General features: G+C 56.9%; 2 protein-coding genes and 1 long non-coding RNA gene across 8 annotated transcripts; 2 read left to right on the forward strand and 1 right to left on the reverse strand.

The window, feature by feature from the left end:
* The first annotated feature begins 80555 nt into the window (after nt 1-80555).
* On the forward strand, nt 80556-81514 carry LOC127484891 (uncharacterized). Its single transcript, XR_016212649.1, has 2 exons — nt 80556-80749; nt 81105-81514. It is a non-coding gene; the product is annotated as an uncharacterized LOC127484891 (long non-coding RNA).
* An 18478-nt stretch (nt 81515-99992) lies between these two features.
* On the forward strand, nt 99993-146441 carry SYT13 (synaptotagmin 13). The gene is made up of 6 exons (XM_051852614.3): nt 99993-100319; nt 130354-130579; nt 133151-133285; nt 134655-134956; nt 140124-140253; nt 142487-146441. The coding sequence occupies exons 1-6, from the start codon at nt 100137-100139 to the stop codon at nt 142789-142791; spliced, it is 1281 nt and encodes a 426-aa protein (XP_051708574.3). The 5' UTR covers nt 99993-100136; the 3' UTR covers nt 142792-146441.
* Nucleotides 146442-151424: 4983 nt separating this feature from the next.
* PRDM11 (PR/SET domain 11) lies at nt 151425-232786 on the reverse strand. 6 transcript variants are annotated; one of them, XM_070064444.2, is made up of 8 exons: nt 232198-232786; nt 199899-200023; nt 199435-199538; nt 198638-198900; nt 177685-177752; nt 165019-165206; nt 160644-161270; nt 151425-159568 (listed from the first exon to the last, which is right to left on the reverse strand). In XM_070064444.2, the coding sequence occupies exons 2-8, from the start codon at nt 200015-200017 to the stop codon at nt 157404-157406; spliced, it is 3534 nt and encodes a 1177-aa protein (XP_069920545.1). In that variant the 5' UTR covers nt 200018-200023; nt 232198-232786; the 3' UTR covers nt 151425-157403. The 6 variants fall into 6 exon arrangements, with proteins under 6 accessions (XP_069920545.1, XP_008268386.2, XP_051708565.1 ...); XM_008270164.5 differs by lacking the exon at nt 232198-232786 and adding an exon at nt 200564-201045; XM_051852605.3 differs by lacking the exons at nt 160644-161270; nt 232198-232786 and adding an exon at nt 200564-201045.
* Between the last annotated feature and the right edge of the window lie 48871 nt (nt 232787-281657).

Below are 281657 nucleotides of genomic sequence, written 5' to 3' on the forward strand. Positions count from 1 at the left end.
GCCCCTTCCAGGTCTCCCACACAGGTGCAGGGGCCCAAGGACTTGGGCCATCTTCCACTACTTTCCCAGACCATAGCAGAGAGCTGGATTGGAAGAGGAGCAGCCGGGACTAGAACCAGCGCCCATATGGGATGCCGATGCTGCAGGCCAGGGCATTAGCCCACTGCACCACAGTGTCAGCCCCGGGACTTCTTGAGGTACAATCATTCCTCCCACTCCCCTACCCGGCATCTGTGAGAGATGGCTCCAGGGTTGCCATGGATACCCATCCCTGTGAATGCCCAAGGCTCTCAGGTGCAGTGCTTGTATCTAACCTGTCCTCATCCTCCTGTGCGTCAGACCATCTCCAGATTACTGACATCTCATGCAAGGAAATGCTCTGTAAGTAGCTGTTATGTTATATTTTTAAGGAATAATGACAAGGGGGGGGACCCTTTGTACATGTTCCTTACAGATATAATTTTTGGGGGAAATATTTTCTATCTGCAACTGGTTGAATCCTTGAATGCAGAACCCACAGACACAGAGAGACAACTGTAATTAAAGAACACCTAGACACTTAGAGGGGCCGGCACTGTGACACAGCAGGTTAAAGCCGCTGCCTGCTGTTAACACCCGCATCTCATATGCGTGCCTGTTCCAGTCCTGGCTGCTCTGCTTCCTATCCAGCTCGCTGCTCATGTGCCTGGGAAGGCAGCAGAAGGTGGCCCAAGTCCTTGGGCCCCTGCACTCATGTGGGAGACCCAGACGGAGTTCCTGGCTCATGGCTTCAGCCTGGCCCAGCCCCAGCCAGTGTGACCATCTGGGAAGTAAAACAGTAGGCGCAAGATCTCTCTCTCTCTCTCTCTCTCTCTCTCTCTCTCTATATATATATATATATATCCCTCTCTTTCTCTCTCTCTGTAATTGTGCCTTTCAACTAAATAAAATAAATCTCTTAAAAAATAAAAAAAACAACAAATTGAAACTTTGATGTTCAAAGCATGTCACTGGATCTTCATACAGTCTCAATACAAGATAAGAAAATTATAGAACAATCTCATTTATGAACTGGAATGGGAGAATTCCAAATACAACATTAAGTAATGGAAGTCAGCGGCACATCCTTAAAATGCACACGCTCAAGCAGCGTCTAATCTAGGAATGCAGGGCTAGTTCAACGCCAGGAAAATTAGCATGTATGCAGCAAACCAACAAATACCGGAGAAAAATCCGAAGATCATCTCAGAGATGCCAAAACAGGCTTAATGAGATTCAACACGTATTCAGGATGGAAGCAAACAAAAACTCTATGCAAAGTAGCAAAATATGGGAATTTGGCTAATCTGATAAGCGCATATATCCAAGAAAGTGAGCAAACATTATGTTCCATGAAGAAGTTTCAAACACAATTCCACTGAAGTCAGGAAAGAGATAAAGGCGCCCTCTAGCACTGATTTGCCTCAGCACTGAACCGGAGATCTTAATCATTCTCATAAGGGGGTGAATAATAAGTAAATGCACAAGAATCGCAAAGAGAGAAATCTGTCTTCATTTGCATTTCTAGATAGAAAATCCCAAAGACTGTGCAGTCTCCTAAAATGAATAAGAGTTCACCGCAGTTGTCTGGGACAAGGTCAATATATAAACATCGATTGTGTTCCTAGCAACCAATTCAAAACTGTAATAAAAATAAATTTAGAAAAAAGAGAGACTCCTTTCAAAACAGCAAGACAACCTGAAAAGCACCCAGGCATAAACCCAGCCAAAGATGTGCCTGACTTTTATGGAGGAATTTATAAAGCCTTACAGAGGGGAATGAAGAGAAAAGCTTCAAAGACTGGAGAGAACCGAGGGAAATGGGAGTGGGTGAGAGACGGCAGCGGGCGGGAGGGCGCCCCATGCCCTCGCCGGGTGGGCTCTGCACGGGCTGAGCTCAAAGCCGCCGTGACAGGCAATGGAGGACTTGGTTTGTGGACTCTGGCTGCTTGAGTTGGCTTTTCTTTGTGGTAATGGGCTGTGCTTTCCTGCTTGAGTCCAACACACACGGCTAATGCACCTGCTGTGTCCTTGTCGGCTGTTTCCCCTCAGTCATACCGCACGGGTATTTTCATGTCATTAAGTGGTGTTTGACCAAAAAAAATCATAAAGAATGGTTCGCCAAGGCAAACAAGCTTGGCATTGCTCCTGTTGTAGAGATGGGGGGGGTGTCTTGTGTATTTACCACCCACCATCAAGTGCTCCCAGCTACCTGGGTGCCGAATTTGCCCCCCTCCAGCTTGCAATGGAGGCATAGCGAGTGCAGGCTCTGAGTCACCTCCCAGAGCTGAGGGTGGGAGCTTCCTTTGTCTCCCTCCAGGTCCCTGGCATGGGACTCAGTGGAAGGACATTCATTCAGTCACTCCACACCTGCCCGGCCTCGTGGGAGAACAAACGAACAAAACCAGGATCCCGCCTCAGCTCCCTAGGGATGATGCAACAAACCGTCACAAACTTGGCAGCCTTAGACAGCAGAGGCGCAGGTGGGCGTGGTGGTGCGATGGGTTCTGCCGATGCTGCCAATGCCCATAGCTCCCACTGGAGTGCTCGTTCAAGGCCGGGCACCTCTGCTTCTGATCCAGCTTCCTGTTAATGCGCCTGGCTCAAGTCTTTGGGTCCCTGCGACCCTGGTGGATGGAATTCTGGGCTCCTGTCTTTGGCCTGAGCCACCCATTGCTGTTGTGGCCATTTGGGAATGAAACAGTAGATGGAAGATCTCTCTGTCTCTCTCCCTCTCTTCCCCCCTCCCTTTCAAATAGATGAAAATAAATAGACACAGACACAAAACCCCACACATCAGAAGTGTGTTATCTTAGCGAGCTGGAGGTAGCAGTGGGGACTCCAGATGTCGGCGTGGACTCGCGCCCTGGGAGCCTCCTTCCTTAGCCCGTCCAGCCCCTGGCAGCTCCTGGAGCGCCCTGGCAGTGCAGTTCCAAACTTGGCTGCTTCACGTGGCCATCTTCTCTTCATCTCAAATACCCAGTCTTGGTGCAAGATGAGCTGCTCTTACCATTCTGATTCATTCGCAAGGATCCTGTCTCCAGATAAAGTCAAACTACAGGAACCGGAAGTCAGGATGGGGCCGGAATCTTTAGGGGACGGGGTTAAACCACTCCGTCGACTCACCTTCCTGTGGTAGGCTCGAGAGATGGCGATCAGTGCCACCATGCCAAAGGAGAAGGACGGCGGGAGGAAGCGGATGTGGGGGTGGGGGATGGGCATGGCCGTTGCAGTTCTATATGGTGAGCAAAGCCAGGCAGGTGTGACAGTTAAAGCCATGCGCGTGTGCAAGAGAAGGGTCCCAGGAGCAGAGGAGCAGGAATGGAAGGTCACGGCAGGGAGCGAGCCTGGGGAGACTGGAGCCAGGGCAGAGGAGGAGGGGGAGGTCCAAGCAGTGCAGGGGCCCACAGCAGAGGGCGCCCCGTGGCTCAGAGCCAGGAGGCAGCCACTGGACAACTGGAGAAGAGAGGTCCACCCTGGGGAGGTGACTTCAACAACCCACCCAGCAGACACGGGCTTGGGATGCATGGCAGTGGTGGAGGTGGGACCCGCTGGTGGGATTCTGGATATATTAAAAGAAAATTTTTTTAAATGTGTTGATTTGAGAGGCAGAGAAAGAAAGAAAAGTTCCCATCTGTTGTTCACTCTCCAAATGCCCATGACGGCCAGAGCGGAACTGAGGCCAAAGCTGGGAGCCAGGATCTGAGTCCAGGTCTACCATGGTGGTGGTGGTGGTGGGGGGGGACTGGCAGGAGCCTAATCAACCGGGACCATCACCGCTGTCTCCTGGGAAGCTGGAGGCTGGCCTTGAACCCGGGCGCCCTGACATGGGTGCCAAGCCACAGGCCTGCCCCAGGGAGGGGCTACGGGACTTCCTGCTGCATGTGGAATACAAGGACCAGAGAGGAGTCCCTGGGACCACCCAGGTGCTTTCATCCGAGCAAGGGCCAGGATGGAGCTTCCGGTAAGGAGCGGGAGGGGGACTTGCAGAGAGAGCTCAGGGACCAAGTTCTGAGCATCTCGAGCCATCCATTGAGAGGAGATGAGGTGCGGGGGGCCGGCTGAGTACGTCTGGTGCACGGAGCAAGATCTGAGCTGCAGGGATCCATCTGGGGCTCACTGGCACAGAGACCACATTTAAAACGTGGAGTGTGGGGAGGCCGGGGTTCGATCCCCGGTTCCAGCTCCTGGCTCTGGTCTCCTGCCTGTGCAGACCCTGGGGGGCAGCGGTGAGGGCTCAAGGGACTGGCCACCCACCTGGGGGACCTGGACGGAGCCCCCAGCTCCCAGCCTGGGGGGGGTGTCTGGGGAGTGAACCAATGAATGGGAGTTCTCTCTTCTCTCTCTCTCTCTCTCTCTCTCTCTCTGTGGCTGTCTCTGTCTCTCTGTCACCCAAATAAATACTAAAACACATGTGAGTGTGGATGAAGTCACAGGGGGAGTGAATGGCGACTGAGGCCCGATGATACCCCAACCTTAAAAGACAGAGGAGGGGACCCACTGGAGATGGAGAGGTGTGACCAGGGAGAGGGGAAGACACCAGAGGAGGGCGGAGAAGCGAGGTTTGGGGAGGAGTTAGTGCTCAGTGCTGCCGCTGCTGGGGGCAGTAAGACAACCCTGGCTAGGACAGAGGCAGGAGCTGTATCCATGGAGTGGTGCGGAGGAACGCTGGTGGGCGGGAGGAGAGAGGCTGGAGACACCCCTCGGGGCAGCTGCGTCCATCGGGTCTCGCTGCAGGCAGCGGAAGGAAACGGGGCAGCCTAGAGGAGAGGGCGGGGCCGAGAGATGCTTCCTGACTTTCTGGAAAGGGTGCAGCTGGGAAGAGCCCGGGAGAGAGGGCAAAGTGCGAGACGCCCGCAGACCCCGCCCCAGGGAGCTGGAGCTGATTGCCCCTGGGCGCAGCTGCTTTCTGCTCAGGGCCAGTCACTCTTGGTGTCGGGAGGGGAGGCAGAGGACGCGGGCGCGGTGCTGGGCACGGGGGGAGGCAGGAGCTTGTGGGATCCCTCTTCCAGTTGCTTCTGTTTTCTAAGGAAGCCACAGGCAAGCCTTCCTCTGAGGGCGGGGGTGGAGGAGGCAGAGCTGGTGCCAAGAGTACGTGGGGGCGGGTGTTCGGTGCAGTTGCTGAGACACGGCTCCTGACTCCAGCTTCCTGCCACTGTGCACCCTGGGAGACAGCTCAGTAACTGGGCTCCTGCCAGCTGCCTGGGAGACCCTGATGGAGGTCCCGGCTCCTGCCTTCCGACGGCTTGGGTACTGCGGGCATTTGGGGAGTGAATCAGCAACGGACAATCTCTCTCTCTCTCTCTCTCTCTCTCTCTCTCTCTCTCACCTCCCAGATAAGTAAGAATCTGAAAATGTTTTTAGAAAGAAAGACCAGGTGGGATTGGCCGAGTGATGCTTCAAGCTCCGTGAGCACAGGGCCCCTTGCTCCTGGCCCCCCAGGCTGTGTCTCCAGTCCCCAGGGCAGAGTTGGGGGCGTGGGGCGCGGGGGTGGGGGGGTGGCAGCGTTTAGTTCCTATCTGCTGGTGGCTGGGCACAGGGTCAGCAAAAGGGAGGGGCCGTGCGCCCTGAGCAGGGGCTTTGTCTTCTGGCCACCCTGGACGACTCTTCCTGTTGGGCGGAGAGTGAGGGTCCATGCAGGAGTGGGGAGGGGTCCCAGCCTCTGTCATTTACTGGTGGGGTAAGGGAGGTCCCAGCACCTGTCATTTACCAAGTTCCCCAGGAATTTTTAAAATCCAGCCATGGTGGAGATCCACTTCATGCTTCCTAGGACCACACTGACCAAAGCAGAGTCGCTAGGATTAACTGAGCTGTTACTATGTGCTCTGCACTTCCCCGGCCCTTCCCCCGCTGCCACAGTTCTGTGAGCTGGGTTTCTGAAGTCCCTTTTACAGATGTCACAGAGGGTGAGAGAGGCGGGTGACCTTGCTCTGGGGGTGCTGGCCGGCAAGTGAGCGTGGTGAGCGTTTCCTGAGCCCCTCCCCCCACCCGGGGCACCTTGACAGCTGAACCTGGCGCTGGTGGGGTTGCTTCCATAAGGAACGTGGATAACGGACAATCCCAGGCAGGAAGGGTGAAGCGGGCCACAGACATGACCAGGGAGAGGGGACCTGGCTGGTGCATCCATCGCACCCGGGACGGCTTAGCGAAGACAAAAGGGGGAATTTGAACCAGGAATTTCGGAGTCCCTGGAGGCCTCCAAGGAAGCAGTGATAGGGTAGAACAGGAGTGATCAGAGCCAGGAAGGGGAGATGGCCAGCAGGTGCAGAGTGCTGGCTGGGAGGAGGTGACAGGGAGGACAGCAGGTGCAGACAGATGGGTCCCCCACTCAGCCACCTCGGGGCCGCCGGCAGCACCCTGGGGCCGTCTCAGCTCATGGCGACGGCGACATTTCGTTGTGAGTGGAGTCCTTTTCGGGCTTCATCAGCAGCTATGAACATCTTGAAAGGGAGAAGCAGCTCCTTCCTCAGGTGAGGGGAACACACGCCAGAGCTTTCGCTTCTAATCTCAACCAGACAAGGAGACGCAGCCCGGCTTGGCAGGGCCCGCTGCCCGACGCTAATAGACTGGAGAGAAGAGGAATATAGAAAGAGACAGCTCCGGAGGGTTGGGGGTGGGGGGAGCCGGAGAAAGAGGCCCCAGGACGGGCTGCCCCAGCAGTGCAGTGCGAGCACACACAGCCTCCTGGGGCGGGAGGCCCTCAGCTCCTCCTCTGGCTGGGGGCTTCTCCGCCCCGGGGTCCCGAGAGAGAAGACCCCCTGCCCCCAGCATCCTTCCAGGGATCCCATTAACTGCGGGAGGCCCAGGGCCTGGAATGGAATCCCCAGCGTTTCCTGCGTGGGAGCTCTCAGTGGGGAGGTGGGGGGTAGACAGAAGCGACCTAGAAACCTTTAGCAAGGGGGGCAAAAGCCCCTCCCCCAGGCTCGACACCGCCCCCGAGGCGGGAAGGGGCAGGGGGGCTGCCCTGTGCGTGGGTGGGTCTTAACATATTCTCTCTATTCTCCTGGGCAGTTTCGATGCCCCTGGGGACTCCTGGCTGCTGAGCAGGAGTCTTGCTTTTTAAAAATCGCGTCGTTTGCCTTCTGCCTTTAATGAAAACCAGCGCTGGCTTCTGACTCATGGGCTCAGAACAGCCCCCGCTGGTTGCCGAGGCACTGGCACGGGCCGGAACGGTTCTCAAATAGGAAATCGAAGAGAGGGAGAGAGGAGGGGCGAGCGCGGGGGACGGGCAAGGCTGAGCCGGAGATAAATGCAGAGTTAAGGCTAAGCGGGGCTTCCTGGGCTGGCTCCCGTCACCACCGCCGCCACCACCCCGAGCCCCTGGAAGGCTGCTCAGGTCCGGGGGCGAGGAAGGCAGGGGCGCCGGCTCCCGCTGGCAGCCCATTTGTCTGCCCGTCAGTGGCCTCCTGCCTGCCATGCCGCTGCGTGCCTGGGCTTGAGAGCAGAGCCACCTCTGTCGGAGGCCCCTGCAGCTTAAGCAGATGCCCTGTCACGCTGAGCAGGAGGCTGTCACCTCCCCAGGGAGGGGTGATCATTCAGAGTTGATGCTGCGGTGGCTGCAGGGCTGCTGGCCTGCGGGGCAGGGTGGGGGTGGGGGGCGCTGGGCTGGAGGCGGAGTGAGGAAGGTGGCTTCCCAGAGAGGGTGCTCCCAGGTCCAAAGCATGCATCTCCCTCTCTCCCCACCCCGGCCCCCCGCTTTTCCTCCCTCTCTCTTGCTCTCTCACTTTATCTCATCATCTCTCTCTTGGCCTCCATCCCTCCTTCTCTTAAGAAAAATGGCCTGCCTTGTTAAGCCAGACATCAAACACCGCAACAGGCTGGACCTGAGCCTGCCAGAAAGGAACAGGGCTTTAAACACCTGGCGCTCCCTTCCTCTGCACCCAGTGGGTCCCCTGTGCGGAGACGGAGGTGCAGGACAGGGGCTGGGGGGAGCAGAGAATCCATGCAAACCGGGTCAGGCATTACCTGGGCCTGGGAAAGGAACTGGAGGGGTGAGGAGGAGGGAAAGCCCACAGGGGCTGAGGGGCATAGGCTGACCAGCACGGTGGGATGCGGCCTCCTGTGGGACTGTGCCGGGCCTGCTCGGAGGGGCGCTCTCCCCCACACCGCAGCCCCCCCTTATGGCTTGAGCAGCGAGCTCCGGCCCACGCAGCTGGGAAGGGCAGAGCCCAGTGCTCCATCTTCCCACGGCTCCAGGAGCTGTCCCCCATCTCCCTTTCTCTCCCTCTAGCTCACCTCCTGTGGAGCTGGGGACAGGGCGGCCAGGTGAGGGCACGCATCACCCGGTCCACTCAGCTCCAAGTCCGGCTCGCTGGGCAGTGCCACGGGCAGCGGAGGAGGCAGGTGTCACGGCTGGCTCATGTGGCTGCCCAGCCCGCCCCCTCCAGCTCCCCACACAGCCTGCAGCAGGGGCGTCTGTAATTCTAGGCCCTTTCTGCACCCACTGTCAGAGTGGGTGACCCCGGGGCCCTTCTGCGGGGACTGTGACTCGGACTGAGGGTGGCCGTGGCTAGCGAAGCCACGGATGGGAGAGTCTATGGGGGACAGGGACTCGGGATCCTGACCTCTGACCCCCCAGTGGGAGGGGCTCTTTCAAGTGTGGCAGGATATGCTTTGGGCCCCCAAACCCAGGGGCTGGAGGCAGGGTCACTCAGACAGGTCCTGAGACACGGGGGAGGTCCTCTGTGTGTGTGGCGGCAGGTGGGGGTAGGCAGACACCAGGGGGAAGGGCACGCCCTGCACAGCCGCAAGTGAACCCGGCGCCCATGCAGCTCTGCTAGGTACATGAAGCGCATGGTAGCACCGGCCATGCAGCTCTCCTATTGAGCTGCACAGGTAGAACCGGCAGGTGGGCCAGGGGCACTTCTAATGCCGCCACCATGTGAGCAACCCACGCCAGCTCTGATGGAGATCATCAGAACCAAACATCCACGCGGGCTCCCGACACTCAGCACTGTTGGTTTAACCCAGGACCATGAGGCCACGGTCCCCACGCCCCCACTCAACAGTGACAGAAGCCTCTGCCACAGCGAACCGGCTGCTGCCCTCCATCCCCGCACACCGCGGTCAGGGTCAGAGCCTGGAGTCGAGGCAGGGCGAGATGGTTCGGGGCACAGGTGCCAGGGAGCCGCGTTATGTGCGAGGTGTCTGGGCAGGAGCAGGGGTGCTCACAGGGCATGGCGGGAAGAGCAAGAAGGGGAGGGGTTGAGGAAGAAGACACAGCCTGGAGCAGTAGGAGGGGGCGAGAGGCAGAGGTGGGGAGAAGCCTTTGATGGCGTCTCCAAGAGGCAGCAGGGAGGGAGGTGGCCCCTACGTCCCATCCCAGCACTGTGGAGCGCTCCAGGGAGGAGGGTTTGTGAGAGACCTGCCTGTGAGACCCACGCACCCATCGTCGGAGTCTGGCCCAGTAAACCAGGAGCGCTCTCCGTGAGAGGCAACTCTGCCACCACAGCAGGGTGGCGGCCCTTTTCTCTCAAAGCATCACTCGCGGGCCACACCCCATGATCAGCCTAAAGGTCAGCCCGCTCCACAAGGACTGAGTTTCAAGTCCCGTCTGCAGTCGCCTTGGCAGCGGGCAGGACAGTCCCTGTCCCAAAGGAACAAGACACTCCTCCCAGACCGACTGCTCTATGTAAGTGCTTGTGTTAACAGAGAGGAAACACACAAACACACAATGTAAATATTTTTTTCTTGAATATAAATTATCTCTGGAAGAACACTGACACCATTGGTGGCCTCCAGGCAAGGACACAAGATCGGAGATATCTGGGGGCCAGTGCTGCGGCATAGCGGGTAAAACTGCCCTTTATGGCGCCAGCATCCCATATGGACGCTAGTTCGAGTCCCGGCTGCTTCACTTCCAATCCAGCTCTCTATTAATGGCCTGGGAAAGCAGGAGAAGATGGCCCAAGTGTTTGGGCCTCTGCACCCATGTGGGAGACCCCGAAGAAGCTCCTGGCTCCTGGTTTCAGATAGGCCCAGTTCCAAGGAGTGAACCAGTGGATGGAAGATTCTTTCTCCCCCCCCCCAACTCTGCCTTTCAAATAAAGTAAATAGATCCATAACCTTTCGTGCCTTTGGAGTGAGGGTATAGATGCTATTAAACAACAAATATTATCACAAAATACACACTTAAAATAATATCTTCCAGCCCAAAGATCAGCTGGCTGTACCATAACGTATGTAGATCTCAAGAATTCGTATGGGGGGCGGGGAGTTCTGCTCTGATGAGCTCCCCCCACCACGCCTCCCCTCCCCCACCAGCTGCTTCCCTCTCCCCTTCCCTACGCCCAACCCCAAGTCTTCAGCCCTGGTGCTGGGGACCCCTGGATCTCTGCTCTCCTGGCCCATAAACCCCAGTGCAGAGTAGGGCTATCCCACCAGTGGCAGGCTCCCACACTTTGGATTGCTGCTATTAAAATTGATTTTTTTTCTTGAAAAAAAAACCTAATATACAGAAGACACAAGGTCAGCTCCACAGCAGCGAGCAGCTGACATCAGCCCGCTCCAAGGTCAGTCGTTTCCACCAAAACCCAAGACCCTACCCCACTCTCCCCGCCCTGGGGAATCCAGTGAGGACCCAGGCTCCGCCATGGCGGGGAGGGGATAGGGAGGAGAGCGGGAGGAAGCCCCGCGCTCAGTCCCTCGGTGGCCTCTGCCGTGGGGCCCCTGTACCCAGCCCAGGTGAGGCAGGAGCAGGGAGAGAGGGGAGACTGTGTGTCCCTTGCACGGTAGGACCTGGTGCTGGGTGAAAAATGAGAGACCTTGGCGTGAAAAGCATTAAGGGGGCCGGCGCCGCGGCTCACTAGGCTAATCCTCCACCTTGCGGCGCCGGCACACGGGGTTCTAGTCCCGGTCAGGGCACTGGATTCTGTCCCGGGTGCCCCTCTTCCAAGCCAGCTCTCTGCTGTGGCCAGGGAGTGCAGTGGAGGATGGCCCAAGTGCTTGGGCCCTGCACCCCATGTGAGACCAGGATAAGTACCTGGCTCCTGCCTTTGGATCGGCGCCGTGCGCCGGCCGCAGAGCACCAGCTGTGGCGGCCATTGGAGGGTGAACCAACGGCAAAAGGAAGACCTTTCTCTCTGCTTCTCTCTCTCACTATCCACTCTGCCTGTCAAAAAAAAAAAAAAAAAAAAAGCATTAAGGTCAGGGTCAGCCTCTGAGGCCCCCAGGGAGGTGAAAGGGGACGCCTGAGGTCACTGGGCAGCTTCGTGGGGGATCCGGGATTTGACCTCTGCTGTATACTGTGACATGGAGCCCTCCCCCAACCCTGCCCTGTTTAATGCACTGGCTGCCTGCCGGGTCTATTATCATCAGGAGGCTAGCACAGAGAAGTTCAGCCACTTTCCCAAGGTCACACCACCAGGCCGTGGCAGAACCAGGGTTCAAGTGCAGGCAGTCTGACCTCCGAAGCTCCTGCCCCCACCACACGCTCGGAGCACAACGTTCATCCGGTAACAGGTGATTCGGGGGTCTGGCTGTGGGCGGACGGGAAGGGACAGGGAAGCGCTGTGTGTGGTCAGTTTCTAGATGTTTCCAGAGTGCTCTGGAAGGCCTGCATCACGGCTGCAGGTTGCACCAGGGATGCCCTCTCTGCGGGCTGTCATGCAGGTCCTACACATGCCACCCTTCACAGGAACCAGCCAACTCCATGTTTATGGGTGACCTCAGACTATGGGTCAGCAGCTCAAAATAGGAAGAGGGAAAAAAAATCATGGAAAATACGGAGAGCAGCTTAAACGTTCCCGCCTTGTCCTGCGTTTTCTCCTACGAGGGGTGACTCACCCCGGGGAGACACAGCGGCAGCCCAGGGCTCCCCAGGGAACGGACCCCAAGGCTGCCCAGCGCGGGGCGGGGAGGGAGGTGAGGAGGAGGGGCGGGCACTCTGCAGGTTGGGGCCGGAACCCCGCCTCTGTGCCTGTGGCTCAGTGGGAGGCTCAGGGGCCCCCAGAGGAGTGTGAATTAAGCTGCCAGTCCTGACTCCTTCTCCTCCCAGAAGCGCCTTGTTATTCTCGTCTGTGCCTGGAGAAGCTGACGCTCCAGAAACAGTGACTAACTTGTCCGAGAACGCCCAGGCGGCCAGGGACGTCAGTGGCATCCAAAGCCAGGCCTGTCTGGCTCCAGCGCCCGCCTGGGTCACCACCGAGGGTAGGCAGCCTAGGCCTGTTTCCAGTTCTGCCTCTGAAGACGCGAGAAGCAAGCTGCTGCTATACGGCATGGACTTGACATTGCCGCTAAAGTAGCACCTGCTCGGCCAGTTCCTAGCATGCAGCCGGTGCAGAGTAAGTGATTAAGAAAGGAGCCATGCTAGGGTGCCTGCCACATGCTGTGTGGTTTGATTTCATCCCTGACACCCGAGTGTGGACCTCCAAGAGTCAGCATACGGGGGCCGGTGTTGTGGCTTAACTGGTAAAGCCGCCGCCTACAACACCCGCATCCTGTATGCGTGCCGGTTCAAGTCCCGGCTGCTCCACTTCCAATCCAGCTCCCTGCTAATGTGCCTGGGAAAGCAGGGGAAGGGGGTCCACGCGGGAGACCTGGATGGAGTTCCAGGCTTCTGGCTTCAGCCTGGTCCAGCCCTGGCTGCTGCATCCATTGGGAAGAGAATCAGCCGATGGAAGATTGAGCTCTCCCTTGTCTCTGTCTGTACCTCTTCCAAATAAATAAAATAAATCCTTAAAAAATAGTGTCAACACATAAAGGGATGCAAATGAGATGCAAATCAAGCAGGCCCCAGAGAAACAAGAAACCATGCATCCCTGCTCTCTCTCTTGTGGGGCTGGGCTCTCCCTCAAGTCCACGCAAAGCTGGCACACGCCTGATGTATCGGTCACCACCACGTCCAGACAAATGACACTGCCTCTAAGCGCCCACCGCCATTGCAAGGGCCTGGCTCTGGAGCCTTCTGCCTTCCTTGACCTGCATCCGGGGCCAGGCCCCCACTGCCCCAGGCCTTGACCGAGAGACCAGAAGACAAGGGGAAATCACCTCCTCCCCAGCACTTGGGGACCGCGATTGGGTCTAAGAGGAGACCCCGCCAGGACTGCCGCCACAACCATGGAAATCGCGAGACCGGGATGGCATGACAGAATGAGAAAGGAGTCTTTGGCCCCTGACCCCAGCCCCCCGACACCCAGCTCCCAAGGCCCAGAGACCATCCTGGGGACCCCCTGGTGGCTTCAGCGTGGGGCCAGTTCCTAGAAAGACCAAGCCCTGATTAGGAGCCTGGAACTTTCAGCCCCGACTCCCCCATCCCCTGGAGACTGTGGGACCAAGCCTCCCTAAAGATCCTGGAAAGAAGAGTTGAACCCGTGGCAGGGCCCTCCTCCCACAGCTCCCACTGGGCATCTCTGACACTAGCTGCTCATCCTGTTCTTTTGCAATTTGCAAAAGTGATCCCAGGCATTCCCCGCGAGCCTTGTGAGTCATTTAGCACAGTAATCGACCCTGAGGAGGGGGACACAGGCTTCACAGACAGTGGCCAGAAGCGTGGGCCACAACCTGGGACCTGCTGCCAGCATTCAGCTGGGGTCAGAGGCCAAAGGCCCCTCTCTCACCTGGGGCTCCCATGCGGGCAGGGACACAAGCAGCCATCACCTGCTGCTTTTTCGGATGCACATTTGTAGGGAGCTGGATTGGAAGTGGAGCAGCTGGGATGCTAACCAGCTCCCATACGGGATGCCGGTGCCGCAGATGGGGACTTAGCCTGCTCCACCACAGCACTGGCCCCAGGACCCTTGCTTTTTAAACCTCAGAAAGATAATGACCTGCCTCAAGGAAGCTAAAGCTTGACTGTTGCAGCTCGTCTGATAGGACTGAAGATGCACGCAGCTGGTGAACCAACAACCCCCTCACGGTCATCCTCCCTAGAGGAACCTCTGCATGTGTGTGGCAGAATGTTCCAGAATGCTGTTCACAGAGGCAAAGCCTGCAAACAACCCAAATGTCTGGAAACCTATGAGCTGTGGTGGAGCCATGTAAGACGGGCTTAGAGGGCAGCCAGTCGCAGGTCATGCCAACGGAGGTGGATCCCGTGTAGGGCCACGTCCTGTTACTGTAATGAAATACCCGAGGCAGGCTACCTTATAAAGCAAAGAGGTTTATTTGGGCTTGGTTCCGGAGGTGCCAGGTCTGGGGCCTCGTCCGGGAGTGCCCTTCCTGCGGGCAGAGTCAGGGTGTCACAAGGTGAGACACGGGGGATATGCGTGTCTTGTGTATGTCTCCCTCCCTCTGCTTTGAAAACCATCAGCCATCAATCAGGAGAAGACCTTACCAACCCTAAAAGCCCCCCTGCCCAATACCATCCTTAGATAAAGTTTACACATATGAAGCGTTGGGAGCCACACAAATCATAGCTGATCTCAGAACCAGAGTAGAATGGCACTTCTATGTCCACAGTATAAATTCTGAGAGAGAGAGAGCGCTCCATCTGCTGATTCACTCAGCAAACCCCTGCAATAGCTCCGGGCCAGGCTGACACCTGGAGCCAGGAACCCACATGGGTAACAGAGACCCCCCCATGTTTGAGCCATCATCTGCTATTTTCCAGGGTCTGAGAGCAGGAAGCTCTCAGAAGCCAGAGCCCAGGCACTCTGGTACAGATACAGATGTCTCAACCAGCGCCTGAACCACAGAGCCCAATGCCCACTCTAAGAAAATTATGATTTTAACAGAAATCGGAAGAGTGAGCTATGCGGGAGCAGGAGGTACAAGCTGGGAGGGCCCCCGGGAGGCTGCAGAGAGATGGGCACAGGAAGCTGTTTGCAGTCTGCATGGCTGGCTCATAAGCATTTGCTTCCTTATTCTTTAGAGTAGGCACGCCCGCTTTATTTAGGCTACTCCATGTATATTTCATTTGGACGGTATAAAAATGTAACCTTCCTTCCTTTTCTTAACCATTAAAAAAATCTGACGGAACCTCCTTCCAGAACGATGAAAGCCATGCAAACGTGAACGCGGAGTGATCCTCCACAGGTCGCTGCCGTTCTCTGATGCACCCACAAACCCTGGAGGTGGGAGCCTGCACATCCTACCCCAGCAGGCACGTGGCCCCTGAAGCAACACGGAATAATGGGGTGCATGTTCTGCCGCTGTTAGCCCCACAGCAGCACTGGCACAAGCCCCACCCTCCACACCAGCCAGCCTCGGCACCCTTCCCAGAGCAGGTGCGGCTCCCAGGATCCCAGGAGGCCCCTCCGCCCCCTCCCTCCAGGGCTCCGGCTCGGGCTAGCACCTCTGACCGCTGTCCGCAGCCTAAGGAGGCAGGATCTTTGTGGGCAGAGCAGAGCAAGGAAACACCAGAAGGTGGCTAACTGCACGTGTTCCAGATAGTAACGTTGTCTCTTAAACCTTTCCAGGATAATGATCTGCTTCGGGTGTATTAAAGTTTAATTGTTCAAGTTGGGGGGGGGGTAAAAATGCACTTCAAAACAAGGGGAGCCTGGGAGCAGAAGCCGGGTCCTTGGGAAGCTGGGTGGTAAGGCGGAGGAGGAGGAAGCCACGCCACGTGGCTGCGGGAGCTGCCCCTTTCCTCCGTGACCCTGGCGTGGCCCATTATTCTGCAGGAGTGAGAACCCCCGGGGGATGTGGAAGGCTAAGCCTCTCTGCTCCCTGGGTCCCCCGAGAACCCCAACTTGACACCGCCGCCTGGGTGATGGCGTCTCCCGACACCTCAACAACTCGCTCTCCCTGGGGCCCAAGTCCAGGAGCCACGAGCGGCTGCTCCAAGGCATCAGGTGGGGGCCAGGGAGAGAGGCACTCAGAAGGGGAGGAGGAAGAGCCTCTCCTCCCACTTGGTCAGGGACTGGGAGGCTGGGGTCAAGGTCGCGACTCTCTGTCCCCTGGGCACAGACTGCTGAAGACCCAGGGAGCCCGGCTCAGAGCAGGTGCCAGGGCCTGGGGTAACTTGCACCAGCTCGGGCAATTCATTAGCCCCTGAAATTCCCTGCCGGGACTCACCTGAAACCAACACAAAGCTGTTTTATTCATTTTTCTCTTACTTATTTGAATGGCAGAAAGACACAGATGGAGAGAGAGATACAGACAGAGCTCCCATGTGCTGGTGCACTTCCCAAACGTCTGCAATGGCTAGGCCAAGGCTGGAAGCTGGAAACTCAATCCAAGTCTCCCAGGTGGCTAGCAAGGACCCAAGTACTCGAGCCACCACCTGCTGCCTCCCATGGTGTACATTAGCAGGAAGCCGGAATTGGCGGCAGATCGAGGATTCAAACCCAAGCACTGCCATGTGGAATGTGGGTGTCTCCACTGGTGTCTGAATGGCTCAGCCAAATGCCTGCTTATAGCATGTAGTGGTTTTTTGTTTTGTTTTGCTTTGCTTTGTTTTCTTGAGAGGCAGAGTTAGAGAAAGAGAGAGGGAGAGACAGAGAGAGAGGTCTTCCATCCGCTGGTTCACTCCCCAGATGGCCGCAATGGCCAGAGCTGGGCCAATCTGAAGCCAGGAGCCAGGAGCCAAGAGTTTCTTCCAGGTCTCCCATGTGGGTGCAGGGGCCCAGGATCTTGGGCCATCTTCTGCTGCTTTCCCAGGCCATAGCAGTGAGCTGGATCGGAAGTGGAGCAGCTGGGACTCGAACCGGTGCCCACATGGGATGCCGGTGCTGCAGGCGGAGTCGTAGCCTGCTACGCATGTAGCTTTTAATCCACACCCCATCCTACTTCCGGGTTCTCCCACTAACAGGTAAGGGAGCTGCAGCCCTAAAGCCCTGAGGCCGGAAGTCACTTGTCAGAGGTCCCGCAGCCAGTGATGGAAGAGCTAGGGCTCGAACCTGCATCTGCTGGGTCTGTGCCTTACTCGGGCTTCCACCCAGAGAGGCCAGGGGCATTCAGCGAAGGTGGGCCGGGCCAGAGGTCGGGGGGAGGGGTCCCCATTCCTCCAGATCCTCCCCAACTTGAACCCCAGAGGCAGGCGGGAAACTTCCTTCTTTATATCCATGTCCCCTAGTCCCTTCCTGCTGCTGGGATGTCTGTAGAGACCCTTGTCCCTGTCCCGTTTCCACAGCCAGTGCCTCGGGTGAGAGCCCTCCCCGTCTTGGGTTGGGAGCTAAGCCTCTTGCCACCATCCACCTCCCTGCAAGGGGCAGGATTTTTTAAGACGCCCACCTCCCTCTGCCGCTCTCTTTAATCTGTCTCCGCCTCCCCCAGCCCGGGGCACCAGGTCCCAGAAAGCTTTCTTGCCTGTATCCTGCACGCGTGGCCCCTGGGCTTTTGCACAGACTTTCTCCACCGCCTGCCCAGGCCTGGGCTCCCATAAACTCCCACTTGTGTTTCAAGATCAAGCTAAACTATGGTCTATCCCCTCCACCGATCGCCAGACCTGCCCACCAGGTGCACGAGACCATCCCCCCCCATACACAGTGGGCATGAGCACTTTGCATTTTGTGTTTATCCGGAGCCTGTTAAAAAGTTTCTGCTCTCTGGGTTTCCCTGGTTCCTTTTGTAGCTGGTTTCTTGGCACTCAGAGGTTGGATCACACAGAGGCGTCGCTGGTGGAGCCTGGCGGGGCGGGGGCGGGGGTGGGGGGAGGCTGGGCCTGCCCACCTGAGTTCTGTCGCCCATGAAGGAATCTGGCTCCTGAGCGTGGGGGAACTCACAGGCCAAGGACCCCACACCCTCCGGAAGCCCAGTGGGGAGTGGGGGAGAATGTGGGGCAGCACCCCACCTCCCCACAGACCCGGGTGCTCCCTCGTCTCCCACACACACTGCCCCTCCCCACGGCTCTGTGAAGAGGCTGGCAGGGGCACCGTGGGAAAACCTGGCCTCCTCATTCTCGCAAGCGTTCCCACATACAGCCCGCGACAGGGATCCCAGGAAGCAGGGAGCCAGGCGCTCACCATGACGCGACTTATGATTTATGGCCGGCATGGCGGGGGGGGGTGGGGGGGTGGGGGGGTCCTTTCTCCTCCTGCTTGCTTGCTTTTTTTTTTCCCCCAAACCATCCAATTTAACAGGGAAATGCTACCCAGAGGAGCCATGGGCCATAAAAATGCAAAGGCAGCCCCAGAGGCCCTCACAGCTAACAGGAAGTCCCCGCCTCCTGCACCTCCAGCCCCTACCACCTCCTCTGCCGATAGGGACTCCCAGCAGCCACCGCCAGAGCCTTCTGCGTTGCCTCTGGACCCCTGGGAGCAGCCCGGGGGACGACCTGTGCCTGCCTCCTGCGGGGCCATGGGGAGAAGCAGGCCTGGCCCCCGGCCCAGGCGCTGCTGCCCCCTGCTGAGCGGTTCCCAGCTGACGGCCTCAGACGCTGGGGGCGGGCTGCTCCCCGCCCACGGACCTGGATGGGCCTCTCTCAGCGCCGGCTGCCTTGGGAAGCAGAAAAGCAAACAGGCCATTTCCAAAACCCAAATATTTTGCCTTGGATGGGCTGAAGGTCAGGATGGATAAACAGACGAGAGAACTCCGGCCAAAGGAGCCGTGAGCCGAGGCGGGCTCTGGACTGGAAGTGAGCTCTCGCGCTCCCAGCCCACCTGAGGGGGGCTGCCGTGGCCGAGGGGCTCCAGCAGAGAGGAGAGGAGACCCTGCTGGTCCTCAGGCCCCTCCACCAGCCACAGCCGCCCTCACTGCTGCCCAGCCTTGCAGCTGGGGACAGAGGGGCTGAGGGCTCTCCCTGCGGTCCCCTGTGGGCTCCAGGCTGAGCCATCTTGGCCTCCTCCTACCCCCACCCCTGCCATTCCCTGCCCTGTGGATTCGGTCTCCTGGCGCGCTCAACCCATCCCCACCTCCACCATCTTTCTCCCGGGAACTTCCTGTCTGCCCCCCACCCCCCACCCCCGCCTGGGTCTCCTGCCTCCAGTCTGGCCCTCTCAGCCACGTGGGGCAGAGTGCAGAGCCTCCACGGAGCACCTGCTTTGAGGGGGGTGAGGCTGTGGGTGGGAGGAGGCTGGGCAGGTGGACCCAGAGCAGGGTAGGAGCCAGGAGGGTGGGCTCATTCTGCACAGCAGTGGAAGGACTGCCCTGGAGCCGGACAAATGGAACTTTAGCTCATGGGAGGGGCGGGCACCCAGCCCCTCCCCACCCCACACAGCCCCTTAAAAATCTACGCACCCTCTCCAAGTTGCTCCCCAAGGCCCGGAGCTGAGCTACCCTTCACCCAGAGCCAAACAAACGGCTCCTTCCCTGACACGCTTGCTCGCTGCGTGGGAAAGGATGAGTGGTCAGGATTGTGTGCGCAGTTGCTGGGGCCATGCCATGGGCACTGGGAGGCTCAGAGAGGCGCCCAAACTTGGGAGACGCAGGCTTCAGAGCCAAGTCTCTGGCTGTCATTCAGCTCCACCACCTGGGAAGTGGCTATTTGCCTCAGTTTCTTCCCATTCACACTTTGGGGCAATCATGATTCTTCCACCACTTCAAGGCAGCTCCAGGCAATTGCAAGAGTGGATGTGGAGCGAAGTCAAGGTCAAGAACACAAAAACGAGACAGCCGGAGTGACCCTTGCTGCAGTCCGTGGGTCTCCAGGGGCCTTCTCGGACACTGTGACTGGCCTCTCCATGCCAACACGTGCAGGAGAATGGGGGGGTCCCAGGAACTGGGAGTCCCGTGCCCAAGGCCATTGGGACCGGGCGAGTGGCAGCTGAGAAAGACAAGCAGAAAGTGGCCTGGATGCTAACGTTACGGTGAGTGGGGTGGAGCTGGGTCCCTGGGTTCGGCACGGAGCACACACACACACACACACATACAGTCATGCCCATGACACTCATGCCCTCCACGCCACAGGCTCAGGCCAGTGTGAGACAACCTGCCCCTTCTTCCTCCGTCCGCGAGGGGGCTGTAAGCGACACCGACACCGGAGGCCTGGGCGCCGGCTGCACTTTTTGCAAAACACGGGATGGGAAATCTGCTGTATCAGCAGGTGCGCGCCCTGAGCCGCCCTGGTCTCCGTAATCATCCCTTTGGTCCTGGAGGTCTGAATTCCTGCCAGTGTGCACACACACACACACTGTCATTTAACATGTTGTAGCAAGGAAAATGCTTACGGCCGGCCGGTGAGGGGACGGAGCCGACAGCCAGGCGGCCCATTCTGCCCCGCTGCACCCCTTGAAGCGCCTCCCCGCCTCTCTGCTGTCTGGGGCCGCTCTTCCCCACCATGGTCTTGCACTTTGCCGCTGCTCTGTGGTTTTGGGTTTTTGCTTTTAAGTTGTTCTCTGGACCCTCCTGAAAGTGGAACACCCAAAGCGGGGCGGGGGGGGGGTGGTGGTGGTGGGGAGCAAGGTTAGGTTTTAGCAGAGCAAGCCCTCCTCTGCCTCTGGATTGCAGCCCGCAAGCTGGGGGGTGGGAGTGAGGGGAGCTCTGAGGGAGAGGGTCAAGGGGAGGTGGGTCCCAGGGGTGACACAGCCTGAAGGGGGCCTGCCTGCTCACTTCTCAAACTCAGCAGGCTGGCTTTGCTGAACCCCTCCCACAATAGCCACCCTCCCCCCCGCCCCACCTATTCTAATGGCTTCTGGAGAGGAGAGGATGCCTCCCGCAGGGAATGAGACCGGATTCCCGCAGCATGGTGGTCAAGATTCTGGAAGAGCAGTGGGTGGTGCCTCGCTCGCTCGCTCCTTCCGGGGCTCTGCCAGCATTTCCCCCTGGCCCCGGGTGGGAAGCTGAGCAGCCTAGGGCAGGACGTGGTACTCTCTGTGGCCAGAGCACAAGCGGGCAGGCTCTCTGACCCTCAGTATTGCCCTCTGTGAGATGGGGCAGCCAGTCCCACCCCGCCCACTCCCCAGCACCCCAGCGAGGCCATCCGATGCAAGGGGGAATGTGAGAGAGCCTTGGGGGTGGCTCACCAGGGCACCCACAGGCAACTTGTCCCTGCGCCAAAGGAAGACCCTGCTTTCCAAAAAGGCACAGCATCTGTGAGCTCTGCACGGGTGGCAGGCACTCGGTTCCCAGCGCTGGCTTGTCTCCTTCCTCGGTGGTGGGGAAGGTGTCCTGGCCATGGCTGAGCAAGACAAACAGACATTGTGGGCGGGAAGATTTGGATGTCAGCACCAGAGAGCTACCAGAGAAAATGTGTGGCCACGTCTTCTGCACCATGCACCTGACACACGGCTGCATCTCCCACCGCGATATCCAGAAGTCACCGCCGCCCAGCAAGCCAAGCCCGGGCTCGGGGCGGCTATCACAGCTCCCAGTCCACAGGCTGGCTGGGCCGGTCCTCCACCCGCCACGGCCAGGTGCAGGCTCTCAACACAGCTCTGCTGGCCTTGGCTCCCCTCCATGGGTCTCTCAGATCCTCCCAGCAAACTCCTCTGGACATATTGTCACGGCACAGGCATGGGAGCAGAGGGACCTGGAAGTGTTCTGGTGCCTTTGAGAGCTCTACTTGGCATCCGGTTGGCCGCTGTGCCATTGGCACAAACAAGGGACAGGGCCAAGCCAGAGTCAGGGTGGCAGGGCACTGCCCGGGGGAGGGGTGACGAGCAGGCATCAGCACCATCACCTGCAGGCAGTCGTGGCCCCTTCCATTCACTCCACCTGGGAGATGAACAGAGCAGGCACAGGGGGACACTGAGGCACAGAAGGACCACACAGCGTCTACACTAAAATCTTGCGAAGCCCGCAGGGGCCCTTCCCAGAACACCAGCCTTCCAATGAACCTGATTCTACAGCCTCTACTCCCCAGGACTGCGTACCCTCCCCCGCAGCCCCCCACCCCGGCCTGCCCTGCCCCCATGCCTGTTCTCTCCACTCACCGCAGGCCTCTGCGCCCCTCGCTGCCCTTGCTTTCTGCTGGAGATGAGAGGCAGGCCATCGAAGGGTTAACACCGCCAGAGTCGCTCATCCATATTGCATGAAAAATATCTGTGGCGATAACCCCAGACCGCTCGTGTCCGCACCGCCGCACCTGCACATTTTAATTGGTCCGAGAGAGCTGGCCCCTAATGGGTGCCTGGAAACCAGCAGGGACCTGACTTGGTTGTAGAATGGAAGCCGGAGGCTCTCCAGAGAATTTGGCAGTGTCACTGTGGCGTGGCCGAGGGATTGGGGTGGTGTGGGTGAGGGTCAGACAGGGGGAGACGGGGAGGGGAGCCTGTCCCACCCCAACGCGCCCAGCCCCCAGAGGCCAGTGCACTCTTCTTCCTCTGCTTGGCCCCGGGAGGTGGCACGGTGGCCGCCAAAGGCCCAGCCCCGGGAGGCAGGGGAGTCCAGCGGGGAGAGAAAAGCACAAGCCGGGGAGCAGGCGTCTCCTCATTTTCTGGCCTTGACCTCCAGGATCGTTTGGTAGAGATTATGATTCAGAGTTTCTACATGCATAAAATAAAAAGGATTAGAAGACAACCGAAATGGCTTCTTCTCCAGCAAACGGTCCAGAGGCTCTGAAGTGGGAGACAGCCTTATGCGTGCCTTTGTATTAATGCGCTGAATTCCGGGAGCCAAGGTCAGGGCTGCTCACCACTGAGACGGCACAGTGGCGAAGACCGTGAACCACGGTGCAAGATCGCAGCAGCAACCAGGGCGAGGGCGGCGGTGGTGGGGGTGGGGGTGGGAGACGCCGACGCCGACGCCCCGTGACTTCCGCTGGCGCCAGAGCTGCAGGTGCTGCTGACGGAAGTGCTAAGTTGCACTTCGAGGTGAGCGAATGGAATGTTGGGGTTCTGCCTGCCCAAGCTCATGGATGCCCTTGACCGAGGGCCCTGGCCCCAGAGCCAGGCAGCTCTGATGTTCACTACCTGGGTGGCCTTGGCCTCCTCTGGCCTCGGTTTCTTTAACTACACAATGGGCTTTCTGGGCCTGTGAGCCTCTCTCTGGTGCTCGTGTTCGCCCTTGGAAGGCGGCCGGACCTCACCTAGCCTCAGATCGCCGGCTGCAGACAGAGCTCCCGACAGCCCCAGGGAGCTCGGATGAGACAGTGCAGACACAAGGCCCAGCGGTGCTCCGCAGGCGTCCGCCCGCCGCAGGCCCAGCCAGCAGCCCGGAACTGTGGTGTGCAGCCTGGCCGCCCAGCAGGGCAGGCAGGCCTGGAGCCTGTGCGACTTCCCCCCAGCGCCCCGACTGAGAAGGCCCAGGACTCTGCATTCCGGAACCTTTCACATCAGGGCCTGCAGGGCAGCTGCCATCCAGGGGCCAGGCCCAGGCCCTGCGCGGCCACTGGCCGGTCCCGGTCTCAAAAGTAGTGCTTTTAGGGCTGTACACAGGTGCCTGGCTAGCACGCAGGGTACACAAGGACACTGCCCCCCGACTTCCCTGCACCCCAACATCTGAGGGGCTCCCGGGCAGGCATCTAGCCACTGCTGGCTCCAGGGGGCCCCCATACCTCACCCCACTCTGCCGTGGGTGCAAGGAGAGGTCTGGACAGCCCCCCTTAGGGTGTAAGGCAGGGGCAGCAGCCGGCCACGGTCCCCAGGCCCTCCCCGAGCCTCAGCCACGTTGGGGACAGGGACCTCTCCTATTTCGGAGCATCAGGAAAGGTTGCCATGGCGACCTCCCTCCTCCGGTTCTCACCCGGGCCTGGCGCACCTGTCCTTGACTGGCGGCTTTGGGGCCCACCAGAGCGGGGCAGCAGCCCCTGCCCCACCCCCCTCTGCTTGTGGGAGTCCTCTCTGGAAGGCAGAAGCACCCCCACTCCGCGGGGAGCTGTTTCTCAGGCACCTGCCGTGGGCCCTGAGGGCTGGGTGCGGGGGGAACCATCTTCTCATTTCGGAGTCTTGTGGGGCCCATCAGAGCCCGAGGGAGTAGAGAGATGGTGGGCGCCTCTGGGGAGCCGAAGCCCTAGGAACGGAGCTGTGGGGGCTGGCATGGAGCAGGCTGGGGACATACCCTGCAGCCTCAGGCTGGGTAACGGGGTGGGTGGAGGGGACGCACGGCCCCCGGGACAGAAGCCAATGGCCCCTCACCCTGCCCCAGGCTTCTGGGCCCTGGTAGCATCCCTGGGGTGAGCACCTCTCAGCCTTCCAGAGCAGGGAGAGGAGAGTCAGGGCTCTCTGATGCCTACCGTGTGCAGCCACTGTGCCTTGTTCCACACACAGAACCTCACACAACACCACAGGGACTCTCCAGGCTGGGCTGGGGTGCTGATGGAGACCCACTGCAAAAGTGGGAAACTGAGGCCGGTCAGAGAAGTGACTTGATCTGCTTAAGATCACAGAGCCAGGGAGCAGCAGCGCACAGAGCTCAGACCAAGGCCTGCTGACCCCGAGGGCCCCGTGAACCCTGAATCCCAGCTCCACGTGTGGCCCTCAGAAGCCTGCCCACCGTCACCGGGCTGCGTATGGGTGCCAGGCTCTGTCCTGGGCCCCCAGGGCTGCCACCTCCTCCGAGCCCCAGGAGGACCTCCTTGGCAAGGCGCTGCCACAGGCCCAACATCATACAGCCTGGAGAGTGCGAACCGAACCTGGACCGGTCCAGCAGAACACCCACCCCACGCCCAGCCTTGATCTAGGGGCTGGGGCCCTAGCAGTGAGCAGAACCAAGACTCCAGCCTCAGAGCCCTGCCCTTCCCCGTGGGGGCCAGCAGGGAAGACAGCAGGCAAAAGGTAACACTCCTAGCCTGTCACAAGGTAGCAAATCGCAGGTGCACGTCTGTCCCCTGCAGTGGTTAACCCCCGTGTGGGACCCACAGCCCGTGTGGGAGGGCTTGGGTTCAATTTCTGCCCCTACCCCCACTTCCAGCTTCCTGCGACACACAGGCTGGGAGGCAGCAGTGATGGCACAAGTCCTTGGGTCCCTGCCAACCATGTGGGAGACCCGGAAGAAGCTCCTAGCTTCAAATTGGTTCAGCTCCAGCCATTGCAGCCATCTGGGGAGTGAAACAGCAGACGGAAGACCTCTCTCTCTCTCTCTCTCTCTCTCTCTGTAACTCTACCTTTCAAATAAATTAATTAATTTAAAAAAAAGAGTGAATCAGCTCCCTGCCTGCTCTGTGCTCTTCTCGAGGTGGGTGTGGACACGACGCCCAGCACTCGGTGGCCGCAGGGTGGGCGTGAAGATGAAGGGGGACTCGGGTGTGGATGTAGAGCCCAGCACAGCGCCTGGCACTTGATGCTGGCTCCTCCCTGCCGAGATGGCTAAACAGCCAATTCCTCGGCCAGGGAGAAAACTGCTGACCACAGAGATGGGTGCCAGGCAGCCCAGACAGTCTGGGGGATTGTGGCTTTGTGGGTGGGAGCTAATCCCCAAGGGGCTGGGCTCTGGCTCTAAGATGAAGACTGGCGAGAGCCAGGCTCCTCTGTAGCCGGCTCGGGTCATCCCGGCACTGCCGAGAGACCAGCGGGAGGGTGGCTTGGAGGTCAGTGCCCAGCAAGGTTTGGCGGGGTGGGGTTGGGGGGTGAATCGGAGCATTATCTGGCCCCAGGAAGCCCTGACAGTGCTGCAGAAATAAACTGTGCTTGCCTATAATTAGATACATATTTATTTTAAAAGGTTATAATTTCCTGTGGGTTTGCTGCTTGATACATACAGAGTTTATTATTACTTTTTTTTTTCTAAACTGCAGCTCAAGGAAAACAAGTCCAGGTTTGGACATGAATAGGGATTCATGCCGATGTGAGTCCCGCCCCATGCAGGATGGGGGCAGGGCGGGAGGGCGTGGCAGAGAGTGGGCCTGGGCCGGAACTGGCTCCCAGGCAGGTGCAGGTGGCGGATGAGAAGCGAAGGCTCTTTCTGAGTCCTGGTTAGAACTGCATTGCCCTCTAATTCCTTCCCCTCCCCCTGCCCCGGCTTGTCCTCACACCACTCCCTCTGCCGGGGGAGGGGGGCCCTTCTTTCCCCAGAGCTGCGTCTAAATCCCATCTACCCAAAAGGCCACTGCTTCCAGGAAGCCACCGTGGAATGCCCTGCTTGCAAAGGGCTCTATTCTGAATTCCCACAGCCCCTCCTCTCTCCTCTGAGGGAGCTGCCGCAATGCACCGTGGTTACCTGGTGTTGGACGTTGAACTGTGTCTCCTCCCTGATACGAGGAAGCCCTACTGCTCCAGGGCCTGTGAGCGTGACCTTATTTGCAAATCGGGTGAGGTCACACTCAGGTACAGTGGGCTCGCATTCCCTGCACCTGGCCTCAGTGCGGCCCTGCTAATACCTTGGTTTCAACTGTGCAAGACAGAACACCTGGAGACGGGGACCCCACCCACGTCTGGCTGATTTCTGCATCTCTGGGTTGCCTCTTGGGGACCGAGGCACTGTCCTAGCTCATGGCCCTGTGGCTCCCCCCATCCGACCCTCAGCTGGTCTCCTGGCCCCCACTCTTGTTTCCCTGCCCCCTCCTCAATCGGTGCTGAACTCCTAGGTCCCCGCAAGCCAGCTGGGAATTTCCGGTCCTCGGGGCCCGCGCTGCCCCTTCTCCTGCCTTGTCCACCTGCAGACCCCACCCTCTCCTTCAAGCTGAACTCCTATGTTGGCTTCTCGCCAGCTTCACTGAGCTGCCCCCACCCAGTGTGCCAGCGGCATAGCCTGTGCCCTGTGGGTCCTTCCTGTGGGGCCTGCCACCAGCACAGCCCCCGGCACCCCAGATCCCAGGCACTGGTGCTCACTTGTCTGTCTGCACTGCTGGCTGTTAGGAGGAGGGGCCTCTAGGGGTCTGGGAATGAGTGAGTGGGCTGGGTGGGGAGGAGGAGTGCTGGTTTCCTGTCTCCCAGCTCCTTTCCTGGGCCCCTAATGAGGAGGAGGAGGTGCATGCGTGTTGGGGGGGGGTCTTAAAAGAGACTTCCTGGGGGCTGGCGCTGTGGCACAGTAGGTTAATCCTCTACCCCTGGTGCCAGCATCCCATATGGTTGCCGGTTCGAGTTCCAGCTGCTCCACTTCCCATCCCGCTCCCTGCTATGGCCTGGGAAAGCAGCAGAAGACAGCCCAAGGGCTTGGGCCCCTGCACCTGCGTGGGAGACCCGGAAGCTGGCTCCTAGTTTCAGATTGGCCCAGCTCTGGCCACTATGGCCATTTGGGGAGTGAACCAGTGGATGGAAGACCTCTCTCTGTCTCTCCCCTTCACGGCCTGTAACTCCACCTCTCAAATAAATACATAAAATCTTAAACAACAACAAAAACCGAAAGAGCCTTCCTGGTGCACCCCTTTCAGGCCAGACACGAGGGGCCCAAGATCAGAGGGCGGAAGAGGTTTTTCCCAGATTGCACGCTCTGCCCTAAAGTCCCAAGATCTGACAGGCGCCTCGGGTCTGTTTATTAAACACGGCTCTTCAACCTTCGGGTGAGACTTGGGATTTGCTGGGGAAGCAGGAGGGGGAAAAGATCTAAGGGTCTCAGCAGGAGGCGGGCTCTCAAACGTCGGGCGCAGTGCGCCATGCTGGCCCTGGGCGGCCGGCCTTACCGGGCGGTCTCAGCACAGCCCGAGAAGGCAGTGCCATGGGCAAAGGAAGAAGCAGAGGCCCGGTTGCCCCAAGTCCCGCAGGTGGAGCTGGGGTTTGCACCCAAGCCTGCCTTGGCCAAGGCTCTGGGATTTCTTTTTTTTTTTTAATTTTTTTTTAAGATTTATTTTATTTATTTGAAAGGCAGAGTTACAGAGAGAGGCAGAGGGGAGGGGAGTCTTCCATCTGCTGGTTCACAGGGCTGATCTGAAGCCAGGAGCCAGGAGCTTCTTCCGGGCCTTCCATGTGGGAGCAGGGGCCCAAGCACTTGGGCCATCTTCCACTGCTTTCCCAGGTGCACCGGCAGGGAACAAGATCGGAAAGTGAGGCAGCCGGGACTCGAACCCGTGTCCATATGGGATGCTGGTGCTACAGGCCAGGGCTTTGGTCCCAGTCTGTGGGATTTCTATGTCCTATGGTGGCTCCTCCCCAGCGTCTCAGTTAGGTCTTGGCCTCACAGGGGCCAACCCACAGGGGTAGGAAACCCTGCGCTCTCCCAGGGGCCTCCAGAGCAGCCTGGAGCTCAATGTTTTTATTTCTTTTTCTCTTGTTTCTTTCTTTGAAAGGAAGAGTGACAGAAAGAGGGCAGGCAGGTAGGAGGGAAGAAGGGAGAGAGAGAGAGAGGGAGAGAGGGAGAGAGGGAGAGAGACATGTGCTACCCACTGGTTCTCTCTTGAAATACCTACAGTAGCTGGGGCTGGGCCAGGCCAAAGCCAGGAGCCTAGAACTCAATCCTGGTCTCCCCCACCCTGGAGGACTTGAGCCACGATCCGGTGCTCCCAGTGCCTGGTGTTGGGAGAGAGGCTGGACTGGCGTGGAGGCGGGACCGCACCCTGACCTGGGAAGCAGGCGTCCCAGCTGCTGCTCACCTGTTGCCTTGCAACAGCCACCCCAAGCGTGTTGTCTTTATACAGTGAAGGCTGCAATCCCCTGCCTTCGAGAAGCCGTGGGCAGAGAGGGAGGAGGAGGGTCAGGACGCAGATGGGGGGCTCCCTCCCAGGGGGGTGGGGCTCATGCCAGCGGCAGGGCATCTGGGGAGGGGGCCTTTGGCTGCAGCAATGGGGGCAGCACGCCCGGGAAGAGGGGGATGATTATTCTGCCAGTCTTGCTCGCGGAGGCAAGGACCACTTGTCTGAGCGAGGTCCACGCCTGGGCTGCCAGACACCTTGGCCTCAGCCCTGAGAAGTCACAGCAGGAAATGCAAGCTGCCATCAGCACCTCAGGGCTCTCCAGTGGCTGAGCAATTAGACAGATTCCTTCTGCTTCCCAGAGCTGCTGCAGGGACCGGCAGCCAGAGGGAAGGGCCGGCAGGACAGGCCCCCGGCTCTCCGCCCCGCCGAGCGCACAGGGAGGGCGCGGGGGGCTGTGTGCAGGGAGGAGGCCCCCATCCCAGCACCCGCTCCAGGGGAGGTCGCCACGAAGGGGAGTCAGCAGGGATGGATGGGTCGGACCCCGTGTCTCACCTGAGAGGCAGAAGTGTCTGGCCCCAGGAGACTCTCATTCTGGGGTTTTCTGTGTGCAAAACGCTCCATTACTTGCCAAACACTTCTGATGCTCTCATCTCATAAACAGAAACTTCCCCCCGAGAGTGGGGTCTGGGGATCTGCGTGGTTCGGTGAATCTGATAGGCAGCAGGCGTGGGAACACCTGTCTGTGAGGTCATGGGGTTGGCCACGCCGCTCCACCTCCCCCCACTCCCTGTCACCCAGATGCTCAGCGCCACCCACGCAGCCCCAGTCCCTCAACCGCTCAGCCCCTCGTCCAAGCCTGCACCACCGCAGGCCAAGGCGCCCTGCCTGGCCGTGGCGGCAGGTGCATCAGGTGGCCGTCGGCTTCCACCAGGAGCTTCTCCAGAAAATGAGACCAGAATCTTGATATTGGCCAGCCTGGACTACAGGGAGCAGCATCCCTGGGGCCCCGGGATGGCTCTCTGGTCTGTATGCCAATCACAAGACAACAGGCAAGTTCAAGTGCCCATTAGCCTGGGCCGTGGTGCCCAGAGAAATGACCAAACCCTATGGGGAGACGACCTGGCATGGCTAACCCGCTGCACCACAGCACCGGCCCCTAAGGTCATCTTTTTAAAATTCAGATCCCATCAGCTTTCTTCTTCCCTAAAACCTGCCCATGGCGCCCCACTGCCCAGACTGCTGGCCAACGCTCACCAGGTCCTCTGTGAGGGGTCCTCCAGCCCCAGCCCCTGCGCTGGCCCAGAGCCCCCCCCCACCACAGCCTCTCAGCTTCCAGGGGCTCCCTCCCTGAGGACCCCTCTCCCACACTCCCCTTTGCACATGCTGTTCCCCCACCACAAACGGCTCCTGTCCTCGCACCCCCTTGCCCTTCTGTGAAACTCATCCTTGAAGACACAAGCTAGGCGTCATCACCTCCAGGAAGCCTTCCCTGATTTGCCCCCACCCCACCTGCGGGCAGGTGCCCCGGGGCCGGAAGCACATCCCTCCTTGGTGTGCTTTAACAGCCTGCTGACTTGCCCATCTCTGCAGGGCCGCAAGCTGTGGGCGCCCGGTCAGGAAGAAGAGGGGCTGTGTCTTTCTGGAGGCTAGCGAGCACATAATAAAAGCCAGATGAAAACTTCTGGAGAGAATGCAGCCTCAGAGAGGAGCAGGATGTTGGGCAGAAGTGACCAGAGACAAGGCTGTGATGAGAGGGAGAGGGGGAGGGGGTGAGAGGGAGGAAGAGGGGAGGGAGAGGGGGAGGAAGAGGGGAGGGAGGGGGGAGGGGAGGGAGAGGAGGGGGGAGGGAGAGGGGGAGGGGAGGGAGAGGGGAGGGAGAGCGGAGGGGGAGGGGAGGGAGAGCGGAGGGGGAGAGGAAGAGGAGAGGGGAGGGAGAACTCTGCCTTTCTGGAGGCGGTGGGCCAGGGAGGGCTTCTAAAGAACGGGCTGAGTGGCCCTGAGTGGGACAGGAGGGCAAGGGCTCTGCTCAGCATTTGCAGGAACGCACAGCAGACAGACGCCGGCATGGCAGCTGGGCACCAGGCCCGGGGCTCGGCCTAGGCACGCAGGCCAGTGGGGCCCCAACAGGAGGGGGCCCTGCCTCCCCTTAGGCTGGAAGAAGACATCAGTTTGGACCTAAGTCCCTGGACCGAGGCTGCTCCACTCACTGCCCTTGGGTCCGTCCACCCAGATAGGATCCCTTGGAGCCCAAGGCCTGCAGGTGACCAGAGCCCTGGGGGAGGGCGGGGCGTGGAAGGCCTTGCCTGCTGCTTCCTGACACCCTGTGGCCTTAGGGTTCTCCACAGGCTGGGGAGATCGGTTTCTGCACTAAGGGGAGCATTTGGGGGTGTTGACAAAATCTCTGTAGTAACAAAGAACTTGAACAAGTGTCGTCAGAAATCCCCAAACAAGAACATGTTTTTCTCCCAAACTGGCCAGTGGTATCCAGGAAGCCGGGCTGCAGGCTGCGGGTTCAGCCATGCGCAGGTGCACCTGGGGGACATGTGACCGTCACGAGCAGTCAGGGTCATCTTGCCTGGCTGGTGTCAGCAGTTTAGCTGAGTGCGGAGGCTCCCCTGGTGCCCTGGGGACTGCTGCCCCGTGAGCACTGGGCTAGGAGACTTGCCTTGGTAGGCCTTCAAGTCTTGCTTTTGATAAAGGAGCAAAAATAAAACTGGGGCCGGTGCTGTGGTGTAGCGGGTTAAGCCACTGCCTGCAGTGCTGGCATCCCATATGGGTGCTGGTTCCAGTCCTGGCTGCCCCACTTCCGATCCAGCTCTCTTCTGTGGCCTGGGAAAGCAGTAGAAGATGGCCCAAGTCCTTGGGCCCCTGCACCCATGAGGGAGACCTGGAAGAAGCTCCTGGCTCCTGGCTTCAGATTGCCACAGCTCTGGCCATTGAGGACAATGGGGGAGTGAACCATCGAATGGAAGACCTCTCTCTCTCTCTCTCTGCTTCTCCTTCTCTGTGCAACTCTGACTTTCATATAAATAATAAATCTTTAAAAAACATATAAATAAAACTGAAAACAGAGAAGAGAAAAATAACGTAAGGCAGGTGCACTTTTGGGCTTAAGAGACAACAGCTCCCTCACTGCTTCTGGAACCCACTGTGGGGGGTGGGGGCAAGACGGGGTGGGAAAGGAGGGAGGGTGGGAGGGAGGGAGGGATATTTCTGGAATACCCACGTGCTAAGAACTGAGGCTTGCCTAAACCGAGAGGCCACAGAGCACAGTGGTCAGGAGTGGATACCAGCACCAGTGTGCCTGGGGCTCCCACCTGCCCTCTTCAAGTTGGCATCCCTGGGTTCTGCCAGGCCATTCCAACTCTCCGTGTGCTCAGTAGTAAAGCGAGTGTTCCCGAAGAGGAAACGGGCAAACAAGCAAGGAGTTTAGAACTCAGCCTGGGACCTTGACGGCCGGGGCCCTTTTTTCTTCTGCCACCGGCCGTGTGGTTATTTATAACATCATTTGGGGGCCATGCATTAACCTGGTTTGGATTTCCTAAATTGGGAGGCCCGCCTATGGTAGACCAGATGATGCCACAGGCCTTCCGCTGCTCATTCTAGTGAAATGGTCGATAAGTGTGGACTCTTATTATTATTTGGACTAATTCGATCTTCACAATAACTTGTGAGGTGTGTCTCCTCAATATTCAGGAGAGACAGAGAGAGAGAAGGAGAGAGCGAGAGGGAGAGAGGGGGAGAGGGAACCCTGTGTCCAGGCCATGCAGCTGGTACAAGGTAAACATGAGACTCAGCTGTCAGCCTCACAGCCGTCCCCATACCCTGCCGCCTGCTGCAGAAGTGTGCCCAGGCTCTGCCATGGCGGTGCTGGCAGGATTGCTGCTGGCACCTAGGGTCCTGGTCCTGTAACGGGTGCCACCCCCAATACGTGGACTCCCCGTGGTGGGGCTCAAGGGGGCTTAGAGCCCCTCCCTCTATCCTCTTCATAGATGGAGGAGTCCTGGGCCACAGGAACCACGGCCTCCAGGGCTCCTCACCTGGATGACAGACGGAACGGTGGGCTGGAGTCGGCAGGAGCGGCTTCCGCCCCGGGCTCTGCTGCTGGCCCAGGAAGTAACCCTGCGCGAGTTACCAGCCCCATCTCAAGAGTGGAGGGGTCGGAGTCAAGCACCCCGAGCTATGGGTGACTCTGGACCAGTGTCAGATCTCACGCAGGAAGACAAACACGTGAGTGTCTGTTTTGGCCAGGTGGCTGCAAGGAGGAGTGGGAATCACCCCCAGGAGCCCCTGGCGAGTGCATATCAGGGGGAAGTTGGGGGGGTGCAGGTTGCAGCACTCTGGCGGGGACCCCGGGCCTGTCGCCACGCACGCGCCACGCAGGCACGCCTCAACCCTTCCAGCAGCCTGGTGGCCCAGGGCCGCCTGGGCTGCCATTTGCCAGCCGAGGCTACTGAGCTGCAGCTCTTATGAGCGATGACCTTCAGATCCAGGTAATGCTGACTCCAGATCTACGCTGATTATAAGACTGCAAGCAAATAGCCGGCTACAAGCAAACACAAACTAGCGATGTGCATTCCTTCCTTTCCCCCTTTTTGGGGTAGGCACTGCGGTGCAGGGAGCTAATCTGCCACTTGGGATTCCCACGTCCCACATCAGGGTTTGGTTCCGGTGCCACCTCTGCTTCCGATCCAGCTTCCTGCTAATGTGCACACGGGGAGGCAGCAGGCGACGGCCCCGGAACTTGAGTCCCTGCCAGCCACCTGGAGTTCCCGGCTCCTGGCTTCAGCCTGGCTGTTGCGGCGTTTTAGGAAGGAACCGGTGGAGGGAAGACCTCGCTAAGTCACTCTGCCTTGCAAATCAGTAAGAATCAATCAAGATTTAAAAGCATCCGTGCCCCAGGGGCGAAATGGGACCTGAAGTCTGATTCCTATTTTGGACAGCTCGGCCTGGATGGCTCGGCTGTCTGCCTCTCCAGCAGTGAGCGGCTGACCAGCTTCTCCCCAAGTCGTCAGCTTTCAGCCTGCTGGCGGGCTGACAGATCACTGCCTCCCTGGACAGCTCTCTCGTCCTCCCCGGGTTCCAAGGCCCCAAACAGGTGCCTGCGGATCTGGCCTTGTCCTGGGTACAGCCAGACGAGCTCAAACCACTTCCTTAAAAAATATTAATTAAAAATCTTTTCTAAAAAAAGGGGCGGGCACCTGTTCGAGTCCTGGCTGCTCCACTTCTGATCCAGCTCTCTGCTGTGGCCTGGGAAAGCAGTGGAAGATGGCCCAAGTGCGTGGGCCCCTGCACCCGCATGGGAGACCCGGAAGAAGCTCCTGGCTTCGGATTGGCATAGCTCCGGCCATTGCAGCCATCTGGGGAGTGAACCAGCAGATGGAAGATATCTCTTTCTCTCTTCCTCTGCTTCTCTGTAATTCTGCTTTTTGAATAAATAAATAAATCTAAAAAACAAACAACAACAACAAACCCTTATTGCCCTCCTGCAGGAAGCAGAGCAACCCTTGACTTCTTGGCGGGGGGGTGGGGGCAGACCCGTGGGTATGGGCACCAGCTGTGGTCTCGGCCTTCTCTGGACTTGATCTTGAAATCTGGAAATGGGGCGTACCATTTCCTCCAGGAGTCACCGATGGATTAAATGAGCACAGTCCTCCTATGATCCAGATTTCATGGAAGCCCCAAAAAGGCATCCTAAGTGTCCCACTCGACCAGAGCGGCATCTCTTGTGTCTGTCTTAGGTGGCCAGGGTCAGCCGGAGATTCTGGGTGCGGGAAAGGGCTATGTGGCATAAAGTGGGAACCCCTGCCGGGCACTTCCCTGCCTCCGACACCCCCCCCCACAGTCCTCTTTAGCTGGCTCAGCTGAAACCCACACCCTAGGGCCCTAGGAATGCAGGGGAGGCTGCAGGAAGCATGCTGGGTGTTTTCAAGGGATCAAGAGAGCCCTGATAGGTGTGGCATCCACAGTGGGGGGAGGGGCGCAAGGAAGCTGCATCGCAAATGCAACACGTGCCACACTTGGCTGGGCTCCACGCTGAGGGCCCCCGGGCCCCGCATTGCACGGCTGAAAATAAGGCCCCCAAGAAACAGGTTTAGGCTTAGCTCTACCAATGAGCCATTCACAGCTGTCCTACAGGCAAGGACCCAAGAGAGAACATGCATGGAGCGGCACAAGGGCTGGGGAGGCCCGGGGGGGGGGGGGCTGGCCTGGGCCCCAGGGAAGGAATAGAAGCCCCCTTCAACCCCTGCTGCTTTTCACAGGCGGCTGAAGACGGAGGCCGGCGCCAGAGAGCCCCTGGCCACTGGAGCCACAGCGCCACCTTCAGGCTCGCCTCTGCCTTGCCGTTTCTCTGCCGCAGGCCCCTTCTCCGCAGGGAATAATAGGCTGGGTGCGCCAGCTCCAGCAACCCCGCCAGATGTTGAGTCGCAGAACTGCTCAAATGAACGTGGGGTGGAGAGAAAGATCATTGCTAACGAGTGTGGCGCAGGCAGGAAACGGGCAGAGCTGACAGCCAACCTCCCATCGTAGAGATGGGGAAACCGAGGCTCAGAGACAGCTGAAGAGCCTTGGCCCTCAGGAGTGTCCCAAGGTTGAGGGCATCTTTAGAGGTTGCTGAGCACCTGGGGGTGGGACGGGGCTGCGGGTGGGTCTCTGTCCTCCTCCTGGTTGGGAAGGGGGTCAGGGCACCGCACTCCTCCTTGCTCACACCTCACACTCACGCTTTCCACCTGGAAAACTCCTACCAGCCCTTCACAGCCCACTCGCACACTGCTGTCTCGTGAGTGCTTCTCCGACTTTTCTCCCTGCCAATGTACCTTCTTGAGACACTGATCACTGGTGCATCTATTTGTCTAGATGGAGAGGTCTGGCCAGGAACCAGACCTGGTTCTTCCCTGTGTCTCCCAGAGACAGGCACAGAGCAGGTACAAGGCTCAGAAAAGGATGAATGAATGGATGGATAGATGGGTGGGTAGGTGGATGGATAGGTAGGTAGGTGGATGAATGGGGACAGATGGATGGATGACAGGGATGGGTAGATGGATGATGGGAGGATGGATGGATGGATGGATGTGGGATGGATGGGGACAGATGGATGGATGACAGGGATGGGTAGATGGATGATGGGAGGATGGATGGATGGATAGATAGGTGGATGGATAGGTAGGTAGGTGGATGGATGGATGGATGGATGGATAGATGGGTGGGTAGGTAGGTAGGTGGATGGATGGATGGATGGATGGATGGATGGATAGGTAGGTAAGTGGATGGATAGGTGGATGGATAGGTAGGTAGGTGGATGGATGGATGGGGGTGGATGGATAGGGGACAGATGGATGGATGACAGGGATGGGTGGATGGATGATGGGAGGATGGATAGATGGATGGGGGATGGATGGGGACAGATGGGAGGATGACAGGAATGGGTAGATGGATGGATGAGAGGATGGGTAGATGGATGGATGGGGGTGGATGGATGGATGGATAGATAGGTGGATGGATAGGTAGGTAGGTGGATGGATAGGTGGATGGATAGGTAGGTAGGTGGATGGATGGATGGATGGATAGGTGGATGGATAGATAGGAAGGTAGATGGATGGATGGATAGGTGGATGGATGGATGGGTGGGTGGATGGATGGATGGATAGGTGGATGGATAGGTAGGCAGGCAGATGGATGGATGGATAGGTGTATGGATAAGTAGGAAGGTAGATGGATGATGGATAGGTGGATGGATAGGTAGGTAGGTGGATAGATGGATGGGTGGATGGATGGATGGATGGATGGATAAATGGGTAGATGTGTGGATTGGTGGATGGGTAGGTGGTTGGGTGGATGGATGGATGGGTAGATAGATGGGTGGATGGTAGATGAATGATGGATGAGTGGCAAATGAAGTAGAGCCTAGAACAGGGATAGCAACTGTTTCTAAGGAGACACTTCTAAGAGCATCAGTTTCCAAGCCCAAGTCCAAAGATGCCACAGAGCATGTGCACATGAAGCTGAGTTGTGTTGGCCTCGCCCTCCTCCTGTCTGCCCCCACCCCTGGTTTTCCCGGAGCGCCCTGGAAATCAGTGGTTCTCACCATGTAGTTCCCTGAGGGCCTGCACGCTCCCGGGCCTCACCCTCGGAGAGGTTGATGCTGCCTGGGAATCTGAATTTGTAAGTCAGCACCACTCTGGTGGCTGTGATGGGAAAGTAAGTGTGACAACCATTTGCAGAGGAGAAACAGCACACAGGACGTGCTAGAGGTTGCCTTTGCTGCCCAGCCACCCAGAGACCCCAAGCAATTGACCCAGAGAGGCCGAGCAATTGACCCAGAGACCCAGGACATTCGGGGCACTGGGCGCTGCACAGCCCTCAGACAGGGAGGGCTTCTAACTCCCTCCACCACCCCCCCACCTCTCCAGCCCCAGGCTCCGGGGCCGCCTGCTCCCTGGCAAATGGCCTTCCTCTAGCCCACACACCCCCTCCCCAGTGAAGACCAGAGACGCAGGGCTCCCTCTCTCCCTGCAGCAGAGACAGGCGCCAGCAGCTGTGTGCGTTGCCTGTTTCTGCCTCAACAAGCCCGCGCTCCCAGCCAGCGGTGCCAGCCCTGGAACACGAGCCCCGCTGGCATCTGGGCTGGGAAAGGCTCAAAGATGACTGGTTCTGGCCCAGGGAGCAGCCAAAGAGCCTGGCACACACGGGTGGGCAAACGGCCCTCCCAGGCCAGCGGCTGAGCTCCTGCAAGGGGGAAAAGGGGGCCGCTGGAGGGCAAAGGCCGGCACACAGTGCCACCCAAATGCCGGCTTGCCCCAGGGGGTCGAGAACCCGACTCCTGCCACACTGGGTCTGCAGCTGAGCACCCACTATGTGCCAGGCTCTGCATTTGGCATCTGACAGCTTCCATCAATCCTCCAGGTGCCTGGTAAGTTTAATGCTCACAATACTCTCAAGGGACAGGTGATATCATTAATACCCATTTCGCAGATAAGAACACCATGGTTTGGAGAGGTAAGGGGACTTTTCCGACCCTTGAGCCGGTCAGATCAAGTGCAGGCTCTGAACTTGAGTTCAAACTTCTCTGCTTTGCCAGGCTCCCTTGCAGCCTGCACCATACTCCCCATGCACGGCCCAGACAATTCCGCAGCTCGGTCCACGTGCTCCCCCCCACCCCAGGAATGCCCATCCCTGGCTGCCACCAACGCAGGCCTCCTCCTCCAGACCCACGTCACAGGCCACTTCTTCCCAATGCCTCCTGGGATGCCCTCCCCTGCCGAGGGAGGAATGCAGGGCTGTGGGAGCAGGACGCAGACTGACGCTCGGCCCCATCTGCCGCTCACTCGCAATCTCCACCCCGCCCCCCGCACCCAGCACCTGCCTGTGGCACCCCGGCCCAGGGCCTACCCCACAGCCTTCCCTCAGGGGCCCCTTTGGCTAACTGCACAAGTCCAAGCTCACATGCAGACCGGGTCCTAATTAGACTGCCCCTCCCAGCCACTGCTGGTCAAGACGGAGCTCAAGGAATAACACTGGACTCTAAGTGTTGAGGATCGTTTCTGAAATTAAGTTGCCAGGAGGCCTTGGCCACGCCTCTGTGGGCCTCAGGTCCCACCTGTAGAATGGGAAGGTGGAACAGACCATCTCTCTGTCCTGAGGCTCCGTTAAGCACTTCCTGGGCCTTGGAAGGGGGCCTCCTGTGGAGGGCAGGGTGGCTGTGGTGCCAGCCCCTACGGAGCTAAGACAGACTTAGCAGGGACAGGGGATCTGATGTGAATAAGGACAGAGGGCTTTGGGCAGGTCAGAAGGGCCTTGGGAGCCAGCGAAGGAACAGGTGTGGTGGGGAGCCCTGTGGAAGGCAGGAAAACCGGGGTGGGGGCGGGGACGACTGTCACTGATGGGGGTGGGGTGGGGACCAGAGCCCACACCCCGCAGGCACCTGCCTGATGGAGGAGGCCTGGCTATCACAGACGAGGGTCTGGGGCACGAGCGGCCATGGGGCTGAAGATGGAGGTCTTCTGGAGACGTCAAGGCCAAGTGTCTGGGACTGGTGACGGGTGACGGGAGCGGGAGGGGGAGGGGCTCAGAGACAGATGGTTCAGCAGATTGACCCGGTGCGCTGGTGCGTTCCGATTGGGGACTCCCAGGACTCGCCCAAGGTGCTGGTGTTCATGACTGCACTTCCCCTTGGGCAGGCCAGGTGCCCTCGGGGCCTGTTTTGTCATCAGGAGGCGGGGAAAGCGAATCCAGCCCATCAGACAGGGATGCGGCAGGGCCGGAACCGGAAGCGCCTGCACACGGCGCCCCCACCGCACAGGCAGCGAGGATCACAGCGGCGGGGCGCTCCCCGCATCCTTGCAGCGCGCAGTGTCATAGCCCGGCTGCCGCGTGCTGCCCACCAGCCCTGTACCAGGCACTGCGATAAGGAATTCGCTCCTCCTGACCATCCCATGTCTTCCTCCCACGAATTCTGCAAAACCCCCTCGCATCTGTAGCACTGGAGACCAGAGAACCGAGTTGCTAACAAACCTTTAATTAGCACGTGCCAGGACCCGGACCCTGGCTGGAACTCAGCAGGGCGCAGATCCCGGCGCGGTCCCTCGCTACGGCTCCCGGTCAGCAGCGGGACACGTTCTGGAATTTGAGCCTTTGAGCCTCTGCTGTGCACGGTCCTAGAGAGGGAACGACTATCTCCCGGGGTTGGCTCTGAGCGCTGGGCCAGGCTGGATGTCAGGCCTGATGGCTGTTGCGGGGAGCCCCCGCCCCCGCCCCCGCCCGCCAGCCTGTTATCCAACTTGGCTGGGTGCTATTATTCAGTCCCCGGGAGCTGTAAAGCAGTTAATTACCGAAGTATAATCCCCTTCTGCACAGGAGCAGATCTTCTAGGGTTGCGAGCAGATAAGATTGATGCCGCTCTCAATTCCTTTATTCTCTCATCAACATAGATTCAAATTTCAGTTTCGCACATCGGAAACACAAAGGCAGCCCGCTCAGCCCACCGCTGCCTGGGAGAGATAAATTAGGGGACAACAAAGAGCCAGTCCCATAAACTCCATCTCTCGCCTTCCTCTCACGTTGGTGCTTATGAACGGAGTCAAGGGCAGCTGACACAGATCCCTGTGCCGCCTGCCTGCCTTGTCCTGCTCAGAGAGCCGCGAGGAAACACGGGGAGAGCAACGCGCACCGTGCCCGGGGACGCACTGCACCCCCCCACCAGATCAGATTGAACCGCCACTGTCTGAAGTCATTGCTCTGTCACAGAGCTGCTTCCAAAGGCCTCGCCGCGCCCTCACCTAGGCTGTCATTTTCTTCATGGCCGTGTGTGTGATGCTATTTGCTCAAGAGAAAACAGCCCCTGGACTTGGCAGGCTCTACACCACGGCCGAGCCAGGGTCGGTGGCCAGTTTCAGATGTGTGTGGACAGAGGTCGCCAGCAGATCAGCCCACAGAACCAGGCCAGCGGCTGCAGCCCAGCGGAGAGAGTGGTCCCCGGGTGGGGGTGGGGGAGATGACACTGGCAGAGGAACTGGTGTGGGGCAGGGGTGATGTGGGGCGGGGAGCTGATTGCCATTGTTCAGCGGCTTCACTTGTGTTTGGGGGGTTTCACTGCAGCTATCGACTGCAGAGAATTCGGTTGGCAAATGAGGAACACGGGGGCCACAGGAAGGAACCAATTTGCCCAAGGGAATGCAGCGAGCTGGTGGCCCAGCGGGGAATGAGCCAAGTCTCGATTCTCACGGTGTCTTGGCACTTGCTGAAAAGTGCTGGCCACTGCTCTCAGCATCATCTCACCTCACGTTGCTGACACTAGGAAGTAGAAGGGCTCACCAGTGCTTCCCACGCAGGGAAGGGAAGTGAGGCTTGCGGGTGGAGGGGGCGGTGTTGGCTGGAGGTCACACACCTTCCCCCTGCAACTCCTGCCTGGTATCCTAACTCTCCTTGGAGGCTTCTTCTCAATTTCTGACTTGGGTGGGGGCGGAAAATCTAATATCTGAAGAATGATGAGGGAGAGAGGAAGGGAAGAGAAGGAGCTCTATGCCAGAGGCCAGCCTGGTCCTGTGATGAACTGTCATCCCACAGGACGTGACCCTAGAGTCGCTAATGGACTCAGAGATTCAATTACCCCTTGATATCTGCAGCATACTCGCTGTTCGTCTAAATCATTCGCTTGCCGTAAACATACCCTAATTCGCAAATCGAATACAGAGCAAATCGTGTTTGAAAGTCCCGTCACTTCGGAACCATCCATTCTCAAAGATGTGTACTCAGGGTTGCCTCCCAGGGGAAGAAGGCTAATAACAGCCTGGGGCACCGTCTCCAGTTCACGTCTCAGAGATGGCCACAGGTGCACTGGGGCTGGGTCCATCTTGTCTATTCTGCGGTTCCCAGCCTCACCCCACCCAAGCCCTCAAAGGAAGGGAAGCATCCCCCCACCCCACCCCACCCCGGCCCCCGACTCTCTCTGGATCACTCCACAGTCCCCCTCTGAAGACTTTCCAAGTGGGAAATCTCGGGGGAGAGCCTACGCATCTGACTTTTCTGATGGCTGCCAGGGGTAAGGACCCACCCCACCCCCACCCTTCCAGGTGGCTGCTCCCTCCTACGGGGTTCCTCCCAGCTTTGTCACCCGGATGACCTACCCTCCTGCATGGGGCCCTGCTGTTACCAGCCCCAAACCGCAGTTCAGTTCTCTGTGGCAGTTTCAAAAAACTTCACTCCTTTCAGGAAGTTACAAAGAATAACACATGCTCTGTGATGTGCTACTCAATAGAGTTGTACAGGGACCGGCGCCGTGGCTCACTTGGCTGGTCCTCTGCCTGCGGCGCCGGCATCCCATATGGGCTCCTGGTTCTAGTCCCGGTTGCTCCTCTTCCAGTCCAGCTCTGCTGTGGCCCAGGAAGGCAGTGGAGGATGGCCCAAGTGCTTGGGCCCTGCACCCACATGGGAGACCAGGTGGAAGCACTGGCTTCTGGCTTCGGATCGGCGCAGTACCAGCTGTAGCGGCCATTTAGGGGGTGAACCAATGGAAAGAAGACCTTTCTCTCTCTCTCTCTCTCTCTCTCTCTGTCTAACTCTGCCTGTCAAAAAAAAAAATAGAGTTGTACAAAAGCAAAGTGTTCTCATTCTCCTCCATGTGCTGGGTGGACAGACCTGTGGCACCATCAGCCTGCTGCCTGTGCTCCAGTGGGCGCACTTCTTAGGGTTCACAGGGATACTGGCTGTTTCCCTTCCACACAATGCTTGCCTTTTTTTTTTTTTTTAACAAATGTGGGATCCAACCATACCTCTTTCCCTGCAACACGTTATTTGGAATTCACAAAATATCTGGGACATATTTTCAGCTCAAGTAGAGACATTGAACTCATTCTTTGCCGCAATGTTGGGTGCATGACATCATGCCATGTGCCTGTGACACAACGCTCTGAGCTGCTCTGTCCCCTGGGTCATGGCTGACCCCTCCAGTCCAGGAGTGTCACTTTCTCTCCATTAACAAGCTTGCCCTTTGCAAACCCTGCCTTGGGGAGGGGCCTCCAAGACCCCTCCCCCACACAATGTTCTCAAGAGCAGCTCCTGCTAAGGTGACCCTGACCTTTCACAGGTCCCAGACGAACGTCTAAAAGCAGGTTTCCCTGCTATGAAATCTGGCCTTCCTTGTGACAATGTAAATGAACACACAGTGCAGCCAAACCCTTAAGACATGGTCAGCAGGTGCATTTTATAAATGGGGGACTTCACGGACAGATTTATGAAAGGGGGCAGAAGTCGTCTCAGACGCCATAATTCTGGGCATCAGCCCAACGCCTGCCAGAAAGACCTAGGACAGCAGTCGGCGAGAACCCAGGAAGTGCTGACGACGGAGGAGCGGGCTTGAGCGGCCGTGGCTGCTCTTTTTTCAGAGAGAACATCCTGACAAGGAGATGGGCTGCACCTGTCTCTGTGCCCAGTCCAAGGCCAGAACACTCCAAGCTGAAACACTGCTGGACACAAAAACTTTCCCAGCTGCTCCGCTTCTGATCCAGCTTCCTGTTAAGACACCTGGGAAAGTAACAGAAGATAGGCCAGGTGCTTGGGCCCCTGCACCCATGTGGGAGACCTGGAGGAAGCTCCTGGCTCCTGGCTCCTGGTTGACCCAGCCCTGGCCATTGCAGCCATTTGGGGAGTGAACCAGCAGGTAGAAGATCTTGCCCTGACCTCTCTCTCTCCTTCTCTGTATCTCTGCCTTCCAAAAATTGGAAACAAGCCAAATGGTCTACAACAGGGAAGCGTAATAGCATACGCCACTATTAAAAAAGATATGCATAGTGTTGAATATCAAGATTAACTGTTTGCGTTAGTGTAATGTAAGGTGTTATATAAGGTTACACAGATGCACACATAGAACACACTAGAAAAACACAACAACGGGTTAACGGTGGTTTTCTCTGGGTGGCAGTGCCATGGATCACTTTTCTTCTTTTTCTCCTTTTGCTTTTCTGTAATTTAAACATTTTATTTTTTAAAAAATATGTATTTGATTTATTTATCTGAAAGGTTGAATGCTAGAGACAAAGGGAGAGATAGATAGAGGTATCTTCCGTACCAAATGGCTGCAACATCCAGGTCTGACAGGAGGAAGTCAAGATCCAGGAACTCCACTGGGGTCTCCCATGTGGGTGCAGGTGCCCAAGCACTTGGGCCATTGTCTGCTGCTTTCCCAGGTGCACTAGCAGGGAGCTGGATCAGAAGTGGAGCATCCAGGATTCGAACCAGCACCCATATGGGATGCCAGCACTGCAGGCCAGAGCTTTAACCTGCTGCGCCATGGCGTCGGCCCCTTAAAATTTTTTCTACAATGAACTTGCATTGCTCCTTAAATGGGTCAAATGAAATCACACACAAAAGATAGAACTGACTCTCCTGGCTTTTGAAGATCGTGGAATGGTGTTAAGAGGAGGGGTGGGCAGCATAAGGCTGAGGCCCCTTCAGGCTGGGGAGCAGTGATGGCAAAAACCTCCTCGTCCATGAGCATCCTTCAGGCTGTGGACCGTCTCAGCAACAGCTTCTGCAGGACCACGGATGCGCCAAGACAGTGAAACGGCACCAAGGTAGACTGCGCCGGCCATTCACTCGGTGCTGAGTGTGCACTCACTGTGAGCTGAGCCAGGCCCCAGGGAAATGACCAGCTCTGCAGTCCACCCAACAAAAACCAAATGACACTTCCCCCTCACCCTACACGATGTGCGGCACAGGGCTCCGCGCGTCTCCTTCCATTGTTCTCAGAAAGGCACACAAAAAGGAAAATGAATGAGTTGAGAAGTGCAATGGATGTTGAAAGTGGCCCCAGGACCTTGAACAGCTCAGCTAAGACTGCCTGTTCTCTAGCGCCAGCCCTGGGAGGAGAGGCAGAGAGGCAGTCATCAAACCAAGGTCTGAGATCTCTGCCGTGTGCCCTGGAAGTTCTGGACAGAGATGTGTTTCCAGCAGGCCCTGTCGGCAGTTGTCAACCCACTCACTCGCATACCTTCTGTGGGTCACGCTTCTCTAGGAGCCGGGACCAAGCAAAGTCCTGTGTTTCCGGTGCTTATGTTCTCTGGCAGGAGGGAGGCCACAATGAAATAAAAGTATAAACCAGTATCGCTTAGGCCATGATAATGCAGGCTGAGGGAGTGTTCAGAGTGCTCCAGTCTAGATGGGAGTATTAAGAATAGTCCTCCTGGGCTGGTGTTGCAGTGCATGGGCTATGCTTCCACCTGCATCTCACATTAGAGCGCTTACTCTTCCACGCCAGCTCCCTGCTGGTGCACCTGGGAAAGCAGCAGAAGACGGCCCAGGTGTTTGGGCCCCTGCCACCCACATGGGAGTCCCGGCTGGAGCTCCAGGCTCCTGGCTTTGGCTTGGGCCAGCTTCAGGTGTTGTGGCCACTTTGGGATGAGATACTGAGAACCTGGTAGTGGTTTGGATGAGATACTGAGAACCTGGTGGTGGTGTTTAATGCCATCAGGGAGGACAAGACATTTTGGTTTGTTTGAAGGGACAGAGTGAGTGCTGTTGGTCCCCAGCTGCCAGCCCTCAGGCCTCACGATGGCCCCAGTGCACACCGCTGATGGCCAATGGCCAATGGCCAACATCAGCACCTCCTGGCCTCAGAGCTTTCTCCCAAATTGCAGAAAACTACTTTGTGTGCCCAGCACGCCTCATGGGAGCGGCCGTCAATCACTGCCACTTGGGAGTTGGTGTATAAACACCCCAGCTCCCTTCACTGGGTGGAGTGGCGACACCAGAACACTCTGGAACGCGTGCCCTCTGCCACCACTTCCCAGGGCTCACCAGTGGGACCGCGTCCCAGTGCCACGAGGTAACCTGCTTGATAACACAGCCTTCGCTGGACTTTCTCCCTTTCCAGCTCATTCTCCCTGCTCCCTACCACTGCGCCCTTGCGTCTCCAAGATAAGTTACGTTCACTTGACTGCTTGCCTCTGGATGTGGTCTGGGGGGAGCCACCTGAGGTGGGGAAGTCAAGAAGAATCTCCAATTCCTTACACTCCCCTAGTGCATGCTTTACACCCACGGCTCATCCCAGCTTTTGGCCAGTCCGTCTCGCTGCCTCCATCCGAACGGCAATAGCAGGATAAGACAATCAGTGAACCTTGGTCATGCGTGGCAAGAACCAACGGAAACAAGCTTAAGAACTCAGGTGGCCGATGGAGCTCCCCACCCGGAAACCTGTACCTGCTGAGCATCAGTCTCCTGTTTTCTCTCGGCCACCCGGTGCACCTGCCCCAGCTTGCTCTTCACATTTTCCAAGCTAACAGAGAACAGACGGACCACAAAGTGGAGGGTATCTAACAGGCATCCAAATGGAAGAGGCAGGAGACGGAAGGACCCTTTCTTGTCCCCTCCCGCACTAGACAGTTCAGCAAATGCCTTGAGACAGGAGGGCCACACACTATTAGCAGCGGCATCAACTGCTATTTTCTAAGTATTGACTCTCCGAGGAACTCAACCCTCTCATCAAAAGCCAGGGGGCACAGCAACCTGACGGGCCAGATGCCACATCTCTTAGGGAAGCTTGCTTGTTTACACAGCAGCATTCTATATGTCACCGATGATTGCGAATCATCACTTTCCATTTCTTTCTGTTGACACAGGCTGTCTGGGAGGGAAGGGGATATACAAAAACAATAAAAGCCGCACAGAGAACCTTTGCTTTCAGCAAAAAAACATTTGGTTCAAATGAACTGCTGTCAACATCCACTGGGCACTTCGCAAATGCGCTCATGCTTTCTATAACAGAGTAGGTAACAGGTGCACAGCGCCATCGGTAGGGAGGATGCTGGGAGCTACAGCCCTGGCAAATCACAGCACTGCAGCCTGTGCGTAGCCTTTGGGATCAGTCAGATCCAGGGTCCAAGTCCCCGGTAGCCATCTACTTCCTGGTGACTTCTCATGAGAAGTCTGACACAAACCAGCTCAGGAATTCTTGAGGAATTGTCACTGCGAAGTAAGTGGGAACCTGCCCGTGTGCCTCTGGCAAAGGCCCCCTGTGCTGCGGCGTGGGAGCACCAGAAACATCTGCCTCATTCTTCTATGGCTTTAGCCCCGTGTGCAGAAGCTGGCTCGCAGCGGGAGAGCGAGCTCAGTGCCATACACACACTTTTGAGTAAGACGGGGCCCGTGTAAGTTCCCCAGCCCCTTGCCTTTCAGCCGCTCCCACCCCTGAGTCTCGGTACCTTTATCCATAAAATGGCTAACGACAGCTACTCTAGGGCGCCAAGAGTGCGAGCCGAGGGGCGAGAGGTGGGGCCTGGCGCAGCGCCTGGGAAAATGTTGCCTTTGGCGAATGAACTCGGGAATCCAGAGAGCTGCAGCTCCCCGTGCAATACGAGCATCACGCTTTCCTTGACGGGCATCGAGACGCGGCTGTTTTTGGTAGCGGCAAAGGTCTCTTCCAGGTCTGCAGTGGTGCACCTGACCCGTCCCCACCTCCAGCCCAACATACACACGTTAACAAAACTCTGCTTGCAGACGAAGGAAGTCCCATAGCATCTCCCCAAATACACACATGGGATTCCCCATCTGACCGTGGAAAACCAGCCAGACGCCGCCCCAAGTTAGCACCACACATCACAGACACTCACCCTTCTCAGTGCTGTCACATCCATGCTGTCTTTGCAGGAGCCTCCAACACCCAGTCTGGTCCCAAAAACACATCGGCCAAGCCCAGACTGGACGAGGGATGGCCTACAGGGTAACTGACCAGCACTCTTCCCAAGGTCCAAGGCCCCAAGGACCAATGAGAGAACAAGGAACCGTCCCAGACGGGAGGAAATGACCCCTGGATGGGGTCTGAGTAAAATTTTTAGTTCAGTTAAAAAAAAAAAAGTGCTGATGATTATCTCGGAAGGAGAGAGACGGACACAAGGTCTAAGCAAAGGCTGTGTGGAAGACGGGCAGCAGGTGCCAGGGGGTGAGTGATCTGTCAGGGGCGACACGGTCCCCGTGCGACTCCACCTTCCTCTTTCCCCGTTCTATAAGCCCTGAGCGCCCCTGGTATTTTCTCCCTCTCAGCCCCGGCCCCTCGCAGCCAACCTAGAGTGAGAGAGTAACTGAGCCGCTTTATCGTGGCTGCACGGTGGCCTGATTTGCTCCTGGCGCTCCCTTTAGTTATCAGTGTAAATATTAGATGGTTCGGGATGGATGGCTTTTTAGACAAAATACATGATTTAAGTGGAGCTGCCAAATTGAGATGTAGCCCTGTGTTCTGGCTTTTCTAAAAGAGCAGGGAGGAGGGGACCCCGCATGTTCCATTTCAGTTAAGCTTGCATTTTGAAGTTGCACAAAGACCAAGTAAACCTGCACTTGAAAAAATTTACTAGGCACAGTACTGTGATATAAGAGGTTAAGTCTCTGTGGTGTTGGTGTCCCATATGGGAGCCAGTTTGAGGCCTGACTGCTCCTCTTCTGATCCAGCTCTCTGTATGGCCTGGGAAAGCAGAGGGAAATGGCCCCAGTGCTTGGGCCCCTGTGCCCGCATGGGAGACCTGGAAGAGGCTCCTGGCTCCTGGCTTCAGATCAGCCCAGTTCTGGCCTTTGTGGCCATTTGGGGAGTGAACCAGCAGATGGAAGTCCTTTCTCTCTCTCTCTCCCTCTCTGTAACTCTGCCTCTCAAATAAATGAATAAATTTTAAAATATATTTATTTATTTGAAAGATGCACAGAAAAAGACAGATCGAGATCTTCCATCAGCTGCTTTACTCCCCCAAATACCCACAACAGCCAGGGCTGGGCCTGGCCAAAGCCAGGAGCCAGGGACTCCATGCAGGTCTCCCATGAGCTTGGCAGTGACCCAAGTACCTGGGCCGTCTTGTGCTGCCTTCTAGCCGCATTAGCAGGAAGCTGGATTGGAAGCATGGAGAACCCAGGACCCAAACCAAGCACCCTGAATCGGGCACTCTGATGTGGGGTGTGCGCGTCGCGAGTGGCATCTTCACCCCTAGGCGAAACACCCACTCCGCCTTCCACTTCACATCCAAGGAAATCTGCCAGCCAGGGAGGCAAAGGCGCTCAGGCTCACCCAACACAGTGGTTGACAGAGGCGCTGCATAAGGCCACCCTGCCTTCTCCCAGGTCCTAGCACCCACCGCAGCCTTCGTCCTGAGCAAGGAGACCCGTGGGTCCTACCTACACCTCTGTCTCAATCAGACTCTCCAACAGGACGCCTAGGGATCTCACCCAGGAAAAGCGTTCTGGAAGACTCGGGCTCCAAGCAAATGTTGAGAGACTACTCTTCAGGCTGGGGCGTGAGCAGGCGTGTGCAGGCACAGGCTTGCTCAAGGTGCAGATTTCTAGAAGCTACCTGTAGAGCTGCTCCGTATCATTCTACTTCCTTCAGCGGCTCCTGCTCTCCCTGACAAATGCTGCTGCGTGTCTCTGTCCACACCGCGTACCCCCGCATGCCACGTAGTGTTTGACCCACACCTCCTGTCTCGGGGTGCTGAGATGGGATGGTAAGAGCAGCTTCTGGGCCAACAGAACCTACGCACTCCCTCCCTCCCTCCCTCCCTCATTCATTCATTCATTCATGCCTGCACCCAAGCACTGGAGGCCACGAGGGGCCCTGGGGACACAGGACCACACCTGAGAGATGAGATCTTCCCTTGCACAAAGACAGCAGGAATGATGGGTCAGGATGCTGAACAGAAAATGACAAGAGGCTACTGTAGACCCGGCAGGGAAGGAGAGGCCCATCTGGAGAGGGAACATTTAAGGTCAGAACTGAAGGCCACAGGGCCAGCCCTGCAAAGGCCCAAGGGAGGGGCACTCTGGGCAAAGGGAAGTGCTCTAGTGAGTGCAAGAGCCCTGAGGCAGGCTGGAGGGGGAAGATGGGGGGCCTGGGTCAGGGAGGGGAGGGGAGAGGAGGAGGGGAGGGGAGAGGAGGAGGGAAGGGGACAGGAGGGAGGGGAAGGGAGAGGAAGGAGGGAAGGGGATGGGAGAGGAGGGAGGGGAGGGGACAGGAGGGAGGGGAAGGGAGAGGAAGGAGGGAAGGGGATGGGAGAGGAGGGAGGGAAGGGGAGAGGAGAGAGGGGAAAGGGGGAGGGGAGAGGAGGGAGGGGAGAGGAGGGAGGGGAGGGGAGAGGAGGGAGGGCAGGGGAAGGAGGGGAGGGGAGAGGGGGAAGGGAGGGGGGAGGGGAAAGGAAGGAGGGGAGAGGAGAGGGGGAGGGGGAGGGGAGGGAAGGGAAAGGAAGGAGGGGAGGGGATTGGGGGAGGGGAGAGGAGGGAGGGGAGGGGAGAGAGGGGAGGGGAGAGAGGGAGGGGGAGGGGAGGGAGGGGAAAGGAAGGAGGGGAGGGGAGAGGGGGAGGGGAGAGGAGGGAGGGGAGGGGAGAGAGGGGTGTGTTGGTGTTGAGTCCGGACCACGTAGGGCCTGGCAGGGCACTGTAACTAATTTGGGCACACAATGGGTGGCTTGAGATACAGGAGTGACAGATGCCAATTGATGTTTTAATTTTAACTTTTAATTTTGCTGGCTGCTGCTGTGCGGGGAATGCACTGGGTCTTGGAGACCGATCAGAAGCAGGGGAACCAAAGCAAGAGGGAGCAGCCATTAAGCAGGTAGTGGAGGGTGGTGCCTGATGCAGGGCAGGGTCGACTTGAGAACAGTGAAGAGATCCAGGCTCTCTTTGGGAAGACAAGCCAACAGAACGTGTTATTAGACAGAAGGGAAAGAGCGAATCCAGATTGCTCCCAGGCTTGCCTGGGGTGCTCCAGGCGCAGTGGGGCCTCAGGTGGAAATAAGGACCCCACCCCCCAGGCAAGGAGGGGTTTGCGGGCAGGAGATGAGAGGTTTTATTTGAAACATGTCAAGTTTGAGATATTTATTAATGAACCGATGGAAGTTCCCATCATATTTTATATGTGGGAACAGACGAAAGACCGTGAGAGCCCAGATGTTGCCTTCTTTTTCAATTACTTGTTAAGCAAGAATAAAGATGATAGAGTAAATTAGTCTGTCTTTCGTAAAACATCTTAAGGTTTGGGAGTACAGCCACATCTTCCCAGGCAGGCGCAAGTAGCCAATCAATCACCACGTCACAGCAAGCAGCCGTTCAGGGGGCAACCTAATTAAAAATTTAATCCTATGATTTTCATCTTAATCTCTTTTCCCCATTAGCTTTAATCAATGCCCACAAATACAATTTAGCATAACTTTTCATTTAGACAAATGGCTGAGTGGGGTACCTAATTAGCCTGCTATGAATTAATTGATAACTAAAAGTGGGATGGTAATTACAAAAAAAAAAAAAAAAACCACACGCTAATTTTGAAAGCATTTTATTAGCACAAAAGCGAGGTGGCTGTTATTAAATGAAATGCCCTTTCACATTACACTCCCCAGATGTTCAAAACTTTCTCTTGGTTTTTAGTAGTCAAGTGACAGTGCACTGCGTGGGTTACAGTACTGTGTGCAGGGAGATCACGGCACATCTGTAACCCGTGCTATAGCACAAGCACTAGCAGAGGCTGCACCAGGTAAGAGCCCATGAACTTCTTAGCTACCTGGAGCCTTCTGCTGTACCCTGCCAGAAAAAAAGGGAGAGAGGGAGAGGGGGAGGGGGAGAGGGAGAGAGAGGAGGGAGGGGAGGGGGAGAGGGAGAGGGGGAGGGGGAGGGGAGGAGAGAGAGGGAGAGGGGGAGGGGGAGAGGGAGGAGGGAGAGGGAAAGGGGGGGAGGAGAGAGAGGGAGAGGGGGAGGGGGAGAGGGAGGAGGGAGAGGGAAAGGGAGAGAGGGAGAGGGAGAGGGGGGAGAGGGGAGGGGGAGAGGGAGAGGGAGAGAGGGAGGAGAGAGGGAGGAGAGACAGGGAGAGGGAAAGGGAGAGAGGAAGAGGGAGAGGTGGGGGGAGGGGGAGAGGGAAAGGGAGAGAGGGAGAGGGGGAGAGGGAAAGGAAGAGAGGGAGAGGGAGGGGGAAGAGGGAGAGAGAGAGGGAGGAGAGAGAGAGAGGGAGGGAGGGAGGAGAGAGAGAGAGAGGGAGAGAGGGAGAGGGAGGGAGGGAGAGGGGGAGAGGGAGAGAGGGAGAGGGGGAGAGGGAGGAACAAAGAAACAGAGGGAAAAACTGGATCAGGCTAGAAACCATACACAACTAAGCAAAGCTGCAAGCGGGTGTTGGTCTGGGGAAGGGCAACCTTTGTGCCCTGGCAAAGCTCTCCATGGCGAGGGCGACCACGGCCCCACGCACTAGGTCTACAAGTCAGGAGCTGTGCATGTGGTGACTTATCTACCTGGTGATCTCTCCTACCGTCTACAGAAAAATGTCTGGGCTTTCAAGTTCCATGGCACCTACCAGCATACAAGTATCTCAACACTCTTTGCATCACATGAAGTTATCTATTAACTCCAGCTTCTTTCTGTTACTGTTGCTTCATCTTGTTTAATAGTTTTATTTATGTATTAATTTATTTTGGATAGGGAGAGCCCCTGAGGCAGATCTGCCATCCACTGGTTTTAACAGAGCATTTTATTATCACTAAATCTAGGTGGCTGTTATTAAAGGAAATGCCTTTTTTTCGTTACGCCCACCAATTCTTCAAAGCTGCTTCTCTTGACTTTTAGCGGTCAAGTAATATCCTGCTGTGTCAGTACAGTACAGTGTGTAAGGGCGGGGCCAGATGGAAGCCAGGAGCCAAGAACTCCATCCAGGTCTCCCATGTGGGCAGCAGGGGCCCAAGAAAGCACACTAGCCGGAAGCTGGACGGGAAGGCAAAGACAGGCACTCCAACAGGGATGCGGGCATCCCACGTGGCGGCTTAACCCTGCACTACAAATTCTATCTGCGCCAACTTTTCAAAGTATCCTTGTATTTGAATGCCAACATCCTTAAGTTCCTTCAAGAAAAAGAGATCTTCAATTAGAACCAGAAGTCACTGCCCCATTAACGGAGCTTCCTGGACTTGGGTTTTAGCCCATTCCAATAAGAGAACGAGAAGAGTGAAGACAGGTACCTGCCACCAGTGAAAACCTATCCTGCAATACAGACCCTGCACACGGCCTCAGAAGCTGGAGGCACGTTTCCCGGAGCGCGCAGGTGGCGGGGTCCGCGGGAACGGAAAACCCACAAGGGGAGACCGTGCCCCGCTGGCTGCGGGCTACGGCGCATCACCCTCTGCGCACACAGCGCACCTGCCACGTCCTCCTGCCCAATACGGATCCGAGTCTGGGTCCCGGGATCTTGCCGGCCCGGCTCCGGGCCGTCCCCCTCGACCCCGCCTCACGGGACGTGCCATCAGCTCACCGGCACCCGCTGGCGGCGGCAACTCTGCTAGCTGAGGCAAGTATAACGAAGACCAAGGCGGCGAGGGGCACAGAGACTCACTCAGCTTTCAAGAAGCGCCAGGGCACCCCGGAGGGGAAGTGACGTAAGGTACTCACCGGAAACGGAAGTCCGGCTGGGGTCCAGGTCGTCGCCATGTTGTGTGTGGCGGCTAGGGAATTTAGGTCTTAAGGCTCTGTCTGCGTCGTGGGTGACCTGCTGAGAGGTTTATCTGGGTCACCCACCTCCCACATCTCCTTCTTCCTTCCTACCCCCAGTCCGTTCACCAAACAAGTGTTTACTGGGATCGGTGCGCCCAAACCCAGTGAACAAGATCGACCTGCCTTATATTGCCTAGAAGTAGACCCTGAAAAATGCACCACGCAAGCGAGAGCTCCAGGCTTGAAGTCCAGGGGGCACAGAGCACGTGGGCCCGCTGGTCGGAGGCATCCGCGGAGGCTCGGCTGATTTTGATTACTTGGACTGGGACTGGGAGAACAGAAGGAGGTGGTGGTGGATTGTGTGTGGATTGTGCAGCGCTGGGGTGACTGCCAGGGCCCTGGGCTGGTGGCTTGGGGAATGTTGAGGTGCCACATACTGAAAGGGAACCCAGGAGAAGATTTGTGGGAGCTGGTTTGAGGCGTGTTAAGCCTGTGGGTGTTCCGCAGGCAACTGGATGCGCCTGTTGAGATCTCTCAGACCAGATGCCCCAGCTGGAAGCCTGCACGTGCCTGGGGATGGAGCAGGGCGTGGAGGAGACTGGTGGAGGGAATTCCGTTTGGGAAAGAGGCCCGGGACACAGTCATGAGCTTCTCTGCTTAAAGAAGAGGACAAAGAGCTGGCGGCTCTAGCCGAAGATCCAGGAGCTCCTACATTGCGATTGCAAGGGGCAAGGGAAGAATACTGCAAGAAGGGGTTGCCAGCTGGGTCTGTTTCTTTGCGTGATTAGTGGGATGAAGGTGAGCGATGTCGCATTTAGCAGGCAGTGCTGTTGACTGGAGCAGGCTTGTGCCAACGGTAAGGAGAAGGCAGCTTGGGGTGAGCTGAGGAACGAGAGAAGGTGATAAGTGAGAAAATGGAGACAAATTGGCGTAGACAAGCCTTCCAGGAAGTTGCCTACAAAGAAATGAAGGTGACACTGTGCAGGAAATACAGTTTTTCTTTAAAAATATTTTAAAATTGGAGAGACAAAGCTTGTTTAAATATTGAACTGACGGAGCTAAGAGTTGTTTATACAACTAGGCCTTTGCCAGATTGATCCATACCTAAGGGTAGGTAGTTTATGAGGATATTCTTTTTTTTTTTTTTTTTTGACAGGCAGAGTTAGTGAGAGAGAGAGAGAGATAGAGAGAAAGGTCTTCCTTCCATTGATTCACCCTCCAAATGGCCGCTACAGCCGGAGCTGCGCCATTCTGAAGCCAGGAACCAGGTGCTTCTTCCTGGTCTCCCATGCGGGTGCAGGGCCCAAGCACTTGGGCCATCCTCTACTGCCTTCCCAGGCCACAGCGGAGAGCTGGACTGGAAGAGGAGCAACCAGGACTAGAACCCAGGGTACCAGTGCCACAGGCGGAGGATTAGCCTACTGAGCCACGGCGCCGGTCGAGACTATTCTTAGGAAGGCAGAGTGGGTGAAGGAAGGGTGCTGTGCCCCGGGAAGGAGCTGACCTCAGGTAGTGACCCTGGGAAAGGAAGATTGGCTGTGGACAGGAACAATAGATTTGGAGTCCATACTGTTGAGCAGGTTGTGCATTTTACAAATCTAGGGGGCTGTGGGTGGAAGCTTGGTGCTGTAAGTGAAGGTACTTGCTGTCTTATGAAATGTAGTCTGAAAAGCAGAGCTCAATTCACTGAGGGAGGAGAGTGAGGTCTTTGAGAGTTTGAGGACAGCAGAGAAAGAGTGCACAGTTGTGATCAAAGGATCAGTCCACCAGCAAGGCCTAGCAGTGCTAAGTGTGTATGCACCAGAGTGGCAGAGCTGTGAGATGCTGGTGCAGTGAGTGGAGAAATAGGTCCACACCCTTCTCCCGACACCTGATTGGACGACCAGACATAATTACCAAGGGTACAGGAAAACTCAGTGACACCATCTAATGAGTATTCCTAGAGCGTTCCATGGTGCAGCAGGATGTGCATTCTTTTCCAGTGCTCATGGGACATATACAGAATTAGACCACGTCCTGGGCTGTGAAACAAACCTCAACAAATTTAAAAGAATTTAAATTATATAAAGTATGAAAGTATGTTCTCTGACCACAATGACTATTCCTCTAGTACAAAAACCAGACAAAAAAAATTAAAGAAAACTACAGATCAATCTTAGCAGATGGAAATCAGCTTTATATACATTATATATATGTATATATGAATTACATATCATGAGCAAACACAGTTTATTCCAGAGAGAGAGGCCTGGTTCAATATTACAGAATCATTATAATCCAACAGAATAGCAGACTAAATAAGAAAAAAAATCACATGATCATACCAATCTGTGAAGAAAAATATTTGACTAAATTCAACCTCCACTTATGACATTAAAAAATTAAATGGGTAACATAAGGCTTTTAAGAGAAAATCTTCAGGATGCAGAGCTATAGAGAAGAGTCCTTTGCCATGATGCCAGTCGTTAAATTGTACTTCACCAAGATCAGAAACTCTGGTTCTGCAAAAGACCATGAAAATACAAGATACTAATTGGGAGAAAACATTTGTTAACCACACAACCAATAAAAAACTTGGATTTGAGCTGTATAAAGAACACTCAAAACTAAGTAGTAAAAATAAAGCAGCAATCCAACTAGGAAATGGAGAAACTACATAAAGCGACATTTCATCACAGAGAATATGCAGACGACACATGAAAAACGCATTTCACATCATTAATTAACAGGGCAATGCAAATTAGGACCTTAATGAGCTAGTGCCAAGCATCTACCAGAATGGCTAAAATAAAAAAAAAATAGTGACCATACCAGAAGTTGGTAAGAATGTGGGGAAACTGGATCACGCAGTGCTGGTGGAAACGTCAAACAGTATGGCAGCTCTGGAACAGTTTGGCAGATTCATAAAAACCTAAACACGCAGCCAACACGCGACCCAGCACGCATGCTCTTGGGCGTATGCCCAGACCAAGGGAAATGCAGGGGACCCTAGAGCTGCGTGTGCGTGATTATGCTCACTCTATTTATGATGGTCCTCAGCAACCCCAGATAGCTTTCAGCTGGTGGATGGCTAACCCAACTGATAAACTCATACCATGGAATACTATTCCGTGTAAAAGGGACCAAACTCTTGATACCTATGACAACCGGGATGAATTCCAGAGAATTCTACTGAGTGTCAAACCAATCACGAAAGTTTGGTTAATGGGTTTAAAGTGATAAAAATGAGATTGTAGTGGGTGTAGTTATAAAAGGCCAACAGGAAGGATCCCTGTATTGACAGAAATGTTTTGTGTTTCCACTGTATTTGGGGCCGCATGGTGGTTGTGATATTGTCCTATAGTTTTGCTAGATGGCACCATTGGGAGAAATTGGGTACAAAGAAAAGGGTCTCTGTATTGTTTCTTAGAACTGCATGTGAATCCATAATGATCTCAATAGCAAAATAAAGAAATGCAAGTGAAAGTACAATATTACTTCATATATGACGTGGGCCAGCAGTGGTTGCGATCCACAATAGCTACAAAACAGAGGGTCAGCAGCCCAGTTCTGGCGTTGAAGGTCAGAGTGCAGACTCTTAAGTCAGGCTGCCTGGGTTAAAATCCTGGCTTTTGGGACTGGGCGCTGTGGCATAGCAGGTGAAGCCACCACGTGAGACTCTGGCATCCCATATGGGCACTGGTTTGAGTCCCAGACGCCACACTTCTGATCCAAGTCCTTCCTTGCTAATGCACCTGGGAAAGCAGCAGAAAATGGCTCACATGTTTGGGTCTCTGCCATCCGTGTGGCAGACATGGAGGGAGCTCTCAGCTCCTGGCTTTGGCCTGGCCCAGCCCCTGCCATTGCAGCCATGTGGGGAGTAAACCAGCAGATGGAAGGTTCTTGCGCGCACACACGCATGCTCTCTCTCTCTCTCTCTCTCTCGCTCTCTCTCTCTCTTTCTAACTCTGCCTTTCAAGAAAGTAAATAAATCCTTGTAAAAGTTCCTCACAGAGGCTGGTGCTGTGGCATAGTGGGTAAGGCCGCCGCCTGCAGTGCCGGCATCCCATATGGGTGCTGGTTCCAGTCCTGGCTGCTGCACTTCCAATCTAGCTCTCTGCTATGGGCTGGGAAAGCAGTAGAAGATGGCACAAATCCTTGGGCCCCTGCACCCACGTGGGAGATCCAGAAGAGGATCCTGGCTCCTGGCTTCAGATCAGCACAGCCTCGGCCATTGTGGCCAACTGGTGAGTGAACCAGCGGATGGAAGACCTTTCTCTCTCTCTCTCTCTCTCTCCTCCTTCTTTCTTTGTGTAACTCTTTCAAATAAATAAATCTTAAAAAAAAAAAAAGTTCCTCACCCCTGTGAGCTTTAGTTTTCTCAGTTCTAACTTGAGAATTTAAATAATTATTTTGATGTAGAGTGATTAGGAGAAATAAATTAGTTCATACATTTGAAGAATTTTTCAAAAGTGCCTGATCACAAATGCTAGCTATGTTATCATCTTGCCATTCATCTTTCAGGAAACTCAGACTGCGTGCAGATGCAGCAGCTCTCTGCTCCCAAAGGGTGAGAGCGCTCTCAGCCTTGTTGAGTGCGTCACAGGTGGCAATGGATAAGCTAGCACGGGCGTATCCATACAATGGAATGCTACTCACTCATATGCCTTCCGATGTGAAAGGGCCTCAAAAGCAGCTATGCTGAGTGAAAGCAATCAAACAAAAGGGAGAGTAAGTACTGCATGATTCCAGTTATAGCAAATTCTGAAACCTGCAAACTAATTCCTAGTGTCAGAAATCACATGCGTGATTGCCTGGGGTTGGGGAATGGGGAGAAGCAGGATGGAGTGATTGCCGAAGGGCAGGAGAGGGCTGGCGCTGTGGCATAGCAGGTAAGGCTGCCGCCTGCAGTGCTGGCAACCCAGATGGACACCGGTTCAAGACCCAGCTGCTCTACTTCTGATCCAGCTCTCTGCTATGGCCTGGGAAAGCTTTAGAAGATGGCCCAAGTCCTTGGGCCCCTGCACCCACGAGGGAGACCTGGAAGAAGCTCCTGGATCCTGGCTTCGGGTTGGCACAGCTCCAGCCATTACAGCCAGCTGTGGAGTGAACTAGTGAATGGAAGACTCTCTCTCTCTCTCTCTCTCTGCCTCTCCTTCTCTCTCTGTGTAACTCTGACTTTCAAATAAATAAATAAATCTTTTTTTAAAAAAAGGGCATGAGGATACTTTGGGGGAGGTGATGGTTCCATGGGCATAAGCACGTGTCAAAACTTTTCAAATTATACATTTTAAGTCCCTTTGATTACAGATCCCTTCAACAAAGCTTTCAAAAACCCACTGCTGGGCTTCCTTAAATCTTCCCCTTTCCTATGTGTAGTTGCTTCAGCTTCTCCACCCTCTGCCTGAACTCCTCCCATACCCATTGCTCTCCATTTCCTAGAAGTGAATGCTAGGATATTGAATTTTATCATTAGCATTGTCACATATGGCTGTCTATACTCCATAATTCTTTATAAGCATTATTTAACATGGTTTTGCACCATTTAATATTTTTATCAATGGAATATCTATCATTCTGTAATTTTCTTTCATTGTTCAATGTGATATCTATAAATAATTTCACAAATTTTGGAAGCAGGTGTTATTACCACTTTATAGATGGAGAACATGGAGGTTCACCTTGTCTACTTGAACCATCTCCTGCCCAAGATGAGTGATGAAGCCAGCATTGAAACAACTCTGCCTTCAGCCCATGCCAGAGCTTCAGGGCAGGGAGGTTCCCCTGTGGGGCTTCCTGGGTTGTGTTTCCTGAGACTTCCATGAGCAGCGCCCTGCTAGGCCGCTTGCTTTCGGGGGCCCCATGGCGTGTGGGCTGAGTGAGACCTATCTCTGTGACAGACACCACCTGCACTGGGATCCACCCCAGCACCTGGTCCTGCCTTGCGCCTTGCTTCTCCCACTCGCTCCTCCCTTCCCTATTCAAGTCCTTACCATTCTTGTCCAGGTGGGGGCTTTATAACTTCTTTCATGCCAGCGGCCCCTTCGGCAGGTTAGAGACGCCTAGAGGTGCCTCATGAAAACACTTCTAAATGCTGAGAATAAATCAGAGTACAACTATAGTAAAATGCTGTTACCAAAATATTTTTAACATTTGTATTTCTTTATTTTCATTTTATTTGAAAGGCAGAGATAGGGAGAAGAGAGACAGACAGAGAGAGATCCTCGCTCTGCTGGTTCACTCTCCAAATGCTGGCAGCAACCAGGACTGGGCCAGGCCAAAGCCGGGAGCTGGGAGCTCAATCCAGTTCTCCTACATGGGTGGCAGGGACCTAGCTGCTTACTGTCACCTGCTGCCTCCCAGGGTGTGCATTGACAGGATGCTGGGATTGCGAGCAGAGTGGCAACTCAAAACCCATCACTGCTCTGTGAGATTCAGGCGTCCCAAGCAGCAACTTAACACCTGCCCCTCCAAATATTTAGTTTAAATTGTGATAGAAGAGTGGGCGTTTAGCCTACCGAGTAAGCTGCCTGGGTTCTGCATCAGAGTGCCTGGGGTTGGTTTCCTGCCCTTATTCCTGACTCTGGCTTCCTGCAAATACAGACCCTGGGAGGCAGCCATGACAGCCGAGGCCGCTGGGCTCCTGCCACTCACAGGGGCAATCTGGATGGTGCTTCCAGCTCTCAGCTTTAGCCTGGCCCAGCCCCAGCCACTGCAGGCATTGGCGGAGTGAACAAGAGGATGAGATCTCTATCTTTCTGTCTCTCAAATATGTAAAAAATAGATCTCTAAAAAGGTGATAGAATAGTAAAGAGTAATAAACTCTTTGTTTATTAATGCCTTGCATTGCAACTTCTAGCTATGAGTCTAGTGGCCACTTTTAATGTGCAGATGGACATGAACTTGATGTCCACGTATCTGTGACAACTACAGTATGACATGAAAATACCTGTGATTTCTATGTAGCATGGTAAGGAGCCATACTACCACTATGGCTTGTTGTCCACTTTGCAAACTAAAGTGCTAAATTTTGGCTCGAAGTTAGTAGACATGAATATGTTTTTCCATATCTGAGTTCACAGATTCCTTCTATGAACAAATTAGGGGGTCTGTGGACCCCACAATTAAAAAAAAAAGCTTGCACTAGTGCCTTCCTGGGTATGAGAACCATGGGGGAAGGAGCTTGGGAGCAGCTGGTTTTGGAGACGCACAGAGAGCGGAGAGCTGGCCCCAGGGCTCCACGCTTGCTGGTAAGGGCACTCGTCTCCCCATTTTCTGGGCCAGGAGCCGCTGCAGAGCCTGGCGACCGCCACAGAGGAGCTTCCAAACCAGACCCCCGGCGAGAGCAGCTCTGAACTCCGAGGTTCAGGGCAGAGCGGGCCATCACAGGCCTGCGCAAAGCTTTGCAAATTTCCAATTTTCAGCGATCACAGTCTAATCCTGCGGGGCGTGTGTTAGAGACATTGCTCCTAGGAACTCTGTTCTGGGGCTCCCACCCCTGCCAGCAGACTTATCCCTTCCTTCCTGGCAGGTCCTCTCTCGCTCTCGTTCCCGGCCTCAAAGAGCAGCCCGCAGTTGGCAAGAAGCCCGCGGGTCTGCTTGACAAAGGTCAGGCACTGCTTTTTGTCATGTCTGAAGCTTGCCATGTCTACAGTCCTGCTCTGGGCCTCCCTGTGGCTCAATTAGCTTCCAGGCTGCTCGGCCTGGGGCTGCCTTCGGCTGCTTCATTATTTCACGTTGCAATGCTGGCCTTTTAAGTTAAACCCAAGTTTTACTGCTGCTTTGGATTCTTGGTAGAAAGAAAGAAAATCCTCCAACAGGGTGGTACCCAATCGATTCCCCACCCGCGTTCTGGGAAGGTTTCAGTTTCCCACGTCTTTGACGGGTTTGCGGTATTTTCCGTCAGTTTCATTCCGGCCATTATGTTTTTATTTGCATTTCACGTGTCTGTTGCCCATGGGGGCATCCTCTTTTCTCAGATGCCTGTTCAAATCTTTCACATGCTTTTCTAGTGAGTTCTGTTTCTTCTGATTGTTGATTTGCAGGCACTTGTTACTTATCCCGTGTACAAGTCCTTTGTTGGGTATGTAAAGTGCATACGTCTTTTCCAGATCTCTGATTTGCCTTTTTCCTCACTTAATAGCATCTCCCCCCCACACCCGCTCTTGATTTGAGAAGAAGACAGGCAGAGGGACTGGAAGGGTGGAAGAGAAAGACAAAGAGGAGACAGAGCACGGACTCACAGCCGGAACAGGGTCACTCAGAGACAAGCCTGAGGGGGCACTCTCCTGCCGAATGCGTGGCAGAGCCATGGGGGAACCACAGCAGGGAGCGTGTTCTCACAGGCCAGGGGCTTATGGGGCATAAGAGAGTTGGGAGGGCTAGCGATCTGGGCGGGGCTGAACCTGCGGAGGAGGAACGCAGGGAGCTGACACCTGCTCCCTGTCACGCAGCCCAGGGACCAACATAGATCTAAGGCTTTTGTCCTAGCCCCATCCGACAGAGAGAGAGAAAGAGAGAGAGAGAGAGAGAGAGAGTGCCCATTGGCTGGGTGGCTCCCCCAAAGTCTGCAACAGCCAGGACTGTGGCAGGCTGAAGCTGGGAGCGGGGAATTCAATCCAAGTCTCCTGTGTGGGTGACAGGAACCCAGCTACTTAAGCCCTCACTGCTGCCTCCCAGGGTCCAATTGAGCAAGAAGCTGGCGCCGGGACTCAGAGCCCAGAACTGAACCCGGCACTCCGCTGTGACACGTAGGTATCTTAACCATGGACTAAATGCCTGCCTCATTATTGGATGGAAGATCTGATTTTAATAGAGTCCAGTGTACATTTTTTTTCCCTTTGTAGTTGCTGGTGCTGTGAAGATTTTTCTAAAAGGATTTGAACTGCTTCCCTGAAATTCAGAGGCACGGATGCAGTTGTTTTTGTTTGTTTGTTTGTTTGTTTGTTCTTTTGTTTTTTTCCCCCCGCTTAGTCTGTCCTGTGCAGGGCTGACATCCACAGGCCAGGCCTGTATGCCCTGGGGAGGGACAGCATGTAAAGTAACACTGTCCAGAAAAAATACACTGCAAGCCACGGTGTAAGCTAAAATATTCCAGTAGCCGCAGTGCCACAGTTTTTTTTTTTTTTAAGTATAAAAAGCAACAGGTAAAATTATAATTAAAAACAATATTTCCACCAATACCAGAATTGATAAAAATTGTATTAGCCTTATATGAAATGTTTTTATATTTATTATATCTTATTTATTTGAAAGACAGAGAGAGAAAAATGAAAGCGATCTCCTATCTGCTGGTTTACTCCCCGAATGTCCACAACAGCTAGGACTAGGCTAGGCTGAAACTGGGGACCAACGACCCAAGTACTTGAGCCAACACCTGCTGCCTCCCGGGGCCTACATTAGGAGAAGGCTGGAATTGGGAGCAGAGCTGGGACTTGAACCCAGGCACTCTGATAAAGGATGTGGGTGTCCCAAGAAACGTCTTAACTGCTGGACCAAACATCCACCCCAGCCAACTTTCTTACCTTCAATGGAAGCAAATTCATCAATGCTTTATTGTTAAATACGAACGTGGGAGGCCATGGACTTGGGCTGTGCACCTGTAGCAGGTCTGGAATACCAAACCCATATAGACTTTCATCACAAAAGCCGGGTTTCAGTTGCAGGCCAAAATTAATTTGGATGATTATATTTTATTTAATCAAATATGTCTTACTGCTCAGGTCACTTCACTATTTTAAAAAAAAATCAATGGAGCTTTAGTGTTTTTTTTTTTTAAGATTGATTTTATTTATTTGAAAGAGTTACAGAGAGAGGTAGAGCCAGAGAGAGAGAGGTCTTCCATCCACTGGTTCACTCCCCAGATGGCTGCAATGGCCAGAGCTGAGCTGATCCAGAGCCAGGAGCTTCTTCCAGGTCTCCCAGATGGGCGCAGGGGCCCAAGCATCTGGGCCATCCTCCGCTGCTTTCCCAGGTGCATTAGCAAGGAGCTGGATAGGAAGTGGGACTCGAACCAGCACCCATATGGGATGCTGGCACTGCAGGCCAGAGCTTTAACCCAGCGTGCCACGGTGCCATGGTGCCAGTCCTGCTTTAGTTTTTTAATTCAAACTTCAGTCACACAAGTGCATGGCAGCCACATCTCTCCAGTGGCTCTCGCATTGGAGAGCACAGGTTTAGAGGTTGGCAATGAGTTCTGGGGACAGATGATCTAGATTCTAATGTGGCTTTGTCATTCGCCAGCAATAGCTAACACCTGTGGACAGCTCCCTCCTTCCCAGGCTCTATCCGTAGATGCTGAATACCTTAGGCAAACCGAGGGCTGCCCATGCCTGGTCCCACTGCCTCCTGCACCCATGCTGGCTGATCAAACACCTTGCTGGATGAGTGCCCAGTGTCATGGCCAAACATCAGGCAAGCTGTGGCTGTGAAGGTATGTTTATATTTCATTTATTTCTTCGAAAAATTATCGATTGATTTGAAAAGCAGAGCGACACAGTGAGAGCTTCTATCCCTTGGTTCACTCCCCCAAATGGCTGCAACAGCCAGGGCTGGGTCAGGCCAAAGCCAGGAGCTCCATCCAGGTCTCCCACATGGATGGCAGAGGCTCAAGGACTTGGATCATCTTCCTCTGCCTGGCCAGGCACACTAGCAGGGAGCTGGATTGGAAGCAGAACAGGCCGGACTCAAATCCGGCACTCGCATATGGGCTGCTGGCTTCTTCAGTGGCAGCTTAATCCATGGCACCAGGATGCCAGCTCCAGCTCTGTGTGCAGGTGTTTTTAAAGGCGTGATTGACACTGAAATGAGTGGACTTTGAGGAGCGAAGATTGCCCTTCGTACTGCGAGTGAGCCTCATCCTCTCAGCTGGAGGCCGTAAGAGAACAGGCAAGGACTTCTGCTCCAGTTGTTTGCTGAAATTTCCAGACTGCCCAGGGGCCCTGCAAAGTTTGCCTTTTCCAGCCCCCACAATTGCATGAGTCCATTCCTTAAAATAAAAGCCTCTCTCTCTCTCTCTCTCTCTCTCTCTCTCTCTCTCTCACACACACACACACACACACACACACACTCCGGAGAACCCTAACCCCACCAATCATCCTGATTTCCACGGGGAAACCGAGGCAGGCAGCCTTCAGAGCTCCTGTTCCAGCCATTCGGGAAACTGTTTAACTTCTCTAGGTCTCAATTTTGTCACCGGGAAACTAAGACGCATGATAGCAGCTCGCTGACAGCTGTCGTGAGGGCCGGTGGACATAACACAAAGCGTCTAGCACACCGTAAGTGCCCAATAAAAATTATTGATTGGCATCTTCCATCGGAAAGCTGTCCAAGCAGAACCCATCACTGGCGGCACCACAGACATCCAAGGCTTCAAGAAAAGGAAGAACAACGCTGAGAAAAGTATCGTGCATTGGTCTCACGGAGGATCCTTATTAAAGACACTTTGGAGATAGGTTTGGGCCGTGTCCCATGCCAATCAAAGAAAAACCACAGCTTTTGAGTGCCTCCCTGCCGTGCACATGAAATCCTCACCTTAATGCTACTGGGGAAGCGATCGCGGGGCTTCCCATTGTATAGACGAAAAACTAAGACTGAGCGAATTGGAAATTAACCCAGCTTCTGCGTGACAATTGTTTTATTGAATAATCCTTTGCCAAGCAGCTTGTCGGCGAATTAAAATCAACATCGGGTTCTTGTGGAGCAATTGACGGCTTAATCATTCATTCCCTTCTTCTCCCTCGTTTTTACCTGGTGCTGGGCGAGCACGTTTGTTCAGTCGGCTTTGAGACCCTCATATCATCTTATAATGCATTCTTCTTGGCCATTTCGCACAGGAAATCCAAAAGAGGATGTTTCGTATATTGCATGCAACTAAAATTGCATGCAGCTTGTAAAAGAAATGCATTGTTCATAAGCAACCAAGCCTTGCGCTTTTTGCAAATGTTTATCATTAAGTGAAAGGAGACTCTGGATGTCAATACGTTTCGTCTTGTTTGTTCCCTCTTTTCGTTCCTGTGCTCTGCCCCGACATTTCAAGTTTGCTGTAATCCACAGATTAATTTGAAGGTATTTCTTTGAGCGATGTCCAGGAATGTCAGGCTTTATAGGAAGATTATTTTTGCCTGTTTTAATACGTTTTTCTCCCTCACTCCCCTCTCTCTAACGTCAGGGTTGCATAAATCCAGTTTAATACGACTTTCATTTGGGAGACCTAACAAAGAACCCAGCGGGAGCTAAGCCAGACCTCCTTCTGTTTTTCATTGATTATCTTTTTCCGTCAAAATGAACCAAGCCCTCTAGCCTGAGGATTTGGGAGAAATAAGTCCAAAAACCAGTTGAAGGGAAAGCTTAAGGGTAAGCGCCGATTGTTCTCGGAGCGCCTGTGTCTTCACACCCACACGCCCATCGGGGGCTTTGTCTGAGCTGGCTGCATTTGACAGGGAGGTGAGAGTGTGCATTCCCAAGTGCTAACTCCATCATGTTTGTTGGGAGGTTGGATATTGTATGGTCTCTAACCTGTGGGCCTTGGTACTTCTATGTACGTGAGTTTGCCTGGCACAGTTCATAGTTTAAATAATTTCGACTCTAATCTATGCTGGAATAGAGACATTTCTCCCTGGACCATGAACACCCATATTTCAGTGGCAGTGCTATGGAAAGACCAACGGGATTATTAAATGGCACCCTCCCCCGGGAAAGCGTGCCTCCTCCTTTTCTCTATCTCTCACGTTCTCTTTATTTCTGTATGAGCAATTCTTTGCTGTCTCCTGGGGATCCAACAGCAGATAGGAGTGGAGCTATAGATAGTGTGCTTGGCAAAGTCTGGATATATTATGCTCAAATTATAATGTGTGCCTACAGGGTAAGCCCCTACCCCTGTGGTGTGCAAAGCTTTGCTACAGACCCTGTGTCTGCAGATCAGCACCATGGCCTTATTAAAGCCCCATCCCTGGGGTATAACTTACTATCCCAAGGTTAGGTAAGGAATGTGCATCCAAGCCTTAAAAATGCACCTCCCTTCTGAGCAGGTAATCTACAACCCAGGAGAGGAGGGGAGGATGTGAAATTCTTATGGAAAAGGGTGTTTAGCACAGTGGTCCAGAACACTGAAGCTTTCAAAACAGCCTAAATGTCTGCTATTAAGGTGTGTGAATGCCCATCTGTGGAACAGTCTATAGCCATTAAAAATGAAGTTGCAGATTATCGATATGAAACGATATTCGCGATACAATACCAGACAAGAAGGAAAGTCCCAGTGGAATGCTGTGGATGAGCCGATTTTTACAAACAAATCTATCAGTAGATTGCACTCCCAGGAAGGAGCTGGCCAGACACCAAGCAAGTTCAAGTATGGCGTGGTTATTGCTGGGCGGTTAGCTCCTAGGTGCATTTTTATGTCTTTTCTCTAATATTTTGCTTGTCTGCATTTCCTAATTTCTCTCTAGAGACTAGCTATTGGTTTTGAAATTAAAACATTTCATAAAAGTCATTTTTAATGAAAAGCAGAGTCTGTCTCTGGACCACTGCTGGCAGCAGGCTGTGCAGGCAGGTCCTGGCCCAGCGGCTCCAGCATTCCCAGAGCCACTCCAGATGCCCAACCTGTGCCCCACCGGGACCCCCAGCCTCCCTCATTCTGGCTCTTCCAGCCCTGGCCATGGCTTTAGATCCCTGCTTCAGAAAGCCACACCCACCCCTGCTCGGTGCCAATGACAGGACAGGCGGCCCAACATCAGCTCAGACACACTGGGGGTGGTACCTCCAAGGCCCCCAGCCTGGTGTCCAACTCCTGGAGCTGGTCTCGGGGCGGAGCTCCCGCTGGCCAGCATCCAAGATGGAAGGTGGCCCCATAACCCCGAAACGCAGAGCCCGTGAGGATGCGGACTGCAGCAACCAGTCCGGAAAGTGAGCTCACGGCTCTGTCGCCTCGGAGACAACTCCCCTCCCAGCCCCTGAACACGCACGTGCTATGGTCAGCGACACCCTGCGTGCATCGCCAATCCTGGTTCTGTAAGTCTTTCCGTGTGTCCGTCACACTGAGAGGCATTTTACATATCTTTTCTCGAGTACAGTTGCCCCACCCCCACCTCGTACCCGCAGGTTCTTGCATCCGGGGAGTCCAGCATTCGTGGATGGAAAATAGGCTCCAAAAGACCCCCAAACTGGGTCTGGACTCAACCTGCACAGATTTCCGTCTCCTGGCTCTTCCCTAAGCAAAAACAAAGATTTACCCAGCACCTGCGTCGCACCAGGTGTGATGAGTCGTCTAAAGACGATTTGGGTGGGTTCCATGCAGACACTGCACCATTTTACCAAACGGACTTGAACACCCACAGATCAGGGGACGATTCCAGGAACCTAACTGCGTGCGGATGGGACAACTGAGCTCCCCCCCACCCAAACTCCCCGAGGTTGCCTCCTTAGGATCCCATTGTCAGGTGTGGCACAGAAAGGTTCCATGCAGGAAGGGGCAGCCGGTGAACCCGGACCGCGAGGCTCCAAGGCCCCCACCCCTAACCACCAGGCTGTCCTGCCCCACCAGTGCCGGCCCTGCACGGCTGGGACAGGCTGGGGGGTTCTTGCCTCTTAACCTCTTCTGGCACTGCCTTTGCCCTCCCCAACCCCTGCAGAACATCTGCCTTCCTTTAAGACAGCTCCGCATCCAGCAGCCCCAGGAACTCCATCTCACCCCTTGCTGCTTCCGCTGCCCCCTGGCGGCCACTACTTTGTGTGTTTTCCAGACCAGCTCTGGGATATCTCCAGGACGTCTACTAACGTTTCTAGTCAGTTGGGAAAGGTTATCAAAAGTAACACAAGCCTATAATTTATCTATAACAGATAGAGGTGTGGAAACAAACCATCCCCTCTGTGGAAGGGCATGTACTAGAAGGTCCTCGTAGATTTCTGCTGGAAGACAGCCTTTGCAAATTCACTCCATCCTTTTAGGGAAAGCGATCAGTTCTTCTCCTTCCCTCCCAGGGAAAGGTGAGAGGTCGGATTTCTCCGGATGGGAAAAGGCAAGGGGAGGTGGAGGTGCCGAGTGTGGATCCGTCTTCCTCACTGCTCGGGCTGTGGGGTCTTGGCGTGGACCTCATGACTGGTTCCGTAATAGAATGCCATGTCCACCCCAGTCCATGGCCATCTGGGAGGCAGACTAAGTTCCCTGCCTTTTGGTTTTGCCACGCGACTTGGCTGTGGTTGAGGAACGTGACAGGACGCTGATCAGTGGCCGTGACAAGAAAAAGCATTTGAACCCTGCCTGTGCCTCAGAGTCCTCTTCTGCTCCGGCGACGGCCATGAGAAGAGACTCGTGAGGGACCCCAAGCAGCCACTGCTCCTTTCGCTGGGCACCAGTGAGACAAGAGAGACAGACCACCCACACCAACTAGCCACTGGCCCGAGGAAGACACAAGATGGATGGATGGAGCAGAGGTGGGCCCAGTCTGCAACCTGGAGCCGGAGCTCTGCCCCGCCCAGCCCAGCTGCAGCTGACCGTGAGGGGGCAAATACAGCCCTGCCTCACTGGACAGTGGGACGCATTTCAAGAGTGCACCGTTAGGTGACGTCATCACTGTGTGACCACTAAGCTGTGTATTTACAGCTGCCACGTACCTGGGCGGTCTGATCTCACGGGCACTGCCACATCGGGGCCTCTTGGCGGGGGCTCTGACCCTGCAGCGAACTTCCACCTGGGCCGCCAGGCTTTCCTTAAGCTCTCGGTGGGAGTCACCTGGACCTCGGAACGCTTGCTTTCTGCGCACCTGCAGATGGGCACCAAGGTATGCAGCGGGTGTGAGCTGCCCCGGGTCCTGCTTGAGCTGCAGCAGCTGTAGCCCCCGAGCACTAGGATTCAGAATCCTGCCTGGGGGGCTTCTGGGTGGTGAGCCTGAGAGAGCACCCTGGGGGTCCAGGAAGCAGCTCTCTGTGAGGGGGTCTCGGAGCTTGTGATGGAAGGAGATGACCTTGCAGATGTCTGAGATTCCCTTGGGACTTTCTCCCAACTGTCCTGATGCGAAGCCACTGGCTCCCTTTGGCCACCAATGATTGCTACAGCCAAGGGATTCTCACACGCTTCCTTTTCTCTCCTTCCCTGGCCAGGCTGTGACTTTTTCAAATCTTTCCACCCTGCTTCCTTTGGCTCCCCTGTCTCATCGTCAGTCTGACTAAAAGCAGCCAACAAAACCCGTATCTGGATCTGTGTCCTCTGTTGTTCAGAAATTTCTCCATCAGCCCACCATCCTCTTTCAGCCTCCTATAGAGCTCTAGGCGTGCACTCCATGCAGCCAAGTTCTTTGCCGTGGCGTAACAAGGGTGGCCTCTCCAGTTTCCAATAGACTGCTCGTTTGCATTCTGAGTCCACACCAGAAGTGCCTGTAATAGTCCACTTACCATACTCCAGGCTTTTGCTAGCCTGCTTCTCCAAATTCTTCAACCTCTGCCTGACACCCAGTCCCAAAGCTGCTGCCACGTTTGTTCATTATAAGAAACAACCCCACTTCTGGTACCAGGTTTTTGTGTTAGTCCATGTTGCTTTACTATAATGAAAACCAGAGGCAGGCTGCAATACAGAGAAGTTTATTTTGTCATGGTTGTGGAGGCCCGAGGTTCAGGGGGTGCGTCTGGCAGTGGCCTCCTTGCTGGCAAAGTCCCATAGTGGCTCGAGGCATCATGTGGGAAGACACAGGAGTGTGTATCTGTGTGCACCTGCTGATCCTGTATGTCTTCTTATAAAGACGCCAGTGTTCAATCGTGAACACTACCCCTGGAGATTGTATCTAACCCCCTCACCTCCCAAAGGGCCCACCTCTAAACACCATAGCTGAGTTAAGTTCCCACCCTCTTAACACCTCTTAGTGGGAATTAAGTTTCAATGCAGGACCCTTGGAATACTCTCAAACCATATCCAAACCAAAGCACTGTCCAGGAAATGCATAGGTCTACATTCAGCTGACACTCAGGGGATAGATCTTTGCCCATTACCTAGTTACAGATCCAGAGATGTTGCACAGAGAGGTGAAGGCAGCTGCTTCAGCCAGCAGGTAGCAGAGTTGAGTTTGAAACCCAGACAGCCCAACTCAGGGACCCTTGCTCATACCTGTGCATCTTGGGGGGAAGGGACTCCCAGCCTGTAGTGTGGCCATGTGACCGTGGAAAGTGTAACAGGCATGAAGTGGCCCATCAGAGAGCAGCCCGTCCTTGTGGCTGGTCTGTGGGGTTGGTCTCTCCAACCCCACCTGGCCCTTTTTGCTCCCAAGCTCTGAAGGGGGAGTTATTTTTAGCAAAGTGATTATGTAGGGTAGGGGCTGCTCAGATCCCTCCTGCAAGCCAAATCCACCCACCAGCTGTTCTTGGATGGGCCACAGCTATAAATGGTTTTCATATTTTTAAATGGCTGGAAAATAACCAGAGGAATATTTTTTGACATTTGAACATGACATGCAATTTAAATCTTTTTTAATTGACAGACATTTTTGAGCAATTCAAAGTTTACAGAAAAATTGAGTGGGAAGTACAGAGAATTCCTGTATATACCCTCACCACCACCACCTTCCCAGGTTCTCCTATTAAGATTGTCTTGCATTCAGGTGATGCATTGGTTACAACCAATGAACCAGCGCAGATTGGTATTAGGGACCAAAGTGCATGGTGTTGTACAGCCTGTGGGTTCTGACACACACGTAATGGCACGCATCCACCTCTGTGGTGTCACAGAGGAGAGACTACCGCCCTAAAGTCCCCGTGAGCCTTATTTGTCTCCTCTTCCCCAGAACCCCTGGGAACCACTGATCTTTCTCCAGGTTCTGCAGCTGCACCTTTTCCAGAGTGGCACACGGCTGCAGTGCACGGTGCACGGTGGCGTCTTCCACTCAGCGGTCCACATTGAAGCTTCCTCCACGTTTTCTCGTGGCCTCGTGGCTCCTCTGTGTGGAGGTGAGTTTTCAACTCCTTTGGGTAAATACCAAGGAGTGAGACTGCTTGCTGGTGTGGGGAGGGTGTGCTCAGTTTGGTAAGAAATCATTAAACTGGGGCTGGCATTGTGGCATAGTGAGTGAAACCTCCACCTGCAGTACCGCCATCCCATATGGGCGCCGGTTCGAGTCCCGGCTGCTCCTCTTCCAATCCAGCTCTCTGCTATGGCCTAGGAAAGTAGTAGAGGATGTCCCAAGTCCTTGGACCCCTGCACCCATGTAGGAGACCCGGAAGAAGCTCCTGGTTTCTGGCTTTGGATCGGCCATTGTGGCCATTTAGGGAGTGAACCAGCGGATGGGAGACCTTTCTCTCTGTCTTTCCCTCTCTCTGTCTATAACTCTACCTCTCAAATAATTAAAACAAAATAAAATAAATCTTACCAAAAAAAGAAAGAAACCACTAAATTGTCTTCCAAAGTGGCTGTCCCAGTTTGCAGTCCCCCCCACCTGCCAGGAATGGGAGCTCCCACTGCTTGGATCCTCACTGCACTGGCACTGTCTGTTGTCAATTTCACCCATTTCACTAGTGGCTCTCACTGCTGTTTTAACTTGCAATTAAGTTGCAATGACCTATGATGTGAGTCTTCTTTTCAAAGGCTTATCCGCCATCTGCCTATCTCCTTGGGTGAGACCAGACCTGCTGGCTAATGTTTAAATTGGGTTATCTGGGCTCTTACTGTTGAGTTTTAAGTCTTCTTGGTCCTTTGTGAGATGCGATTTGCAATGACTTTCTCCGGGGTCCGTGGCTTGGCTTTTCATGCTCCTAACGGATGCATTCAAATTTCATTGTCCATAAATAAACTTTCCTGGAACCCAGTCACGCTCATTCAATTACACGTCCTCTCTGGCTGCTGGCACGTCCTGTCAGCCCCAGCGCCCGCAAGCCGAAAACCTTTGCTCGCTGTCTCTTTTCACATGTTGCCCCGATTCGGGACGGCGTCTCCACTCGCTCCCCCAGGAGCCTGTCACTCCGGGAGAAGCCATTCTCGAGGGCCACGAGGATGAAAACCTCCCTTCTGGGTCCTGAGGTCCAGCGTGTCTGATTCTTTCCCAAATGGCTTTCTCTCTCCCTCCCTCTCTCTCTCTCTTTGCTTCCTTCCATTTTTCACAGTCACTCTTCCATGGCTTGGATTTGGCTCCAGCTGGCTTTGCTCAAGTCCCTGCGCTGGTGGGCGGAGCCGTCGGGTTTTGGGGTTTCCCCTCCCACCCTCCTCCCCTAATCCCAATCCTTCGCACTTTCCCACGCTTCGCCCTGCAGCCCCGTCTTCGCGCTGCAGGGAGTCGATCGCCCCCTGGAGGCGAGTCCGGGCCATTACACAGTCGCCACTGTGCAACCCTCCCAGCTTTTGGTGTTTGGACAGAACTTGCTCCCCCAAGTTTGCAGGATTCTACTTTTCCAATCGCTTCTGTCCCAGTTTCGCTTCCCCACAGCAGACATCGGCGGGTGTCACTGCGTTCTCAGCCTCCCCATAGCCCTCAGTGTGGGCCCCTTCCCCCATATTTCTCACTTTTTCATTTTTTTGAGTGTGTTTAACATTTGGTCTTATTTTTTTTCTCCCTTTCCAATAAGTGAAAAGAATGTGAATCTAGAAAAATGTGGGCAGACGCGTGCTCTTTTTCTTGCTAAGTGCTCACTCTGAGTGTGACAACACTCACTCTGCCTGCTTCTTCCTCTACTACTGGCAGATTCTGACATCTTCCCAGGGCAGGGGAGCCCAGCGGGGGCACAGCCTGCCTGCCTGGCTCCTGGGGTTTATTTAAACATTTATTTATTTATTTATTTGAGATGCAGAGAGACAGAGAGAACTCTCATTTGCTGGTTTGTGGCCAAAAGCTCTCCCAGTGGCCAGGGTTGGGCCGGGGCTGTAGCTGGGAGTGCACTCCCAGTCTCCCGCGTGGGTGTCAGGAACCCAGTCACCCGAGCCATCACCACTGCCTCCTCGGATTTCCATCAGCAGGAGGCTGAGTCAGGAGCCGGAGGTGGGGATTGAACCCAGGTGCTGTGACATGGGACATGGGTGTCTATTTATTTTAAGATTTTATTTGAGAAGTAGAGAGAGAGAGAGAGAGAGAGAGAGAGAGAGGTGTCTTCTATCTGCTGGTCACTCCCCAAATGGTCAAAATGGCCTGTCTAAAGCCAGGAACCAGGAGCTTCTTCCAGGTCTCCCACATGGGCACAGGGACCCAAGGACTTGGGCCACCCTCCACTGCTTTCCCAGGTACATGAACAGGGAGCGGGATCAGAAGTGGAGCAGTCAGGATTCGAACCTGTGCCCATAGAGGTTTCCGGTATTGCAGGCAGCGGCTTTACCTGCTATGCCACAGCGCCAGCACAAGGTCCCTGGGTTTTAATAAAAGTTATTTGTATTAGAATGTCTCAGCACTCACCGTGTGCTGGGTGCCTTCACACCTGGAGGTGCTGAGAGGGAGACGAGCGAGGGGCTCTGCCCACCCTGTGTTCTGTCACCGCCCCTGGGATAGGGGGTTGGGAAACCTGGACTCTGAAATCAGCCGACGGGAGTTCAAATCCTGGCTGTCCTGCCCACCAGCTGCGAGGCTCGGGCACCACGCCTTCCCTTCCTGAGCCCCGGTTCCCCCATCTGGATGGCGCAGGCTCACAGTGGCTCTCACCACCCAGGGAGCCCACCGGCCCTCCCTCTTATCCTGGACCTTGGCCACGCCCATCCCCACCCCAGAGCTTTCCCTTGGCCCCTCCTCCATGCAGAGGCCTGGACCTGACCTCTGACTTGCAGAGGATTCCCCAGGTGCCTGCAGGCCTTCGGAACCCCACTCTCGCCGTGCACCCCTGCGTGACAGCTCTCCGAGGACCAACCCCCGCCTCCCCACTTCCTCCCCTGGCCTTCTCTGGAGCAACTGGAGGCTGGGCCGGGGGCGCAGCAGCCTGAACTCAAGGGAGGCTTCTTGGAACAGCCTGGGCTCCGCCTCGCCCCCTCCTGGAAGCAGGCGGCCCTTGGAGCTTTGGCCAAGCGGTAGTGGGGCGCCCACGGACGAGCTGCCCCAAGCGTGGGGGAGCCGCTCGTCCTGAATCTGAAGCATCTGTGGTTCCTTCATCCCTACTGAGGTGAAATAAACTGCAGCACACGCATCCAGCTCGGAGCACTCGGGCCCGCCTGATGGCATAGCCAGGAAAGCCACCGCCTGCAGTGCCGGCATCCCACATGGGCACCAGCTCGAGTCCCGGCTGCTCCACTTCCCATCCAGCTCTCTGCTGTGGCCTGGGAGAGCAGTAGAGGACGGCCCAAATCCTTGGGCCCCTGCACCCACGTGGGAGACCTGGAAGAAGCTCCTGGCTTCGGATCGGCACAGCTCCAGCCGTTGCAGCCAGTTGAAGAGTCAACCAGCGTATGGAAGACCTCTCTCTCTCTGCCCTTCCTTCTCTCTCTGTGTAACTCTGACTTTCAAATAAATAAATAAATCTTAAAAAAAAAAAAAAAAAGCAAGAAAGAGCAGCCCAGGAAGCCGAGGCTGCCAGCGCCGTGCTCCTGCTTCACAAGGCCCCTTGCTGCTGTCCCGCCACTCTGTGTCCTCACTCCCTTTGGTGTCTGCAAAGCATCAGCACTCTTTTTTTTTTTTTAATTTGACAGGCAGAGTTAGACAGTGAGAGAGAGAGACAGAGAGAAAGGTCTTCCTTCCATTGTTTCTCCCCCCAAATGGCAGCTACAGCCAGACCCATGCCGATCCGAAGCCAGGAGCCAGGTGCTTCCTCCTGGTCTCCCATGCGGGTGCAGGGCCCAAGCACCTGGGCCATCCTCCACTGCACTCCCGGGCCACAGCAGAGAGCTGGACTGGAAGAGGAGCAGCCGGGACTAGAACCCGGCGCCCATACGGGATGCCAGCGCCGCAGGCGGAGGATTAACCAAGTGAGCCACAGCAGCCGCCCCCGGTGTCTGCAAAGCATCATCACTCTTGAAAGGAACCCACCACTGGCTGCCACCTGGGGGTATTGACTCCTCTCCTCCAGCTGGCAGGCAAGTGTCCATCTGTCCGTCCCTGCTGCTTTCCCACCCTGCAGAGTGTCTGTCCTAGCAGGTGTCCCACAGATAGCTGCTGGACACATTCTTCCACACATGTTGAGAACTCCAGGCCGGTCTGGGAGACTTGGAGCTTGGATTTTATTCTACACCATACAGGAGAAGAGAACATTCAAGGAACAATGTTTTTGTGCCCCAAGTTCACACTCAGGAGGTGAGCGGGTGGAAGAAGATTGGAGGAGGTGTGGCCGGAAGTCAGGTGCTAGGGCCCTGGGACAAGGCCTGGGGTCCGGGGAGGTTGGAGACCCCCAGAGGCCACGCCTCCTGTTCCAGGAAGAGCAGCGGTGGGCACAGAGCCAGAGCCCCATGGTGGAGCTGCCATGCAGGGGACCTGAGACCCACGCCACCCCAAACCGGATCTGAGAATTTTCTAGAACCCCACGTGGCAGCGAGAGCTGGCTGGAGAAGCTGGGGAGGGCACGCAGAGTGACAAGTGGGGACCAGGTGAGTGAGGGAGGACAGAGGCAGCCGCTGTGATGGCCGTGGGGGTAGAGGAATTAGAGCCACACAGCAGCCAGTCCCATCAGCCTTGGATGCCTGTGGGCGGAGCTGAGTGAGGAGAAGTGGGTGCCTGTGGGCGGAGCTGAGTGAGGAGAAGTGGGTGCTGCTCGCGGGAGGGCAGCTGGGGGGCCGGGGCTTGGGGAAGACGCCTTAATTCACTGAGTGTGAGGAAGCCTGATGGTAGCCTTGCCTCGCCTTGGCAAAATGAAGTTTTCTGCCCCCAGGACACGGGGGTTCGGAGGGTTCACTCCCAAGGGAGCGAAGTCGGGGCTCGCTAGAGCAGGGCCGAGGGCTCGCTCCCTCCGTGGAGTAGTCACATTCTCAGAACGACACCTAGCGCCCCGTGGGGACCCGCCAGGCACTTCCGTGTGGCTCGGGCCATCGGCCTTGGTTGCAGGCAGCAGAAGCCACTCCCGCAAGGGCATGCGGACACAGACCCATTCGTTCGGTTGTTAGACACCTGTCAGCTCTTCCAGGAGGACCAAGGACGGATGACTGGCCTGGACCACGGCCAGGACGGAGCCCTTCACATGCCCCACTCTCCTCCCTGGGAGCCCTCCGCGGCCGGCACCTGCCATCCCCGCCCGGGAGGCATGGGGCTCACTGTGGAAGACCCTTGCCAGTTTCTCAACACCTGTGCCTTCTGGAAGGCTCAGAATCTCGAGAGGGGTGGGGGTGGGGAGCCGCCTGCCTGCCCTGCTCACTTGTCATCCGAGTCCTGAGCAGGTGCAGCAGGCTGGCGGGAACCAGGCCCTGGCCTGCACCTGCTCCAGGGAACCCGCCAAACTTGAGTCAGCATTTTCATTTCCATAGGACAGGGAGGGAGGGGGCGGGGAGGGAGGGGGCGGCCGGAATTACGGGGGTGGGGGGGAGGGACTCGGGGCTCAGGACTGCCCGAGTGAAGCCCACCTCCTCTTGCTTGGGGGAACTTGGGTTCATTGCCCTGGGTCTCCTCTGCTCCCCTGTGCCCTTGGGGCTTGTGTGCGGAGACTTCCCTCCCCCAGGGGCTGCCTGAAACCAGACTTAGTACCAAGTCCATGCACTTACACCTGCAAAGCGAGCACTGAGCCTTCAATTTACGGCTCCGTCAGAGATCAAGAACTAAGGATGAAACAGAACCCTGAGAACAGTGCACCCTGATAAAAGTTATGTCAAGGCTGTCTCTCTTCAAAGAGCCAGGACAAATATCAATCAGACGGTGGTTGACCCGGATGAGGGCAGGCGGCTGGCAAAGACCCCAGGGGCAGAGTGTTCAGAAAGCACCGGCCGGGGGCCCCACCCAACAGCAGGGAGGCTTTGCTGGAAGGCCACGCCTCCTTCCCCGGGGCCACGCCTCCCTCTTGGGGCTGTGCCTCCCTCTCAGGGCCACACCTCCTTCTCAGGGCCACGCCTCCTTCTCGGGGCCACGCCTCCTTCTCAGGGCCACGCCTCCTTCTCGGGGCCATGCCTCCCTCTTGGGGCCCCACCTCCCTCTCGGGGCCACACCTCCTTTTCAGGGCCACGCCTCCCTCTCGGGGCCACGCCTCCCTCTTGGGGCCGCGCCTCCTTCTCGGGGCCACGCCTCCCTCTTGGGGCCGCGCCTCCTTCTCGGGGCCACGCCTCCCTCTCGGGGCCTCGCCAACCCCTCCCTTCGCTCTCTGCCTTACCCTCTGCTTGCTGTGGAGAGGCCAGATCAGCATTTTGCTCCTCTCCTTGGGCCTCAGACCCAGTATTTGTTGGCTGTGTGGGCTCTGCTGGCTGCCTGTCTGCTTCCGCGATGGGTGTGTGAGTGTGCGTGTGTGTGAGTGCATGTGTGTGCATGTGTGAGTGTGTGGGGGTGTGTGTGCATGACAGTGGATATGTAGTGTTGTGGGAGTGTGTGTGCATGTGTGAGTGTGTGTGACTGTGTGTGGGTGTGTGGGCATGAGAGTGGATATGTGAGTGTGTGTGTGCGTGTGTGTGAGAGTGTGTGAGTGTGCACTGCGTGTGTGTGAGTGTGTGTGTGTGCATGCACGTGTGTGCATGTGTGAGTGTGTGGGTGTGTGTGTGCATGACAGTGGATATGTAGTGTTGTGGGAGTGTGAGTGTGTGCATGTGTGTGTGAGAGAGTGTGTGAGTGTGCACTGCGTGTGTGTGTACGTGTGTGCGTCCGTGTGTGTAACAGCAGCTCCCTCCCTCTCTAACAACCAGGGGGCTCTGATTTCGGATCTGAGTCCCTGTGAAATTGCTTTTCAATTCGCCTACAAAACTTTCCACTTGGCACTCCGAGCCCCGCGCCCTCGGCCGGCTCCCGCTCGGCTCCGAGCTGCAGGGAACTGAGGAGCCACTCGGGGGCCTGGAAGAACCCAGCCTGACCATCCTGGGGCGGGGTGCTCTCAGCTGTGAGGAGGCTGGGGACCCTCGCCGGAGTCCTGCCTGCACCTCCCCTCCCCGTGCCCCGGGAACGGCAACGCCTGCAGCCAAGCAAAACTGGGAGAAGAGAGGGCAGAGCGGCAAAACCCTCCTGAGGACTTCACTCTGCAGCCCAGCGGGCGTGCAAGCCAACAAGACAGCGAAACAGCCCTGCAGTTCAAGTTCTCGGGATCAAGCGCCCGGGAGAGGAGGAGCCGCACCGACTCAGCTAACAGAACGCTGATCTTGTTTGTTTGAAATACCAAGGCCCTTTCATGTTAAATTATGTCTGTAATCAGAAAGGGCAGGTTCTGTGCAGCCCCTTTGGGATAAAGCAGTCAGAGTCACCCCCATCCCAGGGGTTGGCCCACGGTTCCTCATATGAGCTAGCTCCGGGCCAATGAGATTAGGGGAAGCCTCCCGCAGGGCTTCTGGGAAACATTTCCTCACTGGGGAGAAAAAACAAAGAAGTGATACAAAGAAGTTCTCTTCTTCCTGCTTGGTACTTCCTGGCCTGAGTGTCGATTGGACGTAAATGCAACGCCCGGAACTCAGGCTGCCACCTTGTGACAGGGAGAGAGGGCCGACGGAGCTGCCCTGGCGTTCTGCGAGATGCCAAAGTTTCTTCACTGGAAAAGGCAAAGCTCAGCCGGCATTCCTGGTAAAGAGCCAGAGAGCAAAACGCGTTTGAGTTTCCAAGCCCCGCGGTCTGAGCCGCCCCTCACTGGTCCCTGATCTTCCCCTCTGTGGCTCTTCCGTTCATGCCTGTGGCGGCCTCCTGTGCCTGCAGAGTGGACTGCCAGCCACAGGGCTCCGCTCCGCACCACCACTTGTACAATTATTAATTAATTAATCCTCCAGGTGGGAGGTGCTTAAAGGTTTCTGTTATCGTCACTTTATTTGGAAGGCAGAGAGACAGGGAGCCCAGCCGCTGCCTCTCTCTCACGTGCCCAGGCAGGAGCCTGGACCTCCATCCGGTCTCCCAAGCGCTGGCGCCCTCACCTGCTGCCTCCCCGAGGAGGCAGCCAGGACTCAGAGCAGGGCCTCCGCTCTGTAAGAGTCCCAAGCTGGTGGACAGTACCACGCCCGCTTCGCAGACGAGGCAGTGGAGTCTCCCAGGGGCCTGACCCATGCCAAGGACACCCGGGGAGTAGATGGCAGCCTCAGCCCCGAATGGACAAGACAGGGACCCTTCTCTGTGGCCACTGAATACTCTCCTTTCAGAAGTTTTAGTTTGCAGAGCCGGAAATGATGAAGTGCCATTCAACATCTTGTCCACCAGAGGGCAGCAAGAGCCCGCCCTTCTGAAGCCCCGGTCCCCATTCCTCCCGGTTTCCTGGATCCCACAGATTGATTTATGGGGAAGGACGGGCTTCCTTTGTCCCCGCAGCCTCGTCCTCAGGATGGGGGAAGTGGGCTCCCACAGCGGCCAGGCTCTTCCTCAGACACCGAGAACCCTAAGACAGCAAGCGCTGGCTGGCTGCTCCTTCAGGGAGCCCACGACCACTGCCGAAGCTGCGCGGGCCCGACAGCGGGCAGGGAGGCCGTGCCCTGGGCAGCCATCAACTGAGCCTCGCCGTCAGGCTGTGGGGGCAGGCCGCAGCGAAGGTCAAGGTCAGCGCTTGTGCAGAGGGCATCTCCAAGCGGCTTCCCAGAATTCCGGGAATAAGGAGCTGTCGGGGCTTGAGAGCTGGGCTTGTGCGGGACGCTGGGGAACCCGCGGGGCGACTGGGCGGGTCAGAAGGGCGGGGCCAGAGAAGGAGGGCGGGGTCAGAGGAGGGGAGGGGCCAGAGGAGGAGGGCAAGGTCAGAGGAGGAGGGTGGGGTCAGAGGAGGAGGGCAGGGTCGGAGGAGGAGGGTGGGGTCAGAGGAGGAGGGCGGGGGGCGGTGCTGGGACTGGAACCCCGAGCCCCAGTCTCCTGGTCTTTCAGGAGAGCGGTTCTCCTGGGCGGCTCCGGGGTCTGGGGCCAGGCCAGGGGCCAAAGCTAAACCACAAGGAAGAACAGCGTTTGCCAGGAGACACTTGCCAAAGCCAGCAAGAGGATTCCCGAAACTCCCACCAGCAAATGGCTCCTCGCAGAAACAGGTCTGGACCACAAAAGCCGACTGGTGAGAAGGGGAAGCGACCCCTCGCGGCCCCGAGCCGTGCCTGGGTGATGCCCCGAGGCTTAGGGGAGCCCCACGGCTGGCTTTGGGAACTGAGCCAGCATTGCGGGGGCTCCCGGCGCGGCCGGCCTGGAGCAGGTGCACCTTGCAGCGTCGTCTTATTCTTCTTCTGCGTGGGGTTTGAAAGGTTGATAGAGAGGGACCTTCCAGCCGCTGGCTCATTCTTCAACTGACAGCAAGAGCTGGGGCTGGGTCAGGCCAACGCCAGGCGTCCTGAGCTCCAACCAGGTGTCCCATGTGGGTGGCAGGGGCCCAAGGACTTGAGCTGTCACCCGCTGGAATAGGGAACGTGGCGGGGCCTGCTCTGGGATGCTGGCATCCCGTGCAGTGCCTTAACCGCTGTGCCGAGCCCCGCCCCATCTTCTGAGGCGTGAGGAGTGAAGGCTGTGGAGGTGCGGTCTGTCGTGGGCGGCCCAGGCCCGCGGTGCTGTCCCTTGGGGTGGGCAGCATGGAGGGCTTCCGGGGGAGGCAGGATGCAGAGAGAGAAGATCTGCCCCCCCACCTACAAAATGGGGCTGACAACAGGGCCCGTCTCCCCGGGTCGTGAAGGGGCCTCTGTTGGGGGCTGCCCCCAGCAGCTCTGGCGGCCAGACCTGAGTGGCGGAGGTGGCAGCAGGGCCCTGCTCCCGCTGCAGGCGCTGGGGGAGAAGCCGTCCTGGCCTCCTCCACTTCCGGTGGCCCCTGCACCACGCCAGTCTCTGACCCCGTCCCCGTGGGGCCACTTCCTCCGTGTGTGTCTCTGCTCCAGGCCTTTTTTCGTGTCCCAGCTGCCATGGGACGCTGGGCCCACCTGGACACACCAAGCTGCCCTTGGCTTACTGACACCCAAGGGCTCACTTCCATACAGTCACCTCCCCACGGGGATCAACTCCGGGAGCCCCCGCGGGCGCCCAGCCCTGTGGCTCAGCTTGCATAGACCACGCCCACCCCACCCCCCACCTTTATTTCCATCTGTTGGTTCACTCCCCCAATGCCTGCAAGAGCTGGGGCTGACCAGGCCAAAGCCAGGAGCCTGGAACTCCATCCCGGTCCCCCACGCGGATAGCAGGAGCCCAGTACTTCCTGGGTGCACCAGTGTGGGGCTGGATCTAGACCCGAGTAGCCGGGGCTCGAACCAGCCTCTGACATGGGATGTGGGTGTCCCAGGTGGCGGCTCAACCCCCTGTGCCACAACACTGGCCTCAAAGACACACCTTTTGGAGGTCAGCATCCGCTACAGAGGCAGATAACGCACCCAGGTCACGCGGCTGGGCCAGAGCTGGCCGCTAGGTTGCTGTGCATCCGGGGATCATGCTGAGGTTCAGCATGGAAGCAGGAAGTCCGACACTGGTGCAGAGGCCCGAGTGTGACGAGACCCCGCCCCCTCTCGCTGCAGCCCCCCCCCCCGGACTGCCTGCTGTGGGACCTACAACCGGCGTGGGTGGGACGTAAACGCGTGGGGCCACCAGGCAGAGCAGGGCGAGGCCCCTGAACAAGCCGAAATCGGGACGTGGAAGAGACAGCCCCACACTCCTGTGACCCTGCTCACCGTAGCTAAGACCTGACAGCAGCCTGGCTGTCCCCGGGGAGGTGAGTGGACAAGGAAATGCGGGTTACACACACAATGCGACCCTGTCATTGGTAGCAACATGGATGGAACTGGGAGACCCCGAGTCTCGTGAAATAAAACGGGCATAGAAAGACAAACATGGCGTGTCCTCACTTAGCTATGGGAGCTTTACAGAAAAAAAGGTGACCTCAGGGCAGAGAACGAATGGCGTTCCTGGAGACGGGGGCTGGGGGAGGGGCTGGGGGAGGGAGGGAGACAGAGAGGGCTGGTGGGTACAGGGGTCTGTTGGATGGGAGGGAACCTGCATTCGACAAAAATGACCTGGATATTTCAGCATAGCCAGCAGAGAGGACTTTGAATTTTCCTCCCACACAGGAACGATCCATGTCTGAGGCGGCAGGCAAGCCCATGGCCCTGGTCTGATCTTCACACGGGGAATGCACGAGTTAGAATGCAACACTGGGACTGGCGTCATGGCGTAGCAGCTGAAGCCGCCACCTGTGATGCCAGCATCCCATTTGGATGCTGGTTCAAGTCCCGGCTGCTCCACTTCCAATCCAGCTCCCTGCTAAGGCACCTGGGAAAGCAGTAGAAGATGGCCCAAGTCCTTGGACCCCTGCACCCACATGGGAGACCTGGAAGAAGCTCCTGGCTCCTGGCTTTGGCCTGGCCCAGCCCTGACTGTTGCAGACATTTGGGGAGTGAGCCAGTGGATGAAGGTTCCCTGTCTCTCCTCGCTCTTGTAACTCTGTCTTTCGAATAAATAAATAAGCCTCTAAAAAAAAGAGAGAGAGAGAAGCATTTGGAGGGTGTGCTTTAACTGTAGACTAAAACTAGCAACTAATAATAGAAAAGCAAGTAAAAGGCTACCAACTGCCTGAAAATTAATAAATAATGTTTAGTAGTAGGAAGTTTTCCAACTTGACCCATAGATGCACCATAAAAGGACAATAAGAAAGCTTAACTTGGGGCTGGCACTGTGGCGTAGGACGTTATCCCTCTGCCTGCAGCACTGCGGTCCGTATGGATGCCGGATAGAGTCCCAGCTGCTCCACTTCCATGGGCTGTGCCTCCTGGAGGAGGAGAGATGGACCTTCCTCTCGGGTTCGCAGGAATAAGCACACACTCCTGGTTGCCACAGAGGAAAACCACGGGTGCTGGGAGACAGCCTGCCGGTCTCCCAGACTGAGTGCAGGTGTTAGGAGAGTCAGCCGAGGGAGGAACATTCAGGCCCAAGTCTGAAGGTGGAGAAGCCAGCGTCTTTATCCACTTTCCGTTACTGTAACAAAATACCCAAGGCCAGGTAGCTTATAAGGCAAAGAGGTGTCTCAGCTCAAAGTGTTGACGCTGTAAGTATGAGAAAAGACCCCATCAGTGTGGCCTCTGGTACGGGCCCCGAGTGCAGACGGTGTCATGGTGACTGTGGGTGTTAACACAAGGGGTCAAAGCTGAGTCAGGGGCGGGTGCTGTGGCAGAGCCAGTAAAGCAGCCACCTGCTGTGCCAGCATCCCATATGGGCGCTGGTTCAAGTCCCGCCTGCTCCACTTCCAATCCAGCTCTCTGCTGTGGCCTGGGAAAGCAGTAGAAGATGGCCAAGTGCTAGGGCCCCTGCACCCACGTGGGAGACCCGGAAGAAGCTCCTGGCTCCTGGCTTCAGATCAGCACAGCTGCGGCCTTTGCAGCCATCTGGGGAGTGAACCAGCAGATGGAAGACCTCTCTCTCTGTCTCTACCTCTCTCTGTAACTCTGGCTCTCAAATAAATAAATACATACATAAATCTTAAAAGAAAGAAAGAGAGAGAGAGAGAGAGAAAGAAAGAAAGAAAGAAAGGAAGAAAGAGAGAGAGAGAGAGAGAGAGAAAGAAAGAAAGAAAGAAAGAAAGAAAGAAAGAAAGAAAGAAAGAAAGAAAGAAAGAAAGAAAAGAGAAACGGAGGAAGCCAGAGAGAGCCTGGTGTTCTGTGGAAACTATAGCAATCCCATTGAGGGTGACAGCCCCCAACAGCCCAACAACCTCCAGCTGGCTGGGCCCCACCTCTTAAAGGGCCCCCACGTGGTAACATCTCCACACTGGGAACGAAGCTTCAGAAACACGAACCTCTAGGAAACACACAAACCATTTACAACCATAACCAGTGGTGATCCAGCGCCAGTAGGGTAGGGGAACCCACGCAGAGGCCTCAGGTGGGAGAATGGGCCCTGGAGTGGCAAGGGGTGTGGCAGAGGGGCTGGGGCGCAGGCCACAGAGGGGCAGAGGTGAGCGAGCCCATCCAGGGTCTCCCAGGTCACACAGCCCTCTGCAGCCCGAGAGCCCTGGGGAGACGCTACTTTGTTCTGATTCGGTCTCGCCTGAGTCTTTCTGTTGACGACGCCAGGCGCTGGCCTGGACACAGAGCAGCTGCAACCCCGCTGCGCTGGCGATGGCAGTGCCCACGGCGCACACAGCCGCTCTGGGAGACAGCGTGGCAGTGTCTCGCACACACGGCCTTGCCTTGCAACCCAGGAGCCGTGGAAGGTCCTGTCCGCACAGTGTTGGGTTCATGGTCACTGAGACCCGGAAACAAGCCCGACGTTCTTCAACCTGCCGTGAATGAAGAGTCTGGTGCGTGCAGCCCCCAACAATCGGAGGAAAGGGACAAATGGCTGCCACGGGCGCCCTCACTGTTGTACAAACCCCAGCGCATCCTGCTGAGTGCTGGCAGCCAGAGGCGCAGGCCCCGTTCTGCTCCTGTGACAATCGCGGGAGAGGCAGAACTGCAGGAAGGAAGCAGACCAGAGGCTGCCAAGGCCTGGGTTGGGGGAAGGGGCTGGTTACAAAGGGGTATAGGGAACATTCTAGAAACTTTCGGTCTTGGCCATGGTAGCGACTACACAAGCATACACGTTTACCCAAATTTAGAGAACGGAATGCTGAAAGGGGCGAATTTTGCTGGTAAATTGCGCCTCAGTTATGGAGGGAAAGACGCAAATTAGAAATGAAATCGCCCTGGCAGCCCACGCTGACGAGAGAGGATCCCAGTCAACATGGCCGCCTGGATTCCCACTCGGAGCTCCTCATCCGCTCCAAACGCGCTGGATGAAGATGTCTTCCTTCTCATCTCCAGGGAGCACAGAGCTGCAGCCGACCGCGAGGACGGAAGGGTCGGGAAGTTAGCGGTAGCCGCTGCGGCGCTGGGTCTCCCTGCTGCCTCCTGGCTCTGGCGGAGCTTCTGGTTCAATGTGCGTCCACAGGAGAGACTGAGGTTTGGGGTCCCTTAGTACCACCCTGGGCTCTGCGTGTGTACAGCAAGTGTGCCTTAGTGACTTACTGTCTTTTTGGGACAATGCAATGTGGACTCTTTGATGAGATGTCATAAGATACAATCAAGGGGTCAGTACCATGGTGTAGTGGGCTAAGCGTCTACCTGCAGTGTCAGCATCCCATCTGGACACCGGTTCGAGCCCCAGCTATTCCACTTCTGATCCAGCTCTCTGCTGTGGCCTGGAAAAGCAGTAGAAGATGGCCCAAGTCCTTGGGCCCCTGTCACGCATATGGGAAACCTGGAAGAAGCTCCTGGCTCCTGGCTTCAGATTGGCCCAGCTCTGGCCATTGTGGCCATTTGGGGAGTGAACCAGTAGATGGAAGACCTCTCTCTCTTTCTCTCTTTTTCTCTGTCTCTAACTCAGCCTCAAATTAATTAATTAATCAATTTAAAAAATAGATACAATCCAAGTGCATCACACCCAGGTAGCAGCCTCGGCCACGGACTAAGGTGTAAGGTCCCCCAACACAGCTTCATCCGCGTGCCAGCACGGTGGTGGCAGGGCTCCGCAGGAAGAGGTGGGCTCATTGCCATTGCTGCTGCCGGCTTCGGAACACACGGGAGACGCCTTGAACAGGGCTGGGGCATGCAGCGGAGCAGACTCTGCCCTCCTCGCCCAGCTCCAGGGTTCCCTCCTCCTCCTCGGTGATCTGTGCCAGAGGCGGCAGGGGGCGGGGCTTGCTGCTGCACCTGCACTTCTGCAGAGAGCCGGCTCCTGTGCAATGGGCATACGACCCAGAGCCGGCACCAACAAGGCCCCGGCACTTCTCACACCTCACTGCTGGGAAAGCACCCCGAGTGGCCCCATCAGCATCGCGGCGATGACACAACCACACGTTCTCTGATATGCTATGAATTCTCCCATCCCAGTCTCCCAAAGTGCTGGCTTGAATCCCAGCTGCTCCGCTTCCAAGCCAACTCCCTGATAATGCATCTTGGAAAGCTGCAGAAGATGGCCCAAGTGCTTGGGTTCCTGAAATCCACATGGGAGGCCAGGACTGAGTTCCTGGCTCCTGGTTTAGGTCCGGCTTAGCCCTGGCCGTTGCAGCCATTTGTGGAGTGAACCAGTGGATGGAAGACCTCTTTTTCCTTACACCTGTCTCTCTCTCGGGCATTCTGTCTTTCAAATAAATAAATGTTAAAGAAACTCTTCTGAATTCCTCCTGCTCCTCCGGGAAGCCCACCCGGATTTGAAGGACGGGAAAGGTTATCATCCTCAGGCTGGTCCTTTGGTCCCTTCCCTCACCAGCCAAGAACTGAGCCCCGACAGGTCCAGGGAGAGAAGAGCCCCGAGGGAACTCTGGACGTGGCTTGGTGTCCCCATTGTCCATGAGAGTGTGGCTGCCGTTAGTGGATTCCGGGGCTCTACAGCTCCTTGGAGGTGCATGGTGGGTAAGGCTGGGGGAGGGGCTTGGCGAAGAAGGACCAATGCGTGATTCCATTCCTTACTCTCTTTCCACGAAAGCTGATGCTTTTTTTTTTTTTAAGATTTATTTTATTTATTTGAAAGACAGAATTACGGGGAGAGGTAGAGACAGAGAGAGAGGTCTTCCATCTGCTGGTTCACTCCCCAGATGGCTGCAATGGCCGGAGCTGTGCTAATCCAAAGCCAGGAGCCAGGAGCTGCTTCTGGGTCTCCCACGTGGGTGCAGGAACCCAAGGACTTGGGTCATCTTCTACTGCTTTTCCAGGCCACAGCAGAGAGCTGGATCAGAAGAGGAGGAGCCGGGACTAGAACCTGCGCCCATATGGGATGCCGGCGCTTCAAGCCAGGGCTCTAACCTGCTGTGCCACAGCGCCAGCCCCCAAGCTGATGCTTTTTGTTTCAAATTTCCATATACAACTGCGTGGGGGAGGGGGCGGGTAGATTCTCAAATATCAGCAATGGAAAGCATTTCCCCAGACCCCAAGAGCTGTAGTTGTCAGCCCTGGGATTTCAAAAGAACGGGGATAATCTCCCGTAGTCCGAGGCTAACCCGTGCCGGGCACTGGGCTGAGCATGTCACAGGCACCGTGTCCCTGCCTTCCCGCCATTTTACAGATGTCCAAACTGAGGCCGGCCGAGATAAAGAGCTCGTCTGAGGCCACCCGGCTGGTTCCCGCAGGGACCGGGAGTCACCCCGGTGTGGGCAAGCTGCTGGCTTGACCACCACGTGGCAGTACTTCCGGCTGGCCTGACCACCAGCCCAAACCAGAGTCCAGGGGCTCTGGCTGCGGCTCCTCCCTTGTCCGCCCTGGGTGGCAGAGCAGAGCCGGGGCTTTTGAACTCTCTTGAGTAGGAAGGAGGGTGGGAGCTGGGCCAAGCCTCGCGTCTCGGGTGGGGCCCACGTGGCGGCAGGGTTATGGGACCGGGATCCCGCTCCAGGGTGTCCCCTGGAGGTGGCTGTGCAGGGCGCCCTGTGAGACGCCGCTCCCGGCCTGGGGACGCACCCACCGCCTCTAGGTGGCAGCATCTTCCTACTCGTGGGGCAGTGCCGCGGGCTCCTCTTCCCAGCCCGGGCGGGGGAGTGGGGGGCAAAAATGCGCGGGAAACTGGGGGGAACCCAGAGACCACACAGGAAAAATTTCTGGGATGTGAGTATTGCCCCCTTTCTTGACCTGGACGCTGGGTAAACAGGGGTGTCCACTATGTGGGAATCCACGGAGCCCGAACTTTCCACCTGCTGGCCGCACTTCCGTACCAAGTTCAAGGGCTACTTGGAGCCAAGACGGCTGCGCAGCGCCCGCCTTCCGGAGAGACTCCGACGCGACCGGCTGAGGGCCCCTACAAGAGCTAGGGGAGCCAGGAGAGAGACCACGGCGCCTCTTCTGTTGATAATCCCATGAAATATCGCACTGAGGAAAGCGGGGAGGGAGGAGATGCCCGCCCCCTGCGCCAATGAGCGCAGCGTGGAGAGCCCCCTCTCCCTAGGCAGTGGGCGAGGGGACTGAATCCCACCACCAGGTGCACGCGCTGTAGAACATTCCGAGGGGCTGAGCCCTGCAGCCCCAGGTCCGTGCTTGTGGAGTGAATATTTGTGGCGCCCCTGATAGCTGGCTGCTCTCTGCCACCCCTTCCCCGACGGCTGGCAGGCAGGGAAACTCCACCAGCGTGGAGTAGCCAGGAGAGGGCGCTCCGAGGTGCCTACAGGGTGGTAAATGGCACGGGAAGAAGCCCGAGACCTCCAACCCCGCGCGGGGAGTGGGGGGCTCACTCACGGACTGAGTCTCCGGACTGTGCTGGCACCAGGCTGAGCCCTGTGCTCCCCCAGGGGTGGGGAGATGGGGAATGGGGGGGGGGTCTCTGCTGGCTTCTGGTGGCCTTGGTGGACACCCAGGGCCTTCGTAGAGACCTGTAACTGCAGGGGTGACCAGCCTGGGGCCAGTGTGGGTGACCAGAGGGTTGCCTTGGTCACCATCCTCCAACCTTGGGCAGACTGCAGGGGGTCAGGACTGCTCTCGGGGCTCAGTGCTGGGCTGGTAAAGCCGAATGCTGGGTGAACCCTAACGGTTACCATCCTGAGGCCAATGCCCACGGCGCCTCTGGACTTGGCCTGGTATCAGGCAGGCAGCCTGTGCCTGGTGAGACAGACTGCTGTACCTCACCACCAGTCTCTCGCGGGCCTGGTGTGCACCCCTGAGATTGCACTGGGCCTGGAGGCTGTGAGGTGCAGGTGTGGGTCAGCGAGGGTCTGCCTGAGTTCCCGAGACGCTGCCTCTGCCGCCCTCCTCCAACCTTGGGCAGAACAGCAAGGAGTCACAGGGCTGTTGGGGGGACTCAGTGCCAGGCTAGTGAGCAGATCCTAATGCTGCCTGTCCCCAGGCCAGCATCTGCAGACAGAGCCTCTGGGCCTGCTTCTGTGCCCAGAGGCGTTCCATGGTCCCAGCTGGGCAGCCAACATGGTCCTACCCCAGCCAGCACCACCATGGCCGCCAGGCACAGCAGTGCCCTCCAGCGTAGCGGGAGCTTCCGTCCCAGCCCCGGGCTGCACCGGTGTTGGTTGGGCGGAGGGCACTGGATGTGCTGTGTTAGGGAGACCGGTGCTGTCTTATCTGAGACGCCATCTTAAGCCCTGGGCACCATCTTAGGCTCTGTCCCCGTCACCATCTTGTACAACAAGCTTCCATCCTAAGCCCAGCCTGGCTTCCTGGAAGTCGGGTGACCAAATGGCCCAGCCGCAAGCATCAGCTCCACCCCACCCTAACGGGATTTGCTGCTCCTGCCTCCTCACCTCTGCAAAGCCACGGAAGACCTGCTCTCCCAGTACCGGCGCTGTTTCTCTTGTGCACAGGAAGGCAGTCTTGTTGGCTGATGGCAAACTCCCTTAACCGCAGGGTTTGGTGTGTTTTGTGCTGGCCTTTCCTTCCCTGTGAGTCTGGCAAAGGCCCAGGAGACGGCTTGTAGGAGCTAACAACCCCATGTTAGGCACTTCCCCAGTTCACACTGAACAGCATAGTGACTTCAGATTTGGGGCAAATTGGAGTGTTGTAAGACTATACCAGCACTGGTCCTGGAGCAAACCACAGCCTAGGGTCTGTCTAGTGCTGAAATGGCAGAAGTATCCACAGGCTCAGAGGAAATAGCGACTGCTTAGACCTGCCAGGAAGGCAGCCACATATGAAGTCAGGCTCTGTAACTAATCCTTGTGCGCATTGAGGACTTCCTGGGAATCGCGACCTTCCTGAAGGCGCCCCAAGCCAAGCATGTAGGGACTGAAATTTCCAGTGCCCACATGAAAATTTCAAAATTGCTGTTTTAAAGAAATGCACTGTAATTCAAGGGAATATGGAGAAATGATTCAATAGTCAAACAGATTTGATAAAGACATGAAAGTAATGTGAATCAAGTTGGAATCTTCACACTAAGTGAACTTTAAAACATGATAGAAGGCAGCAGTAGCAGAAGAGACCAAACAGGAGGGCTGGTGAGCTCCAGGACAGGCGAAGTGGAAACACAAAGAATGCAGAGGACTGAAGAGAGCTTGTGGGAAATGCGGGCTAGCACGACAGAGCAGATATCCGGGTTATTGGGAGTCAAAGGGGACTTGGGAATGCCAATGGAATGCAAAGCACAGTCAGAGATAAAGACAGAAAACACCCACACCTGGCAAAGTTCCAAGGCTCCAGGCACAAGAAGGTCAAGGCTATAAGTCAGATGCAGCGACCAGTGCACGACCTGTCATGATCAAGCTCTCCAAGGTTATCGATAACGGAGAGGATTCGCACAGCTGCGAGAGAAGCAGATACCACATCAGAGGGTCCCTGTTCTCCTGCCTGCAGACTTCTCTGGAGAAACCGGTGGGGCCAGGAGAGAGCAGGTGAGACTTCTACAGTGCTGAGGGAAAAAGTCCCCAGGCAAGAACTCGAGACTCCAGCAAAGCCGTCCTCAGTGATGGGAAGAGATACAGACATCCCCAGACAGACAAAAGCTGAGGGAGTTTATCCCCATCAGACCTGCATTACAAGAAATTCCAGCAGGAATTCCTCAAACTGAAAGAGATGTTAACAAGTAAGAAGAAAATATCGGAAGGCAGAGAATTCTCTGGTGAGGATAATGATAGAAAAAGATCAGAACGCTCTCCTACAGTAAATATAGCGTGCGAAACATTCATATCTGCTGTGAAGACTAAAAAATTATAACCATTGGAATTGTAAGACGCAGGCAATATTGAAAGAGGTCAAATATGACATCAAAAATTCAAAATGTGGGCAGGCATGGAGCAACAATGTAGGATTTCTTATCTCTTTGTTTTTTTATTTGCCTTTTCCCCATCTTTATAATCAATGTTACATTGTTGTCATTCCAAGAAAGCTTGTTATAGCCAAGGTTTTTATAAGCCTCATGGTAATGCCAAAGTAAACACCTGTAGGAGATTTATCAAAACTAATAGGCAAAGACTCAGAGCACGAGAGAAAATCACTTGATCACAAATGAAGATTGTAGGAGGGGGAGAAAGAAAGGAACTGTGATAAAAATACAAAACAAGTATCCAAAGGGCAGCAATAAACTTTGCCTTAAATGTCAACAGACTACATTCTCCAGCCAAGACGCAGAGAGGCTGAATGGATGAAAAGAACGGGACCTGATTATACGCTGCTTACGAGAAACCCGCTTCACCACTGAGGATAAACACATGGGCTGACAGGGAAAGGGTGGAACCAGGTGCTCGCTGTGTACGAATGGAAGCGAGAAGGAAGCAGGAGGAGCCCTTTGTCCATCAGGTCAAATGTATTTAAATGTATTTAAATGAATTTAAATATTAAAATGTATTTAAAATAAGAAGCAATAAAAAAAGAGACCAGGAAGGTCTGCACGCAATGATAAAGGGATCAAACCAGCAAGAGGAAATAGCGCTTTATATGTTATTTCACATACATAACACCCAACATCAGGGCACCCAAATATGTAAAGCAAATGTTAGTAGGTGTAAAGGGAGAGGTCGTCTCCAATAGACTGACAGTAGGGAATTTAACAGCCCGCTCTCAGAAATGGACAGGTCATCTAGACAGAAAATTAGCAATCATCAGAGCTGCCTTGCATCTTAGATTGGTTGGGCCTGACGGACATTTACAAAGCTTTTCATCCAGCATCCACAGCTTACGCGTTCTTCTCGATGCACGTGGAAAATTTTCCGGGTAAGATCATACGGTAGGTCAAAAAGCAAGTCTTAACAAACGTAACAAAATAGAAATCATATTGAGTAACTTCTCTGGCCACAATGCAATAAAGCTAGAAATCAGTAATAAGAGAAACTCTGGAAACTACACAAATACATGGAAATTAAACAACTTACTCCCGAACAATCAATGGATCAAGGAAGAAATCAAAGAGGAAGTTCAAAAGATTCAAAGTTTTTTGGGGGAGGGGGCTGGTGACTATGGCGCTGGCATCACATGTGGGCACTGATTCATGTCCCAGGTGCTGCTCTTCCGATCCAGCTCTCTGTTACTGGCCTGGGAAAGCAGTGGAAGATGGCCCAAGTGCATGGTCCCTGCACCCATGTGGGAGATGCGGACGATTTATTTATTTATTTGAAAGGCAGAGTTAGAGAGAGAGTGAGAGAGGTCTTCCATCTGCTGGTTCACTCCCCAGATGGCCGCAACAGCCGGAGCTGGGCCAATCAGGAGCCAGGAGCTCCTTCCAGGCCACCCAAGTGGCTGGCAGGGGCCCAAGCACTTGCATATCCCCTGCTGCATTCCCAGGCCATGAGCAGGGGAGCTGGATCGGAAATAGAGCAGCTGCGACTCGAGCAATTAGACAAGAAAAAGAAATAATGAAGGGCATGCACATTGGAAAGAAGAAATTCAAATTGCCTGCAGGTAACGTCATCTTAAACATGAAAGACTCAACCAAAAACCTGTTAGAACCAATGAACAAATTCAGCAAAGCTTCAGGATGCAAAGTCAATGAACAAAAGTCAGTAGAGTTGTTGTACAGAAACAGAAAATCAAGACAGCAAGCCCATCTCAAATGAATGAATAAATACCTGGGAATAAATGTAACCAAAGAGGAGACAGAGCCCTACAAAGAAAACTGTAAATCATTTAAAGAGAACACATGTAAATGGAAAGACAGCCCCTTGTGGATGGATTGAAACGATCAGCATCATTACAGTGTGTCTACTGCCCAAAGCCATTTACAGATTCAGTGCTATCCCTGTCAAACTCTCAGTGACATTTTTCACAGAACGAGGAAAAGCACTATGAAAATTTCTATGGATGCAGCGAAGACCTTGAATAGCCCAAGTGATCTTGAGCAAGAACAACAAAGCAAGAGGCATTATACTACCTGGCTTTAAAATATCTAACATGGCTACATTCATTAAAACAGCATGGTGGCACAGAGGGTTAACACCCTGGCCTGGCATCCCTTATGGGCACTGGTTCGAGACCTGGCTGCTCCACTTCTGATCCAGCTCTCTGCTATGGTCTGGGAAAGCAGTAGAAGATGGCGCAAGTGCGTGGGCCCCTGCTCCCATGTGGGAGACCTGGAAGAAGCTCCCGGCTCCTGGCTTCAGATCGGCGCAGCTCTGGCCATTGTGGCCAGTTGGGGAGTGAACCAGCAGATTGAAGACTTCTCTCTCTCTCTCTCTCTCTCTCTCTCTCTCTCTCTCTCTCTGCCTCTCCTCTCTCTGTGTAACTTTGACTTTCAAGTAAAATAAATAAATCTTATAAAAAAAAAAACCCCGCATGGTTTGGCATAAAAGCATCCACAGGGCAATGGAACAGAACTGACAGCCTGGAAGTAAACCCACACGTCTACAGCCAGCTGGTCTTTGGCAAAGGTGCTAGGTACATGCATTGGAAGAAGAGCAGTTTTGTATTTTTGTTTTTATTAATGAGTGGTGCTGGGGAAAATGGATGGTCAAATGCAGAAGAATGAAACTAGACCCCTGTCTCTCACCAGCACAAAAATCAACTCAAAACGGATTGAAGATCTAATGTGAAACCTGAAACGTTGAAACCATTAGAAGAAAACATAGTGAAAACACTTCAGGATGTTGGAATGTGCAAAGATCTTCTAGATCAGATACCAAAATAACAGGAAATAAAATCAGAGTAGACAAATGGCATTTCATTAAACCAGAGAGCTTTTGAACAGCAAAGGAAATAATCTAACAGGGTGAAAAGAAAAACCTACAGAATGGGAGAAAATATTTGTAAGCTATACATCTGACAAGGGGTTAACATCTAGAATATATAAGGAACTCAAACAACTCAATAGCAGAAACCCAAATAATCTGATTTAAAATTGGCCAGCACATCTCAGACCTTTCTCAAAGGAAGATGTACAAATGGTCAACAGGTACACGAGAAAAAAAAAAAAGTTCAGCAGCAGTAGTCATCCGGGAAACACAAATGAAAATTATGACGAGCTATGAGCTATCACCTCAAACTAGAAGAAGGGATTTTGAATGTTTTCACCACAAAGAAACGTTAGAGGAAATAAGAATGTTCACCCCAATTGCACCTTACACAGTGCGTACATGTATTGAAATATCACATGAGACCCACAAATATGTACAGCTTGTGTGTGTCTGTTAAAAATAAAAAAGGATTTAACAAATTAAACTGAGTCACTATTGCGCCCTTCACATCTGTTACTCATTTGCAGCATAGATTTTTGTATCGACTAGAAGATTAAACAGGCGCATATAAAGCGTGAAAATGGTTAAATCAGAACCAGGGTTCGTTCTCTGCTTTCAATTGAATGCCAATCCTTCCTTGCATAGTAATTTTGCTCTCATGGCTTTCCAATGCAGCAACTTGTTTTCTTAAGGATTTATTTATGTATTTGAAAGGCAGAGTGACGGGGGCAGGGACACTTCCATCCACAATTTTACTTCCCAAATGACCACAGCAGGTGTGGCAGGATCAGGCCAAAGCCAGGAGCCAGAACTCCATCCTGGTCTCCCATATGGGTGGCAAGGGCTCAGGTACTGAGGCCACCACCTGCTGCTTTCCCAAGCACCTGAGCAGGGAACTGAATTGGAAGTGGAGCAGCAGGCACTCAAACCAACAGTCCACTACACAATGCCAGTGATTCTGGCTGCGGCTTAACCCACTGTGCCACAGCACCAGCCCCAAGCATGGCAACCCTTGGAGATCCACGGAGGGTAAGTATTTTTAATTCCAGCTTCAAGGTAAGGAGATTGAAAATCTGCTTTCAATTTTAATATCAGAAACTATAAAAGCACAAATGACTATTAGAGATTAGCTGGCGAAATCCACTTAGGGATGAAGGAACCAGGGCTAAGAAAAGCTGACCGAATTTCCAAAGCTCTTAACAGACTCAGGCTGAAATGATGACATCTTAGCCGTGTTGGAACAGGAAGGTCTATGTCCCTGAACAAATCGGCTCACCATTAGTGGACAATGCCCTGTTATTATTTGTACTGCGCTGTGTTTGGGAAATGATGGTTCCCATTCTGCAGATTTTACAGGAAATGGGGGCTCCATGGAGCCCATGGCCCAGTGCATGGAGAGACAAAGGGCTCAAACCTATTTCTCTTGGTTTCAATTCTACCAGTCTTTTGGCCATGCCCAAGACTCCCAAAACGAAAAAAACAGACGCTCAAGCAGGTTAAGCTAACGTGTCCATCCAGAGCCTTCCGAATGTATGTCCAGAAGTCATCAGGTGGTCTCTGCATAGCTTAGGGCTGCCTACAAAACTTTAGATCAAGGCATTGTACTCAAGCAGTTTTCTGGGAAAATGGAAATGGATTTTACTAGATCCTCATGGGCTTCCATGATCCACATGAAGTGACGAATGACATTTCCGAAAAAGTCCTGACACACTCACACACACACACACACACCTCCAGGGCACCCAAGGCCTGCGGGCAGTGTGCGTAGTCTCTGAATGTTCCCGAACCAGAGAGAGAGAGAAAGGGAGCCTTTAGGTAGCCCTGGAGGAAGTGCAGTGCAGTCGGAGGCTGTGCCTCGGAGGCAGGGAATGTGCCACTTCATCCTGTGATCAGATGGGGCCAGGGTCTGGAAGGCAACGGGGTGGCTCCAAAGGCCCTGCTGGGGTGGCCGAGGACAAGCCATGGTTGATAAAATGACGCTGCTCTGTGCACCAACTCCAAGATACTTTTCTGCTATCAGCAGATTTTGGATTTCTGGATCAGGGGCTCCTGGACACCACCCCCTTTCTTCTTTCGACCTGAGGACATGGGCCCGGAATTGTCAGAACCAGCAACGGGAGTCCTGGAACGGAACTTCACTGCTTGGCTTGGGCAGAGCCAGGCTGATCACTCCCTGCTTTCGCTGCGGCCAGGGGTCAGCTCTCTTGGATTCTTCCAGGCCCTGCTGGGGGACCCAGAACCTCCACTCCTGAGCTCACGCAATGTCCTCCTGCACATCCCACCCTGGGCAGGGACCTGGGCTTGGGGAACTTCCGGTTGCCAGTGGTTCAGCTTAGAGACCCAGAGAGCCATCACACCACAGAGCTAACAGCACACAGCTGACACCCCCCGGGGAGGGGCGGGGGAGGCAGAGAGAAACAGGGGCCTGCTCGTGCTGTACCTGCCTGTTCCTGTGCCAGCAACAATTTCAGCCCAGCCGGGTCTGCACGTGTCTGGGGCGAAGCTTGGGAAACCTCCCCTGGACACCTGCTGCTGCCTTCTGCCTAGTCTACCGCATGGGTGGTACCCTTCCCAGTCTGTTCTCAATACATTGGCTCTCAGTACCCATGGGTTCCACAGCTGCAGGCTGAACCAAATTGGGATAGAGAAAATATTGTTTTTAATTGCACCTGCCCTGAGCACGTACATTCTCTTGTCATTATTCTCGAAACAATACGGTATCTCTACCAAGACAGCATTGACGCTGTAGTAGGCATTATGAGTAATCCAGGAAGGATGCGGGGCTGGGTGTTGTGCTTAGGCTCTGTGCAAACACAGTGCCATAGGACATAAGGAACTTGCACCAATCCCCTGCAGATACAGGGAGATGCCTGCAGTGCAGCCAGAGGGATCTTTCAAAACACAAGTCTGATCAGATGAAGCGGTCCTCCCCAAACTCACCCAATGGCTTCCCACTATGGCAGGCAAGGCCCTGCCTGCCTCTCCCCTAGGGCTTATTTCTTCCTTCCTCCCTCCCTCCCTCCCTCCCTTCCTTCCTTCCTAGATTTATTTATTTATTTGAAAGTCAGAGTTACACAGAGAGAGAAGGGGAGGCAGAGAGAGGGAGGTCTTCCATCTGCTGGTTCACTCCCCAGTTGGCCTCAATGGCCAGAGCTGTGCTGATCCAAACCCAGGAGCCAGGAGCCTCCTCCAGGTCCCCCATGTGGGTGCAGGGGCCTAAGGACTTGGGCCATCTTCTACTGCTTTCCCAGGCCATAGCAGAGAGCAGGATCAGAAGTGGAGCAGCAGGGACTCGAACCTGCGCCCATATGGGATGCTGGCATTGCAGGCGGCGGCTTTACCTGCTACGCCACAGCGCCAGCCCCAAGGGCTCATTTCACACCGAGCATCTCTCACTTGTGTGCAGGAGCTGGCTCCTACCTTCCCGCAGGAGCCAATTGATAAATCTCCAGGAATGTGTTGGTAACTAGAAATCCACCAGGTGGGAGTATTTTACAGCAGAGAAATCAACAAATGCTAAAAATCAGACTCTTGTTTTCCCAAGAGCCCACCAGCCCTGTGTCCGCCCATGCCAACTGTGGGCAGGATCCTTGCACACACCTGGAGCTCTGAATGGAACGTTTGTGGTGGGTGAGTCTTGTCCGTCTTCACCATGGGAATGGAGATCTTCCAGGCAACTGGCACCACGCCTGTCTGTTCACTATCTCTGCTCCGTCACTGGGCTCAGTGCCCGGCGGTAGAAACTCACATCGGGGAGACTGGAGGAGAGGACTACACACTGGCCTGCAGCCCTAAGCTCAGCTTCTGCCCGTGCCCCTGCTCGTTCTCCTCTGCACTTCCCAGCCTCCCTGGCTGCCTGCGGGTCCTGTACTAAATCCGAGCCCATGGAATGGGGCGCTCCATGTGAGACTCTCGTTCTAGCCATGACCTCTAAAGTGGTCTTCAGCGCACTTCCTCCCCTCCTCTGAAGGCTGGAAGCAGCAGGGAAAGCCCAGGTCCCCCCGGGGGGGGATCGGCTGGAGAAGATCTCTCCAGGGGAGTCAACAAGTCTCTTGGAGCTTAGTCGGAGGAAGAACCTGTACCCAACTGTGTCTTTAACTCTCACCCTCCAGGCAAACCACAGTCTCTTGGGTCCCAATTCCCTCCAGGGCCAATATGCTGTCACTGTACTTGCGTATTTTCCTTCCCCCTGCCGGGCACCATATGCTGGCGCCACAAATGTTGGCCACGTAAGAGAATCATCTACACAGTTACAGGCCACCTGACGGCTTCTCAACGGCATAGCACCTGTGCAGGGCTGAACAGTTCCTGCTGCCTGGCGACGCTGGGACCACTGTGGCCTCTTAGTGCCAGGTTACTCACCTGTTCATGCTGATGTCGGCTTAAACACACCTTCTGCTCTGCCAGTTGTTTGCAACTCTGGTGCTTAGCATTGTATACAGGTTACCGGCTTCTGTGTTTTTATTATTCTATATGTTTTACTGGGCTGTGTGTTTGACTGTGTTACTTTGGGTGGGAATTTTAAAATGTACCTCTTCGATCTGCATAAAAAGATCGACTGTCAAGACTGTCAAATAGGGTGTCAGGGTACAGCCGTGGCCATCTCCTGCATCCCTCAGTTATCTGGTCTCTTGACTGTCTGGAGAAAGGCCGCGTGGAGGCAGCCGCCTGTACCATGCAGCTGTGCATCTGTGTCCTCTGAGATGTTCACATGATGTTGAAGCTACCTCACGACGCACTTCTCAAACCACGTCCCCTCTAATAAAAGCATTTTTAATAGCTTAGCCATTCAGAGAGATTCCTTCGAATATTTAAACACTCAAAAGGTACAATGTCCATCCCAATAACAGTGGTGACATCTCATCAAGAGGCTGGGGAGCCCGTGGAAGTCTGCCTCCCACCTCCACCTTACAGACGCTCCCCTCCCCGCGTCTTGCCCCGTGTGCCCCGGGCTTCCCGACAGCCCCCCAACCTCCCCAATTAGTTCCAGGCTTCCGCCTCAGACTGTCTAGCTGTTCTACTTTTACTGACTCTGTCAATCACTTTTTCTCGAAACACACAGCCTTGTCTTCTCAAAGGAATCCAGCAGCGCCTTATCTTCGGCACTGCAGGTCGCACCTGCTTATCAGAAACCAGGAAGCAAATGTCGGATATTTGATGAGAACTTGGGTAGCAAAGGCAGCCCAGGGTCCTGATGCTTCAGCCGGCTCTCAGAGATCTCCTGGGTTGTCTTCCTGGCTCTGCCCCAGGAGCATTGTGTGCGAGAGAGAGGTCAAGGGCTGGGCTCTCTCTTCCTGCTGCTAATAGCCTCCTGGTAACCATGGTAACCAGGGACCACATGACAGGTGTCTGATTCCCATCAGGCATTTTCTGATATTCAGCATCCCTACCCTGGATTCTGCTCAGAGTGGTGGCATCAAGGGTCTCGGGGGAAGCAAGTCAGCCAGGGAGGATCTGGAGCGGCAGCATTAATTAAATCTCTGATTTCCCCCCAGAACATTCTGCATAGCCGGGCCCGAGAGCCAGGAAAATCTCCCAGGGAAGTTTTTATGAGAAAGCGCGCTACGTCTCACACCGGGAACTGAGGCACTCCTGCTCCACAGCTGGTGGCAAATGGGGCTCAGTAGGGAAATACGCCTGGCATACAGCAGGCACACAATTAATACTTGTAGAAGAGCTAGTTTAATAAAATGGCACTTACATGGAAAATGAGATTTCTCCCAAGCCAGAGGAATTCCTGCACGAGATGATCGTGTGGATCACTCAACAGTTACTGAGTGACAGCTGCATGCTCCCGCGAGAGATGCCACGGAGGCCCTGAGGGTGGGCGCTCGCCGAGGACCCCAGCTGTCTGGGAGTAGCTGCAGGGCAGGGCATGTTGGGCAGTGTGTAGCGAGGAGTGTGGCGGGACTCACGGGGACCACCTCCCAGAGGGCTTTGGAGCTGTTGTCTCTTGCACTTTTTCCTGGAGAACCCTTGAAGGTTGTCAGGCTTGGACAGGGTCCACTGTGCATTCCAGAAATCTCTCTTTGATGCCCACTAGGGAAAGAGCTAGAGACATGATGTCCTAGAACTCTGGGACCTAGGCCTTCAGAGAACCGGCAATGTTGCATCCTTCCTCTTGGACCCTGGTCACCGTGCAGAGGGATGCTCCAGCCACTGGGAGAGGTGATGTGCAGGAGGCCCAAAGAGCACCTGCTGATGGCCCAGTCATGTTCCCAGCGGCAGCCAGCACTGTACACTTGCCATGTGAGTATCCAGCCAGCCTGACCCCCACATGACTGCTGTCCCAGAATACGGCACGCTGAGCAGGAAAACCACCCAGCTGAGCCCAGTCAACTCACAGGATCACCATAGGTAATAAACAGAGCAGTCCAAAACTATCAGCTATGGGGGTGGGGGTGTGTAGGTGTAGACACCTGAACACTGGAGGGAGCGGGTACCAGGCAGTTTAGCAGAAGAGCGTCTGCTGGGAGATTTGGGACTCTGATCAGCTTCATGGGAAAGCGAAAGCCGACTGTGGATGAGATCTGCATATCCCTTCTCGCACACGCCCAGCTCACCTCGTGTCAGCTGACTGAGAGCAAACGTTTCCACATAATGAAAGCCCTCAGGGTGGAGGGCAGTCGCCGTTTTCTTGGTCTAAGACGGACTTCCTCACACCTGCGGTCCGGTTTCCCCTGACTCTAAGCACACCCGCTCTCTGAGTCAAGTGGGTACTCCCGGGTGGCGCGCTGCAGGGTGAAGTCCTTCTGTTGTACCCAGACCCGGAATCTGGGCTGCAAATTTGAGTTCTGGGTCAGGACGAGGCTTTTTCTGGCTACGCCCACATCCTCACTGAGCCTCAGCTTTCTCGCCTTTATCCAGGGCGGAGAACAAACTGCAGATGACACCAGGCACTGAACACGAGCCACCATCAGTGCCAAGCCGCTCAGCGGGCCTCAAATGTGCACAGAATCATCGTGGTCGTCTTCACGGGACAGGGGGACAGTCCAAACCCCGCGGCTGCAACCCTTGCCTCTACCTGTGCCCCACCCCCCCAGTCTCTCTCCTGCATTGGAAACACCTGCCATCGTCAAGAGGTGGGGGCTCGCGACCATCCTGTGACTGTTTGACAAGCTCCTGGAGGACCCAAGTTCACAGCCCCTGAGGGAGAGGCTGAGACAGGGTTAGCAGCCTGGTAGGGAGTCTCAGGCCTGAGTCCCAGCCCTGGTTTGCTGGCTCAGGGAGCGAGACCGCCGCCGGCCCCCACGGCCCCGTGTGTGCGCTAAGCAAGGAGAGCCGCCTGAGCCAGCCCTCAGGTCCCCTGCGCACGGGTGGGGACGCCGGCACGGTCACGTGTTGGCGGAGCGGGGGTTGCTGGCCAGCCTCCTCCTCTGACGTCCTCGCAGCCGTGCCCCCACCCTCGCTCCTTCCCCCGCCTCTCTGGCGGCGGGAGAGTCGCGCTCACTCGGATCCCGCAGCTGCCTGGCGGCGGGCGGCGGGCCCTGCCGGGGCAGGTGCGCGGCTGCAGGACCGAGCCCCGCGGGCAGCCGGCACCATGGTGCTTTCGGTGCCGGTGATTGCGCTGGGCGCCACGCTGGGCACCGCCACTAGCATCCTCGCGCTGTGCGGGGTCACCTGCCTGTGCAGGCACTTGCACCCCAAGAAGGGGCTGTTGTCGAGGGACCGGGACCCCGACCCCGAGAAGGCAAAGCCGGGAGTGCTCAGACCAGTCCAACAGGTGAGCTGGCGCGGCGCCCTCCCAGAGGGGGCGCAGCGGGGTCGCGGGGGGCTGCGGGGTCGTGGGAGGTGGCGCCGTCCTTCTTTGCGCCACAGAGCTTGACGGGGAGGGAGACCGCGCATGTGCTTCAGGGGTAGGGGAGGCAGGGAGGTGGGCGGGTGGGACTGCGGGGCCTAGGAGAGGAGTGGGGGCAACAGCAGGAGGGTTAAAGGGGAGGGTATGGGAAGGGGGATTTGGACCGGAATGGAGGCCGGGAGGGGAAGGGACACTCAGGAGCGTCCTGGAGGGGGCCCAGGAAGCTGGGGAGGGGTCACTGGAACAGGAATTGTGGAAAATGAGAAGCCTGTAGAATTAGGGGGCGAGAGGAGGGAGCCTGTGAGAGGGAGGCGGTAATTGTGGGGCTGGTGTAAAACACAGGGGAGAAGGGGGCACCTCCCCCACCCCGAGGGTAGGTGCCTTCTGTCCCCGTGGGTGCTGGGAGCCAGGGGGCGGTTGGACAGGGGCCACCTGGGGTCTGGAGAGGCAGCTGCATCCTGCCCCCTCCCTGCCCCCAGCAGCCCTCAGCTCCAGCCAGCCAGAGGGGTTGCTGTGGCCCCCCCTCTCAAATGTCTCTGAAGCTGGCCCAGGTCACAGGAGGGCTTTTCCCTGGGCAGGCATCTGCTGTCCCCAGAGGTCCCTGGGGAGGAAAGGGGGCAGCAGAAAGGGCTTGGGGCGGAGGTTTGGTAAGGTTTCTCCTGCGTGACCCCCTGAGGCACATTCCCAAAATGTGGGGGTGCAGAATGGGCTTGGGGTGACATGGGGAGCAGTGTCCGGCTGGAGTGACGTGAGGACCTGTGCAGACGCCTTGTGGACCCTGTAGTTCTGGGAGAGGCACCACAGCGCTCTGCTCCCCCTTCCTTCTCACGATCAATTATTCAAAAGCTCGCAGGACGCACTGGTGTGGGGCCTGTGACAGTCGCTGCACAGTGAGAGTGGCAAGGAAATGGCTGCTGTCTTTGGGCACTTAAAATCCAGAAAGAGCGACACTGACATTGGCCAACTGGGAGCCGGCTGGGCAGCAGGATGTGGGGCCTGGCACCATCTGGGAGGGGGAGTAGTGGGCTCTCAGCTGGGGGTGGGACGAGCCCTTCTCTGGAAGCTGGGCCAGCTGCCTCCTCCCCTGCTCAGTGCACCTGCAGACAGCTGTCTCACCTCCCACCGTGACCCTCTCACCTCCCACCGTGACCCTCCAGGCCCTGCCCCTCCCCCCCTCGAGAGAACAACTGGGCAGCACTGGGTGTCCACAACCTCTGGGCGCCCTCCCGGTTCTTGGTCTGATTGACAACCAGCAGCCCACACGATGGCTGGGAATCTGTTCAAGACAAACCAGACTGTGTCTCTCCCCTATCGGAATCTGCTACAATTTGCCATTGGAAGAAGTCACAGCAAACAGGGACATAGTGCACGATCCGTGCCAGACCTTGCATGCACTGCTGTGTGTACCCACCCTCGGAGGAGCCAGATGGTGACTGACTTTGCAGAGGAGGAGACCCAAGCTCAGACAAGGAGACTCGCCCCAGTCCACACAGCCCGAGGAGTCTGAGCCAGACCCTGGCTGAGCGGGGCTGGTTCTCAAGTCTCTGCTATTTTTTTTTAAGATTTATTCATTTATTTGAAGGGCAGAGTTACAGAGAGACAGACAGACACACACACATACACAGAGAGAGAGAGAGAAACAGAAAGACAGAGAGAGAGAAAGAGGTCTTCCATCTGCTGCTTCACTCCGCAATGGCCATAGCTGGGCAGATCCGCAGCCAGGGGCCAGGAGCTTCTTCTGGCTCTCCCATGTGGGTACAGGGGCCCAAGCACTTGGGCCATCTTCCACTGCTTTCCCAGGTGCATTAGCAGGGAGCTGGATCGGAAGTGGAGCAGCCGGGACTTGAACCGGCACCCGTAGGGGATGTCGGCGGCTTTACCTGCTACGCCACAGTGGCACTGACCCCCAAGTCTGAGCTGTTACTAAGCTGCTCCTCTCCACTCCCAGCCGCCTGGTGCAGCAGGTGTCTGCCTCTGTAGCCAAGCTCCTGCCTGTATTCCCTTCACCTACGGACTCCTCCCCAGATTTGTGGTGATTCTTAAAAGACACCAAGGTCTCTCTTGCCCCCACCCCTTGGGTTTTTCCCTGACTTTTCCTACATATGGCTCCTTCTTCCCCTCTAGGTCTTTCTGTTGAAATATCACCTTCCCAGGGAAGGAAATAAGCACCGAAATATATTTTTTTTAATTTATTTGACAGGTAGAGTTATAGACAGTGAGAGAGAGAGAGAGAGACAGAGAGAAAGGTCTTCCTTCTGTTGGTTCACTCTCTAAATGGCCGCCAATCCGAAGCCAGGAGCCAGGTGCTTCTTCCTGGTCTTCCATGCGAGTGCGGGGCCCAAGCACTTGGGCCATCCTCCACTGCCCTCCCGGGCCACAGCAGAGAGCTGGACTGGAAGAGAAGCAACCGGGACCAGAACCCGGCACCCATATGGGATGCCGGCGCCGCAGGCAGAGGATTAACCAGTGAGCCACGGCGCCAGCCCCGTCTTTCCAAAGTCTTGTACAGCCCTCATTACAAATAGATGTGATCCTGCACATTCACTCACCTGTGTTGATTTCCAGCCCCGACTCAGCGCACTGTCAGGCGCCAGGAGGAAACCCTTGACGGATAGGGCACCCAGCATCCAGCCTGTGGGCTGGGGTTGCTGCCTGAGATTTGCCTTCAGATGTGAGCGCGTGCCCTGTGTCTATGCAAGCCAGGGATAGCTCAGGAGACATGCAGATCTGTTTGTTTATACAGGACAGCTGCCCGGCCACAGGGGCGGGATCAGACGCATCCAGAGAAAGTAAACAGAGCGGGGGTGACAGGACTGACATTTCAGAGCGAGGAAAAAAGGTGGTGTTCGGGGTGGCAGGTGACAGCCGATGATGCACGGGGCACATGTTGACAAGGAGAGCAAGTGTCAGAGGGCTCGCTGAAGACAGCCGCAGAAGAGAGAGGGCACGGGGCTGCGGAACACGGGGTCTCCATTTCTGTAGCCCCCAAAGAGGTTTCTGAGGCTTGGGGCATCCCACTGAGAACTGGCGTGTGGGTCAGGTGGGAAATTTTCCTTGGATTCGTAGGCCATGCCCAGGAATCTGAATTCTGGCCCCGAGTGGCTGGATGAAGTTGGAGTTCCTGGTAAGCGAGTTGGAGAGCTTCATGGTCTTGGAAAACATCACAGCTTCATTTTAGCAACCTCTGCCTACAACTGAACATCTCCTGGAGCATGACCCCCGCCTGTGACCTTGTCCCCGGCACACAGCCGCTGCTGCAGACAGTCTACGATAGTATTCCCTCGTTTAAAGGATGAGATATTCATGATGTCTCCTGCTAGATCCCATTATTTACCAGATTAACAAAGACGCACACGTAGAGCTGTTGTTGCCGACTCGGTTTTTGTTAGCTATTCCTTTGTGGTTTCCTGTCTTGTAGTCCCCGCTGCTTCGCACGTTCAGGGGAAGTGACCCAGGCATCTTGGACAGCTAAGGGAGTCATGGAACAGAGAGGTCCAGGGTCCCCAGCACCTGTGCCGGGGTCCAGCCTCTCACTTACCTGTCCCCAGCCAGCTTCAACTCCCAGCTCTTGGTTTTTCTGGACTCCACACCCGGCCCCTTGCTCTCACCTTCCTTTGCCATTCCTCACCCTCTGGGGCTCGCAAGCCATGCAGTCTCCCGACCACTGACCACCGACCACTCCTGCTCTGCCAGGATGTCCTGGGACCTCCCCCTTGCCAGTCCAGCCCCAAGCTCAGCTATCATGCAGTGAGCTGGCAGGAGGAGCCAGGAGACAGGCCAGGGAGGCACCAGGAGGATGATTGCGTCCATCCACTGTTACTTCCCTGCTGTTCCTGCCCAGCAGCCAGATCCTGACCCCTGAATGTCCGCTCCACGCCTGTCCACACAGGGTGCCCCTCATCCCCTTCGTGGGCCCTTCCAAAGCAGTCCTCTTTTTTCCTAACCCAGAGGACGGCAGAGCCAGCAGGGACCCCGGGGGCTCAGTGCTGCCCGCACCCAGCGCTCAGACGGAGGGGGGTCCTGTTTGCAGAGAACTTTCCCCTGAGCAGGTTGCTGCCCTCCCCGCTCGGTTCACCCTTCTGCCCTTCGTGAATCTTCTCAAACGCTGAGAGAGCCCCCGCGGGACCCTGGTGCTGTGCCCTGGATCTAACGTGTGGTCGGAGGCTTCGGCAAGGCTCTGAGCAATGGTCCCCACGCCTCTTCTCTCCATGTCTCCCCCACCCCCTGCCTCCCGCCACACAGCCCTGCCAAGTTCCAAAATCCTATCCTCCCTCCAACAGAGCTGGGAACCGCGAAGCTGCTTCTGATGGAACCTGGTGGACTGAGCCCCAGCTCTTCTTGTGGAATAAACTACGTAAGCGCTGGCTTTGTAGCACAGGGCACCTTTCCTCCCCGAGACCAACAGCAGCGCCTTCACTGTCCCTGGACCCCCGACAATGTCAGCCGTGATGCCAGGCACCACGTGATACCCCTCCAGTGTTTATCTTGAGTTAGTCATCTTGTACCTAACGCAGAACCAGAGAGGGAGGGAAGCTGCGAATCCAGGCACAGGCACACAAAGACTTGAAGCCAAACCCAATTTATACATGCTGCTCCCCTCCCCCTCCCACCCCGGGGAGGGGGGACAGGGAAAGACGGGCAGGTGCAGGAGCCTCGGGCTTTTGTTCCTGCTCTGCCTCCCCATGTGGGTGCTGCGTGTGTGTGGGTGCTGCACGTGTGTGGGTGCTGCACGTGTGTGGGTGCACATGTGTGTGTGGGTGCGCATGTGTGTTCACTTTACGAAATTGCATTCAAGTCCACGTTTAGGATTCGTGTACTTTCCTCTATGTAGTTGCTCGTGAGTAAGGTTTTTATGAAAATGTGACAGATTGCGACGTGAGGTTTGGATACTTGAACTGAGTATCAGGCCCGTGTCTTTATGACCGGGAGGACTTGGGGACTACATTCGAGAGACGTGGCTGTGCTCTGCGTGGTCTCTGACGAGCCGCTTCCCTAACTCTGTCTGCCTCCTGCTGTCCGTCCTGTGGCTCTCTCCTTCCTTCCCGCTGGCTGGTGTTGGGCCTCCACACCACCGATGGTGCCCTATTAACCCTTCTCTGGGTTTTCCTCTTTCATAGACCTCCGGAGTCAAGCCCTGCGCCCTCTGCTGGCTTGGCTTGATTTGCACCTGCAAGTGTGAGGCTGGACCAGGGCGCAGGTGCTGCGCTTTATCAGTTAATTGGTTCATTCATTAAAGTTTAATGAGCACATGTTAGGCATCGGGATACAGCGATGGAAAAGGCAGCGTACGCTGTTCCTCATGAGGAGGGAGGCGATGAGAAGCAGCTGCCTTAAAGCTACTTCAGTGCTGCCTGAGAGGGACACTCCGGCAGAGGGGCGGGGGAGGGCACGGGGACCCTTGGGAGGGCATCCTCCCCCCTTAACCCCGAATGGTCCGTCCCCCAGTTCAAGTCGGCTGCTCCCCTCTGCCCTCCCCTGTACCCCAGGGATCATAGGAGGTCCTCGGAGTGGCTAACCTCACTCCTGGAACCGAGCGGCTAACCCCACCCCTGGAACCAAGTGGCTAACCCCACTCCTGGAACTGACTCGACCCGGGCTGCTGTGAGGTCCGAGCTCTGTGGATTCTCAGGCTTTCAGGGATTCATTTTTTCAGCTCCCTGTGAGCTGATGCCCTGGCTGATAACCTCCCCCCCCCCCCCGATCAGGTGAACCACAGCAACAAGAAACCCACTTCCACAGAGTGATACATGGTGGCGGGTGGAGAGCCAACATCCATCAGGTGCTCTCGGTTGCGTCAGTCATGTGCTAAGTCCTGCTGCCACATTAATTTTAATTCCCACAAGAACCCTTGTGCATAATTATTATTTCCATTCTACAGATCAGAACATTGACACACAGAGAGCTTCAGGAACTTATGCCTAATCAATTTTGGAAATCTGGCCAGAGATGGGCAGAAAGTACTGGTCAGAATTTTACTTGAGCCACTGTGTCTTCCCCAGATAAGAACTAAACCTGTTTACGAATGCACCTGCCTCTTTGCAGGTCAGGGAGAGGTCTCTTCCCCAAGGCTCTGGGTCGCTTCATCGTCTCCTACTTCCATCACACTGGAGCTTTGGGTGCAACCCAGGCTCTTTGGAGAGATTTTACACAGTAAACATGTTTGGGCTGGTTGCTTAGCAACCTGGAAGACAGTATGAATTTTTCATCAAGGAATTAGCATAGATTATTTCGGGGAGCTAAGCACCCACCCGCTGGAAACAGCCCTTAGAAGCACTCGTGACATAGACTTTAGCGTCTGTGTCCCTCTATCCCTCCCCAAGCGCGGGGGCTGACCTGCACTGCTCCCGCCCTTCCCCAGGGTCTCCTCGGGGGTACACACAGAGCTAATGCAGGCGCACGGCCCTGGTCTGCACAGAGTCGATGGTTCGCTAGCACCTGTGTCAGCACTAGCAGAAAATACTGCTTTTCAGATAGCGGCCAGGTTATGACCAATACCTGAGCTGCAGGGAGAGGCATAGAGAGGCCCGCAGACCCCGACAGAGGAACAAACCTGAAGGAGAAGTCAGGGCAGGAGAGACTTGGGCGAAGGCAGAGGAGGAGAAGAGGCTGGCGGGAGAGGGAGCGTCAGACCTGCAGGGCAGAGAGCAGGGCGCGGGTGCAGCTTTTGGCCCCGCGGTTAAGATGTCGGAGCTCCTGGGCTCGAGCTGCAGCTCAGGCTCCCAATTCCAACTTCCTGCTAATGCACGCCCCAGGAGGCAGCAGGTGACGGCTCCAATACTTGGGTCCCTCCCACCCAGGTGGGAGACCTGCACTGAGTTCTGGCCCCACCCAGCCCTGGCTGTTACAGGCATTTGGAGAATTAACCAGCAGGGGGACAGACCAACAGGAGAGGTGAGAAGATGTAGGGAACGAGCCCTTGGCTGTCCACGCTCAGGGGCAGCGCCCCTCCCGGCCCTAGTAAGCCAGTACTGGGCACTTCCAGACCTCGCTCTTGCTAACAAGCCCTGCTTTGCGGATGGAATGCTTCCATGGAGCCAAGTTGTAAGAACCGAGGGAAAGCCGGCGCCGTGGCTCAATAGGCTAATCCTCCACCTTGCGGCGCCGGCACACCGGGTTCTAGTCCCGGTTGGGGCGCCGGATTCTGTCCCGGTTGCCCCTCTTCCAGGCCAGCTCTCTGCTATGGCCAGGGATGGCCCAGGTGCTTGGGCCCTGCACCCCATGGGAGACCAGGAAAAGCACCTGGCTCCTGGCTCCTGCCAGGATCAGCGCGGTGCGCCGGCTGCAGCGGCGGCCATTGGAGGGTGAACCAGCGGCAAAAGGAAGACCTTTCTCTCTCTGTCTCTCTCTCTCACTGTCCACTCTGCCTGTCAAAAATAAAAAAAAAAAAAAAAAAGAACCGAGGGATTCTACACACACGTGTCAGAATTTGTGCCTGTGAAAGACCGCCTGTAACCATTTGATAATCAATCATGTATTCATAGAGCTCTCAAAGGAAAACAGATGAGAAGGGTGTGGTCCTCTCTCGCCCCTCCCTCTCTGCGTCCCTCTTTGGTGATGTGTGCTTAGTGCAAGGAGCCGGGGACCGTGTTGGGGGAGGGGATGCAGCAGGGGCTTCTCCTTCCTCGAGACCACAGCGCCCCTTCTCAGCCCTCATGCAATGCCTGGTCTCATGGGAGGAGACCTGAGTTCATGGAAGAGCACAAATCAATGAAAACATGCGATGGAAGCAAGTGACAAGGACCCGTAGGGTGCAGGATGGAGCTGGCCCAGCAGGAAGGTCAGGGAAGGTTTCCTGGAGCTGGAGTAGGAGGGAAAGTGAGCCAGGCTGATACGAGGGGTGTCAAGGGGCCCACACGGAGGAAGGGGCCGGTGCCAAGGCCTGTGCAGCAGGACAAAGCCCAGCACCCAGGCAGGCCTAGGCCAAAAAGCCGGTGGGCCTGGAGAGCAGAGAGCGAGGGGGAGCCCGGAGCACAGCGAGGCTTGGGAGGTGGGCGTGGATTTGCACCAATGGGGCTTTGCAGAGCAGACATCAATCACTGGTGCCCATGCAAGGGGCACCGCGCCGTGTCCTGACCATACAAAGCTCACAGTGGCTTTCGGAGCGTTTCCTATGGAGATGACAGTCACAGAAAATGAGCCGTTTGCGGACGGGTGAATCAGCACCGCTTAGTACATTCACAGCCGTGGCAGCCGCCACCTCCACCCCATTCTCAAGCATACAGCCCCGTATCCATGAAGCAGTCTCTCGCCATTTCGCCCTCCTTCCCCGGGGCCCTGGCAACCACCAGTCTGCTCTCTGTCTTTACGGGCTTGCTCATTCTAGAAAATCCCTCTAAATGAAACCACGTAATACATGGTCCTTGCCACGGGCTTCTTCCACAGAGCGTAATCCTCTGAAAGGTTGCCCGTGTGGGAGCAGGCGTGCTCGACTGTGATGGCTGTAGAATGTTCCAGGCTACGACATGCTTCATTCTGTTCGTCCACTCAGTGGTTGACGGACATTTCAGGGCTAACGCTATCTTTGGGCTATTGTGAATAGCACGGCTGTTTTCCTGCACTTGCATTTGTCTGGATACCCATGCTTAATTCTTTTTTAAAAAACTCATTCTAAAAGTTATTTGAAAAGCAGAGAGAGAGAGAGAGAGAGATCTTCCATCCCCTGGTTCACTCTCCAAATGCTTACAACAGCCAAGGCGGGGCCGGGCAGAAGCCAAGAGCCTAATCTGGGTTTCCTCCATGGGTGACAGGGATCCAAGGGCTTGAGCCGTCACCTGCTGCCTCCCAGGGTACACTCCCAGGAAGCAGAGTCGCCAGGATTCGAATCCAGGCACTCTACCAGGGGATGCGGGTATCCCAAATGGTAGCTTAACTCATGGCACCACAGCCCCTGCCCCTTCTATGTTTAATGCTTTCCCGAATTACCCAGGGCTAGAATTCCCGGCTCGTACCGTACTTCTGGGCTTACCTTCGTGAGGGGTCACCACACCACCATGCCCACCGGGCGGCAGCATTTCCCATCCCACCAGGGGTGTCCGAGGCTCCAGGGCAGCCCCTTCCCATTCTCTTCTCATGGCTATCTTTGTGGGGGCAAAGTAGCGCTTCACCATGGCATTTCTGAAGCTTTTAATATTAGAAAAAACCAAACCCTTCATCTTCACAATATCCACCCGGAACTGGTGAGCGCTGCGGAAACGTTTGCTGTGGGCGCCGAGTGCCCTCAGGGCCACATATGTTCGGCGGTGAAAATGGTCAGGCTCACAGCGCCTCACAGCCTGGCTCCTCGCTTCTCCCAGCAAGCTCACACTTGCTGCCCTGACCTTGAAATGCGCCCACGGCCCATTAGCACCGCCCTCTGCCCCATGGTTCTCCCCTAAGACTGGACCCCTCCCCAGAAGTCCCAATCCGCTTCACCAACACGCCCGGGGACCCTCGATCCTGTGCCCCACTGAGGCGTATCCAGCATCCTAGAGTGTCGGTTCCTGGTGCGGGGACACTGCTGGGTCAGTGGGGTGCCGGGGGCAGGGGGAGGCGAGCGCCGATCCCCCACGGTGGGGGTGTAGTGTACACACAGAAGCCTTCCTGCTCGGTGCAGAGTCACCAGGCTCACCTTCAGGGCGTTTTCATCAGTTTATAAGGCAGAAAAATCCTGGGAGAGTCTTACTCAGCGCTGAAGGGGCATCACAGTGACGGCTGGGGAAGCTGATTGACTCGGCTGGGGGACTCGGAGTTCCTTATCGTGTTTCCCATGAATGTATCAGAGTCCAGCCGCCTGCCTTCCACCATGCACTGGCCAGCACACTCCTGGCCCCAGACTAGAGTGAGGTAGAGGGGCAGTTGCATATGCAAACACAAGTGAGGAGGGATGGAGAGAAGAGGCTCGTGGGGATCCAGCGAGATTGAGGCTGAGTCCATCCAGCACGGACCAGGCCAGGGGCAGGGGACGGGCAGGGGTTTGACGCATTTCACTGCCTTCCTGCACCTCCAGGTCCATGCATGGGAGCTGAGGCAGATTCTGCCCTCTTAGCAAAGCGAGCAGGCTTAGCAGACGGCAAGGGGAAGTGAGGGGGAACGTGGGACCACCGCGTGTGAGTGGATGGGCAGGTGAGTGAGCAGGAGCAGATTCTCGGGGCGGCTTCCTCTGCTTGTGGCCAAGGTGAGAACCTCAAGGCCAGGGAAGCCGGGCGCCTTCAGGACAGGTAGAGGAGTTCCGACAAGAACGGAGTGTGGGGCGGGTTTAAGAACACGAATCCAGTATTTATCTGTCTGTGCATTTATTATCTACTTATCTGAAAGGGAGACAGAAACAGAGACCTACCATGCACTGGTTCGCTTCCCCAAGTGTACGCAGCAGCCAGGGCCAGCCAGGAGCCCAAGAGCCCAGACCTCAAGCTGGGCCTCCCATCGGAGCAGCAGGGACCCAGGAACTTGCGCCATCACCTGCCGCTCCACAGGTGCACTAGAGCGAGGAGCTGGGACTTGAACTCAGGCACTCCGATGTGGGAGGCGGGTGTCCCATGCATCAAGCTAACTGCTGCACCCAGTGCCCGCAGGTCTACCATTCACTTGGTTAACACTGGGCCGAGCTGTAAGACTCTCAGCTGTAGGGCAATGGGGCGGTACGCCTAGAGCCCAGGTTTTTGTAGGAAGCGCACTGTGACCCACATGGCTTTGACCTGGCTGCTCAGAGGACCCAGCTGGGAAGCGGGGGTAGGGGAGACTTGGCTCCTCAGGTGGCTGGGCTGTGGCGGTGAAGGGGAGACTGGGGAAGCCACCTGGTGAGGCAGCCAGAAACCCACGTGCAGAATGTCTCCCGGGGATCCTGAGCTTCTCGCCTGTTCCAGGTTCTCCTCCTTCCCTGGAGCGGGTCACCAGCTGGCTGACGCCACCACGCCACCCAGGGTTTCCAAGGCATGGAGGAAGGAGCGAGGTTGCCAGAGAGACAGGCGGGGAAGGCAGTGATGCTGTGAGAGGAAAGACGTGCATGGCACACTTCCCCCAAGTGCACCAGCTAATGAGCTCGTCTCTTACTGCCCGGTGGAACGGGTCCTCTAGGCAGCAGCATGACCGTCGCTCCGGGCACGGCAGCCACAATACCAAATATGTCAAGGCCGACAATGGAGAGACGAGAACGCAGGACCAGGGCTCCTTGCCTAATCCTGCCACACTCCGGCCTTGCCTTGGATGTGGGTTACTCGCTAGAATCATCTTTTGATAACAAGCCTGGAGCACACTCGGGAGGGAAATTGCATCTTGGAAAGAAAAATGTTCATCTGATGTGCAAGGTGCTGAGCTGGAATGGGAAGCAGATGAGACTTAGAAATCTGAACTTGAACTCAGACTCCGCCATTTTTTTAAATTAAAGGTTTATTTATTTATTTGAAAGTCAGAGTTACACACAGAGAGAAGGAGAGGCAGCAAGAGAGAGAGAGAGAGAGAGAGAGAGGAGAGAGAGAGAGGTCTTCCAACTACTGGTTCACTCCCCAGTTGGCTGCAATGGCCAGAGTGCACCGATCCAAAGCCAGGAGCCAGGAGCTTCTTCCAGGTCTCCCACGTGGGTGCAGAGGCCCAAGCACCTTGGCCATCTTCTACTGCTTTCCCAGGCCATAGCAGAGAGCTGGGTCAGAAGTGGAGCAGCCGGGACCTGAAACGGCGCCCACATGGGATGCTCACACTTCAGACGGTGGCTTAACCTGCTACGCCACAGCACTGGCCCCCAGACTGCGCCATGTTCAGGCTAAATGACCTTGCGCATTCTGGATTTGTGTTGGCCGTGTGTAACACCGAGACAGAATTCTGGCTCTCTAAGATGATGTCGGAGACGGAATAGCTCTATGAAAGCACCCCTCAGCCTCAGTGTTGGCCTTGACTCTCAGTATATTTTAAGTATCCCTGATTCATTTTCTCACAGATCCTTCAGCCAAGAAATGCTGTGTCTACGGTGGGTTCACCGGGCAGGAAAGTGAGCATCTGCTCAAAGTATTCTGAATGTGAATGGGAAAAATGCACCTGTTTGTTCGGGAAGGGTAGTGTGAACTCCCATTCTTGAACATCCGCTCTCTCACGAAGTCCAAGGTTTGCTTACCTGTGACGTGCAGGGCACTGGCGTAGCCCCGGGGACACCGTGGTGACGAGACAGACTCCATCCCTGAGCTGCACAGCTCACGTTTGGACAGAGTGGCTCTCTGGTCTTCTCTTAAGATTTATTTATTTCTTTGAAAGGCAGAGTAGGGGCAGGGGAGACTTAGAAAAAGAGAAAGTGTGAGCTCTTCTGTCTGCTGGCTCACGCCCCCGGGTGGCTGCAATGGCCAGGAGTAGGCGGCAGGGACCCCAGGACCTGGGCCAGCCTGCATCAGAAGCGGAGCAGCGGGGACTGAAGCCAGCGCTCCGACACGGGGCGCCGGCACTGCGGGCAGCAGCTTAGCTCCTTCTGCCGCAACAGTGGCTCCCGCAGGGCGAGTGATTTTCGTCACACAGTCATAGCCACTCAGGACGGTGGCAGGTGGGGCGGTTTAGTGCCCTCTAAGGAAGTGCTGACTAATGATTGCTCTGACCCTCCACGTGGGGTCCCCTTTCACTAAGAACACGTGGAGCCTACCTGCATCTCTGATACACGGACTTAGTTCTTCATAGAGCACACGTAGGCTCTGTATGACGCATGTGACTAAACAAATACATTGTACATGTAATACAGCATGCATAAAAATAGGCCTCTTGAAACAGTAAAGAGAAAAACAAATTATAAAGTGAAATTGTGTTATTTTCTTCCCTTTCCCTAAGTGGACTACATTGCCCACCTCTGTGGCATATGGTTTGTGTCATTTACACAGGGAGGAAGGTTTGAAATAGTGTAGGCACACAGCATGTGCAAAGGCCCTGTGGCTAGAAGGAATATCCCTGAGGAGGGGCCGGAAGGTCAAAGGGAATGCACAGGAGGGAGAGATGAGAGGCGAGGGGTGGGCCAGGGTTGGATTTGGGTCCTGGAATGCGCCTTCCAGCTGCTGTGGAACTGGGGAGACCAGCGGGGGTCCTGGGGGAGACGCGGTCCTGGCTCGGGCCAGGGAAGGCACTGTTTAGGAGAGAGCCTGGCCTGGCAGGCGTGGCTGTCAGGAAGAGAGGAGGTGGGGACGACAGCTGAGTTTCTCCCTTACCCCGCTGGATGGCGGAGGCACTTGGTGAAGCCGGACACTCGGGCAGACGAGGTCATGGGTCTGCTTGTGTGCTGGTGGCGGGTGAGGAAGGTTGGTGCTCTCTCCATGAGGATGGCGACGGGGCTCGTGGCTTCTGCACTCCCAGTCCGCGTCCAGGCCTGAGGGGAGGTTCCCGCAGGAGGCAGCAGTGGCCACTGGGAGCCTGGCTGAGCCGACTTAGGAAGAGGAGGGGGAGGGGCAGGGGCCTGGGAGCCAGTGCTGATGGCCAGTGAGTGTCTACAAGGGATGCCGGGAGGAGTGGGAAGAGAACTCAGGGCGTTCATCATCAAAAACACTCAAGGCCCCCACAGCCTTGGGGCCAGCATTGTGGCGCAGTGGGTTAAGCCATCCCGTGTGACACCGGCATCCCGTATGTGCGCCAGTTCAAGCCCCGGCTGCTCCACTTCCAATCCAGCTCCCTGCTACTGCGCCTGGGAAAGTAACAGAAGGTGGCTCAAGTGCCTGGGCCCCTGCACCCACGTGGGAATTGAGGGGCAGGAGGCTCCAGGTGACCTTGCAGACCCATCGTGACCTCCAGGGGCTGGTAGGACCTTTGGGGGATGGGCAGCAAGGGAGGATGTGGATGGGGGATGTTTGTCCCGATGGAGTGGCGAGCGGTGGCGGCCGTTGAGTGGGGGACGAGAAGTCACAAGAACTTCCAGAGTATTGAAAACCTGATCGGGAGGCGCCAGGGGACGGAGGAAGGTGGATTTCAGGAGGAGGGAGGAGCAGCGGGGGTGCAGCTGGTGCAAAGCCCCCGTGCACACAGGGGAAGGCTAGGGGCAAGGACCCTTCCTGGAGGGAGAGGTACAGGGCGGGGAGAAGAGTGCCCAGGCTCTGTGCCTGGCGCCAGGGAGCTGAGGGGCCTCCATTCTCTTGGCCAAGGAGAGGTGAGAAATCCAAAGGAGTGGACATGAGGAGATTAGGAGGTGGACTGCCGGGCGGGGGCAGAGAAGCCGGGCTCTGGCAACCGTGACTTTCCCAGGGAGCGCGTGCCCTGCGAAGCAGCCCTCCCCCCATGCAGGGGCCGTGGGATCATGGGCGGATCCCCGGCGTGGCTCTGCCCTGTGGCACCAGGGCAAGCACCAGGACACAGCAGGGTAGGCTGCTGGGGTGGAGGGCTCTTTAGATTCCAAACACGGGATCTGATGATGGACCAGGGGGTCCGATCTGGGAAGCTGGAAAGGAAAGAAAGGGAGCAGAGGGCTTCCTGGGCTCAGTGGAGGACATGAAGCTACAGGGGGCCAGGCCAGCGCTGCCCCGGGGTGGGGGTGGAGGGTGGGGGAAGGCTGCAGCCACGGGGCACCATGCTCCACGGGTGCCCTGAGAACAATACAGCCACCAGGGCCCAAGAGCCGGAGCCGCCCTTTAGTGCCCAGCAAGGCTGGTGGGGTCGGGCAGGGGGTGGGGCGGGTGGCAGTGTTGGAGTAAGTGGTGCACTTGAAGTTCTTACTGAGAAGGACCGGGCTGGCATCTGTCTGAGCAGTGAAGTCCCTGCCTGTGTCTCATACACGTGCACCTGGCTTCCAGTCTCAGCTCCACTTCTAATCCAGCTCCCTGCTAATGTGCAGTGGCTGATGGCTCATGGACTTGGGCCCCTGCCACCCACAGGGGAGACCTGAATGGAGTTCCTGGCTCCTGGCATTGGCCTGGCTCAGCCCCAGCTGTTGTGGGCATTTGGGGAGAGAACCAGTGGATGGAAGACCTCTCTCTCTCTCTCTCTCTCTCTCTCTCTAATAAATAAACACAACTTAAAAGAAGAACAGCAAGATCAGCAGGCAGGGGAGCAGCCGACGTGCCAGGAGTTGCTTCTGGAGCTGTTTCTGATTTTAGGAAGATAAAACTCCCTCGAGGGAGGAGTCCCTTGAACGTGCCGCCTCCACAGCTCGCAGGGGCCGGGGAGCCCGAGCCTGGTTCTGCTGCTAGCGCCAAGTCTGGGGAAGGAGCTGTGGCCACAGCCCTGGACCTAGGCAGTGTCTGCAATTCCTACATCATCCCTGGGGGAGGCGTACGGGGCCATGGCCTCCTCGGGAGCATGGGAGGGGTGGTTCTGGCGGCTACTGCTGTGGATCCTGGCTCCTGGCCCCCTCCAGGGTGCCTCTGGGGGCTGCACTATGGCAACAGTGAATGAAACCGTGATTGGGCTAATGAATCATATTAATACACTTGTCATTCAGCTGACTCCTGTGTGATTTGACTCTGTGCCTCAGACACGTGGTGGCTGGCAGGCCCTTGCTCCACCTGCGGCCACCAGCCAGGGACGCCACCTGTGCTGCCTCGGTGTGGCCGCTGTCATCTGTGTCCTCACCACTGAATAGTCGTGGGGATTAAATCGGCCTGAACACCAAGGACAGCGCCCACAGCACAGTGATGCTGCACTGGATGGCGTCCCTGGCTCCTCCAACGCCGCCCTCCTGTCCTCCTCACCCAACCCCAAAGCTCCCTACCCGGAGCCCAGCTGTATTTTCTGCCTTCCCCCTGCTCAGGCCCCAGGAGGCACCCTGCTATCAGCCAACCCAGTTGACCCCAGGGAGGTCCCAGAGGGAGAGTGGGGGAGGCATTCCCTCCCCCTGCTCCTCCCCACCAGGGTGCTGGGGGCTGCTGCGCCCCTCAGCCAAACGGCTCAGTCTGCGGGGAGGATTTCCCCACTCGGCACCCCACCCTCTCTGCCCCTGCTGTCCTTTGTCCCTTCTGGCTACAGCTGTCCCCAGCTCCCAGATCTTCCTGGCTGTGGTGTTTTCAGCTTTCCGTGTTGACCGCCATGGCCCCCCCAAACCTTTGTAAATCCCTGCTTTGGGCAGTGTCAGTTACCCGGTTTGCAGAATCTTTAGGGAAAAGATCCCCAACCAACGCTGGCTGGGCTCACGGGCCCTCACCCCTAACAACAAGGAGCGGAGGCTCCACGAGTCCCGGGGAGCATTTCAAAGTCCCTCCCACGTTCCGCGTTGGATCCAGCATGTTGCATGGCGCGTGCCTTTTGATAAGCACACACACCTGCAGCCAGCAAGGTCATGGCCGCTGTCTTCACTTCCAAGCACTTGAAACGAGCCGAGGAAGCCCATTCTGCATTTATAGTAACTCGAAGCCAAGTACTCTGGTGGTACTGAGCTGCCACGATCCAATCCTATTCCTGGGGGCTGCAGCTCTGTGCTCTGCTCCGCTGCTGGCTCGTGTGTCGCGGAAAGGGAGCCCAGTGGGTTTGCATCTTGTTTAAAAGAAGGAGCGGCCTCAGCTATGGGTGGTTACTGACCAGCGTTGTCCACCCCCAACCCTCCTCGCCAGCTGACTCCCTCGCCACAAGCATGGCCCCCTTTGGGCCCACTCTGCTCTCCTTCTCCCCATTAGAGAGGCCTCCATCTCTCCCACCGTTGGTCATCCTTGAGTGCTGGACTGAAGCTCCTCCTCCAGGAAGCCTCTCTGATCACATTGATGCCGAGGAGCCAAGAACACTGTGTCTGAGCTCAGCAGGAAAGAATGCATTGATCGATTTGCCATGCCTGCCAGGAGCGCAGGCAGGAGGGTTGTAGCACGGGTGCTTCATGTTTCCCATTTAGGGAACATCTTGTCCCCAGCATCGGATGGTCAATTGCCTGAGGACATACTCACTTGTCTTTGTGCTGTGTAGGGCAGGCGAATACATAGTCAGTGAGTGACAAACATGAGCTGCTTTCTGTTTGGATAGCAATCCAAGATGGCGGGTGTGAACAGGAGCTGGCCCAATTTGATGCGTACCCCACAACTCAGCAAACTGTTTGTCCCAAGTGTGTGCACATCAGTGGAGAGATGATAGCTGTGCTGAGTGGCTCTGTGACTGTTCCCACGGTGTCACCTTTGATGGGTGACACTCACCGGCGTGAAGGGTTCTGCCGACGTCATCTGCTTCCTGTCCTGTGGAGTAAAGCTTCCCAGGATGCAAACGTGTGAAAGAGGCTTTGCTAGGAAGATAACCTTGAATGCACTCTAACCAATTTGTTAAAGATTTTATTTATTTATTTGAGAGGCAGAGTTACAGACAGAGAGAGGGAGAGAAAGAGAGAGAGAGGTCTTCCATCCACTGGTTCACTCCCCAAATGGCCACAATGGCCAGATCTGGGCCAATCTGAAGCCAGGAGCCAGGAGCTTCTTCTGGGTTTTCCACGTGAGCGTAGGGGCTGAAGCACTTGGGCCATCTTTCACTGCTTTCCCAGGCCATTGCAGATAACTGGATCAGAAGTGGAGCAGCCGGGACTCGAACTGGCACCCATATGGGATGCTGGTGCTTCAGGTGGAGGCTTAGTCCACTACACCACAGCACCGAGCCCTACTGTAATCATTTTGAGATAGAAAAAAAAATAGCACATTCCAGGACATCCTCACTTTGACACAGCAGCTGGGCTGAAAACAGTTGCTTTCTCCAGTGATGTCTTCAAGTAACCGAGCACCGTGGGACCAGAAAGTCCTCACGCTGTTCTAGAAGAAGACCTGAAATGCAGTAGCAAGGACCTTGGCCTCTCAGCACACTCTTCAGCCTCTCATGCCCCTGGGATTTTCTTAGGAAAGCGCACATTAAGCACGTGGTCCCCACAAATAAGCTACTGGGGAGAAGAGCCCCCAGGACTGCAAGGAGCACCGTTGGTAAGACCGCAGAAGCCAACACCACACCTGTGCGCACCCGTCTTGTAGAAGCCATCTCTCTTGCACATCCAGGCTTGAGCTCACGAGGACTTGGAGTCCCAAGAACGTTGTGCCCTGGGACAGGAGCCTGCACGGAGATGCTGGATGGCAGAGGCTGGCTCTGAGATGACACACGTCACCAGCAGCCTTGCTGGTGTGCCTGAAGATGGGAGGGCAAGGACAGGGTGCATGGTGGGAACGCCGAGTCTGAAATGTCCCAGTTTAGGAACAGCGCTGATGTGGTGACAGAATAGGCTTGACGCTGTCTTCGCTGCGATCACAAGAGAAATACATCTCCGCTCCAAAGCTGTGCTTCCCAGATTCTGAACTGAGTGCAGCCACGAAGCTGCTGCCCCAGCATCTGGGGAGCCATTTTAAATTTATTTCAAATGCAGAATTATAGAGAGAGGATGGGGCACACACAGAAAGGGATAGGAAGGGAGAGAGAAAGAGAGAGAGAGAGATCTTCCATCACTGGCTCACTCCCCAGATGGCCGCAATGGCCAAGGCTGGGCCAGACTGAAGCCAGGAGCCTGGAACTCCATCAAGATCTCCAATATACCTGGCAAGGGCCCAGGCACTTGGGTCATCTCCTGCTGCTTTCTCAGGTGCATTAGCAGGGAGCTGGATCTGAAGGGGAGCAGCCGGGACTCAAATTGGCGCTGTGATACGGAATGCCGGCTGCAGTTACACCTGCTGCGCCATAACACCAGCCCCTAGGCAGTTCATGAAAGCAACCAGACAACTGGTGGAGGCGAGAGGAAGGGAAGGGGCTGGTGGCTTAATTTTGTGGCACTTGCTGGAAAACCAGAAGTGATGATCTGGGTGTTTCCATTTTCGCTTGCTGTGGTCCTACTGCGTGGTATAGTGTGGTGGCTCCCAGGGCCAGATTTGGGGACTGGGCTTGGGCTCAAAGCTCAGCCCTGTCGTATATTGGCTCTGTGACCCTGGACAAGCATTGATCTCTTTGAACTTCAATGACGACCTCTGTGGAAAAACATAATTAGATTCTTTTCACTTCTATTGATTAGTATCAGAAAATATAGGCACTTCCCTGGGGGGTTGTGTGACGATGAAATTCAATCGAGTTTGCATCACGCTTTGTGGAGTGTGTGGGACACAGGAAGTGTCACCTCCTTGGCGGCCATATTGGCCTCCAGGCATTGGGGTGCGATGGCAGGTACCAAGGCAGGGATCCTCTCTAAGAACTAAGTCCCTAGGGAGGCGCTTGCCATTTTGTGATTTCTGGATCCCTGCAGCCTTTTTTATTATTATTTGTTTGTTTATTTTTTCATTCTGTTTCCTCCAGAAATGTTGGCCAGCCCTCCTCGCGGGAGCGTCACTGTACCCGTGAGCTCATTGTCAGAACATACTTCAAACCACACCCCGGCCCAGAATGCCCTTCCCCACCTCTCCGCCGCTCAAACGGCCACCCGTGCTTTTTGCCCCCTGCAAAAGTCAGCACCTCCGTGGATCTTCCTCACACCCCTTTCTCCCCTATCCTGCCCTACCGCCGTCCCCAGGCAAAGCTTGGCTTACTCCTACGTGATCTCTCTGTGCACACACGCACACACACATTGCGTGTGAAGGAAGGAGCCAGAATCTGCCATTGGCTTCTGGCACAGAAAACATCCTCAGTATTGGGTGATGACTGATGGAATGAATGAGTGAGTGGTTGGGCTGGAGGTGAGAATGCTGCATCCTCCTGCCAGCCCCCCACTGGCTCCTCCTTGTGCCCACCCCAGGTCTTAGGAAGGTACCAGACCATTGCGTCTTTCATTCCTCGGCCTTGCCCAGGCAGAGAGAGGTCCACAACCAATGCTGTAAAGCCTGCAGGCCCCAGAACCTCAGCCGTGGGTTCAAATCCCTGCCCTGCATCTTTCTCACCGCACAGCACCAGACGTTACCACTCTGTGCCTCAGTTTCCCCCCGGGAAGTGAGGTTAACGGCAATGCCCTCTTCATGAAGTTTAAGGGAGGCCCTGCTGGCGACATGTGCGGGCCTGTGTCTGACACTCTTTTCAGCTCCTCACTCTGGAAGCCCTTCCTCACCCTCAAACTCCTGGTGAGCACAGCTTCCCCTCCCAGCCACGCCGCTCCTGTCTGGCCTGGTCGTCATAGCACTTACTGCCGTTGAGTGTCTCCTGCTCTCTAACTCACGGGAAATGCCATCTTTATCTGCAGCTTTAATGATTGCTGGACACATACGAGAATGAATGGGTTATCGCAGGGGAAGGGTTTGCCCTGGGACTGGCTGCTACTCCCAGCTGTGTCTCATTCTTGCTGGGTTGGAAGAGTTGCATATACTGGGCTGACAGCAAGGTTAAGCCCCCCACAACGCTCCCATTCTGTCGCCTTGGATCCCGGCTATGGGTTAGGGAGTGTACTGGGTCAACCACACTCTTTGTGGTTACATTTAAGATTTAAAAATAGCCACAGAGGGAAACAAAAGTAGGAAGAGGTGAGTCCCCAGAGAAGGGGATGTGAGAAAGATGGAGGACACCCACTTGGTATAAACAGAAGAGGCGGTGTTGGAAAGAATAACAAAAGATGAGGTGGAAGGGTTGCCATGGAAACGCTGTCCACCCAGGTGGTGCCTGGACCAGAAGATGAGCCCGCTGCTTCAAAGCCCAAGTTCAGCTTCCCAGCTTGGAATCCACCACCTGCCCAGGACCTGACCCCGCGGATGGGTCTCTGGGAGGTCAAGAAGTAGAGGATCCTGGTGCTGACAGCACCTTAGGAGCAGGTGAACCCCCAGATCGACGAACGTTTCTAGGGAGCTGAGCAGACTCAGTTGAGAGCGGTTGGGGGGAGGGAATGTGCATCCACAAAGGAGGATGTCCCCAGATCCACCCTACCTCCCCTGACCAAGGCGCCCCCCAGTGAGGGGTGGGTACCCTGGGGAGCTTCTCAGATGTGCAGATTCTCCAGGGGCCGCCCAAGCCCAGCCGAGCAAATGGTTGAGGGCCTGGGGATCTGCGTTCCCCAGGCGGCACGAATGCACACCAAAGCATGGAAGCCGCCCCTCAGACTGAAAGCTGTGCAGGGCGCCAGGGTGGGGGTGCGGGAGCCAGGCAGCCAAGACGGCATCCGGCAAGGGACCAAGGTCGCCGGGAATGCGTGGAGGTGGGTGATGGGCAGGAGGACAGCCCCTCAGAGTGGAGCAGTGCAGAACTCGGGGGTGAGCCGGCCTGGGTTTGAGTGGAGTCTCTGCTGCTCCCCGGCTGGCCACGACTTTGGACAAGATGCTTCACTCCTCTGCAGCCAGGGTCCTAGCTTGTAAAATGGGGTGCACCCTGTAAGAGGCTTCAGTGAGTTTGGCTGCGAACATTGCCCGACACAGGTGGGCAGGAGCCCCCAGATGGGAAAGACTGAGACCTGTGTTTGAAGAGGAGCTGGGGGGTCATTCCCAGACTTGTCATCCTCAGCACCTGAGGTTTGAGAGTCATTTGTTACGTGGCATTCAGCCTTCTCTGACAGATACAAGGCTGTGAACAAAGGGCTGCCAGCCACAGGGGAGCCACCAGCTGCGGGTATGTGCGAGGACAAACCAGCAAGGTTTCTTCTCCTCCAGAAGCAACGGGCACAGGACATCCAGGCTGTGGAGGGGTGAACAGCACCTGTGGCTGTGCCCCAAATTCTCTCCCAGATAAAGTTCCATTTGCTTGGAAGGAAAACTTGGATCCGCTTGCACGCTCTTCCTGGGATGGTGAGGGCCGTTCCACTCCCAGACTTCCAGCTTCAGCAAGTGGACTTCCTGCTTGTTGTTTGGACGTTAGGGAGACCAGAGCCCTGCTTTCTGATGAGAGAGAGAGAGAGAGAGAGCGCGAGAGAGAGCTGTAGCTGCCTGCTTCCTGGTCCCTGAAGTGCACCTGACCTTCCTCTGCTACCGGAGCTACTTTTGGAAAGAAAGTTTGCGAAACACTGGTCCAGACAGAGCTGGGTCTTAAATGCAGGTGCACAGACCGGTCTGTGTTGGTTATGTGCGGGAGTCTTGGGAAACGTGTGAGGGCCAGTATCATACCGGGCTGAGAATCACGGATGTAAATCGAATCATGCAGTATTCGCAAGGGGTCTCCAACACAGTCCTGGAAAACGCATGCTGTGATGAAACCGTGCACGGATATCAAAATGTTTTGCACCCAAACCAGCTCATCTTTTCACCCCATTTTCCCACGCACTGTTGGTGTGCCCGCACAGTCCCACGGATCTGCTGTCCTCTCCCCAGTACACTCCCATGACACTTCTCTAGCGTCACAGCGACTTGAAGTTGGTTCCATTTTGAGTGTGGAGAAATCCTCCCAGACAAGCACAGGCCACAGCGGCCTCCCCGTGGTCCTGTCGGTCGCCACCTGCACTGCTGCAGCAGAAGTCGCTACCAGGGGCCTCGTGGAAGTCTCTGTGGGGACTGGCACTTTCATATTCCCTGGGTCATACGGTAGCTGTACGGTCAGCTTTTAAGAAACTTCCGGTTTTCCAAAGTGGTTCTGCACCTTCCCTTCCACTGGCAAGGAGTGAACATTCCAGGTGTTTGACGCTTTTGCCGAAATAGATGTTGCCAGTCTTTCTCATTTTAGCCATTCTAGAGACACCTGCATTCGCTAGACCCCCTTGCGAAATTCTCACGAAGACCTGTATTAGTTGTCTCTCTCTGTATACTAAATCTCCCCCAAACTTGGCGGCTGCAAACCACAGCACTTCTTATGTCTGTAGGTCAGGACCCTGGTCCTGGCTCCACTGGGTCTTCAGACTCAGGGCCCCTCCCAGGCTGCAGGGAAGGGGCCATCCCGGGCTGTGGCCATCTCAGCGTTCCACGGGGACAGCTCTGCTCCCAAGCTCACTCCTGGGGTGGAGGACAGGATTCAGTGCCTCGCAGGCTGCCCTGGGCGGCTCTCAGCACTGCAGCCCGTGTTATGAGAGGGAGCCAGGGAGCCGGAGCAAGGAAGATGGAAGGTGCTCTCGGGAACCATCTCAGGAGTGACATCCCCTTAGATCCTCGTGTTCCGTTCATCCGAAGCAAGTCATCAGGTCCAGCCCCCACTCCAGGGGAGGGGCTGCCCCAGGATGCCGACGCCAAGGGACAGGACCCCTGTGAGAGCTTGTTGTAGATGCACCAACCACAGCAGCCCCTGCTTGAGAATGCTTAGTCGAGAGGCCGGCGCTATGGCGTAGAGGGTAAAGCCACAGCGTGCAGTGCCGGCATCCTATATGGGCACTAGTTCAAGTCCCGGCTGCTCCACTTCCGATCCAGCTTCCTGCTAATGTGCCTGGGAAAGCAGCGGAGGATGGCCCAAGTGCTTGGGCCCCTGCATCCACGTGGGAGATCGAGAAAAATCTCCTGGCTCCTAGTTTGGGATCAGCCTGGCTCCAGCTGTTGTGGCCATTTGGGGAGTGAACCAGCAGATGGAAGATCACTCTCTCTATAACTCTGCCTTTCAAATAAATAAAGAAATCTTAAAAGAAAAAAAGAATATCTGATCTAGACCAGAGCTTCTCGTGACATCTGTGGGAGAGGAACCCGTTTAGTTTAGTTTTGTTTAGTTTTAACACCTGTCCTCAATATCTATACTTATCTCATCACAAGTGAGTAATTTCAAAAGACCTCATCAACTTGTCCCAATGCACCAACTGGGCTTCATGCAGTATTGATCTAGGCTCTGGGATCAAACAAATGTGCCAAGGGTTTACTGTGCCAGCCCTGTGCCAAGAGCTCGCCATGGGTTATCTTACCTAATCCTCACTCCAAACCCTAGAGACAGGTGCAATGGTTAGCAATCCCATTTTACAGGTAAAGACAGAGCCCAGAAATGCTCATTCATCCAACCTAAGATTGCACAGCAAATCACTGGGCGTCCAGACTCCAGCCAAGCAGTCTTGTTGAGAGCCTGAGTGCCTGGTCAGTAGGCTCCATTTCACACTCGAACTCTTCTACCCACACCACGTGTTAGCTCCTGCGGTGACACAGTCAGGGCCAGTATGGTGGCGTGCTGGTGTAAGCCACTGCCTGCGACACTGTCGTTCCATACAGGAGCTGGTTTGAGTCCCAGCTGCTCCACTTCCAATCCCGCTCTCTGGGAAAGCAGAGGAAGATGGCCTGAGTGACTGGGCCCCTGGCACCTCTGTGGGAGACCTGTGTGGAGTTCTAGGCTCTTGGCTTAGGGCTGGTCCAGCCCTGGCTGTTGAGGCCATTGGGGGAGTAAACCAGTGGATGGAAGATCTCTCTCTCTCTTCCTCCCTACCTCCCTCCCTCTCTCGCCCTCTTTCTCTAACCAGAATGACCGAATGTTGTAGGCCCCTTTGCCCTGGTCTGGCTGCCCCTCTGAGGGGGCCGCAGCTGTCTCCAGACCCAGCAGCCACCTCGGCCCTGTGTGGTATCACCTGGGTATGCAATACCCAGCCCCGTCCTCTCTGCCCTTTTCCTTAAGTTCAAGTGCAAGGGCAAAGCCGGCTCCTTTGGCCACCAGGTCCGCTTCCCACACCGGTGACTTATGCACTGCAATGCCACTTTGGGGGGAAGTCCCAGCTTGACACCCCAAATTAATAAATGGCCTGTAGGTGACAAATTAGTCGTGTCACCCGGCTTCTCTAATAAGGCTACATGTGTGTTTACAGATCATTAACTACAGAATTCATTTCTGTTTTCCCAACATAAACTCCATGGGGGAAAGGACAGCATCTGTCTTGTTCACGCCTGCGTTTCTAACACACACGTGGGACAGGGCCTGAAGACAGACTCAATAAATATTTGTTTGTTAAATGAATGTCCAGCCTCCCCTCCCTCACCCATGGCATCTGTCTTAGCCTTAATCGGGCGAAGCAGAGTCCAAGGTTTCTGTGCCTTCTCAGGTGGAAGCAGGAGCCGGGGTGGGGGTGGGGCCGAGGCCAGGAGGAGGCGGGGCAAGCCCAGGGCGGGGTCCGGAGCCACCACGGAGCCACGGCTGTGCGTCCAGGATGACTTCCAAAAGAGAGCTGCAGACACAGTCAGCGAGAGTGATGAGGAGGAAGGAGAACACCTTTCTGGCTTCCTGCTCACAGGGTCAAGTGCTACCGATGGACATGCTGGTGGCTGGTACTCCCCCCCAATCATTTTTTTTTAAATTGTGGTAAATCCACAGAACACGACAGTCGCCATCTCAACCATTTTTAAGTGTTCGGTTCAGGGGTATTAAATGCACTCACAGTTGCCCAGCGCCCGTTTCCAGAACTCGCTTCCTCTTGCACAGCTGAAGCCCTGCACCCACGCGCGACTCCCCACGCTTCCTGAGCCTCTGGCGTCCTGCTGCCTGTCTCCAGGACTCCGACCCCTCAGAGGGGCTCCCGGAGGCTGGGTCTCACGGCGCTTGTCCTTCTGTGACCAGCTTACTGTGCTTAGCATCGTGTCCTCCAAGTTCACCCGTGTAGTAGCAGGTGTCACAACTTTACTCCTTAAGGCTGAAGACTATTCCGTCCCATCCCTACACCAGCTTGCTTACCCAGGCATCTGTGGGTGGACACTCGGGTTGCGTCCACCCTGTAGCTATTGTAAGTAATGCTGCTGGGAATGTGGGTGCACAAATACCCCCTCAAAGACCCTGCTTTCAGGAGCCAGTGCTGTGGCGTAGTGGGTAAAGGTGCCGCCTGCAGTGCTGGCATCCCATATGGGCCCCACTTCCGATCCAGTTCCCTGCTAATGACCAGGGAAAGCATTAGAGCTTGGCCCAAGTCCTTGGGCCCCTGCACCCATGTGGGAGACCTGGAAGAAGCTCCTGGCTCCAGCTTTCAGCCTGGCCCAGTCCCAGCTGCTGCAGCCATTTGGGGAGTGAACAAGAAGATGGAAGATCTCTCTCTCTCTCTCTCTCTCTCTCTGCCCTTCTCTGTAACTCTGACAGTGTCCCTGTGTCTCACATCGCAGCAACAGAGGAAAGCCCCAGGGCACAGCTCAAGGTCCCCTTGGGCTGTGCCTCCGTGAAGTGGTCCGTGCAGAGTTGCCCACACTGGACGGAGCAAGTGACCAAAAGTCCTGGAGATGGGGAGGCTGGGAGAGGCCAGGGAGGGACGGCAGGGTGTCAGGTCCGTGTCTGAGGGTGCATCCTCCTGTCCAGCTGGGTGACTTTGCTGAGCACAGGAAATCTTCCCCGACTCAGCCTGCATCCACGTCTCCCAGGCCCTCTCTCCTGACCGGCAGACAGGGAGTGCCGACAAGAGCTGTCGCTGCTGCAGCCACCGTGTGAGGCCTGGACGCAGGTCTTTCTCCAGGACCTGCTTCCCCGAGCACCTGCTTTCCACCAGGTGGTCTTTCCCCCCCAGCTACCTAAGCCTCTCCCTGGCTCCCTGCCTACACTCCCAAACCTCTTTTCTGCTTCCTGTTTCAGTTATTTAAGCGGAAACATAGATGCCTTTGAAAGATGTTGAAAGAAAGAAAGAAAGAAAGAAAGAAAGAAAGAAAGAAAGAAAGAAAGAAAGAAAGAAAGAAAGAAAGAAAGAAAGAAAGAAAGAAAGAAAGTTGCAGACCGGGCTTTTGAAATGCAATAAATAAGATTTTTACAGGAGGTCACAATGGGAAATCAGCGGATGCTTTTGCCTCTTGGAGAGACTCACGTAGCTGTCATCAGGCTCTGCTCTCTGCCTGGCCATGGGCTGTACATCATTTGCCACACAGACAAGGCAGCCCGAGGATGAACAGGGGCCGGGGATGCTTTTGGCTGAGTTCCTCTGCCCCTGGGTCACGGTCTCCAAGGACACGTGTTAGGGTGCAGAGCGCCCATGTGGAATGCTCTCGACTGCAGGGCACAAAGGCACCCAATTCAAGGCGGTGTCAACAATCAGCACAAAGACAGCTCGTGGGGCCTGACAGGCAGAGGCAGGGCAGCGTCCGGGGCTGGACCACTCACCACCTCCATGACATCACCAAGGGATGCAGGTGTTTGTGTCTCTCCACAAAGCTGTCCGTTTGCTCGGCTTTGTCTTCAGGCTGACTCACTCTGCAGTCACCAGACAGAGCCACGCACTTCCTGTCCAGGAGAGAGAGGACTTCTCCTGCCACCGTGGGACACTAGTCCTTCCACCCCATCCCCGTTGGCCTCCCCGTGACGGGGGCGGGGCAATCCCTGGGCCAGAAACAGTCACGGAGATAAAGCCTAAGACTAATAGGATCAGAGAAGACAGACAAAACTCCACACACACACACACACACACACACACACCACCTGTCCCAGGGAGCCAGGAGCAGGGTGGATCCTATCCAGCCCCGGTGATGAGTATGGATGGCAGAGGGAAGAAGGGGTGGGGACAACCTGAAAGAGCCGCGCCGTTACTGCAGGGGTGCGTTTCAAGGACCTGAGACAGCTCCCAAGTCCTCAGGGACGCACACACTGAGAGCCCTTGCGAGGGAGGAGTGCAGCGCCGGGGCTCCCTGATGATTTGAGGCCACGCAGGGCGAAGCTCACGCAGAACAGAGCCCAGAGATGCTTTCCCCATTGAACTGGCAACATCGGCCACGATGGATCACACTGGGAATCCACCTGTGCCAGCATCCTCTGAGAGATGAGCAGGAGGGAGCTGACCCTGGCGTGCGGTGACCGTCACTTAGAACCCAGTGTCTGAGACCAGCAGCAATGGAGCTGGTGTGGAGTTGAAGTCGAAGTAGCTGCAGGCTCCACTGTCCGTGCTGTGCACCAGTTGTGAGACCTTGGGCCCTGTGCCCCAGTTCCCACATTGTACAATAGAATAAAGAATGTTGCACTGACGTAGATGAGATACTGAGGGTGGACGTGACTTTTGGAGGACACTAGTTATTGCTCTGAGTGTCTCCTCCAGGGCCCTGACACATACCTTCTCCCTATCACCCCATTTGCCTTCCAAACCTCCTTTCCTCCAAGGCCCTGGCTCCTTCCTGAAGCCCCGGCTGGCCTCCCAGCCTCCTCTGGTTGCACGCTGAGTGTGTTTTGTCTGCTGTCCCCAGCAATCCTGAGCACTGACTGCTTGCCACCCACTGCACGGCCAGCCTGTGGCACTGCTCAGTAGGCAGCCAGTTGCTTCTATGGGTGATGGCCTTCCCAGCCCACCAGTGGCTGAACATACAGCGTGGGGTCTCCCCCTGCTTTGCAGCTTAGAACGCAGAGCGGGATAAGCCTGAGATGCACCTGTCGCTTGAAGGGATAGTCCAGAAAGACAGAAAGTCCACCCAAAGTCACCTAGCCCCAGAGGTAGGATCAGAACTGGAAACCAGGCCCCTTGATGCCCACTGACACGCTCCACGGGGGTGCAGGTGGGAGTCGGACCCTCATTTTACAAATCGTGCAACTCATTCCCAGGGTCTAACAAGGTAACGGCAAAAGTTGCTGGTGGGCAAGAGCTGGTGGGCTAATGTTGCTGCCCGGGCTAGGACTGCTGTGAGGGCCGCTTGCTCCAGCACACGCGGCAGTGACCAGGATGGGGGCAGGTCCTTGCTGGGCTTGGTTTGCCTTAGAGTCTGCTGGGTGGAGTTTCCAAGGGTATCGCCCCCTCGGAGCCTCAGGTTCTCCAGCTATACAAGAGGCTTGACCTGTACCGCTTGGGGCATCCTAAAGAATGCACACAGTAGCGGCACAGCAGGGGAAGCCACCACTTGTGATGCCGGCCGCCCACACTGGGGCACTGCTCAGGTCCCTGCTGCTCCACTTCTGCTCCTGTCCCTGCTGATGCACCTGCGAAGGCAGTGGGAGACGCCCAAGTACCACCCACTGCTAGCACCCACATAGGAGACCCAGGCTCTTGCCTTCCACCTGAACCAGTGCTGGCCTTTGTGGCCATTTGGGGAATGAACCAACAGATGGAGGACCTCTCCCTCTCTGTCTCTCTGCCTTTCAAATACATAAAATAAATCTTTAAAAAAAAGTACACGCGGCAGTAACTAGGTGGTGTCTGGCTGCAGGAGTGGGAGAGGCTGGTTCCTGCTTTTGTGTCCTGAGGTCCAGCTGTGCCTTCTTGTGCACACCCACACATTTGTCCAGTGCCTGGATGATAAAGGATTGGCCCTGCTACCAGGTCCAGCCTGTCTCGGCAACAGTCAGGAACCGCCAGGATCCATCCTGGTGCAGGTGCCAGGAGTGCAAGCTATGAAACAGGGTCAGCCCCACCCCCTCCGGACCATGCCCACCCCAGGCTGCCCGCCCCTGGGTCACACCTGCCACTGGACAGAGAGCCTTGACCCGTACCAGCCTCTTGGCTCCCGTCACAGAGAGGGGAGGGGCTGGAGGTTCAGTGAGACTCTCTGCGATCCTCTGTGTTTGCCCTGACCTGAGGGTCTTCTGGTGGCCACCCACCTGGGGAACCAAGATTCAAGTTCTAGACCCAGTCACCAATTCCCATCAATAATTCTCAGTTTCACAGGGCCTGGGACTGCTGCCTGTTAGTGTAACTTTGTGGGTTTTTGAAAAAATTTCTTGTATTTATCTATCTGGGCAAAGCGACAGAGAAGGGGAGAGAGAGAGAGAGAGAGAGAGAGAGAGATCTTTCATCTCTTGGTTCACTCCCCAGACATGGACAAGAACTGAAGCTGGCTGAAGCCAGGAGCCAGGAACTCCATCCGGGTCTCCCACATGAGTGGCAGGGCTGCAAGTACTTGAGCCACCTTCTGCTGCCTTCCCAGGTGCACCAGTAGGAACTAGATTGGAAGCAGAGCAGTGAGGACTTGAACCGGCGCTCCAGTATGCAATGCTGGTGTCGCAGGTGGCCACTCAACCTGCTGAGCCACAGTGCAGGCCCCTGTTATGTCGCTTTGAATCCTTCAAGTAGGCGGGGGCTCAGTGCCTGCTGGGGGCAAAGATGGCAGATGCCACCTCTCTTTCTTCTGCAGCTCTACTTCCTTATGGCTTGATAAGACATAAGGCGGGTGGGGAAGGGGAGGTAGAGCAAGGGAAGAATGAGAGGATGACGGTTCTGGGGCGCTGAGATTGGTAGAAAGAGGACCAATGCGATAGGCGTGGGCATAGCCGGGAGACAGGTGCACCCGTGGCTGGAGAAGCAGCGCACCCCCCGAGCCGTGGGTCCCCTGAAACTCCCCACGATGTGGGTTCTGCTGGTCCAGGCTTCTCCCTTCCTGTGAGTGGGCCCCAGGCAGGAGGTCCCTGGGCACCAATCAGAGGAAACTTGTCTTTGCAGTTCAACGTGAAAAAGTCCACGGAGCCTGTCCAGCCTCGAGCCCTCCTCAAGTTCCCAGACATCTATGGCCCCAGGCCAAATGTGACCGCTCCAGAGGTCATCAACTATGCTGACTACACGCTGAGGACCACGGAGGAGCCGGCTGCGCCTGCCAGCCCCCAGGCCCCGCACGACAGCCGTCTCAAGCGGCAGGTCACGGAGGAGCTGTTCATCCTTCCCCAGAATGGTAGGCGTCTCCTGCCGCGTGTTCTCCATGGGTAGCACACGAGGCTGGGGGTGGGGGCGGCACTGCCCCGGAGGATGCTGGGAGCTGTCCAGGAGCCCCTGGTGGTGGCCTTTGACCCTGGACAAGCAGGCGGTCCAGGGCCTTGGGGTTCCAGTCCCGTATTCCTGTCATGGGCTGCACGCTGCTCCTCCTTGATGCCCCTAGCTGCCCACAAGGGAACCAGGGAGTCCCTGTCATGTCCTGTGTGTGTCCTACAGTCACAGTGAACACACTGGGCTTCAGGGCTGTGGGTATAATTCTCGACTCTTATCCACCGGCTGAGTGGCGGAAGTCACATTGCTAACACCTCAGGGCCTTATTTTCCACATTTATAAAATGAGATCCGTCTACCACCTGCCCGACAGGGTTGCTGCAAAATACAAATAAAATAATGCACAGGAAATGCTTAACTCAGGGCCTGGTCCAGAGGGCAGAGCCAAAACCTATTCTTATTTCCATTCTCCTTCCGAGAGCTTCTATATCCTGAATGCGACCCTATTTTTCCACGTGTACACAGCTGGCACTGGGTCCTAGGGTAGGTATGAGAAGCAGAGACCCAGTCCCTCATGCAAAGGAATGGGTGAGCTTCCTAGGGAGTGAAGCATCAAGACAGGGAGATAGACTGTGGCATGGCTGGGGTTTGGTTCTGTGTGTTTGGTGAGGCAGGTGGTGGAATAAGAAACCCAATGGCTTTGACATTGACTATGGTCTTAGTCTTCCTGCCTGGGTTCACTGGAGGCACCCTGGCCAGGGAACAGATGTCCCCGGCCCGCCCCAGCCTGGAACCACACTGATTAACCTTCCTGTGAAGGACAGACGGTGTGAACCACTCCTGGCTGGGCATTAGCCCCAGGTCCACCCGCCCATCCGCATTTCAAACACATTGAAAACAGGCCCACTTAGCAGGCAGCCTGGCAGTGGAAGCACCGGTTCAGACCCTGGCTTTCGTGGTGGTGCGCCTGGGTTCAGTCTCTGCCTCGACTTCCAACTGCTGCTTCCTGCCCTTGCCGACCCTGCCAGTGCTGGCTCAAGGAGTCGGGTCCCTGCCACCCAGTGCAAGACCTGGATTGCAGCCCTGGCTCCTGGCTTTGGCCTGGCCCAGCCTCAGCTGTTGTGAGAATGTGGGGCGAGAACCAGTGGATGGGAGTGTTCTCTCTCTCTCTGTGTCTGTCTACCCCTCAAAAAATAGATAAAAATAAATTTTAGAAGGAGACCCGTTTAATACCTGAGAGCATAAGGTTGGGCGGGAATGATTGATATGAGGACCCTTGGGGGTGGCCATCACCATCATGATAGCAGGATTCCCCTTTCCAAGGAGCTTCAACGTCTCACAGCTTGCATGAAGGCAGGATCGGGAGCAGAACTGTTCCCCCGGAGTTACAACAGCCCGGGCTGGGCGAGACCAAAGCCAGGAGCCACCAGGAACGCAACCCAGGTCTCTCACGTGGATGGCAGGGACTCAACCACTTGAGACCACATTGGCTGTCCCCCAGGGTGCACATTGACAGGAACTGGAAAGGGGAACGGAGCCAGGACTCGAACCCAGCACCCCAGCCAACATGAGGCACGGGCGTCTTCGCTGCTGCACAGACGCCCTGCCGGGGCTTGGTCTGGATGCCGAGGGCCGAGGCTGTCTCAGAGCTGCCCACGCCGGCCCCGCCGGTGCCTGTGGGAGCCCCACGGGTCTTGCTTTATTACATCAGCCACATCCCAGAGATTCACGAGGGACATTTTGCACACTTGCGGAAACTTCAGAAGGAACCATTGCGAAGCTGAGCAGTCCTCCCGATTTCTACCCTCGCAATGAGCTCTGAGAATCAGACATTTGAATTCCAGTTTGCTAAAAGTGGCATCTGCCGCAGCTGCAGGATGTGTTCGGCGCTTAACACTGTCTCTGACTGATGAGCGTCTTTCAGATGGCGGGCTGCCGTCTGAGCCAGGGGCAGAGGGAGCGAGATCGCTTTTAGAGACGTCTGAGTTAAAGATAAACTCGTCAATGCTCTCAGCAGATATTCATTGCACACGCGCTCAGCTCAAAGTGCACTACCCCCGACCTGGTCCCAGCATCCTCTCCTGACTTGTTCTTCTACGATCCTCTCCACCTGCTGACCCCAGGAAGCAGGGACCATGTTCTCTGCGAGGGGTGGAGCTGGAGATGGGGCTGCGAAGGGTCTGTCTCCCTTAGGGAACGCCCACTTTGGCCGGGCCCTGGGCTGAGGACATTCTTGGCTTTGTTTCATAGCCTGCAGTGACCAGGAGAGAGACACTGTTGTCACGCCCATCATAAAGACAACCTGAGGTTCCAAGAAGTCAAGTAACTTGTCCGAGGTCGCCAGCTCCCATGTTGACAACAAAGCCGGCGTGTCCACTGCTGGGCCACGGTGACCCCTTGAAATGCAGTGCCCGTGCCCGCTGGTGTTACCCCCACGTGACCGTGGCCACCACGTGTGGGTAGTGGCCCAGGGTTGGGGTAGTGGTCCAGGTGGCAGAGACGGGAGGGGTGTGGCAGCCGTGACTCTGCCTCTGTTGCAGGCGTGGTGGAGGACGTGTGCGTCACGGAGACCTGGAACCCGGAGAAGGCGGCCAGCTGGAACCAAGCCCCCAAACTCCACTACTGCCTGGACTACGACCGGCAGAAGGCCGAGCTGTTCGTGACGCGCCTGGAAGGTACTGCTCTGTCTGAGCCCCCGGGGGTCGGCAGCTGTGCGGGCAGCTGTGCGGGCAGGCTGGACTAGCACCGGCCAAGCCGAGCCCCAAACACACCTGCTCAGCCTCCCCGCTCACAGGCCCAACCGAGCGCCCTGTTGGTAAACATCTTCCTCCACACGGCGAGCCAAGGCCCAGCCCCCTCCGCTCTGAGGCTCCATAGTCCCCCGTCTCCCTGTGGTCCCTCTCTAGCAGGTGGGAGGAGAATGAGAAGGAGAGGGCGTGGCCGTTCCTTTGTAGCCTGCACCTGGCCATGCCGGGCCTCGCTTCTGCTCACATCCTATTGGCTGCAACCCAGGCCCGTGGCCACACCTCCCTGCAAAGGAGCCTGGGAAGTGTGGCCCCGCCAGTTGCCCAGGACGAAGAGGTAATGCGTTCTTGGTGAACACTGGGCCATCTGTGCCCCAGGAGGCCCCGCCATGGGGCAGGGCGGGGCTCAGTGTCTGACGCTGAGAACATTGTGAACAGGGAGAGCGTTTCTGCCTTCCAAGACGGAGCCGGTTTCTCTGAGGGCGTCAGGGTACCCTCGGTCTCTCTACCGGGGCAGTTTGCTTTACCAAAAGCAAGACTTTGCAGAGTAACCAGGGCTGGCGACGAGGCCAGATCAGTCCTGAGGACCCGCTTTGCTTTTTTATTGTCTTGTAATACTTTTAAGCACTTTCACGTGCTTTATTATGGTTCATCATCACAATAGTCCCATTTTACAGATTGGGAAACCGAGGCCCCACAACTCTTATGACTTGTTCAGCATCGCTCCCACAGCCTGCGGCAGAGCCAGGACTAAATGTCCTGTGAGGCTCCGTGGAAAGCTCTTTCTCGTGGGGCAAAGACCTCGGTTCCTCAGCTTCTTTTCCCACGTGATCATGGAGGAGCCAACCGTAAAAGCAGCGCAAGGGTGGATTTCTGGGTAACTCCACCTCATGGAATGGTTTTCAAAGCACCCAGGTTCCGCATACAAAGCAAGCCTCTTGGGGTGGCGGCCAAGTGATCCGAATCACAAGCTGTTGTGTGGTAAATATTTAAAATGCAGAATCAGTGACTCACAGGCTCCGCAGCGATGCTGGAACCCAGCACAGGGCCCTACGCCTTGGGGAATGCTCAGATCACCAGGGCTCGGGGGAGCGCCGAGTCTGGCCCCGGTCCCCCAGGAAGTGCAGTGGGTGCTGATGCTGGCCCCTCAAGGACCTCCCGATGCTCAGGGTCTCCCAGGGAGGTCAGCCTTGGGGTCCATCGGACGTCCATCGCTCTGCAGCCCTAGGCAGGGACAGGTGTCGCCCCTCCCCCTGTCCTCAGGGAGTGCCAGTGTGTGCTGCTTTGTCCTTGCCTACAGCTGTGACCAGCGACCACGACGGAGGCTGTGACTGCTACGTCCAGGGCAGTGTGGCCAACAGGACGGGCTCCGTGGAGGCCCAGACGGCCCTGAAGAAGCGCCAGCTGCACACCACGTGGGAGGAGGGCCTGGCGCTCCCGCTGGTGGAGGAGGAGCTCCCCACAGCCACCCTGACGCTGACGCTCAGGACCTGCGACCGCTTCTCCCGCCACAGCGTGGCTGGGGAGCTCCGCCTGGGCCTGGACGGGGCGTCCGTGCCTCTAGGGGCCGCCCAGTGGGGCGAGCTGAAGACTTCCACCAAGGTAGGGTTCCCTCTCCGCCAGGACGGGTGGCACCTGTGAGTGGGGCAGGGACTGGCAGAACGGGCTCCCTCCCAGCAGCTCTGGGCCAAGGTGAGTTTCAGAACCCCTCCCCACTGGGGAGTGGAAGGAAGAGAGCAGGGGGCTGGGGCAGAGTCAGCTCTCAGGGTCTGGCATTCATGGTGTCTGCTCCTATGTGGGGTCTAGCTTGCCATGGGCTGACTGCCCTGCCACGGTACAAAGCCTGATGCCCTGTGTGTCTCTTGGCTCTGGTGCTAAGACCACGTGACCCCAGCTCAACCCAGTTGTACTGTGTGCACCTGCTGGGTGCCAGGCCCTGCAGAGAAGGTGAGCGCAGAGGAAAGGCAGAGCCTCCTGCTCAGAGAATGTCCAGCCCAGGGCAGTCAACTGGCACAGGCAAACGATGCCAATGACGATGTCTCGCACATGTCGAATCCTGAGCCATTGGCGAGGCACCCCACTAAAGGGCTGGGGGGAACAGTTCCAGAAGGCCCGGTCCACAGTGGTGTCTGTGCTGGAGCAGCCCCGGCTGGGACAGACCCGGAGCCTGGTGGTGTCTGCTGTCACGAGGCCTGGAGGATCACGGTCCTTCTGCTGCTGGGGAAGCCACAACAGGAAGAGGGTGTGCTGAGCTGCTGCACTCTTTGGGGAGGGGCTTCCTGGAGAGCAACCTGTTGCCACACCCAGGCCAGAGCAGCAGGAGTTAGGGAAGGCCAGGGCTGTGAGACAGTGACCACATGGGCATCACTTAGGCTGCTACAGAGTCTCCTAGCCAGCCCAACAGCGCCTTTTCTGGAGATGAAGCCCTGTTCCCTGGCCCTCCCAGAAAAGCTTGCTCACTGTGGGTGCCAGTGTGGGTGTCCCCGCAGGCCTGGAATCTTTAGGAGGGAGACCCAGTGGGAGTCACAGAGGGAGTGACTTTAGCAGTGGTTCCTCGCCTCTAGCCTGTCACCAGAGGGTTGTTTGTAAAAGCCTGAGTTTGGGCCCAGCCACTCCTGCTGTTTCCATGGGATCTTCCGCATGCTCTCTGCCATTGCTATCTACCACCCTCACCAGAGGCCAAACCAAGGGGGCCACTCGACCTTGAACTTGAACCTCCAAAACTGGGAGCTCAATAAACCTTTTTCTTTAAGGAAGTCAGTTGCCTCGGGTGCCTTCCCGCGGTTTGGGAAAGCTGACTGGTGTCACCCCCTGGGACAGAGGAACAGATACCAGTCAGGACAGGGCTTCGTGCACTCACAACGGGAGGATACACTCAGAACTGTACAGTGAGTTCTTCCACTCGCCCGCCGTCCTGGTCCATGCCAGAGGCTGGGTACTTTATAAAGCAAAGGGGCTTGGAGGCTGGAGGTCTAAGATGGGGCAGGTTCATCAGTTCAGCCTCTGGTGAGGTCCCCTTGGCTGCATCGAAGCAGGAAAGGAAAGAGCCAAGAGCATGAGGTGGCCTCATTTAGTAAGAATCCACTCAGCCCAGAAGTGAGTCACCCCGAGAAACCAACACTGATCCCTTCCCAGGGCAGTGCCCAGGCCCCTCATCCACCCCACCACCCTGGGGACCCCGGCTTCCAGCACATGACCACTGGGGGACAAACCACCTGCAAGTCACAGCACCTCCCACGTCAGCCAGGCGAGAGAGACCCGGGGCTATTCCGTTTACAGACGGGGAGCTGAGACTCGCAGCAGCTCGGGCCGCCTCACGGGGTCCCCCAGCCAGGACACCACTGAGCTCAGCTGGGGGGAAAACTGACAGCAAAGTCACAGGTGCTCTCCGACGGCACCAGACTGTTCCAGAACCGGCTCTCTTCTCTTGTTAGTGTGTGGATTGTGACAGGTGCTGGGGAGAGGGACCTGACACGTGGGTTTACTAAGCTTGTAAGGCAGCTTCCTCTGCAGGTGCACAGGCCTCCACTTTGACGTTTTGAGGCCTTGGTGCAGTCCCCAAAGGGCTGAAATCTGGCCACCTTGCCTGCTACCACCCTGAGCCGATATAAGCAGAAACCATCGATTCAATCCAGCATCTTGCCCAGCTTCTACAGTGTCCTGGGCCCCGTGCCAACAGCTCAAGCCCTGCCTGTGGCAATGATGAAGCCGGGCCCACCTGGCTCGTGCCTCCTAGCAGTCATCATATTAGCTGTGCTGCACCTGCTCCACCCATGTCCTCTCACCTCGGCTTGGACTCACCTGTATGAGCCATTGCAGAGGGTGGCGTGGAGTCACAAGTCGGAGGTGACATTGTGAGTTCACAGTGACAGGAGAGCGACCCAGGCCAGGCCAGGCCAGGGAGCTCCTCGCCCAGGTCGGGGTGCAGGCTGGTTTGCACCAGGTAGATGGAGCCTGCAATACAGCAGCCAGGTGTTTTGTTTTGTCTGGGCAAGAATGAGTTAACAGAGGTGGCAGCAGTGTCTCCAGTCCACCGGAAGCCACTCATTCACAAGTGGCGTGTGCAGCCAAAAGTGGCTTGTGCGTCACCAGGGGCCACAGTTACGACCCACGGAGAGCGCAGCCTTGAATGATTCATTGAGAAGCTCAGGGGGAGAGGGAGGGTGGGGGCACCAGGGAGAGACAGGGAGATCTTGGCTGTTCGGTTTGTAAAGCGGCAGTGCTAAGGCAGCAGGGGCTGTTGGCAGCCAGGCTGCCTGGGGCCTCGCCCTGTGTGCAGGTGGGTGGTCCCGCGGGGGCTCCCAGGTGCTGGCTTCTCCCTCCAAAGCTGATGGTTGTGCAGCTGCAGCGCGGGCCATTTGTGCACCCCCAAGAGGTGACCTGGAGTCCATCGCTGCTGTGTTCCCACCCCGCTGGGTGCCAGGAAGGAATCGCTGTGTAGTGAGAGGCCTGGGGCAGACAGCGCATGGAGGAAGATCCAGGACGCGGGCTTGGCCGTGGTGGGAACCTCCCTTCACGACTCAGCTTCGCCGCTCACTGGCTCTATAACCCCAGACAGGCAGGTCCCCGAGAGCAGCGCTTCCTGCACCGTGAGGGAAGCATGACCGGAAGCCTGGTTAGGGTGTTTGCCAGCACAAAATGCAATGCCTTGCCTTTTTTTTTCCCACAAATTCAATGGTACTTCCAAAAGTTCATGGAGAATAGAACTGAAAAAAATCATTGCAGCCTTATTTGGGTGCTAAGAGCTTTGAGATCCACCCACAGTTCTTTCATAACATGCATTTCCACACACTTTTTGGTATGGATTTCAAAATCCTTTGCACCAAAATATAAGCTTATCTCATAATCCCATTTTTCCGTGAATGATTGGAAGTGGCCTTGTGAATCATCGTGCACCTACTGTGTGCAGGGTGCAGGGGATGCCTGGTGAAGGGTTCCTTAGTGGAGCTGACATGCTGGTGCACACACAATGCAGTTGTGTGCAGCACATAGTAGGTGTTGAATAAACGTTGATTAATTTAATAAATGATCATTTGTGTCACTGCCAAGGCTCTGGGATCACCAGGCTCAGTCACCTAAGGCTGGGTGAAGCCCTAGAGTCCGGTGGGAGACATTTTTCCAGGACGAGAGGTCTGTGTGTACAGGCAGGGGCTGAGCCAGAGCCCGGAGACAGTGCTCCCCGCGCAATGCTTTCCTGAAAGAGTGCTTGCACTGCCCTGATGGGGCCAGTCGCAGCACACGGCTCCCCAGCCCTCGACGTGTGCACGACACTGCTGCACGCCACCAAATACACACACCCAACCCGTGCGGCGGAGCTGCTGTTACTCCCATGTTACCTAGGAGGCGCTGGGGGCCCAGAGAAGTTGAGTAACTTGCCTGAGGCCACACAGGAAGTATCAGCATGATTGGAACTCAGCCCCTGGTGGTCTGGCTCTGGAGTCTGTGCTGGGTTATGAACAGCAGCTGTGGTCTTGGCAGTGGGCGTGGCAAGTGTGAGCTGTGAGCTTTAGGGAGGCCTCCCCGCCTGCACCTTCTCATCCAGTCCCCTGATAGCTGCATCTCTTCCTAGCATGTAACACTGCCTGATGCTATAGATGACAGTCTTTCCAAAAATGTGTGTGACACGGAATTCAAAGATCACTTTAGTGTGGTGCAAAAAAAAAAAAAAAAAAAGGATGAAATCCATGCACAGTTTCTTCATTTCCATGAACACCTGTTGTGCACATGGATTTCAAATTCCTCATTGCACAGCTGAGAAACGGGGACAAGACTGAGAGGTGTGACGTCTGGCAGGACCCCCCCTCCACGCCCCCCCCCCCAATTCCCACCCCGTCTTGGGGTAGCAGCCACACGGCTCCCTCCTCCTCCCCAGGATTTTGAGGGAGGGGCCTCTGCTTTGGGCTCCCAAGGCGGGACTTGCCATGGCCTTCAGCCACACCTTCCCACAGTCCCCTCTCTTCCCTACCAGCTCTCCCTGGAGCGCGGAATACGGCCCAGCACCCACCGCCTGGCAGGAATCCTGGGTGGTTGGGTGCCTCGGTGGGTTTGCTGGCATCCAGACAGACCCGTGTCGGAGTTTGCCTGCAGGCGCCCCGGCGAGCTGCATACACGGGCAGAAGTGTCTGGATGCTTCCTGGAGGCGGCGGCACAGGTGGTTCTTAGCGGGAGTCCTTGGTTCGCTACCTACCGGTGCTCCACTCTGCATTTTGTTGACGTCTGTTCTGTCCACCCTATGACTCTGGCCGCCCCTGGCCTGCTTTATTAGACGGCAGGAGCCACTCTTCAAGCCTACAGGGGCTGGAATTAGCTTCTCAAACAAAGTAACAAATTACAGTTCCCCACCACCCCCAGGAACCTGGCGGCCAAGCAGTGGTTCTCACCTGGGGTTCCCTGGAGCACCCCAGGAATTTGGTGGGGGAGGCAGGAAAGGGGGTGGGATGTGAAGGGGAAGGGGACTTCCAGCTCTCTGCCCCTGCCCCATCCTGCATGGCACCTCTTTGCACTGTTTTCTGTATTAGATTTAAATAGATGACCTGTGACAAATGTCACCTGTGGCCACCAGCAGACCGCGGTGGATGGCACACGCCAAGGACAGCTCCTCAGTAGCCAGCTCCCATCGGTGAGGGTAGAGAAGCCGGCGCTGATGGGTGAATGGTTTCAAGGGTGCCTGTTGGGTGCACGCCGAGCGCCACCCCAGTCTTGGCATCAGTGGATAAGCCGGAAGCCACCCTGGAGGCAGTGGCCTCCTGTGTCTCCTCTTGTGTTCCAGGAGTCGTCTGCAGGGGGCGGAGAGATTCTTCTGTCCATCAGCTACCTCCCAGCTGCCAACCGCCTTCTGGTGGTGCTGATCAAAGCCAAGAACCTGCACTCTCACCAGTCCAAGGAGCTCCTGGGGAAGGGTGAGTGAGGTGCCGGGGCAGGAGCCAAGGAATGCGTGCAAGGGAGCGGCACCCGGGAGGAGACGGAGACGGCCGAGCAGGGAGGTGAACCACGCTCCACGTGCTCCACGCACGGAGCTGCTCTAGCCGTGTCCCCCACCCCAAGCCCACAAACCAGTCCTCAAGGGCACGCTTATTTCAGTTCACTCCTGGGCCAATCTCATTCCCCAGGACCCGGGTGGGCACTACCTGGACTCATCACCTTGGACAGCTACTGGGAGATCCATCAGCCCCTAACCGGGGCTTACCGGAAGCCATGGGCCAGACTATAGCCAGGGAGTGGGCGACCTGGGCTGGAGGGAGAACTTGATCTTGTCTACATCACCCAGGTCTGGCTGGGCCATCTCAGAAGACCCGGCTCCTTCCCCTCCCAAGGTCGCGGCTGGTGGCCACGGCACTCCCCACCCCTACACCAGGCTCTTCTCTCTTCTCAACCTTGGCCAACTGCCACCCCACAGCAGCTGAGTGTGGGTGACAGCAGAAGGTGTGTGGGCACGGGAGCCGGGGCCGGAGGCTTCAGGAGTCAGTGCCCCCTATACCCGAATAAATCCCTCTGTAATGTTCCAGAATTTTCCAGAGGCCTGCTCTCTCCGTCTGCATCCCCAGGCACAGCTCCCAGGTCCAGGGACCAAAACAGGCTTCCCTTTATAGAGCAGGAAAGCAGCCTGGGCTGGCGGAGTAATACCTGGACCAGGAGCCAAATGCTCCTATCGGGATATAAATAAATCTCTATTAATAGCCGCACAAAGAAAAAATTGCTGCTTCTGCATTCGGAATCTCTGAGCAAAAGATTTGGGGTGAATGAAGTTGGAAACGTGAACCTGGCTGGCAGGTTCCTGGGCCTCTTTGCATCCCCCTGCAGACAAATCTCTTGATCTTTTGTCAACACTTCTGGTAGGTCCCGGGACAAGGACAGCACAGCGCTTTGTCTCTCAAGACCTCTCTTGAAATAAATGAATCACCAGGGAAGTCACAATGACTCGCACATTAGCTGGGGGAACCTTGACTAATGAAACAGTAATTAGGTCCCAAGGCTTGTGCTGTGTTGTGAAAGTGCCTCTGGGGACACACGTGTGGGTTTCCAGGGCAGGTGGTGGGGTCAGCTCTGTGCCCAGGGAACCCAGGCAGTCTGTCTACACCCTGTGAAGTTAGGGTTCTCAAGTCAAGTTTGACAGAAGTACACGTGAGAGGAAACCAGCCGACTAGCCGTTCACCACTGTTCACTCTCCAAATGGCTGAAACAGCTGGGGTTGGGCCAGGTTGAAGACCATCTGGGTCTCCGACGTGGGTGCAGGGGCTGAAGGGCGTGGGCTATCCTCTGCTGCTTTCCCAGGCACACTAGCAGGGAGCCGGATCAGAAGTGGAGCGGCTGGGGCTGGAACTGGTGCTCAGATGGGATGTCAGAGTTGCAGGTGGCGGCTTAACCCACCCAGACACAGCGCGGGTACTGGGGTGGGAGTGGGGGACTGCTGTTTTAATAGTAGACAAAGATGCTGGGAGGGAGAGTTGAGGGGAAGAAGAAATGGAGGTGGCTTTGTTTCCTGGGCTGAGTTGCAAAGCAAGCCGCAGGAGCCCTAAGTTGTTTGTGCACCTGCTTTGATCTGGAGGCCTGAAGTCACCGGGAAGGGCTCATGGCAAGAGCCCTTCTTATAGATTACAAGATAGGCTGAGTGTCCTTGATCCCAACGGGGACATCGGAAGACTCCAAACCCCAAAGCTCTTGGCACACTGATATGGCAGCACAGGCAGATTCTTTCGCACCACAAAACTTTGCTTTGTGTGCAAAATGATTAAAAATATTGCATGGCATCACCATCAGCCTATTGTGTAAGGCGTATTTGAAACAGGAGTGATTCCTGTATTCTGACTTGGGTGCTACACCCAAGGTACCCCACGACAGATATGCAACATTATCCCCAAATCTGAAAACATCCCAAATTCCAAACACTTCTGGTCCCAAGCATTTGGGATAAGGGATTCTGGCTGGATACTGTCCATTTCCTGCACAGGAGTGTGGGTTCTCTGGGATGTGACTTCCACCGTATCTTCCTGTCCAGGCCAGCCCCGCCGTGGGGCAGGCACTTAATTGTTGGACGACACATGGCCCAGTGCCGTCCAATGGGGATGCAGAGGGCAGGCAGAAGTCATTCTTGGCCTTCCTCTCTGACTCATTTCTCCTCCCCTTTTCCCCCAGATGTCTCAGTCAAGGTGACTTTGAAGCACCAGGCTCAGAAGCTGAAGAAGAAGCAGACGAAACGGGCCAAGCACAAGATCAACCCCGTATGGAACGAGATGATCATGTTTGAGCTGCCGGATGACCTGCTGCGGGCCTCCAGCGTGGAGCTGGCGGTGCTGGGCCAGGACGAGGAGGGGCAGAGCTGTGCGCTCGGCCACTGCAGCCTGGGCCTGCACGCCTCGGGCTCCGAGCGCAGCCACTGGGAGGAGATGCTCAAAAACCCACGCCGGCAGATTGCCATGTGGCACCAGCTGCACCTGTAGCCGGCCACCCGCCCGCCTCCCAGCTCCGGCACCACCCCATCCTCTGCAGTCTCCTGTCTGTCTGTGCCCCTTCCTCATTCTGACACCCAGAAGACAGAGACAGGGACAGGCAAAGGCCAGGGCCTGACTCCCCAGGCGTCCCATTCCCGCCTCTAAAACACAAGCCTGGCAGGGTTGGAGGGTGCAGCCAGGATGTCAGGGGTGTCCCTGAGAAAGGCACTGAACAGGTGTTGCAGGTGGGTGGCAGCCAGGTGCGGGGAAAGCTTCAATTGTGGAGTCACAGGTGCAAGGGGGAAAGGGGGGTTTAAAAATGAAGCATTCCCAAAGCGACGTGGGACTAAGTCTCCTGGGCCAGCTCCCGCAAGTTGAGCTTGTCCGGGTGGGGCGGGAAACCTTAGCCAGCGCTCCATCAAGCTCCAAACAGTCAGACCAGCCATTCTCAAGCTCCAGTGTGGAGAGGACCACCAGCAGCTCTCGAGGCCCCACCCCACCCCCGAGCAGGCGTGCCACGTGAGCATACCTGCTCCGAGTCCAGGAGCCCGCGTGCTTTAGCAAGCACCAGGTGGTTCCGATGCAGAGGTAGAAGCGCCGCACGTGGAGAATCCTTTCCCCCACATTCTAGCAAGGTTTCCAGCCGCACGCTCCAGCACCACATGGCGGCCCCAGTCCCAGCACTGGACACTTTGACCATCATCAATGTGAAATGTGCAGCTTAAAAATGTAATTATCTTATTTTAACTCGGGTTTTGAGATTCTGCTCTGGGACCAGATGTTGTGCTTTTTATTGAAGAACTGTAAGTTTTTTTTTTTTTAAAGATTTATTCATTTATTTGTAAGGCAGAGTTACAGAGAGGCAGAGGCAGAGAGAGAAAGAGAGAGAGAGAGAGAGAGAGAGGTCTTCCATCCACTTCTTCACTCCCCAAATGGCTGCAACAACTGGAGCTGCGCTGATCCGAAGCCAGGAGCCAGGAGCTTCTTCTGGGTCTCTCACGTGGGTGCAGGGGCCCAAGGACTTGGGCCATCTTCTACTGCTTTCCCAAGCCACAGCAGAGAGATGGATTGGAAGTGGAGCAGCCGGGACTCGAACCAACACCCATATGGGATGCCGGTGCTGCAGGCAGTGGCTTTACCCACTACAACACAGTGCTGGCCCCAGAACTTTATGGTTTTATCTCAAAATCAGTCTGCTCATCTTGGGAAGACCGTGTCTGATGAAGACCCTCACTGATGGCTGGGTTGGATTCTGAGTGCCCAGTGTCAAGACCACCAGCACCGCCATGGGACCCTCTGAGACAGACCTGCCCGCCCCTCTCTGCTTTCTAGCCACTTCAGAAGGAAACTTCATGATCAGCTCAGCCCGTTGCGTCTGGCTACAGGAAAACGGCCATGGGAGAGAGCCTTCCATAGGAAACGAGGGCTCTGGTAGCCACGCCTGGCTCCCTCAGCGTTCACGACTCACTAGTTTAATCATTGAAAAGAGACAGCTTGGTTTTGAATTCCTACTTTGTTATTCCCAGTAGATGTGCACGCCGTTGATTAACTCTGTCATGAGCCTCATGAAGTGGAGAACACTCCGCTAGGAGCCAGGATTCCTGGGCCGGTGCCCGTCAGAGCCTCGGCGTGGGGCGTGCGGGACAGAACCAGTGACGCGGTTGCTGTCCCTGAATGGTGAGGTAGATGATATAGAGCTGTAAGTGCTCCCTGGCTAAGGACAAGCCCTGAGTCCACTTGCCGGTCATCTTTAAGCTGGCCTAGTGTCTTGAACTGCAAGTTGGCAATTGAGAATGCCCAGAAAGTGCCAGAACCTTCTAGATACTTCCAGGAGCACAGATTCTGCATTTGGACCTTTGGATGCAAAGTGGCTTCCGAAAGTTCCTGGAAAAAGGAACTCAAAGATAACGAGAATTTGCCGCAGACTCTTAGACGCCTCCTGCACTGTTCTCCAAACTCCGGCCCTGCAGATGCCAGCTCAGGCCCCCGGTCTAAGAAGGCGTTCCTGAGTCAGGCCATCCCTGGCTTCCCCCTGAGAATCTGGGGCAGAGCTGAGCCCCGCTGGCCATCATTTTTCCTTTCTGCACAGAAAGAGGAGAGCCTTAGAAACAACGCCGACCCCCTGTCTGGAGAAACAGGGAAAAAACATTCCATCTCTCCATCGGGGAAACTCTTTGGGTGCCCGGAAGGGCCCTTGCCGGTTTCTTCTTTCCCTTCCTTCCGGGGCGAAGCTCTTGGTGGTGGCTTCTTAGAACGTGTTTCAGAGACTCCTTGCCTTCTTTGTGGCCAGGATGGCACAGAGAGGGTAACCATTTCCTGGGCGAGGCGACCAGCATTCTTTCCTTGGTAACAGCTGCTGCTCCAGTCTGGAAGAGCTTGGATTCCAGACCTAAAACCCCCAGAATTTAAGTATTCAGCCAGAACCCCTGTCCTGCTTCCTTCTACACCTGTGCACCTGCCTTCCGGCCCCATCGAAGGACATCTGTGGGAAGCTTGGGCGGGGCCCTCGATCCCAGGGTGTCCACCCCATCTGGTCCTTCCATCACAAGGCAATCATTTCTTTGGATCTCAAAGTTTCCATCTTCCAGAATCCAAAGGAAGGTTTTCCCCTGACAGGAGCCAATGCCTGGTTTGCCAGCCAGCATCTCACGCTGCAAGGACCGATAGAAGTGGATGCGTTTTGCAGGGAGTTTGGGTCCACATTCACTGGTGTGTTCCAAGTTTCTAGGATGGCCCTGTCTCTTGAGTACTCAATAAATATTTGTTGAATGAATCAGTGATGGATGGGGGCAGGGGAGAGAAGACGATAGATTTCAAAGCATAGAAACGTTAGCCGGGTGCTCAATGCTAGACCCCAGACATCATAGAGATTGGGCTAGAAGTGCGTGACAACGAGTCTCACTGTTTGTCTAATGCAACCACAGCTCTCGCTGCAAATGTAGTGAGAGAAAAGAAGAGAGAAATGCTGGGCTTCTCCTCCGAAACTCCGTCTTGGTGGATCTGAAATTACCCAGAGATGCTCACATTGCCAAACGGAAAACTTCAGTCACATGTCCCAGACACACTGGCCATTTGCTAGCCATTGAGAGTGGTTGGGCCGGTGGGACGACCTCTGATCACTGTGGGAAGGGGCGCCTTGCTCTTGGCCAGGGAGGAGCACGAAGCAGAGGTGATGGCAGGGTGGGAGACCGTCCCAGCTGGGTGCTCGCTGTCCCGCAGGCGACCTGGTCCCTTATAGACATGAACACAGGAATTCATTCACCCCCCGTGCCTCCGCCTCCTGCCTCCGGTCAGCACGTGCGCCATGGAGCCCTGGAACCAGCATTTCCATCGGAGGTGTGACCCTGGATTGAGGGGCAAGTCTCCCCCAGGGAAGGGAGGCGGGGTGAGCGGGCGGGGAGAGCCAGCGTTCAGTCCACTCCTGGAGGGTGGACAGGGGTCCTGGGCGGAAGGTGGCTGTGGCCACCCCCTCCCCACCCCCGGGAAGAGAGACCCAGTCCTTGTGATTTGTTCCTTGTTGTCAAGTGCTAAGTGTGTGCGTGTTTTTTCAGTCATGAACCGAAGCACAAAAAGACGCATGAGACACTGTCGTCGCCATCCGGTGTCACATTTTGGAGTAAAAACCTTGCAGTAGCAAATAAATAACTTCCACAGGGTCAGCCGCCTGCTGTTTTGCCTTCTTCTGTTTACGTAATAGTTGAGACACATAAAATGCAGGGGAAAAAACCTCCCCAAGTCACCTGTGAGCCGCTGCCAATTCTAGTAAAACTTGACTATTGCGGTTGGAGTCCCCTTCACCACATTCTCCTTGGGAGGCCATGATCTTGAACGTGGGGTCTCTCATCCCAAGCATGCCTTCATATTTCGACGGCAAGTACATGGAAACTCTGAACACCATGCTGTATTTCACATGTGTGTTGAAATCTCCCTGAAATTCTCATGCCTTTCCTTACCATAAAACTTTGAGCCTCATCCAGCCAGACATACGTAGTGCTAGTTCATTTCTTTTTAAATGCTGTATAATATTCCACAGTACGGATATACTACATGGTGTTCTGTTGACTGACACTTTGTTGCCTTATTTTTTTTTACCTTTGTGGTCACAGAAAGTGTTGCTGTGGACATTCCTGTGCACGGATCAAAATGGAAGTATGTGGAATGCTAGATGGCAGAGTGGCGTGTGCATGGGGGACACGCACACACTCATGTACCGTGGCCTTGCCTGAGGGCTGAGTTCAAGGGGACACAGGGGTTCATGGAGACCTTTGGGGGCCTTAACTTCCCTCCTGAGAGGAAAAAATGAGGCAGAAATAGCGATTCTCTTTCTTTACCAGTGTGAAAGAAACTCTCCCATGCATGCAAAGTTCCAAACGGCAGCTCCAGACAAAGCAGGCAGGGACGAGGGGACTCCTGGGGTCCTGTCTCCCTGTGTCTTCTTGGTCACCGCTGCAGCCTCAGCCCCTGGAGGAAGAGGCCCCGGCACCAAGCGAGAGGACAAGGGTGAAGTTTAAAGTCACTGTTACAGGTTGCGAAGCAGGATAAACGATCCACGCACAGAGCTCTGTGCTGTCTTCACTCCCACGTCTGTGCGAGTCACTCTTTACCCTATGTACACACGCCCAGATTTTAATGGCAACCAGGCTCTTCATTTTCTTAAGATGAGTGGCTTTTATCTTATGAGCCTGATCCCGTAGATGGTACGGTCACAGGTGACTAGGGATGTGCCCCCCACCCCCACCTCCGGGTAAGGGTCTGGCTTTATGTGGAAGAGGAACGGGAAGACCACTCACCGCCGGGCACGGGGCTCGCCAGTGAAGCGCCTTCCACAGCAGACCCAGTGCGAGCATGTCCACTGCCACTGCCCGCGTCAGGGCCCGCAAGCCTGCCCCCGCCCTCCCCCCAGCCGGGCCTCAGTTTCCACGCCTGTGAAATGAATTTGGCTCTTTCAGGCCCCGTGGCTTGACCCTTTGGTGATTCTCTGATGGAGAGCAGCAGCCACGCAGTTCGGACCCACAGCTCTGGCCTCGCATCTTGTGCACAAAGCAAACTGCAGCCACGCCCATGTGGTGCTGCCTTGCCTGCCCCAGGTCTGTGATGCCCCAGTGTGTCCCCCAGAGCCCCTCCTGCTGGCCACCCCCTGCCGGGGACAACACGCAAGCGTACCTGGGGCTGAGCCTGGGGCTTCTCACGCCCTGTCTGCTCACAGCCAGGTGGGAGAAGCACCAACACCTTGAGGCTCTGAACGCTGGCATCTGTTCCGTCTCCCTCCTGGGGCAGATGCCTGGCAAGGAGGAAGCCACGGGATGTGGCTGGGGCGGATTCAGAGAGCTGAGCATTTTCTTAATAGAAGTCCCGGAAAGCCACCCCCACACTCTCCTTAATGCCCACAGATGAGCCAAAAGCTTTTCTAAGCCACAGATGGCCGCACCTACCTGGGAGAAGGCAGGGAGGAAGCCAGTCTTGGCGCTGGAAGCCACACGTTGCCATGGAAACCGGTCTAACGGGAGCCACCTTGGGGGCGGGGCCCTGTGGCAGCTGGTCCCCAGCCACAGGAGGGCACACATTCCCGTCCCAGCTTCCCTAAGCTCCTTCTTGCTATTTCAGTTCAGCCAGTAGACAAACCGGGGATGGCAGAAATCCTGTTTCAGAAACCTGGGACCCACGCAAGGACAAACCCACCCACAGCCAGCAGAAACACAGCCTCTGCAGGGCCACGGCGTGGGGGATGAGCTGTTGGAAGCAGAGGCTGCCCGAGGGTCTTTCTGAGAAGGGACGGGGATCCCCACGCAGGAGGAGGTGTCGGGGACTCTGCAGTCAAAGCCACAGGCAACTCCCCACTCAGTGTAGCCCCAAGAGTCCTGGGTGAAAGAAGATGACAGCAGGAAACCCCAGTACTTCCTAGGGCTCATCTCATCCTGAACCAAGAGGCCACCACCATGGCGATAAACAATCAGCACCCAGGAATCCCTGAGCTGGGCTGGCGCCTGGGCTCTGGGTACAGCCGGTGACCGAGGGTCTTTATTGGGTGGTTGCAGTAGCTTCAGAATGCAACCTGGGCTCCAAGAATCGGTGAGTAGGAAAGTTCTCTCACACTGGAGAATCGCAAGACACCAGGGCGTTGTCCAAGGGGCAAGAGCAGGTTGGAGTGGAGGGAGAATCAAGTAGGCACCACACGGACAACCTTGAGCTGTCTAGGGAAGGGGCTGGCTCAAGGGCAGATGCAACCAGCGGTCAGGGGTTAAAGTCACAGTGATCAAATGGGAAAACAGACGGAGAGAGGTGATGTGTTAGAATCCGAGCCTTTAGCTTTGGCCCCTACCACGCTGCTGGAACCACACGGCCATCAGGAGTTGCTTGCGTTCAGTACTCCCTGGTTCAAGGGCTCAGTGGCCCAGGCAGGGCAGCACAATCTGGAGCGGACAAACAGGAAGCAACCACACGCACACATGCACACCACAGCTTCCCCAGGAGTGAAGGTCGCTGCCCCGGGTGGCTGTTTGGACAAGGTAGTCAGGAGAGACCGCATGGAGGCACTGGCATTTTTGCTGAGAGCTGGAAGAAGAGACAAACTCAGCATGCAGTCATCCGGGGGTATCCGGGCCCAAGCCGAGGGACTCAGGGGGTGCAAGACCCCCAAGCAGAAAAAGAGTATGCCAGACCAGGCGGTGGGCAGTGGCTGGGCTTGATGGAGGAACCTGGGCTGAATGGGAAAGTACCAGAGAGTGTCAGACAGAAAGAGGGCACCAACATCAGATCTGCACGGTGAAAAGATCATCCTTGGAAAGGTCGCATAGCAACCATCCAGGTCTCAGGATGCCAGCCCGTCTCCGTCTCTGGAGGACTCTCTCTGGGGTGAATTCAACTTGCCCTTGAACCTTGGAGGGGTGCGCAGGAGAAGATAAATATATATATATATATATATATATATATATATATATATAGAGAGAGAGAGAGAGAGAGAGAGAGAGAGAGAGAGAGAGAGGAGGGCGTAGGACAGACCTACCCCACACCATCATCCCAGCCCCACTTTGGGAAACAACCTCACAGCCAAGGGCAGCCTTGCTCCCTGGGGACGAGACCACTAACCTGTTACAGATACAGCTGCAAATGTGGGGCCAATCTGGGTGGCTCTGCAGGGGGCAGGGGGCTGCCCGGTCCCCCTAGCTGGCTGGCTGGTCAGCCATGGACCTCTGGGTCCCTTTGCTCCTTGGTTCCCTGCTTACCCTCTGGGAAGAAGAGAACTAGAACATTCCACAGGGGCGTTCACCACAAGAAGCCTCTAAGTGGTCAGTTGGGGCTGGGAGGAGACGGCCAGCACTGGAAAGAAGAGGTCACCACCCAAAGGTGCGGGGTCCTAGGGCAGCGAGGCGGCATCTCCAGGAGAAAACCAGGAGGCCCCACCCAGACCTTTATCCAATTCATGCCCACCTTTTTTTTTTTTTTTTGACAGGCAGAGTGGACAGTGAGAGAGAGAGACAGAGAGAAAGGTCTTCCTTTGCTGTTGGTTCACCCTCCAATGGCCACCGCAGCCAGCGCACTGCGGCCGGCGCACCACGCTGATCCGATGGCAGGAGCCAGGTGCTTCTCCTGGTCTCCCATGGGGTGCAGGGCCCAAGCACTTGGGCCATCCTCCACTGCACTCCCTGGCCACAGCAGAGAGCTGGCCTGGAAGAGGGACAACCAGGACAGAATCCAGTGCCCCGACCGGGACTAGAACCCGGTGTGCCGGCGCCGCAAGGCGGAGGATTAGCCTAGTGAGCCGCGGCGCCGGCCGGCCCACCTTCTTTCTCAAGCATCACTCCTCACGCACCTCCATCCCACTGGCAAACCCTTGAGCGAAGTCCCCTCTCCAGGGACTGGGCTGGAGTGAGAGGCACACAAAGCAGGTGTGGGGGGGGGGGCGCATTCGGTCCACAGCTCACCTGCAGCCACTCTGCGTGCTTCCGCCAAGAGGTTCTCTCGGGTTACACACACGAGGCAGTAAATGGATTTCACCTGTTCTCTGTCACACTTCCTGTGGCCTGAAAGGTGGGCAGGGCCGGGAGATGACCGGCCGGAAGTGGGTCCCCCAAGCCTTTATGCACCCATGCATTGAAATTTGGCCCCCACTGTGAAGAGCTGAGAGGGTGGACGCTGAATTCCAGCATGGTGTCCAGAGCTGGGGCCTTTGCAGGGTGTGTGTGTGTGTGTGTGTGTGTGGCCAGCAGGTCAGCCCATGCAGGTCCAGCCCCCATGATGGGATCCTCAGTTTTATGAGGACAGAGAGAAACCAGAAGACACACACACATACACACACACACACACGCGCGCGCGCTCCCGGTCTCTGGCCACCTGCTGCCCTGCGCCTCCCAGCACTCTGCCACCACAGGCAGGCCTGCATCTCACCTCCGAGCGCCTGGGTCCCCCTCCTGGCCCTGGCTCCCGATTCAGCCTCTGCTACTGCAGACCCTGGGAAGCAGCCCGGATGTTGCAAGCGGTCAGCTTCCTGCTGCCTGCTTGGGAGACCGGGATTGCGTAGCTGGCTCCCGGTGGGGGGAGGGAGTCAGTGGCGGTGAGCATTGCGGGGAGTGAATCGGCAGGGTCCATTCCACTTCCTCCAGAGGGCAGGCGTGGGAGAGAGGCAGAGAGGCAGGCGTGGCGAGTACATTTAGATGCTTTTATTAACAATCTTCTTACATTACAAGGCTAATATGACAAAGGAAAGTCTGTGTACAGAATATGATAAACCAACATAGCTCTATTCGTATCCAGTGTTCTAGGATTCGTCACACAGGTACTATAAAGCGGAGTCTGCGAAATAATGACATCGAGGGAGTTTACTGTTTCAGAAAGAAAGTATCAACACGCGTATACGGATGTGATAATAGACTCCTAGCTATCCCCCCCCACCCCCACTTCATTTTGCCTGTGTGGTCCAAATGCAAACGTTCAGTAGCGTGGGGGTGGAGAGGAGGAGAGAGGCGGGGGCTGAGAGGGACCCAGCAGCCTGAAGGGACCACCCAGGGGTGCCGCAGGGCAGCCTGGTCTTTGTCCTGTGAGCCCTTGGCGCGCCCCTGGCACACTCTCTCTGAGGTACAGTGCATTGTGGGATTGCTACCTGGGGGTGCCCAGCCCCTTGCCGGAGGTCCGAGCCGCTGCAGTGGGGGCCCCGAGACCCGGGTGGGCAGCCGGCTGTGGCTCGGAGGGGCGTGGGCACTGGCACAGCAGATCCGGCCCCGGCCTGCAGGTGCAGGGTGGGTCTGCTGGAGACTGAGGTACTTGGTAGGATGGTGAGGAAGGGCAGGACAGGGGGGCCGAGGTGGCTCAAGGGTGGGGGGCAGTCCCACCACGGGACCCCTCGGAGCCCTCTCTCCCGCCAACAGGGCGAAGACATGAGACAGAGTGGACTGGAAGTGAACGGGCTTTGGACTCGCGTCAGGGCTGGGCTCGGGCTGGGGACAGCCCTCCACCCCACCCCCTAGCGCGGCCTTGGCCTCGGTCACAGAATCGGAACAGTGTCGGGGAGCTCCCCGCGCCTGTGAGGGCGGGGCGGGGGGCCGAGACCCCGCGCGCCAGGAGGGGACGGCGTGGTCCTGAGTACGGCCCAGGTGCGGGGGCCGCCGCTGAGTTTGGGAGTGTGCGGAGCGGCGGGGGTGGGGGGTCTCTCCCACTTTTCCCCGTTGGCTGATGCCCCCACACTTTGGCCAGAAAGCCGCGGGGAAGTTGGGGGGTGCGGGCGCCGTAGGGCCAGACTCTCACGCTGCCCACCTCTCTTTCCCCCTGTGCCCCAGCCAACAGGACGGCTGCACCTCTGGGCATGGCCTCTAGGGGGCCTCAGGGGTCGGGCCCCCTTTCCTAGCGCCCCCCAAGCTGCTACGTGCTGGGGCGGCTCCTGGAGGGATCCTTCCGCCAGGGCTTAGAGGCCGAGCAGCTGGCGACCACCTAAGCGTGCGCTTGGCGGGGCGTGGGAGAGGAGGGGGCATTTCGGCTGGAGCGGGGATTGGGAGGGGCGGGGGTATCTCCTTCCAGCCTCAGGCCAAGCCTGCGGAAAGGAGAGAAAGTGCACGGAGGGCCGGGGGGGTCTAGCTCCTCTCCCCTCCAGCACAGGGTGGGGAGCCCCGCTTCCACGTTTTTCCCGCCCCCTTCTTCCTGCAGGCAACCGATGTTCCCTTGGCCAGCTCTATAGACTCTCTTTATATCTATTTAAAACATAGAAACGTATAAATATATAGGATATTATTTATAGATATATAGACGTGATTTGCTCTTACTCTGTGTGTAGACGTACTGTATATGTCCATATATACAACATAAATGCTGTAGCATCTGCATCACACACTGCACCTACCCCTGCCTCCATGCACTGTCTCCTAGGGAGACTGGATTGCATAGGTATTTCCAGGGCGATACCACTTGAAGGGACGGGGGAGGGGGGGAGGGCCGTACCATTTTTCCTCCCACAAGGGCACTTTTCCTCCCTCTGGCTAACCTGCAAAGCTCACCTCAAAGGCTCCTTAAAGAATCACAGCTACATCAACCTGATGACCAGCAGTGCGCGAGGGGAGGCACAGCTCCCCGTAGGTGAGGCACCTGCCCAGTCTCCTGCACACCAGCCCCGGAGCCTGGCCTCGGGAATGGGCATTCCCAACCCAGATGCCCCCGAATGCTCCTCCTATCCCGTAGAAGGAAGTCCAGCCTGCCCACTCCGGCCAGCTGGCCTAGCCTGGCCCAGTTAGGCCTGCCCCTTGAAGGGGCAGAGGTGTCCCATGAGCCTTCTGCCCAGGCTGCACGTAGGGACTAAGTCAACCCAGACCATCGACCAAAAGCAGATCTAGGTACAGAATTCCTTTTCCCAAAGCGGACAGAAAGAAGGAAGGCAGGAGGTCACCAGCAGGCAGAAGTGACCCTTCAACCACTTGGGCCACCTGCTGGGTCCCAGCCCACTCCAGGGGCAGCAAACACGATGCCATACCTACAGCACCAGCTAGGGGGCGCCTGGAGCCCCTCCCAGCCTCCCCACTGCCGGGTTCAACCTTCTAGTTCCTTTCCCGTTTTCTCCATCGTAACATCCCCCTGCCACCTTCAACAACCACAAGGTCCTTTCTCCAAACCAAAGGTTGGCCTAAGCACCTGATGTGTGACCCGGGGGAGGGAGGGACTGGGCAAAGCAACTCAGAGACACAGAGAAGGGCTGAGGTCAGCAGCCGCCAAGTGCCAGCTGCGACCACCCAAGCGTGGTCTCTCTGGAGGCCAAGCCTGCTCTCATTCCCTAAGTGAGGGTGGGGGATGAGGGTGCGCCTGGGTGCTCATCTCCCACCAAGCAGGCAGAACTCGGGATCCCAGATGTGACGAGAGGCACACATGAGGCTGGCTGTCCTCCTGTGTCACGGACACTCGGTGGCCACGAATTGCTTTACCCCGACCATGAAGGAAGGGCGTGTGGTTTGAACCCTAAGGGCCTCAGGCTCCCAGGCTCTGCAGCCAGTCTGCCTGGCACGGCCGGCCACCAACCTGGACCTTAGAGGCGATCTCACTTCCCAGCCGCTCCAAGAGCCAAAGGAAGTCAGCGATGAGGGCAAGTCCCAGCCCAGAGTCCCTCCCGAGATTTAGGGAGCTGAGTTCACGGGCTCCACCCCATCTGCAGCGGCCACGCTGGGAACGCGCAGCACAGCGTGTCCACAGGTTTTTATGCCCATCAAAGGCGATCAGCCCTTGCCAAGCAGTGGTTCCCTGGGCTGGATCCCAAGGATCCCATCAACCCAACCCATCTTCCAGGAGGCAGAAAGATGAGGAAACCATAGGTGAGAAGCCCCTGAGCCTCTGGGGAGCCCTCGGGCGGAGAAAGGAGCCTGTACCACCTGCAGTGGTGGGTTACCCCTGCGGCTTCCTGGTGACGCCCGTCTCAAGGCGAGGTAGCCTACAGGATGCCAGCGACAGCACAGCCCTGGTGAAACCAGCAGAAGCCATGAGCTCCCAGTCCTGGAGGCAAGACCGTCTGGAGCTCAGGTTTCTCCGAGGGGATGGCTCAGCAGGTGCCCCCTGCCAACTCGGGCTGCTGCCCGCAGCCCCCAGCTCTCCGGGGGAAATGCAGTTGGCCCACAGGACTCTCCCCTGCTAGCCAAAGATCTGAGCTCCTTCTGGCTGTGACCTTGACAGGGAACAATACAGCCCTGATTAGCTGCTCACTCGGACACGATTCTCTCCTCCTGGCTTTTACAGGAGTGGCCTGAGGACACCCCCTTGGGATAGGGGTCCTCATGTAGTGGGTGAGGAGGAGAAGGTGTTAAGGCAACTGTTGGCGAGAAGAAAGGATCCCAACCTACTGTCTCTGCCCCACCTTGCCAGCCATCGCTGCCCTTGACCTATCTCAGTCTTGGTGATGTTGCACGAAACTCCTCTGAGCCAGGGAGGGAAGAGGAAGTCCCAGGCAGGAGCGGGGCGAGATGGGACCTTGTGCTTTGGAACAGCATCCTCACCTGACCCCAGGGAGGCGCTGGCCCAGGTGGGAGGAGCAGGTGCAGGGAGACGCCAGCTACAGTGGGAGCAGGGAACGAGGCTGGGAACATCACAGCATCACAAAGGCGACTGTGGATCTTTCCTTGCCAGCTCATGCCAACTCTCCTGGCTCAGAGGAGGGTGCGGACGCAAGTGGGAGACCGGGGTGGGGACAGAGAGGGTGGTTGTCGCCAGGCAGGGGTGCACTGATCTGTTGAGGAAGGCAGCATATGAAGCCTGGCAGTGGGACAGTTGAAGGAACCCAGTATTTTGTTTTTTTCATGTTTTTTTTTTAAACATGCTACATCACTGTTGAAAATAAACAAAAATGTTTCAAAAATAATATATAATATATATAATATATTTATATAATGAAAAGCTACTGGCTAGCAGCAATGATTCTAAAGTTATCTTAGCACCAAGACCATGGGGGTGAGGGGGACGGGATCTGTGGGGGTTCAGTGTTGATGACGTTTCCGATGGTGGCACGGGGCCCCGGACACGAGACACATCAAGAAGGAAGGAAGCCACCACAGTTCTGGGATGTCTGGGCCAAGCAGGTGGAGGGCACCGGGGCCTCGCCACCCTCTGCCAGGGACCCCGGGGGACAGAAACCGAGAGCTTCCTCCGTGGCACGGACACGCCCTGCATCTGCGTCCGAGGATCTCTGCATATCAGATACGCATGAATCAGATGTAGAGACGCGAACTGTTTGCCAACTGCTCACGCACAGGTTTGCAAAGCTCCCTTGCGAGGTATACCGGTAGTTCAATGGATGAGAGTACTGAGTGGACTCCTCTAGCTTAAACCACTGCTTGCCCCAGGGAGTGGGCAAGCGGCTGTTTCTAAAGCTTATATCACGGGTGTGTGTGTGTGTGCGTGTGTGTGTGTGTGCGTGTGTGTGTAGGCTCAGAGTCCTGACCTACTTTTTTTTTTTTCCTTTTCCTTAGGACATTTCTACCCTGTTCCAGAACAAACACAGTTCCCAGGCATAGACACGCCCTGCTTTCCCGCACCTTCCCACCAGGCTCTGGCACCAGACGGGGGCTCCGTCTGTTGCCCACCTGCGTGGGCGTCTCCTGTCACTGAACTATTTTTGCAGGCATCTCTGGGTCACTGAAGGAAAAAAGAAAATCCCGCCTCCCCCTTTCCCCAACACATTGTATGGACTGTAGAGACAGAGAATAAGCAGTTGATGTAAAGTGAATGGATACTTGTCCTTGGACTTGTGTTTAGCCAAGAATCGATGCCCTTTTGGGGACTGGACTTCTTGGCTCTTGGTATCCACCACCCCCTCACCCCCCACCCCTGGGTCTGAATGGAATTCACTTGTTTTACCTGCACCATGAAAAACCAGGAATGCACAGAGCTTGCCCCCCCTTCCCCCTGCCACCCCGGATGGAAGGAGGTTTCGCCTTCCGTGTAACAGGTCACACCTCCTCTACGCAGGGGGCTGGAAGGCAGAAGGGACAACCCAGGGCGGGGACAGGTGACAGAGGGAGGAAGAGAGTGGGAGCCACTGTGTGACCCCCCACTTTGTTTAAAGGACATTGTAGGAAGCTTCACTGGGAACTGAATTAAAAAAAAAAAAAAAGCAAAAAAAAAAATTGAAGTTGAGGTGGGGGGGGGGGGACATCAGCATCCCACCCAGACCCCTCCGTCCCACCCCCACCCTGTGGCAATCAAAGAACCAACAGAAGTTCGGTGAGGAACGCAGAGACATCCCTCCCTCTCGTCAAACGGAACGGAAAAAGAGACGGGCGAGACCATCCTGACCCCAAGGACACGACTGGAAGGCGGAAGGTACGACCCAGAGGCAACCACAGCGCCCCCGTGTGGCTGGGCGGGAACACGGGTGGCCCCAGCGCATGCTCCTGGAAGGGAAAAATGAGTTACCACGTATGTTGCAGCTGCCAAATGTTGTAGACATTTAGAGTCCATGTGTGTCCGCCACTGTTGCTTTCTGAAAGCTCCCGGGAGCTTCCGGTGCACGTGTCACCTTGGTTCTTAAAAAAATTTTTCAGTGTGGGTTTATAGATATTTATATATAATATAATATAATATATATTTATATAATATATCAAAGCTTAGGAGTATAGATTAAAAAAATATTCACCAGCTTAATGAGCTCTGCGGCGCCGGCCCCCTTACATGTCCGGGTAGAAGTCGGCCGCGTGGTCCAGGGTCTGCAGCACCGGCTTCTGTTCCAGGGCCGACATGCGGCTGAGGACCTCGGCCGACAGCGCGTAGCTGTTGCCGGACTTCTCCTCGAACCAGCTGTCCAGGGCCCGCTTGGCGTCGAAGCTGGCGATGGGCGGCCCGTTCACGGCGATGGTCAGCAGGTCGCTGAGCTGCTCCAGGGTGAGGCGGGAGCGGTGGTTCTTGCGCACGCGCTGGAGGGCGGTGCGGCCCTTCTCGCAGCAAGCCGTGGACGTGGGCAGGACCTTCAGGACCTGGATGATCTTGTTCAAGAGCGGAAACCTCTGCTTGTACTTGCAGATGTGGTTGATGAGGTCTTTGAAGCCGTTCTTGGCGTAGTAGTCGGCCTTGAGCTCCCGCCACTCCACGAGCAGGGTGCCCCGGGGGTCCAGCCCTTCCCTGCAGAGGTCTCGCGAGAAGGCTGGAATGGCCTCCAGGTGATCGAAGATCTGCACCATGTCTTCCTTGCCGTAGCTCACCAGCTCCTCGCTGCTGCGCGGCCAGGTGGCCAGGTCGAACACCTGGCACGCCTTGACGAAGACACGGCTGCGGGAGTCGAACCTCTGGGCCAGGATGACCTGGGTCTTCTGGCAGATCTTCTCCCTGATGGACTGGAACTTGGCCTCGGCCACCCTGAGGTTCTTGACGGCGATGCCGTTGAAACTCTCGCGGAAGTTCTCCTCGAACTCCTGCAGGTACTCGCCGGGGGAGTCGGCCAGCCGGCTGATCTCCTGGATGGCCTCCTCCATCCTGTCGTCCACCTGCGACACCAGCAGGTACTCGCCCTGGAAGACGTAGGCCAGGCGCGAGAGCACGGCGATCACGTCCAGCAGGAAGTAGATGAGCTTGATGGACTGGTAGTCCATGAGGAACTGCAGCAGGGCCAGGGCGATGGCCGAGGCGTCCGCCCGCTGCGTCTGGCTGCTGATGTCTTTCAGGTGCGCCACCACCTCCAGGTAGTCCTTGATGAGCGCGTTGAGGACGTTCTGCTCGCCGATGATCCACCGCACGGCCCGGATGTCGCCCAGGAACTCGGTCTCCTCGCACAGCGTGGCGGCCGTGGCGCGCAGCTCGCCCAGGAGGCGGGGCGAGTAGCGGTAGAAGCTCAGCAGCTGCTTCAGGTTGCTCTCCAGCTCCTCGAGGCAGGGCAGCTCCTTCCCGCTGATGGCGTCCAGGATCTCCAGGTGCGGCCGGTGCACCATGAAGGGCAGGCAGAGCAGCCAGGGCAGCGTCTTGCGGATGGTCATGAACATGCTGGCGCGCAGGCTGGCCGTGATGTTGGCCCCGTCCACGCCCAGGCCCACGGTCGGCTTCTCGTCGTGCAGCCGGATGCCCAGGCCGGCCAAGGCCCGGTCAAGGGCCTGGAGGTAGCTCTCCGTGCCGGAGAAGGCCAGCTCCTGCAGGGACAGGAACTCCGTGGCCGGGGGCCCGTCGCTGCTGGTGTACTGCACGTACACGGCCACCGTGTCGGCCAGCAGGTCGTCACTCTGCCCGTCCAGGATGAGGCTGAGGCACGGCGACTGGCGGATGCGCTCCACCAGGTCCTCCCGCAGCGCGCGGGCGATGTGGTGGATGAGGATCTGGCAGTCTCCCTCGTTCATGTACTGGTCCACCACTTTGAGCTCGCACTTGCGCAGTAGCTCGGCCAGCGGCCGGAAGTCCAGGTAGGGCCGGCCCTCGAGCGCCAGGTGGTAGGCGGTGTTGAAGAGCAGGGTCATGTTGCGGCACATCTCCTCCGTCTTCTCGGGGTGCATGCGCAGCTTGTAGAGCTGCAGGCACTTCTTGTGCAGGTTGCTCTGGCTGTGCAGTTTGATGGTGTGGATCTTGAACTGCTTGGAACCGATGATGAAGGCCGAGGTGCGCGAGGACTGCACGGTGTACTGGCGGCACACGTGGCACCACATCTCGTTCAGGGTCGGCGAGTACCGCAGGAACCAGAACTTCTTCAGCCACTCCTGCTTGAAGCGCCGGATCCTGCGCCCCGTGGCCGACGACAGCTTGGAGGGCTCGTCGGCCGCAGCCGCCATGTCGTTGGAGACGGACTCGTCTGCCGAATCGACCTCCTGGTCGTCGTCTTCCAGGACGGCGGGGCCACAGATGGCGCCCTCTGAGGCTGGAACACAAATGGGAGAGACACGTTTACACCCAGCGGGTGGAACGCCGATGCCTTTTCCATAAACGACCGGGAAATGCTGCCCGGAAGACAGGCGCACGCCCACCGGAACCCAAAGTCGGGCTGAAACCTACAACAGATCGACTCCCAGCCCGGAAGTTAGGGGTAAGCCCCCCTGTTCTCCGCGTGGGAGTCTGAATACCCGCTGGGTAATCTTCTGTCACCAGCACCACCACGCCCCATGTGTTGTCCTTCCCCCCTCCACTCGTGGGGATGGTCCACGGCCACGGGCAGCACCAGCTAGGCGAGCAGGGAGGAAAAGCACCCGCAGGTTTGCCGGTTGTACCGCCAGGGCTCGGCACTTGCCTGCCTACCGCTAATGGGAATGTGGCCCCCAGCGATTTCAGGAGCAGGCCACAGGTGACCTTGGAGGCTGGCTTTGAGTGGCTGAGACACCTCGCTGTGACCTAAGGGAGGTGGGAGGCCGAGGAAGGGCCGTGGAACTCGGCTGCAGGCGGGCAGGTGGCCGGGCGCTGCCATCGAATAAAACACTAAGATCCAGGCGACCAGCGGCAAGGCGCAAAGCATGCAACCAGGATTCCCCACCCCACCCTGCCTCTCTCCATCCTTCTGAAACTTCAGGCAGCTCACGTGGGGGCAGCTCAGAGATGCAGAAAGACAAGAACAAAACTGTGTTCCTGGACTGAGTCTGGGTGGCTGCAAGATCTTCCCCCCAGCCCAGGACAGCCGGCTTGGGACTTGGGGAGTGGGGGTGGGGGGACAGGGACTGCCTTGAGGTGCTGGGCTTTGGGGCAGGACGGCAGGGGGACCAGAGCGAGGCAATGGGTCAAGAACACAGCACACACCCCTCCTGCGGCGGAACTTCCTTTATTGACAAGGAGGGTACAAGGGCAACAGGTGAGGCGTCCCCCCAGGGCCAGCTGAGGATGGGGGCCGCCACCCACAGGGGTCACCCCTCCGCGGGTTCCCTGGAGAGGTGGTCCCAGCAGAGAGAGCACCAGGCTCCCCTCTGCAAGGCCTGCCACATGCTCGCCCCTCCTCCACGACAACTTACCTGCGGGGTCTGAGAACTCCGGGAGCTCCAGGCCCTGGGGCGGCAGGACAGGGGGCTCGGGGAGCTTTCCGGACTTAAGCAAGTCCAGTTCCGCCTGCAGTTCCCGGACCTTCTTCTTCAAGCGGATACAGTTAGGGCAAAAGGACGTGGTGGGGAGCTCGTGTGGGTCAGACGCGAGGGAGGCCTCGGCGGGACTGTCGGCCTTGAATGACGTAGGCTCCTCTTCTTCGTCTTCCAAGGGGCCTGGCTCCTTGGGACCCCCCGCGGGGGCCTTCCAGTCCCCTTCCCCCTGGGTCCGGCTGACGCTGGGCACGCCATGCGTCACGGCCGCTGCGCACGGGCTGTAGGCGCCGTCCTGGTACTTGGGGACTTTCCTGATAACCAGCGAGGTGCTCAGGGCCAGCTGGCGGGCTTCGCCCTTTGCGGATTCCAGCGAGGCCTCCAGCACGTCCTTGAAAATGAGGTCAATCTTCTTCTTCTTGGCCTGGGGGTGCGCGTCCCCCTCGTCCAAACCCCGCTTGTAGGGACTTTTGCCCTGTCTCAACACGGGGAGCTGAGTGGGGCCCCTCAGGTCTTCTGTGCTATCCAGAGCCTGCTCAGACTTCTCCCTCTGCAACCTCTTCTCTCCTAGGAAGGAAAACCAGGGTGTAAGGAAGTGGGGAAAACCCTGGGGGCGGAGAAACCCACAGAGAACCACGCAGGCCTGCGGAGGACGGCCCTGGCGGGGTCTGGTCTTGGGACAGGGGCTACAGAAAGGGAGCCGCGGACCACGCCTGGAGTCACGGGACCCGAGGGTGCAGTTCTCAGTGCGGTCGCAAGGAAGTTCCACGTCTACAATGTCTACGCTGAGAGAGCACCATAGGTGAGGGTGATGGGCTTGCCACCCTCTGGCCCTGGAGAGTGACCTGGCACCTGGTCTAACCAGTGGGCGGGACCATATCTCTGGGCCGAGCCAGCGCTGACACCCCTGACCTCTGAGCTCCCCCTCCAGCCCCAGCAATCAGGAGCCCTCTGCTTGGACTTGGCAAAAGGTACGCACGCGACTCACGGGCGAGCGCCACTCCTTCCTCCTCGGCTGTTCAGGGCACAGCTCACTTAGGGCAAAGTCCGCTCTTCGGCGGCTCTCCTGTCTAACCCTCCCACCCTCGGGACACTGGAACATGGGCGAGAGCGCACCTGGGATTTGAGGGTTCTTGCTGACCACCGAGGCCCCTCCCAAAAAAACAGGAAGCGGGGGATGGCTCCACCTACTGCCGCCTCGGAAGAGATAAAGGACAAGGTTGTCACAATGACCCGAGGCGATCTGAAATACAGCTGTGTGTCCTTACCTGCTACTTCAAAAGACAGCTCCTTTTCTATTTCTTTCTATCATGTGAATGGATTCAGTTCATTCTTGAGTTTCTTTATATGACTTCCAGAGACTCTGGTGAGCTCCCCCAACCCAGACTGCTCCAGCCCGATTCTTAGAAGTCACCCCCATGTTTTCCCAACCTGCTGTAGAAGTGCTGGCCCTCTGCAAGGAGAGAGAAGCTCGCCAGGCAGGGGAACCCTTCAGCCCTCGGAGGGCCTGACGGTAGCCCGTGGGGGCTCAGGCACCTCAGGGGCTCCCTGGCTCAGGGGTGACGTGCCGCTGAGCGTGTTTGAATGAGGCTTCTGAAAGCTGCATTTCCCAGAGGCCTCTGAGCAAAGGCCAAGGGCCCTCACGAGTGGACATTCTGTGCATGGCTTCCCACGGTCGGCATGGGGCACTGAGGCCTGTCTGCCCCAGGCCCGACCCCCAGTTCCCTACAGGTAACAGCGCCTACAGGCAGCGGCCCAGGCTGCCCCCTCTCCCTCCTGCCCGCCGAGGCTTCTGGAACTCTAGCTGTTCTCCCGGCCCGCAGCTCTATAACGCCCCGAGGCCAGGGAGAGGGCACCTTTTCAACCAGGCGCTGTGTCTGTGGGACAGATCAGATGTAGAACCTGTAGAATCTGTCCGTGCAGAATCTGTGAACATCAGCACCACCCTTTCTCTTCCTCCAGAACCAATGGGGCAGCAAACAGCTGGGGATGCAGAGAGGCCAAGGCTGCGCATGGCCGGGGAGACCCTGCGTCTCCGGAAACAAAGTCGTCCAAATTTCCTAGGATGAACAGGAGACCTTTCTGTCCTTGAGGCTTCTGGAAAAATCTGGGAGCTGCAAATGGCCTTTAAGCAGTATGAATTTGATTCCGGAGCCTCTTTGAAATACGAGGAGAAAAAAACACAGCAGCTTCAGGGAAATCAGTGGCTCAGCGCAGATCGGATGGCACCCAAGTATTTGGGTGGAAGCATCGATGCACCCTGCGCTTCAAAGGTAAGCACCAAGGAATATTCTAGATTCTCCGCAGGAAGCAGGTCCCGGCTCCAGCCAATGTCCTTCCTGAATAAGGACGAATCACCCAGGCCCTACCTTTCACTGGGGCGCCAGTCTCCAAAATCCAACATGCCTCCTCCCACGTGAGACCTGAGCGATGGGGCAGAGAGGGTCTCCTTCCAGTCTGTCTATGGGGCCAACGCCACAGGTGACCAGAGGGTGCTAACGCCACGGGCCACAGAGACACACAGCCAAACGCCCCCGTGCTCCACCGCTGCTCCCGAGGGCTTCAGGGCCAAGGCCACCCACGCCTCTGCCACTGTCCCCTCTCTGGCTTCCCACTTCCTCCCTGTCTCCCGTTGCTCGGCCTGGCCAGGAACAACACTCCCTCCTCCAGCGTCTTCCCATGAGCTGATAAGCGGAGCCAACTCCTCTGAACCATGGCTGAGAGCTCACGGCCTTCCCTGAGCTGGGCCCCTGGGTCCTCTCTGAGGACGAGGCAGCTTGGGGTGCTTTGGAGAAGATGTTGAAGGGTGGGCACATCACAGATCCACAAGAATTCACCCAGGGCCGAAACCTGTGTCTTCAGACAGGACTTCTCTCCATCTCCTTCTTGGCGGGTGGGAGGGTTCTTTGGGAGTCTTGATTCTCTTTGTTCACTTTGGCTTTAATCCAGGCAACAAAGATTCACCGAGCACCTGCTGTGCCGCCGATGCCTCCCGAGGTAAAGCGGAAGCCACGGGATCTCCTCCCGGAAGCCCACTCCTTCCCATGTGTGAGCAGCGAGGGCCCCACCCGGCTCCGGAGAGGGTGAGCCAGGGGTCCGGCTTCTGGGCCCACCCACTCTTCTACCAAGCCAGGTATACTCGATGTCCACGCCTGGCTTTGTTCTGTTTTGGTGCCACAGATAGAGTGTGGAAAGGGGTCACTCCCCACCCGGCTTTCTCTCTTCCCCACTTCTGTCCCAGACGGAACTCGATTTCCGGGCAGGAACACAAGATGGTGAGGCTTTGGGCACAGCCTGCGTGGCTGAGAGCAGATGCACTTTGGGGATGTGGATGTGTGTGTGGCCTTCGTCCTACGATTGACGAGGAAAGATCTGGACTCAAGGGTTCACCCCGGACCAGGCTGACAATGGGATCCAGAGGCGAGGGCTTGGGGCTGGCCCCAGGGACTGCAAGTCATTTGTACATGACTCATTTAAATGGAAATGTCTATCACCTTCCAGCCTTCCTCTTCCCACAGAGCCTGACCTGTCACCTCCTGTCACGGGGCCAGGACTGGAGGCCATTAAACTCTGTGGGTTACAACTTAGGGGCTGCAGGGTGGGGGGACATCCGGGCCGTTTGAGGCCTGCCAATCACTGGGCCTGGCCCTGCCAAGGCACCTGCAGGCAGGACACGGAATCCAGTCCATTTCCAGCAGATTCACTTTTGAGCTGAACATTTGGAATGGCCCACAAGCGATGTTTAAGTACCCAAACGGTCCCGTTGGCAGAACAGAAGGTCCCCACCCTGACAGGCCCCAAGAGACGTGGGCTAGGAACACAGCCGTGCCCTCCCAGCCATGTGACCCTGGCTGCGTCACTGGGCTCCTCTGCTGCTCCGTCTGTGTGTTTGTAGCGTGGGGCTAATGACTCAGATGACAGCTGACAGCTCACCCTGGCCAAGGCCGGCACTGCTCTGACCATGGGCTGTCTGGCCTCACAGCCCACTTATGGGGTCCATGCTACTGCCGTGCTGTGACACGGGGACGGGGTGGGGGGGACTTGCTGTAAATGTTCCCCAGTAGCGCGCGCCATGTTTTTATCCATCCCAGTCGAGGAAGCCGCTAGCGAAGCTCCTTGGCTTGGCTCCGGGGACTTGGCTCTCCCTGACACTCTGCGCTACAGGTATGTGTCTCAGGCCATTTCTTGGGGAGGGGGACCCTGCTAGGGTGGCCACGTAGACTGGGCCAGGAGCTCCTGCAAGATGCTCTGGGTGTTCCGGGCACCGTCTGGCCCGCCGGTGTGCAGGGGTGGCCCCTGCCCGTAGCGCACTCACCTCTGGCCAGGTTCCGGTGGATGGTCTCCTGGGACATGCTGTGCAGCCGCTTCATGTAGTCGCCGCTGTACCAGACCCGCAGCCGCTCCCCAGCCCGGATGTCCCGGCACGCCCGGAAGTAGATGTGCTCATTGTGCTGGAAGGCCAGAAGGTTCTGCTCCTGCTCCTCCCGAGAGATGACCACGTACCTGGGGGCGAGGGGCGACAGGTAAGCACGCACGGGCCACTCCCGCCGGGGCCGGGCCCAGTGCTGGGCGGGCGTCCACCACCCGCACACGGGGCAGTCTAGGGAGCAGCCGCCCCGCCCAGGACAGGAGCACCAGCTCCAGCCAGCATCCCTGCCAGAGCTCTGCAGGCCTCCGGGGGCGCAGGGCTGGGGTCCTTGGCCTGTTTCCGCATTTCGCAAAGCCCAGCAGAAACAGAGCACGCGACAAGAGAGCCCATGAGATCAAAGGATTCGTGTTAAAGTTCCGAGCCGTTAGGAGCAGAGGCTCCAATGGGGACAGAGGAAGAAGATGAACGAGAGACAGGGAAAGTTGCCAACCACGGGCTCATCGAACCGAATGACCTGAGCTAAGGAAAGGAGGCTGAGTGTCTTGTTCAAGGTCACACAGCTAGGAAACAGGAGCTGGAGCCTGGTGGCCCCGTGCGCCTCCCACAGTAACTCACAGCTCTTAGGTGGGCAGACAAAGTAAAAACCCAGCGAAGCCCGGATAACCCTTAAAGTGCGGGCAGCTCCCCCCGAAATCCATGACCGTCATCCACTCTCCCTAACATCTGACCTGACCCCCTGGGGGGGAGGGGGGACAAGTGCGCATGCTCTGACACCTGCTGAGAAGGGGAGGTGCACCTAGAACAAAGTGGGGGAGGCAATGATTTGGAGACCTATGGTCTGGGCTACGCAAGCAACTAGGCAAACTGTAGTCAAAAAACTCAGCTTCTTTGATCTGTGCTATGATTTGTCTCAATGTCTGCTGGCAGGGTAGCTCAGGGGACTGTGGACCAAACTGTCCAGGGGATATGCTAATTCACGTTCAAATGCACAACAAACGGAAAGTATTCAACATCACTGATGAGCAAAGACAAGCAAAGCAGCACCCTGTACCCCCGTGTATCTTTTTTTAAAAAAGGGTAGGCTCTGAACTGGCCAAGGCAGACCGAAAGACCCCTTGTGGACAGGCAGTGCCTAAGCAGCTGGCGCCATCCTTTGGGAAATAAGTTGGCCACACAGATCAAGAGTGATAAGTGTACCAGGGATGTAAGCCTGGTAGCCCAGGATGCTCTTCTCCCAATTTTCCTTTTCCATTGCTTTTAAGATTTATTCATTTATTTGAAAGGCATAGTTAGAGAGACGGGGGAAGACAGAGAGAGAGGTCTTCCATCCGCTGGTTCACTCCCCAAATGGTCACCATGGCCAGAGCCAAGCCAACTGGAAGCCAGGAGCCAGCAGCTTCCTCTGGTCTCCCACGTGGGTGCAGGGGCCCAAGAACCTGGGCCATCTTCTGCTGCTTTCCCAGGCCATAGCAGGGAGCTGGATCAGAAGTGGAGCAGCCGGGACTTGAACCAGCGCCCATATGGGATGTTTGCACTGCTAACGCACTACCCCACAGCGCCGGCCTGATTCCCCTGTTTTTAACAGTGCCAAAGGAAAAGCAGCTGAACGTCTCAGACTGGAAAAATAATTTCATAAACGACAGAACAGTCACCACTGGAATGTTACTCATCGGCAGAAAAACACTTTTTACAGTTTATCTAGTTATTTTGATTTCTTTGCAAGGCAGAGCAACAGAAAAAGAGAGACTTCCACCCACTGACTGACTCCCCCACAGCCCGCAACAGCCACGGCTGGGCCAGGCTGAAGCCAGGAGCCAGGAGCTCCATCCGGGTCCCCCACATGGGTGCAGGGACACAAGTCCTTGCGCCATCACCGGCTGCCTCCTGGGGCGTGCGTCAGCAGGAAGCTGGTTCAGGAGCAGAGATAGAGATTCAGTGTCAGCCCCCCAAGTGGAATATGGAGATCCCAGGCGGGGGCTTAATGCACCGTGACGCAACGCCTGCCCCTATAGGAAAATGTTTAACAAAGACGCGTTCATGCCAGGAGAAACGGCGCCGAGACAGAGTGAGAGGAGTGAAAGCTATTTATACCACGCTTTCGCTGATGCTTTCAAAACAAGCCTTGTTCCACTACCTAGAGAAAATAACACCAATGTTTTAACAGTGATTACCCGTGACAGGTGGATCGTGTTTGCAATTTCCTGCACTTTCCAAGTTTTCCCTCCCAGTAAGGAAGTATGATTCCTCCTCCACTCATCCTCCCACACACATACACAAAGACAAGAAGTCCACAAACGCCAATCCCAGGAGGCGGCGGGAGTGGCGGTGGCCAGGAGCACCGTGCATCTTCATTGGAGATGCCCCGGGCACAGTGCCTGCCGCCTCCTGTCCATCCCACCCTTCCCATCTGGGCAGTCCCCTGCGGAGCCTGCTTTGCCCAGCCCTGCTGCAGGCTGAGCCGCCCGAGCAGGGAGCTCCTGGAGTCCAGGGGTGACCCCACTGTGACAAGCGGAGGGAGAGCAGAGCCCCAGCGTGGGGCGAGAACGAGGCAGAGCGGGGAGCAAACGGGAGCTCTGGCCACTTTGCTCTTTGGAGAGAAGCCAGCCCCACCCTCAGGGTGTGATACTTGTTCATCTGCACCAGGGTTTCACCCCTACAGTTCAGTGTCCCCATCGGCATCTGGTCAAGGATTTGGTCTCCCTGAGCGGTGAGGACAATAGGGCGATTCCCACGCTTTTCCTGCGGTGACTTTGTCAGCAAAAAACAAACAAACAAACAAACAAACCCAAAGGCTCTCAGGCCAAGAGAAGCCAGTCCAGATTCCTACCACGCAACCCCAACTCTCCAACCACAGGCTGCCCTGTCTCCACACCTGAATGTGCCATTTCCAATCCCCACGGGAGTGGGAGTCCGGGGTTTGACAACCAAGAAAAATCGCCCTAGCGGCGGCAGCACAGAACGGAACTGAGGCAGTCCTGGCTTCCCTGCTGCCAGAGACGGGAGACAAACCATTCACCCGTCCTCCCCCGAGAATCGGCCGCACAGAACACGACGAATACCACCTTCCCCCTCCCCTCAGTCTTCAAGCCGCCGCCCATGCAGCTCTCCACGCAAGCAATGTGTTTGCCCAGCTCTCAAACTACTACGATCCGGGGTTTCTTGGCTCCAAAGAGCGACGTGGGGAGCAAACCGCTAACGGATCAGAACGATCCCGGCCGACTCCCTTTCTATCACCTGGTGCTCTCCTCCCCGAGGGGGTCGGTCTTTGCAAAGAGACCCCCACGGCTCTGCACAGACTGCAAAGCACTTTCAGAAGCTAGCAGAACCTGTGCGGCCATGCGCAGTGCCCAGCCCGTGGATCCTGCGGCTCTGCTCGGCAGGGATTGAAATGCTAACTGGAGCCAGCCACCTGCACCCCCCTGCTGCCTGTCCTCTCCTCTGCAGTGACACCTGCTGGCTTGACCCAGTCCCCGAATCCTTCTGCCCCGCCCCCATCCATGGCAAGCCCTGCAGGAAGGTCCACACCTGTCCCACTACATGGCTGGAGGCACTCAGGAGCCCCCCCCGCCAAACAGGAGAGCAAGACAGCTGTCTGCTCACTGTGGCTGAGCAGCCGGGTACCAGGCTGCGGGAGTTACCAGGCCACCACCTCCCTGGGGAGAGGGCACTGAGCATGTCCACCGGGACCTGAGAAACACCCACGTAGTTAATCACCCTTCACATCCGGCCCACAGGGATGGGGGCCTTGGACAGGGGCAACGCGGTGAGCTGGCAGCGGGGGTCAGGGCGGGTCCTGGACGAAACCTTCCACGATGACTATGCAGCCCCGGGTCCCAGAGAAGCAGGAAGACAACAGCTCTGAGACCCCACCCACTGGGTCCTATCAAGGGCGCCATATGTGCTAGCTGGGTCCCAAAGTGACTCTCAGTTCACCCAAGGGGCCCTGTTCTTGTTGGGGGGATGGGCCAAGGCCAAGCTCCGCCCACGCCTGGCTGATGGAAGGGAGGCAGAAACCAGAAGAGGCTGTGCTTTGTCCTCACGGGCTGGGCTACACACTTAGGGCTCTGGGCTGGGAGGCCCTGGGTTGTGTCCCCGCACCGCAGAGCAGTCTCGGGCTTGCTTCCCACCCCCCAGCTTCGCCTCCTCTTCCTGCTCTAACCTGCTGGCTCCACTGCCCCACGGACGCCCCCGTGGTCTCTTGGCCTCCTTTTCCTCTGCGTCTATCTTTCCTGGCTTCTCCCCAGGCCCCTTCCCTCCCCAGGACCCAAAGGAGAGGCCGGCCAGGCACCGCTGAGTGCACTGTGGCTGGCCCTGACTTCCATAGCCAAGAACCACAGAGGACAGCCTGCATCCTAAGAGGCCAAAGGGGGGGAGAAGCTTCTAGAAGCTTCCGGACAAGACTGGGGGGGGGGCAGCTGTCTGTGAGGCTGGCATCGGGCTGCTGCCCAGCTGGGGCGGGCCCCAGGGGAGCAGTTCCATTACTTTGAGGAGCCTCGGTCCCAGGCAGGTGAAGCCTTGCGGCTTCGGGGAGGTGGCCTAGCAACGCTCACGCCTCCAGGTGGTCCCTAAAAGACACCGGGTGTGGACAGCCCCCAGAGTTCCCTGCCGGCACAGGCAGCACACTCCCCTGCCCCCAGGCACGCACACAGTAGAACACACTCGGTGGCGTCTTACTCGTGATGTGCAGAGGGGGTGCCCTACAAGTGGCCGGTCTCTTGTATGCATGCCGTGTCTCCTGCCACGCCCCTCTCTGTGGGGCCTGGGAGCTTACGGAAGCCGGGACGTACGAGAGGCACCTGAGCCCCAGGTGCCACTCGCCTCTCCCTGCTGTCTAACCCCAGCTTCGGGCCCTCGAGGCTTTCACGGGCAGCGAAGAGAGAGAGAGAGAAGACACACCAAAGAAAGATCCTGGAGCCTGGGTGTGTTCCAAGTGTGAGACTGATTTCTTTTTATTGCCATCTTAACAAAAATGCTTTGGAAGGCAATCTGGGGTTCCAGCGTCGGAGGGCGGAGCAACTCCAGGCAAGAACCCAGCCCTCGGGCTGTTCGGACAGGACAGTGTTCAGACTGGGGGAGCAGGAACCCCCAAAGAAGCAGAGAATGGGGAGATGGAGCCAGGGGCACAGGGGTGTCACGGAGGCCTTCCGTGCTCCCTACAGGGCGCAAAACTGGGCCTGGGGTCAGCAGCAGCCTTGCAGGCACGCGGCACAGAGATCCTCCCAGCCCTGGCTCTGGCTGCAGAGGGCTGGATGGGAGGAGGCAGGGGAAGGGGGCGGTCCTCCACCTAGAGAGCGAAGAGGACACAGCTGCAGAGCTGCGCCAGGGCAGAGCTACAAGCTTGCACCGGCTGCTGCCACCTCCCTCCCTAAGGCTAAAAGCCCAACTCTCCCCCACCCAGCTCCCAAAATGAAACCTGAAGCTCCAGGCATGTATGTCGCCAGCGCGCACGGATGCAGCCCAAGCAAGCAGAGGCAAGGCATGCTGGAACCAGGGACGGGACGCGAGCCCTGCTGGGCTCTGGGTTCTTTCGGAAGCCCGATAGGCTGCCTTCCGGCTGCCCTGGGCGCGCCTCTCCCCAGCCACTGGCCCTGAGCCTTAGGGCCAACGTGGGATGCCAGCCTCACCCGCCAAGGGCTGCTATGACCCGACATAGCTGAGGCTGAGGCCAGGCAAGCAGCACGACCCCTGCCTCCCACTACTCTGTATCTGGCCTCTGACCAGGGGAGCTGGCACATCGCCCCCGAGCCGGCCCTGTGGCTAACTGGCTGCGGTCATCTGTCATCTACGGAACGCAGTCACACCTGACCCGGCTGCCTCTCTGGCAGTCCCAGACATCAACCCACTCAGATCACGGATCCACAAACGCAGGGAGGAGCCTCATCCGTCTCCCCGCTCCCCCAAAGGCAAGCACAGCAGCGGAGCGCACGCGCACGCACACGAGGAGGGTAAGCAGGGGGCCGTGGCGGGGAGGGAAGCTCCCTCCTGTGAAGGCTGAGCTTGCCCTCTCCTCCACGCCTCCCCCCTGCAAACAGCAGAGAGAACCCAAGGGGTCTGGGCGGGGCCAGCGCGGGAGGCGGGTGCCATCGCCGCTCCGCATGGCTCCATGGGGCTGCGGCCGCGTCGGCTCCGCATGGCGCACAGCCCACTCCCTGGGGCACAGACCAAGGGAGGCTGAACCTCCAGGCCAAGCAAGCATCAAGCAGGCAGCTTTGCTCGCGTCGGGAGCCCCCTGTGCCAAAGGAGAGGAGGCGCTGGGAGCCCAGGGCAGCCGACTGCGCCCTCCGAGGTCCTCCTAGGGCCGCCGCTGCAGCTCCCAGGCGCATCCACCTTCCTCGGAGCGCAGACCAGCCGCGTTAGAAATTGTGCTTTCTCTTCCGCGATCGGGTCGTCCGGACCGGGGCTGGTGTCGTAGGAGTTTGCGGGGGCTCCGGTGGGGGCGCTGCGGGGGCCTGGGGGGCGGAGCCTGCAGGGGCTGCCTCGCCCACTGGCGCCCGCTGAGCTGCCTGAACCCCATCCCGGATCTCCGTCAGCGTCTGGCACATCTGCCCGATGCGGCCGCTCAGCTCGGCCATGGCCTGGCCCACGACGTGCAGGCTGCTGGCCATGTCCCGGTGCACGGCCACCAGCTCCTGGCAGAACTGCCGGAACAGCTCGGTCTGCTGCACGTGGGTGTGCAGGAGCTGCCACTCGAGGCCCGTGGTGGGCGGGCTGGGGTGGGGCCGCGGGGTCCTGCAGGCGGCCTGGGGCGAGGGTCGGGGCAGGGCCTCCGGCTTGGGGCCCACCGGCTCGCACTGGTCGGAGGAGGAGGAGGAGCGGAGCAGGGCAGGCCTGGCCAGGTGGGCCTCTTCCTCCAGTGACCGCTGCAGGGGCACGTGAAGTGGCTGCCGCGAGGGCCCGGGCACCTCGTCCTCTTCGTCATCTTGGGAACAGAGACACAAAAGGACCACGGGTTACAAGGGGGATGAAGGGGGCGGCCCTGGGCTCGGATCCGCTCCTGAAAACACCCCCAGCGCCTGACACCTAGCCTATCCTGGCGCCCACCTATGGAGAAATCCCTGTCCCCCAAATCCCGGAGGCGCGCCGGGAGAAGGGCGAGCCTGAATCGCTCCCAGTTCCTCTCCTCTGCACGCCAGTGGGAGACTGCCCTGGCCAGGGACCCACGGACCCCAATGCCAGCGACCGCACCACTTCAGCTCTTGCCTACCTACGTCACCTAGCCAGGCTGTGAGGCAGGGAGTACGCGGCAACATGCATGAGGGCACTTTGCAAAAAGCCGAAAGGGACGGGGGGCGCGGGGGGTCGGGGGGAGGCTCTCCATGGACAGCTGTGCTGCACCCCCAGCCCCCGCGCTGAGCTCCAAGTCTGCGGAGGCCAATCCTGACTACTTGGCGCCACCTTGTGGCCTTGCTGGAACCTGCATCCTTAAAATCACCACAAGGGGGCACCAGCAGGCAGGAGACTGCAGGCCAGGGCTGGTGTTGGACTAGGAAGGACAGCGTCTCCCTGTCAGGCACCTGTGCCCCCATTCATGGCAACTGACTCGAGGCTGGACAGAGGGCAGGGCCCAGACCCACACAGAAGAGGGTTCAGCCTTCCAAGAGAGAAGCTGATTCCTGCGGTAGGATGACAAACGCTCGCTCAATTCAGAACCCCCTGCAGGGGGTGGTGACAGGGGCGATAGGTTTATCCTGCAGGCTGCTTTGTGTCTCATTTGGGCCAGCGCAGGAAGAGCCTGGTGCCTCCTGACCCTGCTCAGCAGGGCAGTGGCTGTCCCCTGGGATCCCGGAACCTGGCATGACCAAGCTTGTTAGGAGTGAGGCCAGTGAGGAGATGCTGCACCTCCTGCACCAAGCCCCTGGCCAGTGCTGGGACAGCTGCCTGCCGGCCGGGCAGGCAGGGCCGGCTGGGCTGGGGGGGAAGGCCTCCCTGCCTGGGCTGCCTCTCTTTGCCTTTGGTGATTCAAGGAAAGACTTCAGGGGCTACTGGCCCCCCTTTTCTTCCTCTAGATTGGATGGAATCCCCCTGGGACTCCCGGAGACACCCCCTCCCTGCTTCACAGGGAGCTGGCAGACCCGGGTTCGAGTTCTGGTTCTGCGTTGACCTTGGGCCCGCGTCCCTTCCTGGAGCTTAGCTTCCTGGTCTGGATACCAGGGCCCCCAAGGGCCTTTCCAGTCCTGGAAACCTGGGTCCAGGACTGTCCACCTGTCGGGAGCTCCGGGCCAACAGGAAGTGAGCAGATCCCAAAGGCAAGGGGCCTGGTGGGTCTCTGTGCACCACGTGCCCCGGGCAGGGCAGCAGGCTTCCCTGGAGCCCCTTGGGCCAGCTCCTGGCCTCCAGTGGGGGCTGACCCAGGGTGGGTGGGGTGCAGCGCGGCACAGGAGGGCCTGCACTGCTCCCTCTAGTGAGCCCTCCTAGAACTGCAGCCCTAGAGCCGCCCCCTCCCCCCCACCTCCGGGTCCATCAGAGACAGGGCAGCAGAGAGGGAGAAGGGGGCTGGCAAGAACAGGGGTGGGGGTGGGGTGCGGGTCTGGGAACAGTCTCAGGACAGCCAGCAGCAGACGTGGCAGGGAACGGGGAACGCAGCAAGGCACAGAAGACAGGAGTGCAGGCGGCAGGCAGAGAAAGAGCAACCAGGACCAGAGGCAGAGAGAGAGAATGGGATCCCAGGGCGGCCGGCCTCCTCTCGGCCCCTCCCCCACGCCCGCCACACTCCCGGCTGCCCTGGCTTCTCGCTGCTCCTGGAACGTGCCAAACGCCTTCCTGATGCGGGGCCTCGTACATGCTGTTCTCAGCAGGCCGGCCTCCGCGCCCCTGCTCAGCGCCCCTCGCGCGCCCCACCCCGCCTGCTTAACTCTCGCTCGCCCTCCCCCTCCTAGCCTGGCTGTCCCCTTCCCAGGGGAGCGGCTCCCCGCCCCTCCTCCCCCAGCACAGGGCGGCTGCTGCAGGCCCAGGGCCAAATGCAGAAGGGAAACGGGCCCCTCGTGCAGGAGCCACGAAGGATGTCCCACTGAGAGCTGAGCGTGAAGCCCCCGCCCTGCTGCTGGCGGACTCCCACGTGGCCAGGAAGTGCCTGGGAACAGGGCCCCAGGCAGGTGGGACACCCACGGCTCTGCTCCCCCCCATCTCTACCCCCACTGGCAGCAGGGGAGGACAGGGGGACAAGGTACAGAAGGACAGGAGGAGGGGGGGAGGGGAGGGGGGAGGGGAGGTCACGGGCCACCATCCCCAAGCAGGGAGCCCAATACTCACAGCTTGTGCATGGGCTGTCCGCGACGTCCAGCTCCGCCCTGGCGAAGCCGTGCCCGGCCCGGGCCGTGAGCAGTGCCGACTCGATGGCCCTCTCGTGGGCGGTGAGCACGATGGTGGGGCCGCGGCCGCCCGGCCCGGGGCCCGCCAGGGACTGCCGCATGAGCGCCAGCTTGTCCTTGGTCCTCCGCTTCAGGTCATCCCACCTGTGCTTAATGTCCTTGACGGAGCGGGGGACCTGGCTGGCCGAGGTGACCTTCCGGGCTATGCCTTCCCAAATCTTGTCCCTGTCGGCATGGGACAGCCGCATGGTCTCCCGCCCAAAGAGAACGGCTTCGTGGTGGGTCACCTCGGTGACCAGAACGTCCAACTCCTCCTTGGAGAACTTGGGCTTCCTCTTGCGCTCAGCCAGGGGCGCCACGTTCCTTGGGTTGAATACCCCACAAAGCACAATTGGGTAAAGGACCATCAGCGCGCGTGGGCCTTCTTCTTCCTAATGGCCGGCCAACGGCCGGGGGGGCCAGGAGGCACCTGGGGCAGCCCGGCCCCCCACCACACCCTCCTGAGACTGAGTGTCCCCTCCGCTATCCAGCGGCGGGCAGGGCGGCTGGAGGAGACGCCCATCCCACAGGCGGGTGGGAGTGTGGACTCGGCGTGGCCGCCTTCAGTGTCAGCCCCTGCCTTACCTCTCAAAGGCCGGGGAGGGCGGGCAGCTCCGGCCTATGCCGCCTCTCCCACCTTGTTCTCCCCACAAGGGATGGGAACACGGGCACAGCGGGCTCTGGGGGGCACTTGGGAAGGAGGGAGAGGCGTGGCGACGATGGAAGAGAGTTGGAAAGCCCCAGGAGGCGCTCAGGGACCCACGGCATGGAGCCACAGGGTGGCAGGGAGGGCCACGGGAGACATGACACGGGGACCCTGCTGACAAAGGCCACAGCACGAGACTGGTGCCACCCCTGACCAGGGCGCGGTCCTGAAAGCTTACTGTGTCACTACCTTCCCATCCCCTGTACCCTTCCCCCAAGTCCCCACCTCTGAAGCCACGCAGGACACAGGCTCGCCTCCCACAGGGGTGCTGCCAGCAGTTCCTTTTGGGGTACGGCTGTCTTGTGGAATTCGAGGAGCCCACCACAGTCCACTGAGAAGCCAGGAGTGATGTCCTTGGCCTCCACTCTGACCGTGCAGCCGGGGCCCTGGGCCCGTCCCTCAGACCCGGCACCTGCCATGGCTTTGGAACTCCACTTCCCCGCACTGTGGTTCTGTCCGCCCTTTAGCAGTAGGAAGTCCATAAAGCTCACCCCAGACAGCACGCCGGGGCATGGAGGGAAGTCCAGAGCCTAACTCTACACTCACTGCCCCCAGAACCAAGCCAGCAGCCAGGGGCCAGCGCCACCACGAGCCCATGGCCCTGACCTCCCCCGCCATGCCAACCTGGAGCCTGGAAGGGAAAGGCTGGGGCACCCGGCATGACAAAGCAAGCATCCTTGGGCAAACCTTGAGGGGCTGTTGGGCGGGTTCACCGCAGGTCCCTCAGTGTCACCAGCACTGCCGCATGAGGCCAGGGGACTGGAGTGAGAGGGAGCACCCGTGCAGGGTGGGGTCAGAGCCCTCGCCCTTGACAGAAAGCAGGTGCGCCCACCTGCAGAGTCGAGGCATCACCAGCTGTCTCTGGGGCACAGGCAGCCCCTGGTTCCAGACCACCACGCACACGGCAGTGGCCGCACGAAGTCGAGCTGCCCCGAAATCAAAGCTCCCAACATGAGCTGTACACGGTGGGGGAGAGGGTGCCCAGGATAAACCGGCTCGCCCCTCCCCTCCCCCAACTGCCAGCAGCGGCGCGTCTCCATGGCAATGAACCTGCACCCCTCCCCATCAAGCCTTCTCTAGACGACAGCCGCTGGCTCTGGCCACGCAGGCACTGTCTTGGATCAGGACCCGGCTGAGAGCAGGCCTGGAAGAGACCCCCAGCCACGCCAGGACACGCCCACCACGCTCCGCCTGGTTCTCTGTGCCGCAGGTCCCCAGCCTTGTTCTGCCACCTTGAGCAAACCCCAGCTCAGCACAGAGGCACCGTGGAGAGCCTGACCACACCCAGCCCCCCAGGCTCCACCCAGCCCGCCTGAGTCAGCCACACTGGGGTACCAGGCAATGGCGGTGTGAGGTCCGGTGAGGAACCCCCTCCTTCAGGCCTAGGGGAGAGCCCTGTCCCTGAGGCAGAAGCCCTGAGATGGCTAAGGAGTGTGGGCGGTGCCGGAGAGCCGGACAGCGGCCAGCCTGGAGCAGCACAGGCGAGGGGGCATGGCCAGGGGGCAGGACCCGGCTCCACCTGCTCACAGTGCCCCAGCCCAAACCCTGGCCCTCAAGGAAGGCCCTCAACGAAGCTTCCTCCAGGCAGCGGCATGCCTGGCGGGTGGGAAACCCAGGGCCACTTCGGGCGCCCGGCACGGGGTCTGAGGCAGAGCAGGTGCACAGTGCGTGGGGAGCACCTGTGTGTGCTGAGCCACCCCGGGCCCAGCGTGGGCGGGAAAGCCGCCCCTGTTGACTGGCGCTGCAGACCGCTCCCCCCACAAAGATGAAGATGAAGCCAAGTGCCCAGAGAAGGGGAGAGCATGGCTCCATCCCTCAGGGGGTCTCTGGTGGAGCGCACAGGCCAGCAGGGAGCCACCAGGAAGGGCACCTCGCCATGGCTTCCAGCCCCCAACCACTTCTTCCTCACTCAGCAAGTCCCGCCCAGGAAGTCCCTACCACCACAGTTACCGGTCCACCTGCCAGTCCCTGTGCACGCGGGTCATGGAATTGCACAGTCACCACGCTCGGCACAGGCACAGCACACACATAGGCAGGCTACGCGGCCCCAGGCTCTGTTCAGCCACCAGGGAGTGACCCCGGCCCAGGCTCCTGCGCTCTCCTGGCTGGTCATTACAGACCCTCCTTCTATTCCAAATGCTGGACTGGGGACTGGGGCAGAACCACTCCGGAGAGGCAGCAAGCCCGGGTGGAAACCAAGCTATGGGCTTGGCCAGATGCCTCCTCTTCCATGGGGCTGCCGGGACTGGCTCCTGCAGTGCCCCAGCAGGGGTCTGTCCCAGGAGAAGGTGCCATGCTCCCAGATGGGGGGGCACTCTGCTGCCCCCTCCTGGGGCCTGGGTACGCCACACCCATCACACTGCCCTGGCCACAGCCCTCCTCCAGAGCTGCCCCAAGAAAGCCTGAGTGATGGCAAGACCCCCAGAGTCAGACCCGCTCCAAACCCTGCAGGTCCCGGAGCCACCGGGGGCCTCCGCCGCTGGAGGCCTCCCCCCACTGCCTCGGCCTCCTTCCCAGGGGCCAGGCTGGGCCCCCAGGCAACCAGCAGAGAGGACTCACCTCATCCAGTTGGCTTTAGTCTCATCCGAGCCATCAATGGACTTGTAGCGGCTGTTCTTGTCCACGATCTGCAAGACAGACAGAGTCCAGGATGGGCCTTCCCAGACGGGAGCTCTCCTTCCCGGGGGCCCTCTTCCCGACCCGGGGCCCTGGGCCCGGCCCCATCCACTGTCTCACTCCCTGCTCACCCTCGCTGCTACCCAACTGAAACCCAAGCTGGGGTCAGAAGTCCCTGCGTGCTGCTCCCGCCCCTTCTCGCTGTGGCACTGGGGGCGGCACGGGAGCCCCTGACTTCCTGGGAGATGGCAGCACAGGGCTGGGACTGTCCTCTTCCTTGGTGCTGATGGAATGCTGGCCACGTGACCAACAGCACCATGTCCAAGAGCCTCACATCGCAAGCACAAAAGTTCAGTCCACTCACCCCCGCCCCCCACCGTCATATATTATATAAAAACTCTACGGGAGACAGAGGCCACCCACAGGACTGGGCAGGTGGGATGGGAGAGGGCCCCTCCCCTGCCCAACCTCCAAATGTTCACATCCCCGAGGTCTGGGATGGGGCCGGCTTTTCTTTGTGAAAACAGCTCTGTCTCACCATCCCTGTTAACCCAGTGTTCAGCTGGGCCCTGGAGTCAGGAGTCAGAGCCAGGAACGCAACCCAGGTATAGTGAGCGTGGGGCACCTGCCCCTTGTGCTCACCCTTCCAGTAACTTCCCGGAGGTGTGACTGCCACAGCACGTGCAGCTTGATGAGCTCTGACAAGCTAGCTCAGTGGCGCGGTGCCCTGAGGTCGGCAGCTCTCTATCCCACAGGCAGGGGAGCAGCAGGCCGGGCCCTCCCTGGCCTAACCCCATGGTTGTCTTGTGCTCGCTGCACCCTGCTAGGTAATTTCCTCAGGACGCTCTTCCAGTTCGCTAATTCTCTCTTTGACTATGGCCAAGTACAGACCTCTCACAAGCTTAGGCTCCCAAGCAACCCCGCTCGTGCCGGTCTCAGCCACCCCTCCCCCAGCCTTCTGCTCGAAGCGGCAGAGTCATCTTCTGTCCACATCGGCCAGGCCAGATCACAATCTGTGGTCCCACACAGAGGGCTGCAGCCCAGTCCCTGGTCCCTGCCTGCCTCTCTGACCGACCTTGGGCCTCTCTCTGCCCCCGTCACTCTCCTGCAGCCAAGACGCCTGAGCCTTAACATTGAACTTGAGCTCCACTGCCTAGACCCTCCTCTCCCTATTCTTAAAGAAAAAGGTATTGACCATGAAATAGTCAAGGCATTCCTGAATGATAGAGCATACAGCAGCCGACACCCCGTGCTCAGTGGCTACAACCCACAGAAGCCAACACCAGTGAGATTGATCCCACATCGCTCTCTCCTTTGGCTTCAGGAAAGCCCCCAGAAGCAGGTGAAGCCCCTCACTAGCCTCTAACTCCTTCTCCTCCCCTTGCTGCCTCCAGGGTTGCCCACGGCCACTCCCAGGAGCACTGTCCATCAAGTGTACAGGACAGCACGCGGGTCTGTACATGGGCCTGCCCAAGCAGATGGCACCTTTGCCAACTCAGCCCCACTACGCCTTGGATGCCGGGCTCCTGCCTACCTTCGGGGTCTTGGATGTGGTTGGCGCCAGGGAGGACCCCACCCACGGCCTGAACCTGTAGCGAGTTCTCCCTGCCACTGCCCTGTGCTCTCTCCCTCTCTCCCTATCACTGGTCCTCCTGTAGAACCCCAGCGCCAGCAAGCGCATACGTGGCTCACGGGCCCTGCCTACCTGTTGGTCTGCTCATGGACCGTCTCTCCCACCACACTGGGAGCTAAGGAAGGCAAAGGGCAGGGCCACCGCGCCCACAATGGTGGCCCCGTTCCTAACAGTGCGCCACACGTGGGAGGCCACTGTGGAGCCAATGAATGAGTGATTGGATGAAGAGCTTTTTTTTTTTTTTTTTTTTTTTTTTTTGACAGGCAGAGTGGACAGTGAGAGAGAGAGACAGAGAGAAAGGTCTTCCTTTGCCGTTGGTTCACCCTCCAATGGCCCCCGCGGCCGGCGCGCTGCGGCCGGCGCACCGCGCTGATCCGATGGCAGGAGCCAGGAGCCAGGTGCTTTTCCTGGTCTCCCATGGGGTGCAGGGCCCAAGCACTTGGGCCATCCTCCACTGCACTCCCTGGCCACAGCAGAGAGCTGGCCTGGAAGAGGGGCAACCGGGACAGAATCCGGCGCCCCGACCGGGACTAGAACCCGGTGTGCCGGTGCCGCTAGGCGGAGGATTAGCCTAGTGAGCTGCGGCGCCGGCCGGATGAAGAGCTTTTTAAGCAAAGCGTAAGTTAAATGGGGAGCAAGAGCTTCTACAAGGTAAATATATTAGTAAAAAGGAAATGAGTGGTATCACGGGGCTGGCTTGCACTGATCACTAATAAGGATTACATTTTCAGGGTGTTTCTGAATCAGTTGTTAAATACAGCCATTACTAAAAACCAAATGATTTAAACGTATTATATCCTTTTAAAAGGTAATGCTCAAGGGATCGGCATTCTGGCATAGTGGGTAAAGCCTCTGCCTGTGATGCCAGCATCCCTATGGGTGCCAGTTCAAGTCCCGGCTGCTCCACTTCTGATCCAGCTCCCTGCTAATGGCCTGGGAAAGCAGCAGAAGATGGCCCAAGTGCTTGTGTCCTTGTCACGCATGTGGGAGACCTGGAAGAAGCTCCTGGCTCCTGGCTTTGGTGTAGCCCAGTCCTGGCTATTGTGGCCATCTGGAGTGTGAACCAGTATACGGAAGATCTCTGTCTCTGTCTCTCTCTCTCTTCCTCTCCCTCTCTCAGTAGCTCTTTCAAATAAATAAGTAAATCTTTCTGAAGAAGCTACCACTCTCTCCTGCTTCACCACCTTTTCCCATCCCCTACGCTTCTGGGACCACCGTCATCAACTGTGCCCATGCACTGTGGTCCTTGCAGCTCCAAAGTCGGTGGTTTCATGAGAGTACCCTGAAATGGGCTGAGGTGGGAGTCTTTGCAACATGGAATTTGGCTTGCAGTCCCCGGTGAGCGTCCCCAGCAGGTGGTCAAACACTCGCCGCACAGCGCATGCTCCGGTTGAGGAGCACAGAAAGTCTAGGAGATACATTGCAAACGCAACGCTGCTTCCACCAGAAGAGGGCAACGGGCAGGGTGGAGGCGCTTCTGCTTCCCCGTCTGTTTACGAGACCGGACACTGCCTGGAGGACGCTCGCTCCAGCCCACAGGGTCCTCCCCGGAGTCGCCTAGAACCCTGAACCACTCCAACACTCACCAGCCTGCAGCATCAGCTCGGCTGGCTCTCTCTCCCCGGGGACAAGCGCCCCCTAGGGTCCTGAAGCCAGCAGGAGGAGCACGTGGTGGGGTCGGAGGATCTGAGGAGAACTTCAGTGTCCCCTCCAACAAGCCCAGTGGCGGTGGGCAGGTGGCTTCACTGGCCATGCCTCAGTTTCCCTATCTGTGAAATGGGACGAAACCTTGCAACACTGTGGTCACAACACAGGAAATGGCCACAACTAGCACTGTGACTGTTACTGACTTCTGGGTGGTGGGAGCCGGGCAGGGCGACACCGGGTTCCAATCAGCCTTTTGCAGCTGGGAGGGTCGGGAGCCGCCTAAGATCTGTGTCGCTGGGCCAAGCCCGGAGATTTTCCGAGGAGGTGTTTCTCGGGTGGTCTCTCCCGTTGTACTCACCCACTCTGCACTGGCTGAGCTACAACACCCGAGAGAAGGCACTCGGGAAGGAGCGAGGTTTACGCCATCTGGCAGTTTTAGAGCTTCCCAGTCTCAGACTGGGCGGCCCTGCTGGTCCGGCATCTGACGAGGGTGGCAGAGGGGGCATTGTGTTGGGAGGGAACCTCGCAGCCAGCCTCAAGCTCAGCGGGCACCCTGGTTGTCTCCCCTCCACATGGCCTCTCAAAACCACTCTGAGTCCCTGTCAATCACAGGGCTCCACCCTAACGACCCCCTCCAATCCAATCACTTTCCAAGGCCCCACCTTCAGACCCCACGGCTGGGCTGAGCTCCATCCTCAACCCATTAATGCTAAAAGTCTGATATTAACATACAGTAATGTAAACCCTAACACCCACCAATCAGGATTCTCAAAGCAAGACCCAAACCCCAACACCCACCAATCAGGATTCTCAGAACAAGCATTCATTCATTCAGCAAACATGACAGTGACAAGATCTGGGGATAAACCAGGGCTCCGGGCAGATGGTACCTTTACGCTCAGAAAGCGCAGGTGGGGGCGGGGTAGGGCGGCCGCAGTCGGCACTGGGATGGGAACTTGTGAGGGCTGTAGCACGGCCCTGGGAGGAGTCAGCCGGGGAGCCCCCTGGGCGCTATAGAGTCTACACTGAAAAAGGAGGTCATGTTCTATGCAGGGTGCCGGGGGCGGGCAGGGCCTGCAAACCCGGGGGCCCCTCACTGATGGCCCTGGGCCACCCCGGGGACCTCCAGTCCTGGGACTGAGACAGGCGCAATAATGACCAGATGCTCGGGACCAGCGCCCCGCAGGCCGGTCTCCCAGCCTTCTCATCTTCTCTCTCAAGGCCACCTCCTTGGCCTCTCTGAACCTAGTACTTCTTGGACCATTCCAGAAGCTCTGAGCAGTGCTGCAAGAAGAAAAAAACGGGACCTGACCAGACAAGGGCAGCCAGATGGCGAGGGGTGGGGAGGGGTCCCCTTAGCCCAGAGAAGGATGGCCCGGAGGAGGCAGAGTCGCTGAACACGCTGGGAAGGCCGGCCACACCGGGCAGGCACTCAGGGGGACAGAGGCCTGCCTGGCCACAGAGCAAGCAAGCAGAACCGCCCCGAGCCTGAGAGGTGGTGAGCTTCCCGCCGCTGGGGATAACCAAAGGGGACCTGCTGTGGGGGGCGGGGAAGGGGTGAAGAGAGGACTCTGCCCGCCCCCAGGTAGAAATCTGTCCTAAATGACCTTCGAATCCTAAGACCAAGGTCGTACATGTCCACGTGGACGGATGCTCAGAGAAAATACAAAGCATGAGTGCTGGCCCATTGGGTCCCACGCCGTCCACAAGCGACCGCGGCAATAACGAATGAAAATGGCAATAATGAAACATCGGCCATAGCTGTCACTCAGGGAGCCACTTCACTGTGCCGGGCACCCGGATACGCCAGTGCATTCTCTCTCTCTCGACTGACACCACAGTGCGGGATCACTCACACCTTACAGGGGAGGAAGCTGAGGTTTGGGGTCCTTAGGTAACTTGCTCCAGGCCGTGGAAGGGGTACTTGGAGGGGCTGGAGTTCAAGTTCAGTCTCTGATGGTACAGCACACACTTTAAGCTCTCTGTAGGGGGAATGCATAAGCCCCAACACTCTCTAATGACCCCATTGGAATTGACCCAGCCCCTCTGAGACCCCACCCCCATGCCCAGCCCAGGACTTTCGGTCCCGCCTCTGCCTTCAGCACCCTGGAGCTACACAGGTAGCGCCTCACAAGGAGGAGCGCTCCACCCCGAGTCGTCTTCGCCTCCGCGCTGGGGCAGCCAGTGCCGCCACACCTACCGCTGGGATTCGAAGCAACCGAGTTGCATGCAACTTTCCAGGAACGCACCAGATCCGTCAAGCGAGCTGCTCTCCAACCCTGCACCTCCTCATGGAACAAAGCAGTCACAAAAATGACCCATGAGGCCATCCACATGCCCACGGCTCACCCACACATCGGATGGGCCTTCCCCAGAAACTCCAGGAGGGCGACAGTGGCGCCCCTGTTCTCCAGCTGCTCTCCGATGGGCTGACTGAAGAGCAGAGAGCTAAAGAGGCCGGCCTGATCTTGAACTTGAACTCTGGCCTTGGCCACGTCCAGCAATAGCAAATGAAGGACCTTTCAGCTGGACAGCGGCCTCCCTCGGGTTCCTAACCTGGTGCTGCAGGACGCGTCGGGAAATCTCTTAAGATGTGGGCGGCGCGCTGTGACCGCTGGAACGTGAGTATGACCTCCTAAGGGTGCAGAACCACAAGGGCGCCCAGCTGCTGATTCAACTGATAAGACACCAGTGCTTCCTTCTATTGCTCTGCAACGACTGTTAAGCGAGCTCCTTTTTTGAAAAAGCCACTTCATTAAGGTATCATTGACCTATAGAAAGCCGCACACACAACCGGATGAGCCTGGCTGGAAGTACATTCCCGTGGGGGTGGGTGTCGGGCACAGCAGTTAAGGCACCACTTGGGATGCGCGTGCACCATTTTGCAAACCCGGGTTTGAGTCCCGGCTCTGCTTCCGGTTCCAGCTTCCTGCTAACGCACACCCTGGCAGGCAGCAGGTGACGGCTCAAGGACTTGCCCATGTGGGAGACCTGCATGGACTTCTGAGCTCCTAATTTCAGCCTGGCCCAGCCCCAGCTGCTGTGCGCATCTGGAGAATGAACCAGTAGACAGAAGCTCTCTCTCTCTCTCTTTTTAAAAAAAAGGAAAATTAAAAAGCATCCATTTACCCATTGATTTAAAAAACATACATCTGGGACCAGCGCTCTGGTGCAGCAGGTTAAAGCCCCAGCCTGCAGCACCAGCATCCCATATGGGTGCAGGTTCTAGTCCTGGCTGCTCCACTTCCGATCCAGCTCTCTGCTATGGCCTGGGAAAGCAGTAGAAGAAGACCCAAGTCCTTGGGCCCCTGAACTTGCGTGGGAGACCTGGAAGAAGCTTCTGGCTCCTGGGTTTGGATCAGCACAGCTCTGGCCTTTGTGGTCACTTGAGGGAGTGAACCAGCGGATGGAAGACCTCTCTCTCTGGTTCTCTCTCTCTCTATAACTGTGTCTTTCAAATAAATAAATCTTAAAAAAAAAAAACAAAACACAGTCTACATCTGTGACAGCATCACCACAGTCTGCCACATCACCAGGAGGAGGAAGAGTACGGTGGTGGCACATCGCATATGATCCACCGTGCAGTGTGGGCTTCAGCATAACACGGTGTCGCTGCCAGGGTGCCATGCTGGGCACTAGATCTCTGGGCCCGGTGCCCCGGGCAGAACTGAAACTGTGCCTGTGCCTCTGACCAGCGCCCCCACCTCCTCCCTCCCAGGCCCTGGGAATCGCCATCGGCCGCTCTGCTTCCCGGAGTCCCATGACCCGAGATCCCACAGCTAAGAGACATCAGGCAGTATTTCCGCTTGTGTGCTTGGCTTATCTCGCATAGCCCGCTGGCCTCTGCGTTCATTCAGCTTCATAAATGGCAGGGTCTGCTTCCTTTATTTATTTATTTTTCATGTTATATGAGAGGCAGAGACAGAGATCCTCCACCTGCTCATCTCCTCCCCAAACGCCCATGACAGCCAGGGCTGGGCCAGGTTAAAGCCAGGAGCCTGGAACTCAGTACTTACAAAGGCCGGTATAGGACAGGCACTTGGTGCAGTGGGCAAGACACCACTCGGGAGGCCTGGCTGGGTCCCAGCTCCCTTCCCTCTGCCCCGGCTTCCTGCCGATGCGCACCCTGGGAGGCTCACTTGGCTGGGCCCCTGCCGCCCACGTGCGAGACCTGGATTGAGCTCCTGGCTCCCGGCTTCAGCCTGGCCCAGTCCCAGGTGTCATGAGCATTTGAGGAATGAACCAGTGGAGGGAAGATCTATCTATCTATCTATCTATCTCTCTCTCTCTCTCTCTCTCTCTCTCTCTCTCTCTCTCTCTCTTTCTCCAGCCACAGCTTTGCCTGAAGCACACATGAAGGAACAGAGGACCACACGGCGGCCTGTGACCTGTCCATCACCTGCCGGCACCAGGCCTGTGACAGACACTGATTCACACCCACTCTCGACATCAGACTGTGCAGGGGACTGGCGGAAACAGGTGGCGAGGCCCAAAGACACGCTTCCGGCAGGTGGTGGAGCCCGCACGGCAGGCAGCCCAGGGACCTCAGAGCAGGGAGCCCTGTAACCAGCCCAGCCAGTCCTTCCCGTCACAGGCCCCTGGCTCTGCCTGGAAATGACGTCCCGCGTAGGGAGCCAGCCTTAGGAACAATGCGTCCCCTCCCCCACCCCCGCCCCCAGCCCCGATGGCACAGGGCCTCCCTCCTCTGCAAGGGGAGTGCTCGCTGGTGAAGACAGAGGCCACGGTCAAGTTCCAGAACAGGCCCCTGGGGAGCAGCCCGAGAAGCGGCCATCAGAGAGACCGGCCTGAATCCCATCTTAGTTGCAATTTCCACAAACGTTCTTGGGCACGGGTGGGAAAGAGATCGAGGAGGTAGCACAAATGTAAGCTGGAGAGAAACAAGCTTGAAACCAGGTGAACGTGGTACAGGAAAGCGGTTAACTGACGTGAGAAGCACCCTAGGCAGTTGTTCAGTGCACAACCTGCACATCCATCATGGACCACTCTCCTCCAATAACCAGAGAGACGGTGCGCCAGCCACAACAGGCCATGCACCATGTGAGCGTGTTCCCAGGACAGCGGGGCACACTGGGAAAGTGGAGCAGCGGCTGCCATGGCTGGGGGGAGGGGCAGAGGGAAACAGCTGCTGAAAGAGACAGCATTGCTTTTTTTTTTTTTCCAAGATTTTATTTATTATTTATTTGAGAGGCAGAGTTACAGGCAGAGAGAGGGAGAAACAGAGAGAGAAGTCTTCCATCTGCTGGTTCACTCCCCAGATGGCCGCAACAGCTGGAAATGTGCCGATCTGAAGCCAGGAGCCAGGAGCTTCTTCCGGGTCTCCCATGTGTGTACAGGGGCCCAAGGACTTGGGTCATCCTCCAGTGCTTTCCCAGGCCATAGCAGGGAGCTGGATCGGAAGTGGAGTAGCTGGGACTTGAACCAGCGTCCATATGGGATTTTGACGCCACAGGCAGAAGATTAACCTACTGCGCCACAGCGCCAGCCCTGGGATTTCTTCTTAAGGGGAAGAACTAACCTAAAATGGACTGTGGTGATGGCTGCAGCTATCCGTGTCTACACTAAAACCCATGCAAGCTGACGCTTTAAATGGGTGAACTCCATGGCACGTGAGTTACATCTCAATAAAGCTGTTAAAAGGATCAAATCTGTCGAAGGTCACACAGCAGCAACTACAGCAGGGAGAGGACTGAGCTTCACACCCCACGCCAAGTGTTCCCAGGAGAGGCCCACAGGAAGACGCCCGAGGGGATACCACGTGGGCGCCCCCGGATGTGCACAGCTCGGGCTGGGAGATGGTGAGCCGAGCTCTGGCTCCAAGTTTAGCCCCACGGTCAGCCGTACACCCTCAGCCTCTTACGCCCAAGTTGCCTGTTGTACGGAGGAGGCAATGGCCATGACCCCCAGCCCTACTGTGGGAGCACCAGGGCATGAGACGCACACATCGTCTGGGACGCGGTAAATGGCAGCTGTCGCGGTGGCTGGGACTCTTGTGGTTCTTGTGGTCACTCTGCCGCGGGCAGCATTTGCTGAGGACCCACAGGGGCACAGGGTGCCAACCTGGGTTCAGGGAGCGCAGATCAGACGTCTCTGTGGGGAACGTGTACACACCGGGAACCCCCAACTCCCGGGCCGTCAGAGCCACGGCGCCGGCTGGAAACCAGCGCTTCCCACACGACAGTCTTTGAACATGATCTCAAGAGCTGAATGTTCTAGAAATTCGTAAGTCCATGTTTTCATTTTAGAAAAATATTTATTTATTTATTTGAAAGGCAGAGTTACAGAGAGGCAGAGAGAGAAAGAGAGAGAGAGAGGTCTTCCACCCGCTGGTTCACTCTCCAGATGGCCGCAATGGCCTGAGCTGTGCCAATCCAAAGCCGGAAGCCAGGAGCTTCTTCGGGGTCTCCCATGTGGGTGCAGGGGCCCAAGGACTTGGGCCATCCTCCACTGCTTTCCCAGGCCATAGCAGAGAGGAAGTGGAGCAGCTGGGACTTGACCTGGTGCCCACATGGGATGCCAGCACTGCAGGTGGCGGCTTTACCTGCTTTGCCACAGTGCTGGCCCCAATGTTTTCATTTTCTTAAAAAAAAAAATGATTCGATCCAAGGGAATCACCATGACTTCCGGGGTGTTGCCCCAGCTGGCACCCGTGCCAGTGAATTCTCAGCCTCAGCTCTTCACCCAGCCCCATCACAGCCTCTGCCAGGGACTCTGCACTGTCTCCATTCCACGGGCGGCTGAATCCCTCGGCTCCTTGCCGGTGCGCTCAGCCACGTGACTTGCGTGGCTGGGGGATGTTACCGAACACGATGCACATGGCGTCTTGAAACGCAGAAGAGCTTCCGGCTCCAGGCCGCCCGGCACAGCCTCGCCAGATCTGCCAGGCCAAGGTTGACCACACAGGGGGCTCCACGGGGGACTGCAGTCAACCGGAACCCGCAGAAGCCAGAAAACACCTGTACCCGCCACAGACACCGCGTGGTCCGCACAGCCTCAGCTCGCTACTCCCGCAGCCGGCCTCGCGGAGCCCTCTCCTGTGGCACTACACAGAGGCAGCCGCCTCCCCGGGAACAGCTGACCAGGCAACACCAGTTATTGCCACTCGCTGGGAGCCAAGCTGTAACCTTAACAGGTCACTGTTAGATTCTGGCTAAATAAAGGCCTAGGGACCGTGGGGCAGTTAACATTAACACAAGCTTTCCCAGGGTCTCACACAGAGACAAAGAGTGGACAATAAAGCTAGCTCGCAGTGTGAAAAAGCACTGGCATCGCACACACGCAGGAATCGGCGCCCTGGCTGTCCCTGCCACACTGGCCTTATAATCAGCTATGTGGTTTCCGTGCAACAACAGTGCCCGGCACAAGGGCCAAGGGAGAGGCGCGGTGGAAGCTGGGAGCCGGGAACTCCACCCAGGTCTCCCACGGGAGTGGCAGGAACTCAGCCCTCTCCGCTGCCTCCCAGGGTCTGCACCAGCAGGAAGCGGGAGTCAGGGCCACGGCAGGTGTCAAACCCAGGTGCCCTGATCTGCGACGGGTGGGCGGGAGGGGAGGGCTTAACTACAAGGCTTCATGCTTATCCCTGTTTTGGTTTAAGGCTGCTGACAAGTTATAAGAAATTCTGTGTTGGGCCAGCGCTATGACGCAGCAGGTAAAGCCGTCGTCTACAGTGCAGGCATCCCATATGGGCGCTGGTTCGAGTCCCAGCTGCTCCACTTCCCATCCAGCTCTCTGCTATGGCCTGGAAATGCAGTAGAAGATGGCCCAAGTCCTTGGGCTCCTGCACCCACGTGGGAGACCTGGAAGAAGCTCCTGGATCCTGGCTTCAGATTGGTGTAGCTCCGGCCATTGCAGCCAATTGGGGAGTGAACCAACAGATGGAAGACCTCTCTCTCTCTGCCTCTCCTTCTCTCTCTGTGGAACTCTGACTTTCAAGTAAAATAAATACATCTTAAAAAAAAAAAAAGCAATTCTGTGTTGACCTGGCTTTGTGTTTATTATCTTTTTCTGAACTGTTAAAATAAAATGAATGCAATTCTGGCATTCCGTGAGCCTGGACACAACACGAGTGAGAGGCAGCTGCAGCAGAGCCGCCGGGGGCCGGGGGAGGGGTGAGGACGGGCCGGTCAGAGCCTGGGCCCTCCTGGGGACACCGGGCCAGCTCAGCATCCACTCTCTGAGATCCTGAGAACTGCAGACTCCGCCTCGGTCAGGACTGGTCCACCGGCATAGGAGATGTTTCGGGAGGAGCTCCCTGGCTTGTTGTAGGACTTAATAACCAATTATTTACAAAACAGCTACACAGCCAGAGCCTATTTAATGCTTCCGATGTTAAGAGGGGTCTGATCCCATGCTGTTATTCTGGCCTCCTGATTGGTAGTTACTCCTGTCTTCTGATCAGCTATTATTTTACTCCTCCCCTTGATTGGTGAAATCTGTACTCACGTTTCAGTAAGGGGCCAATCAGAGAGCGCCTCGTGTATAAAAAAGCCGGAACCAGCTTCTTTGGTGACTCCTCCCTTGGAGCCCCCTCCTGACAGGTGCGGCAGGTTCTCGCTTTCAGTAAATCTCGCCTTACTCACTATCCCAGTCCCGAGTGGATATTCTTCAGCGTGAGATAAGAACTGAGATCATCCCGCCACAAGAGGATGAGGACCCAGTCTGAAAGAGTTCCCACGGGCCAGGCCCAGGGCGATTTCAACATCAAGGTGAACAATGACTGAAATGGCCCACAGCACACTGAACAGAAAAGAACTGGAGAGTCTATGTGGACACTGGAAGTGGTTTTTAAATCGGCGGGAAGGTAGAGGAGTGTGGGGAGCAACTGGGAGCAGCCCGGACTAGACTAAGTTACTGGAATTAAGACTTATTCTATGCATCTGCTCTCCCACAATATGGCGCTGGGAGAGGAGGAAACAGCTTCTACACAGCTGCCTCCAGTTCAGCCAATAAACTGTAGGACCTGCTCCTGATTGGGGGAGAGCAGCATACTCGGCGTGTGGGTAGCAGAGTTGGGATTGGTGGAAGAGGACTATAAAGGAGGAGAGAGACGGCATGCACCAGGAACATCTAAGGGGAACATCTAAGGGGAACATCTGAAGGAACACCTGTGCAGCCCCCGAGAGAGCCGGCCGGCGGTGTGCCGCTCCTCCGCGGAAGTGGGGAAAGTGGCAGGGGGAACCGCCCTTCCACGGAGGTGGAAGGGACGGTAGCCAACCCGGGAAGAACCAGCAGCAAACCCGGGAAGGGCCGAGCAGACAAAAGAACAACGCAGGGTTTAGTGTCGTTCCTCCATGAAGAGGGGGAGCGACAGAGGAGGTCAAATTTTTTTTGAAACAGAACAGTGTCAAGCAATAAATGGAGAAGGAATGGAAGCAATAGAAAAATCTTTGGAAAGCACGAACAGTAAGCAGTAACTGGCACGGACAAGAATCATCCATAGTCACCAAAACTATCGGGTAAATGACGAACCAAACTAACACCATGCGCCTCCAGACACCAGGCAGTGAGAAAGACACAATATCACCTGTGCCAAACACGTGGGACCTGAATCTATCACGAGACAACGAGCAGACAAATCTAAATGGTGGAACTTTCTACAAGCCACTGGCCTGGAGTCTTCAGCAGTGCCGACATCAGAGAAGAAAAACAGCACCAGGGACCCTCGAGGAAGAAAGGAGACTAAGGAGCCGTGATGACCCTCGCGAGCTACGGTGCTGAGTCCTGGCCAGGGGAAGCTAAGGGCCAGTACTCGGGGCTGCTGGAGACCCCGGCTGAACCAGGCCTGTCCTTGAGGCAGGGCTGCCCCGGGCCGGGGGCCACAGGCTGTGGACAGCTAGCTCCTCTGCACCTGTTCTCATATAGCCTCAGGCCCAAGGACGCTTGGGCATTTATTTGTTTTTCTCCAACGATGGGAAAATATTATTTTCAGGTAGTTTCATTTACATGCACTTCCAGTGTGTATGAAGTGCCCGTTTCAGCGCTCAGCAGTGACCTGTCATCGGGACGCGGCCACGCTCCCACGTCTGCGCGTGGGGATAGTCTGTGACGGTTTCACATGACAGGGGCAGAGGCGGGAGCTGTGACGAGACTGTGTGTGTGTGTGTGGTGTGTGCAGCTGTACAGAGACAGAGCAAAGGCCGGGAGGTGTGAGGAGCAGGGGCACCTGGAAGCAGGGTGCATGGGGGCTCCTCCTCTCTCAGAGCTCCCCCGCAGAGCTCGACATTGGCACAGCTGACGGCTCACCGAGGCGTGAGTGTCCAGCCCAACTGTAAGACGCCCATGTCTCACATGTTGTGTCAGGATTCAACACCCAGCTCCGATTCCTGACCCCAGCTTCCTGCCAGTGGAGACCCTGGGAGGGGCCGGTGATCACTCAGCTCCTGGGTTCCTGCCAAGACGCAGGAGACCTGGAATGAGTTCTGAGCTCTCAGGGTTGGCCTGGCCTAGCCCTGGCCATATGGCCATCTGGGGAGTGAACCAGCAGATAGGAGCTTGCTCTCGCTATCTCTCTCCCTCCCTCTGAGCCTCTCTAATAAATTAAAATAATAATAAAAGAAACAGAGAGTTAAGAAAAAAGATTTTCGGCCGGCGCCGTGGCTCAATAGGCTAATCCTCCACCTAGCGACGCTTGGCACACAGGGTTCTAGTCCCGGTTGGGGAGCCGGATTCTTTCCCGGTTGCCCCTCTTCCAGGCCAGCTCTGTGCTCTGGCCCGGGAGTGCAGTGGAGGATGGCCCAAGTGCTTGGGCCCTGCACCCCATGGGAGACCAGAAGAAGCACCTGGCTCCTGCCATCGGATCAGCGCGGTGCGCCGGCCACAGCGCGCCAGCCGTGGCGGCCATTGGAGGGTGAACCAACGGCAAAAGGAAGACCTTTCTCTCTGTCTCTCTCTCACTGTCCACTCTGCCTGTCAAAAAAAAAAAAAAAAAGATTTTCATAGACACTAACAAACAAGCATGACACTCCTCACTCACACCGAGTGCCCAAGTTCACTCCCATCCTGTCTCAAACGCCCGTCTCTTCTCCCTGGACGGACCCATGAACCCTTGCTTCTCCGAGCTCCCCCACACTTGGGCTGTTGCAATCATCTGCTTACGTTCCCACATAGCCCAGGCACACAGGGTCTCCAAGACCCTCCATTCTCGAGGATGGGCCATGAGCTTTTGCACATCCAAGTCCAAGTTTAAAAGAAATCTGTTTTACAATCAATGCTGAAACAGGAAACACTGAAAAGACCACCTCCCATCTGCTTCTCCCTACAACAGTGAGAATCGGGCAGACGGCAGGCTGAATGGCAGGGGTAGGCGGGTCTATCCCATAGCATCCTCTGTGTGAGGCCCCCAGGAAACCTGCCCAGGAGCAGCACCCTGAAGGGCCGACCCCTCAGGGCTGCCTGGTATCTCACGTGGCATGGACAGAAAGCACCAGAAGCTTCCCAGGCGCCCCCTTCCCTGCGGCGGCCGGATCTGGGACCTACAAAGCTACATCATGGTGCACGCCATTAACCTCGCTCCCGGCTCCACTCGGGGTCTCTGCCTTCGTCCTCCTTCCCTCTCTCCCCCAGCTGTAGGCACTGTCAACGCATGTTTTATGCATCCTGCGAGGCAGCCCTAAATCCCTTCTGGAACAAGAAGGGTCTGAGCGGATTCTGCGCCGGCCTCTCCTGTCTTTTGCCTCTTGATCAACCCACACGGCCGTGTGGCACCCCCAGGCCCGGTGCTCGCGGCGTCGCCCGCCCGTGGCCTGCAGTGTCTGGATGACCTTGGCAATGATCTAAGCATTCAGAACTTCCAAGGCGGTGAGAAAGCTGAGGAAGGGACATTTCTTTTCTAACAACCAGAAGTGAGCGTCAAACTCACACGTGGCAGGCCAGGCCACTCAGGAGAGATTCAGAGAAGAAATGGCCGCTGGGTCCATGCAAACCCAGGCCCTGGCTCCCACGCAGCACACGGTAGGAGCACCTCTCTTGTTGGGTAAGAGGGGCTGGAGAGGGAACTTGTGCCGGGCAGGAAAAGGAGAGTAGCGAAGAGTCAACCCAGGCCAGCGGTAGGCAGAGGTGTGCCAAGGGAGGCGGACTGAACCAGGGGTGGAATGAGAAGGGGGATTCTGCGGCTAGAACCCCAGTCCAACTCTGCACTAGCTTTGTGCAACACGACTCTCCAAGCTTCCCTCTTCTCGGCTGCGTAATGGGTCAAACAATGCCTGCGTCACGGAATTGTTGTTGGGCCAAATAAGATGGGACTTGACTATGCCACGCGCAGCCCCGGACACGAGTAAGTGCTCACTAAACACGGACGACGGCCACGCCCACCGTGACACCGTCACCATTTCTACCCGAGTGGAGTATGCACACGGCCCCGAGGCGCCGCGGGCAGAATCGCGCATTGTGGGATGGAAGCCAGCGTTTGGAGGTACTCAGAATGTCAAGAAAAGACAACAGCACATAAAGCTTTGCGACAGGATTTGACAAATGACCGCAGTTTATTTAGGGTGTAGAGTTTCCAGGCCCTGGTCCAAAATCGGGCGCCACGGTTCAGCCCAAGGCTCCCTGTCTCTCCAACCAGCACCTGAGCAGGCAGAGCGGCCCCTCACGCCTGCCTCTTCCCAGCTGAATCCTGGACATGCAACACACACACACACGCACACACATGCATGTGCACACATGTACACGCACGCATGCACTCATGTGCACACACACACACACTACAGCACCTGTTCCGTGAGTCATTTCCAGCGCCTGTCCTCCCCAGGCCCACAATGCCTCTCACCACTCGGGATCACGAAGTTGGTCAAAGCCTCCACACTGTCCGGCCACCTCCAGCCCCTCCCTGCCGACACCCACCCCTGCACTTGCTGCAGCTCCCAAGCCCTGGGAAGGAACCTCCTTGACCTCCAAACCTCCGGATGGCCCAGGATGTATGCCGACCCCGACCCCGGCCACAGGCCACACCCACCCTGGCTGGTGGGGTTGTCCATAGTGAGGCTGCCAGCGCCAGGACTTCCTACCCTTCGTCTCCTCCCACCCAGGCCATGCCGGGGAGCGAGCCGGGCAGAATGCACTTTGGCAACTCCCAGCGTTCCCCGGCTGGGCTGTCCCGGGGCACAGGCTCCAGCAGCGGGGGAAGGGCACCCAAGCAGCCCACGCTGGGCAGGGCCAGACTTTCCCTCACGGTCCTCCTGCAGGCTGAGCGTCCGTGGCTTCCTGTGTCGGACTCCTGTCCACCCTCCTGTCTCTCCTCTGATCTGTCCTGTGAAAAGCAGCCCCCTCTCCCCGCCTTCCGCCCTGTGCTCCAGGTCTGCTTCGGGCTTGCTTGGCTGGAAATCAGCTTCCTCCCCTCCTATCCGCCGTGAGCCCTGCTCCTCGTAACCGAACCACGAGCTCCATAAAGCACAGCGCAAACCTCACACGTGTCTGTTATGGGCAGGGCTCCCCGCGCCCAGCGTATGGCCTTGGGGCTGCTCTGTCTCCCTGTCTCTGTGAGGCTGGGTTGACTCTGGACCCGCACCACAATGGCCTCACACCAACTGCTCCACTCCCTGGTGCGTGGGAGAGCGCCATCTTTGAAGGGACCAAGGCCTGCCGTGTGCCGGTCGGGGCTGTCGCTTAACCTCTTGGGGCCTGTGTGTCTCCACTGAACCAGCCAGGCAGCGCAGCTCCCGGCAGCCCTGTCGTGGCGAAGAGTGGACTACGAAATGACAGAGTGGCCTGGTATGCAGCGGACACACAGTAACTGCTCAGAGGGCAACCAGATTTTTAGAACCAGTCACCCAGGGCTGGTGCTGCGGTACAGCAGGTTAAGTCTCCATCTGCAGTGCCAGCATCCCATACGGGCGCTGGTTGGAGTCTTTTTTGACAGGCAGAGTGGACAGTGAGAGAGAGAGACAGAGAGAAAGGTCTTCCTTTGCCGTTGGTTCACCCTCCAATGGCCACCGCGGCCGGCGCGCTGCGGCTGGCGCACCGCGCTGATCCGATGGCAGGAGCCAGGAGCCAGGTGCTTTTCCTGGTCTCCCATGGGGTGCAGGGCCCAAGCACCTGGGCCATCCTCCACTGCACTCCCTGGCCACAGCAGAGAGCTGGCCTGGAAGAGGGGCAACCGGGACAGAATCTGGTGCCCCTGGTTGGAGTCTTGGCTGCCCCACTTCCCATCCAGCTCCCTGCTGGTGCACCTGGAAAGACAGCTGCTTGGGCCCCTGCACCCTCGTGGGATACCTGGAGGAAGCTTCTGGCGCCTGGCTCCTGGCTTCAGCCTGGCCCAGCCCCAGCCATTGCAACCATTTGGGGAGTGAACCAGGAGATGGAGGATATCTCTCTCTCTCTCTGTTACTCTTTCAGATACATAAATGAATCTTAAAAAAAAAAAAAAACAAGCCACCACCCTTGCTGGCTCCCTCTCCCCACCCCCACCCTCATTGCTCCATCTGTGGCAGTAGCTCCGGCCGGGAATCTACTCCTGGCACGTGCACCAAGACCTTCCTGCTGTCCCCAAGTTTCTGGGTCTGAGACAGCGCTGCCCCTCCCCCTCCCCACTTCTCACCAGCTCTGGGAGAAGAAACACCTCGTGGGGGCTCTGAGCTGCACCCACCCCAACCTGAGCTCGCCTTCTGGGTTCTCCCCAGTCCCAGGCCGCCTGTCCACCTGGCCGCATGATTTGACCATGTCCTCCATACCCACGGGCCACCGCGGCCGTCTCCCATGCTGCTGTTACCACTGGCCACCAACACCAGCTCTAAACCCCACTAATGGATCCTCCTCTGGTTCTAGAGGTCATGGGTGCTACTGCCAAGGTGTGGGCGGTGCTGCCTCCTTCCGGGGAGACCCCGTGTCCTGGCGTTGTCTGGCTTCAGGAGCCACCTGCATCCCGTGGCTCCTGGCTCCCTCCTCTGTCTTCCAGGCCAGCAGGGCAGCACCTGCCAACCTCTCGCTCTCTGATTTGGGCCATGTGTCTCCCTCGTAGAGAGAGGCTCACGCGTACGCTGTGGTCAGTCGGATGCTCCAAGGTCAGCTCCCCACACCAAAGCCTTCACTTAACCCCACCCGCAAACTCCCTTTCGCCATAGGACACGAAGCACACAGCTTCTGGCAACCGGGACACAGGCACCTGCCTGGGGCTACTACTCGGCCTCCATCTGCTCCAATCCTCCACCTGCCCCACCTCTGCCTGCATCCAGTGGCTTCTGGGGCTGCCAAGGCCTCTCTCACCAAGCCCCTCGGCCCCGAGGATTGCAGGAGCCGCCACTCCACCTTCACCTCCTCTGTCTCCTCCGTGCCTGAGCTCACCCGCAGCCCAGCCTCCCAGAAGCGAGCCTGCTGGTCGCCTCCAAGGCCGCATGCTCCCACAGGGCTTCTGCAGATAACTGCCGTGGAGGGCACCGCTGCACACGGCAAAATGTCGACCAGGACCCCCGCCTTTGACTTTGTGGATGCCAGGAGCAGACCTCACACCTCGTTGTTTCCGCCCCCCCCGCCAAACACGTCTCTAGACAAAGCCAAATGTGCCAAGTGCAGGGGTTCGCCCTGCGTGGAGACCCCTCGACCTAATCACGGTGCATCTCTTGCTGAAGTCGCCAGCGGCCTCCCCAGCACTAAATCCAGCAAAGACATTTTTCACCCTTTGTTCGCTCAGCTGCCCAGCGGATGGCGGCGTGGCAGCCACTGTAGCCTTCGCAGCCGCTGTCCTCGCTCGTCTGCCGGCACACACACCGCTCGGGCCACTCACACTCCTTCTGCACCACGGGCGCTCTGTGCTCAGTCCCAGGCCCTCTGCAGGTCTGGATCGGCCCCTCCTTCCTTGGTGCTGTCCCCCACAGCCCCGCCCTCTGACTGTGCCCAGGTGATCCGAGCGCCAGACTCTTCCATCCAACTGCCCGCCCGATGTCACCACCCAGACATCACACCCGAGCCCGGGCTTCCCCGCCAAGGCTGTCTGACCACGACATGGGAGGGGCTCTCACCTAGACCAATGCCGCCCCTCCCCCCTCTTTAACCAGCTCACCCAGGCTGCACCCAGACCCCCTTTCAAAACATAAATGCCATCGGGTCACCGCCACCCTCACTCCAACGCCAAACAATCCGAAGGTTCCTTGCTGTTCTTCCCATGAAGAGCCAAGGCCTTAACTTGGCCCATCGTGCCCCACGGGGCCAAGCCTCCGTCTCTTCCCATGTTCCGCTGTGTTTGCTGCAATCCAGCTATGCTGACGGCCTGGTTGCTCAGACAGGCCATGTTCTCTTCTGCCACAGGGCCTTGGCTCATGCTGTTCCAGCAACCTGGATGCCCCTCACCCATCTTCACGGTGGACACTCTCTTCCTTCGGTCACAGCTCAGCCCTCAGGAAGCCTTTTCCGACCTAGGGCTGCGTCCATACCCTGAGGCATTCCCCAGCCTCTGCCAGACCTGATTTCTCCAAGGTCCTCTCTCCCAGCTCTGCTGTCCACACACAGCTTTCTTTTGTCCCCCTGTCCAGATGCACTGTGACCTACTCATCACCTCCTAGGCTAAAGGAAACCCCAAACCCTCCAACAGGCCAGCGATGATGATGGCAACAGTAATAGCGGAGAGTCACTGGGTGTTGACTTCGTGCAAGCAGAATCCTAAGAACCTGACCACGCTGACTCCTTTTATAGAGTCCCCAGCAGCTACTGTGGTCCCCATGCTATAAAGCAGGCACACAGAAGTCAAGGTCTCACCCAAGGTCACAGTCAGAAGTAAGCAGCAAAGCGGTTGACCCTAAGAGCTCGGTGGGCTCTGGGCATCACCTCGGGTACCACGAACACTGCCAGGCGCCCCGTATGCATTCCCTTGTCAGTCCCAACACTCTGTGTGCTGGGGCTCGTCCCAGCCTGTCAGCCGGCCAGACCCTCCGGACCCTGAGAGCAGGGCTCAGCCCCGCGCACTTGCACGCACTGCTTTTCTCAGCTGTAACCACGCCTTACCTCCTCCCAGCCTGTGGCTCCAAGTCACCCACCCTGGGTCAAGGGTCGGGGAACCCTTTATGAATGCCACACAGAGGCCGGCGCTGTGGCATAGCTGGTAAAGCTGCCACCTGCAGTGCCGGCATCCCATATGGGCGCCGGGTCTAGCGCCGGCTGCTCCACTTCCGATCCAGCTCTCTGCTATGGTCTAGGATAGCAGTAGGAGACGGCCCAAGTCCCTGGGCCCCTGCATCCATGTAGGAGACCCAGAGGAAGCTCCTGGCTCCTGGCTTCGGATCAGCCCAGCTCTAGCCATTATGGCCATCTGGGGAGTGAACCAGAGGATGGAAGACCTCTCTCTCTCTCTCGTTCTCTGCTTCTGCCTGTCTATAACTCTGCCTTTCAAATAAACAAATAAATCTTAAAAAAAGCAAGCCACGCAATGCTCCACCAGACCCACACAGGAGGATTATGGGAAAACCACCCTGACTTCTGCACATGTGCCAACGACCACTGGTGTGTGGGGGAGGGGGCTCCCTGGGCCCAGCCCTGGGACACCAAGGGCCACAAACACTCACCCAAGGCAAGGGGCCAGCAAGATCCTTGCATCCAGAAGAGATGGCAGAAACAGCTCTGGGGCCAGCACGTGGCTCCCCCTGCTGGCTCCCCTCCACGCCCGGGGCCACTCACCAGCCAGGAGAAGAAGCCCGCTGACTTGTCCTGGGCGGCGATCTGCCCCTCGTAGGGGCCGAAGATGCGGCCCTTGGGGATGACGTCATTGATGCAGCGCACGTCGCTCTCGCCGCTGGCCTCCTGGACCACCTCCAGGCCCTGCGGGATGGTGAGGGCCGCCCGGTCTGGGATGCCCACGGGCACCGGCGTGTCGGACACAAACACCGGGGGGCCGTGGTTTGGGCATTCGTCCACGAAGTACTCCTGGCAGGACTCGCAGACTGCGGGGAAGCAAGGAAGAGAGAGGGGGCTTCAGTGGTGGCGGCAAAGAAGGTGAGGGGTTGACGGGAGCCCCACCCCAAGGACAGCTTGGGCAGCAGGGAGCAGATGGCAGGCCCCTGGGGAGTGCCAGGCCCTCCACTACCCCAGCCCCCCAGGCCATCGTAGCAATAACCCTAACTCCCCTCCCACCCCGGGGCTCAAAGAATGCACCTGCCAAGGCCAAGGAAGCCAGTGGTGCCCTTGACTTCAGTCTGAACAAGCAGAGACGAGTGCGGCCTTAGAGGCCGGTGGGTCTGGATCTGAACCGATACCGTGCATCCGTGAGCTACAGGACCCGAGGCAGGTGCATTCCCACCTGGGAGATGGCAGCAACAATGGCCACCCCAATAGCTCCACGAGGCCCGGACCTGCACCTGGTCCTTCACAGGTGAGTGCCAGTACCTGTCCTTAGTGCCTTGGATGCAAATTCCCAGCCCAGGGACGGGAGCGGGAGCGAGGGAGGGGGAGGGGCAGGAGGCTGCAGCCCCACTTACACCAGAAGTCCACTTGCTGGAAGCTCTTGGGCATCAGGAGGTCTCGCTTCCCCTTTAGCTTCTTGTGCTCAACTTCCATGGCGGAGGGGTCTGGTCTCCTAGAGCTGGCCAGGGCAGGGGCCAGCAAAGAAAGCAAAGAGAGTCCATCAGAGAAGGACTGCCGGTGGGAAGGGATGCTGGGGGACCTGGCTGGGGGCGACAGGGAGAGCAGTGGGCAGAGGGGCCCCCGTCGACTGCCGTCCCGTGCAGGGGGTGTGGGAGACTGGAGCTCTAACATGGGTGCCCAGGCCTCTCCCAGGCCTCACCTGAGTGCTTCGAGGGAGTCTGGGCTCAGCTCCAGCCCAGAGCAGGGATAAGGAGGGTGGGCAGAGACTGTGCCTTTCCCCAGAGTCCCCAACCCAGCAAGCCAGCCAGCCACACCCTCCACCCTGTCGCCCTCCCCAGTCCCCACACAAGGGCCTCACCAGGGCTGGCCATAGTCCTGGTCGCGGAGTGGCGAGCAGGCCTCCGTCTTCACCACTGGCGCCATGTCCCCCATGGCCGCCCTGCTCTGGGCCAGGCACTCCTTCATGTGCTCAGTCATTCTGTCCTGGGGAGCAGCAGGCAGGGCCGGCACAGGAAGCCGATCAAAGAGACAGGGGAAGAGGGGTGAGTGGCAGAGAGGGCAAGCAGGGGTCCCTGGGAGTCTGGTTACCCTCCCTGCCATCTCCAGAGGAAGCCGCTTGAGAACACAGACAACAAAAACAGCTGTAGCCGGGCCAAGAGGAAATGCCATTTCTATCCCGGGCTGGTCCTGGGGACGACTGGAGCCACCCAGCCCCAAGGGGTCAGGGACCAGGGGCAGCTTAGGCCAGGAGGCAGGGCTGGGAAGGACCGCCCACCGGGAACCCCAAGGCCAATGGCCAAAGGGCAAAGGGCATGGGGCACCCACAGCGAGCCCACGCACAGAGGTCGGCCAGGAGAGCGAGAAGGGGACCACTCCAGTGCAACTGGGGCCCAGGCGGGCAGGCAGCTGAAACCAGTCCCCCTCTGCAGAGCTTGCCAAGGCACAGGCCCTGCGCAGGTAGACAGGCGGGGCCTAGGGTGCCACCCGCTCGGTCTCGGGGAGCCCCTCCAGCCCGCGGCTTACCGCCCTCCACCACCGCCACCGCTGGGCTTCGGCCCCGCCCTCGGCACCCCCGGGTCCTCATGCCAAGCCCCCGGGACCCCGTCCGGGCCCCCAGCAGGGCGGCAGCTCAAGCTGGTGCCGCGCCGGGCCCCGGGACTGGGCGAGCGGTGCGTGTGACTCACTCCCCGGGGCCCCGCTGGCCACACCCCTGCGCCTCGGCTAATCAGCCCCCTGCGCCCCACCGGGGCCCCAAAGCCGCCGGCGGCTGGGAGGGGTGTGGGCCACGGGACGGCCTCCTCCTCCTCCACCACCTCCTCCTCCTCCTCCGCCTCCCAAGAGCGCCGGGGCCGGGGGCGCGCCCAAGGGGCCGGCCCAGCCCCGGGCGCCCCCTCCGCGGGAGCCCGTGCGCGCCCCGTCGGCGCGAGCGCCAGGGGCCGGGCGCGGGGTGCAGGCTCGCGCTCTCGGCAGCCTGGGCGGCGGGACGCTCGGCCCGGCCCCCGGCGCCCGCCCCGCCCGGCCGCCCGGCATTCCTTGCGGGGCATGTGGCTTCTTGCCGGCCCCGGGGCACGCAGTTGGCGGGCGGGGCGGCGGCTGCTGTGGAGCTGGGGTCCTGAGCAGGGTCCTGAGCCGGCAGCGCCCCCCTGCTGCCATCCCACCTGCAGGGCCCCGGGTGGGAACGCGGCGCCTGCCCGCCCCTTGCCTCCAGGATGCGCCATGCGCGGGGCTCCAGCTTGGGAACTGGCCCACTCTGCATGGAGAGGCCAGGGGCTGGGGGTCGCAGGGGCAAGAACCTAGAGCTGGAAAATGAGGGGCCCTAGGCTGTGCAGGAGGAGTCTGGAAACGGAAGAACCCCCCCCCCCTCAACCCCCACATTCAAGCTCTGTGGCTCTGCCTCGGGTCCCTGCTGTATCCCCATCCCTGTCTTCTTTGGCCACAATCTCGGTGACCACCGTGGGGTGGGGTCAGGCCACAGCGCACAAGTCCAGCCTCCAGGTGGGAAAGCCTGGTGGTTAGGAGCCTGGGCACTGCGTTCGAATCCCGCTGATGAGCAGGGACCCCCGAAGGCTCCACGCCATTGTATTTGGAGACAGGGCCACCAGGAGATGCAGAGCAAGTGCGTTCGGGGGACCAGGTGCCCTCACCGGAAGAGGTGGACAGCCCAGGGCCCTCTGCCCCGCAGGAGGCAGTGAGAGGGCAGTTCCCAGGTCCTGGCACCTTGACCTTGGATCTTGCAGGACTGTGAGAAATAAAATGTGTAGGCCACCCAGGCCGCCATTCGGTCACAGCAGCTTGATCTAATACAGCAGGTTATGCGATGTATTTATTTTTCTTACTGACTTATTTGGAAGGCAGAGAGCGCGAAGACAGTAAGATCTATTTGCTGTTTCACTTGCCCCAGATGCCTGCAAAAACCAGGCAGGGCTTTGCCAGGCTGAAGCCAGGATCCTGGAGCTCAATCCCAGGTCTCCCGTGTGGGTTCAGGGACACAGCACTGGAGCCCTCGCCTGCTGCTTACCTCCCAGGGTGCACAAGTGCAGGAAGCTGGGAGGTGAACCCGGGCGCCCTGAAATGGCACGCAGGTGTCCCAGGGGGCAGCTTACCCCCGGTGCCCCACGCTCACCCCTGCAGCAGCCCATCAGACTGCTCCGGGCAGGCTTTTTTCATGTGGACACGTGGCTGGCGAGAGACTCCCCGTGCTACAGAGACAAGTGTGAGTGCGCAGGGGGCTGGGCCCGGCCTCCGCACATCCTGCTGAGAAGGGATGGCTTTGAGTTCCTTCTACTGGAGTGCGTTGCGTTTGGGTTCGGGGGTAACCATCTGCAACACGGGCACCTTCTGAGAACACGCTGCTTGGGGTGCGCTTTGCAAGGGGCTCCCCTGCCCTGGCCGCCCTGGAGCACGGCACAGGGCCCCACCTGTATCCCGTGCTCCATCCCGCCATGGGGTGACCTGGCTGCCCCCCCACCCCGCAGCAGCACCCCTGGGAAACCATCCTCTGCCTGCAGTCCTCTCCTAGCCCAAGTCCCACTTCACTGCACTTGTCGCACTGTGCCTGGTCTTTGGTGAGCGCAGTTCTGCGAATGCTTTCATCTGTAATTTTCACTTTTTTTTTTTAAAGATGTACTTATTCATTTGAGAGTCAGAGTTACAGTGAGAGAAGGAAAGGCAGAGAGACAGAGACAGACAGACAGACACACACACACACAGTGCTCCCATCTGCTGGTTCACTCCCCAGATGGCCACGATGGCCAGAGCTGAGCCAGGCCAATGCTGGGAGCTCAGAACTCATTCCAGACATCCAGCCCAATGGGCATCTTACAGTTGGGCTGGGCACTCACGCCTCGGTGAGCCGTCAGCTGTGCCAATGTCGAGCTCTGCGGGGGAGCTCTGAGAGAGGAGGAGCCCCTGTGCACCCTGCTTCCAGGTGCCCCTGCTCCTCACACCTCCCGGCCTTTGCTCTGTCTCTGTACAGCTACACACCACACACACACACACACACACACAGTCTCGTCACAGCTCCCGCCTCTGCCCCTGTCATGTGAAACCGTCACAGACTATCCCCACGCGCAGACGTGGGAGTGTGGCCGCGTCCCGATGACAGGGCACTGCTGAGCGCTGAAACGGGCACTTCATACGCACTGGAAGTGTGTGTAAATGAAACTACCTGAAAATAACATTCCCCTCAGCCGGAGCCTCCCAGGAGGGTGGCGGGGAACCAGGCACTTGGGCCATCACCGGCTGCCTCCCAGGGTGCACACGGGCAGGAAGCTGGGGCTGGACGCGGAGCCGCAGCCACACCCAGGCGCTCTGACTGGGATGTGAGTGTCCCAGGTGGTGCCTTACCCCCCTGCGCCAGCATGGTTATGTGAATCGGCTCGCTCCCCGTGAGGACAGAAATCCTCCCATGTCTGTTCAAAAGGGGCATGGAAACTGGAACTAAAAGGCAACTTTATTTTGGCTACAAAGATATTTCGAGATCCGTGCTGCTTTTCATTGTCTACCGCTTTATGAGTTCTTGGGAAGCCCCCTCCCCACCTCCGTGAGCACAGTTGCCCGCCACGGAGCTGCCAGCCCCTCCCACGGCACCTGCCACCGTGGCCAAGGTGACCAAAAGGCAAGCCAAGCACGGGGGCGCCGGCTTTTAGGACGCGCTCCGCCTCGGGGGGCGTGCACTTGTAGGACCGGCCCCCCTTCCACATTCACTCTAAGTGCTGGCTCGCCTCACCCCGTCCCAGCCCAGCCGAGCATGGGGCATATTCTCAGTAAGTAGTTGCCAAACGAATCAGAGACCAAACGGCCCGTGGTTGAGCTCAGCCTCACTAGCACATCCCACTCGCCCCGACGCTCAGCTCAAGAGCAGATCACAGATGGAAAGGCTGGTTGGCTGGCTGGCTGGCGGATGTTTTGAATTCTCTGCCCCACAAGGCTCTTTGCCCGTGACCTCTGCCAGGGCTGGCGAGGCAGGCGCTAAGGGGCAGAGCACGGTGGGGGGTTTGATGGGATCAGCCTGGTTCCGCTAATGGGCTGTGCAGGACCCGCTGTGTGGCCGTGAGCACGTCACTCACCCTCTCTGGGCCTCTAGTGCCGTCTTGGGTGGAATGGAAACAGTCAGAGGTGCCAGGTTCTGCATGTGACACCGAGCTGGAGCAGGGCCTTGGGGAGAGCCAGGCGCTAGGAGCTGACGGAGAATACGCACGCTCAGTCTGCTTCTGGCTGCTCCAAGGCGGGGGGCGGGGGCGGGGAAGAAGAGGAGGAAGAAGAGAGGGAGGGGATGAGACCAGAGGGGAAAGGCAGAGAGGAGAGAGGTGGACACCAGAGAGGATTAAAGACGGGGAGGAAGAGGGAGAGGAGGGAGGGGAGGTGGGGACGGAGGCCGGCAGGAGGGCAGGGGAGACACAGCCGGCAGGTCCTGGGAGAAGAGGAACACACGTTCTGGGTCTAATCAACCCTGGGAACACCATCCGCTCATGAGAAAAGCCTTCCGAGCAGAGGCGTCTCTGGGCCACTTCCTGCCATGTCTTGTGTCTCACTGACATCTCACCTTCACGACCCAGCAGATCTGCAACATCTTGCAACACAAATGCACGCTAAACAGGACAGCTGAGTAGCAGCCAAAAGGGTGGCAGAGACCTCACAGATAAACAGTGGTACCAAACAGCAATGATCTCTCGTAAGATAGTGAGCAATCAAGATTGTCATGTAGTTCTGAGCCTCCCGGGAGCCAAAGCGAAAAGGGAAACACAACAGCATACAGACTTCTCACTGTTTGACACTCAGGTGTTGACTGCACACACAGTGGAGCGCCCCTTCCATCCTCAGAAGTGTCCAGGACCAAGCATCACTTGTGTGAGTGTTGTGCAAGTGGCCCCGGACCCTTCTCCGTGTCTATAGTGCATGACCCAGGAGCAGAGAGAAAGCAGAGGGGGTGTGGCAGGACATGTGAACCTCCAGGCAGGGAGAAGGCACAGGCTAGTGTCCTTCACTGGGTCCCTCTCGGCAAGCACGGTGAGGCCTGGGCCAGGCCAAGCCCAGCAGCCTTGTCCACAGAGCGTCCTAGGTGCCCGGTGAGGGGCTGGGGGAGGGGCAGTGGGCCGCCTCCTGCTGCTGGCAATGCTCCCTGGTAGCTGGCTCCTCTCAGTCTGCACACACAGAGATTAAGCTTGCTGCAAACACAGCAATGAGATGCAAACCCAAGGGGAGGGGGCAGAAGGCAGCCCAGGAGCCTGCAGCTCCGTATTCACCCTTGGCGGGGGGCCAGGACGCTGGACGAGCCGACAGCCAGTGTGGCCGGGGGCCTGGGAGTCTGTGCCCGCTCGGTCTCCCTGCAGGACGGCTCCATGAGAATCTGGCAAGGCGGCGGTGGCCCTGGTCCTCCCCACCACGTCCTCCATGGCTCCCAGGTACAAAGGGCTCTAGGCCGGCCCGGTCACACACAGCCCTGGGCTGGGTACCCAGACCCTGGATCTCAGCCCTGGCTGTGCCAGTAACTGTTGAGGGGACACAGAGGAAGTTCCTGCCTTGCTCTAAGCCTCAGTTTCCCCTTCCTGCAAAAAAAAAAAAAATACAAGATCCAACTAAACAGTGAATCATAGCGGGGGGTGGGGTGGGGAGGGCTTGGGATTTTCACAGGGAGCTGGGGAGTTTACACATCCGGCAAGGACCGCCTGTAGAGGGGACGCATATGATGTGTGCCTTGAACTGCTGCGTGGAACGGATTTGCAAATGCAGAGAACTTGCGAGATAAACCGATTTTAAAAGTGTCACTGAATTCTTGGAAGCCCCAGGCAGCTGTGTATTTTGCTGATCAACCAATACAAGCACGGCCACTTGCAAGCCGGGTCACCCCAAGGTCATTACTTCACTGCTTTCCCCCTCAGTTTTCCCATCTGTTGAATGGGATTGATAGGAACTATCCCACGGGGCTTTTATATACCCAACAAAGCCCAGCCTGCCATAAGCACTCTATAAATATTAGCTAATTGTTATCATTGCTTTTATTATTATTTAAGTGTAATGGACATCTGGTGTGCACACTGGTGAAAATTTTTTGACATTAAAACCCCTTCACTGGGGCTGGCACTGTGGTGTAGCAGGTAAAGCCGCCGCCTGCAGTGCTGGCATCCCATATGGGCGCCAGTTCGGGTCCTGGTTGCTCCACTTCTGATCCAGCTCTCTGCTATGGCCTGGGAAAACAGTAGAAGATGGCCCAAGTCCTTGGGCCCCTGCACCCACGTGGGAAAGCTTGAAGAAGCTCCTGGCTCCTGGCTTTGGATTGGCGCAGCTCTGGCTGTTGCAGCCAGCTGGGGAGTGAACCAGTGGGTAGAAGACCTCTCTTTCTCTGCCTTTCAAATAAATAAATCTTAAAAAATACAATCATGATGGGGAGTCAGTGGCACCAGCCTCCGGGAGGGCAGCCGGGCAACCACATTCAAAGCCTGGGAAGGAGCGGGAGCTTTGCAGAGGGCCCGCATGGAGGAATTCACCCTAAGGACATAACCGAGCGCGTGCAGAGACGGCCTCAGCCGCCCGACTTCCAGTGCTAAAAGCCAGGAATGAATTCATGCCTCCAAAGCAGGAAGGCAGGCAAAATACAGCAGGCAGCGGAACCCTAGAGAGCAGTAGAAGAGTGCCCAACCCCGGGGCACGTGCACATGACACACAGCTGGATACAGATGCAAGGCGGGGGTGGCGTCTAGTCCAGCAGTCAAGACGCCGGGCAAGGTGTCCACAGCCCTTAGCGCAGTGCCCGAGTTTGAGCTCCAGCGCCGCCCAGGATTCCAGCTTCTTGCTAAGGTTCCAGTAGTTGGGGTTCATGCCACCCATGGGGGAAACCCAGATTGGGTGCTGGCGCCCAGTTTTGGCCCGGCCCAGGCCCAGTTGTTGGATCTGGTGAGTGAGCCAGCAGGTGGAAGAGCTCTCTCGACATCTCCCTCTGTTTCTCTCTCTCTCTCTCTCCAATCTGAGAAGTCTACATATTGTCTGCTTCCACTTTTAGGAAATTCTGGGAAAGGCAAAATGATCGAGAGAGTGAAAGGCCCAGGGGGTGGAGGGGGAGGGGCGGGACACCTGGGTAGGGGCAGGGAGCAGGTTTCAGGGCAGTGGCCCGGCAGGTGGTGATGGTGGGTGGGCGTCCCCATGTTTGCCAAAACCCACACGCAAACCCATGCAAACCACGGGCTTTGGCTGACGAGGGTCGGGAACGCTGCCCCTTGGGAATTTTTTTTTTTAGAAAGATTTATTTATCTATTTTTATTTCAAAGGTTGAGAGGCAGAGAGAAAAGAGGGATAGGGAGAGGGCTCACGCACCAACTGGTTCACTTGCCAAATGTACACCCAGCTGGGGCTGAGTCAGGCCCAAGTTCGGGTCTCCCATGTGGGTAGCAGGCACCCAAGTGCTGGGGCCTCACACTGCCTTCCAGGGTGTGCAGTAGCAGGAAGCTGCGTGCGAAGTGGAGCAGCCGGGCTACATAGACCAGGCCCTCCGATAGGAGATGCCGGGGTCCCAAGCGGCCGCTGAACCCGCTGGGCCCCAACACCCACCTGACGTGAGCTCCAGTGTCTGCCCAATGTCAATGTCACATGGCTCTGTCAAGGTTATGAAAGGTACAAGTTATGGGGAGGCAAGCTAGTGTCTCGGTGTGACGGTGTGGATTTTTGTGCGCAGGCTGGGGAGACGGAGTCGGGGGGCACCATCAGGGCCAGCTGCTGCTGTGTCTTCCCTGTGTGCACGTGTGAAAAGATGGCACTAGAAGCTCTGGAAAGAACTCCCCCTCCCCCTTGGCTCAGGAATCGCTAGGTGAGATGAGTTCCAAGGCCCTTGCGCCTGTACCTGCTGGTCATTGGATGCCAAGACCCAATCAATTTATTAGGGAGAAGAAGGAACCCAAACTGGGGTCGAGGAGCCAGCACAGAAGTGGCCCCCAATGCGTACTTCATGCACGACGAATCAACCGAGTGTCTAATCAGGGCCCCCATATTTCTACCGTGAAGCATTTCTGCTTTTGCTGTTCTTTTTAAAAGACTGATTTGTTTACTTAAGTGACATGCAGAGAGAGAGAGAGAGGGGTACCATCTGCTGGTTCACTCCCCAAATGGCCACCGCAGCCAGGGCTGGGCAGTGCTAAAGCCAGGAGCCAGGAGCCCCATCCTGGTCTCCCACATAGGCAGCAGGGACTCCCGTTCTTGACCCAACACCTGCTGCTTCACGGGCACATTAGCAGGGAGCTGGACTGGGAATCCTGGCTGCGAACTGAACCTGCACTCTGATACGGGATCCCAAGTGGCAGCCTAACCTGCCGGGCCACAACGTTGGTCCCTTCTTGTTCTTTGTGATTCTGTTTTGAAGGATTTTGTATTACTGAAAAGATTGCAGGCATTAAGTAGTAGTTGGTTTATCTTCTAGTTTTATAAACATAGGAATAGACCAGGGTTCAAAGAATGGTACGTTGCTATCATAGCAAAAGCAAAGAAATTTGGGGTGTTCATTCATTTGTAGTGCACCACATTCACAAAACTTCTTTATGTTAAAAAAAAATAGCATGGTGGATAGAATACTACGCAGAAATGAGAATAAACAAACTACGTCATCCTAAGAATGGAAACACACCTCCCACAAAAGAGTCCACACTGCATGGTTTGATTTATATAAAGTTTACAAACCAACCTGCTACAGCTATGCTGTCAAAGATCAAGTTCATGGTTCTCCTTGGGAATTCCTGGAACGGGGCATGAAAGGGACGTCCAAGGAGCTGGTCACGTTTGACTTCTTCACCTGGGCGTTCGCTCCCCACGACAGACATTACCACTGGCTTCTCTGGCACCTGCCTCCCCACTCAGACTCTCCCTTGAGTGTCACCCTCCCCTACAGGATGGACCAGGGGTGAGCAGGAGCTGAGCCCGTGCCCAGCCCCAGGACAGGGCTCCCCGTCAGTTGAGGCAAGGCCACCTGCCACCCCAGCGACTGGATCAGCCACCGGGTCTTCAACCAACCAGCAAAGGACAATGCCCTCCGAGGTCGGACACCTGACCCACTTTGCCCCGCTCAAAGGGGAGGGCGGGGCTTTCACTCCCTGACTTGAGTGAGAAAGCCCACAGCCATTGTTGGCCACAGCAGCCAGGGTCTGTGGGGGACCCGGCAGGAAGCAGGCTTAGGAAGAAGCCGGCTCCTCGGAGCAGAGCCTCCTCGGGGAGCTACAGAAATTCATGCTCAGTGTTCTCTTAATTTGTACGTCCTGCCAACTTTTTAAAGACCACCCCCACCCCGTCTGCATGGATTTCAAAATCTCTGCAGCAAAATTAATTGAATTGTTAACTCCATTCTTCACGATCCTTTGGAAGCACCTTTATATTTGTTCTTGGCATCTGGCTCCTGGCACGGAGCACCTAAATTCCTGGACCTGCCTGAGCCATAGGAAGGGCTTTTGTGACTGCTAAGGAGTCCCTTTGGGTCACGCTGGAGTTTATGCAAATGAAGGTGACCCCTAAGGGAGCTGATTGCCAGAAAGACCAAATGAGTAGATGGGGTCAGAACTTTTAGCCACACCCACTGACCCATGGGGAGGGGGAAGGGCTGGGCGCAAAGAGAAAAAAAAATACAATCCACAAAAAATGCTGGCACAGCAAGATTCAAAAAAGTACCCCGACAGGAGACACCTGGAGGTGGGGGGGCGGGCGGGGTCGCGGCTGCTCTGTGCTCTTCTGGCCTTGCCGTGCACATCTCTTCCCTTGGCTATTCCTGAGCTGCGTCCCTTACATCGCCCAGGAGCAGGTGAGTGGTACCAGAGTCACCAGGCCCAAGGAGCGAGCCGTGAGGACCCGGATGGACCCCGGGGCCGAGCCAAGAGGCGCTGGCGTCTGCCCCACACTGTGCTCTCTGTCACATGGCTTCGCCCTCTCAAGCTGTCACCAAACCAGGATCTCATCTCAGGAGAAGCCTCGGAGGGTGAGGATTCAGAGCAAAGAGAGGGAGAAGGCTTATTTAGGACGCTGACAGCCAGGGAGGGGACAGGCGAGCGCCTGGCCACCCAACCTCCCCCGCACAGGGAAATGGGCCACTTTCCTACAGGGAACACACGTGTGCAATCGTGTAAGGGGCAGGTCGTGGGCGAGCTGTCCCACATGTTCCCTGTGACCAGGTCATCGGCACCCTGGCCTTGAGGAGATGCAAACAAAACCATCCAACAGAGAAGGGGGAGGGACCAGGCCAGATCTCAGTCCCTCAAGTCTGTCCATCCCCACACTGGGGTCTTGTCCACTGCTAGGACAAAGCCTTCCCAGGCCAGGGTCTCTGTTGGGTGCAGCCAAAGCCATCCTCGTGGTGACTGTCACCTGCCAGGGGGGCACAGGCCCATCGACCCGGGCCCACGGCAGCTGGGTCCAGCACTTTGCCTGTGCCTTTATACTTATTTATGCTTAATGCTTGCTTATTTATTTATTTTCTTCTACTTGAAAGGTAGAGTGACACAGAGAAAGAGAGAGCGAGCGAGATCTTCTATCCACTGGTTCACTCTCCAAGTGCCTGCAACAGCCAGGGCTGGACCAGGCCAAAGCCAGGAGCCAGGAACTCCCTCTGGGGTCTCCCACTAGGGTGGCAGGGGCCCGAGCACTTAAGCCATCATCTGCTGCCTCCCAGGTGCAGCAGCAGGAAGCCGCATCAGAAGCAGAGTGGCCAGAACTGGAACAGGCACTCCAGCACAGGATACAGGTTGTTCCAAGCAGTGGCTTAGCCCGCTGTCCCACAACACACACCCTGTACAGTTTTAAAGTGCACCCATCCACAGTACCCTGGCCTACAGGAGAGCAAAGTGGGAAGGGTGAGGGTATTCAGCGCAAGCCCCCAGCTCCCCCGAGCCCAGGATCATCCGTCATGCATTGCTGGGTGGAGTATAAACTGGTTAGGGTTGGCACTGGGGACCTCCAGAAATGCTTATATGACCTTCTGTCTGCAATGTCACTTCTAGGAACTTCATCCAGCCTGGCCCTGGCCACCACTCCCTTCCCCTGGAGTAGCTGCGTGGGCACCCAGCTGTCTCCCGGCTTCCGTTCTGTGTCTACCGTGCATTCCCCACCCCACAGTCAGAGTGAACCCATTACAACCTAAAGCAGACCAAGCAGTCCCTGGCCCACAACCCTGCACAGCAAGAGTGGCGTGTCACCCTGGCCTGGAGCCCCCCGTCCCCTCAGCCACGTCACCTCCCACAGCTCCCCACGTCTCCCAGCACAGCCCCATGGGCTGCCTTGCCAGCCTCCAGCATGGCACCCTCCTGCCCTGAGCCTTCGCACTGGCTGTTCCCTCTGCCTGGAATGCTTTGCCCTAAACACGTGGACTGCTCTTCCACCCTCTCCAGGCCTTCCTTCCGCGGCCCCCTCCCACTGCGATCTGAGCTAACACTTCTGTCCACTGTGTCTTCCTCAACACGCGACCCCAGTATCTGTCTGCCCAGCTCGACGGGACCCTCCCGGAAGGCGGCGATGGCTGTCCGCTCACTGCTGCGGCCCCTGCCACCGTTACAAAGTCAGCACACAAGGGCCGTTTGCTGCACGGCTGAACTGGTGATGAACACAAAATCAAAGTCAGGAGCGCTGGAAAATGATGCATGAGAGCAGGGACCCTGGCGCTAGGCTGCCAGGGTTCAGCTTCCGGCCGCACGCCTTACGTCTGTGTGATGCAGGGCGAGTGTCTTCACCTCTCTGTTTCTGGAACGATTAACAGCACCTGCCTGGCAAGGCTGTTATGAGCCATACATGAGTCAGCACTTGCAAAACCCTTTGACTACTACATGTGCTACATAAACTCAACACACCCCGGCTGCATTCAGTGTCACAGGCCAGGCACACACGTGTGTACACTTGTATATACCAGATGCACACACGTCCGATTTGCAGAATAGACGAGCCATGCTTAGGAGTTATTGATTGTCGAGGCTGGGCTACGGGTAGGTGGGAGTTTATTTTTTTGCATAAGAAAAGCTAAAAAATTGGGTGGGTGTTTGGTGTAGCAGTTAAGACTTCACTTGGGACACCCACATCCCATAGGGGAGTCCCTGGGTTTGAGTCCCAGATCCGTTCCAGATTCCAGCTTCCTACTAACGCCCCCCCTCCCAGGAGGCAGCAGGTGACGGCTCAAGCCCTCGGGTCCCTGCCACCCACGTGAGAGACTCGGATTGAGTTCCAGGCTCCTGGATTCAGCCGGGCCCAGCCTCAGCCGTTGCAGACATAGGAGGAGGCGCAGAGGGAAAATCTCTGTCTGTTTTTGCATCTCTGCCTTTCAAATAAATAAAATACCTATTACTGTTCATAGTTGAAAAAACAAGCCCAAGTCCCCTCCCCACCCATGTTAGCAAATGGGGAGGTGCGGGCAGAGGCTCCTCCCAGGCACCTGCTCTCCTGTGGATGAGAACCCTGAAGTCCAAACACCCCAAGGCCCATGGCTCCAGAATTCCAAGCACGGGTCAGCCATAGCAACAGGAATGGAGAGGAGGGTGATGGACAGGGGTGGATGGAGGTGGGCGGATTCGAACCCAGGTCACCGTGAGTGCTCTCCCCTCTCACTGCCACCTGCACACCCCGGCCCACCGGGCCCAAGCCCTTCCCTTCGAGACAAGGAGAGGGAGGCCCAGAGAAGGAACTCCCTCAAGCCCACCCAGAGGGAGACAGAAACCCAGGGCCAGCCACGGGATGCCCGCCCCTCCTGGGTACCAGGCAAGGTTCTCACCCCACATCCCTCCCCGCCTAGGCAGTCATGCCTGCCCAAGCAGCCCGGGGCTCTTTTTCAGTGACAGGCACGGGGTGGGGGGTCCCACTGTACCATGACCCCAAACAGGAGGCTTGGGGAGGGCGGGGCTGCGGGCCCACAAGGGTCCGTGCCCCCAGCACCAGCCCCTCCTTCCCTGACAGTCTCCTCCCTTGCTGTCCATTCCTCCCTGCCTTTCTCCTCAACCCCTGTCTGCCCAAACTTACCCAGAATCCCAGAATTTAAAGAAACCGCATCACTGAGCCCTCGCTAGAAGGTGATTGATCCCAAGCTCCAGTCCAGGATCAGGATCCGCCTGCCAGGAGCTGCCCAGGGGATCTGCATGCACATTAGCATTGCAGCAGCTCTGGTCTGGACAGGAGGAGACCGGAAGCCCAAGCGCACACCAGCTCCCAGCAAGCATGAGCACCTCCAGGAACAGGGAGCCCCCTTCCGGGCAGGCCCGTCACCCCATCTTTGAACAAGGCAGGTGCATGCGTGCTGTGTGATGAGAGGCTGAGTCCCCTGCTCATCCTTGCTGACCACGTCCAGGCCTCACTGTCCTCGGCCCCACAAGGCACTCACGTAGGTCAAGGCTATCTCGTTTATTGCCTGCTACAAAACGTGCGGAGCCCGAGGCCCGGAGCCCTGACTTCTTCTGGTGCGCATGCCCAATGTATGCGTGGTCACCAACGGGGACCACTGTATCGCCCCTCAGCAATGGGGGTGGAGCACCTGGTGCTCCCACGCTGATGGTCCCACCGTAGCTGTGAGAGATAAGCCGTCTTGTTGATTTCCTGCATCTTGGCCACTTTCAGCACCTACGCTGGGGTTCTGCTAGGGCTATGTGTATTTGTGTGTGTGTGTGTGTGTGTGTGCCTGCATGTGTGCCAATTATGAATTAACCAGAGCCAGCACGGTGGTGCCGCAGTGTAAGTCTCCATCTGCCATGCTGGTATCCTACCTGAGTGCTATCAGTTCGAGTCCCGGCTGCTCCACTTCTAACCCAGCTCCCTGCTAATGCCCGTAGGGAAGGCAGCAGAGGATGACCCAAGTGCCTGGGCCCCTGCCACCCACATGGGAGACCTGGTTGGAGTTCCTGGCTCCTGCCTTCAGCCTGGCCCAGCCCTGGCCATTGTTGCCATTTAGGGAGTGAACCAGCAGATGGAAGATCTGTCTCTCTCTCTCTCTCACTCTGACTTTCAAATGAATAAATAAACCTTTAAAAAGAATTACGTGCCTTCCCATTTATCCATGCAAAGGTTGAGACGCATGTGCTCCAAGACCTTGACTTGAGGGGACCCAGAGGGACCTAGCCTTTGCTGAGCGCTCCCCTTTGCTAGGCTCTGTGCCAGGCGAGGTCCCTTTCTGCACCATCCGCCTGCCCCTCGCTGCAGCCCTGCACGATGGACTACGCCCCTTGTCTGCACCTGATGCAATCACAGCTCAGTCTGCCGCTCCATCTCAAGAGGGAGACAGGCCCCGGGGCCCAGCAATGAGACGTCAGCTGAGGATGAGGTGGTTCTTGGAGAATGACACCTGCGAATGCAAGGTGATCCCCAATGATGACAATGACTGTACGTTAAGCCTGCTAGGGCCTCTGCAGCCAGGCTGATGTTCAACACGGAGGAGGCAGAAGGTGACCCTCAGAGAGCAGGAGACCTGCACCCAGGGCCTCCAGGGAGCGACCGATGCCAGGCTCTGAGCATCGTTTTACGTCCACTGTGGAGGACAGCCCAGGCGTCCACCCTCGGCCTGTGTTCCCACGCCACCCAGCGGCAGGCACTGTCCCAGGTGCCAGGGACCGCAGGGTGAGCAAGGTCCCTACCCTCGTGGGACTTGCAGCGTGGGGGGGGATGCTGGCACCAAGCCCCTCGGTGTCCTTGGGGAGCCCCCTCTTCTACAAGCTCCACCCCAGGGTGAAACTGAGACTGAGCACTGGCCAATCAGAGCTCCCGTCTGCAGGTGCAAGGCAGGGAATGGCCCAGGCAGGGGATAAGCTGGGGAGGGGGGAGGGGGGCTCTGGCGAGTCTGCGGGGAAGAGGAGGCCCTTTGCCTGCGGGGACTGCTGACAGAACCGTATGAGCCGACAGCCAGCTGCCATGGCGACAGTCTGCTGTGAACGGAGCCAGTACAGGAGGGAGCAGAGTAGGATGCTCGCGATGACTCGGTCTGAACTCCTGGATCCACTGTGCCTGCCGCTCTCTGGATTCTCCCGGGCTTTTGCTGAGCCGGTCAGTTCCACTCGTACCTAATTCTGCCCCACGGAGTATGTGTGAGACTGTACTTGGTCCTGTCAACAACCTACCAAGCAGTTTTACTTTGTTTTTTTTGGGGGGGGGGTAGGAAGCAAAGGCTCAGAGAGGTTAAGCGGCTTGAGCAAGGCCACACAGCAGCTGTCCTGTGTCCTTCCGGCCAGTCCCAAGTGGCAGTTTAGTATGATGGGGGGGGGGCACACCGCAGCTGGAGAGGTAAGGGGTCTTCCTTGGCAGGGGGTGACGGGGCTCCCTGAAGGGGGTCCCTGAGAGACGAGAAAGGGAAGCTGCTCCAGCCAAATCGGGTCTACACAGAGGCGCCAGAAGACAGCAAGCATAAGTGGCAAGCGGGTGGCTGTTCCTTTTTTTCCATTTTTATTTTTGCCAACTTGGAAGAAACAGAAGAATCTGTGTAAAAACGTGGCTGTTCCGCTTCCCCGGCAGATCGGGAGGGCTCCCGGCACGGCACAGACAATGCCACCTGCTGACAAGCTGCAGGGCTGGGACATGGTCTTGCCCCCCCCCCAGGTCCCCCGCCAGCCCCTGCCACTCCTGGCTGCACTGGGCATCTGAGCTGGCAATTTCCACAGCAGAGACCAAGTGCTGCGTAGACGCCATCCAAAGACCCAGGCTCAGGGGACACGGCGGTGCCGGGCTGGGACCTGGCTCTGCTCTGCCTGGTCCTGGAATCCCCCTGCTCAGAACAGCTCCTGGCAACAGGCAGAGGCACCATCCGTGTCTGGTGAGCGCATGAAATACAGGAAGGATCTGAGCGGTCAAGCACCACTTAAGGAGGGGATGCGTTCTGAGAAGTGTGTCACTAGGCAGCAATGTTGGCACAGTGTGAACACCAGGTGCACTCGCACAGACTCAGATGGCCGCGATGTTCACCGGGCCGCGATGTTCACCGGGCGACAGACTCTTCGGAGACCGCAGCCGTCTATGCAGTCCGTCATGGACCAAAGCGGCATTACTCGGCACGAGACAGCCTCACCAGCAACCCTGGACACCCACTCCCGAAGGCACGGGAGAAGCGAGGAGGCGGGAACAAAGGCAGCCCTGGGGTCCACAGGCGAGGGGCCGGTGGTGCAGCAGCTGGCACAGGGGTTCTGGAGGGAGAGGCCAGGCCTGGCTGCTCACTCCCTGGGTGACCTCCTGTGCCTTTACCGACCCCTCCATGCCTGGGGGTCGTAAGAGCCATGCCCGGTTGTGGCAGGTAAAGCTCCGAGCCTCAGTTTACCCATCTGCAATGACGAGCCGGTTGGGCTCAGTCATCCGTGACCGAAGACAGTCCACCTTCCGTGTGATGCCCGCTTCCAAGCCCCAGGCAGGTTGCAGGGGTCTCTCCACCACAGCACCCCAACCCCCAACTGAAGTCAAAAAGTACCCTACCAGCCATCAGAGCAAGACCCTCTGATCCCAAATCCCGTTAGGCTTAGCTCAAGTTTGGCTGTGGCTCATATACCCCTGATCATGACACCCCAAGGGCACAGGGACAAGGCTGGAGGGAGTTAGCCCTTGGGTGCCCAGCCCTGGGAGGGGCCCTCCTGAGCCCCGGCTCCCACCACGGCCGGCACCCAGGCACCCGGCTGGCAGAGCCGTCTCCATCTCTCTCACACTCCCCCAGATGGGAAATGAATCATGAAAACCAAGAAGGTAAAATTAGCCCATAGGCTGCTGGGTAATCTACACAGGCATCGGTCCCGGGAGGGGGCAAGGCCCACACCGCGGGCTCTGGGTGGCCTCCCAGGGGCTGGCAGGGGGCAGGCTGGCCATCTGGAGCTCCTGTCTCCTTCCAGGGCTGGTGGCTTCTGGAGTGCCCTCTCTCTGTCTCTCTCTCTCTCTCGTTCCTCCCTGCCACCCAACAGATTCAACAGGCACTGGGTGTTCCAAGCCCAGGTGGAGGGGCCCGAGTATCCCAGCATTTGAAAAGGGATCTGAGAAAGTATCAACCAGGGCTCGGAGGCATACATCGTACCCCTTAAAGGGCAGGGCAGAAGCCCCTTGGTCTCCCTTAACAGGGTGGAATCGCAAGGATCGCAAGGCCCAGAGAGGTGGGAGGTCTTACCCAGTGTCACACAGCAGACCTGGCTGAGCGGCGGCCAGGACCGCGCCCAGCTGCTGAGATGCTGCGAGTGGAACTGCTGACAAAGGGAGCAACTCCAAGTATGTGTGGAGGGGCAGCCGAGCTGGGGGTCACACCCCGAGACCACCAGGTGCCCCCGATCTCGTTCCGCCCCCAGGCACCTGCCCCCACTTTTGGAACCTTCAGGGGACCCCTGGGCAACAGGGGAGGCCGGCTGGCGTCCTGCTCCACGCCTGTGGGGCCTTGGACAAGTCACCTCCTCCACCTGCGACCCAATAATGAGAAGCTCGTGAAATTGACAAGGAGACGTGTGACTCCTTCCGGGCACATCAGGGGACAGCGGTGGTCAGTACAGAGCCACAGGGCCGGCCTGAACGCCACACAGTGTCTGCTCCCAGCACCTCTGGCCTCCTGGCTCTGCCCTGAGGATGCCCAAGGCAGCCCCCCATGCTCACAGAATGTCCCTCTGTCCCCGTGTGGACAGCCGGGAACAGCACCACCCGCGCCCCAGGCCACCACGAACAGCGACCCCCCTGGGGTGACCGCAGCTGCTGTGGCCGCAGCCCCGAGCTCAGCACCTGCAAACAGCAATGCACGGGGCCCTGCCCTTTAGTCCTGAAGGCACTGGGGTCCAGAGAGACCCAGATGCCTGCCCAAAGCCTTGTAGTCATTCGCGCAATCGCTCACCAGACAGACCAACCAGCTCCGGGCTTGTGTCAGATGTCGCCCAGGAGTAAGCGAGGTGCGTGGCCGTCCTCGTGGTCTCCCGACCATCAGAGGCCTTTGAGCATGTGGGCCACAACCCTGCAGCCACACTGCCACCATTCGAGTCGCAGCCTCACCCCTGCGTGACCTTGGGAGGTCCCTGAGCTTCCCGCGCCTCATCTCCTGAGCTGTACAAGGGAGCGTAGTAATGGCATCTTCCTGGCAAGGTTATGCTGAGGACTCAGCGAAACACTGCGAGACAGAGGACAGTGTCTGGCACAGAGCGAATGTTGTTACCGATCCAAGGCCACAGCCATGTCCGTCTGACACTGCTGACTACTCTTAACTCGGAGCTTGGCCAGGTCAGGTTCCCTGGTTCAAGCAGGAGGACTGGGGAGGGTACCCCTCGTCTAAGATTGGAGGGTTGGGGCCGGGGCCGGCTCTGTGGTGTAGTGGGTAAAGCCACGGCGTGCAGTGCCAGCATCCCACATCGGCGCCGGTTCGAGTCCCGGCTGCTCCACTTCCGATCCAGCTATGGCCTGGGAAAGCAGTAGATGATGGCCCAAGTGCTTGGGCCCCTGCACCTGCGTGGGAGACCCGGAAGAAGCTCCTGACTCCTGGCTCTTGATCGGCACAGCTCTGGCCTTTGCGGCCAATTGGGGAGTGAACCAATGGATGGAAGACCTCTCTCTCCTCTCTCTGCCTCTCCTTCTCTCTGTGTAACTCTGACTTCCAAATAAATAAAAATAAATCTTTAAAAAAAAAAAAAAAAAAGGTCGGGGCTGGCGCTATGGTGCACAGGGTTAAGCCACTGGCTGCGACACCAGCGTCCAGTATGAGCATGGGTTCACATCCGGGCTGCTCCACTTCCAATCCAGCTCCCCGCCAAGGCACCTGGGAAAACAGCAGAAGATGGCCCAAGGGCTTGGGCACCTGGTACCCACATGGAAGACCTCAGCTGAGACCATCACACCAGTGGCCTTGCTGGCCATGGAGCCGGTGGCCTGGGGACCACACCCAACCTGCCAGCCGCTAGCTATGTGGCTATGGGAAAAGCCACTTAACCTCCTGCATGTAGCCTCAGTCTCCACATCTGTGGAATGGCCTTGGCCAGCTGCCTGTGTGCCAGGGTGGCAGCGAGGAGCCGGTTAAGAGGCTCGGAGGTGGTTTGGAACCCAAAAGACTATGGAGGAAAGAGCAAACAGGCCACTCTTGCCAGCACCAAAAATCAACAAGTGTGGCGACTGGCCCCAGAGATGGATAACAAGCAACCCTTGCTCGGACCAGCCAGTGTGGCCCAGAGGCGTCCCAGAGGTCCCAGGAGAGAGGCTGGCCCCCACGCTGCTTTCTTCCTCTGCCCACCCCGAAGGCTGAGGGAGATCAAATCCACAGCCACAAGGGCCCCATTGAGAGCGGGTGAATCTGCCCGAGGTGTGGGGTTTCGCCCCCAGCCTCCTGGCTCCCTCGGCAGAGCAGAACAGTCAGGCTGACCTCCTTCCCTGCCCGCGGGCCCCGGGCCAGCACCTTCAGGGCCAAGACGGGCAGAAAGTCGAGCACAGATTTTAAATACCAGATAGTAATTTTGTAAAGGTTTATTTATTTATTTATTTCAAAGGCAAGGTTACAGAAAGGGAGAAGCAGAGGCTGACAGAGAGAGAGAGAAAGAGAGAGAGAGAGAGAGAGAGAGAGAGAATCTTCCATCTGCTGGTTCACTCCCCAAATAGCCACAACAGCCAGGACTGGGCCAGTTTGAAGCCAGGGGCCAGCAGCCTCTTTCAGGACTCCCCCCATGGGTGCATGGCCCCAAGCACTTGGGCCATCTCCCACTGTTTCCCAGGCACATTTAACAAAGAGCTAGATTGGAAGTGGAGCAGCCAGGGCTCAAATCGGAGCCCATATGGGATACTGGCACTGTAGATCGTGGTTGTACCTGCTATGCCACAGCGCCAGCCCCCACAGGCTCCTGGAACCCAGCAGCAGCTGCTCTGGTACCCAAGAGGTCTCTGAAGTCAAACCAGAACTCAACCTCCATGACGGCTCCTCTCCAGAAATGACTGGATGTGAATAAGTAGAAAATAAAACGAAGATATGGGCAGGCACTATAAGTGCGGCAGGTTCAGCCACAGCTTGGAAAGCCTGCATCCCACACAGGAGTGCCTCGGGCCAAGTCCCACCTCTGCTTCCGATCCAGCTCTCTGCTAGTGCTCCTGGGAAAGCAGCAGAAGATGGCCCAAGGACTTGAGCCCCTGCCACCCACATGGGAGACCCGGATGGAGTCCCAGACTCCTGGCTTCCGCCTGGCCCACACCCAGCTCTTGTAGGCATCTGCAGGGAGTGAACCAGCACATGGAAGATATCTACCTCTCTAGCTTTCTGTTTCTCCTCTCTCTGTCAGTCTACCTTTACAAATAAGTCAAGGAAGAAAGGAAGGAAGGAAAAGAAAAGAAAGGAAAAAAAATGCTTCTGGTAGCTCTTAATGCAACATCACAGTTGGATTTACCAAAGTGAGAAAAGCAATTTGCAAACTAACTCATGCTACCTGAAATTGATCACACACACACACACACACACACACTATAGCGATACCGACTTTACAGGTTACCTGTATCAGTGTATAGAAGGAGATCTTAAAGGATATACCAACAAGTAGCTAATTAATGATCAGAGGTTCCTAAACCAGGAGGAAGAGCCTGGAATGTTGTGGCGGCGGGAAGACCAGCTTACTTGTTGATTTGAGTTTTTAATTGCAAAAATGTATCCATGTGTTCCCTCCAGTAATTAAAACGCCACCCAACAAAATGAAAGAAAGAGACATACTGAGTGGAGAACTCACCCACGCTGCCCTGCCCTGGAGGTTTGCCCCCATCTGTGTGCGAGTGGGCACTGCAGGGTTGGGGCGCTGCCCCCAGAGAAGCTGGGAGCCCAGCAGGGAAGCGGGAACGGAGGCCCTCACCCCACCTGTGTCAGGGGTCACTGTGAGAGCCTGGCCGCGGGACAGGCCAGGAGCTGGGGCTTCAACTTGGCTCAGAGGAAAGGACTTGGGGACCGGCGCTGTGGCACAGCCACCAGCTGTGACGCCAGCATCCCACATGGGTGCCGGGGAAAGCAGTGGAGGATGGCCCAAGTGGGTGGGTGGGTCCCTGCCACCCACGTGGGAGACCCGGATGGACCTCCTGGCTCCTAGCTTTGACCCAGCCCAGCTCGGGTCACTGCAGCCACTTGGGGAATGAACCAGCAGATGGAAGATTTCGCCACCTTCCCCTGCAACTCCTCTAAATAAATAAATAAATCTTAAAAAAAAAAAAAAAAGAAAGAAAGAAGGAAAGAAAGGGGTAAGGACTTAAGGACGTGGCAGGTAGGAGGCACACGGACTGGCCACCGAGGGCTCGCCCTCCACAGTCCCGGGGACTCCAGCCCCTCTGATCTAGCACCCCCAGTCCCTGGCCGCCGGAACTATCTTGTATCTTGGGGGAGGCCCCTGCACTGCTGACAAGAGCTCAGGAAGGAGAGACTCGGAGGGGGCGGGTACGCCATGCCCACAGGGCTGCCTGCCTCTGGCTGGGACCCTGAGCCCAAGCACGGCTGAACCTGGGAGCCACGGCCAGAGCCGTCAGGAACTGCGCTGTGATGCTGGGACAAGCAAAGACCAAAGAAGCGCCGACTTTGAAGACAGCTTCAGTGTCAAGAGAAGAGCCAGGAACTTGGCCCCTGACTTTCTACAAGATCATGACAAAGTCCCTGCACCCCATGAAGCCTCACCTTACCCATCTGCAAAATGGGCTAACAGGCTGCCGCTTTGCAAACCACACTGGCTCTCACAAAACCTGAGGCCCCATCCCCACCTTGGACACCAGGCACTGAGCAAAGGAGGGAGCAACGAAAACCATCCAGACTGGGTGCAGGCCCAGGAGCCCGGGCACAGCTGGCCTGAAGTCCACGGCAGCCCCCCGCTGGGCCTAGGCAGCAGCAAACAAAGGCATTTGGTGGCGAGAACAGCCCAGGAGGAGTCAGGAGTCAGTCCCGACGGGCAGTGGAGACTTTCTTGGCCACCATCCTGGGCCTGGGGCCAGGGCGCTCGGGGCCGGCAAGGGAGCTGCTGGCAGGTGCCAGGAAGGAGTCTGGTTTCTCCCTGAAATGGGTGGGGGGAGGGGACCCTCGGGAGCCGGGCCAGCAAGTCCTTGGCTCACCAGGAGGCCGGGGAACTGGGGCAGAGGCGGGCCAGGACGTGGCAAGGGGCATAGCAGTGAGGAGGAGCAGAGCCCTACAGCTGGGAGACGCGGATACGGGCGGTGATGAGCACGGCCTCGAGGCTCCCCTGCTGAGAAGCCAGCCTGGGCCACACGGGCTAGGCTCAGGGCGCTGGGAGAAGCGAGCAGACCCTACCCTGCACCCACAACCAGGACGGACGGCAGGGCTGCAGGACGAGGCCTCAAGTGGGATCGCTGCCTCCCCCACTTCATGGAGGGCCTGGGTCTATAGCAAGGCCCAAGTCCAGCGTGGGAGCAGCCGAGGACAGAGCCAGAGAGATCTGAGGACCAGGGCAGCTGGGCACCAAGCACGATCAAGGCCACTGGCAAAAGCAAGGCACCTCAGGGGCACGTAACCTCCTGGCCCTGGATGGCTGGGGACCGGGGGTGGGGGAGGGGCGTAGCGCCTGCCTTGCCCACTCTGCAGGACCCCGGGCAGCTGGACTCGGCTGATCAGCAGCCAGACAGTGCAGCCATTTGCGTGGGGTCTGCAGGGAGAGTGTGGGAGGCTGGGCCCCCTGCACGAGGGCCCCAGCGGAGGAGGGTGTAGGCAGGGCTGGCTGCCGGGAGAGGCACTTTGCCTGGCTCCCTCCCAGGCGGGCCCCCTGCTCTCTGGGACTTGTGGCCACACGCAGGCCCAGGCATACCTCGGGTAGTTCCCAGCAGCCCCGGGACCAGGCAGGGCGGCTGCGATTCTCTGACACTGCACAGCCTGCTCCCTTGAGCTGGCCCCAGGAGTGGGACATGAACCCCTCCTCCCTGCCTCAGCCAGGGGTGTGCTGACTCCTGGGGGCAGTGATGCAGGTGCCCAGCCCTGGCCCATCAGAAGAGCAGGGCAGGAAGCAACTCCAGGCCTCCTCTTGCCTCCGTCCTCCCTCGTCCCACCAGCGCTCCTGAACCCCCAGGCTGCACCTGAGCCCACGCTGACAGCTCACGTCCCTGGTCCTGCAGCTCTGACGGCACAGGGCAGTGGGACGACAGGGTTCTGCCAGGGCCAGCCACGACCAAAGCGGCCTGGGAGCCCTGCCTGGCCAGGACTGGCTCTGGGGACAAGACAAGGCCTGCTGGCCAGCAGCTGACCCCACCGGGCCCCAGCCAGGCCCTCACCTGCCTCTCTGGGGCTGTCTCCTATCCCTTCTTTCTCAAACATCCAAGCCCATTCGCCCATTTCCCGGAACCACAGGGTCCTCTGGCTACATGCTTCATTCATGCTGTTCCAGTATCTGAAATGTCCTTCCCTCTTTGTCCACCTGATGGAGGGGCCCTCCCCTCCCTCACTGCCCAAGGCCAGGTGCCTCGCTCCCCTCCTTGAGCAAGTAGACCACCTCCTATCTCCAGCCACGGCCAGGATCCCAGCACGAGCTGCTCAAACTATTTGCAGGAAAAAGACTTCTTTTTATCAGTTTTCCTATCTGTGGCCGACTGATGCTTTCATGAAATACAACAACAAGAAAGACGCAGCAATGTCAACTCGCAACACGATTCTCTCAAGGCTTACGCTCAGCATCTGGACCGATCTCGCCGCATGCCAGTATCACACGGCTCACGGACAATTCCTGGGGGCCCTGACCACGCTCTCCACGGCACTGGCAGGGCCTCTGTGCTCCTGCTGGGCCCAGAGGAACCCAGGTTCAGAGCCTGTGGCCAGCCACGTCCCTGGTGCTCCACAAACAGCTCCTGACCCGAGGACTGGATGGGAAGATCCCACCGACCCTGTGACACACACATACGTGACTGGTGCTATGGTGTCTCCATTTCCCAGGTGGGCACACAGGCATGCACCTGCCATGCAGCGGGTGACACAGCTGTCCACGTCCTGCACGCTCTCTGCAGCGCCCCCAGTGTCCCAAGGGCAGACCCCTGGCACCTGCCACAGGCCATCTAGTCCAAATCCCCTCCCAGCGCAGGCTGCGACTGGCCCCTCCCACCGCAGGAACATCAAGGCAGTCCCGGGCAGCAGCCAAGAGCTGCGACTCTGGGTTCAAATCCCAGCTTTGCCTTTCACAGCTGTGTGACCTTAAGCAAGTCGCTTTCCTTCTCTGGGCCTTGATCTCAGAGCCTAAGGACCCCAGCATCAGGGGGCAGCCGCAGCAGCCACATAGAACCCGCAGCCCATGGCACGACCCACGCACACCTCATTCGGGCCTGGCTATGAAGAGATGTTTCTGAAAAACCCTGGGGTCTCCCTCTGTCCTGGAGCCTTCCTTTCTGGCCCTCCAACCAGCACCCAACATCTTCTCTCCGGGGTCAAAGCTGCCCTGGCTAAGGATGCTCCTCCCTCCGTGCCCCCCGCCCCCGCTGCCCCAGGCTGAGCGGCTTCTCTGTCCTCCCTGGGGCGCCCAGGGCTGTCACCTCTGGAATCGCCAGAAACCTCTAGTTACCCTGGCTTTCCCCAGAACACAGCTGGTTTGGGGGAGGGGGAGGGCTTAACGCCCCTCCCCCTCGGCCAGGGTTAAATACCAGCCCAGGGTGAGAGCTGGAAACAGCTGGGCCATGTCCAGTGGTGGGTCGCAGCCTGCAGGCTCCCCCCACAACCTCTCTGTACCTTGGGCCATGACAACACCCAAGTCCACCCCAGCTGGGTCACAGATGGCTGCTGAGCCCAGACATTCACTCCAAATGCCCCTCAGCTGTCCCCAAGCAGGCCATCTCCATCCCCTGGGCACCGGGCAGCAGGAAACTGTGCTGGCCCCCAGATGCGTCTCCCCTGGAGCGAGTGTGGAAGTCAGGGGAAGCTGACACTGTTGGGGCAGTTCCATTGTCACTACTGCTCAGTGAGCCCACGCCAGTCCAGCCCTGGGGTCAAAAGCAGCCTCCCACCTGCTTGGTCCACTTTTGCCCCAATCCTGCCCCGGGCCTGGCCCAGGGACAGCATGGGTCACTGCACCACCCCCACTCTACCCCGGGCATCTTCTAAGCACAAGACCCCAGGCCTGCTGCCTCTGCCCCCATGCCACGGCCAAGTCACCCTCTCGTTGGGCTCCCAGGGCACAGAGAGGCCTGGGACGAAGGTCCCCCATTCAGCTCTGATTCCAGGAGGAGGAGGACCAAGGTGCAGAGGAAGGGGCGCTAGATTGGAGGTTAGAATGTGAGCAGGGTCACCACTGAATCCGTCAGTTCCCCTCTCCAACCCTCAATTTCCTTAGCTATAAAACATGGGCATGGAAGCTGGCCCCTGCTGCCCCACGGGAAAAGGTAGCACTGAGAGGACCCTCTTGCACTGGCCTTACAGCTCAGGCGGGGCGAGAGAGGGTCAGATGGCAGAGCGAAAGCCCCAGATGGTTCCAGAGACCCCCCCCCCCTTAGCAACCACCCCTGATCTGAGGCTGGGGCTTGGGAGCAGGGGGACCATCAGGCTCTGCCCCTCGCCCAGCCTGAGCTCACTGGACACTCCTGGTTGGTCCACAAGTGCCTACCTGTGTGACCAGGGACCTTCTCAGGGTGGGGACAGACCTGGATCCAGCTGTGTACACCAAGACCCTACCAATCAAACTACTTTTTTATTTATTTATTTTTCTCTTATTTGAAAGGCAGACACAGAGATACACAGTGAGCTGTCATCCGCTGGTTCGAGCCCTCTCTGCTCACAGTAGCCAGGGCTGGGCCAGGCTGAGGCCAGGAGCCTAGAACTCAATCCGGGGTCCCCCATGGGTGGCGGGGACCCAGCCATCTGAGCCATCACCTGCTGCCTCCCGGGGTAGGCATCAGCAAGGAGCTGGAACCCGACGTAGGGCCAGGGCTCACAGCCAGGCACTCTCCCATGGGATGTGGCTATCTCAAGTGAAGTCTAAACCACTGCCCCCCCACATCCACCCCAAATCCTATTTTGCAAAAGGAACTTTTTGAAGCCGTATTTATTTATTTGAGAGGCAGAGTTAGCAGGGGATGAGAGGGACTCAGAAAGACCTTTCAACAGCTGCTTCAGGGTGGGGCCAGGCCAAAGCCAGGTCTCCCACGCAGGTGCAGGGGCCCAAGGACTTGGACCATCCTCTGCTGCTTTCCCAGGTGCATTAGCAGGGAGCTGGATCGGAAGTGGAGCAGCTGGGACTCAAACCTGTGCTCATATGGGATGCCGGCATTGCAGGCAGTGCCTTAACCTGCTGTGCCACACCATCATTCCCCTAAAACCTACCTTGAAAACAGTCAGGAAACCTGCTGAGAATCGTTCTGGAACACAAGCAGGAGACCCCTAAGGTTTCCATTGTACATACAGCTTTTGCAAGGTGACTGGACAGATGAAAACGAGGCTGTGTGACCTGGAGTGGGTAACTCACCCTCTCTGAGCCCCAGGTTTCCTCAGACATAAACACATGGGGCTGCTACAAGTGCCCTGGAGCTCCACACCGCTCCGCCCAGCGGCCCACCAGGATGACCAAGCCTCCAACCCGGTCCCCCAGACACGGCGGAAGACATTTCCTTCCACGGAACATGGGCCAGGACGGACATCACCACTTGCATTTCCAGAAAGGCCACGGAAGCCCGGGCAGGTTGAAGGGTGGGCGGATGGGTGGCTGGGGGCGTGGCCAGCTCGCATTTCCGCACGGAGGCCACTGGGCTACTGGCCCCTCACAGGCAGACACCGCTGTCCCAGCAGGGGACACGAGATGACCCCCAGTGCCCAGGGCGTGCCTCTCCATGCCCACTGGCTACCACCCCAGGACATGGCCCTGTGCCACTCACGATGCTGGCCGTGCCTCCTGCCAGGCGGCCCAGGAGGCTGGTACTATCCTTGCCCCTGCAGAGGTGGGAGGGAACGTGGGGTGCACAGGCTCTTGGGGGCACCAGGCTGACCCCTCCGCAGCACCAGCAGCCTCGTGGGATCCTCCCGGGGAGGAGGGCCCCCTACTCCGAAACAGAAGGCAGGAAGGTTCTAGAACCCTGTGGCCCCCAGATCTGAGTCCCAATCTGTGTGTACTGGCCTTCCGTGGGGAGGCCTGAGTCCGGCTACATCCGGCTTCCCCCTTGGGCTGGCGACCCCAGGCCTCGCCTCGCCCTCCCCACCTCCAGGACTAGAACAGCCTCCCCGCTGGCCTCCCTGCCTCCAGCCCCTGGCCCGAGCTGCTGCTCGCCGCTTTCTGGAACGCGGATCCGAGCATCGCACCAGCTTCCTCCTGAAGCCCTCCGAGATTCCTGTGGCCCCACAGACTGAGCAGGAAATCCTTGGCCCAGCCCTCAGCATCTCTCATGGCCCGACTGGGAGCCAGGTGGCCGGGGTTCGAATCCCAGCAATGCCACTGAGCGACTGCGAAACCCGAGGCCGGCCGTGGCTCCCCTCTGAGCCCCAGTTTCCTGAACTGCCCAATGGGGAGACGGCAGCATCGCTAGCAGGGCACTGCAGTAAAGGGCGCAGGCAGAGCGCGCTGCACACAGTAGGTGCTCAATTCATCACTCCTTAGACACCCGGGGGAGGCCCCGGATGTGGCGTGCGAGGTGCTGTTCACACTGATCTCTGTGAACTTCTAACGAAGGGGGGTCAGACAGAACACAAGTCAGACACATAGCTTGGCGTGTGTCACACACAGAAGAGAAAGAGCAGGAAGCAGTGGGGGGTGCCCACGAGATGATATCTGAGCAAAAGCCCCCCGCAGGGATGGGGGGGGTGAGGGAGGCTGCTGAGGAGGTGGAAGGAACAGCCAGTGCCAAGGCCCTGAGGCAGGATCACGCCTGGAGTGTCGGTCACACGGTTCCTGATTCTCGCCCCAGTCACGCCTCCTTCCACCGTCTCCCAGACACAGGGTCCAGCCAAGGAAACCATTCAAGCCCTTCTAGGGGCCATACTGCAACCCAGCCAGGCCCCATCCCAATGCCCCCCTCCATTGCACTCTCTAAATCTGACCCATCCTCCCAAGGCCAGCCTAAAGGCCTCCTCCTCCTCCAGGAAGCTTTCCTTGATTTAACATCAATGGCTGCTTCCCCAGGGACCTTCTGCCTTAACCTCTCACCGCCTGGCTCCCCTCCCACAGGGGTCTGAGCGCTCTGCACAAGCAAGGGCAGGGTTGCATGCTGCAAGCGAGCGCTGGCATGCGTGCACCAGGGGAATGAACGAAGGAATGAATGAATGACCACGTGGCCCCCAGACGGCGCCTCCCCTCTCACGAGGCCCTGGCCCCAGCGACGCCGCCGCCACGAGCGTGCCTGTGCTGTTTGAACTGGGGCCCTTCTGCCGCAGATACAAATCTGCAATAGGAAACGGGCTTTTTAAAAATAACAGCGCATTTTTCTTGTTTCTTTCTTGTTTTTCTTTCTTTCTTTCTGCATGGCCTGTGTCTCCAGCTCGGCCCCTGGGCCAGCGGCGGGGCAGCCCCTCCCTCCCAGGCCCCATTCAGAGCACAGGGCTCAGGGGACCCTAAGGCTCCAGGAGCGAGCGCGGAGGCGCCACACCGACCGACACCGGCCCTGGAATCCTCTGCTCCAACCCCAAGGGTACTTTCTGCCCTCACTCCAAGGGGTGCTCCCTAAGGAGGCGCTAGCAGGCTGTCAGGGTTCCAGTCCTGGAGCCTCAGTGTATCCATCTGTGAAATGGAAATACAGGCCTTAAGGAGCTGTTTTCAGTGCAGGGGATGTGACATAAGCCTGCAGCTAACATTAGCTGTCATCATCATCATCTTCTTCTTCCTCCTCTCCAGCATCCCCGGGGCACCTGCCCTGCGGCGCCTTCACGGAAACCCACCCTCCCAACACACAAAGACCTCAAGGGTCTATTACATCTCGGCCTTCTGGAATCTTCTCACACACAGGATGGGGCACGCACACCTGTACGGATGGGGAGCCTATCGTCTGTCCCCCTGCCCACCGGCCCTGCTGCCCACAGCTCAGGGGTGTGGTGCCCATTCACCCCGCCCTCTGCCCCCCAACACAGGGGGGAGGCCCCGGCATTCCTCAGCAGCCCCACCCCACCCACCAACAGCCCGGGGTCTTCAGGAGGAGCAAGACTGCAACCAACTCAGGACTCAGTGGATGGAAGCCAGCCAGAGAGGAGTGGACAAAGGAGAGCTGGGCGGGGCCAGGAGGGGCTGTCATCAAGGAGGACTTCCCAGAGGAGGGGGAGTGAAGGCAGAGGAGACCTCCTCAGGGCAGGGGAAAGCACTGTGTTGGCCAGCACGTGACCAGCGATGGCGTCCCCACAGGGGCTGGAGGGCAGCCCAAGGACTCCTGTCTCTCCCGGCAGCAGCGGGAGCCCCTGAGGTCTTTCAAGCAGAGAGAGCACAGGCTCGGGTTTGCAGGTCAAAAAGGTCACCCCAGCTGGCCACTTCCCCAGCCACCATCCTCGCACTGTGCAGGAGTTCAGGACTCGCCACTTGTCCCTGCCCAGACCGCTGCTCCAAGGTGGTCACCAAGGGGAGCGACAAAGCACCAGGCCCGTAGAAGCAGCCACCATCCCCTACCACCCGTTGCTGGGTCACAAGAAGCAGCACCCTCAAAGGTCTCCACCCCAGTCACCGGAGGCACTGGAAACATTCAGAGACCAGTAGGGGCTCTCCAACCCCAGCCCACCCTTGGCCAACCTCCATCCATCCATCCATCCGAGGGCAAGGATGCGGGGTTTCTTTCTTTCTTTTTTTGGATAGGCAGAGTTAGACAGTGAGAGAGAGGCAGAGAGAAAGGTCTTCCTTCCATTGGTTCACCTCACCCCCTAAATGGTTGCTTCGGCCGGCGTGCTGCGCTGATCCGAAGCCAGGAGCCAGGTGCTTCCTCCTGGTCTCCCAGACAGGTGCAGGGCCCAAGCACTTGGGCCATCCTCCACTGCACTCCCTGGCCACAGCAGAGAGCTGGACTGGAAGAGGAGCAACTGGGACAGAATCCGGCGCCCCAACCAGGACTAGAACCCGGTGTGCCGGTGCCGCAGGCAGAGGATTAGCCTAGTGAGTCGCAGCGCCGGCCTAAGGCTGCGGGGTTTCTAGAGGGGTCAGCTGAGTTACAGGCAAGGGCAGGGGCAGGTGCCGCTCTCTGGAAACTAGCTGGTCCTTTATCCTAAATATACCAGGGAGACTCAGGTGGGAGCTGGCCAGGGTGACGCGATCTGGCCTGGGACAGCTCACTCTAGCCGGGACGGAGCTGCAGGGGACACTGGGAGTCTCTTGCTGGTCACAGGGGACAGTGACAGCGACACCTTGACTAAGACGCTGGGTGTGAGAGCTGGACCAAAGTGGACAGCCTCTTCTGAGCGGGTAACGCACCCTGGGCCTAGAGATAGAGGGTAACAGGGTGAGAGAGACAGAGACACCAAGGCTTCTGCCTTCAGGACTGGTGGGACCCGGTGCCCTTGGCCGAGAGCCTTGGAGATTTGGCGAAGAGGACTGTGGGTGTGTCCTCACTAGGAGACCACCAGCAGGGCCGGCCAAGGACGCGGCTGAAGCTCCAACAGGTGTGGCTCCTGACTCCCAGCCCAGTGCTCTTCATTTCCAATTGCCTAGGACGAGAAGGCCCAGGGACATCCAGGAGAGGTTTAAAGGTGCAGATGACGGACGCCATGCTGGACACTAAGGAGAAGTTTCTCAACCAGACCAATGCCATGGGCAGGCCCCAAGGACAGAGCTGGAGCACAGGGGTGATGAGCTCCGGGGACAAGGGAGAATGTCACCAAGGAAGAAGCCACACTGCACCCCCCGGGCTGCTCCCTGGGGCTCAGGGGAGGGCCAATGGGCACTTCTGACCGCCCGGGGGGCGAGGGGAGTGCATTCCACTCCAACCCCAGGGAGCAGGAATGCATCTGTGCCCTGTGCCAGGCCTCGGGGCTGGGCATCTCCTCCTGCTGTCCCCACTGCCTTGCCAGGCAGACTGCTGGTGGCCTCATTTTAGTGATGGCGACACAAGGCCCAGAGAAGTCAAGGGCAACCATGCGAAGTCCAAAGTCACAGTCATCATGAGAGGGATTCCAAGAGAGAAGCTCTGCCTGCTACACTGAGTCAAGCCAGGGCCCTAGGCAGCATTTGCGCGCTGGACGGAACTCTGCCTGCCCACTATACAGAGCTGGTGGGCGAAGCCATGCCCCCCCCCGGGGGGGGGGGGGAGGACTCCACACCACAGCCACAACCCACAGGGAAACGCGCATGAAGGCCGGCTTGGATGCCACAGGCGCCGGGCCTCATGGAAAATTCTCTTGCCCAGGCACAAAAAGCCCCAAAGGGTACAGAGCTTCCCGGCCATCAGGAGCCCCCTGCCCTCCATGCACAAAGACCTGGGCGTGTTTCCTCTGTGCGTTCTAAATCACACAAGGCAGCCTTCCCGAGAGGGGCGACGCATCTCTCTCCCCTAAATCCCAGCCCTTGGTGGTGGGGGGAGGGCCGAATGGGAGGTCCCAAGGCCCCCCCTCCCAAGGAGGCTCCAGGCACGAGCAACTTTTCTCCCGCATCGCCCAGCACCCAGGACATTGCCAGTCCCCCTGCAGCGACTTGCCTAGGGCATGCTGGCCTTGACGGAGCCAGGTCATTGGCCACCAAGTTTCTGCAGTTTCTACATAAGCCGGTGCCTTGGGGACCGCGGGGCGGGGGGCGGGGTGCAGGCTGCACTCCGGAGCAATCGCCCCAGACTACGCTGCCACCAAGCCTCGCACTGCACCACACACTCCCTCCTCCGCAACAGGCCCGCCGGCCGAGCCGCACCAGGCCCCGCCGCACCCCGCAGGAGCCCCCCCCAAGTCAGCCCCCGGCGCAGAACCCCGGCTGGCCCGCAGAACCAGGCCGGCGGCGCAGCCGGTCCCGCGCCCCGCCCCGCGCGTGTCTCCGCGTTCCGAACGCCCGGCCGCGCCGCCGCTCCCATTGGTCGGCGGCCACGTCCGTCAGCGGGCGGAACGTCGGCGCAGAGAAAAGGCTACATTGTAACAAGGCGAGCGAGCCAGCGAACCGGGAGGAAGGAGGCGGAGGGCGGCCCCCGGCTCCCGCGGCGACGGCTGCTACCTGCCGAGGGTTAACCCGCGGCGGGGCCCGGCGCGCCGCCCCCCGCCCCACGCCTCGCCGGGCTCCCCCGGAGGGGGCCCCCGGCGCCCCTGCGCCCCCCGGCCGCCCGCGCCCCCCCCCGCCCCGCGTGCAGCCCCCCGCTCCGCACCCGCGGCCCCCCGCGCTCGCTGGCAAACTGCCGAGCGCTTTCCGAAGCCATGTTCAATGGCCACATTGGCTACCGGGCTGACTCACCTTCCCGGGAACGCGGCGGCGGCCGCCGCGGGGCCCGGGCGACGCGGGCGGCCCGGCGGGCGGCTCGGCGGAGGCGGCGCGGCCCCGGCTGGCGGCCCCCGCGGCGGGAGCGGCCGCGCTGCGGGCGCGCGGGTCCCCGGCGAGGCAAAGTTTCAGCGCCAGCCCCGGCGCGGCGGCGGCGGCGACTCGCTGCTGCTCTCCTCCCCTGCCTTGACCACCATCTTATTAGTACAGGAAATGACATGGAAAACGGAAGAAAGCGGCGTTTGGGGTAGACGCGGACCCCAATTCAGGGGCCGGAGCCGGGCCTCGCCAGCCGCGTCCCCACCCGGCCCCGGAGCGCGGCCCCGGGGCCCCCCTGGGCCCCCGCCCCGCGCGCGCTGCCCGGCGGGGGGACCCGCGCCGCCGGAGCCCGGGGGAGCGGCCCGGGCTGAAATAAATCAATGGGGAAAGAAGCGGGTGCGGGAACTTTGCAGCTGGGATACTTTCGGGGGGTCGGAGCCGAAAGTTGTGGAATTCCAACCAGCCCCTCGGAGGGGGCCCCGGGCTCGCCCCAGCCGCCGCCACCGGCCACCTGGAGAGTGGGCGCTTGATATTTTTAACGCCTTCGGGGCTCCGCACCCGCCCCGCGCCCGCTCCTGTTAACCCTTTGAGTGCCCAGCAGCTGTGAGACGCGAAGTGAAGACATTAAAAAAAAAAAAAAAAAAAAAAAAAAACCGGAGGCGCCCACGCCAAAGGCTGGAGGTCAAGGGTAGAGGAAGGCTGGGAGGTCAGGGGCAGGAGGCCCGTTAAAAACATTTAACTCTTTACGCGGGGCTGCGGTGTTCAAGTCGCGAACCGCACGTGTTCTTGGCGTCCAGATGAGTTGCGGAGATAGCGGTTCCGAGCCCTGCCTGCGCCGGCCTGCGGGGGCCTCAGTTTCTCCATCTGTGAAATGGGCTCAGCATGGCGGAGACGAGAGGTGGGCAGAGCCAGAAAGCCCCCTCCCCCCGCAGGTTGCGAAGAGACTGGGGGTGGGGGTACATTGAGGAGGACAGGGGACACCCGCTAAGGCCTAGCTGCCAGAACGGGGCTGCCGGAGGAGGCTGTGTTGCCCGCCAAGAGTGCACCCTCCGCAAACCTCAGCTGGACAGAGGTTGACAGAGGGGTACCAACGCAGGGAGGCGCTGCCCCTGTGCCAGACGATTTTTTCGGGGGAGTGCTGCAATGGCCGACCGCTCAGGCTCCTACCCCAGGGGGGTGGAGTCCCCTGTCAACCCTGCTGCTGGTGCCCCCACTCCACGGGCTCCTCAGGCAGACCTTCGGATTGCTCCAGGCTCTGGGAGTGCAGGTGTGGGGCTGGAGGGGGCCGGCGGGAAGCACCTGTGTATCACATCTGCTCCCCTTGACTTTGGCATCTCCGGCATGGCCGCATGGAATCTGATTTGTTACTTGCTGTGTGATCTTGAGTAACTGGTGTTCCCTCTCTGAGCTCCAGTTTCCTCCCCCGCAAAGTAGGGCACATGGCAGGAGCCGGGACAGTGCTTGCTGCGCATAGTAGGCGCTCAAGAAGCAGCCGCTATCCTGACCTGGCACCCGGTGCACCTGTGCTGGCAGGCGTCCCCGGCTACTCTCGGGGGCTCTGTTGCTGGCGAGGGCCAAGGTGGGACAGACGCGATCCAGCTGCTTGGAAGACGGAGGCGCTCACAGCTAATTCCGGAACTCGTGGGCGTGGGGCCACCCTGGGCTTTCTGCCCCAGGCGAGTGCTCCGGCAGGGGCAGGGGCCTTGAGGAAGGAGCCATCTGTTCTTTGGAGGGGGAGAGGCCGCTGAGAGCATGGCGCCAGAGGCAGGCCCGTGCGGGATGGCATTCCAAGCAGGTGGAGCGAGGACCTCACGGTGTCAAAGGACCAGGGCTCCTGACATGTCCGGTCCTGCAGCGACTGGAGTAGGCTGGGTGGGTGGGGCAGACAACACCTCGAAACCAATGAGAATGAGCTGGCCCGGGGTCAGGGAGGGAGGGGATTCCACCTGGAGGCACTGGCTTTTTATTTAAATCTCCTCTGCCTTGGGCCAGGTGTGGTGTCCCCTGGTCCCCTGGTGTCCTGGGGCTGCACCTGTGCCCTGGACACTGTGGTTTGGTGGTTCCTCCCGGGCGCCCAGCATCCTCCTGGGGATACAGACACTGCTAAGGGTTCAGCCGTCAGCTGTCCCTGAAGCTCAAGACCAAAGCACAGGAAGGAAGCCAGGGCAGCTGGGGGCAGCACAGCGGGGTGGAAAGCAATCAGCCCGGACAGGTGGCCTGACGGAGCTGTGCCTCAGCTTCCCTGGACAGCTGAGTTGGAGCTGAAACCCACACGTGGAGGTGGGGGATTTCCTAAGAATCAGGCACAAGGGGAAGAGGTGGCCCGCGCCTTAGGGGGCGTCACCACTCACCAGTTGAGTGCCCAGGCATCCAAGGCAAATCCCATTTTCAGTACCAGAGGAGCCAAGCTCAGAGAGGTTGAAAGTCTTGTCCAAGGTCACACAGCTAGAGGTAGGGGAAAGATTCATTGCTGGCTCTGCCTGTCTCAGTGTCTTCCTCACTTGGTTATTTCTGGTTTGTAGTCTGTTTCAAGCATGCAGCTTTTCAACCTACTGGTTGGTGGGACAGTTCCCTAATCTCCCCCTAAGGCATATGGCACCGACTTCACGGCCTGCCCTTACCAAAGCTGCTCGTCTTGTCCTGGTTCCCAAAACAAGCGGTGGGACGCAGCTCCTCGAGGAAAATCAGTCTGACCGCTCCTACTCCCCGACCCGTCTGGTGAGGCCCCGGCAGGGCGTTTGCGGGTCCGCTGAGCTACAAGTTCGGTGCCCACTGGCGCTGGCGCTGGCGCTGATTGGGAGGAACGACCCGTGGAGTCACTTCCAAGTTTGCTATAAAACCCGGATGGTGTTTGTTGCCTCAATGAAGGACCCCCTCCTAAAACTCCAAGGGAGAAATCTCATTCAGGATTCAGCGCCTGCAAAGAATGGAAACGGACAGGCTGAGTCTCGCCTGAGGGACCTGGCAGGCTCTACCAGAGCAGAGCTCTGTGACCAATCGGGCTTCCCTTTGCACAGGGGCTTCCAGGAAGCTCACGGCCAAGCTCTACCCTCCTTCCCAACAGCTTTGGCCACTGCCTCCTTCTCATTCCTGCTTTCCCACTTCTAATCCCACCGGCTCAGCCTCATCTTCTCTGCCTTTAGTCGATGCCCCCCCCCCTCTTTTAATGGCAAGAGCTAAATCCTTTCAATAAACCCACATTTGGAAGAGTTGCCGCAGGGGGCTGGATGCCACGGGCCTTGTGCTAAGCCAGGCACAGTTCTGGTCTGGGCTGGTCTTGTCCCCTTGCCCAACAGCTGAGGGATCCCTCTCTTGGAAGGAAGGCAAGACTGGCTTCAAACCAAGGCATTGCTCACCCAGCTGCCGCCCACGCCGAACACCAAAATGCTGCCGGCTGGGTCGCTGTTGCTATTTTTCACTCTATTGGCAAGCAGCTTCTCCATCTCTCGCCGCCATCCCCTACCTGTCCCCCTGGAGGTATGTCCCATCAGCCCCTCCTATGCGGGCACGGCAGGGGTGGGCTCCTCTTCCTTATAGAAGCCTCCGCTCCCCCAGGCCTCACCCCTACCCCTACCCCAGGCAAAAGAGAATGAGGCAGGAGCAAGAGCAGGCAAGGCTTCTCTGAGGAGGAGGCGTCTCAGTGGAGTCTTGGGAGATGCAAAGGAGCCAGCTTTACTGAGAAGTTGAGTGGAGGAGTTCCTAGACAGAGGCATGGCCAGTGCAAAGGCACTGGGGTAGAGCAGCACTGGTTCTATGACGCAGCAGAAGGCGAGTGTGCTCAGAGCGTAGTGTGGAAGGGGACCGAGGGGAGAGGGCGTGGAGACAGGTGGGCCAGACTCTTTCAGGTCGGAGGTACCCGCTGTGGTGGAAGACGCCGGCAGCTCTAAAGCTGGAGACACAGCCCCTGATCTCTGTCCCCACGATCGCCTTGGCTGCCCTGTGGATAAGGAGCTTGTGAGCCGGCAGCCATGTTCATAACCCACGCCGCGGAGCCGTCCTCACGTTCTGCACAAGAGCCCTGGGGCTTGTCTCAGCTTGGGGCTCCTCCTCGGTCATGAGGAGCATCCCGCCTCTGACAACGGGGAAGCAGCAGTGCCCGGCCTCCCTCCGCCCCCTGGAGCAGCTGAGGCACAAGAAACCCTGCAGGTCAGGGGCAGGCGCAGGAGGGCGTCCTGCCTGCCAGCCTTTCTGGGGAGGGCGGGATGCCAGCGGCTGGGCCCCCCGGGGAGCAGTGGAGGGTGGGGGTGGGGGCACAGCTGGGGAGCCGTGTCTCGCCACACTGGTTCTCCCGCTGGATCTTGGCTGAGGCTCTGGCTGTGTGCTCCTGACACCTGGTTCTGTAGCTGGACAGGTCAAGAGAAGGTGGAAGTGTGGCCCTGGGTGTGAGCCAGGGAGCTTCCAGGCACAGGCTTCTGGGTAGTCCCCTCCATTTGGGGGACGTCCATTGCTGGAAACCCCAGTCTCCTCATCTGTCCGTCAGGCTGGAGTTGCCGCATGCAGTCATGATGCCAAGTTGAGTTTAGCTCCTAGTGTTGCTCTTCTGGCCAAGCAGGGAGAGGAGGAAAGGACAGGGCTGGTGTGGTGCCGTGGTGTGGTGCAGCTGCATTGGAGAGAGAGCCCTGGCTGCTCTGCCTCCACTCTATCTCACTGCTGATGACCCTGGGGAGGCAGCGGAAGATGGCCCAAGTGCTTGGGCCCCTGCCGCCCACATGGGAGACTCAGGTGGAGTTCGGGCTCTTGGGATGGAGATGGGGATGGGGGACATGAGAGAAGCTGCATTCAATCCCAGAGACTCCAAGATGACTCCCCAAAGCCACACACTTCTAAACCGGGAGCCCCCCAGGCAGGGAGGGAGCCGATGGAGGACCACTGGGTGGAATATAGAAGACAGATTTCAGCTCCGTGGGAAAAGAGCTGCCTAAGATAGAGCCCCCCGAAACAACAAGTGCTGCAACCACAAGTGGTGAGCTTCCTGTCACCAGCAGTATGCAAGCCAGGGTCTGGGGAGATCACTTAGGCCCCCATTTACAGCTCTCCCCAGTCCACAGGAAGGCTGTTGGTTCTAGGGATCAGACAGCTTGGTCAACAGGAGGTGGGCACTGCAGCAAAGGGAGAGAGCTCGGCTCCTCCCCCGTCACCTGGCTCCTGGTGTGTGTAGCGGGGGGAGGCGACATGCTAAGTTTTCTTGTCTCTATTCTGATCCATTGATCATTTGTCGATTCACATGGTACCAAATGGTTTAAGTACTCGGCTTTACAGTGTCTTTTAATATCAAGCAGCATGTATCTCCCACTCGCCAGATGCAACAATGTTAACTCTTTAACTGGTATTGGTTTCTGTGTTCCTACAGTTTGTGCTTATATATCCAGCTTTGGGTGAATCAGTTTTAGTGCTTATCTGTCATTGTTTCAGGCATGGTAGATGAGGGTTTTTAATTCACATGCACTCCCTCTTCCCTGACCCCGTGTACCCCGACCCTACTCTGCCATCACTGTAGACTCAGTCTGATCATAGTTGTTGGGTTGTTTTCCTAGTCCCTCCCTCTCTCTCTCTCTCTCTCTCTCTCTCTCTCTCTCTCTCTCTCTCTCCTTTCCCTTCCTGGCTCTCCCTGGAAGAATCCTTTCTTTGCATGTGTTTTGCCACCCACCACCTGCATCCAATGCCAGGCCAAGGGGATTGCCCAACCTTAGACTGTGAACCTCCAAAACCATGAGCCAAAATCAACCGCCTTCCTGCGTAAGTCAGTTCTCCCTCATGTTTGTGGGTGTGATGAAACGCTGAAAACCAGGGGATTGCCACACCCTAATCTTTCAGTGTTTCACCTTCATTGTCATCAGGAAGCCAGGTTTCTTGTTTTTTGTTTGTTTCCCACAGCTTCCTTTACCTTGGAGGCTGCACCGCTTCCTCTGCTCTGCGATTCTCTCCCCTCCCCGTCCTCCGTATCGCGTGCTTTCTGCAAGTTCGTCCCTGGTTTGTGGTGCTCTCCGGGGCTGTGGCTTTCTCCCCTTGTCTGCAGGTCCTTGGCTACCGCTCTGGTCCTGAGAGTGAGGCACCACACAGGTGTGAGTGGGTGGCATTTGTAGCTGGAGGCGCTCCTGGTGGGTGAAGGTGTACTTCCCTGCGTGGCACAGGTCTTCCCTGCACCCGTGTGGGAGACCCGGAGGAAGCGCCTGGCTCCTGGCTTCAGACCAGCCTACCCCGGCCGTTGTGGCCGTTTGGGGAGTGAACCAGCAGATGGAGGACCTCTCTCTGTTTGTTCCTCTCTCTCTCTCTCTCTGTAAACCTTGCCTTTCAAGTAAATAAATAAATCTTTAAAAAAACATTTGAGATACTTTTTTTTTCTTTTTCTAGCATCTTTGTTTTTAACTGACAAGAAAAAAATTATATATGTTGATAGTGGACAACATGATGTTTTAACATCTGTATGCATTGTGATGTGACTGTGACCCTCCCTCCACCCACTGGTGTGTGGGGGCTGGGGAGGCTTCACAGGGCTGCCAGGCCAGATGGGACCGCTAATGTTGGTCCTGAATGGGGAGGGGGCTGGGGGTTGCAGGCTGCTCCTTACCCCGCTGTTTTCAACTCAGTGCCTGGTGAGGCCAAATCAGAAGAATCTTCCTGCCCATTTCTGGGGGTTTTCAGGGACAGGAGGGGAGGTGGTCCCTGGACCGCCGTGGAAATGGGCAGGGGCAAGATGGGCCATCTAGGGGGTCTCACCACTTCTTTTTTTTTTTTTTTTTTTAAGATTTATTTATTTGAAAGGCAGAGTGTGAGAGAGAGAGAGAAGAGAGAGAAGAGAGAGAGAGAGAAAGTGCCCAAATGGTTACAGTAGCCAGAGCTGGGCCAAACAGAAGCCAGAAGCCTGGAACTCTATCCAGGTCTCCCACGTGGGTGGCAGGGGCCCAAACTCTCAGGCTGTCCTCCGCTGCTTTCCCGAGTGCATTAGCAGGGAGCTGGGCTGGAAGCAGAGCCACCGGAACGCTAACAGGTGCTCCGATGCGTGTCGCCAGCATTGCAGGCAGCAGCTTAGCCCGGTGCACCCCTGCGCCGGCCCCCTCACTGCTTCCTGTACAAGGTTGTGAGGAAGGGGCCCTGTACAGTCGCCTCCCCCACCCCTTAATCACAATTTCCCTTCCCAGTTGCTGTGGTCGACTGGTGGTCTCGACATAGTAAGTGGAAAATTCCGTAAGTTAGAAATCCCCAGGTTTTCAGTTGTGCGCAGTCCTGAGGCGCGTGAGGACGCCTTGCACCCTCCCACCTGGAATTGGAGCCATCCCTGTCCAGTGTATCTACTCCACACACACCACCCGCCCGACATCATCGTGGCGCGGCCGCCACTTCACGCTGAGAGTCCTCCTGCTGATGACGCCCAGGTCGCTCAGCTGAGCTCAGCTCACCATGCGGCCGTGCTGTCGGCTGTCGTCATCCTGGAAGCAGGGTGAGTACAGGGAGGCATTCCCATAGAGACCGCACGCATGTAACTTTTAACACGTTATATTATAGCTGTTCCGCTGTAGTAATCGTTGTATTCCTCACTTCCCACGGTTCCATCCGACATTCAGATTTGATTCTTGTCTGCAGGCACTGCTCGTCAGCCCGCCTCCACCTGCCTGTGTCCTCACCTGGTGTTTCCGATGCCTCTCTTGTTTTATCCCGGGTGGGGCTGTGGGTGGAGTTCTCCATCTGAGGGAATGAAAATGCTTTCGCTCCACCTTGGTGCAGCAGGTACCTGCTCATCCTGAAATGGACATTCTGCACTAGAAAGGATGAGGAAAGGCGAAGGAGGGAGGGAAGTATTATATTCTTACAATTGGGTCTGTGGAATCTGTTCTCTTTTGCCTAATAAAAAGCTAAATTATTTTTTTTAAAGAAAGGAAAAAAAAAAAAAAAGGACATTCTGTCCTGTCATCCCCCAGCTCCCGTTCCAGGGAAACTTTAGAACAAAATTTATCCTTTTCTTCCCACCCACAATCCATTTGATTTTTTTAAAAATAGACCACTTCTTTTTTAAGAGGAGTTTGAAATGTATTGAACAATTACAAAGACGTTACACGGAGCTCCCAGATGGCTTCCAAGCACCTTCCCCTGTCACTAACATCTTACATTAGTGGGGATCGGTGACCCTTGTTCCCGAGCTAATCACGTGCCTTGCTCTTAGCAGGAGTTCAGAGTTTGCGCAGGTGTCTCTAGATTTTTCCTGAAGTCCCTTTGCTGTCCGGGGACCGCACCCAGGCCACCCGTGGCTCCTCGTGGCTGCGGGGACAGCTGCCCTGACTCTCCTTCAAAGCAGCTCTGTTGGAGGAGCCGGCTCAGGGTAACACGGCGCCTCTCGTCATCCATCGGCTGTTTTCTGGGGTTAGACCAAGGTTGTGGGTTTGGGGGAAGGGAACCAGTGGGATTTTGATGGGAATGCTGCTAACTTTATGGACTGATCTGAGAGGAATTGACGTGTCCACAAAGTTGAGTTTTCCTTCGGGGACCCAGTCCATTTCTCCACTGTATTTGAGTCTTTTATGATCTTCAGTGACGTTTTATGTGCAGTTTGCTTCCTAGACGCCGACCGTATTTCTTGCTCAGTTTATTTCTAGGTATTTTGGTCGTTTTTGCTGCTACTATGAGTGGGATCTTTTTTCGATTACATTTGTCTTCTACGTTGTCCTTGCTGTTTCATTGAAGAGCTCTCAAGTTTTATAAATTTACAGTCTCACCAGCTGTCTTACTAAATTCCCACTGTTTCTAACTTGATTCTCTTAAGTTTTACACATTCACAAATCTTGATTTCTACTTTAATTTTCTTACATTGTTGCATTAGTCAGAGGCTCCAAAAAGGACAATTAGGAGTGGAGACAGCTGGCATCCTGTGTTACTGACTGTTCCTGATGTTTGCCCTAGGATTCTGATGGTCTCTTTGTTACATTGTAGAGATATCCTATTCCTGTTTCACACGTGCATATATAATTTGAGCACATTTTATCAATACCATCTTTGCTATCTGTCAGTTATTAATGCCAATGTTTCCAGATTAACTTCCAGATGCAATCAGGAGTGCTCTCTGGTAATTTGAAAAAAAAAAACACAAAAAACAAATGCAATACATTGCAGGCTTGGCTAATTCTTTTTTTTTTTTTTTTTTTTTGACAGGCACAGTGGCCAGTGAGAGAGAGAGAGACAGAGAGAAAGGTCTTCCTTTGCTGTTGGTTCACCCTCCAGTGGCCCCCGTGGCCGGCGCGCTGCGACCAGTGCACCGTGCTGATCCGATGGCAGGAGCCAGGTACTTATCCTGGTCTCCCATGCGGGTGCAGTTCCCAAGTACCCGGGCCATCCTTCACTGCACTCCCTGGCCACAGCAGAGAGCTGGACTGGAAGACGGGCAACCGGGACAGAATCCGGTGCCCTGACCGGGACTAGAACCCGGTGTGCCCGCGCTGCAAGGCAGAGGATTAGCCTAGTGAGCCGCGGTGCCGGCCATGGCTAATTCTTAAATCAACTTTGAATTCCTCAAATGAAACCCATCAAAGGGAGTCCTTCCTTTCATTTATTGCTGCATTCAAATTGCTGACGTCATATATTTTTGTGTGAATAGGCTCTATTGGTTTGGGACTCGAGTTTCTGTCCACCTCCGTAACATTTATTTTTCTGATTCTGTCTTTTTTTTTTTGGGGGGGGTAACATCCTGCGATGATTTTGTCAGTGCAGTAGACTCACGAATCTCAAGGAACACCACAGTAAGACTATTGGAAGTTTTCTTCTGTTTCCTGCATTAACTCTACTTCTGTATGGACTGTTTGGTCTGGTTGTTTGAGTCAGGCTGACAGTTCTCACACGTCCGTGGGCGTTCACTGCCTCTTCCCATTTTCAGGAAGGACTAGGTCGACCTAGTGATCCAGCCTGTGCCTTCTCAGCAGTTGTGCCAGCGGCCATTGTTCCATTTCCCCAGGGGGCCCTGACTTGGCTGGACAGAAATGCAGCAAGTCTCTTGCAGAGGGCAAAAGCTGGCAGAGACGTTGCCCATCACAGTGCCTGGGTCAGGAAGCTGTTTGACAAACGGGAGCCCGGATGTGGCTGAAGGGGGTGTGGTATGCTCACCTGGCAAAGATCCACTGCACTGCATGTGCTGTTGGCACCACAGGAGACCTGAGAGATGGGGCTTGTGCAGAGGGCAGCTGCTCTGTGTGGAGGAGCTGGGAGCTGGTGCCTCCATGCTCTTCACCGACTCTGCTTCTAGCCCCTGCTCTGTGCCCTTTGGGGATCTGTGTGCGGTCAGCCTGGGCCAGGAGTAGGGAAGGCGTTACCCAGGAAGGAGATTTCACGACTGCACTGCTCCATCCACCAGCCTCAGAAACTCAGTGGAAGATAGCTGGAGCAAAAACAATGTGTGATTCATGAAACTAAAAAGGAAGGCAAAGAAATTCAGGTTGGGCTTCAGGCTCAGCTAGATCTGGGGATTCAAGCAATGTCAAAAGGAATGTGTCTTTATCCATCTCTCCACTGTGAAGAAAGAGAAACATTATGACCAAAAAAGTTATGAGAATCAGGGAGAACAAGATATCCTGGGAACCGAGGGGGCAGAGCACTCAGAAGGAGGGAGTGAGCAGAAGTGGAACTCAATTTTTTCACTCTTGCCCTGTACGCTGTTGTTACTGTTGTTGTGTCTGTACTCATATGAGGATGGGCACTGCGAGCTCTGCACACACCCTCATCACTGCTGGCTTCAACAAGCAAACAAGCAAACAAGCAAATCATTCTGCATTTATCCTTTTGAGTACTGGTCACTCCTCCTGCTGTCTGTTCTCTCTGAAATACCTTTTTTTTTTTTTTTTTACCCTGAAAGACTGAACTTCTTGTGGTTCTGGTATGCTGGCAACTTTTTTAAAAATGAAAATATATTTATTTTACCCTTAATTTTAAAGGAATACTTGACAGGTATAAAATTCTAAGTTGGCAATTTCTTTCTAGCTTCCATAGATTCTACGGAGTGTCAGCTGTCAGTCTCACTGCTCCTGCTTGAAGTGATGTTTCCTCTGGCTGCTTTCACAGTCTCTCTTTGTCTTTGGTTTTCAGCAGCTTATAGGAAGCATACAAGTGTTTTACTCTGTGTTTGTCCTGCTTGGGTTTTATTTGCTTTATGAAACAGAGCCCCAGGCATCATTGATCCAAATGTTTCTAAGGACTCGTTCCACTGACACTCCAAGTATATGTATGTTCAAACTTTTACCTGTGCATGAACCTGCATGCTCTGTCCTATATTCCCTGATATTTTTTCTGTATGCTTCAGCTTAAAAATTTTCTATTGATTTCATTTGAGTTCACTTTCCAATCATATATTGAATTCCACTTGCTGTCAGATCCATCCAATTCGTTCCTAAATTCTGTATGTTTTCAATTCTAGAATGGCCATTGGATTTTTAAAAATATTCTAAGTATTGGAGTTCTCCATCTTGTGTCTATTTTATGCATCTTTTCCCCTTATTTTTACCTATTGGTTATTTTTATGTCCTTGCTGGTAAATCCAGTATCTCTCTCTTTGGTGGGTGGACTGACTTTGTTCCCACATGGCTGCTTCCTTGCTTATCCACTTATTTTTTACTGTTACCACTAGACGCGGACACTGTGTATGTAAGGACTATAGTGGCCGCAGATGGTATCTTTGAGTCCAAGGGTCTTCTCCTCTTCTGTTAGGGAAATAGGGGCAGGGGCTGATAACCCTACACTGAGCTCTGCAGTGGCTGGGGACAGTCCTAACAGCACTCTGCCCACCCCTGCTTCCTGCCTGTTCCCTGGGTGTGGCGCTCCTGCATTTCTGATGGAGAACCTGAGAGCTCTCTGTGTCCTTCACCCTGAACACCTGCCCTCTGAAGGTCCTGACCTTTGCCCTTTGACCTCCCATCCCCTACCCCCAGTTTCAGAATTGGGGAAATGTCTGAAGAACTAAAGCAACATGTGGTTCTTGCAGCATGGTCTGGTCCCCTGGCTGCATATGCAAGAGCTTTCCCTCTGTCTTCATGGTCCACCCCTCCCTTTCTGTGTTGTCCTGGGACTCAGAGCACCTCTGTAGAGGGCGCTGATCTTGTGGTTACATCCCTTTTGCTGTAGGGACCCTTGCAGCAGACCCAGGCCACCAGAGAAAGGGACGAGGACTTCCCAGGCCCTGCCCCAAACTGGCTGTTTCAACCTCACCAACTCTGAGAACTCTTCTTCTATTCATTTCCCCACCCTTGTCCATGTCGCAGTAGCGAGGACTCTCAGTACAACCGAATGGACACATTCCTCTTATTCCTGGTTTTGGGAAAAAAACAATCACCATTCATTACTATGAAGTTAGCAATATTTACATATATATACATATATATGTATTTACTTTATCAGGCATGGATTGCTAATTTGCTGAATGTTTTCTTTTTATCACGAGTGGGAGCTGAGTTCCGTCCGACACGTTTCTGTGTATTTATTCAGATGATCCTGTTTCCTGGTCTGTGAACACACAGATCACGTGGATGGACCTGGGGGTGTGAGAGCAAACTTGTCTTCCTGGAAGATGCTCACTTGGTTGTGCTGTATTGTTCTGTGTCACTGAATTACATCTGCTAGTATTTTTTGTTGTTTTTTTTTTTTTGTACATTTTATTTTTGTGAAATTTCAAATATCCGGAAAACTGGATAAAATAGTTCCTGCATGAGCCTCCAAAGCTTCTCTGATTATTTTAATGAAAGCAGCTTTGAGCGTGGGCAACTGCACTTTTTTTTTTTTTTTTTGACAGGCAGAGTGGACAGTGAGAGAGAGAGAGACAGAGAGAAAGGTCTTCCTTTTCCGTTGGTTCACCCCTCAATGGCTGCTGTGGCCGGCGCGCTGCGGCCGGCGCACCGCACCGATCCGAAGGCAGGAGCCAGGTGCTTCTCTTGGTCTCCCATGCGAGTGCAGGGCCCAAGCACTTGGGCCATCCTCCACTGCACTCCCGGGCCACAGCAGAGAGCTGGCCTGGAAGAGAAGCAACTGGGACAGCATCTGGCCCCCCGACCAGGACTAGAACCCGGTGTGCTGGCGCTGCAAGGCGGAGGATTAGCTTGTTGAGCCGTGGCGCCGGCTGCTTCTCTGATTATTAACATTGGACAGCATGGTGATGCGTTCATCAGGGTCCATGAGCCAACATCCACTCAGCGTTGTGAACCCAGGGCCACAATCTGCTCAGAGTTCCGAGAGTTTTACCCAAAGCCCTTCTTCTGTCCCAAGTACCACATCTCACCTAGTTGTCAACTCCTCAGGCTCCTCGTGGGTGTGACGTTTGAAGAGACTTCTTACTCTTCATGGTCCTGACAGCCAGGTACTTTGTAGGATGCCCCACTATTGGAGTTTGCCTGATTTTCTTTTTTAAACAACAACACTGGGGTCATGGTTGTGGGGTGAAAGACTGTACCAGTCAAGTGCCCTGTCCACCATGTCACGGCCGGGGCTGTCACCAGCAGGACGTCTGTCATCTAGGTTGGCTCTGGTCACCGGCTGGGGCAGCATTTGTGGGGTTTCTCTGCTGTGACGTTACTCTCGCCACCCCCTGTCTACACCGCATACTTTGGAAGGAAGTCACCATCCCGCCTGCCTCTGTGGGGTGGGGCATGATACTGCCCCTCCCTGAGGGCAGAGGAGCCACATAAATATTTTGAAATTCTTCAGCACGAGAGGTCTGTCTGCTCAGCATGGCCCAGCTTGGATGGTTAGGGACTCTTCGGGCTGGCTCCGATGCTCCTCCAGCATTGCTCGTCCACGTGTGTGTTCCTCTTCGTGTTTTGAACCATTCCTTACTCTCTAGGATGCCAAGAAGCTCTAGGCTCTGATTATATATTTCCTTCCCAGTCGTAGAATCAACCATTTATCCAAGGACCCCGATCCCTTTTTTTTGGTGTATGGTGTGCTGGGTGCTACTTTACTTACGCTGGGATTATGTCCAAACTAAATCCATCATGAGTTGAAAATACCATAATTTAAAAATGCATTTAGTAGACCTCACACACCAAAGACGGTAGCTTACTTAGCCTGTCTCAAGTGTGCTAAGAACTCTCATGTGAGTCTAAAATTGGACAAAGTCATCTTGCACATAGCTTCAATGTTGACCATCTCATGCAATTTCAGCAGTACTTGTATGTAAAAGGCACTAGCAACACAGCGCGCTGTGCAGTGTGGCTCGTGGAAGCTGCAGCCCTCTGCCTACTAGCATCATGACAGAGCGTCAGACCAGGTATTACTGGCCTGGGAAAAGACGGAAGTTTAACACTTGGAGTGTGATTTCTGCTGCATGTGTGTGGCTTTCACACTGTTGTCGCGACATCGTGAGCTGAGCCATCATCAGTTGTAGACAGCTCTATCAGTTTGCTTGGGCTGCCATAACAGCCCGACAGCCCGAGTGACCTGAACACACATGTAGTGTCTCATACTTCTAGGCAAAAATCCCTAAGCACTACTTTATCTGTATTACACATATTTTGTGATGTTGTATTTTCTTTATTATTTCATCCAAAATAGTTACAATTTTCTCTCTGATGTCTTCTGTGCTCATTGGGCTGTTTAAAGATGAGTGATTTAATTTCCAATTGTTTGAGGGAACTTTCTAGATACATTATTGTTACTGTTATCTAATTTAATTTCATTGTCAACAGAGGACGTACTCTGGAATGTTTCAATCTTGCATTTTCCGAGATGTGTTTTTTATGACTTGGTGAGTATGTTACATGCTAAGAATATGCAGTATGCAGTTATTTGGTGTGATATTCTATAAATGAAAATTGTATCAAAGAACTTTATAGTGCTCTCCATAATCCTCTTGATATTCATTCATTTTTGGTTTATTTGTTCCATCAGTTTCTGAGAAACTGGTTGTTTCACCTAACATGATTGTAGATTTTTTTTTAATTATTATTCACTCTCTAGTTCTTTCAGGTTGTGTGTGTGTTGAGTTGTTTTCTTTCTGTGCACATACACGTTCACACATTTCATCTTTCTGATAAAATGTCCTTTCAAACTGTGTGTGTTCTTTATCTCAGCAGATATTGCTCATTCCAAAGCATGTTTAATTTGCTGTTAATCTCACTGTTTCAGTTCGTGAATGCTTGCACGCTTATATGTTTTTCTCCCTCACTTTCAAGCCAACTTTATCTTTAGACAGAAAGAATGCCTCTTGCCCATGGCCTAGTGTTGGCTTGTGCTTTTTTAGCTGGTGTGGTAAGCTCTGCTTTTTCACGGAAGCAGTCCAACCATTTACGTTTAGTGTAATTATCGCTGTAGTTGACTGTGTCTGTGTCAGTTTCGCTATTTATTTTCTATTTGTCCCATGCATCAGTTGTTCCTCTGCCCTTCCTTCACATGCCTTTGAATTAATATTTTCTAAAACTTGTTTTTCTCTATTGACCTTCTGGCCAAAGCTCTCTGAATTATTGGTAGTATTTGCTTTGGAGATTTCAATATGTATCTTTAGCTTATCAAATATATTTGTCCCTTCACATCAAAGATAAGAACCTTACAACCATATCCATTTCTTTTGGATTCTTTATCATATGATATCACTACTATATTGTAAACTTCATAGCATAATGATCTTTGCTTCAATTCTATATAGCTTTTAAAGATATTAAGAGAGTTTCTTCTGTAATCACTATTTGCATGTTTACCATTTTTAGAGTTTCTTTCTTTCTTTCTTTCTTTCTTTCTTTCTTTCTTTCTTTCTTTCTTTCTTTCTTTCTTGACAGGCAGAGTGGACAGTGAGAGAGAGAGACAGAGAGAAAGGTCTTCCTTTGCCATTGGTTCACCCTCCAATGGCCGCAGCGGCCTGTGCTGATCCGAAAGGCAGGAGCCAGGTGCTTCTCCTGGTCTCCCATGGGGTGCAGGGCCCAAGCACTTGGGCCATCCTCCACTGCACTCCCTGGCCACAGCAGAGAGCTGGCCTGGAAGAGAGGCAACCGGGACAGAATCCGGCGCTCCGACCAGGACTAGAACCTGGGGTGCCGGCGCCGCAAGGGGGAGGATTAGCCTATTGAGCCATGGTGCCGGCCACCATTTTTAGAGTTCTTTGTTCTGTCCTGTAAATCTAGTTTCTGTACTATGTAATGTCCCCTCAGCCTGAAGAATTTCTTCTTGCATTTCTTGTAGAACAGGTCTACTGGCAATGAACTCTCTCGTTCTCACTTGTTTGAAATGTCTTCCTTTCTCTGTATTTGATGGGAATTATTTCTGGGTATGCAATCTGGATCTCTTTTTCTTCTTTCAGCAAGTTAAAGTGTTACTCCGTTGTGTCCTGGTTTCCACGTGTCCAATGAGAATTCATCCATCATTCATGTAAGTGCCCCTCTGTTTGTCTTAGGGTTTGGGATTTTTTTGTGGTTGATTTTTTGAAAAGATTTATTTCCCTATCTATTTGAAGGTCAGAGTTACAGAGAGAGAGGGAGAAGCAGAGAGAGGCCTTCCACTTGCTGCTTTACTCCCCAGATGGCTGCAATGGCCTGTGCTGGGCCAGGCTGAAGCCAGAAGTCAGGGGCTTCCTCTGGGTCTCTCACATGAGTGCAGGGGCCCAAACACTTGGACCACCTTCCACTGCTTTTCTCAGCCCATTAGCAGGGAACTGGATCAGAAGTGGAACAACCAGGACATGAACTGGCAGCCATATGGGATGCTGATGTTGCAGGCGGCAGCTGTACCTGCTATGCCACAAGGCCAGCCCTGTTGATTTGGTTTTAAACGGATTGCTTTTAGGATCTTATCTTTATCTTTGGTCCCCAGACTGTGGTGTGCCTAGGTATGGATTTTCTTTGTATGATACACCTTGAGGTTCAGTGACATTAATAGTTATATGTTATGTTTGCTTTTACTAAGATTAGGACATTTTAGCCAATAATTTTCCTTATCAAATGTTTCTATATGTATTTTCATTTATTTCAAAGGTAGAGAGATAAAGACAGAGAGAGAGAGAGAGAGAGAGAGAGAGAGAATCTTCCATTTGTGGAGTCACTCCCCAAATGCCTTTAACAACCTGTGGTTGTGTCAGGTTGAAGCTGGGAATTAACAAATTCAATTCAGGTCTCCCTTGTGGGAGGCAGGGGTGCAGGTACTTGAGCCATAATTTGCTGCCTCCCAGGGTGCACATTAGCAGGAAGCAGAGGCTAAGATCCACCTAGGCATTGCATTATGGGATCTGGATGTCTGAAGCAGTGTTTTAACTGCTGTATCAAACATCCACCACAGCAGTAGTTTTTCAAGTGCTTTTTCCTGCTCTGGTATCAATTTCCCCTCTTTCTGAGATTTTAACTACATGTTAGGCCAACTGATGCTGCCCCATGGCTCTCCGGGGCTCCATTTCATTCATTCTAAACCTTTCATCTGCAGACTGGATAATTTATACCTATCAAGCTTCAATTTTGCTGATCTTCTGCCAACTCCAATCTGCTGTTATACACAGCCAGTGAATTTTGCATTGTATATATTGTACTCTCAACAGCTATGATTCCCATTCGGTTCTTCTTTAGAGTTTCCATTTCTATGATTTGAATTTTCTTCTCGTCATTTGTGAGGAACATTTTCCCTTTGAGTCAGGGGTGGGGAATGCCCAGCCCATGGGCCACATAAGGCAAGGCAGCCACAGGCAACACTCAACATTCAATAAATTTACAGCAGGCTGATTTTGAAGTGGATAATTTTGTATGGCCTATGTACGATGTTATAAATATCCAAATGGCTCTTGGCAGAAAAAAGTTTCCATACCCCTGCTTTCAGCCCTTGAGTATACAGTCTGCTTTAAATTCCTCACACTGATTCTAGCCCCTTTGTCCTATGAGTATTGGCTTCTATTGCATTGTTTTCCCTGTGCCCTCAGTCCTATTTTTCTGTTTCCTCATATGAGTCTAGGAATTTTTTATTGTGTGCTGGTCATTGTGGATGGCTCATTAGAAGAATGGAGATCTGTTCTCTTCCTGTGAAGAGTGCTGATATTGAAGCAATCAGCTCCTATGGCTGGACTCCAGCCACAAACTATTGCCTCTCCAGTCAGAAATTCTTCCTCCTTTTCTAGGTTTGTTTCTCACCAGTTATCTTGGAATCTCCAAGGTCAGTCGAGGTTTTGTAGAGATTAAGTCTAGTTTGTGGGCTTCCTTTTGATGGCTCTCTGCTTGCTGGGATTTCTCTCATGTTCTGCTCGCTCTTACAGCTCTGGATCCTATCATGTGACTCCTCAAGCCTGTAAGACTTCAGTTTTCAACTCCAGTCATGCTATTCTCCATGGAAGTTAAAGCAAACAGGAGATCTGAGATGGCTGGAGAGAGAAAAGACGTGCTGATATTGACCACATGAAGATAACAGAAGAAAATGGGGTGGGGTCCGGCAGCTGCACTCCCAGTGGAGAGCTGGAGTGAAGCTTGCAGTGGAAACTCCACAGAAAGAAGAGAGACGCCATGGAGCAGTGGGGATTGGACAATCGTGCAGCAGGTGCAGCTCCCACAGTCGGTGGTTGGGAGGATGCCATGGCTGGGAGGGACCTGCAGTGGCCGTGTCAGTGAAGGAGAACCTCATGGACCCCACTGACCTGAGTCTGGCCTGAAGCACTAGCAGGGGTCAAGGTGCCCACCAGACCCCCATGAAAGGAGAGTGCACTGCACCCTCACCTCCCCCCACCAAGGCAGCGGCAGCCAGCAGGGTGAGTCCTCATCACTCATCTCAAGCAGGTGAGCAAAGGCTGCTCTGGCCTGCACCTGACTTGGGGGGAGTTCATTGGAGGGATAAATCCACTGTCCCCACCAACTCAGTCTGGCCTGGAGGGTTAGCAGTGGCAGGGCACCCACTCAGGTCTGTGAAGCCCGGGCATGTTGCTCCCCTCCTCTCACCCTGTGAAGACACCAGACTCAACTTGCCAAGGAGGACCACTGCCCAGCTTCTGTCAGCAATTGGCTCTGGGAAGCTGTGGCTCTCCCCCTGGGAGGCTCTCCTCTGGGAGGACGCACAGAGTGGATCCCCTGATCCCTGATCCCTGTGCAATACAGCATGGGCTGTGGCTGGGTCTCTGAGCAATCACTGAATCTGGTTTCAGAGACTCAAGAGTTCCCTGGGGGCCTGGGGTGGGTCACTGCAGAGGGTTCCGTGCTCACACTGAGAACCGCGTAGATTCTTTGTGTGGTTCGTGCACTTGTGGGGGTGGGGAGTGTGGCTACTGGAGACTCATCCTGGGCAGTTGGTTCAATTTGGCAAAGAGGGAGTGAGACTGTGATTACGCCAGCCAAACCAATCACAGCCTCCCACTGCTGATGATAGAGGAGACCAATAACACCCAACTTGGCTGTCACTCTGGACTCTCACCCCCCTCCAGCCCTGGCCTGAGCTCCCTGGCCCCACCCAGCACACACCTCTGGATATCAACAGAAGGAGCAGACACTCCACTAAACCAATGAGGCATATTTTAAAGATAAAAGCCCACAGAAGAGAAAAATAAGTGTTTTTACAAATGCCTAAAAATAAACACACAAATTCAAGAAACATGAACAAGGAAGACAATGTGACACCCAAAAGGAACACAACAATTGTGGTACTTCAGTGTTAGAATGTGATGAAGAGATTGCTGAAATTCCTGAAAAGAAATTAGAAAGAATGGTCATAATGTTACTCAAAAACAGAGGGGAAACTACATGAGTTAAAGAAACCCATACATGATAAGGATGAAAGATTCTGCTGGGAACAGAAATACTGAAGAGAAACCAAGCTGAAATATTAGACACGAAGAATTCCACATGTCAAATTAAAAATACAGTGGGAAGCCTTCAAAACAGACTTGATAAGGTAGAAGAAAGAATATCTGAGCTAGAAGACAAATACTTGGATATATCTCAGACAAAAAAGAAAAACTAAAAATACTGTTTGAGAATTATGAGATACTATCAAATGACCAAACATATAGTTCTTAGGAATTCCTGGAGGTATGTAAATATGGAATGGATTAGAAAGCCTACTCAGGGAAATAATAGTAGAAAGACCCTCCCAACAACAACAACAAAAGCCCAGGACCAGATGGCTTCACTGCTGAATCCTATCAGCCTTAAGTATTTACTCAAATTACTTTTATAACTCCAATTCTTCTCAAGCTAATCAAAACAATTGAAAGGAAGAGAATCCCCCCAAACTCCCTCTATGAGGCCAGCATCACCTTAATTCCAAAACCAGAAAAAGATACATCAAAGAAAAAGAACTATAGACCAATATCCCTGGTGAACATAGATGCAAAACTCCTCAACAAAACACTAGCCAATCAAATACAACAACACATCCAAAAGATCATTCACCCAGACCATGTGGGACTTACCCTGGCATGCAGGGACGGTTCAACATTCACAAATCAATCAATGTGATATATCCCATTAGCAAACTGGAAAATAAAAACCATGCAGTTATCTCAATTGATGCAAAGTAACCATTTGATAAAATATAGCTTTCTTTTATGATAAAAAAACAAAAACCTTAAGGAAATTTGGTATAGAAGGAACAATCCTCTACACAATCAAGACAATATAGGACAAACCCATAACCATACATTACATTTTTGGTACTCTATTAGTTACCACAGATTAGGGAGAACATATGGTATTTGTCTTTTTGGGACTGGCTTACTTCACTAAGTACAATGGTTTCTAGTTGCAGCCATTAGGTTGCGAGAGAAGATTTCATTCTTCTTTATGGATGACTAGTTTTATGTAGTGTATATACGCCATAATTTCTTTATCCAGTCATCAGCTGATGGACATCTGGGTTGATTCCATATCTTAGCTATTGGGAATTGGGCTGCAGTAGACATGGACAGTACAGGTAACTCTTGCAAATGCTGATTTCATTTCCCTTGAGTAAATGGCTGGGTCATATGGTAGATCTATTTTCAGGTTTCTAAGGTATCTCCAAACTGTCTTCCACAGTGCTTGGACCAGTTTATATTCCCACCAACAGTGGATTAGGGTATCACCAGCATTTGTTGTTTGTTGATTTCTCTATGAAAGCCATTCTAAAAGGGGCAAGGTGAAACCTCACTGTGGTTTTGATTTGCATTTCCTTGACAGCTAATGATCCTGAGCATCTTTTCATGCCTCTGTTGGCCATTTGAATTTCCTCTTTTGAAAAATGCCTGTTTAAGTCCTTTGCCCATTTCTTAACTTGGTTGTTTGTTTTGTTGTTGTTGAGTTCTTTTTTTTTTTTTTTTTTGACAGGCAGAGTGGACAGTGAGAGAGAGAGACAGAGAGAAAGGTCTTCCTTTTGCCGTTGGTTCACTCTCTAATGGCTGCCGTGGCTGGCGCGTTGCGGCCGGCGCACCGCGCTGATCCGATGGCAGGAGCCAGGTGCTTCCTCCTGGTTTCCCATGGGGTGCAGGGCCCAAGCACTCAGGCCATCCTCCACTGCACTCCCTGGCACAGCAGAGAGCTGGCCTGGAAGAGGGGCAACCAGGACAGAATCCAGTGCCCCAACTGGGACTAGAACCGGGTGTGCCGGTGCCACAAGGCAGAGGATTAGCCTAATGAGCTGCGGCACCGGCCCTTGAGTTCTTTATAGATTCTGGATATTAATTCTTTATCAGTTTTACAGTTTGCAAATATTTTCTCACATTCTGTCGGTTGCCCCTTCACTTTGCTGAGTGTTTCTTTTGCAGTGCAGAAGCTTCTCACTTTGACGTATTCCCATTTGTCTATTTTTGTTTTATTGCCTGAGTTTCTGGGGTCTTTTCCAAGAAGTCTTTGCCTATGCCAATGTCTTCCTGAATTGCCACAATGTTCTCTAGTAATTTGAAGGTATCAGGTCATAGATTTAGATCATTGATCCATTTTGATTTATTTTTTTTCTTGCCCAATGGCTCTGGCTAAAACTTCCAGAACTGTGTTGATTAGTGTGGGGAGCAACTCGGACTAGACTAAGTTACTGGAATTAAGACTTATTCTATGCATCTGCTCCTCCACAATATGGCGCTGAGAAGGGAGAAACAGCTTCTACACAGCTGCCTCCAGTTCAACCAGTAACCTGCAGGAGCTGATCCCGCTCCTGATTGGAGGAGAGCAGCGTACTCGGCGTGTGGGTAGCAGAGTTGGGATTGGTGGAAGAGGACTATAAAGGAGGAGAGAGACAACATGCACCAGGAACACCTGAGGAACACCTGTGCAGCCCCCGACAGAGCCGGCCGGCGGTGTGCCGCTGCCCCGCGGAAGTGGGGAAAGTGGCAGGGGGAACCGCCCTTCCACGGAGGTGGAAGGGTCGGTAGCCAACCCGGGAAGAACCAGCAGCAAACCCGGGGAGGGCCGAGCAGACAAAAAGAACAGCGCAGGGTCCTGTGTCATTCCTCCACGAAGACGGGGAGCGACAATTAGCAAGGATGAAAGTGGGCATCCTTGTCTGTTTCTGGATCTCAGTGGGAATGCTCCCAACTTTTCCCCATTCCATCAGATGCTGGCTGTGCATTTGTCATAAATTGCCTTGATTATGTTTAGGAATATTTCTTCTATACCCAATTTGCTTAAGGTTTTCATCACAAAATGATGAGATATATTATCAAATGCTTTTCCTTCATGATATTTATCTTTTTAAAAGATTTATTTATTTATCTGAAAGGCAGAGTTATAGAGAGGCAGTGGCTGAGAGACAAAAAGAAGTTTTTCATCTTCTGGTTCACTCCCCAAATGGCCGGAGCTGAACTGAACTGAAGCCAGGAGCTTCTTCCGGGTCTCCCACGAGGGAGCAGGGGGAGCAGGGGCCCAGAGACTTGGGCCATCTTCTACTGCTTTCCCAGGCCATAAGCAGGGAGCTGGATCAGAAGTGGAGCAGCCAGGACTTGAACCAGCGCCCATATGGGATGCTGGCACTGCAGGTGGCAGCTTTACACAATAAGTCACAGCACCAGCCCCTCTAAACATAATTTTTAACGAAGACAGTTCCTTTCTTTCAGTGGTCAGTGCCTCTCCAATGTCTGACTTTTGGTCACATCTGTTCCCTCTTTTGGGCCTTAAAAGAATAGTTTGAATAAATATGTTGTTGTCAATGTGTCATTGTTTTCTGAAAAAAATGTTTAATTCAATAGAATCTGTTGCTATTATATAATATAGAACCAAGCCACACTGTTTTAACTGCTGTATTTTTGTCACATACTTTAATAGTTACCATGTAGATTTCCCATCTTTTCAGGACGTATTGGCTGTTGGTGACTCATTCCTGCAGATAAACCTTGGACTTGTGCTTTCAGAAAAGTCTTTGAGAGATACTGAATGAAATGTCATTACATTGGGAGATTAGTATGGGAGATCATTGATATTTAATAACTACAATTTCCTTCCTGCAAGAGTATGTGTCTCTATTAGTTCAGATTATGTTTTGCTTCTCACTAACATTTTGCGGTTTTGTTCCTGTCTGGATCCGCGTGGAGAACCTGCAGCCCGTGGGCCGTAGAAGGCCTGCAGTAACCACTGGGTCTGGCCCGCCAGGGAGCTGCAAGTGGCACTCGGAATTCAGCAAATCTGCAGCAGGCTCATTTCTATGTTGATCATTTTGTGTGGACTGCAAATGATGTTATAAATAAAATCCAAACGGCCCTCGCAGACAAAGCTGCTCCACCCCCGATCTAGATCCTACTCGCTTCTTAATCAAGTTTATTACACAGTATTTGGTAATTTAAACTTTTTATAAGCACTTGAGCCCACTCTTTCCTTCCTTCATTTTTCTCCAAGTGCTTTAATAAGGAGGCTGATGTTTCCCCACTCATAGCTGTGTCAGTTCAGACCAAGTCATACAAACAGAAGCCATTCTGGTTTGTCACAGAAGGGGAGGAGGGTGAGAGAGAGAGAGAGAGAGGAGTCAGTTCCAAGACTTTACCAAAAGACCCTGGAAACAGGAGGCAACTTCCACCAGAACCCACTGCCCAGGTCCAGGCCATGGCCGGCTGGTGTTCAGTGGACAACAGCGGCTGCAAGCCAGAGGATGAAGTCTCTTCTCGCTTCTTTTGCCCCCTGCTCTTCCGGTCATCAGACACCAGAGCCGACTCTCTGAGCAATGCAGGTTCCAGACAGAGCCCAGTGTCGCAGAGCGGAGCAGTGTGGGTGTGGTGCTCCCAGAGGGCATGGCTCAGGGTCCTAACGTTCGTGTGCCCAGCTCTAGGATGGTGGGTTGCACCGTTCCCCTTTGGGTGATGCTAATTCTGCCTCAACGTCACAGACTGAAATTAGTCCCGCTGACTACCCCGGGATAGTGAAAAAGAACTGACCACCGTAAGCAAGCGTGGGCAGATACACACATGGGCAGTGGTTAGGGATGCTGCTTGGGTCAGCTGCACCCCACATCAGAGCGCCTGCGTTCACGTCCCAGCTCCACTTCTCTCCAGCTTCCTGCTAATGTGCACCCTGAGAGACAGCAGGTGAGGGCTCAAGTACTTGGGTCCCTGCCGCCCATGCGGGAGACCTGGCTCCTGGCTTGGTCCTGGCCAGACACTGGCTATTGCAGGCATTTGGGAAGTATACCAGTGAATGAAAGATCTTTCTCTCTCTCTCTCTTTCAAAAACATAAATATAAGCACCCGTGATAAGGAAGAAGAAAATACACGGAATTAGGAGAGTTCTCGCTTCTATTCTGATCATCAGCCCAGGGACAGGTGCTTTTTTTTTTATATAAAGATTTATTTGAAAGTCAGAGTTACACAGAGGAGAGGGAGAGAGGGAGAGGGAAAGAGAAAGAGAGGACTTCAGTCTGCTGGTTCACTCCCCAGATGGTGATTCGGCGGCAGGAAGCCCCTGGGGTTTCTGGGCTCCAAGGTGGGAGCACACCCCACCCCACCCCGTGGAGTAGAGTGCCCGTGGCCATCAGGCGGCATGGGGAGGGAAGCCACCCCACCCTGCGCCTTGCTGTGTGGCCAGGGGAGGAAACATGCCTTGGGGTGCTCGTGGACTCTGCACCCCGTAAGACAGAACCCCAGCCTTTTGGAATGCTGTCTTAGGGTCACTTTCACCCGTCTGCCAGAAGTCGTCCAGCCTTGGTGCCAGGCCAGCTGCTGCCGGGTGATGGACGCATGCGCAGACCAGCGATTTCTGTGACTCCAAGCCTGCTGAGTCTCCCTGGCTCTGACAGGTTCTGGTCGGAAGCAACAGTGGGTGGAGCCCGTGAATCAGGAATGCGATTTAACCCACATGGGGCAGGAAAGGGCGCCGGGAGGGGCGAAGGCAGAGTGTGTGGCCCCAGAGGGGGGGCGGGGGGTGGGTCCTGAGAAAGATCAATCCCCCTTCCATCATGGTGCTGGAAATGCTACCGTTAGGGTGGACTTAAGTCCGCGGGGCTGGAAACTTAGCTGTACAGTGCTGAGAGGTGGGGCTTTCACTGGGTCGGTGGTCACAGGTGCTCTTGCGAATGGATCAGTGGCAGTGGCCCGGGACTGGGTGAGCTGCACCAGGACTGGCTCCTGGTAGGAAGAGGCATTCCCCCTCCCTCCTTCTTTCCTGCCTGCCTTCCCCCACGGGATGAGGTAGCGGAAGGTCCTTGCCCGTTCCCAGGCACCGGAACTGTGAGAGAAAAGCTGTTTTCTCTGTGCGTGACGCACTCGGTGGCATTCGCCGTTGCTGCACAAAACAGAGCGAGTCAGACTCCCCCAGGGCCTCGCCAGGAGGTGCACAGGAGGAGCTGGGCCAAGTTAAAATCCAGAGGCTGCCGCCTGTTCCAGGTCTTGCCGAGCCATTTGGCACCCCCAAAATGCGCCCCGTTTGTGAACATAAAGTTGCGGGATCCAGAAGCCGACTTGAGTGTGGAGGACTGATGGCCTGGTTGAGCCCGGCTGCCTAGGGAGGAGAGTCCGTCATTTCTGTGCCAATCAGGAAAGGCGCCTCCGGTGCAGGGGGCGCTCTGCTGCCATCTGCTGGGAAAACCAAGCAACGCCTCTGCCCGAGTAGGCTAGGCTGGGCTGGGCTGGGCTGGGCAGGGCTGGGCTGGTCGGGCAGCCCCCTCCCCAAACCGGCTATGCAGCCTGGGGCCGACACAGAGCAAGCAGTGACCCTGCCTGCGGGCGGGCAGCTGCCTGTGTGGGGCACTCCTCGAGGCGGCCCTTTGTCTCCGAGCTGTTTGGTGAGGTCGTGGGGCCAGGGTGGCTGGAGCGGCGTGGCCTGTCCTCCTGGGCGCGTTCCCCACGGGTCACAGAGGAGCCCCCTGGCTAGTTCTCTCCCCAGGTCCCTCAACAGCAGGGGCTGGGTCAGGCTGAATCCAGGAGTCTGGAACTCCATCCAGGTCTCCCACGTGGGTGCTGGGCCCCAAGCACTTGGGCCATCCCCTGCTGCTTTCCCAGGTGCATTAGCAGGGAGCTGGATCGGAAGTGGAGCAGCTGGGACTTGCCAGGCCCCTCCTGTATGGGATGCCGGTGCCGCAAGCCCCACCCCCTACTCCACCATACAGGGCGCAGGCTCCAAATATTTTGGGGAGAATGCGCAGGTGCCTCTTGGAGCAGTGTTTTCTCTCCGGTGAAGGTTGGTTAATTAGGGCTCGTTCAGCTGTGAGGAACCAAGCAGCACAGCCCCTCCTGGCTTAGGGAGATGGAGGAGGTATCGGGGGCTGTTACACCTGTGACATCCAAGGTGCTGTTGGACCCAGAGCCCGAGCGACATCATCAGGGCGCTGCCAGCCCTGGCTTCCCTCTTCCCTGGCCACGCCCAGCAGTCCGGCAGTGGCCCTAGGTCCTACCGGATGCCGCAGCCAGGGGGCTGTGTCTCCTCATTGCCCTGGGTACCAGTCAGGGAGGACGCAGTTCCGGTGGGATGGACATTGGAGGTGGCTCAGAGTGTCCAAGTGCAGAGCCCTGGGTGGGAGAGTGGTGGGGTGGTCCGGGCTGCCCCTTCCTGAGTGGCAGGGTACACAGTGTCAGATTTCCAGCCCGGAGTGTGCAGAGGCCCCTGGCAGGGGGCCTGGGTGCCGACAGACGCACCGCCGAGCCCGCCATCATCCCGGAGAGCTGACTTTCTTCGGTTCAGTCTGCAAAAGCGCTATTTTTAGCATGGGCAAAAATGGAAACCTTATGGCGCGGAATCCAGAATCTGCAGGTGCTTTTGAGGTAAAACCCTAGATTACAAAGACAGCTCGCACTTGCGTCAGCTGCCGCGGGCGGATGCCCGGGCCTGCAGGTAAACCTGTGCCGTCTACTTGCCATCAGCAGGTGTCTCGGGGAGGGCTGGGGCCCGTGTGACCTCGTAAGGGCCGGCAGATCCACGAGGAGACAATCCAGGGACTTCCCCGCTGCTGCTGGGCTCTCGCCTCCCCCTCAGAAGTGTGCCCTCAGCAGGTGCGGGGCTCCAGCACCAGGCTGGCCCGGCCTCTAGGGCCCAGCGTCCAGGCTGAGCGAGGCATTGTGGGCCCGGCAGGAAGAAGATGCCAGCTAGACACGGGTGGTGCAGGTGCTCCTGCTTTTTATGGGGCCGTGGGCACACGGCAGCAGCATCCTTTGCCATATTTAAGCTTGGACGCTCCTGGAGCCAACCAGCCAGACAGACCCTGGCCTTGAGCCTGAGCATGGCTCACTGCTGAATGTGTTGGGCCAAGGGGTCATGTGGGGGCCCCAGGAAAGAGGCAGTGGGGAGCACTCCCAGGGAACAAGATTGGGACCAGCAGGCAGCGGCACTGGCTGAAAATGAACCCCTGCATGCTGGGATCAAGACCAAGGCTCAAGGTCAGCCCGCGCTTCTGGAGCACCTGCTAGGTGCCAGCGACGGTGCCCAGGGGCTTCATGGTTTGGGCTGCACAATAGGATATCCATGGAGGTGGATGAGATGAGAGAGGAGTTAGTAGGAAATCAGAGCAGAGAGAAGCCATGAGCAGACCCCACAGGTGCAGAAGGCAGCCCCTAGCCCCGGCGGGGGATGGACACTGTCTTGAAGACAGGTGGTAGAAGGCCAGACACCTGCTCCCAGCCTCGCCTCTGCCCGCTCTCGGCCCCAGCTCATCTGCTGTCCAAACTGCGCAGTCGGTAGTAGCACCACTTTGCATGGCTGGACACACGAAGCTAGTGCCTCTGTCCATTTCTTTAAAGATTTTTTTGAAAGGCAGAGTTACAGAGAGGGAGGAAGAGGGAGAGGTGGCGGGGGGGGGGGGAGAAAGAGAGAGAGAGAGCGCTTCTATCCACTAGGTCACTCCCCAAATGGCCTGAATGGCCCAGGCTGAAGCCAGGAGCCTGGAACTCCATGCAGGTCTCCTGCGTGTGTAGCAGGGGCCCAAGCACTTGGGCCATCTTCCATTGACTTCCCAGGTGCATCAGCAGGGAGCTGGATGCGAAGTGGAGCAGCCGGGTCTTGAACCAAAGCTCAGAAACAGCACAAATAATGCAAATAGGTGAACCCTACCCTATAGCAATGACTCAGGTCATGCAAGTAACCCAGAGCCGGCTCCCAGTGAAGGGGGGAGGGCGGGGGTCCCGTGCAAACACCAGGCCTTTTACAGAAGTGGGAGCACCTGCAGGGGCCTCAACCCCTCCCCTCCAGATGCCCGGGGACAGCTGTGTGTCATTCAGCTGAGGCTGCTGGGCCCTGACACCAAGGTGACAACCTCCTGCCAGCCCCCGCCCTCCCCCGGCCGTCAGCCCAGGTGTCCCCACGCGGAGACCCTGCCCCCCTGCTCCAGGCGGAGCCCACCCCTCCCCGGCCTGGCTGTGTCTCCTGGCCCAGAACCTCCTTCCCCGGAGCCCAGACTGCATTCTGGCCAGGGGCTCAGTCTTCCATGGATCACAGCCTTCGTTTCTTCCTCCTCAGGATCGGGGCGGGGCGGGGGGGCAGTTCTGAACACGAAGCTTCTGGGGCCTGGGGCCTGGGGCCTGGGGCCTGGGGTGGCGGGTCTGGACACTCAGGCCAGGAGTCCAGCCAGCAGCCAGTGCGGGCCACCAGACCTGTGAGTGAGGGTGCCTGCAGCCTCCCAGTCTGTGTTCCAGCCCCGGGCATTATGGATGGAGCCAAACCGTCCGCCTGGGGCCCTGGCCTCGCTTCCCAGGCATGGAGTCCCTGCTCACAGCGCAGCGTCTGCTTTGTGCACTCAGTTCTAACTGGAACGTGCACAGAGTGTCAGAAGTAACACAAAGACGAACGGGCCCCAGGCTGCAAAAGAACTGCAGGCAGTGGACCTGCAGGAGGAGAAGGAGGAGGAGGAGGAGAAGGAGGAGGAGGAGGAGGAGGAGGAGGAGCAGGAGGAGGGGGAGGGGGAGGAGATGGAGGGGGAAGCCACACCTTGGGCCCTGATGTCCCTGGAGAGATGTCTTAGCAAGGCAGGCGGACCCTAAGCTGGGGTTGCCCCCAGGGCAGAAACTGCTGAGGGGATTCGGCTCTCCTGGGTGCAAGGGCCAGCTCGGGCCAGGATCAGCAGGGCTGCAAAGACCCTGGCGGCCCCTTCGCCTTCCTGGGCAGAAACTGCCCCACCCTCACCTTGCACTGACAGGTGCAGGTGGGCATTCACTCAGGGGAGAACCCGGGAGGAAGGAAGATAAGAAAGCCCAGCTTGAGGTGCCCAGCCCGGACCCCAGCAGAGGCCTCTGTCCCTTTCTCTCTGTGGCCCCGGGGCTTAGCACCAAATACTCGGCAGGGACTCAGAGGCGTGGTCCTCCAGAACCCAGAGTCGTGTGCTTCTGGAACTCCGCAGTTGCAATCCTTGATGTGACCACTAGATGGCGCTCCATGGCCGCACCTGGCGGTCAAGCAGGTGACTGAGCCCGGGGGGGCCCTCTGATGGCTGTGGTGTCTCTGTGGCTGGGAGGAGAGGCCAAGGGTCAGCGGCAGCTGTGGGGGCCCAGGCTGTGTGTCTGCTCCCAGGCGCTGAGGGGGCTGCCCGAGGCGTGAGCCTCTGTGGGTCCTCATAGGACCCGCTCTGCTGAGACCTGGCTTCCACCGGCAACCCCCGCCCCCTTCCCTCTTTGGAGCACAGGGTCCCCTTCCCCGGGCTCCAGGGTTCTTGCAGCCACGGTGGCTGTGACTGTGTTTCCACACCCCTGGTCTCCCATAGCAACCGGGAGCAGATGAGGAAACCGATCTCCCCCACCCCGGGGGGCAGGAAGCAGCTTTTCCCTGGTTGCCCAGAGGAGACCCCAACCTGTCCTGATTTCCCCTCCCCCACACCCCTGTGCCCGCTTCCACCTGCTCTTCCGGGGCGCGCGCGCGGGGGGGGGGGGGCTCGCCCTGGCTGGCAGCTGCTCCTCTGCTGCCCTGCGACCCTGGGGACCCGGTCTGCTGGGCCCCGGCGCGGACGCCTTGGCCGTGCCCTCTACAGGACACAGTGCACCCTGCGGCCGGCCGGAGAAGGAGCTAGAATGAGCCAATTGGGAACAAGATTCCAGGGGCCTCAACCCCTGAGCTGTGGTGAGGAAGCCAGCACTTGGGGGCGCTGTGGAGACCAGAAGTGCGCAGGGTGGGAAGGGGCTCGGGGCCCCACACTGGGTCTTTCCTTTGCACAGCTGTGGGTAAGCCCTTGCTATGTGGACCCAGCCGGTGCTCGAAGCATCCCGGTTAAGGCGGGCCTTGGCATTGAGCCCGCCCCCCAGGTCCACAGATGCACACCTGCCCCTGCTGTCAATCACCTGTGCGCTTAACAAGACCTCCTGCGATGGAAGCACTCTGTAAATAACTTAAACTGCTTTGTTTGGGGAATAATGACAAGGAAAACTGTGCGTGTTCAGTACAGACAGTCTTCCCGAGTCGTTCCTGTTCTCCGTGGGTGGAATGCAGACGTGGAACCTGCAGACACGGAATCTGAGCGTGTGTACACCAAGAGCCCCAGCCGGGCGCTGCGCATAGCTCCAAAGGATGGCGACCCCTCCCAAGATGGAGATCCAAGGCTTCTTTAGCTGCCTCTCGGTCAAAACATCACCAAAGGCAAAAGCCTAAAATTGGGATTATTTAGACCCATTTTACAGGTATGAAAACCAAGGGTCAGTGAGGCTAAGCCTGCCGGTGCCAAAACACACCTGGGCCATCCACCTGGGCTTTCGAACGCCCTCCGCCTTGAGGGCTACTTGTTGTCATTTCACATCTCTACCACCAGGTGGAGACAAAGGACCGCTGCAGAACTCAGAGGGGCCTTGAAGGCCCCAGGCGGGACCTGATGCCGGGTCAGTGCTCCCAGGCTTCGGGGAGGGAGGCAGGGGAAGGGGCTGGCGGCCATCCTGGGCCCTGCCCAGATACAGCAGAGGATGCCCAGGCCCAGACCCTGTCCGGAGATCACCAGACAAGAGGATAGAGCTGCTGAGCTCCGGCTTAGGAGGCCCTGGGCTGGGAATCCTGGCTTCTTGTGTTTGCTGTCACACGCTCCCCAAGCCTTCTCCCCACCCAGCCCAGGCGGCAGGTCTTCCCGCCCACAAGGCAAACCCAGTGCCACCGCAGGCTCTGCACACCTGCCATTGCCTGCCCTGGGCCTGCTGGCCCCTCCACTGCCTGAGATTTCATCCCAGCCAGCCTCAAACGCCCAGCTCAATTGCTACCACCTCCAGGAAGTCTTCCTGGTCACTCAGCACCTTGGCAATGGGCCGTGACTCAGCCCTGGCCCTGGCCTTGAGCCCAGGGCTCCCAGGAGGCCCTACGACAGGACAAGTCTCTGCTTCGCAGCCTGCCTGCTCTTCCTCCCGACTGGACGCTGTTCGCCTGCTCCCCCCAGATACCACAGACACAGCAGGCGTCCCTACTGCAGGGGCAGGGGCACGAGAGGTGACGAAAGGGGTCTGGGAGAGCTGTGTTCCCAGGGTTAAAGTCCCGTCCAGGCCCCATCAGACCCTAGCACACTCGGGCCCCTGTTGGCTAAGAGCCCAGCACCTGGAGGGACACATTCCTGGCTCACTTCCATCTCTGCCCTTCCTGACCTGCCTGATGGAGCGAACACTTCAACTCGGGAAGTTTGCCCATCTGAGAAATGGGAACAAAAGCTGTCCCTGTTCCAGCCAGTTATGGTGCAAACTGAGAGAAAGAGCATGCAGGCACTTAGTGCAGGCCTGCCCATAGCACGTGCTCAATAAAAGACAGCTTCTGTCCTGGCTGTAGAGACGGGGGCCACAGGAGACGCTGACTGGCTGCTGGGTGTGCAAATCACCTCTGCGATGCCCCAGCACCATGGACCCGGGAGGGCAGGGCTGCTGCCCGTGGCCACCTCACCAGTCACTCAGCTCAGCTGGCAAGAGGGGTTGGCCTGCCAGGGAGGGGGAGGGTGGGAAGAGGAGACTAGAACTCTCTGGGTGCCAGTCTGGAGAGCCGGGTTCTAGAATGAAGAGTGAGGGGTTTGGGCAGGATGCACATGGTGCAGCCTCGGCTTCCTCTCCTGCAGTATGGGAGGAGGGGTCCCCTCGGCCCCTTCTCCCCAGGGGCTGAGTGGGAGGCTCAGGCGAGCTGGCGGGTGGGGCAGGGTTCCGACAGGCCCAGGAAGGCCTCTGGATCACGGTGCAATCCACCAGCCAGGCCGCTGAGGTTTGCTCTTTTAATTACTCACACTGTCACATTGCGCGTTGGCCTTTGGATGCAATATTTTTAAAAAGATGAGTGATTTCCGCACGGTATGAACGACTCACGCTGTGATTAATGCCAGTGTGTCCCTGCTTTCAGAACCCACTGGATGATGCCACTTGATTTACAAAATTGGGGTTTCTGGGTCAGCCGCCGGCCCCCACTGCTCTCAGCGTCCCTGGGACCCCTGCCCACCCCTAACCTGCAGAGAGTCTGGGGACAGGTCCTTGCTTTCTCAGCCCGTGTGTAGAGGAAGGTACTGGGCTTTGGGAAAAGGCGGGAGCTTGGGGATACTCGCGCACTGCCAGTGGCTTCCTCGCTCCTGGGCTTGGCTGGGACCCCAGGAGATGTGGCCTGAGCCTGTGGCTCTTGGGCAGAGCTGTGGTCACCCTTTCTGCTCTGCCAGCCCCCCCTTCCCGGCCCACCTTGCCTTTCCTCCTGGGGTCCGGCAGCAATCCCTACCCACCAGTGGTCCCTGCCCAGCCCACCCCCAATGCACTGTAGGATGTTTTCCGGAAGGCAAACTCCAATCATTTTCCTTCCATGCCTGAAACCCTGCACAGCTGCGGAAGGAAGCCCGATATCTCCAGGGGCCACCCGCCTCTCCTCCCGCCACCCCATGCTCCTACCTTTGCCCACCCCTTCCACACCCCATAGGGGGCGCTACACTCCAAGCTTCACACATGACTCGTTACTCTGCCCTTTCTACTTCCTCACTTGGAAAAGAATGTTCAGGTATCGCCTCTTCCAGGAAGTCCCCATCACACCCTCCCTGGCCTCACCCCATGCTTCTCCCCAGCACCACCCCAGGAGAGGTTAAAGTTACAAACTTGAGCCCCACCACCTGGTGCAGACCCCAGCTGCAGCTCTTCCCTGCTGTGTGACCCTGAGCGAGTCACCTGACCTGCTCCCCCACCCCTAAAGCAGGACTGAAAACAGGAGCTGCCTCAGGGCATCTACCTGAGCCAAGTTCACAGTGCCCCGCCCATCGCAAGCACTCAACTAGAGAGCTGCTCTTCTTCCCTCTGCTGGAATTATTGGTCTGCACCCCTCCCACCCGCTCCAAGCCTTTCCGGGGTCTCCCTTCATCTGTGGATCTCTCCCCTGGCGGCCGATGCACACAGTCAGGCACACAGCAGCGGCTCAGCAGGGGCCCAAAGGCACGAATGATGTCAAAGGTAGCGAAGACCACAGCACGAGGGAGCTCCCAGCGCGCTGTGAGTTTGTCCCTTGCATGTCCGTCTTCCTCCTTGAACCAGACGGTAAGCCCCTGGGGACGACGGCCTGAGGACCAGCCTCCCGTTGGGCATGGTGCGGGCCCCTGTGCCTGGTCCACCAGAGGCCCTGGCCCGGCAGCCGGATGGTGCTGGGAGCTGTCCGCGGTGCTGAAAGGCGCGGCCGAGTGATTAAGTCCTCAGCCGGCGATAAGCGCTCAGAAGCGGAGGGATTTGCTTCGGGCGAGGCAGGCACGGATTTTCCTCATCAATATCAGCCAGCACATTTGGTTCTGACATTTCCCTGGCCCCTGTGCCAACGACGTGATGGCGCCCGTGCCGCTCGTCCCCCTGCCTTCCAAATTCCTCCGGGAGCTGTCAGGTCACCCCTGGCCTCCGCCACCGCCTTGCCTGGAGACGTGGATGCAGGAGCCAGGAACAGGAGCTGGGACCCTGCCCCATCCAGCCTGCTCGCCTCACCGCCACGTGGTCCTCAGCTCTGGAAGCGTCCCCACAGCCCCCTCCCCCCAGGAATGCAAAACTGGAGAATGCTGGCCCTAAAGTGGGGTGAATTAAATGCATCCAGGGCCTGGGGCCGGCGTTGGGGCCCAGCGGTGCCAGCCTCCTGGGTCCGGTCCCAGCTGCCCCACTTCCAGTCCACCACAGAGCTCCAGGAAGGAGGAGCTTCTCTCGCAGCCCGATGGAGCAGGTCCCTTTCTAGAGAAAGGAGCAGAGAAAGAGCCCTGTCTCGGGAGAGAACCCAGACGCCGTCCCGATCCTTCTTTGGTCTCATAGCCAATCTGGGTCAAATGAAAGAGCATAGATGACCAGATCTTCATTTGACAGAGGGAGGTTCGGAAAATTCCAGTTTCCTCTGAGACTTCATAAGCTTGGGGCACCTCTAAGATGTTTTAGCTGCTCCAATTTGTCTCTTGGAATGGAGTGACACACAAGAAGCTGTCATTCTCTGTAGTTTGAAAATGGATCCTGTGAGGCATGGGATCCCAAGAATTGTTGCTTTCCAATATTCCCTTAAGCTAGATTGCGTTTCCTTTTTGAGCTTTAGTCTTGCCTACACCGCTGACCTGCAAATCCTGCCTGGCGAAACAAGCCGTGATGTTTTAATATTGTAGAAGCAGTGCTGTCAAAAATTGAACTAAGATGTACTTGCTTTCCCCCCGTAGCTGGCATAGAGTACGCGGCTATAGATAAACAAGCAATCTTTAAAAACTGCTGTGACGCAAGCCGGCAGGTAAAAATAAGAATTGCACCATTAAAATAGATGGGAGGTTTTTGGAAAAACCCAGCTCATCTTATCCTGGGCAGAGGTTGTCCAGCTGGTGTAGAATCCGGTAAGTTTCAGGAAAGTTTGCCTCTGCCTGGGTGATAAGGTCTTTATGTAATGGCAATATAGGCTACATAGCTGTTTCTATGACAGTCTTTATTGGGAAATTCAAGGTCTCAGACAATACCTACATCCTGCCAGTTTATGGGTACCTTGTATTGTAGAGCTGAACTTTGGGTTACCATGCAAGACTGCTTTGTTCATGCTGTCATTTGTAATATGTTTGTGTAAGACTCCTTGGGATTAAAGTTTTGGTTATAAATTGTAAAAAAAAAAATCCTTTCACCCTGTCTTTATCCATTGTGTTTCTCAACCATGCTGCCAGGTTGGGATCATCATTAGCTCCATTTTCCTGACAAGCAAACAGAGGCTTGGAAGACAGCAGAGGCTGGAGCCCTGCCAGGGCTGGTGTGAGGATGGTGTGAGAGGAGCAGCCAGGGCTCCTGGGATTGGGCCTGGCACGGGGTGCACTTGGACATGGTGGCATCTTCTACCCCCTCCTGTAGGATACAGCCTCCCATTCGGAGCTGTTCAGAGCCCCCAGGCCTCTGTGGTTCCACAGCTGTGAGCTCCATCTCCTTTGGAGAGAATAGAAAGATGCTAAAAAACCCAGCCCGAGAAGTGGCTTCTTGGGAGGCGATGGGGAGCTGCCTAGTAGCCAGCAAGAGGAGAAGCTGCTTGTGGGGGGGCATTAGGGTGCCTGGTGTCTCCCAAGAGTGAGTCCAGGCCGGGCCAGAGTTGTGAAGCCCCGGGCACCTGATCCAGGGTACCCAGGCTCCATGCCAGCCCTGCAGGCTCTGCGAGTATATCCCCATCATCAAAGGCCTCGGTTTCCAGATCTGACAAATGGGAGCAACAACTCACACCCGAGTGTCACGGGGAGCGAGATGATTCCCCTAGAGCAGCCAGCAGGGCGTGGGGCATGCGGCAGGGGCTCAGTCAGGCCAGAGCGCCCCTGTGCATGTTCTCCGGGTGCTTGCTGAGCCCTTCCCAAGTGCCTGGTGCTATTCCAGGTCCTGGTGATCTGGCTGCTGCCTTGAGAGGTGCGCTACGGAGCAAGGCAGGAAAACAGGAGGAGCGATGATGGATCAGAAGGCGGTCTCCAGCCGTGGTGCCACAAAGAGCCGTCCACACCACGGTGCTGCGGAGTGCGCAGGAGAGTTGGGCTGGACCTATGGGGCAGCCAGCCAGGAGCAGAGGCCCGAGCCAAGATTTGGAGGAAACAGCAAGTGCAAAGGTCCTGTGGTGCAGGCAGGCTTGGTGCCCCAGGAGGAGGCTGGAGCGGCTGGAGCGAGGGGGGCCTCCCAGGAGAGGCAGCGGGGGCTGTGCGGCCCTGCCGAGTCACCTGCTCTCACTTCCTCCTCGCCGCCTTCAGCTCCCCTCAGCTCCCGGCGCATCTCCACTTTCCAGGCTCTCTCTGGTTTGTGCGGTCGGTCCAGGGGGCCTTTAGCCACAGCAGTGAAGCCCTGCCTTGGATGCTCACCTTGAAGCAGCAGAACGGGGCGTGTCCTCTGGGTCACTCCCTGTGAAACTCTCATTGATCAAATGGATCAGCTGAGACCCAGAGTCAGAAAGGGCCCTGCCAAGGACCGCCCCCACCAGATAGAATTACATACAAGTGCCAGAAAGCCCCGAAAGCAGCAGCTTCCACAAGTCAGCCCTTCTCTCCAGGAAACAAAGACAGGTGAGCCTCCAGAGCAGGTGCAGCTGCTCCAAGGTCACCAGGGACCTGGCTCCTTCCAATGTCCTCAACAAGTGACTTTTGCCTCATGACCCAAGATGGCTGCCCCAGCTGCAGCCATCATGTCTGCAATTCAGCACAGAAAAGAAGGTGGCGAAAAAGTTTCTTTCCCTAGGGTTGCTGTTCTATTGCACTGGTCAGATCTTAGTCACATGGCTATGTGATATTGCAAAGCAGGCTGGGAATGCAGTTTTCACTCTGAGAAGCCATGCACCTAACACAGACTTAGGGGTACCCCTCACCAGGAGCGGGGGAGAACAGAAGGCAGACAGCTCTCTGCAGGGACTCCTGACCCTGGCTGCTCTCGGCACTGCCCAGTCCTCCTGCCAGCTGTCACTGTGATGAGCCAGTAGCAGCAGAGGTCAAGGCCAAAGGCAGGGGTACCCCTGGGGAGAGCAGCTTGGGCAGGGAGGGGGCTGAGGGCTGGAGGAAACAGAAGGAGGAGTGGGCTGGGGGTGTTCCTAGGGGGAATCATGACAGAGGGCGGCCCAGCTGCTGCCCCTCCCCAGGGCTGTCACAGGGCGGGCAGCTGCCCTGGGGGCCAGGGCCAGGAGGCATCCCTGACACCCCCTTTGGGGAGCCAGCAGCTGGTGACAGGGGCTCGGGACAGCTCCCTATTGTTCCCCCGAGGGTGAGTGGCAGGTTGGCGGCTCCCGCTGCAGCGCAGGTGCAGGGCGGCGGGGTTAAGCAGCTGCAAAGCCAGACTGCCCAAGCCCCAGCCCCTGATCCCCTGGGGGCTGGGCAGGGAGGCCCTGGCCTGGGCCATAGTTTCCTCCTGCTGGACTCAAGTGAGTGCCGCCCCCCTGCTCCTCGCCCTCCCTGCCCCTCCCCCCTCTCTCCCTGCTTCTGGTCTCTTCCTTTCCTCTCCTCCCCTTGCTCCCCTTGTCCTTTGTTGGTTCCCCCTCTTCTTCTCTCTCCTGCCCCCACCCCGCCCTTCACAGCCCAAGCCCCACCCTGGGCAGCCCTGGGCCCAAGGACGTTGAGCCCAGCCTGGGCGGAGGTGGCGCCTCTCGGTGTGTTTAGCCCTCACCACAGTCCCCAGACCGCTGGTGCTTGTTCCCAATTTACAGACGAAGAAACTGAGGCTCACAGGACAGGGAAGCTGCAGGGAGAGGCAGGTCCCCAGGACCATGCATGTGAGGTGGGGGAGCCTCTCCCTGCCCTAGTCCTGGCTGTGAATGAACCCCAGGCTCCTTTCTGACTCTCCCTCCCCAAGCCGGACTCCTGCACCCATGCTGACCCCCAAGCGGGAAGCCTCTGGAACAGACCTGAGTCCTCTGGCGGGTGTGGGCGTGGCGGGGTGGTGGTGGCCAGGGGGCGTGGCTAGGCTGAATGGGCACTGTGCATCCTGGACACACACACTGTAGCGATGAGCGACAGCTTGGGTAACACTGAGCACTGCGCAACTGTGCCGGCAGATGGCCGCGTCCAGGACACCACGCCACACTCGGCACGCGGCAGGGAGCGGGGCCGCGGTGTGACCCCACACACGACGGAGCAGTCCTCCTCCACGGGGCCCGTCTCTAATGCCCCTGCCTCCCACGTGAAGCCTTGAGAGCGCGCAGCCCCTACCCCTAGCGCCTCGGCTGCTCGCTTCCTCTGCTCGATGCACTCAGTGAAAGGTGGGAGGCACGGGAGGAGCCCCTGAGTCACAGACGCAGCGTGGCCCTGTGGTTAGCATCTCACCCTTAGCGTCCGTCCTGCGGGCTGTGCAGGAGTCCGTGGCCCTGACCAAAGAAAGCAATTCCCAGTCTACCCTGGGACCCACCTGTGTCACTCCCCAGGAGACATGATGGCCTGGGTCACTGGCCCATCACAGGACGGCCACTGCATGGGCACCCCCCGCTCATCCCTAGCCTGGGACTCTGGGAGCCCCCCCCCAACTCCCTGGGGAGCCCGGGAACCTTGATTGGCCTGTAGCACTGCGGGCAGGTGGGGGGCTCCCACTGCTCGTCCCCCCCCCCCAACCCGGCATCACTCACACAGGCCCCCAAGACACCAGTCTGAGGCCCCCTCGCAGCCCTTCCCATTTGCTTCCTGCGAGCTTCAGGGGTGGCGCCCCCAGAACAGCGCCCAGCCCAGTGGTTGGCTGGGGCGGGGAGCCACAGGCCAGCGCACAGAGATGGGAGCCTGCCTTTGTTATTTCGTGAATGAACGCGTTCTTTAAATGGTGTGTATGTTGTAGGCATTGCGTTTCTAAGTACGTCCCACCATTCAGAGCAAAAATATAAGAGAATCCATGCAAAAAGAAAAAAAAGAGGGAGGCTGCGCTGTGGCATAGCGGGTAAAGCTGCCACCTGCAGTGCCAGCATCCCATATGGGTGACGGTTTGAGTCCTGGCTGCTCCATTTCCAATATAGCTCTCTGCAATGGCCTGGGAAAGTGGTGGGAGATGGCCCAAGTCCTTGGGCCCCTGCACCTGCGTGGGAAACCCAGAAGAAGCTCCTGGCTCCTGGTTTCAGAACAGCCCAGCTCCAGCTGTTGCAGCCATTTGGGAAGAGAACCAGCGGATGGAAGACCCTTCTCTCTGTCTCTGCCTCTCTGTAAATCTAAAGAAAGGAAGGAAAGAAAGAAACAGAGAGGAAGGAAGGAAGGAGAGAGAAAGGGAGAAAGAAAAAGAAAGAAAAAGAAAGAGGAGAGAAAGAAAGAAAAAGAGAAAGAGAGAAAGAAAGAAAAAGGAAGGAAGGAAGGAAGGAAGGAAGGAAGGAAGGAAGGAAGGAAGGAAGGAAGGAAGGAAGGAAGGAAGGAAGCCATGGGCGTCCTGGGAATGGCTCTGGCCTTGCTCCTGGCACCAACGGCTGAGACCAGCACAGCAGCCCCGCACTGAGTGGACAACACTGGGTCTCAGGGGGGCAGGCGGGGGCCGGGGGGGGCAGTGACTCGCATCTTGCCCTCCCCACGCAGGACCCGGGTCCCTGTGCCGCTGCTACCTCCCTGGGGGACGACGAGGAGGGGCTGAGTGTTTGCTTAGGGCCGGGATTGCCTTACATGGCCGGGCTCAAGGAAACCTAGAGCCCGCGGCAGCTCGCTCGTGTGCCGTTGGCCAGAGCTGGGCGGTAGGGGGGCACACTGCTCGGGAGGCGGTCGAGGAGCCCCCACACCCAGGGCGTCCGTCCTGAGCAGCTTCGGGACCCTGCCTCGTCCGGGAGGGAGGACCCTGCCCAGGCAGGGAGCTGGCGGGTGGGGCTGGGGGCTCAGCCTGCTTGTTTTTCTCTCTACCAAGCTTCCCCTGCCTCTGAGGCTTGGCACCTGCTGATCCTTCTGCCCGGAACAGCCTCTCTTGGGTCCTTTCGCGATGGACGCCTTATTCTTCTTCCGGTCTGAGCAAGGCTTTCCCTTACCACAGCCACGAAGACCGCACATGATCCCCTACCCCCACCCCTGGGCCCGCCCCCGCCACACCCTGGGCGTCGCCTGGAGGGACGCCGCGCGTGCGCAACCCTCCTCTGGCCGGCGTGTTCTCCGCCTGCATTGGCGAGACCCGAGGACGCGTGTCCACTGTACCCACCTAAGCGGTGCTTTCCCCCAGCTCAGAACTCTGTGCCCTTGGACGGGTTCAGCGCAGCTGTTGGGGAAACATCGCCGAAAGCGATCCGCACCCGGGAATGTAGGATTTCACCGCAAGGACGCGCTACTGGCTCCTCGGACGGACATCGCCCTTCCAGGATCGGAGCAGGCGTGAGCCTGGGTTTCTGAACTTGCAACCTTCTGGGTTGGTTGTAAATATGGAATGGAGTCATTTTTAGACAACACGGAAATAGTATACCACTGCAGCTTGGTCAATGAGAGACCTTCAGTTTGGAGGGCGGAGGTTAATTCCGTTTTCATTTTCTTGGGTTTTCATCGCCAAGAAAAGCAGCGTGAGGTTTCCTGCGCTGTAATTTCCCAGGCAATTTGTGGCTGGGGCCCGGTGTCATTTAAGGGAAAGCGTCGGCGGGAGAGGCTGCGGGAACAGAGGAGCTGTGCTTGGACCTCATTCCGTCCACAGTCTCCCGCCTCTGGGGAACTCTTCAAGGCACCCCCCACCCCCAGGACAGAGCCTGCAGGAGCCCACGGGGCCCAGGGGTCTCACTCCCTTCCTCCTGCTTTGCCTGCTTACTGCCCCAGTGCTCTGTGCATCAGCCAGAGCATAGCTGTGATGCCACTTCTTCCAGGAAGCCTTCCTTGATGCTCCTGAGTGCTGTGTTTGCCCAGGTGCTTCCCATATATTCTTTCTTTCTTATTTATTTATTTAATTAATTATTTGGCAGGTAGAGTTACAGACAGTGAGAGAGAGACAGAGAGAGAGGTCTTCCATCCGCTGGTTCACTCCCCAAATGGCTGCAACAGCCAGAGCTGAGCTGATCCGAAGCCAGGAGCCAGGAGTGTCTTCCAGGTCTCCCACGTGGGTGCAGGGGCCCAAGGACTTGGGCCATCTTCTACTGCTTTCCCAGGCCACAGCAGAGAGCAGGATCAGAAGAGGAGCAGCCGGGACTCGAACTAGCGCCCACATGGGATGCTGGCCCCAGGCAGATGCTCTTCATCAGAACACTTATCCTGGTGATTCCTGTTCTTATGGGAGACTCTTGGAAGCTCTGTGTGGGCAGACTTGTGTGTGTGTGCTCCATTCTGGGGCTCTATGGTCTAGCAACATGTGTGACACACGGCAGGTGCTTAGGTAATGCGGCAGGTGCTTAGGTAATGCCAGGTGGATGAGCCCACCAAATTCAGGTGACGCGTCATGTATAGTCTCTCCCACGCAAGGACTAACCAGGCCTGACCCTGCTTATCGTCAAGATCAGATGAGATCGGGTGCCCTCAGAGTGGTATGGCCATAGACCATTTATAGTCTCTCATTCATACTGCATGGATGGTGGTCCACACCTATACGGGCTCTGGTTTGGGTCCCAGTTGCTCCAGTTCCTATCTTGTCCCCTGCTGATGGCCTGGGAGAGCAGTGGAAGATGGCCCAAGTGCTTGGGCCCCTGCACCCGCGTGGGAGACCCAGAAGAAGCTCCTGGCTCCTGGCTTCGGATTGGTGTAGCTCCGGCCATTGCAGCCATTTGGGGAGTGAACAGTGGATAGAAGACCTCTCTCTCTATCTCTCCCTCTCTCTGTCTGTAGCTCTGCCTTTAAAGTAAATAAATAAATCTTTCTAAAAAATACTTCTTGGATGGCTTCCTCAGTCATTAGTTGGGTCAATCACTCCACCCATCATCCATATCCACCCATTCATCCATCCACATTATCCATCCATTCATCCATCCATTGGTCCATCCTCCCATCCAGCCACCCCTCCCTCCACCCGTCCATCCGTCTCTCCATCGGTCCACCCCTCCCTCCATCCATTCACCCATTTTCGTGGCTAGGCAGAAACAGAGTTTGAAGTTGCCATCAGTCTTAGCAAAAGAAGAGAATCAGAAGTTCTGACGTCAAGGGCAGATGAGACAGGAGGGGCCAGGTCAGGCTCCGACTCAAACCTTGTGGCGGGGGCCTGCAGCACGGAGTGAAGACATGGCGGCACCCTGGGCCCTGCAGCACAGGTGGAACCCTGAGACCTCACGCCCGCCCACCCTGCAGGAGACCTCACGCCCGCCCACCCTGCAGGCTTGCCGGGACCTGCCTTCCCCTCCCCCCCTTCCTGTCAGCCCACCCGCCCTTCTTTCTCAGGTCTTCATGGAGACGGCTCTCTGGCCGGGCCCTGTCCTGAGAGTTGTTGAGTCAGACCCAGATTTCTGTTCCAAATGTGCTCTGCGAGGGTGGGGACAAAGAGCAGCACAGGAGGCGCTGAGAGAGGCACAGGTCGTGTGCACAGGAGAGGAAGGAGGGCTGCCTGAAGGAGGCGGCATTGGAGCTGGCGGCTCCGAATGAAAGGGAGGACATGGATGTGTGAGGGGAGGGGGAGCATTTTGCAGGACAGCAGTGGGGCAAAGGCCTAGAGATGGGGGTGGGGGGTGAGGGGGGTGGTTCCAGGCACATTCAGGGAGTCCAGGTGGCCGGGGAGCAGAAGCAGAGGCGGGCATAGGAGGGGAGTGGGCTGGAGGGGAGGTTCTGGCAAGGCTGCAGCCCTGGCCTTGGAGGGCTGTGGGATGACGGAGCCGGTAACTCGTTCATCTAACCCGTGTTTTCTCACCCAGCATCCCCAGTCGCAGGTCTAGGCTCTGACACAGTGACGGCAGTGCGTCCTCAGCCCTGTGCGTCACTCCTATGCCCAGGAGGTCCCTGAACCAAGGAGGGGCCTGGCCATGCTGGCCTCACTTCCCTGCCCTCACACCCTGGGCTCCCTCCGTCTCCATGGTCACTGCCACGTCAGGACGCGTGGCCTCTCTGGCCTCCTGCACCTGCCTCCACTCCCTGCGGGCAGCAGGACCTCCTTAAGGGAGCACAGGTGCCCCTCCCCTGCCTAGAACCCCTCATGGCTCCCTAGTGCCCTGAGCATAAATCCCAATTTCCTCATCTTGGACTTCAAGCCCCCGCCTCCAACAGTCTCACTGCCCCCACCCTCCGAATCCTCCCAGGTTTCTCTCGCTTCCTTGGGTGGTCCGCGTGCTCCTCTGTCCGGGGCCCCGGCCTCTGCAGGCCTCCCTTGCAGACTGCACGTCGGGGTAGGCCCCACTTCCTCGGGGACCCCCAGGATGAATGAAGCGGGTGCCCCGTCAGTGTTGCTGCCCGCTTGCCTGGCTCCCCTGAGACATAAGCTCAGGTGTGCCTGGCTCGCCATCGAGTCCCCAGCTCTGGAGCGCGTGGTAAGGAGCAGTGCTGGCTTCCTGGGGGGGGGGGGGTCAAAGGGCTGAAGAAAGCTGGCCTGAGAGGGGGTGGGAGACCTGGAGCCCCCTCCCCGGCCTCTCCCAGCCTCTGCGCCCTGAGCAGCCCATGTGGTGCCAGGGACACACAGGCCGGCGGCTGCTGTCTCAGCTCGCAGGTGTGGCATTAGGGTCTCCTGTGAGCTCTGGTGGGTTCCAGGGCTGCCTCCAGGAGGGGGGAGGATTCAGCAGGGTCACCCCACCATGTGGTAGCCACATGCATCCCCGAGTCTGGGGGAGGACCCCCCTTGGGTGCCCCTGACCATGACACTGGCCTCCACATTCCGCCGGCTTCCCCTCCCTTCATTGTGCCCCCTCTCCCCCTTTCTCTCCGTCTTCCTCCCTCCAGCCGCCACAGGCTATTTTTGCTCTCTTCTTGTTCGGTTGCCTGAACAGCCTCGTGGCTTTAATTGGCCCATTTTCTGCTGCTGCTAAGACGCTGGCCTGCTTGTCCTGAGCCCCCCTCCCCCACTGCCCCCTGCCCGGGTGCAAAAGCCAGAAGTGAGGCTAATGATGCAGAGAAAAGTGCTGGAAACAGGCTCGAGAGGAGAAGGGGAAAGAGAGAGAGAGAGAGAGAGAACAAAGGCTAGTGGCACAGAGTAGCAGGAGTCCTGGAGAAGTCCACAGGAACACACAACCGAGCTAGGAGAGAGGCAGGGGCGGAGAGAGACGTCCAGCGGCAGGGGTGGATTCCTGCTTGGGATGGGTGACAAGGCAAGGCCCGAGACCACAGTCGTCCAGCCAAGGGAGGGAGGCAGCGCCACGGCTGGGGGCCAGAGGGGCAGTGTCCCCCAGGGAGGCTCCCGGGCCCCCTTTGCAAGGCTAGGGATGATAGGTGAGAGAACACACGTCCCAGCAGTGCACTGTGGGGTGGCCAGAGAGGCGCAGGTGCTTTGCACACAGGCCGAGATGGTGCTAAGCTGCCAGCTTCCTGGGTGCCAACTTCGTAGGTGCCGGCTTCCTGGGTGCTAGCTTCCTGGGTGCTGGATTCCTGGGTGCTAGCTTCCCGCCTCCCACATTGCAGTGGGGCTCCCCTGGGAGATGGTCTTTTTCCCTCACTTCGCAAGGTTTACCCTGACAGCAAACATTGGGGGCCACCTCCTCCCCATGCCCCGCTTCCCTTCTGGACTTGAGGGGGAAGAGCCAATGGGGCCATGGCTGGCTGCGGTCTCCCTCTTGAGCCCTGGCCTCTCTCGGGCACCTGGTGAGTGTTCACCGGCCCCTGCTGTGAGGGGAACTCACACAGCCAACTCTGCACATCCTGGCCTTAAGCCCAGAGGAAGCAGCCTCTGTCTCCACTGAGGGGCAGTCAGGGACGGCTTCCTGAAGGAGGTGCTGTGGGAGGAGACCTTGAAGGCTTTCCCCAGTGGAGAAGGCAGGCGGGGACTTCCAGGCAGAGGGATTGCCCCCACAGAGGCACACGGAAGCAGAAGGATGGGGGAGCTGGGAAGTTGGGGTTGACGTTGAGGGCAGACCGGGCGGCGAGGCCTGGAGGACAGGCAGGAGGTGGGTTAGGAGGAGCCTTGAATGCCGGGTAAGGGGCAGGGACTGTCCAGATAAACGGAATAGCATGAGCCAAGGTGAGGCTTTACAGCGAAATCCCGCCAATGGAGACCCAGATGGGAGCCAGGAGAGCAAGGGAGGCCGGGACCAGGTGTGGGTGACGCAGGAGGAGGGTCTGGCCTGGGATAAGCGGGGTGACGGCCCCTGACACCTGGGGGCGCTTGCCCTCTCCCCCAGCCCAGTGGGACATCCGATGCCTGTCCTGTCCTGTGCACTCATTGCCAGTGCCATCAGATGGGGAGGGGGGGACCAAATGGCTGAGACCCACGTCTTCTAGAGGGCGCGGGAGGGGGTCTCCTGCCCCTGCGCTGTGTGGGGTCCACAGAAAGTGTCATCTGTCAGGGGCGGGCCCTCAGCTGATGCCCACGTCGATCTCCCACTTCCCCGGGGCTCCAGAACGGTGAGTGGCGCCTCCTGGCGTCCGCCGGACCTGCGGGTCTAAGGCGGTTCCTTACAGCCTCCTGCGCAGCCTGATTCTCTCCCCAGAGCGCTCAGCCAGTCCCCTGCCCCTGGGCTGCCCCTGGCCGGCGTGCGTCCCAGCTGACAGCTTGTTGTTCCACTTCTGATGGGAAGCTCCCTGAGGCCAGGGAGCCCGGACCTGGACCGCACTGACCTCGGCGTTGCCAGCCTGCATGGGTCTGGCACTCAGTAGGTGCTCAAAAAAGTTTTGAGCAGAGAGATGGCAGCAGAGTCTCTATCCCTGTCCCCGGCGGCGTGGAGGGGCCACAAGCTCTCAGTGGGTCTGTGAGTGTGGAGTGCTGCCCAGGAGCCGCCTCTGCAGGGGTGGGGTGGGGGTGGATGGAGAGGGAAGCCCTTGGCAGACTGAGAGCCTCGACCCTGGGAAAGGAGAGACAATCCCGCCCCGCCCCATCCCCCTACTTGGGAAGGAAGACAAGGTCATGTGTGTATCCTGAGGCGCTGGCCATGCCTGCTTGCGTGTTGTGAATGCGTGCATGTGGCGACAGGTGCACACGCTGCCGGTCTTGCTGACTGTGTGTGCGCGTGTGTATGATTGTGTGCTGTAGGGATCGCGCTGAATCACCGAGTGTAAGTGGTGCTTGTCTGGGCCTGCGTGTGTACAACTGGCGGCGCGTGTAGGTGTTGCCTGCATGTGTGAGCTGGCGTGGGTGGAGTGTTGCGTCAGGAGTCGCGGGAGGCAGTAGGAGGGAGAAGAGAGAAGACACAACTTGCAATTGTCAAGTGCCAAGTGCAAAGAGCAGGGACTCATGGGTGTTCCCAGCAGAGACCCACATACCCTGGCTCCAGCCTCAACTCCATTCACTGGCTCATTCATTCATTCATCCAACCATTTCCTCAGCTACGCCCTCTGCTGGCTGAGCCCCAGCACAGTCATGTTGTCTGGGACAGCTCCCCTGGGCAGCCACACACACCCTCAGGCTGCCCACTGGGAGAGAGCCTCCAGGCTGGGCCCCGTGTTCTGAATCGCCAGCTTTCCCACCTCCCAGCCCAGCGAGGCCAGAGAGAGGCGGGGCACCAGAGAGAGGAAGGGGAGAGGTAAGAAAGCCAGTGAGTAAGGAGAAAGGGGGAGGAGGCTCCCCAGGCCCGCCCCTCCTCCCCCTCCTCGCCTGCAGGCTTGGTGGACTCGAAGGTACAGGGTTGGTGGGCACGCAGGTGTGGACTTCATCGTGTGTGTGATAGCGTGGAGGTGCTTGGAAGGTGGGGGAAGAGGCACAGGTGTGGGGAGGGGGGTGGGAGGCTCAGACTGCGCGGCCTGCCCGATCGGCAAACTGCAGCCCGATGTGCAGAAACAAACCCCATCCGGCTGATGGAGGAGGCTGGGAGAGAAAAGATGGCCCACTTGACTGCTATGCTTCCAAGGCCCTACTCATAGGCAGGCCTGGAAGTCACTTTTCTTCTCTTCATTTAAGAAAAAAGGCTGATAGAATAAATGGGACAGTGAATGAGCCAGAACCCTGAAGGCGTTCAGTCCCTCTAGTGCCTCCCCCCCTTACTGAGCACTTGTTATACACTGGAACCCAGGATGGACACGCAGAGCTGGGAGGCTATGGCCAGTGCCTCCGTGAGGGGGTGAGATCCAGGTCTTAGTCTGGGGCTGCAAAGAGAGGGCAGAATCCGGAAGAGCTTCATGGGAGAGGTGGTGTTTGAGATGAACTTTGAAGAAGGAGAGATGTTTTTGAGAACGAGGTCAGCATGTGCAAAGGCCCAGTGGTGGGCATGAGTGGGTGCAATTCAAGGAATAGCCAGCAGGGCCCTCCGGCTTTAGAGCAAGTGCTGGTCTGTCCAAGGAAAGCAGGAAGCAGTAGAGTACCTCCATTTCCTCATCTGTAAAGCGGGCATGATGAGAGGAGCTACTGGACAGGTCATTCAGTAGGATCTACCTAGCTCTCACGGGCGTGGAGGTGCGGGGCTGGAACAACCACGTTCTCTGTTTGCGTTTGCTTGTGCGTCCACACCAAGGCCACACGCAGCTCCAGTGTTGCTCAGACGGATGGGAACTCCTGGAAGCTTCCAGACCTTCCCTGCACTGACAGCTGTGCCATCCCCTGCGGGAGGGCTCCTCAGCTGAGCCAGCCCTGGGCTGGGGGAGGGGGAGCAGGAGGGACATGGACCCCCCCTCCTTGGGCATTGTACTCCCCCGCCCCCGCTGCTGCAGATTCCTCCCCCCCCCCCACTCTCCCCGCCCCTTTCTTCCCTCTGCCCTTCTTAGGAGCTCCAGGGACACACAGCTGGCCCTGGAGGGGAGGGGTGGGGCCAGCTGGGGCCCAAGGGGGACCCACTCCAGAGCCAGCCTCAGCCTTCTGGACAGTGTGGAGCCCAGGTAAGCACAGGTGCTCCCAGCCCTTGGGGAGAAGCCCCAAGAAAATGCTTCCAAGGGGCGACTCTAAGAGCGTGATTGGCGGGTGGTGAAAAATGCAGATTCCCGGGCCTGACACCAGACCTTGGAGGTCGGGCTCCCAGGGCCTGGAGCCCAGGAATCTGCATTCTAGCAAGCTCCTCGAGCAAGCCCTGGAGACTCGGTCTGGGAACCTTGGTCTCAAGGGGCAACAGAAGCAGGAAAGCCCTGAAGACCCGGGCTCCTGGGTCCCATGCAAACCCCAAGGGATGCCAGGGAGTCCCAGCGGCTCGGGCAGGGCCAGGGGCGAGTCCCGCCTGAGCCGTCCCTGCTGCTCCCCGGCTGCCCACGCTGCTCACACGTTCCCCGCAGTTTCTAAATCCACCGAGGGGCGGCTTTCGCTGTTTGACAGCTCCCTTCATTTCAGCACAGGAGCCTGCGGTTGGGGTGGGCTCGGGGCTCCCAGGCTTCGGGGGCTGGACAGGAATCCTGGCTGCAGGCAGTGAGGAGACAGGGACATGGGGGTCCCGTTGCAGGCTGGGACGGGGGCGGGGAGTTTCCTGTCGTGATCTCTGAACTGCTTCCTCTCCCCCTAGTCCCAGAGCCGGCAGCTGAGGGCTGTTGGTCTCACCTGGAGAAGGACACCCGTGGTGCGCCCGGAGCTGGCCCTGGGTGGGGGCGTGGGAGTCTGACACCCACTCGGGCCCCCTGCAGATGGTCCAATGGCTCACACGCTCGTTGAACACCTGCTGAGTGCGGCTTGCTGTGCTGGGTGCTGGAGCCGGGCGGGCGGGGGATGGGGGGCCACTGGGGGTGTAGAAAGAAATAGAAGACTGGAGGCGTGGAGGAGCCCACACGCCGGTGAGAACAATCGCTAAGCAGCATGCTAGGCAAAGCACATCCCTCCAGATCTCGTCTGCATGGCTTGCTCAGAGGGCCTCGCGGGGGCTCTTGGTGGGGGCAGGATGCTGGGGTGTGGGGGGCAAAGCAGTGGGGACGTGTGTTCTGGTGCTGAGGCCACCACGGGCTTGCTGTGTGGCCTTGGGGGAGCCACCGTCTCTGAGCCTCAGGCTTTCCCCCTATACAACCTAGGGAACCTCTGCCTCCCTCCAGACCTGCCTGGCCTCTGTGCAGGGGGGGTGGCTACTTGGTCACCCCAACAGGCAGGGGAGGGCCGTGGCGGGAAAGGTGTCGCTGGGGGCCACAGACCTCCCCCGAGAGCCACCTCCATCACTCACAGCTCCACGTCTGCATCTCTGGAGCAGGTGCCTCCTGCAGCCCCAGGGAGTGCGGAGAGGGGTGGGGGGATGGGGGGAGGTCAGTGAGATCGTTTGGTGGGGAGGGGTCCTGGGTGGGCTGCCGGGGATGGGTGGGGGTGAGTGGCTCATAGCTGTTATTCGATGTGAGTTGCAGTATTTGCTGAGGACTGGGTGTTAGACTACGAACATGGAGAGAGGATTTTACTCTTTCAGACACTG

Source organism: Oryctolagus cuniculus, chromosome 1 (assembly GCF_051225735.1).
Source record: "Oryctolagus cuniculus isolate XC-2025 breed Fujian yellow rabbit chromosome 1, ASM5122573v1, whole genome shotgun sequence".
Classification (NCBI taxonomy): Eukaryota; Metazoa; Chordata; class Mammalia; order Lagomorpha; family Leporidae; genus Oryctolagus; species Oryctolagus cuniculus.

Bases quoted from the DNA above. Each gene is read 5' to 3' on its own strand.
- SYT13 (XM_051852614.3), top strand. From the start codon at position 100,137: ATGGTGCTTTCGGTGCCGGTGATTGCGCTGGGCGCCACGCTGGGCACC. The intron at 133,286-134,654 runs GTACTGCTCTGT...CCTTGCCTACAG, and splicing joins GTTCGTGACGCGCCTGGAAG to CTGTGACCAGCGACCACGAC. The intron at 140,254-142,486 runs GTGAGTGAGGTG...CTTTTCCCCCAG, and splicing joins CAAGGAGCTCCTGGGGAAGG to ATGTCTCAGTCAAGGTGACT.
- PRDM11 (XM_070064444.2), bottom strand. From the start codon at position 200,017: ATGACTGAGCACATGAAGGAGTGCCTGGCCCAGAGCAGGGCGGCCATG. The intron at 177,753-198,637 runs GTGAGTGGCCCC...TCTGTCTTGCAG, and splicing joins CGGGCTTCTTCTCCTGGCTG to ATCGTGGACAAGAACAGCCG. The intron at 165,207-177,684 runs GTGAGTCCTCTC...CCTCGCCCCCAG, and splicing joins ACTAAAGCCAACTGGATGAG to GTACGTGGTCATCTCTCGGG.